The following is a 222,403-nucleotide window of genomic DNA, read 5'->3' on the forward strand; positions in this document are numbered from 1 at the left end:
CAAGGATAATGACCTTATAATCTGCAGGAACCTTTTGGGTAAGGCGGCACAGGTCAATATAAAATTTATCTTTTTTGGCAGGGTCAGCTTGGAGAGTTGGGGCATATATACTAAAGAGGACAACATGTTGCTTGTTGTGTAGTGGAAGGCGTAAGGAGATAATGCGATCAGAATGACCTGTTGGCAGATTTTTGAGTTTAGAGACAATAGAGTTTTTGATCATGAAGCCAACTCCTGAGAGATGCCTTTTGGTTCTGGGTTTACCTGACCAAAAGAGTGTATAACCGGCATCACGTTCTCTAAGGCTGCCTTCCTCATGGAGATGAACTTCACTGAGAGCAGCCATGTCGATGTTGAGACGTGACAGTTTGTGGGCAATTAGGGCAGAACAACGCTCAGGACGACCACTATCCGCAGTATCAAGCATGGTTCTGATGTTCCAGCATGCTAGTGTCAATTTGGGTACACCTTTGAAGGCAGGTGTATGCCTTTGTCTTTTAATCTTTGTTTGACCGCAATTAGAAGATGCCCGTTGGCCACGGTTAACCAACCGGGTGAAGGTGGAGATGAGCTTCGGTTAGGTCACCTTTTCTAGGCCCCTCTCCGTGTGGAACAAGCAGTGCTCTCCTTGAAAAATGCTGCTTGGTCATTCAGGATGCTGCCGAAAGAGACTGTCATCTCTGGGGTCAGTCTCAGACGACCAACGTCCTGAACCGCCTGTATGCAGGGTTGGGTCTGCGGCTTTCAGTGCACCTTATCACCTGCCATTTCGACCCTTGCCTGTTGCTACAGGGCTTTACAATTGTGGATTTATCCTTTGAGTCTGTGCAATGGATTTTTTAGGTGAGACACAGTATGCGTAGAACTGGACTCACCCTTTACTCCTAAGGTTCATCTGCCAGGGCCTAGCAAGCTTGGATGGTGGCAGCGAGGTCCTCAGGGGGGAGTTGTAATTAGAGTATCCTTCTCTTGGATGGATGGCCTTACAGGGCTAAGCGAGCTCCATCTGCCAGGGTTTGGAATTAGAGTTGTCCTTCTCCTAGGATGACTGCCAGGAGGCTAGTGAGCCCATCCTGCCCATGAAGACATTTTATCTGACCCTTCAGTTTTGACCTGTCTGGTATGGGAGGCCCTGCCGAAGGCATGTACCATCGCCAGCATAGCTCGCAACCTCATAGGGGCACACAAGCTACTTCCCTACTAAAATGGTTAGGACAAGCCTTTCATTCCCTACTTTTCCCCAGCCACCCACACTCAAACCCAGGGACATTCCCAGGGACACCCCCCGCCCCGAGCATCCCCCCCAGGATGCCGCACCTCCAAACCAACTGCCCCTGGGCAGTGGTCGCAGGCGAGCCAAAACAAACCGCTCCGGTCCCCCCACCCACCTGGGGCTCAGGAACCTCCCACAGCCCCAGCACAGCCTAAGCCCCCCAACCCCCGGAGGAACCCGTTACCCACCCTGACCTTACCTTCCCCCACCGTGTTACTACAGGTCTTCCTTCGCACTGCCCATCTGCGACCCTCCAAGCAGGACTGCCCCACCCGCCCTCTCACCAGTCCGGGGACCCCCTGGTCCTCCAGACCCCCTCCCTCTCCCCCAAATTGGACTGGCAAACCTCTGTGCGCTCCAAAGATCCTCCTCTCCTCTCCCCTCTCCCGGGGAGCTGCCTGCCTCGTGGGCCCGGGGTCCTCCCGGCCCGGCGGGCTGCCTGCCTCGCGTGGCCCACTTGTAGAAAGTTTTAAAAGTACCAACAGATCATTATAGAAGTAGAGGTGTTCCAAAAATATCTGCTTATTTTTCCACTAAGAAGCAGGATGTTCTAGTAGTGTCACAGTGGGACAGAAGAAATAGCTGGTTGTTAGCTTATAGACTGACAAGTGCAAAGTAACATTTGACAATCAGAAATGGTTTTCTATCACCAGTCCTGAGCTGTTTACACCTAAGAGTTTATAGAACCATAGAATGGTTTGGGTCAGAAGGGACCTGTGGGTTCAAAGGGACCTTTAACAATTATCTAGTCCAACCCCCCCATGTTCTTTAAGAGCTGGCCAGGGAAGCTTCTGGATTCTTTAACAATGATCTGGACTAGGGGATAGAGTGCACCCTCAGTAAATTTTCAGAAGACACCAAGTTGGGTGGGAGTGTTGATCTGCTGGAGGGTAGGAAGGCTCTGCAGAGGGATCTGGACAGGCTGGATTGATTGATGGGCCGAATCCAACAGTATGAGGTTCAACAAGGCAAAGTGCCAGGTCCTGCACTTTGGTCACAACAACCCCCTGCAGCTCTAAAGGCTGGGGACAGAGTGGCTGTAAATCTGCCTGTGGGAAAGGACATGGGGGTGTTGTCAGAACATGAGCCAGTGTGTGCCCAGGGGGCCAAGAAGGATGCATCCTGGCTTGCATCAGAAATAATGTGGCCAGCAGGACTAGGAAAGTGATTGTCCCTCTGTATTGGACACTGGTGAGGCTGCACCTTGAGTACTGCATCCAGTTCTGGGCCGCTCACTTCTAGAAAGACATTGAGGGGCTGGATTGAATCCAAAGAAGGGCAATGGAGCTGGTGAAGAGTCTGGAGTACAAGTCCTAAGAGGAGCAGCTGATGGAACTGGGGTTGTTTAATCTGAAGAAAAGGAGAATCAGGGGGGACTATTGTGGTTTAGGTATGGTACTCCCCAATTCAGTGCCCCAAACCCCATGCACCACTCCCCCTCCCCCCTCCAATTGGAGGCACAAAAGGCAAAGATCATGGGTTGAAATAACAATTTACTGGAAACAGCAATGAGATAAGAAAACAAACAGTAACAGCAACAATATTAATAACAAAAGGGATAAGAAAAGAAATTACAGACAAACATCCCAGATTGTAAACAATCCTGGACAGCTCCCCCCACCTTCTTGACTGGCAGGAACTCCTTCTCCCTGGAAGACAGTCCTGTCCCCCGTCCCCCTCCCCCCAGCAATGACCTGAGGAGTATAGAATAACCTCTGCATCCTAGCCATGCTCCCTCCCATCTACTGCAAAAATTTACCCTGTCCTGGCTGAAACCAGGACAAGGACCTTCTGGTTTTCTACAACTCCCTGAAAAGAAATTGTAGCCAGGTGTGGGTCAGTCTCTTCTCCCAGGTAACAAGTGACAGGACAAGAAGAAATGGCCTCAAGCTGTGCCAGGGGAAGTTTAGATTTGATATAAGGAAAAATTTCTTCACTGAAAGGGTGGTCAGGCATTGAAACAAGCTGCCCAAGGAAGTGGTGGTCACCATCCCTGAAAGTGTTCAAAAGGCATGTGGATGTGGCACTTGGGGATGGGGATATGGTTTAGGGGTGAACATGGTGGTGCTAGGTTAACAGTTGGACTTGATGATCTTGGAGGTCTTTTCCAACCTTAGTGATTCTATGAAAATAATGGAAAACTGATAAGGGACTTGATTAATAGAGAATTCAAGGCTAGATATACAGTTAATGCCAGGCAACAGGGTCATGTGGAAAATAAATCTGTTTATCAAAAGCTTATTTAATTCTTAGAAATTGTTTGGCTGATAAAGGTAACAGTGAGCACATCACAGAATTAAATCAGAGAGTATGATAGAACAAACTCAGCACTCACCATTAGCAGAGCATGCACTACACAGGTTAACTGCCAAGATCCTCCCTGAAACAGGCGTTTGTAGTAAGGTTCTGCAGGATCAGTATCAGGCTCAGAAGTGTTGAATTGTCTCAGCAATCTGGAAATAAGTACAAAGTCACTGCAGATAAAATATTTTGTGACAAAGGTTAGAGGAATGGAAAATAACAATGGGATTAGGGTGGTTGTACAGAGCGATTTCAGATCCTGGTCACATGAAAATGCATCACCTTTTTCATACAGCCAAATTACAACTTGGACCAAGGGCTGCAGGGGAAACCTACAGAAGAGGGTCTGTCTCCAGGCACACTAACTCTAAAGGAAGATCAAGGAGCCCAATATGAATTCTGAGGATGATGCTGAGACATGAGAGACTAATGCAGTCCACGGATGTTGAGAATTTTAATGGCTGGGGCTGTATGAAGGCTAGACACAATGATATCATTACCCTTCCTGCCTTCATTACCATAAATGGCATCTATAGCAGAAGGGCTTGCTTCCACAATGGAAATGGCAACCCTTTCAAGTACAAATGTTGCTGAAGCCTTGCTTCTGCATGCATATTAACACTATCTAATGCATTGGATCTCATTTCTATACAGCATCTTTACGAGTTTCACACCAAATCTAAATGCAGCAGCAATCCCTGGTATGCCTAAGGATAATATCTGTTGAGACAATCCCACTTTGCATCCAAGATTTTCAATTGTTCCACTATAACTGGGAGAATTCCTAATGCCCTGCAAACTCAACTGAAGCCTGAAAGTCAAGCTTGATTTCTTTGTACAAAGCCTCTCTCTTACAGAGTCTGTGTACGACAGGATTTGTTGTCTTTCTGAGGCTACTAGAGTATGTTTTGGAAAAAGGTAGTGCTGTTGATGCAGGTGTCATGGATTAAGGCTTTAAGAACAGTTTGAAGAGAAGAGCAGTATTTTTATTAGACCAAGTGATGTAACCAGGGGCAAAAACAGGCACAAAGACAGTACAAACTTCAGACTAAATACTGAAAAACTTTTCTGAACTTTAGCTCACTTGGACTAGTTGTCCAATGATTCTGAGGGGCAAGAGTTGGTAGTCTGGAAAGTAGAAGAGAGCGTTAGTGAGAGAAGGGAAGATATACTGCAGCCTAAGCCTGTGAAGAATAGATGGCTTTCATTTGTGTCTGTAACACAGAAGTAGAGCAGACTCCTGAACCAGGAACAGGGTGATATTCTTTACACAAGTGGTTTCTTCCCACTCCCACAGTGACTGGCAAGTAGAATGCCAAAGCGCCAGAACAGTGGTTTCCAGCCCATGGTATGGAGACTGCAGGCTATGTAAGAAATCTGCAGTAGGTGAGTGAGAAAAGAAATCCTGAAGGAAGCTTAAAGTCTGGTGGGATTTGCATCTGCACTGGACTGTTCTTTAGTGGTTGGAAAACCAAAAAGGTTGCAAATCTTTGTAACAGCAGATAAAAGTCCTGACATAGGCAGTAGGTAGCGCTGTGTTTAGTGCAGGGTCTCCTCTCCAAGCCTGATATACTGAATATTTGGAGCGAGGCTCTATGCCCCTGAGCCTCCATCAGTTTATTCCTTTAGCTCTCCTCTGGAAGTTTTGGCAGTGAAATATGCCATTTTCTCATTTATATCTACTCCATCTACAGCAGAAAGGAGTCAATGATGCTTTGGTCCTGGTATCCTTGTTTAATTTTCTCATATTCTAAATGTTCCTGGGCTGGATTCTGAATGATATTTGGAGACACATCCCAGCTGGCACCACAGCATCTGACTAACAGCATCCCAAGAGCTCTCAGTCGTTGTTTTGTGCTGCACATCAAATATCCAACTTGATTAGCAAAGGATTGCCAAGTCATGATGAAAGAATGCTAATAATACTGATTAAATCTGCACAGATTATGGAGCTGCAGACACATTTGTCACAAAGCTTGTGAAACTTTGTTTAGAAATATAATTAATTGCAACCCCCCAATAGTAATAAAACAAAATATCAACAGCTGCCTCAAGGAAATCAACACTACAAAACACTGTTTGGTCTGAATTTCAATTTAGCTCTGAAGAATCCTCCATCTTATTGGGAAAAGATGGGATTAGCAAGGTCTTGCGACTTCCAAGCAGTAGGAACTGTCATTGCTCCAGCTCATCTATTTATTGGACTTATAGATGAGGAATCTATGTCCCTTTTCCGGGTTAAGTGAAGGTGGCCTGTCTATCTGTTTCAAAATCAGTAAGTTACAAGTGAGGGCAATTCAGTCTGGCAGCATCCCTCAGTGCCAAACCAGACTTTGCCCAACTACTAGGACTTGTGGGCAGAATACCTTTAGGCTCCAAACTAGAGGAAGCCCCAAACCCACCCCATTGCCAAGGTCTAGTGTGGTACATGTCTCCACCTCTCAACACCTACTGGGTTGCAACCAGAACAGAGCTCACTGGTGGCAGAACACAGAGGCCAATCCAGTCTTGCCCTTGACTAGGGAAGGGTAATGACCAACTAGCCCATTCCCCAACTTTTGGTTAAACCGAGTTTATTTTTACCTTAGATACTATTATTGGTCAGTGAAGCCAATGATAGGGAGGAAGCAACTAGAGCTCACCAAACACTGGGGCAGAGATCAACTTGGTTGCCCCGAAGAGCATCCAGCAGGACCACAAGGAGGTATGATCTCTGCTGCTACACCCAGTTAGCAACCACAGTCCCATCTTAAGAGAGTCATAGTTACTCCCACTAGGGAGTCAGTCTAGGACATGTGCCACTTTAATCTGTCTACTCTGTCTAAGCAGAGAAGGTAGAAGCATGAACAACACTGACTAATTTTCAGATATTGCTTAGGGTAAAATGAGATCTGATGCCCTCTCTTACTTACATGGAGAGTATAGGGTCAAGGGACAGAGGATGAGCAAACAGCAGTAAAGGAAATAAGACCACAGAGAAGGTCCAAAACCATGGGAGGTTATCACTGGAGGCATCAGGGGCCCAACAGTCTATCTGGTGCCCCATCACCTTCACCAACCCTGTCTGGTCAACAGTGTCAAGCAGGGACCAATTTCCACATAGGCTGAGTGAGCCCAGCCTTATAACGCCTTACAAAGAAGGGATGCCTGAAGGGTACAATCACTACGTTTTGGGCAACCAGAGGTGTTGTACAGAATGGGAAAAATGCACAGCAGGAAAAAAAGCCTAAAGAGAAAAGTTCTTTTTTTCCTGGCTTACAACCTGAAACTCTTTTTTTTGGGGAGTCAAACAACCTCCCTTTCTTGCTATCTGTCCCATCACCACTCAGTCTAGGTTGCCAGAAGCTGCACCAAGTGCTCTGACATACTTCTGCTGTGCCACTCCCTTGTTGTTCTCTGTTAGTCCCTAGCATACTCTCCTTACACTTTTCCTCCTGTAGTGCAGCTATCCTTTGTCCTGGGATTCCTCCATGTCAATGAGAGGCCTTCCTGTGTCCAGTCTGGCAAAAGAATGTAACACTTAAAAGAAATTAATATAAGTTATTATTAATATAAATTAATATTGGTTCCAATTTCCTGACCACTCAGGCAGTGGTCTCAGGAACTGTGGAGAGAGAACATGAAAGAGCCTTTTGATTCTTTAGTCATATGGATTGTTTGGGATATCAAATGTTGAGGAATATATTTAATGTAGGTGATATCTCAAGGGTCAGAAACAGTTAACAATTTGCCCAGAGAGTTACAGAGAATGAGAAGGGGGTTGTGAAACAGGGTCCTGCCTTATCAGTGAAACAGGCCTCATAGCTTCAAAGGGAGGGCCCGGAACAAAGGACCACCTGGGCTTTTATACCCTTCACAGGATAGTCTGGAGTCTTCAGGTTGAGTCCCGGGCTCCTTCTGTGTCTCTTGTCACCTGGATGGTGCCACAGGTCACCATGTCCTTTGTAATGCAAGGGAATGGAGACAGTTCATGGCCTCTTGCCTTGGGCTTCCGCTCCACAGAGCTCAATCTACAATTTGCACACTGAGCCAACTGGGTAAAAGGTAATTCCAGCAGTGGGAGACTGTGACCACTGACTCACAGACCACCAACCCAAGAAACCCACCTACCCAAGACACAAAAGGAAAAAGACTGAGCATGGGGACTAATTAGCATGAGAAGTAAGAGAATCATTAACCAATAGAAGGTAGAATACTAATTAATAAGAGAACTAGGTAGCTTGTAGCCAATGAACTGTGATTTGTTTGCTAAAATGTATATATAGTTTTGATAATCTGTGTGCTAGTACCCATCTTTGAGTAAATATGAAATAAACAAATACCTTGGCTCTGTGTGCGAGATTGGCTTTACTGCTCACCGAGTGATGAATCCTGCTTTTAGGGACAACAAAAGGAGCTCTAGAAAACCCAGAATCCACATCATTTCAGCTTGAACATTATCTGGGACTAGCGTATTGTGATAAACTGAGAAAATGATTCGAGCTAATTAAGAGAAAACAGTGTAAGGTCAATATGACCTGGAGAGAAAAGAAAAACAAGTCATAAAACTTAATTGGGCCCCTATAAAGAGATAAAACAAGTTACCTCCATTTTACCTTGTGTAGGATTTATAATGAGAGAATTTTGTTTAGTTAGCTAGATAATAGCACCTTTCTTAAAATTTATAACTTTGTATAGATAACAAGCGAACATCTGCTGAAAGTCTGATTTAACAATATATTATGGATGCTTATAGATAACATTCTTGTTAAGAAATATCTGTGGAATGTCTGACCTAACAATGTGTAATGTTTATACTCACGTACCTAACAATGTGTAATGTTTATACTTATGTATAATGAATATTCATGTAGTAGCTGGAAATAAATGTAGAACAAATGTCTTCTTTGGGGGTGACAGGCGTTGGGAGTTATTGAACCCCTTCCCTGATCACCCAGCGCTGAATTTGCTTTTATCATATAATAAATTCTGATTGGAAATTGCCCGACTAAGTTTCTATTTCTCACAGTATCAAATGTAATGAACATAACCTGGCAACCTGAACAGGCTTCAATCTGTGACATAAATGACTCCTGCCAAAACCCCGTAGGGCAGAAAAGCCACTTTTTAAAAGAAGTAAAACCTAAAAAACCCAGAGCTCCTAGTTTAAACTGCTCCTTTGGCCAGCGAGAGGTACTGAGCCATGATTCTGAACGTTCACCCTGTTCCTAAACCCATGCCGCCAGCGCCCAGGCCCTGTGGTGCTAGGCCTTTATCTGCCCGCGGCCTAACAGAGCGCTAAGGCAGGGCCGCCTGTCCCCGCAAATGCCCTTCCCGGTCGGGCTCCGCCGGCGCATCAGCCCTCCATGAATCGACACCAGGAACGGCTGCGGCCTTCTCCCAGGGCTGCCCGTGGAGCAGCCAGCAACGGCGACAAGGCAACACTAACACCCTCCGAGGGCAGAGAGAACCTCTCACGGAAACACGCCCCACACCACCTCAGCGCAGCTATGAACAAAACCGACCATCCCCTTCCGCTGCGCGAGCGTCTGGGGGAAGGGGCCGGCTTCCCCCATCCTACTCACGTGGTGCCGGGGTAAGCAGAAGGGTCAGTGATGAGTGCGCGCTAACCGTATATGAGGCGAAGCGTGTAGAAGAGGAGCGCATCATGTGACGTCACGTCATGTGACGTCGCGTCGGAGTGGCCTCGCGGCCTTGCAGCCTCGCGCGGGTGGAGGAGGAGGAGGGGGAGAGAAGAGAAGAGAAGAGAAGAGGAGAGGAGAGGAGAGGAGAGGAGAGGAGAGGAGAGGAGAGGAGAGGAGAGGAGAGGAGAGGAGAGCCGAGCCGAGCCGAGCCGAGCCGAGCCGAGCCGAGCCGAGCCGAGCCGAGCCGAGCCGAGCCGAGCCGAGCCGAGCGCCGAGCCGAGCGCCGAGCCAAGCCAGGCCAGGCGCGGGGTGGTCACGTGACGGTGGTGGGCGCTGCCGCTGCTGCTGCTTTGTGAACATATTGGGCAGGTATCGCGTGGGGGGTCGGGGTTGCCGCCCGGAGGGGGGGAGGGGGTGGGGGCTGGAGGCTGGTATTGGTGACGGTGACGGGGGGACCCCCTCCCTCCCCCATCCCTCCTCACCGCCTGCCTTATGCGCGCGACGGCTGCGGTGGTGGCGGTGGATTCGCGCGCCCAGATGAGGCCTGGTGCCATTTTCCAACTCAACGGTCCGGGGGCGGCCGTTGCACCCTCAGCGGTCTGAGGCCCCGGGACAGGCCCTCCGTCTGGGACCGGTTCCCCATCCCGGTGTGAACTTTTGTCCGGTGGCGGGTGTGTGCCGGGGCCGCCCCTCCCCGCCGGGCCTGCTGCGGGGGGAAATGGAGGTGGCGGCGTGAGGGGAGGCGGCTCTGCCCTACTTATCCTGGCGGCCGCCCGAGGAAAACTCTGCCCTGCTCTAGGTCGCCGCCCTTTCTCCCCCCCCCGTATTCCCTCAGGGGCCGCTGAATAGGCCATGGTTGCGGGCAGCTCCTGCCCTGCTCCGGTCCAGGTTCATGTGGGGAGTGGAAGCCCACTGTGATAAACAAAGTCTCGAGTTTCTATAAGTTTCGAATAATAGTTTATTATATGGTAAAAGCAAGCAGCCGGCTGGGTGACAGAAATGAGACCAGTTTCCCAAATCTGCACACACCTACTACAGGGTACATTTAGTATTTATCTTAGCTACTTCATGCATATTAATGATATCATATACATATACATTCTACAGGTTTTTGCTAAGTATTTAATATATGGGTTTTCTTACAGCTAAAGCTAAAAGGGTTATCTCTACAACCAGTCATAATTCATGCATTCTTGGACGAACAGGCACCTAAAGATTTAAAGTTCTACTATATTTTATCCTTAGGATAGTAAGGAGGTTTTAGGCCTCTTGACCTTGTGAGGGTCTGTTTTATTTCTTTATGGGGGTGTAATTAAGTTTTACAATCCGTTTGTTTTATTTTGATGTAATCACCCATTTGTTCCACTAATCACAATTATTTATATATCACAATTCCCTCCCCTTTTTTATTATTAACTTATTGATTCGTGACTTTTTGATTTTTATAACATTAACTTTGTATATTTTGTCTTATTTATTGTATACAGTAATAGAGTCAAAAGTTTAAAAAATGTCTTTAAGTTTCCATTTGTCGGTTTATGTCTTAATTTTATTTTAAATTTTCTGTTGGTGATGTTGTCTACGCAGATCTTGGCGTTTTCTTGACTTTGGTGTAATGTATTTAAGGAAGTTGCTTTTTTAATTTTGATTGCAGTTCATGTAATTAGCATCACTTGATATAGATTTTTCACTGTGGCTCCAGGGATTCACCTGTAAAAGATCTTACATATATAATCTCTAGGTACAACATTATGAATTGGCCTCTCGAGGTTATAAGCTTGTTTCGAGGATTAGCTCTTTAACATTTCTAAGTTGTTTTTATAAATGTACAATATAATTTTTAATAGTACTTTTATCATGTTTCTGGCTACATTAGTTTGACAAGGATACGCCTCAGGTCAACCTGAAAAAGTGTCAGTGAGAACAAGTAAATATCTATACCCTCCTTTTTCTGGGTAGTTCTAAAAATCGATTTGCCATTTCTGTCTTGGATAATTATTTTTTCTATTTGTCTTAGTTGAATTTTGTTATGTGTCTCCTGTCTCACAATGGTATAGAGATTTCGTGTTACTATATTTTGGCTTAGATATCTGTATAGAGCTTCTGCTCCTAATGTGTTCTCTTACGTTCTGTTAAGTGTTCATGAAATAGAAGAGGATATTACTAACTTACCCTGTGGTGTCTTGACCCATTTGTTTTTCTTCTATTTTTCCTCTTAAATTCTGGATTAACTTTCAGTCTTCTTTAGAGTATCTAGGCTCTGTCTTTGACTACTGAATTTGAATTTTACTGTCAGGGATCAAATACTGGATTTTGCTTTCTTCTGCTTTTACTGCCCTTTTTACTTCCGATCATTCATGGCATTTCTTCTTTCAAGGCCAGTAACACCCTTTTTGGTAAGCCTTTCGATACATAATAGCAACTTTTCTGGCAACTGAAGTGTTATAATCTGGTTATTTTCCGAGTTAAGGTATTGACAAGGAGGGCTCTTGCCTTTATTACTTCATTTATCGTGGTTATTGCATATCTAGCTTTACGTCCTCTTTTGTAGACGAAATTTTTCTGTGAACCAGAAGTCTTTAGCATCTTTCAGGGGTTCTTCTTTCAAGTCTGGTCGGCTTGAGTACGTTGCTCTTATTGTCTCTAAGCAGTCACGTGCAACTGTATTTTTGGTGGCTTCTTGAAGAAAAAGCTGGATTGATTATTTTGGTCAATCAGTGTGGCTTGGTACTTCAGAAAGCGCTGAGGTGAAAGCCAATGATTTAAATCAAGGGCTGGAGCCCTCATTAGTTTTGTTTTAGCTTATGAAAAGCTTTGTCAGTTTCTTTACTCCAAGTGAGTGTGTTGGACTCACCTTTATGAGCTCACACAGGGGCTCCACCAGAAGTCCATAGCTGTAGATCTACAAACGACATTATTTGGTCCCTCGGAGCAATGTTTGGAGCTCTTCCTTCTCTGGTGGCCAAGGAGTCCGGCAGACAGCTTCTTTCTTTGCTGTTTTTAGGGTTCGTTGTCCTGCAGCGACCTTGCAATTGAGGTAGGAGACTTGTTGCACAGCTCTTAGTACTCAACCAATCTGAGAAAGTTTAGCATGTGAACAGTTCATTCAGTACATATTATTTTGGATTTTCTTTGTCCTGCAAGGATTTTCTCATTCAAAAGCGAACAGTGATTAACTTTTCAGGGCTCCAGGCCAGGCAGAAGAAAGCCTCCTTTAGATCCAGGACAGTAAACTATTTTAGCTCTGGTGTCAATTTAGTCAGCCGTGTACATGGATCTGCAACTATGAGGTGCAAGCCCCCAGCCATCTCATTTAGTGCTCTAAGATCTTGCACTATTTTATACTTCCCATGAGGTTCCTTTACTGGTAAGATGGGAATATTATATTTTGATTTATATATTTTTTAATAACTCATGTTTAATAAACTTTTCTATATTGTGTTGAATCCTTTCCTGATTCTCTATTTTAGGGGATATTGTTTAATCTTTATTGGCTGTGCCCCTAATTTAACTTTTACTTCAATTGACAATGTTATTTTTGCTCTTCTTGAAGTTTTCGAAGCTCATACTTTGATCCGTTACTACTTCATGTATGCTGCTTGAACTTTGAGTCTCTATTAGGGCAAGATTTAAAATCTCAATCAATTGCTCCTTTTTACTTTGAATTTTATTTTGTTCTGTTCAAATTTAATTTCAGCTCTCAATGGCTCTAGTAAGTCTCTTCCCAGTAAACAAACTGGTGAGTTTGGCATGTATAAGAATCTGTGGATTTCAAATTACTTTCCTAATTTGTATTTTAAAGGTTTCAAGAAATGAGCTTTTTCTGTTTGACCCATGGCTCCCCTTATCAATACAAAACTTACAGCAGTGGGTACTAAAGTTTGATTAATACTTAAAATACAGCTCTTGTATTGATTAGAATTATGCTTCCTGATTTTTGTTCTTTTAGCCTTTTTGTATTGGGGATCTTGGGGCTATTTACAGCCTTTTAGGATTCAGCACAGCCCTTCAGGATTCGGTCTAGCCCCCCCTTTCCCCCACCCCCGGGTACAAAGGAGTTAATAAATTCTCTCCCTGCTCCCTTTCCCCAGGATAGCTGTAGTAATCAGGAAGTATAAAAGGTTGTTAAACTGCCAGGACAGAATATTTACAAATCAGAAGATAACAAAAGACGAATATAATAGTCATGGTATTATCTAGTGTTCTGACAGTATTATTCAAAATTGCACTTCAATTCTGTATATGCATCACTTTTTGGAGATTGGTATTTGTTCATTTTCGCACAAAAATCTTTTTCATCCATACCACCTCCAGTCCGAGTTTTGGTGTCTTTGCTTGGTTACCAGGTCTGTCTGCTGAAATGAACTTTTTATAAAGACTTAATTTCCAATATTATTGCTAACCCATATCAAGAGTAAAGCAGTGGTTCCCCTTCTTATTTCACTATAGCCCTCCCTTTTCTCATGTTAGCTTGTTTAATGGGTGAGGATCTCTAAAAGTGCCAAACTTGAGACACAGGTAAGCAAATTAATCCATTTTATCACTTGCAAACACATATCAGCTCCTCTAAAATCAAATTTTTAACAGTAAAAACCTCACAACGCTTTCTTCTACTACATTGACAAACACAACCACAGACTCACTACAGCAGGGTTTCCAACACAGCATAAATCAATCACTTTCTCTCCTCCTCTCTCCTTATCACTGTTCAAAATCTTCTCCAAATTTAATTGCAAATATGGGTGAAGACATTCAACTGCATACATATACATACTTTTAGGACCTGGTGTTTGTTGTTCTAAAGGACAAAATATATTACAGAAATAACTTTCCTCTTCTCAAGTCACCAAAATTAAAGTTATAGACTCTCTTGTCCTGCTCCTGCAGGACACCTCTTCAGTTTTCCTCCTTCCCCCCCTCCTCCCGCTCGGGGAAGACAGAGAAGCAGCAGCCAAGAGCCGAAGCTGACAGTTCACTCCGCGGTGTCTCCGGGGTGTGTGTCGGGAGGGGACGCCGACTCTGCGATGGCACACAGTGTCCCCAGCTCGTGTGCCAGGGCAAGGTAGATGACTCAGCACGGGCAGGCCGCCGGCAGCCGGGCTGAGGAAGGATCTGGCGTTGGTGAGCGCAGGGGGTCCCGGCAGTGTGAGCCCGCTCCTTACAGAGATCTGTCTGTTTATCACAGGGTTTGGGGCACTGCTCGGACGGTTGCTGGGCTGATCCCAGCGTGTTTTACGTGGGTTGGTAGTGCAAAAGGGAAGGTCTAGTCATTCTCTCCAGTATTTGAAATAAACTGCTAAATTTAAACTTGTTTTTTTGAGAGGTATTGTGAATTTTTTTTTTCTTCTTTGTTTTAATCACTTTGATTGTAGTTTTACTGGCTTTATAATTTTGGGGAACTTTGGTTATATCTTTTCGATTAGATTCAGTCTTTACTATAAATTTATATTTTTCACCTTGAGGTTTCAATTCAGTTTTGTCAAGAGCTGGTTACAGTGTGTTATTCTTGCAAAATAGAGCTCTTGACACTTTTAATCTCATTTATTTTATTCAAATAGTTTCAAGTCCCTCTGTCTTTTCAGACAATTTCTTTTTAGATGACCTTTTCTTTTACAATAAAAACATTTTACTGCCTGGACTCTTGAAACAATTTGTTGGGGTCTGCTTATATATATTTTTTGGGCTTCTCTCAGTAAGTCTTTGAGCTCCCCTTTCTCCCATCCATCTAATTTCTTTAGTTCTCTTTTAATATCACTCCAGGCATAATTTATAAAGTGGACTTTCAACAGTATTAGGCCAGCTGGTGTATCAGGACTAATGCCTAAATATTGCTGTAAATTTTTCTTTAGTCTTTCTAACCAGGTAATAGGGGTTTTATTTTTTTCTTGCTGATCTTTAAATGCCTTTTTGACATTTTTCTCATGGGGAACAGCCTTTCTGGTTCTTTCGGGCAAGGGAGTACAGTACTCAGTCAGGGCTGAGTTACATTCCCAATCGAGTCCTAAGAATTTGTTTAATTGTTCAGCTACTCCCAAGAGGTCTTCCATCAGTTTCCCTACTTCTTTTGTTGTTTTTAAACTTTTGTCTTCTTCACCAGAGCTTTCCTGATCTACTAAAAAGGTTCTGACGTTTCTTAGGGCTGTCTGTTTTTTTCTTTGGGCTTTAGTTCTTTTGGGACTTCCATACCCTTGATTTAACAGGGCTGTGAGGTTTACAGCTGAGGGGAGTTGTGGAGAGGGAGGGGGAGTATTTCTTGGGGCTGTGGGAACTACAACCGAGGGAGTTTGTAAACAATAAGAAGGGTTATAGGGGAGAGGTAAGTTACCTAGTAGTTCCCATTTCACTTCTTTTGATCTCTTTTCTATTGGCCTTTCTTGGGTTAACTTACTAATATTCTCAATATCTTCCCAATTTGATATCATTACCCCCAGAGGACTGGTAGGGGTAATATCCAGCAATGCCTGCTTGGGCAATGCCTGCTTACTCCCTTTTCTCTTGGGGCTACCTTTCTTACTGAATCCTTGCCCCATACTTTTCCGAGGTCCCTTCTAGAATCTCTCCACCGACTCTCTGGGATCCCTTCTAAACTCTCCCCACTGACACAAAGGTCTCTCCTTAAGACTTTCCACCGACCCCAGAGGTCCAATCAGCAATTCTCTCGCTTCGCCCGGTCACTGGCTGTTCCGTTCGCACGGGGACAGAAGCGCAGTTCAAAGGGCTACCGCAGTCCCTTGGCAGCAAAGCTGCGTCTCATCCACTCATCCACCCCGACCTCTTACCCGCCCAACCAGGGAATACTCACAGTCCATTGTTCTTCCCTGGGTCTTCGTGCACGAGAATTATGGGCCCTTTTTGCTGCAGCAATCCGGGAGCAATCCTTGCTTTTACCATATAACCATAGAACGTGTTACTCCAGTCCTGTGGAAAATTAGACCCGAAATAGGCCGCTGAATTCAGCGGGGGCCCCCCTGTTTCGAGTACTAATTAACCCAGCAGGGATCGGAGAACATCACGTCGGGAAAGTCACCAATTGTGATAAACAAAGTCTCGAGTTTCTATAAGTTTCGAATAATAGTTTATTATATGGTAAAAGCAAGCAGCCGGCTGGGTGACAGAAATGAGACCAGTTTCCCAAATCTGCACACACCTACTACAGGGTACATTTAGTATTTATCTTAGCTACTTCATGCATATTAATTATATCATATACATATACATTCTACAGGTTTTTGCTAAGTATTTAATATATGGGTTTTCTTACAGCTAAAGCTAAAAGGGTTATCTCTACAACCAGTCATAATTCATGCATTCTTGGACGAACAGGCACCTAAAGATTTAAAGTTCTACTATATTTTATCCTTAGGATAGTAAGGAGGTTTTAGGCCTCTTGACCTTGTGAGGGTCTGTTTTATTTCTTTATGGGGGTGTAATTAAGTTTTACAATCCGTTTGTTTTATTTTGATGTAATCACCCATTTGTTCCACGAATCACAATTATTTATATATCACACCACCCAGTGGGTGTTGGGAGAGGTGACTTAATTTTCTGCTCTTTTCTATTCTCCAGAGGAGGTCCTGCACCCCCTTCTCGTTTCTCATCTTGTTACAGCTGGGGGGGTTCTCTCTTGAAAGTTTGTGCTGTTTGGGGGTGTGCAGTGGACCTCTCAGAGGAGAAGCGTGTCTGGTTTGACGGAGGTGTGTTTTTGGGTCTCTTTCTAATCTCGAGTCGGGCCAAAGGAAGGCTGGCAGCACGGGAAGGGAACAAGTGGGTGAATAACTACTGATTTGTGCCTTGTATAGGGCGTTACTTTCATGTTTTCTTTCCCCATCTCCTTCCCGGATGCTCCTTCACCAGTGCGGTAGCGCAGCGGTAGCGCAGCCGTGCCACGGTCACAGGTACAGATTTCACTGACAATAGCACATTGGCAGCAACATTAGGTTACTTGAGGACATGTCAGTGAATGAACCGTTACCTCTGTTAACCTTTTCTACCTAGTCCTTCCTCACCCATGACTATATGTGCTTGTTGAGAATTGAAAGTTAGTGCAGGGCTTTACTATTGGACTGGCTTTTGTTGCATTTAAAAACAAAAAAAGAAAACTCTTCTGTTTGCTATTGTTGCTGAAGAAAATTACAGCAGGAAAGTGAGCTGGTAGAAACCCTTCTGCAAGAAACTGGATGTAGAAAGGGACCTGGTGCACCTTTGAGCTTGGTGTAGGGACATGCAGAGCCTTCTTGGTTGCATTCAAAGGAACATGCAGTCTTGTGGAACAGAAACTTCAGGTTTGGTGTGGAGCTATGTAAGGGGAAGCTCATGAGGGCTGGCCTGCTTCGTCTCTAGCTACCAAGCAGTAATCAGTCCTTAGTCATCAGAACTTGAGTAAATACTGAATACTTATAATACAGCAGCAGATCAAGGTGATAGCCTCTGGGATGGTGGTGGCTGGTGCAATGGAGAGGTCGTCCTGGCGTGAGAGCAGCTGTTTTCAAGAAGACAAATTGAGCTGGATCTGAGGGAAGGGAAGGAGAGGGGGAGCAGCACTTGCCATTGAAACAGAGCCCTTCACAACAAATGGTAGCAACTTGGCCTTCTGAGGCTTTGCTTTTTTAATATTTACTAGGTTGGTTATATCACATTCTCTAGTGGAATCTGGGTTTGGATTCCTACCTGGCTGACTCAGTATTTATACCTGGGCCTGATCTCTCTGTGGTGGTTTGACCTTACTTGTTTAAAGAATTTATTTTTAACCTTACACTAGGTAACTTGAAAGCAAGCAAGGCTAAATCACTTTGCAGCATTAATGATGTTTGGGACTCCTGGAGGGTTACACTGAGAAACTGGATTAACTGGTGTAAATTAATTTTGTGGAAAGTGAGCCAGCTTCTGTGTTTATAACCTCAACAATTTAAAGGAGGTAGAGGGGAGTGGGAATCTGTCAAGCTCTGTTCTAGTTGTGGTTTTATCAGTATGTTGATTTTTAAAAAAGTATTTATAGTAATAAACACAAAGGCATGGAAATTCAGAAATTTACAGTTTCCCTTGCATTGTTTTGGCCAGTCCTCAAAAAAGCTCCTGGTGCCATGATTTGCAAAAGGATTTGACAATTTGAGGGGACTTTGGAGTTACAAACTTGCCACTAAAATCTATGGAAGCTAAGGGAAAACTCAACCAAAAAATCTTGCAGAAAATGCAGATTCAATGGAATTTGTGTTACAGAATCATTCAGTATTTGAATCCAAAGTTAAATGGAGAAAACAAATATTCTCTTAACCTTCAGATTTAAATTATTAGGTTGTACCTGGTTTTGGGGGGGGAAGTACCCATCTTAATCTGTTAGGCAGCCCTGTAGTTGAAGGTGTAAAATTTAAATTCAGTAGCCATGATGATATTCCTAAAAGTTTTAATGGTTAGCTGTAGAGAGAGGAAGTTTTTTTCAATTTTACTGTGTGTGGTATAGGCTTCATCTAGAACATTTCAGTTGTATTTCTTATTGCTAAAATACTGTTCCTGGAAGTAGAATGTTTTAGAGACCATATTGAGATTGCTTTTGAGCAAAGAAAATAAATTATTATTTTTTATTGTATTTGTTTTGTTAAGTGTTTTGAGGATGGTGGATATAATAATATAGAATGAAGCATATGGCTTCTGAAAACATTTTTGTTTCCTCTTTCTATTTGGTTTTAAATGTTAACTGAATCATAGTTTTTTTATGATAAACACTTTGTGCCCATTGCCTCTGGTCTTGTCACTGGGTACCACTGAAAAGAGCCTGGCTCTGTCTTTGTGCCTTCCCTTCAGGTATTTATATGCATTGAGACACCCTCCTCAAAGCTTTCTTCTTCTCTAGGTTAAACTACTTGACATAGATCTGTAGTCTTTCAGACAAACTCAGGGCCATATGCTCTTACATGCCTTTGAGAAGGAGGTGGATTAAGGATTGAATTTAGTGTAAGGGTGGTGGTAACAGTAATTCTTGACTCTTGATAGGTGGAGAGGTGGGTGGGTCTGGGATATGTGTTTAAAGTGCTGTGAAAATGCAGTAAGATGAATATTTCAAATCCAAATGATTTCTGTTCTTGCAAATAAGGAATAATTGGCTGTCTTTGCTCTAGCTGAACTGAAGGCTATAATTCAGCAGTTCTGAGAGGAAAGAAACAGGTCAAGCATTTGATTGTCCGATAGTGATAATAAGTCGTATATGTTCTGGTTTGGAAGTGTATGGATTGCAAATGATGGTTTAATGTACATACAGCATTTAGGAGAATTTAGGCTGAGGTGCAGTATGATCTCTAAAGCTAATACCTGTAATATTTTAATAGTGTTGCTAGAATTGAACACCTTAGTTAGCAAAGTGTATATTAAAGGTGCAGTCTCAGAATTCTGAGAGTGAAATGATGCAATTAATATAAATAAGCTGAGATGTGAAGAGTACAAGTCCCATTTCTTTCAAAATGAATAACTTGATCTTGGAGCAGAGTGCTTGGTCTTTTAGACTGATGGTAAAATAGATGACTAATATCTTCTTGGCATGTTTTAGAAAACAGACTTTCTACTTAGGCATTTTAATGTTGCATTGCACAGTATATAAAGTCAGCATACGTCTGTGGAATCAAGGGCTGTTAGTTTAGTGCAGAATACAAAAATATATTTAAAGGAAATGTAATCTTTAACAAAATGAGTGAATAAATTTCTGTGAAAAAATTTCTTAATGGTCTATCAATAGGAAGGAAGTTTTTCTTTAAAACTATTTGCTAATTCAGATTGCTTGAACTTAAAAGGTTCAGAGTGAGAACCTCCTGGAGACAGAAAACACATGGCAACCAAACAGCATATAAGTCCAGCCTAAGGACTTACACTTCTGTTGGAAAGAAAATAAATACTGAATTGTGTGATAAAAATTTGGGCAGTTTGACATCATATGTAACTTCTTTAAAAAAGCAAAATGAAATTTATCTCCCACTTTCTAGTTAGTTTCTTAATCTTTTTTAATGTTAAACACACAAGAACAGCTTGGATGACTTTTTGATAAAATTGTGTGGATGGCACTTTATTTACCTGCTCCTTTCTAGTGTGTAGTATGTTTGAAGTTGTAAAGATTGTTAATCCTTCATCTCTATTGGATAGTTTGGTATCATTTTGGTGTAGATTGCGTAGACCTGGCCTCATGGAAAATTCTAGAGCAACATAACAAGAATAAGTGAATTTACACATGACACCAAGTTGAGAAGTTGTGATCATGAGAAAAATAATGCTCAAAATAAAGTAGGAAAACCTGGGGTGAAATCAAGTTTTCTGACTGAAGCAGGTAGAGTTTTTTTTTATCAAAGGAAACTAATAAAACCTACCTTGTTTAAAGCTAGACAAAATGCTAACAATGGTTATGACCACAGAAGGAGCAATCCAGAGTTGGCAGAGAAATAAAAATGATCTCTTACAGCTTTTAGTTCTTGGTACTGTTTCTATGGTGACAACTTGTGGTATTAGATATGAGTTGAAACTTGATTTTAATGGAATAAACTGTTTGCGCTATGGATTGAACTTTGAATGAATATACAACCATGTCCTAAACGTGAACTAAAACTCTTGTCATGATATTTTGTCCCAAACTGTGCTCAGCCATCCTTCACTTGTGTGACTTCAGGAAGGCTGTGTTCTGGCTGCAGAGGGTAATTATTTCCATCCCTGAAAACCCTGGGTTTTTTCCTTGGCTACAATAAACCTTTCCTTTTGTGAAGAACATATTAATGTTTTTTACAGGCCTCCTAGTTAATGCAGTGTATAATTCAGTCTGAGTATTTGTTCCAGGGGGTGTCCAGGCTGTAGTTCTGCTAGCTGCTGCTTTTTGGAAGTTGTAGACACTGTAGTGCCCTTTCAGTGGATGCTACTAAGGAAACCTTAGGAGGGAAAATAGCAAGGGCTTTACCTTTTCTGTTTTTCTTTGTTGATTGTTCCAAACCCAGAGAAACTGGTATGAAGAGATTTGCAATACTGATGATTCTTTACCACTGAATGTAGTTGTGATGGTCTAAACAGTGAGTATACTGTGTACTGACTTGGCTAATATTTTCTTTTATCTCTTTAGGCTAGAAAATAAGAGGGCAGACTTCTTGGAAATGGAACTGTTCCTTTCTTCCCGTAGCAAGAGGAAGTAGAGTCTGTGCATGGCTGTGCAAGTACTAGGGACCACCTCTGAGCCATTGTGGTCTCTGTATGTTCTCTGACTCAAGGTACTGAGTCAGTTGATGGTTCAGGACAGCATATGGTGTGCTCAGTGATGGGAATACATTCTCTCTTCTACTTTGGTAGCTTTTAGAGAGGGTTTGCATAAGAAAAGCCTTTTCTATGACAGAGGACAAGAAATTAGGTCCTTCTATCAAAGATGACAGGAATATGTATTTAATTTTTCCTTCAGGTCTTAGAATATCAGGCAGGTAAGAAGTTTTCTTAAAATATTCCTCAGCAAAGAAACATACTTTAAAAATGAACTTGTTGTTGCCCCTTCCTCACATGATCCCCATGATGGCTGCCTTTTTCTATATATTATATTTCTATGTCAACCAGTTCAGCCTTCTCTTTTTTTTTTGTCTATTTCATGGCAATAACTGTGATCTGGTCTGTGTTATGGTCTAATAAGATCCTCTAGTTCTGATGGTCCTGAGAGTGGTGCTTAGATAGAAAATAACATGCAGTTAGTCTGTCTCTGTTACCTAAAGTTTCATTACAGTCAATAGTAAGTGCTGGTAACTAGTGCATCTTGCAGGTCCTTGCAAACGTGAAGCTTATAATTAGTTAGGACAGGAAGCAGGATTTTATTCTTTTTGCATGTGGAAGTTGTAGTTGTTTACTTTGGCTGAATGCCAGATATCTACTGAGCCTGTGCCCAGTCCTCCGGACGGAAGGGGAGGGGGGGAAAGGGGGAAAAAGAAGGGAAAACACAATTGCCAAATCAAAGCTGCTAAGAAAAGACAGTTTATGCATTTACACAAAGAGGGAAAATTATATAAACACTATACATACAGAGGAGAACTAAAAATAAAGATACTTCCCCACAATGCTCTTCTTCCCCCAAAGGAACTGCCCGAACTGCTTCGCTCAGTACCCAGAAGAGAGAGCTCGCTTCCTTCCTGTCTGTTTATATATCTGGGCTGACATAACATGGTATAGAATATCTTATTGGCAGAATACACATCAAATGACCTATCCTATTTCCGTTTTTCTTCTCAGGGAGAATAACAGACCCATTACACAAGTTCAGCTGGTTGCTATCTAAAATGGTGATGTTCTTGCAGAAAGACATCAAAAGATGAGAATAGTGACTTTGTAGATATTGATATCTGAAACATAAGCGTGACAAATATCTCTAATTAAAATTTTGGAGACGGCCAAATAAAGTGAAACAAAGAACTTTATTAACAGCACACTGAGTTCACCGAACTCGTGACCAGGTCCGAGCACACCCGAATGGGAGGGACGAGCCCTTTTAAGACCCTCTGATTTACATAACCACTCCCTCGCTCCTCCCATGCCAAGCCTCGCTCTTTTCTTCCTTAAAAGGTGATATAGTCTTCTTGCAGTCTCTTGGTTGTTTTAACCAACCTATCAAGTTGTTTCCCTGCCCCCGACCGCATGGTCCCTTGGCAGTGAGCCCAGGCTGGTCTTACTGCCTTACATGCTTTCTGGCCTGCCTTCACAGCGTAACTGTAAGTAACAGTAAGTAACTGTAAGCAGAACAGTACGCAGCCCACCAGTCCTCGGCCACAAAATGGCTCCCCAACTCCCCAAATAAAATGGCCTCCAGGTATCTCGGCACGAGGCAACCATGGAAACCCCTGCTTGTAATAAAATCGTCTTATTCATTTCCTACAAAAGATTGAGTCTCCTGAATCTTCTAGGACCTTCACTGCCTTTTGATTGTCCAGAACCAGGACAAATCAGGAGTGTTGTCTTCTGACATCAGCAGAGCTGGATGGGTTTTGCTAACCAGGTTTTTAGCAGTCTGAAGATTGCCTTGGTTGTGTGAAAGATAAAGCCCTAGGTGGAAGTTGCCTAGGCTTCTCCAATTTTGGTGCTGTCATAGCTTTATACTTCTTGGTGAATTTTCCACACCAACAGTCTCTGCTAGGGTAAGATAAACATCAGGCTTCATTGTTTTTCTAGCTCGCACCTTAATGACTGTCCTATTGAAAGGCTAAATAACCTTGGCACACTGGCTGAATTGCTTAAGGGAAACCCTATCTCCCCCTGTAGCCGGGTGGGGTGGGGAGCATTGGGCAGTAGACTGGAGGAGAGGAAATTTGCTCACTTCTGCCCTGCTTCTTTGGTGAGGTGAAGGGAGACCTCAGTTTCCACCGTTGCTGATTTCCATCCCCCTCTGGTTCCATTGCCTTTGGTACTTGGTGGTTGCTTTGCTGAGACTCGCAGTAGCTCGAGAGGGGTCCTGGCTTGTCCCTCCACCCCATGCGCCCTGTGATGCCTGCTCTGAGGACTGCCATCACTGCCTGTGCACCTTTTGGAGCTACCGAGGACCAGCGCAAATCTGTGGAGGAGTTTCTAACCCCCTCCACTCTGATAAATGGTGAGAGAGTCCTTGTGGTGCTCATCCTGATGTTCCAGACCATCTGCTGCCACTGAGACCCATCATTGCCACGTGGGGTTTATCTGGAAGTCAGCACTGCTCCCTTGGCTGGCCTCTGTACCTCCCAGAGCCCAACAGCGCCCCCTGCCGGCCGGCAGTGAGTAACTGCAGCCTTTGCTTCTCCCAAGGCACAACAGCGCCCCCTGCTGGTTGAAAGGGAGTCACTGCAGCTCCTGCATTTCGCTGGGGCCCAACAGCGCCCCCTGGTGACCATGAGTGAGTCACTGCAGCCCCTGCCTCCCACTGCGTGCCAGCGCCCCCTGCTGGGTGTGGTTATAACTGTGCCAAAAGGCAAAAAGTACTTCATTGTTTTTGGTGAAAGTTGTGGTTACGGAACAGTTGCTTGTTCTGTTTTGTTATATATATATATATTTAGTAAAGAGCTGTTATTTTCTTTTCCAAACCTGAAGGCCTGAAGTCTCTTCATTTCAAAGTTATTATAACTTAGAGGGAGGAGTTTGGTTTTTTCTTAACCTGCCCTCCTTAGCAAACATTTTTGTCTTGTTAAACTAAGACAGGTGCAATTGTCTTTTTTTTTTTTTTTTTTAAATACCAGTGAAAGTTAAATTTGGGGAAATTTAGATTCTTCCTTCTGAAATTTCTGTATAAATAAGGGCACTTGGTGCTTCTGAAATGTGAATAGTTATAAAGAAATTGAGGGCAATTCTGTTGGATGTTTACTGGGTATAGCTGGCAGATTTTGATTAAAGCAAGGATAGGCATCAGTCTATACTAAAATGTAAAATACATCTGTTAGGCAGAGACACTGGGATAATAGCAAAGATAGATATTGTGAGATTAGAAGATTTTATTTTTTAAGTAATGCTAATCATATTGCTTAACTTTCATGATTGAAACTTGCTCTATTTATGGAAAACATGCACTGTTCAATCCCCCTTCCACATCATGCTTTTGAGAGGGGCTCTGGATGTGTGAGCCTTTGCCTAACTCCAGTTTTTTGATGGTGAGCACTTCCTTTGTCTTCCAAACAAATGCTGTCTTTATTTGTAAGAGCTATTTGTATATTTCTTTCTTCCTTTGTATAACAATAGTTTAAGAATAGTAATCCTTGAAATGAACTTTTTTTTGCTCGTAATGAGAAATTATTAATTTCTGTAGATTGGAGGGTGTTCTATGCTAATTATTGATTGACTTGCCAGAATAATAATTTCAACTAACAATTTAGTGGGTATTAAGAAGAGTGTTTGTTGTTGTGGCGGTCAATAAAAATCCACTAACAGTCAAGTTCAGAGCAAAATACAAGTCTCTCTTTATTTTTCCCATGTGCCTTTTTATATCCCTTGTTAGTAGCAAGCAGCAACTTTTTTTAGGTAAGCAAGCAACAGTGTTTTAGTTGGCTATTATTTATTGCTGATATATTTGGCAAGGCTCAAGGCTATATTGAGGTTCCCACAGGACTGTCTTTTCTTTCATTAGGGCTGCATACATAGTTTTCTTATCTCAAGGATATACTCGCAAGTTTCCCAAGTCAATATCTTCTCCCAGAGAGCTGACAGACCCACTGTTAACCCTGTTGGCTAAAGAAAATTCAGGGAGAAAAAAACTCCGAGGCAAATTAGTTTTGGAGGTGAGATAAGGAAAGTGTTTTAATTTGTGCCTCTGAGGCATAAGGTTACAAGATGCACACAAGTCCCTCTGTACAGATGTTACAATTTATAATATTGTCTGTCCAATCCCAGATGTTTCCACCCTGTGGCTTTTGCCCTGATCCACCCTCGGTTCGCCCCTGGGGAATTGGGGCTAGGGGCTTTTCGAGACCCTCTTTTCATCAATCATCATCTTCTTCAGAGTACAAGGGGCATATATTCACCCAGTTCTTGACTGTACTTTTGCGGTTTAGGCCAAGGTACAAGTGTTCTCTAAACAAAATAGGCCTACTTTGACAAGAGACTAAACATTTTCTAATGGAATTCAGGGGTAGAATTGATATGGGGAGCATGGAATGGGGTGATAGGGTTGGGGAATGTGTGTAGTTACTATGCTAAGGGTAAAGGAATAAATGCTGCTGCTTCTAAATCTACTTCTACTATATAACTACTTATAAAGCTTATAAAAATTAGGAAAATCAAAAAAACTAGATGGACCTTAAGGCATCAACCCTCACAATTCCTCCTCTCTGCATTTGTGCGCGAAAAATTGCCTGTGTCGTTTTCTGGAGGGCCCTTTCCAAACACGACACAAAGCATGGCAATATCACAAGCACAACTACAACTATTACTAGAACTAAGACGCCCGTCTTGAGTAGGGACATTAACCAACCTGAAATACCCCAACTAGACAACCATCTTTCCAAGCCAAAAAATCCAGTTTCCTGTCTGATCTTGTTTGTCTGTTCTTCCAGAGTGGCAATTTGTCTGTAAATGGATGCAAAGTGATCTGAAATATTTAAACAACACATGCCTTCAAATTCCTGACATCCATGTCCGTGTGCCAGCAGTAAAATATCAATTGCAGCACAGTTCTGCAGTGTAGCGTGTCCTATGCTATCTACATCAGTGGCAAGTTTATATAAAGTGTCTGAGGTCAAATTTGCTTGTTTGGTTATCCAGCATGACAAACCATTAATTTGCTTTAACGCTTTTGCTGAGGCAACTTGTGGCAAAAATAAAGAGGCAGGTACAATAGCTCCTTGACTCCATAAAGTTAATGTATCACTACATTTAGAATCAAGGGTCAGTGATTGTTAAGACATGTCTGTAGATATGGGAGTGATTCAATAAAAGCTTTTCCGTGGGGGTAAGCAAACCTAGTCTACCAAAGGTACAGGGTCCCCCTATGGGCATCGCTGGAATACCTGGCCATGTCTGATTGCCACAAACCAAAAAGTATCCTTTTGGGAGCTGGTGAGCAACTGCTAAACCACGTGAGGGCCGAGCACGTCTATACAAACACCAGGCAGATGCATTCTGATAAAAAGGGCATATCTGGAGATAGATTTTGCAAAGGGGTCTCAGTGCCATGAAAGAAATCATAGCCCTTGGTATAATTAAAATAAAAGCAAACAGCAGCGGTTAAGGTATCCATAATGTCTAATTCCTGTGGTGCAATGCCTACCAGTAACTTAGTTAGCCAAGCGGATACATTTGCAATGCAGCTCATTGCAGAAGCATTACAAGCCTTTGTTGCCCAATATTGTGGTTGTGTAACATTAGAAACAAGTTTCATGGCATCAGAGTTATTTATTGGCGCCTCAATAAGGCACGTGTGAAAAGACAGCTCCAGTTGCTTTAAGGAGGCACAGAAGGTGGTTTGGTTCAGTGCTTTCATCAGGGTCACCCAGATGTTGTGGCTGTTCCACGGAGTGAGTTGTTCGAGCTGTTTCACATAGGAGTCATCACTGCTGGTGCCCCCGAGACAAAACAGGGTGCACACACCAAGCAGGAACCCACAGCGGCCCATTGTCTGTAGAAACATAAGCATACCCCTACTCCAGGTTATTAGTTGATGAGGACCGGACCACTGTCTGGACACCAAGTCCCGCACCTCAACGGGAGCAGGAGCAGTCAGAGGTTGAGATGACACTAAAGAAGAAAAATGCAGAAAAAGAGCAGGAAAGTGGGAATCCAGGGGAAAAGTCAAAAAATTCAAAACATAGACAACCTTGTCTAAACGGGCTTGAGCGAAGCACCCTGCATTCCCCTTTTCTGTCTTTGAAGCAGATGCTTCAGAGAGCCATACATGCATTCTACAATAGCTTGCCCGGTGGGAGAGTGAGGGATGCCAGTAACGTGGAACACCCCCCAATCACTGAGAAAAGTGTGAACTTTCTGAGAACTATAGGCTGGGCCATTATCAGTTTTCACTTGGAACACCAAGGGTAGCAAAAGCTTGTTGGAAGTGATGAATCACATCTAGGGCACGTTCACCTGTGTGAGCAGTAGCACAAACAGCATGGGAATAGGTATCAATAGAAATATGCACATACTTGAAATGTCCAAATTCACGAACATGGGTAACATCAGTTTGCCATACCTGCAAAGCCTGTAACCCTCTAGGATTGGTTCCATAAAAGATAGGGACATTCTGACCCTGACAATCTGGACAGGCAGCCACAATAGAACGAGCAAGGGATTGTGGAATACCAAATTGTCGCTTGAGGGCAGTGCTGCCTTGGTGAAAAAAGTGATGTGAAAGGACAGCCTGTTGTCATTTATCTGGAACAGGACCGATCTGTGCAGAGGCTACAAGAGCGCCCACTTGAGCATTACCTTCAGTAAAAAATCCAGGTAGTGAGGTGTGACTACAAATACGAAAAACAAAATAAGGGTCGGTCCGAGACTGAAGAGTACACCACAGTGTTAGCAAAACCTGAAAAAGAAGTCGATCATCACAAGCAGAAAGAACTACTTGATTGAAGCACTGAACCAGTCCTGCTACATAAGCAGAATCTGTAACAAGATTAAAAGCTTGAGGGAAAAACTGAAATGCCAAGGTTGCAGCACAGAGCTCCACGACCTGTGGAGACCCGGATTGTTGAACAAGTTCCTGTTAGCATCCTGTGGGTGTATACCAGACCACAGCAGCTTTCCCTGTCTTACCCGAGCCATCAGTAAACACAGTGAGTCCATCCACTGGTTCTGTAGATGACAACAATTTTTGCCCAACAGGTACTTCACTAAAAAAATTCAGTAAAGGGCGTGAAGGCAAATGATAAGCAATTTGTCCCTGAAAATCTGCCATAGAAGCCTGTAACTCATATTTATGAGCTAGACACCACTCAAAATACCAGGATTGAACAGGTAAAGCAATGTGACCAGGATTTCTGCCACTTAATTCAATGCACCGTTTCCGTGCTTTCATGATGATTTCAGCAAGCAATTCGAACAATCCAGGAGCTGTTTTACGAGACTGTGAGGGTAAAAATAACCATTCAAGGATGTGCAGAGGATTTTCCCAAGCCTCATTCCGTTGAACAAGGATTCCACAGGGGGAGACTTGATCTATGAGGATAAAAAGCTGAATAATTTGAGACAAATCAATACGAGAAACAAAGCGTTCTGTTAACAATGGTTCTACATGGTGGATGGTTTGAATTGCTTCCTGAGTCAAAGACCGTGGTTCCAGTGGATCAGTGGAATTTTTGAGCAGTGCAAAAAGAGGTTGCAGTTGTGAATTTGTTAACCCAAGATAAGGGCGAATCCAATTTAATGAACCTGCTAATTTCTGAACATCAGTTAGGGTAGGAATAGACATTTCTAATTGAACAGGATGAGGTGTCACTGTTCGTGCAGTAACAAGGAAACCCAGATATTTCCAGAGCTCTGTGTTCTGTACTTTTTCTGGGGCAATGACAAGGCCAAATGACTGCAATGACTGTTTTGCTGCATCAGCCACTGCTATCATCCATAAAGTGGTAGCAGTAACAATTTGGGAACTGGCTTCTAACAGGAGATAAGGCCTGTGCAACAAACCACTGGCAAATCATCGGAGAATTTTTCATGCCTTGCGGCAAAACTTTCCACTGGTAATGTTTTGAGGGTTCTGCATGATAAACAGAGGGTACTGTAAAAGCAAATTTTTCCCTATCAGTTTCAGCTAAAGGAATAGTGAAAAACAATCTTTCAAATCAATTACTATGATTGGCCAATCGAGAGGTATCATTGGGTGATGGGAGCCCTGGCTGCAGAGCTCCCATCGTTGCCATGACAGCATTGACCTGCCACAAATCATGTAATAGCCTCCATTTCCCAGATTTTTTTTATGACAAACACAGGAGTGTTCCAGAGGCTGTGCAATGGTTCTATATGACCAGCAGCCAGCTGTTCTTGCACAAGTTCCTGCAGGGCTTGTAACTTCTCATAGGGTAGGGCCCACTGTCCGATCCACACTGGAGTATCTGTTAACCATGTCAATGCCAATGTGGGTTGCTTAATGCCCTGCAACATAGTGGCCCCTGTTAAAAATCTGTGGTAATTTTAACTCCTCATTGAGCCAGACAGTCTCTTCCCCATAAAGTTAGGGGGGCAGGGGTGACATACGGTCTCACGGTTGCAACCTGCCCTTCAGGATTGCAAATTAGGATAAAATGAGCTTCAATGCGACTTTGGGCAGTTCCCCCCAATCCCACAAGACCCAAATCAGGGGATACCAGAAGCCAGGAACTCAGCCAGTGATGCAGAGAAATGATGGTTACATCAGCACCTGTATCGAGCAACCCAGTCACCTTAACAGGACAAGGTGAGACTTTTCCATTGAGCAGTTCACAAACCATCTGTGGACGTTTGTGGGACACAGTCTGTGACCAAAACACTTGCGGAGATCCTGTTGATCCAAATCCTCTGGTGTGTCTCGGTCCTCTGTCCTGGGAACACAGCTCACAAAAGGCATAAGTTGAGCGATACGTGTTCCTTTTGGAATAGTCACAGGAGAATAGGGGGTAGAAACCATGGCACAAATTTATCCCGTATAGTCTGCATCGATTACCCCAACATGTACAATTATCCCAGCAATTGTACTACTTGAGCGCCCAATTAATAAAGCACTCAGTCCAAGACCGATAGGTCCCTTAGCATCTAAGGGAACCTTGACAACATCTGTAGAAGAAATTGTTACTGTGTTGGCGATGGATATATCCATGCCAGCTGCTCTGCTGGTCTTCCCGGTGAGCTGGTCGCAGAGGGGAACACCAGAGGAGCTGCATACGGATTGTACTGAGCCAACGAAGGTATTTGTGTCTGAGCGCGCCTCGCCGCGCTCGCTTTCCCGTTTCCCTGCAGAGACTGGCCACTAGCATAATATTTGAATCAGCATTGTTTCGCAAAGTGCCCAGGCTTACCACAGCGATTGCAATGAATGCCGGGGCATTAGGTAAAACCTTTTGCTTTCCCCCATTACCCTTGACAGGGCAATTAGCTTTAAGATGTCCCTCTGTTGCAATTAAAACAGCGAGGAGTAGGGCGCAGCACTGCTGTAAGAGCAGTCATTTTATGTACTACGCTGCCTACCTTTGAACATGCCGAGACCATATCAGTAACAGACGGGTCTCCTGGAAATGCTTCTATGATTTTCTAACAATCCTCATTTTCATTATCTTTTGCTAATTGTTTCAGGAGTGTTTGACGCAGAGTTTTGTCGTCTACCTGTTTTTCTAACGAGACTGTGATGTGTTCAACAAATTGCAAAAACGGCTCTTTCACTCCCTGTTTCACTGTCATACACTGAGGGCGAGGGGAAGCAAGCTCCATAGTTTTAATCAAAGCTAACATTCCCACATTGTGACATTGTTGCAACACAGCAGCATCCCATTGACATTGTAAATCAGGATTGCTAAAATGACCCTTTCCCATCAAAGCCTCAACTCCTACGGCCAGTCTTGGATCCCCTGCAGGAAGCCTCATATTTTCACAGATTGTGCACTCTGCTGCTTTCTGCCAGTTAGTGTTAAACACTTGGTATTGTACAGGTTCAAATAAAACTTGAACTAGATGGTCAATATCATAAGGAGCTAACAAATCAGCATTAATCACACGAAGCAAACGCATAACATCAGGAGAATTAATACCACATTTTGAGGCACACATCTGTAAATCTTGTACAACTTTCCAAGCAATTACAAAATTACTATCCTGCTTGCCGGAATTAGGGGCAGCTTTCAACACAGGGTAAGCTTCTATTTCTGAATCTATTTCTGATGGCAACACAACTTCATCTACACTCTTTGAGGGAGGTCCTACCCTTTCCAAAAGATCCCAATTCCCCCGTTCTTCAGCCTGTATACGTACTCTCTCCCAAAACCTTCTAGGGTTACGCGGCAACACTGTAACCGTTGCTGGTGGCAAAGTCCACGGATCAGCATCATCTGCTGGGGGGGCTGATGCTGATTGATACAAGCCTTTGATAGGTATATCTTCATTATCATCCTCATCCTCCTCCAGCAAGGGAGCAGAGGAAGCAAGCCTTTGTTTAGCTTCGAATTCCTCTACAAGTTCCATAGGTGTCTTTTAACGGCAAGGGACTACATCAGTAGGTGATTTATACTTGCAAGAAGTCTGCACTAGCTCTTGGGGTGAGGGATAGCAAACTTTCTGAGTTTTCTGAGCTTTCAGAGCCGGACTATTGGTAGTGTTTTTAGTAGATGGATCCGGGCACCTCACTGTTTTCAATTTGTCCGCTAAAGCGCCCAATTCATCATCAGAGCGAGAGGTAGCAGGTGGTGGCGCCACAGTGGCTGAAGCTCCCTCTTCCCCTGCATGTCCCTCCGTGTTTACCACGGGTGCTGTTTCAGATGACTGCGCGTCTTCCAAAACTTCCTCTTTAAGCCAGTCTTTAGAAGTGTTAATTGCCAGATGCCAAGTGGGAGGCAAACCTTCCGTCCCTTTAGCACCCTTCTGAATCTCATCCCACAATTTCTCACCCACCTTTTGCCAGGTGGATAAACTAAATGTGACTGAGGAGTTAGCTTCAAAGCCTTGCTTTCAGCACCATAGTAGCAAGCACCGCAAAGCATAATCGCCAATAGTTACGCCTTTACACTTTAAAAGATGCTTCCAGGAGGATAGCACCAAACTTTCCTCTTTAGAGATCTGATTCCCCATTATCAGAATCCTGATCTTGGTGGCTCACCTTTTACCAGGTGTCAATTACTCTTTGTGTCCGGACTAGGCAGCTTTCCAGCCACTCTCAGCTACGCCAAGCTTCGCCACCACCCGTGACTCGCCCCACGGGTCACACTCTCTCTCAGAGAGCACCTCGGAGGTCCTCAATGAACTCTCTACGAGATCACCTGTCGAGGTCATCAAACTTCTGGAGATCACGTTGATTACGTATCACATCCAGGGGTCACCAATTGTTGTGGCGGTCAATAAAAATCCACTAACAGTGAAGTTCAGAGCAAAATACAAGTCTCTTTATTTTTCCCATGTGCCTTTTTATATCCCTTGTTAGTAGCAAGCAGCAACTTTTTTTAGGTAAGCAAGCAACAGTGTTTTAATTGGCTATTATTTATTGCTGATATATTTGGCAAGGCTCAAGGCTATATTGAGGTTCCCACAGGACTGTCTTTTCTTTCATTAGGGCTGCATACATAGTTTTCTTATCTCAAGGATATACTCGCAAGTTTCCCAAGTTAATATCTTCTCCCAGAGAGCTGACAGACCACTGTTAACCCTCACAAGTGTTCACTTTTTTTATTCAGTACGCTTTGCTAACATAACTGGAAGTGTATATGTTAGTTTATATGTTTGTGTTGGCACTCTGGCCACTCCCAGCAATCCTCTTTTCTTGGTAAAACATGAAAGCATACTGATAGTATGGTTTCTCTCTCCTGTAGTGTTCTGTCAGTGATGGAGGTCTACTCCTGGCCATCAATATTCTTCCTACTTACTGTAGAAAACTAAGATGAGACAGGAATCCTCCTAGGATCCATAAGTTCAGGTTTGGTGGTGTTGGCTTGGGGCAGTACAGACACTGAGTAATCAGCACTGCTCCTGAGGAATATCTGACTCTAGCAAACTTTCTCCCTTTCAAGCAGTAATAAAGGTGGTGAGATACTTGAGACACCAGCACTTGAGGAAAATGCATTGAATTGATGCTTTATAGACATGTTAGTTTTCCTCCACTCTCTTTTTTCATGCTTATGTCATGCTACAATGTAGCAGTAAAATCTAGACTTGTACATGTATAGTAGTCATGCCATCATGAGGCAGCGTCCTGCAGCCTTTTCCCAGCCCTGGCATTGTGAGAAATCCTTGACTGAATAACTTTGTGACTATTCTCGTGGTTTAGGAATGGTATTCTCCACTAAAACAACGCTGCTGCTTGCTCTCCCCCTTCCCCCTGCGGGTGGCTGGAGAGGAGAATTGGAGGCACAAAAGGTAAAGATTGCAGGTTGAGATAAGAACAAATTACTGGAAACAGAAATGAGATAAGAAAAGGAACAGTAACAGCAACAATATTAATAAAAAAGGGTATAAGAAAAGAAATTGTAATAGTATTATATAGCAAAAGGGTACAAAAGAGAGAGTGATTCACAAGCAAAAATGCTCACTGGGGAGTCCATGACAATAAGAAATACATAAAAAATATTAGACTGCTCCCTCTGCCATGTTTTCTTGACCAGAAGGAACCCCTTGTCCCTGAAAGACATTCCCTTCCCCCCACCCCCAGCAATGACCTCATATGGTATCAAATAACCTCTGGGTCCTGGCCATGCCCTCTCCTGGGTACTGCAAAAAATTAACCCTGTCCTGGCTGGAACCAGGACATTATCCACACCACAATCTATACCATCTACATCACGCCCAGACACCTTCCAACTATATACATATATATACACATATATATACACATATACACAAGCACAGGTATAATTTCCATAGTCAATGGCCATCCCTCCAAAATGTCTGAGTTCATTTAGTCCATGACTGTGGGTTCTATCAGATGTCTTCCAGGGCAGGAGGGCTGGTGGGCTGTCAGCTGGTTGCAAGCTGCATCAGGGGCTCACAACTGGTGTATCTGGAGCAGTCCATCCTTATAGTCCATGGTAGTTATGGCACACAGTGGCAGTGTCATTCAGCAACCAGTGTTATACAATTCAACATCGCTGACTGTTCTCACCCAAAAATCAAAACCTCTTGAGGTACACATTGTGTTTCCCCATCCCTCTGCATTACCCACCAAGTGCACCCAGGTCCTTAAACAAAAACAATCCCATGGATGGGTTTGCTCTTGCTTGAGACAGGACTAATCCAAACTGTGTTCCCTAACACATTCCTCATATGCACCACAGGGACTTTATCTCCTTCTATGGTATGTGGAGGTTTTGATTAAGCAGGACCAGCTCGACTGGTAGAGCCTTTAGTGTTAACTAACCTGGTGGCCTTCACTAAACATAGATCTCAATGTTTGAAGGTCCCACCACCCATTGCTTTCAATGTGGTTTTTGTACCATTCCATTTTCCCAGAGGCTGGTGCATGATAGGGAATATGATACACGCACTCAGTCCCATGCTCTCTGGCCCATGTGTCTGTGAGGCTATTTTTGAAATGAGTCCTGTTGTCTGACTTGATTCCTTCTGGGGTGCTGTGTTGCCACAAGACTTGCTTTTCAAGGCCCAAGATGGTGTTCCAGGCAGGGGTGTGAGGCACAGGGTATGTCTCCAGCCATCCAGTGGCTGCTTCTACCATTGTAAGTGTTGCCTAAAATTGGCTCTTAAAAAAAACTTCTAAGACTCAATTTGTGAGTTTTAGAAGCCAGGCATTCTTTTACTACGATTCACTGGAATGATTCAATCCAGCTTGGCTTTCTAATTTTAAAGGATACTGGTTTTTGCCTTACCAGTATAGATTCTGGCTTAAGGGTAATTCTTAGAGGTTCTGCTCTTTTCAGTTTTCCTGGAATTCCATTGGCCCACACGATAGGAACAATCGCATCTTCAACTTCTATTGGGATGTTGCTGCTAACTGGAGTTATTTCCTGCACAAGAAGAGCTGCTGCTTTGACGTATTTAGTTTCAGGAATTACAATTTCAATATCCTCATTTTTAAATTTAATTTCTGCCTCAAGGTTTCCAATAAATCTCTTCCTAGCAAAGGTTTGAGGGAGTTTGGCAAATAGAGAAACTGACGAATTACTCGTTTTTTCTGTTTAACCCGTCTGTTTCAGTTTAATGAGACTGAAGTGTTTTGCTAAGGAGGATGAGTTATGAGGAAGACCAAACTCCTCCCTCTAAGCAATTGTAAATCAGAAATTAAGAGGCTCTAATTGAGGAAGTATGGAAAAAGGAAAAAATAACAGCTCTTTATTAAAGGATATATGTGTATTGGGAGAACAACAAAAGAACACAAAAGCAACTAAAACAATAATCCTGTACCCAAAAACCCCCCTCAAAAAGGAAACAGTTCAGTACTTTCTGCCTTTTGGTGCAATTCTAACCATGACCAGCAGGGGGCGATGTTGGATCTCTGGAGGAGCAGAGCCTGAAGTGCTCAGTGTTGGCCAGCCAATCAAGAGTGATAGTAAAACCTCTGTGATAACATATTTAAGAACAGAAGGTTGTGATGCAGAAAGAATTCCAGCCAGGGAAGAGCGGAGTGAGAACATGGGAACGACAAAGTAGACGCCAAGGTCAGTGCAGAAGGAGGGGCAGGAGGTGCTCCAGGTGCCGGAGCTGTGGCCCCTGCAGCCCGTGGTGCAGACCACGGTGAGGCAGCTGTGCCCCTTGCAGCCCATGGAGGACCATCAGGGTGCAGAGACCCACCTGCAGCCCATGGAAGAGCTCATTCTGGAGCAGGTGGATGCATGGAGGCTGTGACCCCGTGGGAGGCCCAAGATGGAGCAGGGTCCTGGCAGGGACCTGCAGCCCATGGAGAGGGAGGCCCACACTGGAGCAGGTTTTTCCCAGGTAGGACTTGTGGCCCCTGTGGGGGACCCACGTCGGTACAGCTCATTTGTGAAGGACTGCACCCCATGGAGGAGCGACCCATGGGACAGAAGTTTGGGAAGAACTGCTGCCCGAGGGATGGACTCACCCTGGAGAGGTCCATCAAGGACTGTGTCCCGTGGGAAGGACCCCACGGGAGAAGGGGAAGGACTCCTCTCTCTGAGCAGTGGCAGAAACAACAACTGACCGCAACCCCCATTCCCCATCCCCCTGCACTGCTGGGGGGGAGGAGGGAGAACATGGAAGGAAGGAGGGGTGGGGGAAGGTGTTTTTAAGATTAATTTACTTCTCACTCTTCGGCTCTGATCCTGTTAGTAATAAATTTAAGTGCTATCCCCACTTGGAGTCTGTTTTGCTCATGAAGGTAATCAGTTAGTGACATCTCCCAGCTCTTATCTCAACTCATAATCCTTTGTTGGTTTTTTTTCCTCTTCTCTGTTCACTTGCAGAGGGAGAGTGAGAGAGTGGCTTTAGTGGGTACCTGATATCCAGCCAGGGTCAACCCACTGTACTTGCTCAACATGTATGGGTAGGAGACCAGAAGAATGCCTTATTTATAAAATGCAGCTGGATCTTACCTGTGTCCCAGACTGGTCCGGAATTCTGAGGTCCTTCCTGAGAAAATCTTGTTGCTGGCATGAAGATCCAGAGATCCCTTGGATCCACAGGAGAGCGGGAAGAGTGTCCCATCTGGGTTGCCAATTCTTTTGCCTAAAATTGTCTCTTATACTTCTAAGACTCAATTTGTGGGTTTTAGCATGTAGGCATTCTTTATTACAATGTACTGGAATGATTCCAGCATGCCGAGAGTGTATCACTTCACATTTCCTGGTAGCTGATTATGTGGTGGGGCCTCCTCAGCACGTTTCACCTTTTCTTCCTTGTCCTCGTCCTCATATAATAGTCTGAAATTTTCACCTTGGGCCAGTTCATGATGACTTCCAAGATCCCTGGGTGACTGGGGTTTCCTATTTGAGCTCATTGTGTGATCAGCGTGACTGACTTATACCACGTAGCATCAGAGACATGATGTGTGGAAGGGACTTTCCCTTTGAACATCCAGCCCAGCACTGTCAGTTGGGGTGCCAGGAGGAGCTGTGCTTTGGTGCCAACCACTTCTGAAGAAGCTCAAACCCCTTCATAAGCTGCCAGTATCTCTTTGTCAGTTGAAGTGTATTCTTTGTATCCTTGACTCCAGAACCCCAGGAGTCATCCTCGAGTCTCCCAGGGTACTTTTTGCCAGAGGCTCCAGGAAGGACCATTCTCCCTGGCTGCAGTGTAGAGCACATTTTTCACATCTTGTCCTGTCCTGACTGGTACAAGGGCTACTGCATGAGAAATCTCCTTTTTAATTTGTTCCAAAGCTTGTTGTTGTTTAGGACCCCACATAAAATCATTCTTCCATGTCGTATGATAGAGAGGGATGACAATCCGACTGTAATCTGCAATATGCATCCTTCAAAAACCCCCAGTGCCTAGGAAAGCCTGTGTTTCCTTCACACTGGTTGGTGGGGACACAGCTGCTATTTTGTTGACCATGTACATTGGAATCTGATGATGTCCATTTTGCCATTTTATTCCTAAAAACTGAAATTCCCTGGATGGTCCCTTGACCTTACTTTGTTTTATGGCAAAACCGGCCTTCAGGAGGATCTTTGTTATCCCTTTTTCAAAAACGTCCTCTGCTTTGTTGCCTGTATCAGGGTTTAATTAAATGTTGATACTTTGGTCTGTGGTTGGCCCAGCCACTTGTGAAAGTTTGTTCTTTTCCTGCCAAATTATGAGAAAACAAGCACTGACAAATGAGAACTTCATCCTTGAAGCAAGCTTCTTGTTGTCTCAGTTTGATGAGACTGGAATGTTTTGCTAAAGAGGCTGAGTTATGAGATAGACCAAACTCCTCTCTCTCAGCAATTGTAAATCCAATATTAAGGGGCTCTAATTGAGGAAGTGTGGGAAAAAAGAAGAAATAACAACCCTTTATTAAAAGATATATATATGTTGACAAGACCAGTAACAGAACACAAAAACAGCTAGACAATAGTCCTGTACCCAAAAGTCCCCTTCAAACAAAAGAAAAGGTCTGAATACTTCTCTGTCCTTTAGCGTGGTTCTAATCACGGTTGGCAGGGGGCACTGTCGGATCACTTGAGGTGCAGAGCCTGCAGTACTCTGTTTTAGCCTGCAGGGGGCGCTGTTGGATTCTGACTGTCACCACGCGGGGAGGGGGTCTGGGGGGTGGTCTCAGATTGCTGGAGAAGCCAAAAAGAAAATGAGGACCCTTCCCCCAATGGAAGAAGGGGGAAAGGAAAGCAGTCCACCCCCAGGGAACTCACTGTTGTTCTCAGAGGATGGTGTTTCAAGGCTTCTTTTTTCTCCCAGTGAGCACAAAAGTCTCCGATGAAAACACAGCAGGTTCGACCTGGAGACAAAGACAGTTTGCAAGCAAGCCGAGGCCAGTGGTCAGGGCTGACCAAGCCAAGAAAGTCAGAAGGACCGGCCTCTAGGCTTTTTCTCCAAATGCACACGTGCAAACCCCATCTCCATTCCAGAGAGAAAACACAGCAATCTGTCCTCTCCCTTCTGAGGAGGGTCAGCAATTCCCCCAAAACTCCTCCCCCTCACCCCAGTCTTTGATGGGCCATCGGTAGGAATGCAGCTGGCCAGCTAGGTTAATTGCCCCCCTTTCCATTCAAACTCCATCTTTCCTACAGTGGAGGCAGGAGGAGGAAAAATTCCCCCCCCCTTGGATTTCTAACCTATAACACTTGTATAAACTCAAATAAATTGGTGTCTTCTGATTGGTTCATCGCCTTTCAAGGGTGCTTGAAGGAGAAAGTGAAGAAGAGGGTGATGAAGTAAACCCCTAGACTCATTTGGGAAAGACCCCCCCCAGGTGCAGCACGCAGGCGTGGGGGAAATTCCAGAGTACCCATGCATGTGCAGAAGAGATGTTACTTGCATAATGAAGGGAGGGACTGAGGGCCTCTAGCTGGGCGGTGCTGGCTACACCTGCCCAGGTAGATGTCATCAGTTAACTGTATAAAAAGCAGTTAGCTCATGTTGGATGAGAGCAAGCTTCACATCAAAGGACAACGTTGCCTTTCGCGGGGATGTCCGCTATCTTGTGAGCCAACCAACTCTCCGAGAATGCAGCTTCTGCTATGGGGAATTCTAGGCATTCTGGGTTGGTAAGACAACTTCATAAGCAACACCTGGGTGACTGGGGAGTCATACTGAGGGCTTATTTTCCTTCTCTCTCTCTTGGGTTTGTTTGTTTTGTGGGCCACCTCTTAGTAATAAATATCAGTTTTTGTTGATCTTTCAACGATTTTTGGTTTCGGCATCCTTCGAACTCTCCTTATTACAGTTGCCCCATACAATGATGTCATCAAGTGTTCTGGAGCCTCACCCTTTTCCAGTGCAGTCTGGATCAGTCCATGGCAAATAGTGGGGCTGTGTGTCCACACCTGGGGCAGTCAGTTCCAGGTATACTGGACACCCCTCCAGGTGAAAGCAAACTGTGGCCTGCACTCTGCTGCTAAAGGAATGGAGAAGAACGCATTAGCAATGTCGATGGTGGCACCACTTTACTGCCATGGACTCCAGTTTGTACTGAAGTTCCAGCATGTCCGGCACAGCAGCACTCAGTGGTGGTGTGACTTCATTCAGGCCACGATAGTCTACTGTCAGTGTCCACTCTCCATTGGACTTACACACTGGCCATATAGGGCTTTTAAAGGGTGAGCAAGTCTTGCTGATCACTCTCTGGCTCTCCAGTTCATGTATCATCTCATGGATGGGGGTCATGGGGTCCCATTTGGTGCAGTATTGTCGATGGTGCACTGTCGTGGTAGCGATCAGTATTGTTCCTCAACCCTCAGCAATCCCACAGCAGAAGGGTCCTCTGAGAGACCAGGCAAGGTATTCAGCTGTCTAATTTCCTCTGTCTCCATAGCAGCTATCCCAAAAGCCCAACGAAGTCCTTTTGGGTCATTGAAATACCCTCTCTTGAGGTAATCTATGCCAAGGATACACAGGACCTCTGGGCCAGTCACAAGGGGGTGTTTTTGCTATTCACTCCCAGTCAAGCTCACTTCAGCTTCCAGTGCAGTCAGTTGTGGGGATCCCCACCACCCCAGAAATAGAGATGGATTCTGCCCCTATATATCTTGATGGCATCAGGGTACACTGTTGTCCTGGTGTCAACTAAAACCTTATACTCTTGTGATTCTTATGTGCCACTGAATCCACACAGTCCAATAGATCCAATTTTCCCTTTTCTCCACCTGGCTGGAGGCAGGGCCCCTCTAGTACTGGTCATAGTATTTATTGCTCACTTCTTGTAAATATGAACTGGAGGTCCCTTCAAGAGGATTGGAAGTAACATCAGCCCTTCTAGTCTGTCTGATGACTTGACAACTGGAGCGACATTGATCCTTGAATTTCCTGTGATGGTTGTTCTTCCTCTCAACTCACATACCTGTGCTGCAGGGCAGAGGTGGGTTTTCCATCCCACTTCCTCATGTCCCCTCCATGGTCACGCAGGTAAAACCACAGGTTACCTTGTGATGTGTCCCATCTCTCTCAATCAGGGGGGCACTTGCTCCAAATAGCAGAGACACTGGTCCATACTGGTGGGGCATGGGACCCTTCCTCTCTAACTTCCTTGAGTCTTTCGAATTTGTCCTCAGTCTTGGACAGTCTTTCCACAGCTGAGGCGCAGGTTGGTAGGGAGGAAAAAAGATGATCTTCATTTTGCCAGAGTTGGGTAGTCACCTGAAGCACTGTTTGTTCTCCTTCTCTCATTGACATCAATGCCAATGTGTTGGCATGTGACTGTGGTTTGCTCCGTACAAGCTACTGCCACATGGAGTGTGTGCACTGGACCTCATTTGGATCTACAGAGGACTGCTTGTTTTTTGAATCCCTATAGATTACCTGCAGCACAGCTAATTCTCTCAGGTACTGGATACCTTTCTCCATGGCATTCCACCTCCTTGGGCTCACTACTGGGTCATCCTTGAGAGAATACCTTTTCTCATGCTTGACAGGAGTTGCCTCCAGAGGCTTAGGATTTCTGTCCTCTTCCCAATCCCCTTGTCAGTGCCCACATCCCGGGGCAGGGATGCCAGTTGTTTGGTTTTACTACCATCTAGTTTCATGTCATGACCCACGATACCCCAACATCGGAGCAACCAAGTCACCAGGGGCTCACCCAACTGGCGGCTGAAATCTTTTCGCATATCTCGCAGCTCACCCCAGGGACAGGGATTGGGTGATTATCTCTGGCCCTGCCTCTTCCTCCTGTTGTGAGGGCCCTGCTTCCTCTTCATCCCTCACTAAGGGAACTGATTTTGTCTTGCATTTCTTCAACTGTATAGGTACGACTGCTACCAGCATGAGTTGTTCCTCTGGTTCAGCTGCAGTTTGAGTAGCCACAGTGCCTGTTGGTCTGCTTTCCTCCTCCTCCTCCCAAGGGTGCTGTCTAGTGATGAGCAGTGTCTGGTAAATAGTAACCAGGGCCCAGCACATTGAATAACTTTGTGCCTCTCTGGAATTACCACATCATTTTTCCTTTACACATTTTATCACTTTATCAGGGTCCTGTAGTTGTTCAGGGGTGAACTTCTAAACCATTGGAGAAGTCCCCAAAAACTTGCCCATGTCCTCCCACCTTCCATGCCACTCATGACTATCTACCCTCAAGGCAGATCTCTGAATGACCTTCCTAAAATTCTCTTTTGTAACTCTAAACATGGTGTGGACCACACTGAGGAGACCTGGCAGACTTAGTAACAAGAACATGCTTTCCTTAACATCCAAGGGGAATTCAGAATTGCCAAAAGCTGTTGTACCAGGCCTGAAGGAGGAAAAGGGGGTGAAAAGCTGGAGAAAATCATCCTCTCCTTTTCCCCCCACAGACTGGGTACGATTATTAATGAATTCCCAGAGGTAGCACCTGAGGTAAGGGCAGGAGAGCAACACTCAATACACATCCCAAATGATCCTCATTGCCCTTGATTTTATCATGTCATAAACTGAACAACAAAGCAATCCTGAACCCTCTCCCTGCTCTGAAAAAGGGCATTGCCAGGAGCACATAGTGAATATATAAGAATATACACAGGGTTATGTACCACAACCATGTGAACAGACCAAGCAACATTTGACCAGTGGCTCCATATCTAAAACAGCAAATGCTTAGATCAAATTTGTTTCCAACCCATGCTGGTCAGATTTGTTGTTATCTCAATGCTTCATGCCACACGTTGGGTGCCAAATTGACTGTCATGGTGTAGGAATGGTACTCCCCAATTTAGTTCTTCACTAATGCCACAGTACTGCTCGCTCCTCCCTCCCTCTTGTGAGTTACTGGAGAGGAGAATTGGAGGCACAAAAGGTAAACATCATGGGTTGAGAAAAGAACAATTTACTGGAAACAGCAATGAGATAAGAAAATGAATGGTAACAGCAACGATATTAATAACAAAACTGTACAAAAGAGAGAGTTATTCACGTGCAGAAGTGCTCACCATGGTGATCACGACAACAGTACCAGATGGCTCCCTCTGCCATGGTGTTTCAGTCAGAAAGAACCTTTCCCCAGAAAAGACTCTGTTTCCCCCACCCCCGGAAAGGACATGAGTTGGTATAAAATAACCTCCTGGTTCTGGCCATGCCCCCTCCTGGCTACTGCAAAAAATTACCCCGTCCTGGCTGGAACCAGGGCACGTATAAATGTGTTCACAGAGATTTCTGCAGTGTTCGTTTTTGCAGCTCTTTGTCCAGGTAGTCAAGAAAGTAACTTTCTTGAGAGGGCCTTAGGAAAAGAATTGAAACTGCAAATGTTTTGTTGAGATGATGGAAGTGAATACTTAGTAGGATTTTTAAAATCAGGTTATATTGCTATGCGTGGTCTGTCCCTGGAAATTCAGGAATAGAGTTCTTGTGTCTTGTGGGGCTTGTCACCCTGTGAAGTGAATTTGTATTCTTTGTAGCTCTAGTTTTTCTGTCTTTAGTCTAAAAGTCTAGAGTTCTTGCGAAGTTGAACTTGACTGTAGAAGTTGAAGTCAGTAACAATAAGGTTGAGTGCCTGTGGATCAGAATCAGGGGGAAGGCCAACAAGGCTGATATCCTGGTGGGAGTCTGTTACAGACCACCCAATCAGGATGATGAGGGTTATGAATTATTCTACAAGCAACTGGGGGATGTCTCAAAATCGCCAGCCCTTGTTCTCGTGGGTGACTTTAACCTGTCGGATGTCTGCTGGGAACTCCACACAGTGGAGAAGAGGCAGTCTAGGAGATTCCTAGAGTGTATAGAGGATAATTTCCTGCTCCAGCTGGTAAATGAGCCTAGCAGGGATGGAGCCCCGCTAGACATCCTGTTCACAGAGAGGGGCTGGTAGGAGATGTGGTGGTTGGTGGACGTCTGGGCCACAGTGATCATGAAATAATAGAGTTTTCAATACTCAGGGATGCAAGGAGGGCCGTCAATAAAACCTCTACATTGGACTTCCAGAGGGCAGATTTCGGCCTATTCAGAAGACTAGTTCAGAGTGTACCCTAGGAAACAGCCCTTGAAAACAAAGGGGTCCAGGAGGGATGGACGTATTTCAAGAAGCAAGTTTTAAAGGCACAGGAGCAGGCTGTCCCACTGTGCCGAAAGGCGAGCCGACAGGGAAGATGACCGGTCTGGCTTAACAGGGAGATTTTTAAAGAAATTAGGGTAAAGAAGAGAGCTTACTGATCATGGAAGAAAGGGCTGACTACTCAGGAAGAATTTAGGAATATAATTAGGTCATGTAGAAAGAAAATTAGAGGGACGAAGGCACAACTTAAACTAAATCTCACCACCTCTGTGAAGGATAACAAAAAGTCCTTCTACAGATACATCAATAACAAAAGGAGGGGCAAGGAAAACCTCCACTCTTTACTGTACATGGGCGGGAATATACTTATCAAAGATGAGGAAAAGGCTGAGGTATTTAACACCTTCTTTGTCTTGGTTTTCAACAGTAAGACAGGTTGTCCTGAGGACAACTGGCTTCTGGAGCTTATAGAAAGAGACAAGAATATGAACAGCCCCCCTGTAATCCAGAAGGAAACAGTTAGTGACCTACTGAGCTGCTTGGATCCCCACAAGTCTATGGGACCAGATGGGATCTACCCAAGGGTGATGAGGGAGATGGCAGGAGAGCTCGCCAAGCCGCTCTCCATCATCTACCAACAGTCCTGGCTCACTGGGGAGGTCCCAGATGATTGGAAGTTGGCAAATGTCACGCCAATCCACAAAAAGGGCCAGAAGGAGGACCCGGGAAACTACAGGCCCATCAGCCTGACCTCAGTGCCTGGCAAGGTTATGGAGCAGATCATCCTCAGTGCAATCACACATCACCTACAGGATGGACAAGGGATCAGACCCAGCCAGCATGGGTTTAGGAAGGGCAGGTCCTGTCTGACCAACCTGATCTCCTTTTATGATCAGGTGACCCGCCTGGTGGATGAGGGGAAGGCTGTGGATGTGGTCTACCTGGACTTCAGCAAGGCCTTTGACACCGTCTCCCACAGCATTCTCCTGAAAAAGCTGGCAGCCCACGGCTTGGACAGGTGCACTCTGTGCTGGGTCAGTAACTGGCTGGAGGGCCAGGCCCAGAGAGTGGTGGTGAACGGTGCTGCATCCAGTTGGCAGCCAGTCACTAGTGGTGTCCCCCAGGGATCAGTGTTGGGTCCAGTCCTGTTTAACATCTTTATTGATGATTTAGATGAGGGGATTGAGTCCATCATCAGCAAATTTGCAGATGACGCTAAGCTGGGAGGGGAGTGTCGATCTGCTGGAAGGCAGGAGGGCTCTGCAGAGGGACGTGGATAGACTGGAGAGTTGGGCTGATTCCAACGGGATGAGGTTCAACAAGGCCAAGTGCCGGGTCCTGCACTTTGGCCACAACAACCCTATGCAGCTCTACAGGCTGGGGACAGAGTGGCTGGAGAGCAGCCAGGCAGAAAGGGACCTGGGAGTTTGGATTGACAAGAAGCTGAACATGAGCTAGCAGTGTGCCCAGGTGGCCAAGAAGGCCAATGGCATCCTGGTCCGTATCTGGAACAGTGTGGCCAGCAGGTCCAAGGAAGTGATTCTTCCCCTGTACTCAGCACTGGTGAGGCCACACCTGGAGTGCTGTGTCCAGTTCTGGGCCCTTCAGTTCAGGAAGGATATTGAGGGGCTGGAGCAGGTCCAGAAAAGAGCAACAAGGCTGGTGAAGGGACTCGAGCACAAGTCCTATGAGGAGAGGCTGAGGGAGCTGGGGTTATTCAGCCTGGAGAAGAGGAGGCTCAGGGGAGACCTCATCACTCTCTACAACTCCCTGACAGGAGGTTGTAGCCAGGTGGGGTCTCTTTTCCCAGGCAACTATGAGCAAGACAAGAGGGCATGGTCTCAAGTTTTGCCAGGGGAGGTTTGGGTTAGATATTAGAAAGAATTTCTTTACGGAGAGGGTGGTCAGACATTGGAATGGGCTGCCCAGGGAAGTGGTGGAGTAACCATCCCTGGAGATTTTTAAAAAGAGACTGGATGTGGCACTTAGTGCCATGGTCTAGTAACTGCAGCAGTAGTGGATCAAGGGTTGGACTTGATGATCTCTGAGGTCCCTTCCAACCCAGTTGATTCTATGATTCTATGAAAAGATCAAATAAAGCATTATGATAGCTTTAAAAACCTGATTTTTGTGTTGATATGCCTTCAGTTACTCTGGATCTTTGCCTTCCTCTTTTTCTTCTACAATACAAAGAACAAACCCAACTATATATGTTGAATAAGACTTACAGTATGGAGACTTTTGGAGGGAGTCTCTTTAGTAAAGTGTGGTGTTGAGATACTAATACTTAGGTACCACTTTTAGAAACTAGAATAATTGTTGCCATTCCATCACTAGTCTGGTGATGGCTTATTGTACAATACTATATCTGCTTTTGTACCGAAGGTCCTTGGACTAAGTTTTCTGTACAGACAGAAACACTAGAACAAACAAAGCCTTGAACTTCGGGATTATTTTTCTCTTAAATGCCTCTGTTGCTTTCTGTTTTTAAGTCTAGTTATTTGCTTTGTGAGGAAGTGCTTAAATTTTAATTCATTAGCACATGAGAAGCTAAATGTACCTAAAGCGAACAATTTTCTTAACTACTGATCAGGGTTGTGGGGGCGTTTTGGGGTGCTTTTGTTTTTGTTTTTTGTATTATATTTTTTTTGTGATTGCTTTCCCCTTGTCGTGGGCAGAATGGGAGCTTCAGACAAAGTTTATTAGAGAAGCCCTCCCACTGAGTCATAAGGTGCAGAAATTACCCCCTTGCTTTCTAAACTCCCTCTCAGAGAGGAGCCTGGGTGTGGCTGGATGCAATCTTAGCCCCAGACATTGTCAACGGTTTTATTTCTAAAGGATTATTCAGGTGTAATTGAGCCTTTGTACAACTTTGTCCTGATGGCAAACCAGATATATAAAAATGAATGATTTATTATGATAATAATTAGACTAAAAGATCCTAATCAGAATTATTTACTACACAGTATAGGTAGCTATATGATATGAAGGAGTGTTTCAAAGTCTCTTAAAGAATCACTGGCAAAGGTTTAATATAAAAGTGAAAGCAGGACAAAGTTCATTGGCAAGGTTCACTCTACTACTTATGAGATGGTTAAAGCACACAGAAAATAAACAATCGAAAATCTAAAATCAATCAATCTACAATCAGAAGCAACCTAGGCTGGGGGTCAAGGGTAGGAAAGGATAAGGATAAAAAGGAATAAGGAAGACCCTCATTTCAATTCACAAGGTTCAGTGTAGATCCCTTTGCTAAACTGAGCCCCAGACTTGACTGATAGTTTAGACCCTAAGGTTTTAACAGCACTTAATCAATAGCTTAAGTTAAACAATTTAACAAAGGATTCATATAGAATTTACTATAGCACAACAGTAACTCACAGGCCTAACTTATGAATCTAACATACTTAAATATCTAGGACAGCAACATTCCCAGTACATGGTCACACTCACACGCACACAGACCTTAAGAGTCTTTACAAGGTATATACCTGTGAAGAATTCCCCTCGAATCCAGTGAAATATGTCAGATGCCTTTGCATCTTCTCAACAAGTGAAGGGTTGAGCTTTAAGTAGTCAGGGGTATTAGCCCAGGCTCTGTTGTTGGCAGTCCTCTGAGTACATCAAAAGTGAGAGTTCACCGGCTCTGAGAGGCCCCACTCAGAGGGAGATTGCTGGTTGCAGCTGCTGCAGTCCAGGAGAACTCAAAGGGTCTCACTTAGGACCACTGTTTATAGTGATGCCTAACATGGGAGAAAATACCTCTCCAGACAATGTTAGTATAGATAAGATAGAGAGCAGCTCTTTAATGAAGACCTTCTGGTGCACAGAGTATGAAGTGCACACCCATGTCCAAAGGTTCTACAATTTTGTAGTTCTAATCGATCCAATCCGAGAATTATCTGCCCCCAGATCTGCCCGTCCCCGCATGCCTCCCCAAAACTGAGTCAGAGGTCTCCAGATCCCTTTCTTCCTCATCTTCCTCCTCCTCCTTCTGGCACACATTATCTTTGGAGCTTCTCCAAGGTTCCGGGCCTCCAAGGTTGCTTTGGCTACAATGATATCTTGTTGTTCTAGTCTAGAGTGCATATGTTCTTAAACAGGATATGTTTACTAGAGTCCTTTCTTGAAAAGAATTTTAAACAAACTTTAAGAATTTAGAAAATTTGATATGAAGCGTGAGAATAGGGTTTGGTAAGTGTTAACTGATATTCTAAAGTGTGAGAAACTACACAGCTACATTAAAATCTACAAAAAGCTAAAAATCTTAAAAATTCTAAGGCATCAATAAAGTCACAAGAGAGTTGGCTTTAGTCATAATAATTTTTCATCCTGGCTGCAGTTTGGGTCAGTAACTTTCTTTGAAAGTTCAATAACAAAAATGTTATTCCACTTGGGTTGTTATTCAGACAAGAAAAATAAGTTTCCAAGGCTGTTCATTAAAAAACAGGAACTCGTTAGCACTAGTTCCTGGGAACAGACAGTGTTTCTGATAAGCTCAAGAAGAACTTGGCCCAGGTGCTGTTCATCAAGGCCAAGGCTTAAGGAGCATTTCTGTGATCAGTGTGGCCCGAGGGGGGATGCACCACCACACTATAACTAGTATAGTGCACTATTTTTGAAGCAATATTGAAGCAAATATATTAAAACTAGAAAAAACAATCATTAAGTAGAGATTGATGTTACTCGCCCGTAACAACAACCATGGGTAAATCTCTTTCACTCAGCCTTGAGGAGTAACCTTAAGGGTTGTCCCCACCCAAGGGAGGAATCTCCACAAACACTCCAAAAAGGGATATGCCATTAAAAAGTGGGACTGGGCTTTTATCCTTGTTAAAGGTTATAAATCTGAGAGGTGAATTTTTTCTTTCCCTGCTTCACTGTAAGAAAAATTGGGAGTTGGAATGGGAGGGGGGAAGGGGAGGTCATTAGCCTCACAAAAGAAATGGCTGGCCAGACTGCATTCCTGGCTAATGGCCCATTGAATACTGTAGGGGGGGGGAAGGTTTTGGAGATTCAGAGAGCTGGCCGCCCGGACAGAGGACAGGGCGGACCGAGGAGTTCTCTCGCCAGGATGGAGACAAGGACTGTACCCGGGCATTTCTGGAGGAAAAGCCTGGGAGCCAGTTTTTCTGGTTCTTTCCTCCTGGTGAGGCCTGACCACTGGCCCTGCGTCGCCACTGCTTCGTGACTCCCACTGGGACCTACTGGTTGTTTTTCTTCTTTTCATCGGAGAGGTCTGTGCTTACTGGGAGACGAGGGGAGAGCCTTGGAACACCTACATCTGGGAGCACGCCCCCTGCAGGCCAACACAGAGAACAGCAGGCCCTGTACCTCTAGCGATCCAACAGCGCCCCCTAAAGGCCACAATTAGGACTGCGCTAAAGGACAGAGAAGTATTCATTCAGACCTTTTTTTTCCTAGGACTACTGTCTAGTTTTTTTGTGTTCTGTTACTGTTTTTGCCAACATACATATATCTTTTAATAAAGGGTTGTTATTTCTTCTGTTTTTTCCACACTTCCTTGATTAAAGCTCCTTAATTTTGAATTTACAATTGCTGAGAGAGAGGAGTTTGATCTATCTTATAACTCATCCTCTTCAGCAAACATTCCAGTCTCTTCAGACTGAGATAATCCTATAAAGTGATTGACTGTCAGTTATATGTTTCTGGGCCAGCTGTGTCAGCTCAGAAGCTTTTAGATAAGTTATCAGTACTATCATTTGTTGGTTCCATTATCTCAGATACTTTACTAGGTCTGCCACATCTTCACCTCACTATCAGGATGTTTAACTTTGGGGTTGATGAGTCAGACTGGTTTCAGCATTCTTCACCAAAAGCAGCACAACACCCTTTTCTCCATTCACCACTGATAGTTTTGCAAATAGGATATTGTTTAAGTTGTTTTACCCCCACTCCAGGCAGAGCATCCTGCTACATCCCCATCTTATTAGTAATATCCCACTTAATATTTAAAATTGTAGTTACTATGGTAATTCGAAGGCAGTGGCTAACTGCCTTCCTTCTTCCTGTTGCTTTGGTACTTTATAGTAGGTGTGATGCCTCAGCCCAGTTTGGTGAAGGCACACCCATGACAGGGAGGTGCAATCTTGCCCTCGTTGGTGTACTGGTGGTGGTGGAACAGGGACCTTCAGCTGCTCCTTGTGCTGGGCTGCTTGTTGTGTCTGGACACTGCCTGTAGATAGTGGGAGCTAACTAAGCGGAAATAAAATAGCTTTATTTTGGAAGCTCTCTTAATATCAAACTGCCAGTTGTACTATTAAGATAACTGTATTGCATCTGAAATGGTTTATAACATGTCCATATTAGCTTGATGGGGACTATCAAACTGAGGGTGTTTCCATGGTTGTCTGAAGCAAGTGCAAGTTTATATTGCCGCCAGGAAGAGGCTCTCACTTTCACTGGTTTTCTGCTTCAGACCTGTTATCAAATTGTGCTGCTCATGGGTTGCATGGTCAGCAAGATGAGGATATTCTTTAAAAATCAGGTTCAGGTTATTTGGGCTCTGTTTCCACAGCTGTGCCACTTAATCCCCCCAGGAGTGTTTCAGATATTTTTGTGCATGCCTTTTTCCTTAAAGTATCCTTTCATCCTGAAAAACAAACAAGGCTCAAATAGCAAATTGAGACCCGGTGGAGTTAAGATATCTTAAAACACAGTGGACTAATTCCAGACAATCATATGTGAAGCTATTAGCTTATCTTTCAGAGAGGTTAGTGCTCTCTGTCATGTTCTCTATTAAGGGTGTTTGTTTTTATGTTTTTCATTGCTTATTGTGGTAGGCTCAAATCATGATGAGCTGACTGATACTTTAATTGTTGAGTACCTGTTCCTTGGCCGCCTGCCGTAGAGGATGGTCACCAGGTTGCAGGGCCAGGCCGGGTCGGATCAGGCTGGGAGGATACTGGGAGGGGGTCGGGTGGGCCTGAGGGATCTCCGGACCGGTGGGAGGGTGGGTGGGGCAGTCCTGTTTGGGGGAGGGGGCCGAGTGGGACGGTGGGATCCTAGGGCCAATGGGAGGGCGGGCGGGGAAGTCCCATTTGGAGGGCTGCGGGTGTGCGGTGCTAGGAAAGGCCTGTGGTGACATGGGGGGGGTTAAGGTTAGAGTGTGTTTTTCTGGGGTTAGGGGCTTTAGGCTGGACTGGGGCTCTGGGATAGGTGCGGGGACCCCTTATCTGTGTGCCTGTCCCACCTGGGTGTGTGTCAGGATCACTCCCTGTTCCAGCATTGTTGTAGTGAGGGTGGGATGTGCTGGGCTTCTGCCCAGGAATGGTTTGTTTTGGAATTATAGTGTCTTGGAAGGGTGTTTAGGGCAAGGGAATGTCCTTGGGTTTGAGTGTAGGAGACTGGGGGTTAAAAGTTGGGAGAGAAAGGCTCATCCAAATCATTTTAGTGGGGGAGAAGTTTGTGTGCCCTTATGAGGTTGCGAACTATGCTGGCCGTGGTACATGCCTTCGGCAGGGTCTCCCATGCCAGACAGGTCAAAACTGAAGGGTCAGATAAAATGTCTTCATGGGCAGGATGGGCTCACTAGCCTCCTGGCAGTCATCCTAGGAGAAGGACAATTCTAATTCCAAACCCTGACAGATGGAGTTCGCTTAGCCCTGTAAGGCCATCCATCCAAGAGAAGGATACTCTAATTACAACTACCCCCTGAGGACCTCGCTGCCACCATCCAAGCTTGCTAGGCCCTGGCAGATGAATCTTAGGAGTTAAGGGTGGGACCAGTTCTGCACATGCTGTGCCTCACCTAAAAAATCCACTGCGCAGACTCGAAGGATAAATCCACAATTGTAAAGCCCTGTAGCGACAGGCGAGGGTCGAAACGGCAGGTGATAAGGTGCACTGAAAGCCGCAGACCCAACCCTGCATGCAGGGAGTTTAGGACACTGGTCACTTGAGACTGACCCTAGAGATGACAGTCTCTTTCAGCAGCATCCTGAATGACCAAGCAGCCTTTTTCAAAGAGAGCACTGCTTGCTCCACACGGAGAGGGGCCTAGAAAAGGTGGCCTAACCAAAGCTCATCTCCACCCTTCACCCAGCTGGCTAACCGTGGCCAACGGGCGTCTTCTGAAGCGGTCAAATAAAGATAAAGAGACAAAGGCATACACCTGCCTTCAAAGGTCTACCCAAATTGACACTAGCATGCTTCAGACATGACACTAGCATGACATCAGAACCATGCTTGATACTGCGGATAGTGGTCGTCCTGAGCGTTGTTCTGCCCTAATTGCCCACAAACTGTCACATCTCAACATCAACATGGCTGCTCTCAGTGAAGTTCATCTCCATGAGGAAGGCAGCCTTAGAGAACATGGTGCCAGTTATACACTCTTTTGGTCAGGTAAACACAGAACTGAAAGTCATCTTTCAGGTGTTGGTTTCATGATTAAAAACTCTATTGTCTCTAAACTCAAAAATTTGCCAACAGGTCATTCTGATCTCATTATCTCCTTACACCTTCCACTACACAACAAGCAACATGTTGTCCTCTTTAGTACATATGCCCCAACTCTCCAAGCTGACCCTGCCGAAAAAGATAAATTTTATACAGACCTGCGCCGCCTTACCCAAAAGGTTCCTGCAGATGATAAGATCATAATCCTTGGTGATTTCAACGCCAGAGTAGGTAAGAACTTTGAAGCCTGGAAAGGAGTATTAGGCAAGCATGATGTTGGAAACTCTAACGATAATGGACTCCTTCTGCTAGAGTTTTGTGGGGAGCAGCAGCTCACCATCACCAACACTATCTTTCAGCAGAAAGATAGTTTGAAGTCAACCTGGATGCATCCTCGATCCAAGCATTGGCACCTCATTGACTATGTTTCAGTGCGACAGAGAAATGTTCCCGATATTCTGTCGCGACGGAAAGCTCTAGACACCTCAATGTGAGAATCCAGGAACTTCGTTTATTGTAGATTGACAACAGCTTAATATACACTCTATAATAGGTTCGTGAATATTACAGAAATTAGGCTCATTATTGGTGCTCAGTTAGGTGGTGATATCATCTTAACTGTCTTTCATTGTTTACACAGGTGGCTCGTTAAGTGTCTCTGTTTTGGTAATGCCTAGCTCCTGTTTTTCAGCTCAATTTAGAATACCCAAGGACGCTGCTGCTTTCTCACGGCCCTGCTATCTCAGACTTTCTCATGGGCCTAGTCAGACTGCGTCTTATACTTTAGCAGCTCATCCATAGCCTTAGCCATGTTCATATGTCCTCGCATTTCTAACCAATCCTCTACAATATTCGTCATACCCGAGTGATGCCTAGCCCAGAATGTCAAACAGACCATTGACTTGTGCACTGTAAACTTTACTTCCACCTTAAGTTCAAACCTAAAAGGGGTGGTATTCCAAGGAGGAGACTCCAAGTTAGCAATCTTCAAACAGCTAGAGTGAGAGGCAGCTTTCAGGTAAATCTTCAAACTAGACTCAAAGATCCTTCCATAGATCCCTCTCCCAAAGTGCTTTGGCACCATGTTAAAAACAGCATCGAGCAGTCCTCTGAAGAATCCTTAGGGTTCTCCTTCAAGAAGAACAAGGACTGGTTTGATGAAAACAATCAAGAGATCCAGGAATTGTTGGTAAAGAAGAGAACTGCCCACCAAGCACACCTTGCTCAGCCATCTTGTTATGTAAGAAAAACAGCCTTTTGTCTTGCATGCAACAAGCTCCAACAGAAAATTCGTGACATCCAGAACAAGTGGTGGATCAATCTAGCAGAAAAGATTCAATTATGCACAGAGGATTCTATGAGGCTTTGAAAGCAGTGTATGGACCTACACACCATGTTCAAAGCCCTTTACTCTGTGCAGATGGTCAAATGCTTCTCCCAGACAAAATTTCCATTCTGAATCGATGGTCCAAACATTTTCAGACTCTTTTCAGTACCAACTGTGTAGTCCAAGACTCAGCAATTCAGTACATTTCACAACAACCGGTGAAAAATGAATTGGATATTGCCCCTGCTATGGGAGAAACTCTTAAGGCCATACAGCAGGTGAAAACTGGCAAGGCAGTTGGGGTTGATGGAATTCCACCTGAAGTCTGGAAACATGGGGGTCTTGCACTCCATACTAAATTTCATGAGTTTGTGGTGCGCTGTTGGGAACTAGGCAAACTACCATCAGACCTTCATGACGCAGTCATCACTACCTTGTATAAGAAGAAAGGAGCTAAATCAGACTGTTCAAACTACCGAGGTATTACTCTGCTCTCCATTGCTGGTAAAATCCTTGCAAGAATACTTTTGAACAGATTAATACCTGCTATCGCAGAAGGAATTCTACCTGAAAGCCAATGTGGTTTCAGAGCCAATAGGAGCACCTCAGTCAACTGAAAGAGAAGTGTAGGGAACAGAATAAAGGACTATGTAACTTTTGTTGATTTCACCAAAGCTTTTGATGCCGTGAGCAGAAAAGATCTGTGGCAGATTTTGGAACGATTAGGATGTTCCCCCAAGTTCCTCAAAATGATCATCTCACTCCATGAGGATCAGCACGGCCAAGTCAGATATGGCAACGCACTTTCTGAGCCGTTTCTAAGAACCAGTGGTGTGAAACAAGGTTGCGTTCTTGCACCAACTCTATTCACAATCTTCTTCAGCATGATGCTCCAGAGGGCCACGGCAGACCTCGATGAAGAAGATGGTATCTCTACATCCGATATCATACCGATGGAAGCCTATTCAACCTAAGGCGACTGAAGGCCCATACTAAGACTTTAAAACATCTTGTCCAGGAGCTGCTTTATGCTGATGACGTCGCCCTTGTCGCCCACACAGAAGCAACTCTGCAGCGTTTAACATCCTGCTTTGCAGATGCTGCTAAGCTTTTTGGGCTGGAAGTCAGCTTGAAGAAGACAGAAGTTTTCTACCAACCTGCACCTCAGGAAGCCTTCCATCATTCCCACATCATCACTGGCAAATCAGATCTCAAGTCAGTCCAACAGTTTAATTATCTGGGAAGCATCATCTCCTTGGATGGTAAGATTGACAAAGAGATAGGCAACAGGTTAGAGAAGGCATATAGAGCTTTCAGAAAACTCCATAAAAGAGTTTGGTGTAATAAACACCTGAAGAAAAGTACCAAGATTAGTGTTGACAGAGCCATTGTACTGTCTACTCTTTTATATGGGTCTGAATCATGGGTCGTTTACCGCCACCACTTGCATCTCTTAGAACACTTACATCAGCGCTGCCTCCGTACAATCCTAAACATCCACTGGACTGATTACGTGACTAATAAGTCTATTCTTGAATAGGCAGCGGTTATGAGTATTGAGGCCATGTTGCTGAGAACACAGCTGCGTTGGGCAGGACACGTCTCAAGGATGAAGGACTACTGCCTCCCTAAGATCATGCTCTATGGTGAACTTACCACTGGCTGCCAGAAGAGAGGAGCCCGAAAGAGGAGATACAAGGACTCCCTGAAACAATATCTCAGCTTTGACCATACTGATCACCATCATTGGTCTACTCTGGCCTCCAATCGGGAGACATGGAGACACACTGTACATAATGCTGCTGCTTCTTTTGACAACACATGCAGAATCATTCTTGAGGAGATAATGCAATGCAGAAAGAACCGTGTCTTGCCAATACCGCCTAAGGAGACTCCACTGTGCCCTTTGCAACCTGACTTGTCTATCTCGCATTGGCCTTTTTAGGCATCTGCGTGCTTGTAGCAAGTGTCGATAGAATCCTTCTCAAATCTTCGTTCGGGAAACCTAGCCATGATGATGATGACTTGTTCCTTGTGAATGCTAGTGAGCAATTGGGTATTGAACACGTCCATACAATCACAGCAGTGTGCTCAGTTTTCATCTGAGCATTATTGTGCACCAAATTCGGTGCTAGCCAGCTTGCACCAAAGCTGCTGCCCTGAGTTTTGTGCTGAGGCATGTTCATACATTGGGGCTGTGTAGGAGGCGTACCCCAGGGATGCAGGGTGAAGCATTCTCGGTCTCGTAGTCTCCAGAACTACACTGACACACATGGGCAATATGTGTTCTACTGTGATTGGGTCTAGGCAAATCACATGCTCCCTGAAGGGTATATAAGGTGGCATTTTCTTTTAAATAAGAAATTTGGCTGCTTGCCATCTGAGCTGCTGAGTCGTGCTTTATTATATTACATTAATAAGCTACAGGGATGCAGTAAAAGCACTTTGCTGCTTGTTTGCACATCTTCTGCCCAGGTACACCACTTGTAGGTTGTCCTTAGTTCCCTAAATTTGCAGGTTTTACTTCCCAGAGTCATGGGACAGAAAGCAGGCAGTTGACAAGACTGTTTTGACCAGTCGAGAGACCTCTTTCCAATTATCATTACTATTATAAACCATACTTGTCAATTAACCTTGTTTTAGATGTTGTAAAAACACAGGAGAAATAATAAATTTCTTGTTTCAAATTAATGGTAGAGGATGAACGAGAATGAAAGCTGACTGCCACAAATGGGATAGTACTGATGTGCAGGGGTGTGGTTTTTCTTGTTGTTTTCTTTGTTGCCATACAACCAAGGTATGTTTAAAGCAGGGTAATAGATAGTTTTGTAAATTAATTCCTTTAAATTCTAAATTAATTTCTTTAAGCATGAGGGAGAACATAATAATATTGGCTTCAGAGGTTGTATTTAAAGGTAAGGAATGAAACACAGTAATCAAATCCAACGACAAAGTGTCATTGAATTGGACATTCCTTTAATGCAGCATGCTGGGGGTCATGAGGAATAATTCTCTATACGTGCCCATTTTGGTACAGTTTTCCAGGATTTAAATACATTGTAACATCTGAAGCTTCCTTCCAAAGATCCACCCACCCCATTACATCATAAACCCATTCTCTGGTTTCATCTTGATGTTCTTTCATGGAGCAAGACTGCTGTCTAGCGTCCTTTTTCTGGCAGGAATGTGAAGAGGGGGCTCGAAAGGGGACTTCTGACTTCCTCATCGTCGAAGTCTTCCTCGTGTCCTTTGAGTGTGTCATGGCCTGAGAACCCCAAAATCCCTAGTCCAAGTCCCCTCCCACATCTCAACCCAGTGTGAGATGGTTTTTCCAGACACCACACGAGATGCAAAATGGGGGAAAGGGAATATATATTACAATGACTGTACAAAATAAATACTGCAATGCATTATATACAATCTTAACTACCTCTACCATGACATAAAAGTATTTACAATGGATCCAATCTCTTCTCCCCTCCAAATAAAAGTCCAGGAGGGAAGAAGGAAAAGATCCCTTTCTACTGTCAGAGCAGCAGTGTCTTTAAGGCAGCCGGTTCTCTTCTTCTCATGCAGCAGCTGTATCTGGATCTCTGCCAGTACACACAAGGGGGTATCCAAACCCCTCGACCACTTGTCTTCAAGCGAGGGTCTTATCTTCCATGGGCTGTGTTCACCCAGACAACCACGTCATACCACGAAGCACGGGAGTCTTCATGATGATCTGTATCTTCAGGGGATTCAAGTCCCCTTTGCAGAGCTCTGTGCTCTGTCTCAAGCAGTGGGGGGGCCAAGGTCACCCTCTCCGCATTCCTTCTCTGAGCTTTTCAGCTCCTTCCTGCAGTGCTGTAGCACTCCAAGACTAAAAGTCCATCATCCTCTCCTTTCTAGGAGGGGTCTCCAAGGAGTTTTGGGGTCTTTGGTTTCAGTTCTTACCCCAAAAACTCTGTTGAGCTTAGGTCTGCTCTCTCTGCTGCTGGCTCTCTTTCTCTTCAGACAACTCTGTGTCTTCCTTGGCTGCATGCTGTTTGCTGCTCCTCCAGTTCAGTTCTTATCTGTTGGCTTTCAGCCATAGCCTCTGTTCACTGCTGTCTCTGCCGCTGCTCCTGCTGCCCACTCAAGGTGGAGAAAACTCCTTCAACTTTCTAGCTACAGGCACTTAGCCCAGTCTAACACTGTTCCAAGTCCCTGCAGCCCCCAGCTGGGGCCTCTCCTTGAGGCCGGTTTCGCCATCAAGAAGAGCAAAGTCAAGGGACCTGCCCGAGAGATCCAATTCCTAGGGGTGAAATGGCAAGATGGACCATGCCAGATACCAACAGACGTAATCAACAATATTGTAGCAACATCTCCACCCACAAACAAGAAAGACACCCAAGCTTTTCTGGGAGCCATAGGCTTCTGGAGGATGCATATCCCAGAATACAGTCAGATTGTGAGCCCTCTTTACTCTTCCACTCCTACGTGGAGTCTTGTGACCTCAGATCAGACGTGGCGACCCACTGAATTTAAGCATATTAGTCAGCGGAGGAAAAGAAACTAACGAGGATTCCCTCAGTAACGGGGAGTGAAGAGGGAAGAAGGAAAGATCCTTTCACTTTCAGAGCAGCATTGCCTTCAGAGTAGCAGTCTATCTCTCTCTCTTCCATGCAGCAGCTGTAGTTGGATCTCTACCAGTACAACACGAGGGGGTATCCAAGCCCTTCGGTCCATCGTCTTCAAGCGAGGGTCTTCTCTTCTGTGGACTGCGTAGCAGGGACAAGCTTGCATCACCACATCATACCACAAAGTGCAGGGGCATCTTCGTGAGATTTTATCCATTGTAAATACTATTCTGTCATGGTAGAGTGTCATGGTTTGAGATCCCCAAAATCTAATTCCCTAGTCTAAGCCCCCTGTCACATCTCAATCCAATGTGAGATGGGTTTTTTCCAGACAAAACACACCAGACTCCAAATGGGGGAAAGGGAATATATTACAATGACTGTACAAATAAATATTATAATACATTATATACATGATCACAACTATCTCTACCATGACATAAGTATTTACAATGGATCAGATCTCTTCTCCCCTCCAAATAAAAGTCCAGGAGGGAAGAAGAACAGATCCCTTCTAGTCTCTAAGCAGGAGTATCTTCTACAGCAGCAATCTGTCTTCTTCACATGCAGCAGCTGATAACTGGATTTCTGCCAGCACTCACGAGGGGGAAAATCCAAGCCCCTTTCGGCCCTTTGACGCAGGCAAAGGGGTCTTCCGTGGGCTACGTTCACCCCAGACAAAGGTCGTTCCACCACGGTCATACCACGAAACACAGGAGGTCTTCGTGGCAGTCTGGTATCTTCAGGAGACTTAAGCCTCTTGCAGAGTTTCTGTGCCCTGCCTCAGGATGGCTGCGAGCTTCTTTGCAGCTTGCAGCAAGGGAGGGCCCCCAAGGTCACCCTCTCTGCATTCCGTCCTGGCTGAAATCTCAGCACGACTGAGCTTCTTATCTCCTCTCTCTCTCCGGTGCTGCATATCCAAAACTCCTCTCCAATATGTCCCTCCTTTCTCGGAGGTCTCAAAGGAGTTTGGGGGGTCTGGTTCAGTTCTTACCCCCAAAACTCTGTAGCTCTGCTGCTGACTCTCTTTTCTCAGCTCTCCGAGACAACTCGGTGTCTTCCTTACTCAGCTGCATGCTGTTTCTGCTGCTTCTCCGGTTCAGTTCTTATCAGTTGACTTTTAGCCAGAGTCTCTGGACGCTGCATCTCTGCTTCTGTTCTGTCTCCGTTGCCCACGGTGGAGAAAACATCTCCCAGCTTAACTACAGACACTTAGCTCAGTCTAACATTGTTCCAAGTCTCTGCAGTCCCCCCAGTTGGGGGCCGGGGGGGACCAGAGCCCCCAGGGGCTCTGCCCTTTGCTCCTCGTGGCTTCAGAACATGGCTACCACTTCTACAACCAAACTACAACTCATTTCTTCCGGTCTGGTTGCGGTATGTTTATATTTCACAGGAGCGCAGATTGGTTCAAATCTCTAGTGTTACCACCCCTGGGGGTTACCACTTTCTTAGCTTCAGGGGGAAAACCTGGTTCAAACCACTACATAGAGATAGGTGAGATTGTATATAATGTATTGTAGTATTTATTTGTACAGTCATTGTAATATATTCCCTTTCCCCCATTTTGAGTCTCGTGTGGTGCCTGGAAAACCCATCTCACATTGGGTTGAGATGTGGGAGGGGGCTTGGACTAGGGAATTAGATTTTGGGGTTCTCAAACCATGACAGAGTGACCTGGCCCATGTTGGCAGGTTCCCTAGCATGTGTGATTAATTTTGCTGACCTCTAGCCTCCTATCTGATTGTTCTAGCTATAAGACGCTTACATTCATCACTAGTTAATCTAAGTCTCTTCTCTATTTAAACAATTCTTTACTGAATTTGCTTCTTAGCAAAAAACTTTCTATTGATTAAGCTTTCTGGAGTGTGCAGGCCTTCTTGAGTTAATTTCCTCTAGGTGCAACACTCAGCGTTTTTCAATTAGCTCGAGTTTTTTATCTTCATTTACTGACACTAAACTAATCAAAATGGCAAAGTCCAGGAAAACATAAATTCCTTAGTTGATTAGGATACAGCTCCTTACAAATGTCAGAGACCACTAAATTCCTAAGCTAGTTGTGGTAGAGTGTGGTGGGTTGACCTTGGCTGGACACCAGGTGCCCACCCAACCACTCTATCACTCCCCTTCCCAGAGGGACAGGGGAGAGAGAGCAAGGTGGGAAAAAAAACAACTCGTGGGTTGAGATAAGACAGTTTATTTAAAGCAAAAAGCAAAGTGAAGCTTGCACTCACAGAAGTGAAAGATAGCAGGGTTTATTCTCTACTTCCCATGAGCAGCGATGGTCGGCCACTCCCGAGAAGCAGGGCTTGGGTACGTGGGACGGTTTCTCAGCAGGCAGCCATCAGACAATGAGTGCCCCCCTTCCTGCTCCATGCCTCAGCTTTTATATCTGAGCTGACGTCCTATGGTATGGAATATCCCTTTGGTCAGTTTGGGTCAGCTGGCCTACTTGGGTCCCCTCTCAGGATCTTGCCCTCAGCTAAGGAAGGAATGTTACAGTGCTGGTGCTGTGCTCAGCAGTAGCCAAAATACCGGTGTGTTATCAACACCCTTCTAGCTGCCAATGCAAAACACAGCACTGTGGGGGCTACTGTGGGGAAATGAACTGCAGCTCAGCCAGACCCAATACATAGAGGTATAGTTCTCTAATTCAGGATCATAATTTCTCTTATAAATGAGAGGTAAGAAGTAGAGTGGGCATTGACCATGACCTCATGTATATGTGCAGGAAAGCAGTTTAATGATAGACAAGAAAGGAACGGCCTAGTTTATGAATGTGACTTCTGTGTTAGCATTCTGAGTGGGTATGAGAGTGGTTAAATTCCAGGCATCAAAACAAGACAGTAGACATTAAAGAAATTTAAGGAGTGATACAGCTGGAGCTAGAATTTCAGTCGAGTAGCAGATAGAAAAGTCTATATGTTAAATAACTGGGAAAACCTGTGAGATTTTGATGTTGTCTGGAAGTAGAGATCTAGACAGATCCCAGTCAGCTGACAAAAATGTTTTTTATCTACTTTATTTCCTTCTTTACTGTAAAGATTTCAATAAATTCAATAATAGTGTATTAAAGCTGCTTTCTCAGGAGTCTCTGTATAGAGTTTGTGGTAAAGGCTGGAAGAGTTCAAGCTACTACATTTGTATGTTATATGGGTATCAAATCAGTACCCTGCCTTAACTCTTTTTTTTCCTTTCAGATTTTCTATTTTGTACATACATTGTTTTGTATATACTGTATATGATGACTTCGGTGAGCAGTGAACGTACCCGGGGCACTTGGGACAAAATGCAAATTTCAACCACACAGCCAACACAACCACAGAAACAAGTAATACAGGTATGTGCTACCATATAATCTTCTTTGAGTTTAAAGTGAGCATGCAATGATATGCTTTTCTTCTGTAAGTCAGTAAAAACTGAGAAAAGGTGGGGGGGGATATCACAGTCTAATTTGGAAGACTATGTTTGATATCTTGCTTTAATTGCTTAGTTATCCAGCACAGCATTAAGTTGTCCCTGTATTCTTGTCTCTGGAGGAGCTTTGCGTTCTTCAGCAACATTTATTGATAGTGAGGAATTCTATGCCTGTCCCTGTCAGGATTTCTGTCTTGTGACCTTAGTGTCTTTAGAGCTCAGCTTTCATATGCCAGCTTCATGATGCTAGAAGATTTCTGGTCAATTAAGGAATTTGGGTGGGCGGGAAAAGTTTTGTTAGATGCATGTTGTGTTCTATAGCATGATGCAGCATATTCACAAAATCCTAAACTTCTTGTGCAGTGCCTTCACAAAGTGAAATGAAGATGGGTTTTCACTAGCAGACTGTAATTATTTTGAGTATCAGGGAGATTGAAATTAAGCTCTTACTCCATTGTCTTGGTTCTCAGAAGCAAAGTTGTGTCCTTGCCTGTGTTACAGAGTACAAAATGTCTCTGCTCCTGGCAACTCATTATTCTCTTGTTAGGTACTTCTCAAATTTATATTCAATTCACACAGAATCACAGAACATGCTGAGTTGGAAAGGACCCACAAGGATCATCAAAGTCGAACTCCTGGCCCTGCACAGGATCATCCCCAAGAGTCACACAGTGTGCCTGAGAGCATTGTCCAAACGCTCCTTGAGTTCTGGCAGGTTTTGGGCTGTGACCGCTTCCCTGGGGAGCCTGTTCCAGCACCCAACCACCCTCTGGGTGAAGAACCTTTTTCTAATATCTGACCTTAACCTCCCCTGACACAACTTCAGGCCATTCCCTTGGGTCCTGTCACTGGTCACCACAGAGAAGAGATCAGTGCCTGCCCCCCTCTTCCCCTCATGAGGAAGTTGTAGACTGTGATGAGGTCTCCCCTCAAGAATTGCCTCAGTTCTCAATCTAGAGGTACTCCCCTGGGAAATTATCTTATTGTTTTCTAGACTGATCTTTAACATTGAGGGGCTCTTCTGTTTTGTACAATATTATGTGACCTCAAGCCCTTATCTCCTTGTGTTACAGTCCTTTGCATAGTGATGATTCATGCTAATGTCTGGGTTTAGAAAGTGACTTTCAATAGATGAAGTTGAATTTGTTTTTGCTTTATAACGAGTAAGTCTGCAGGAGGTATAACGAGCAGATTGACAGAAGTGATGGGTTCTCCTTTTTTGGTGTTTGCAAGACAGCAGTGGAGTACTCTGTCCAGTTTTGGGTTCCCTGGCAAAAGGCAGACATTGGCAAATGGGAACAAGTCCAGTGAGGAGCTGTGAAGATGACTGAGAGGTTGGAGCACAGGATGAATGAGTGGTGGCTGAGGGAACTGGATTTGTTCATCCCTAAGAAGGCAAGGCCAGGTTGTCTTCTATTCAGATACCTCATGAAAGGGTATAGAAAAGGTTAAACTAGGTGAAGCCAGCCTCAGAGACAACTGCACAAGTTTGAACACTGGAAATTCCAGCTGTTGAAAGGAAAAAAATTGTTTACCATGATCACGGTCATGGATTAGAGAGGTTGTGGGATCTCTGTCAGGCCCCAAGCAGCTTCTCTGATGGGACATGCTCTCAGTGGGAGGTTACACTGAGTATCACTAGGGGACCTTGTCAACTGCTGTGATTTATTGATTTTAAGCATTGTCTTACAGACCTTTTTCTGCGCTTTGTCCACTTATTCTACCTCTAGCATAGTAGATATTGGTTTAGTCATTTCAGTGGAAAAGATGGTTATTTAATATACAGCAGTTATGTTTTAGAGCACCATGTAGTTTTATTGTTAAGATATCGGATGGACCTCCCTCCTTATGCTTTACAGGTTAACAAAAATGTGGGATTTTACTGTTCAATTACCACTGATTCATTTTTTTAATGTAGAATGATATTGCTTTCTCAAATGGAGATTTCATTGTCATAATCACATTGATCATAATTTAAGTTTTTTAAGAAATTACATCACAGTTCTTTTTCATTGTTTCTGGATAATAAACATACCATTTTATTATAAGATCTGGACCTATTACTGTCACTTTGTGTTTTGCACATTTCTGTTTTCTGGTAGTTCGAAGTTGTTAAAAATTTCCTTCACTCTGTTATGCTGCAAAGATTATCTTGTAAGCTTGAGTAAAGTTTTAGCTGTCTTAAAATGCTACCATTTTCTTAGTTGCAATTGAAACTTAATTATACTCTTTTTATAGGATACTAGGAAGTCACTTGTAACAATGGTGCCGTAAAAACAAAGAAGAAACACTCACTGGAAAAACAAACAAACAAATTTTTTGACACTGATTTGGTGTTTGTATAGTAAATACATCTTGTGGGGTTTTGTTGTTTTTTTTTTCTTCTGAATCTTCAGTTCTATCTGTGTGCAATCCACTGGCACAAATGTTAGTGATACTGCACCTGACTGTGTTTCTAAGCTTTCTCCTTACACAGGCAAACTAAAGATATTGTTACTCATTTAAAAGTGTTATAAAGTTTGTATATTTTTCTCTTCTAACATGGACTTGGAAAAAGTTGGTTTATGGAAAAAGGAATCTTAATGGTTTCCTTTTTCTGGTCAAATATCCTGTCATGTCTCTACAGAAATTACATTAAATGTTTTTATTCTGGGTATCTTTTCACTAAAAAGTTGCTGTGGGCATGAGGAGGCTGAAGTCAGAGCAAGAAGATGGATCAAGAGGATTTAATTTCTGAAACCAGCAGACCTTTTATTTTTGCTCTCTGCTGGAGGGTGGCACCAGGGCTGGCACAGGGAACTCCAGAGCAGGCTCTCTGTTTTACCGACTGACATAGGAAACTGTCAGCATGGCACTTTGAAAATGTGAAGTACTTATCTAATTGTCTTGGGACATTGAGGAAAGCAAGTATCATTTCCCTCAAGGAACTGGGACAGCTGCAGTAACTTCTCAGCAAATAAGTAGCTGATGTTGTATGATGGAGTAATTTTTTTAGACTCTTCTCAGGATTTACACTTGGAGACCTCCTCTAGAGCTTGCATTTGTGGTAAACTCCAAAAGCGAAGCAGTTTGAAACTGACGAAGTCTGAATTCATGAGGCACAGAATTTCATGTGTGTATCCTGTGAAGTGAGACTGCCCAGGATGAATCCTTTCTGTCAAGAATTTCAGGGGATGATGTGATACCCTTCTCAATAATGAAGTCTTCCGCAGCACATCAACTCACATTTTGGGTCCTGGCTCTCTTCAGTATCAGCCTTCTCTAGCATGAGCCTCTTCTGTTTGAGCAGAAATCAAATGAGGTCCAGGTTTATGTAGCATATGGTATTTTCATGGGAGTGCAGTTCAAGTAGGCTGCAGATGCCGCACTATGATGAGTGGCCTGTATGATGTGACATTAGTGCTTTAGAATTTTTTTCCTCTGGGGCAGCCATAGCCTATTTGGGTTTATGTCTCTTTACTGCATCCATCCATTTTAGTATTTCAGCTGTTGGAGAAGTTGCCAGCATGGCTTTGTTGTCCAGAAACATCACAGAAGCACCAAATATTTCATCAATAGCAAGATTATTTAGCAGTTTTCAGAGACTGGTATTCAGTTATAAAGAAAATAAGTGCAGCCATTCACAAGCAGAATCTTGAGGCATGACTCAATCTCTTTAAGTGCTCATAAAACTACAGTCAGGTGGTTGTTGGGAGAGTCACAGAAGGTGATGTGAGCAGGCATCATCAGAGATATGGTTAATTTAGAAATGCCATTGCCAGTTTGTTATGATAGAACTCTATCTCTGCAGTGTTAGATACTAAATAGAAGTAATATCAAAGTGCAAGTTTCTGTGGTAAATTCTATTTCATTATGTGGTTGTCTTCTCTATGTGGTGACCTTTAACTGTGGTTCCAACATGTTGGAACATGTTGAAATTACTTCTGTTTTAGCTAACTTTTTAACTATGAAATGGGCATAGAGGAGATATTAATCCCTTCCCTGTAGCACCTCTGTGCTTGTTGTGTATGTTCTTTTTGAGAACCTTGAGAGAAAAAAATAAAGGGACACTCTCTAGTGACCAGTGACAGGACCTGAGGGAATGACCTGAAGTTGTGTCAGGGGAGGTTTAGGTTGGATATTAGAAAAATGTTCTTCCCCCAGAGAGTGGTTGAGCACTGGAACAGGCTCCCCAGGGCAGTGGTCACAGCACCAAGCTTGTCTGAGTTCAAGAAGCATTTGGACAACACTCTCAGGCACATGGTGGGATTGGTGGGGTGTCTTGTGCAGGGCCAGGAGTTGGACTTTGATGATCCTCATGCGTCCCTTCACACTCAGAATACTCTGTGATTCTGTGATAACTAGGAGATACTTCTAAAAAATATAGTTTATTTTTGTGAACTTTATTGGATGTATTTGTTTTTCAGGCAACAGCAGAACAGATTCGCTTTGCTCAGATGATCTATGATAAGAATGATGCAGATTTTGAAGATAAAGTGAAACAAGTATGTTTCTTATGGTACAGAGTTTTTATGCCCTGCAACAAAACTGACTTGTGTTTTGGAGCTAGAGCATCTGTTTCTGATTTAGATGAAACCTTCTTCATAAGGACAGAAGTTTAACTAGAAAAAGGTGCTCTTATTGCACTATAAAGTCTGTTTTCAAGAATCTGTGTGGCAATATAGCTATGACTATATAGGTATATGGTGTATTTTCCTTTGGTGGTTTTTAAGCCAAAACTCATCTGTGCTAATCTCTTCCAGACTATATCTCTTTAGTATGGTCCTGATGCTTAATGATTGTCAGAATAGAGTGTGCATTCAGCTTGTCCACATGTACATGCACATGGGAAAAATGTCACCTTTGTAAACTGAGTTTGCCAATATACTGTCTGTTTTTCAGGAAAAGTAAAAATCATAGAATCATAGCTTAAAGGTAAATTTAAGTATTATTTAAAAAAAAATCTGACCTTCCAGATGTGTGTATGCATTAAAATGATAAATTACACCGTGAAAATGAAATCTCACACCATTTCCTCTACCGTGATGAGTTTTCTGAGTGTAAATGCTCAAACTTCCTTTACCCAGTTATGGCTGAGACCATTAATTCAAGCAGTATTGAGAATCTGTGTCCCGTTCTTCTGTGGATATTGGTGATTTTGTCCTAGTGAACACATCACCACTCACAAAGAACTGAGGAGTACACCCAGAAGGAGAATTATCTTGAATGCATTCATGCAGCAGACAAGAAAATGTCTTTACTTTTTCTTTGTAAAACTTCCTCTGAAGCATTAAGTGCTTTTTGTTGTTATAAACTTGTTTTATTGATGTGCCAGAAGTGAAGTCTTGTACTTCCTGAAGCCAAAGTACCCTCATCAACAGTGCCTGTAGCTGTGCTGGTGGGAAGGATAAGAATTAAGTTCCGCATAGGAAATCTCCAAGCATAATGTTAAAGGGAAAAAAAAAGTGAAAGAGTGCTTTCTTGATTATCATTTAATTTGTGTTTATTTAGTATTTTATTTTGCTCTGACACAGTAGCTATGCACTTTTTTGGAATCTGTGGTGGTACTAACTCTTATTTTCTTATGAAGATAATTTGGATATTTTAATATATCTGACTCTTACTGCCAGCTTATGGAAGTGACGGGGAAAAACCAGGATGAGTGCATAGTGGCACTACATGATTGTAATGGGGACATGAACAGAGCAATTAACATATTGCTGGAAGGAATTTCAGACACGGTAAGATTTTACTTTCTTATTAAACCATTCTTTCTGTTTCTACTTCTTAGAAGTGATTGAGAAAGTCATATTTTGGAAGCTTTCAATTTCCATGTCTCCAAATTCTTTTGAAGGAAATGGAGACCAGGATAACTTTTCTACTTCATGAATACCTTAGAGTAGGCTGAACCTTGAAAACATTGAGGGTGTTTAGCTGGTCTCTTGCAGAATCTTTTGGCTTTCATTTACATGCAACAATTTTAACTGCAGCAGAAATTGCTCTGTCAGACACAGGCCTGTTTTTTGCTGCAATGTTTGTAGAACCTCACAGCCATGAGACCTGAGTCTAAGTGTTTGCCACAAAGGACAATCTTTATAAACCTAAAGGGCAGGCAGATATTTTAAGTTGTGCAACTGCTGTAGGTGTGCATTGCCAGTATTGTAGTTGGAGGAGGTTTCCACATCTGAAAGTTGCATTGACAATGCTACTAATAGCAGAAGAGGATACAAGTATCCATTCACTGTTGCTCATTTGCATGACTTCATTGAAAACCAGAAAGAGGAGACTAAACAATGTGTATATACCAACAAATAATGTCACTTAGAATGTTGCACTGAGCAATTTTCTATCCCAAGAGATACCAGGAAAATATCTTGCTGCAGTTGAAGCTTTTGCTGGAGGGACTTCCTACAGTTTGTCCAAGACAGTATATTAGATTCCATCTCATCTAAATTGGGAAAGAAACCTGGATTTCCTTTCTTAATGTTGAATATTCAGTAGTTCCTGTGATTTGTTAGGATGTGTAGTCTGTCTTATTGTTATTGAGGAAACCTACCCCCATACACCTTAAATCTAGAACATATAGTGTTCTGACTGAGAGGACTTTCTTTCCTATCCCCTTTTCATTTATTGGAGGTGAGGTCATTTAAAACACAGAAATATATGATACTGAGCAAATTGGCAAGTTGGGAATAGAAGAGAGCATCTCATCTTGATTAAATCTATGTTGGTAATGTGATGGTTTTGTGTTCTCTTGTACTTCTTGTATTTGCCATTTTCTAGTTAAAATAGTTTTCTGATTGATAGAGAGTTTTAAATGCTTTCTTCAGCAAATTTTTTCTAAGCGATGACAGGGAAGAAACTTCCTGAACTCATCAATTAGAAGGAACATATCAATATGTTCTGCTCTTTTGACAAGTCCCTCTGAACCCACTGCGCTTTGTAGGCAAAATGCAACTCGAACAAATACAGAGAACTTGAAAGGCTCAAGAAGGAAGGAGTATTTATTAGAAGGGGTCCACGTCAGAGTGTGAATAAATTTATTCTTCTTTATGCAAATTTGTGGGCCTCTAACTTGAAGGCCATTATACTCCAGAACATTTTAACTGTGGCTTTGATGTAAGGTTGGAAGCAGAGGTGGTACTAGTTCTGAATGCAGATTCCCAAATCTCTTTTTCTAGTTTCACTCTGATATTCTAGAAGGTTTTTTTACCTCATTTGGAAGAAAAAGTGTCTATCCAAATTGAGGAATTAAAAGAACAAGGAGTGGTAGCTAGAATGTCTATTTATAATTTCTTTGGTATTCTGCCAGTTTGTTTTTTTTTTTAATGCTGTGATCTTTAAGGCTTTATGCTGTGTGACTGTTAGTCTTTGTGAAGACTTGCAACAGTTGTGTCAGTCTGGCTTTGGATAGACAGAGGCTTGCGGATGAGAGTAGAGTAGGGCGTGTTTCTTTGGCCAAGACTTCTATTCATTTAACTTCCTACAGGCATAAGATCCATTTTATGCCTGACCATGTGTTACTTCCTAAACCTTTCAAGATAGAACAAAAGGGACCTTTCAGATTATTCTTCTTTCCATCTAAGATCAGGTCAGCAAGAAGGCTTCTGTTACATATTTTTGAAGGTCAGACCCACAGTTGTCATTTGGGTTGCCTCAGGCATCCTCAGCTGAAATTGTAATCAGTTAACTCCCTTACAAAAAGAGATGGCTTCAATAGTCTATGATGGATTTCTGTGCCCAAAGGTAGCACCATACTGTATCTCAAAGGACATGCCCAACTTTTTGAGCTTTTCCTCAAAATTATATTTTGGGAAAGCATGGATCCTTCCCAAGTCATGTAAAACCTTACTAAGGAGAGACTGCTTCCTCTTAAGCTTTGTAGACTCATCCAGTTTTGGGTATTTCTTAAAATGGTTGAAGATCTTTTGGCATCATGCCCATCAGTGAAATAGTAGTGCATTCTGAACTATATAACTTGGTTCTTCAGTTGTCAGTGCAGGTATTTTTTTTTCTTCTGTGAAATGTCTAAAACTTTAGAAGTGTTTTAGTGCGTAATACAGTTACATAGTTACTGGGGAAACAGTTTTCTGCCTCACAAATAACGTGGTGTTGCTCAAATATGTAGTTTTCTACTTCTAATCTGTGCTGTCTGCGCTTCACCTTGACCCTGAGATTAGGTCAGTTGGTTAGAGCATGGTGCTAATAATGCCAAGGTTGTGGGTTCAACCCCTGTATGGGCCATTCACTTAAGAGTTGGACTTGATGGTCCTTGTGAGTCCCTTCTAACACAGGATATTCTGTGATTTTCTGAGATAGGACAGAACCTGAAAGTATTGATAGCCAACCTTTTTTATTGGTTGCAGGTGCCTGTCAGAGGTTATGGTTTTATGTAGTGCCACCTCATTTGTGTATGCAAATTTACCACTCAAATATCTTACCTAGACTATAAACTCCTAGAGATGGGGGCATATACATATACATAAACCTATCTGCCATCTTAATGGTTTGCAAATAATACTTTTCTTCTTTCCTTTGCATCTAATGGCTCAATAGACTAACCACGCAATTGTATAATATATGAGTTGCTGTGCCATTATAGCCAGAAATATTTGGGATTCTCACATTCCATAAGAAAATCCAACTTTTAAAACTTGTGTTTTTCATCTCTTTCCAAAAATACAGCTTATGTTTCTATTTGTGTGAATGTAGCTTGCAAGTTTTACATATGTGATGTTATGCAAATATCTGTTTTTTTCCCATGAGCTGGAGGGGTGTGAGGTAGAAGTATGCACTGAGAGCTGTCTCTTCCTTTTTGATTTTTGTATCTACTTCTATCCAAATAGACTTCTTGGGAGACTGTAGGGGGAAAGAAGAAAAGCCTTGGAAAGGAAGGTTTGGAAAACAAAGAGAACAGAGAGAAACAAGGGAACAGAGAAATGAGCCGCAGATGGGGAAGTTCCAACAGACGGGGAAGAGGAGGCAGCCGTGGCCGAGAGTGTACGTACAGGGGTTCATTTTTAAAGATTCAGAAACTTTTCTTGCAGCTGAAACTGGCTGAGTAAGGAGTAAATGCTTAATGGAGTAAAGTCTGTCCAAGCTATAGCTCAGCACTGAAAGGGATCATAACCTGTTTATGCAACAGGTATGCTCAATGTGTCAATGTGACTTGGTTTTGGGATGGTCTGTGTTTATTCAGAGACACTCAATTTAAATTTCTGTCCTTTTTTGATTGATTGATTGATCTTGTACAAATTGCTGTTCTTTTTCTAAGTTTTATAATTGACTCTTTGTAAGACTGCTTGAAAAGCAAATATGTTGCTGCACAGCTGATACACTTTTTTTTCTTTTAATGAAAAAATTATCCAGCTTTGATTACATCTCCTTTTATGAGTGGGAGAACCTGAAGATGTTCTCATCTTTTTATAAGGGGAATGAAAAGGCTGGGATCATTATTATTCTCTAGCATATGTTACTCATAAGCCAACCAAAGGTGAGTTTCTACAACACAGAAAGTTCTTTGTGGATTGAAACATTTAAATTTTTTCTACAGCTTATACAGGTGCAATAATGCTTTGTACAAAAGAAAACTGATGTTTCCAAGGTAGGTAGCATCACATTAGATCGCCATTGGATGCACATTGCTTTTTTCGCTTAAGTTTTATCAGCAGTATCAAAGCTATATACATTGCCTGTAAGGGCCATACACAACACTGATAGATGAGCAGAGAAACCAAAATAAAAAAAATATGTTTAACTTTTCACTTAAAAGCAGGAAAAATATTTACAATATTAGCCAATTCTTCTAATTAATTATTGGAATATCTTCAAGTATTGTGCCAGTGAAGACATTGTGAATCTTTGTAGAATAATGACAAAGATAGGAAAAAATAGTAATAAAACTTACAGCTATGCTTAGAAACATTGAAATCAGATCCATCAAAATAAAAGTGAGGGACAAAATTTTTTCCAGAGCCAGATGCTGCTTGTCTCTTTTTGTAAACTGGTGTACAAGTTTCGAGCTGGCTTCCTGCCAAGTCCCCCGAAACTTGACAACAAGGACCCGCCTCCCAGAGAGGGAAAAGAAGAAAAACCAAGCAGCCAAAGCTATAGCAAAAAATATGTATATATATATATATGTATATTTATATATAAGACAGATACACGAAAGGGGAATACCACACACCAGGGGGGGGAGGGGGGGGGGGGGGGGGGAGGAAAAAAAGGAGAAGGACAAAAAGGGGCAAGGACCGAACAAGTCAAACAGCCAGTCGAAGGCAAACTAGCAAGAATCTCACCACTTCCCTTCGAACAGGCAGGATGGCCAGACACGGTCCTTGGCTCTCCCCTCACGCGTGGCAGATAACGGCAGTCACTGTAGGCCTCGGCTCCAGATAAGCCCAACCGAAACAGGGACCCACCGTTCTCGAACCTCGCCGGAGAGGAAAGAGGGCGAACTCTCTTATCAATGCCTTATTTATACCCTGGGTTACGTAAAGGAATAGCATGGAATACTTCCTTGGTCACCTTCCTAGTTCCTTCCTGGTTACAAGCTGGTTTCCAGGAAGGCCTAGACTGAAACCATCACATTCTCCACCCCTTATTCCATACTATTTCTTTACGTAACACCTGTATATTGTGTTTGTCTCTATCCCGTACATATACACATATATATATATAGTCCATGTTTATTTTTTCTCGAAGGTTGTCGTCTGTCATTGAAGATCAGCACTACCAGCAACTCGATTTGTGTTCTTGGCCCTTTCGTCATAATCACAGTTCCGGTTTAGGGCTGGCTCATTGGTTTGGGCTGTGTCATCATCGGCCATCCTTAGATTCTCGTATCAGCTTTGTTTGGGTCTCTCTTTTTTTTTTTTCCGTCTGGTGTCTGGTCTCCTGTAAAATACAACTCAAGGCACAGAATTAGTTTTTTCCCAGGCTTAGGTTTCCTTGAGGCACACATTGGACCTCTCCATCCTTCCTCATAACCCACCAAGTATATCCAGGCCCTTGAGCAAAGACAATCCCACGAATGGGTTTGTCTTGGCCTGAGGGAGGAGTGATCCAAACGGCCTTACCTAACATACCTTTTAGATGGATCGCTGGAACTTTGTCTCCATCTACAGTGTGGAGGGACTCTGCTTGGGCAGGACCAGCTCGGTTGACAGAGCCTCGGGTGTTGACTAGCCAGGTGGCCTTGGCTAAATTCTTGTCCCAATTTTTGTAAGTTCCCCCACCTAGTGCCTTTAGAGTCGTCTTCAACAGTCCATTACACCTTTCTACTTTTCCTGCAGCAGGTGCATGATATGGAATGTGATATACCCATTCAATACCATGCTCCTGTGCCCAAGTGGCCACTAGACTGTTTTTGAAATGAGTCCCGTTGTCTGACTCAATTCGCTCTGGAGTGCCATGTCTCCACAGGACCTGCTTCTCAAGGCCTAGGATGGTGTTTCGGGCTGTTGCATGCGGTACCGAATATGTTTCTAACCATCCGGTGGTTGCTTCCACCATGGTAAGCACATAGCGTTTACCTTGGTGGGTCTGTGGCAATGTGATGTAATCAATCTGCCAGGCCTCTCCATACTTATACTTCTCCCAACGTCCACCATACCACAGGGGCTTCAGTCTTTTTGCCTGCTTAATAGCGGCACAGGTCTCGCAATCATGGATAACTTCAGAAATGATATCCATGGTTAAATCCACCCCTCGGTCTCGTGCCCATCTGTGAGTGGCATCTCGGCCTTGATGACCGGAAGCATCATGGGCCCATCGAGCCAGAAACAGCTCTCCCTTCTGCTGCCAGTCTAGGTCTACTTGTGACACCCCTATCTGTGCAGCTCGGTCCGCTTCTCTGTTGTTATTATGTTCTTCATTAGCTTGCTTCTTGGACACATGGGCATCTACATGGTGGACTCTCACATTCAGACTCTTCGCTCTGGCAGCGATGTCCTGCCACAAGTCAGCAGCCCAGATGGGTTTTCCTCCACGCCTCCAGTTCATCTTCTTCCATCGGTCTAACCATCCCCATAGAGCATTGGCTATCATCCACGAGTCTGTGTAGAGGTAGAGTCTCGGCCATCCTTCTCGTTCGGCGATGTCCAGGGCCAATTGGACGGCTTTGAGCTCTGCAAATTGACTCGACCCGCCTTGACCCTCAGTAGCTTCTGCCACTCGTCGGGTGGGACTCCAAACGGCTGCTTTCCACTTCCGGTTCCTTCCTACAATACGGCAAGAACCATCAGTGAAAAGGGCATAACACCTTTCTTCATCTGGCAGCTGATCAAATGGCGGAGCTTCTTCAGCTCGGCTCACTGGCTCTTCTTCTTCTTCTGCCAGACTGAAGTTCCCACCTTCAGGCCAATTTGTGATAACCTCCAGAATTCCAGGGCGATTTGAGCTTCCCAATCGTACACGCTGCGTAATCAAGGCTATCCACTTGCTCCATGTGGCATCAGTGGCATGATGCGTAGGGGGTACCTTCCCTTTGAACATCCAGCTCAAGACTGGTAATCGGGGTGCCAGGAAGAGCTGTGCTTCAGTACCAATTACCTCTGTAGCTGCTCGTATACCTTCATACGCCGCTAAGATTTCCTTTTCCACAGGGGTGTAATTAGCCTCAGAACCTCTGTAGCTTCGGCTCCAGAAACCCAGTGGTCGCCCTCGTGTCTCGCCAGGCACCTTTTGCCAGAGGCTCCAGGAGGGACCTTTATCTCCAGCTGCAGAGTAGAGTACATTCTTTACATCTGGTCCCGTTCTAACTGGTCCAAGAGCCACGGCATGTGCAATTTCTTGCTTGATCTGCCTGAAAGCTTGTTGTTGCTCAGGACCCCACTGGAAGTTGTTCTTTTTACGGGTCACAAAGTAAAGAGGGCTCACAATCTGACTGTATTCTGGGATATGCATCCTCCAGAAACCTATTGCTCCCAGAAAAGCTTGGGTTTCTTTCTTGTTTGTGGGGGGAGCCATTGCTACAATCTTGTTGATTATGTCTGTTGGTATCTGGCGTCGTCCATCTTGCCATTTCACCCCTAGGAATTGGATCTCTCGGGCAGGTCCCTTGACTTTACTCTTCTTGATAGCGAAACCGGCCTCGAGGAGAATCTGGATGATCGTCTGTCCTTTTTTGAAAACTTCTTCTGCTGTATCCCCCCATACAATGATGTCATCGATGTACTGGATGTGTTCGGGAGCCTTACCCTTCTCTAGTGTGGCCTGGATCAGTCCATGGCAGATGGTTGGACTGTGTTTCCACCCCTGGGGCAGTCGATTCCAGGTGTATTGAATGCCCCTCCAGGTGAAAGCAAACTGTGGCCTGCACTCTGCCGCTAAGGGAATGGAGAAAAACGCGTTGGCTATGTCGATGGTGGCGTACCACTTTGCTGTCTTGGACTCCAACTCGTATTGGAGCTCCAACATATCTGGCACGGCAGCACTCAACGGTGGCGTAACTTCATTTAAGCCACGATAGTCCACAGTCAGTCTCCACTCTCCATCGGATTTACGCACAGGCCAGATGGGGCTGTTGAAGGGTGAATGGGTTCTGCTGACCACCCCTTGGCTCTCCAACTTCCGGATCATTTTGTGGATAGGGATCACAGCATCTCGGTTTGTCCGATACTGTCGTCTGTGCACAGTTGTTGTGGCTATTGGCACTTCTTGATCTTTAACTTGCAGTAATCCTACAATGGAAGGGTCTTCTGAGAGGCCAGGAAGGGCAGACAATTGCTTGGACTCCTCTTCAATCACCGAGGCTATACCAAAAGCCCACCGGTACCCTTTCGGGTCCTTGAAGTATCCTCTCCTTAAGTAGTCCATACCAAGGATGCTAGGGGCTTCTGGCCCCGTCACAATGGGACGCTTTTCCCATTGGTCTCCCGTCAAGCTCATGTCTGCCTCTACCACTGACAATTCTTGAGACCCTCCGGTCACTCCAGAAATAGTAACAGTCTCGGTACTCTTATACTCCGAAGGCATTACAGTACACTGGGCTCCAGTATCTATCAAGGCCTGGTATCTCTGAGGATCCGATGTGCCAGGCCATCGAACCCACACAGCCCAGTAAACTCGGTTATCTTCTTGGTCCCTCTCCTTCTCCTGGCAGAAGGCAGGGCCCCTCTACTGGTCTTGATCAGAGCATTCGTCGTCAGAGTTTGACTTTGACTTCTTAGACTTTTTACCGTTGTCGAAGCGGACCTCCATCTTCTCGTGTTTCGGCGATCGCAGTTTCTTTTCTAAGAAATCTCCGTCTACTACATAGACAACTTTCTTGTCAGTCTTCTTTCGCTTCAGCTCCCTCACTCTAGCTTCAAGCTTAAAAGTGGGTTCACCATCCCACTTCTTCATGTTTTCTCCTTTACTACGAAGGTATGCCCATAGTTGGTTACGTGGCCAACGCTTAGAGTTCTCTTTCTTTTGACTTGTGAATGACAGGGACCGTGAGCGAGATCGAGACCAGGATCGAGGTCTAGGCCGAGGTCGTCTTTGTCGGTCCCGCCATGATCTTCCCATTGGCCTTTCCTGGTAATCTCTATACCTTCTGTCCTCTCTTTCTCTAAGGTCGTCCTCATATCTGGAATATTCATAATCTCTCTCCATTCTTTCCCTATCATAGGGGTGTCGGTATAGAGGGTCGAAGGGGTCTTCCAGATTTTCCTCTATGCTCCTCATCCAAGCACACATGGTGTCCACACTTGGTTCATCCATCTTTGGATGATATGCGGTTATCAAGCAATACCTATATGGTTTAGGGGCACCTTGAATTACCTTCTTCCACATTGGTTGTGTGCAAGGAACATTCTCGGGAACTTGGATGTCATAATATTCTGGATCAGAGTAGACAATTTCCTGCATGGCCAATTCCCGCAGGTATTGGATGCCTTCTTCCGCAGTCCTCCACCTTCTCGAAGAACTCTTGAGGGACTCCTTAAACGGGTATTTCGCCCTCACAGCATGAAGAATTCGGAGCCAAAGACTGGATGCCGTTTTCTCCCTTCCCATTTCTTGTTCTATCTTAGGGTCTCGGGCAATGGATCCCAGTTGTCGTGCTTCATCACCTTCAATTATGTGACTATCAGCTCCCTTGTCCCAGCATCGCACCAGCCAGGCGAGGATTTGTTCACCAGGCAAGCGCATATAATCTCTCCGTAAATCTCTAAGCTCTCTTGTGGTCAGTGATTGTATAATTTCGCTTTCTCGCATTATTTCTTGTCCATCTCTCCCACGTAGAATCTTTTCTACCTCCCTCTTTACTCTTCCGCTCTTACGTGGAACCGCTCCTGCCTCCTCCCTGTATCTCTCACGTGGAGATGGAGACTGGGCATGCCATGGGGATAAGCTTCTATGTTGTTCATGGCGTGGAGATGGACTTCTACGCCGTTCATACCGTGGGGACGGACTCCTACGTCGTTCACGCCGCGGAGATGAACTTCTACGTCGTTCACGCCGTGGAGATGGACTTCTACGTCGTTCACGCCGTGGAGATGGACTTCTACGTCGTTCACGCCGTGGAGATGGACTTCTACGTCGTTCACGATACCCAGTCAGTGGAGGTAGCGAGTAGTCTCTCGGGTGCCAAGATAAGGGCTTCTTCCAATCATCCACACCTCCAAGAGAAGGTTGGGTCTGGAGGGGTAGAGATAATTCCCCCTCCAATTGAGGGGGATGCTTTGGCTCCTTCTTTGCGTCCTTTGTAACACTGAATTTGTAGTCAGGATATAAATCATCAAGCGACAATATACCACCGGCCATTTGTGCTGTTGCTTTCTTTTCTCTTGGTGCTGTTCTGTATTCCTTTGGGCGTGCCCCTAGTTCTTTTGGACGTGCTCCTTCCCGTGTAGCCGTTTCTTCCTCTCTGGTAGCTGCTTCTTCTCTTCCAATCGCTCCTTCCTCAGTCACAACCACTTCTTCCTCTCTCGCAGTCACGCCTTCATCACTTGCTGTTGCTCCTTCTCCCATTGCTGCCGCTCCTTCGTTCACTACATCCTCTGTTCCTTCTTCTTCTTCTTCTCTTTCTTCTGTGCGTTCTGGTTGCGGAGATGGGTCCGTAAGTTCCTCGATCTCCCTTACCCACGTCTTCTTCTTCTTTATAGGGGCAATGATGATCTTCCGGTTCTTAGCTTGAGTCCCGGTTCTAGTGGACTTAGTAGAAATGTCATTGACTTCAAGTTGTGTTTGGACCCCAACTTCTGTGGACCTAATAGGGACATCACTGGTTTCAAGTGGCGTGGTTTGGGTCTCTGTGTCGACCTTAGCCCTCTGAAGGTGGTCTATGGCAGCTCGATAAGCATTAGCCAGGCCCCAGCACAAAGCGGAGAATTGCATATTCGGATCTTTGTAGGAAAAACACCCTTCTGCCAAACAGTGGGCCATCTCACCAGAATCAAACATTTGTTCTGGTGTGAACTCCCAATTAATGGGGGGTGACACACGTCCTACTAATCTACCGAAATCTCCCCAAGCTCCATGCCACCCGGGGACTGGCCTGTCTGCAGCCCTTTCCAAAGTTCCAGCGAATCCCTTTGAGGTGTGATCTTTCCTACAAGAGGGAGAGCAACGGAACCCCATTCTTCCAAGTTTAAGGAGCACTTCCAGTACCTTTATCAATGACAGTACTGTTGCAATAAGATTTATATAGTAATTAGAGCCGATTTTAACCATGGGGATCTCCTTTACCAAACCTTCGATGTCAAAATTAAAGGATGGAAGCAATTCGTTCCATCCATCCTCAAGGTCTGGACGTCTCCCTATAGAGTAGCCTAACACAGGTGTAAAGACGGCTAGAATTATAAGACAAATTAATGAAATAGCCATTGCTTTTTGTTATTATTTCTTCTTGATCCCAAAACAAACTTTTGTTTTATATAAACAAAGTTTCCTTGGCTGTTTTCCCAGACTCTGGCAGTGTTCCCAGACCTGTTCCCAAAACAATAGATTGGCTTGCAAAACAACACCGAGCTTAGCTGTCTTCCTGGAAAATGTTTATCAAAACAAGCCAAACTTAACCAAAATATCCCACTCCTGACACCAAAAATGTTGTACAAGTTTCGAGCTGGCTTCCTGCCAAGTCCCCCGAAACTTGACAACAAGGACCCGCCTCCCAGAGAGGGAAAAGAAGAAAAACCAAGCAGCCAAAGCTATAGCAAAAAATATGTATATATATATATATGTATATTTATATATAAGACAGATACACGAAAGGGGAATACCACACACCAGGGGGGGGGGAGGGGGGGGGGGGGAGGGGGGGGGGGGGGGGGAGGAAAAAAAGGAGAAGGACAAAAAGGGGCAAGGACCGAACAAGTCAAACAGCCAGTCGAAGGCAAACTAGCAAGAATCTCACCACTTCCCTTCGAACAGGCAGGATGGCCAGACACGGTCCTTGGCTCTCCCCTCACGCGTGGCAGATAACGGCAGTCACTGTAGGCCTCGGCTCCAGATAAGCCCAACCGAAACAGGGACCCACCGTTCTCGAACCTCGCCGGAGAGGAAAGAGGGCGAACTCTCTTATCAATGCCTTATTTATACCCTGGGTTACGTAAAGGAATAGCATGGAATACTTCCTTGGTCACCTTCCTAGTTCCTTCCTGGTTACAAGCTGGTTTCCAGGAAGGCCTAGACTGAAACCATCACAACTGGAATTAAAGATTTTTTCAGGTCATTGCCAAATCTTGATATCTCTTCCCAGTCCAGGCATTAATGGTTTTGTTGCTGCCATTAGGAAAAGTTGTGCAGGGCAAAATTTCAGCAGTGTTTTAAGTGGCCAGTCTTTTTTTTCCCTCAAAGAGCCAGCCATCTTTTGGAGTACTTCCTCGAGAGTTTTCCATTAAATAGTTAAGGTGCAGTGCTTTTCTAATGCCTCTGATTTAAATACAGAGGAGAGTTCTTTTGAGTTTCCCTGGTTGTACGGGGATATGTGGTATTGGCAGACAGAAGAGTTGGTGTTCTTGGTTATTCTTTCACTGTTGCCACTCAGCCTGTTATTGAGAAAGCATAGTATGAGGCAGTTTTATTTCCTACCTCATTAAAGAGGTGAGACCATAATTATTAGTGTAGGCTGCAAAACACTGCCTTTCTCCCCCCCAAAAACCCAACTCAAATGAAGTGTGTCTGCTGAGGGGCATTTCCCTCTTATTAGATATTTTGCTTCCTGTAAAGGTTAAATTCATGCAGGTACCCCCAAAATACCAGGCAGTGGAAGGATTTAGGAGAATTTATTTCCAAAGTCAAGAACACTTAACATCTCGGTACAAAAACTGCACCAGGCCTAAGAAAGACACACCCCCTGTTCTTCTTGGGCTTTTATTGTCCCTGGCCCCCCTTGCCATGGGGTCTTCAGACATGTCTGCAAGAACTCATCTTCTCTTGTACCCAGGGAGTCAGTTTCTCTGGAATGTGGGAGGAGAAAACATCTAAAACTGTCTCTGGGATAGATGCCTCTTTCTAGGCAGGAAAGCGTTCTTAAGAGAAATAAATCCTCATCTCCTTGTAATAACTCTTCCAGAAGGGTCTTCTACACTTGCACTTTGTGCAAGTTTCGAGCTGGCTTCCCGCCAAGTCCCCAAAACTCGACAACAAGGACCTGCTTCCCAGAGAGGGAAGAGAAAAGAAACGACTTAAGCAGCCAAAGCTATAGCAAAAATATATATATATATATTTTTACATATAAGACAGATATATACAATGAGAATACTATACACCACAACTCCAGAAATCCCAAACAGTTCCCCAAAAAGGGAAGAGGGGGAAGGAGAAGGGAGAAGGACAAAGAGGGGCAAAGACCGAGCAAGTCAACCAGCCAACTGAAGGTAAATTAGCAAAATCTCACCACTTCCCTTTGAACAAGCAGGATGGCTAGACACGGCCCAGCGCCCTCCCCTCACGCGTGGCAGATAACAGCAGTCACCGTAGGCCTCAGCTCCAGATAAGCCAGACCGAGACAGGGACCCACCGTTCTCGAACCTCGCCGGAAAGGAAGAGGGCGAGGTCCCTCCTGCTGGCTTTATTTATACCTCGAGTTATGTAAAGGAATAGCATGGAATACTTCCGTGATCACTTTCCTAGTTCCTTCCTGGTTACAAGATGGTCTCCAGGAAGGCCTAGAGTGAAACCATCACACACTTCCTAATTGTCTAGTGCAAGGTAAACATAACTTGCTTGTAGCTAGGCTCCAAAGAAGAAGGGTGACTGAGATGTATTAACCAGCTGACTTTAAAATCTTGCCTTTTCTTTTGAGATTAAGGTTAAGCAGATGGCTATACTGTCTCATGTGTGAGTCTCTTAAGCTGTCCTCTCTCCGCAGTTAGAGCTGAAGAGAATGGAGTGGGCAACAATCAAGGAGACAGGCCTTCAGACCGTGGGAAACGTGGCCATGTGAGAGGTGAGATGGTAGCATTGGTGCAGGACTAGCACCAATGATTTCATATCCTGAAATGGGACTCTCCTATTTACTTCTTTAAACACTTCTTTTTAAGCATTTGTTGGTTATCCTTTGATTTCATAAGCATTTCAGCCACCTTTAATTTAGGTACATTCCTCTCCCTTACCCCTTGTCATGTCTTGGTCTCAGAACAACATAAAAGAATTGACACAGATCACTTTTATGGTAATTTCCTGTGTAGCAGGCTGGTGTGCTCTGGCTATGGAGAGCTGCTTGCCCAGATCAACTCATGCCAGTCTCCTGAGAGTGGGAGCATGCTGGGCTCCACAGGATGTACCTTGGCAGCAGGAGAGTACAAGATTCCATCTGTAGAGCTCTCGGGAAAGAATTTGATGTGTACTTGTGCTGTTTCTTTGGGGTGAATCTGGTTGTCAGGCTTGCCTTCTGTTTTCGGTAGCCAATCAGAGAAAGTACAAGCCACCTTATAGGCTTTTTGGTAACAGAAGGAATCCGGTATAGAGGGTTTGATGAGAAGAACTGTGGAAAAAGAATACTGCAGTCTTAGGTACAACTCTGATCCTATCCTATAGAAGAGGTAGGAAAGGTGTTGATAATGGATTTGTGGCAGTTGAGCCACATTAGAAATCCAAAATCCAATTTCCAGGCTTCCCCCCACCCCTTCCCACAATTTATCCTGACACCGGAGAGAAACTTTCAGGCCAGAGGCTTCTACAGGGGAAGGGGAAAGTATATGCATTTATTTACACAAATAAATATACTGTACAAACTAAAAGCAACTATATATATATATATATATATATTCACATTTCTGTCAGTCCTTTTAGCCCCTCCCCTTAACTTTAGTCCAGGAAGAGCCTTTCAAGGCTGATATGTAACCAGTCTCTCTCTCTTGTGGGAGTGTTCTGGGCCCGAACGTTCCCCCCTCACCAAGCTCTGCCTGTTTGTTGCAGTCTTTCTCCTCACGAAGTCCAAGAAAGTAGCTTTGAGTCCTTGCTCCTCGGTCTGCTGTGTGATCTCTCCCTCTCGATCTCATACCTGGGTTCGTAGGCTGCTGCAGTGTAGTTCAGCTTATCAAGCGTCCTCCGAGTCAGTTTTCGGCTGCCCCCGGTCAGCTTTGGCAGGCAACTCCCGAGCTCTTGGCCCATCTCCAATTTCGCCTGGGACTCTTCTCCCGAGCACCGGGCCTCCTCCTCCGGCCCGTCTCTTGGCTCAGCCCCAATGCTGAGCCTCTCCTCCACTTCACAGCGGAGGGAAAGAAAAGGCCCCCTCCACAGCTTTAACTGCAGAAAGGAGGGGGAAGAGAGGGCTTGGCTGCAAAGCCTGCCTCTCTCCTCTTACCTCAGGTGCTGCGAATTTCTTCCTTCACAGCACACACTCCAAATGCTGCCTCCAACTCCGGCCCAGGCAGAGTCAGTGGGGCCGCAGGGCTCCCCTCTCCCCCCCGAGGGGGGGGAAGGAGTCCAACCACCCCCTGACCTTCTCCACCTACACGCAGCAGACACCAACAGCAAGACACCAAGACTGCCAACAGCTTCCAGTGCTATGTATATATGATTCTGAGCAGAAGCGAACAACATGGATGGTGATTGGCTCTCCAAGGAACACTTCCCTAGCACCCAATCACCTCTGAGCCCCCTCTCTCTCAAGGGGGGGCCAATTTCAACCCATGACAGGATTTGATTTAAAATCAAAGGAATGTGTAGTTGGTTTGGATTTTCATGAGTTGGAGTGGAAAGATGCTTGTTTCTTCTTAGAGCAAGAGGAATGAAAATGAGTAACTTAGGTACAGTGCAGATTGTGTGGGGAAGTGGGTATTAAATGAGTTAAACTGATGAAGTGCATAGCAGAGCTAATGTATTTAAGTAATGTCTGATTGGTGAAAATCTCTGCCTTCAAAGGGCTCTTTTCTTTGGAATATCCAGTAATGAGGCATTCAAAGACAGGCACATCCAACTTCATTGTCTCCAGATCTGCATCTTGAAGGAGTGGAAAGATGCAAAGACGTGTAGCTTCCAAAGGGTTGCAAGAATGACTCAGTTGTGTCTGTGAATCAGCAAATACCAAATGGCATATGCAGAGAGGTAGCCTTGTGGAGAGGGTATGGTACAGTTCATAGCTACAATTTTTTTGTATGTTAGCACTGTTGATGGAAAGTAAATATTTCAGTTATCTGTTTTATAAAATAATCCTTTATACTGAAATTATAAAGGTAGGACTTCTTAAAATTACTGGAAATTAACCTATAGGTTAATTTCAAATGCAGTCTGTTTTTTGCTTCGTAACCTTATGAACAATACGCTGTTGGTCTCTACATGAATATCATATGTCTTAAGCCAAAACACTGACCTATCTGACTGAAGAATCACAGAATCACAGAATCACAGAATACTCTGAGTTGGAAGGGACCCACAAGGATCGAGTCCAACTCTTAAGTGAATGGCCCACATGGGGATCAAAACCACAACCTTGGTGTTATTAGCACCATGCTCTAGTGTACGTAGTATTACTATATCTCTCTACCAAGTATTTTAGACTGTACATTAATGTGAGAAAAGTATCTTAATGAAGTGTTTTCAACTGTCTGTGATAAACTGGTTGACTTCAGTATCACTGTATTACAAGCGTGTGTATTCTGTGGCAGGAAATATCTAATTACATTTTATAATGCAAACCTGTCCTGTTTTTTGACCAGGACAGAGTTAACTTTTTGCAGTAGCTGTGAAGGGGCAAAGCTGAGAGCCGTGTGGGTGTGGCTAGGAGGTTATTCTATACCACCTCATGACACTGGGGGGGGTGTGTGTGCTGAAGTAAGGGACTCTAGCTTCTGGGAAGGAGGGGGCAAAAAAGATGATAGAGGGTCCCTCCTGCCATTTGTCACAGGGGTTGCAAGGTGCCAAGTCGTTCAGTGAGCACTTTTTTTGCATATAAATCACTCTCTTTTTAGACACTTTTGTTATTAATAATGTTACTATTACTGTTGATTTTCTTATCTCATTGCTGTTTCCAGTAAATTGTTTTATCTCAACCAGTAATCTCTGCCTTTTGTGTCTCCCACCAGAGGGAGGAGAGCAAGTGGAGGGGAGGGGGCACTAAATTAGGGACTGCCACTCCTAAACCATGACAAAACCCTTGAAATCTGCAGGGAATTGTATAAAGTTGTGTAATTTACTTCTCAGTATTTCAGGGATGCATGACCTCCTTTCTTTGGATATTAGTAAAAATAATAATAAAAATCTTCCTGTCATTTTATCTGGTAGTCTTTCTTTTCTGTTACACAGAATAGTCAAATGTGGAATAAAGCACTTCAGCTGCAAGTAAATAGATGGCTGGTAATCACTACAGAACCCTTTTTCCAAAATGTTTAATGCAATGTGTGTAGTAATCTAGGGGTCAGCTAATATTTGTGGAACATGCTCTCTCTCTCTATTTTAAGCTACCTGCTCAGGGTTATCTTACTGGTTGCTTTCTAGGGGAATATTTGCTGGGCCATTGTGTTATTGCTTCACTGTAGAACAATATAATTTTAAGAAATTATATGCACTGAAAATAGCAGAAATGGTATTGACACTGTGGTGAAAATATGCTGTTCACTGAGGGGGAAAACCCCTGCTAATGAGTATTTCAGTCTTGGTGCTGTAGACACTATCATGTTTAGGAAACTGGTTGATGGAGTCCCTTGGGAGGCAGTCCTGAAGGGCAAAGGGGCCCAGGAAGGTTGGACATTGTTCAAGAAGGAAATCCTAAAGGTGCAGGAGCAGGCTGTCCCCATGTGCTGAAAGACAAGCCGGCGGGGAAGACCACAGGCCTGGCTGAACAAAGAACTTTGACTGGAACTCAGGAAAAAAAAGAGTGTATTAGCTTTGGAAGAAGGGGTAGGCAACTTGGAGGACTACAGGGATGTTGGGAGGAAATTAGAAGGGCCAAAGCCCAGCTAGAACTTACTGCCATAAAAGACAATAAAAAATGTTTCTATAAATATATCAACAGCAAAAGGAGGGACAAGGAGAATATCCTTAATTGGGTGTGTGGGGAAACATAGTGACAAAGGATGAGGAAAAGGCTGAGGTACTTAAAGCTGCCTTTGCCTCAGTCTTTAATAACAAGACCGGTTGTTCTCAGGGTACCCAGCCCCCTGAGCTGGAAAACAGGGACAAGAAGCAGAATGAAGCCCACATAATCCAAGGGCAAATGGTCAGCAACCTGCTACACCACTTAGACACACAGAAGTCCATGGACCTGGATGGGATCCACCCAAGGGTACTGAGGGAGCTGACAGAAGTGCTCACCAAGTCCCTTTCAGTCATTTATGAGCAGTCCTGGCTAGCCACCTACAAGAAGGGTCAGATGAAGTATCTGGGGAACTTCAGGCCTGTCAGCCTGACCTTGGTGCTGGGGAAGGTCATGGAGCAGATCATCTTGAGTGCCGTCATGTGGCACACACAGGACAACCAGGTGATCAGGCCCAGCCAGCATGGGGCTATGAAAGGCAGGTCCTGCTTGATCAACCTGATCTCCCTATGACAGGGTGACCTGCCTAGTGGATGAGAGAAAGCCTATAGATGTTGTCTACCTGAACTTTAATAAAGCCTTTAACGCTGTCTCCCACAACATTCTCCTGGAGAAACTAGCTGTTCATGGCTTAGATGGGTACACTGTTGGCTGGGTAGAAAACTGGCTGGATGGCCAGGCCCAGAGAGTGGTGGTGAATGGAGTTAAATCCCGCTGGTGGCTGGTCACTAGTGATGTTCCCCAGGGTTAAGTATTGGGGCCAGTTCTGTTTATCAGTAATCTGTTTGAGAGGATCGAGTGCACCCTCAGTAAATTTGCAGTTGACACCAAGTTGGGCTGGAGTGTTGATTGCTGGAGGGAAGGAAGGCTCTGCAGAAGGATATGGACAGGTTGGATCAGTGGGCCGAGGCCAATTGTATGAGGTTCAACAAGGCAAAGTACCAGGTCCTGCACTTGGGTCACAGCAATCCCATGCAGTGCAACAGGCTGGGGGCAGAGTTGCTGGAAAGCTGCCCAGCAGAAAAGGACCTGGGGGTGCTGGTCAACAGCTGTTTGGACATGAGCCAGTATGTGTCCAGGTGGCCAAGAAGGCCAATGGCATCCTCGCTTGCATCAGAAATACTGTGACCAGCAGGACCAGGGAAGTGATGGTCCCCATGTACTCAGCACTGGGGTCAGTTCTGGGCCCCTCACTACAAGAAAGTAGAAGTTTTCAAAAAGCATGTGGATGTGGCACATGGGGATATGGTATAGTGGTGCTGGGTCAATGGCTGGACTTGATCTTAGAGGTCTTTTCCAACCTTAGCGATTCTATGATTCTAAAAATGGTTAGTAGAGTACATGCGGTATATTGTGAAACTGATTCAATGCTTCCAGCTTTATGATAACTAATAAGACAAAATCATTTGAATTGTAATATATCATATAAATATGATGTCAATATAATATATTGAATATAACTTCAGTGTTTGTTTTGGTAATACGGAATACCTAGAATGTGAATTTTCTATACTTAGCCTCCTTATTTCTTACTAAGGTTTAAGCCTCTGTCACCTTGGCATCGGCTGGGTGGACGGCTGGCTCTGCATTTCCATAGCAGAGACCAGGACTGTTTGATTACTGTCTAGTCAGAGATAAGCGCAAATCTAAGGTGTTGCCTGCCCATCCAGTCTGCATTTCCTTTTCCTTTTAGTTGTTCTTAAGCCTTTTTCTTAACCTTAAAGTGTCTTTATCTAATTTAAACCTGTCAATGTGAAAATCTGAATTTCAAAATAAAACAACTGTGTTGTAGTGAAAGGATTTAGGTCTGCAAGCTCAGCAAACTGGATTTTCTACAGAATAGATTATTAAGTTAATTGACTAGTCCCATCTGAGTTGTGATACTACATACCTTTCTCATGCTCCCACGTAGCGTGCATTTGTTTTGTGGGAAGAAATGTTGTGAAGAAGAACAATTCTTTCTATGCATGGATGGTACCAGAGTGAAGATGTGATTGTTTGATAATGAGTGTTTTGAACTCCCAATGGGTTTTAGTGGAAACAGAAAATCTCACTATCTGCTTGGGTATGTGTTGACTTCTCTAGAATTAATTCCAGAAAAGAAAAATATAAATTTAATAAGTGATGGCTAATATGAACCTAGTCAACTAAGGGAGGTATGGTGGAGAGTAGGAGAAAAAAACCTAACAATACACAGTTGATCAGAGTTACAGCGCTAAAGGAAACAAAAACATATTTTAAGTAGTTCGTTGTTTAAAATTACGTTGGATAGGGTAGTAGCTGCAGGAATTTTGATGGGAATCAACTGTAAACATAGTTCCCCAGTCCTGGGTTCCTGGAACAGAAATAAATAAGCAATTCTGCCTTGATATCTTAGGCAGCTGTTTGTAGATCCAAGTGTAAAAGAATGTGAAGAAATGTTATGAGGTTTTATATGAGGCAGGACAGTAATTTTGTTATTTGCCTGATGTTCATCATTTGCTTTTGTGTTCAATATGCTGATTGATTGTAAGAAAGTCTATTCCTTTAGACTCACTGGAAGATTTAATGAGCTACTGCCAAGTCACTTGTTCTTTTTTTGTTGGTATATAGAAATGTTGTTAGAAAAAATGCTGATTGTGAATTACCACAGGAAAAAAATTTTTTAGTAAACATTGACCATTCCAATCTAAACATATATATATATGCATCTTTTTAGAGTAGTGTTAAAGCTATACTTTTTATGGTAAAAGCATAAACTGGCATTACTGCTGGAGGAATTGATCTTGTCTATCTCCTGGTACATTTGAACTTGATCAGAGGATTGATCTAAGTTTAACCAAGCCAAAAAAGTAAAAAGGAGGCAGGCAGCATGGTAGCTGGGGACAACAGGGGTTTTGGTGGCTTATCCTAGGGTAAAGGTGACTGGTTTCCTGGCATTTAGCAAGCAGGAAACTGGTTTGAGGAGCTGATCCAACAGTGAACTAATAATTTTGTTTTCTGATAGTGGTTTTGTGCTCACTCATTTTGTGACAGTATGTGCAAAACTTAGTGCAGGAAAGAGCAGAGCTTGTGATCACTAGTAAGAAAGACTTCTGTTGCAGTAGTTCTGATTTAAATGGGTTTCAGTTACTGTGGGATTGCATGCTCTGAATTGTGGTTTGAAGCCCTGTTTGCTCACTGACATTTTAGTCATTGTTAAAAAGTGTAAAAAGTTTGCAAATACCAGATGGGCATTCACAGTTGCTTCGTGACTAACTTCTCCATGTTAGAAGACTGTGTGCCTTTTATTTGTTGTAAGGCCATGTTTTAATTATGGCCACTGAGAGAAGTAACTTTCTTAGCATGAGAATTTAAGATCATACTAGTGATTTGGATGTGTTAGAGAATATCAGCCCTTCCCACTGGCATCTTGCATTAATGACCATGATGTATGAGATTCTGTGTCAGGGTGGTCTTTCAGTGGTGAATATTCACTGTCTCATATTTTGAATCAGTTCTTCATAAGTGTCTTCTAGTTTTAAATTTAGTTCTAACCCTGCTGGTTTGGTACTGTCCTTTTGTCTTCATTAGAATACTTTTTGTTGCATTTGTTGATTAAACTTAATTTCAGTTTTGACAGAAAGCACAGACATAGCTTTATGAAGTTATAGGAATCCACTTGAAATTCAAGTTCAGGATTAACTTTTTATACCAGATCACTTTGAAAATACCTTGCTGACTAGTAGTCTAAGACTGCATGGAAATTCATGAACAACACAATTTCTTTCTAGGAATTTCTAAAACTGTTAGAGGTTCTTATTGCTGTTTTTAGCAGTAGTTTATTGTGCCCATGCTGGTACATCATCTTACATATGCCTTGCTTGCTAAAACTTCATCTTATGTTTAATATGCTAAGGTTATTCTTTCAGATTTTTGCACTTGGGAGGCTGAGGAGACTTACTTCCTCTTCTAAAATCTATTTCTACTTTCATGCTAGCTATTCCAGCTAATCTCTTTGTACCTAATGTCTGCCTCACTCAAAAATATTTCTGCTTGACTGTTACTGTGATTCTCAGCTCCCAATTAGACTTGTAGTTGAGTTTGTAACAAAACTGTTTATCTCTCTTCTGTGCATCATTAGTAAATGGTATTTAATGCTGTATTGATAGCTGTAGGAAGTAGTGTCCCAAAGTAAACTTGTCTATCTGCTTTTACTCTTAAAAAAAACAAACAAAACCAACATTTACTAGGCAGAAAGATAATCCAGAAGTGCACTGATTTCTAGAGCTACGACCCTGTAATGCCATGAATCGGCTTCCCAGATTGGGGATTTTAGGTGAGCGAAGGAGAGAAGAGCAGTAGAAGAGGTAGGCTGAGCAGGGATGTTCAGAGGCTGAGTTATCAGATGGATACAGCAGGGCTCTGTGACACTGTTTATGACAGAGCAAAGAGCACAGCTCCATGTGTGGGCTCAGTGAAGAGGGATAGTGATTGCCCTGTTGCAGTCGTTACCTCTTTCCTAACCTTTGTCTTCTCTCTAGATTGTGAAAAGAGAGCAAAGAGAGGGAAATGGCCTAGTGTCAGACTTTATTGTTCTGTGTTCTTGTTGTTCTGTGTTGCTAGATGGGAATCCTTCCTCTGCAGGTTTCCATGATTGTCATTCTGTATAAAATATGGGTAAACCCTTTCATCAAAATGTGGATAAAGTTATCCTGCTAATTTGATGCTTCTAAGAAGTCCTTGAAAATGTAGGTAGTAGATATTTGTATTGGGTATTTGTGGCAAGGTTTTGGTAGCGGGGGGGGCTACAGGGGTGGCTTCTCTGAGAAGCTGCCCCATGTCCAACAGAGCCAATGCCAGCTGGCTCCAAGACAGACCTGCTGGTGGCCAAGGCTGAACCAATCAGCAACAGCAGTAATACTTCTGTGAACATATTTAAGAACGGGAAAAAAAATTGCACAGAAGTAATTGCATCCAGAGAAGAGAGGAGTGAGAATATGTGAGAGAAACAACTCTGCAGACACCGAGGTCGGTGGAGAAGGAGGAAAGGAGATGCTCCAGGCGCCAGAGCTGAGATTCCCATGCAGCCCATGGTGCAGCCCATGGTGAGGCAGCTGTGCCCCTGCAGCCCATGGAGGTCCATGAGGGAGCAGAGACCCACCTGCAGCCTGTGGAGGAGCCTCACACTGGAGCAGGGGGATGCCTGAAAGAGGCTGTGACCCTATGGGAAGTCTGCACTGGAGTAGGGTCCTGGCTAGACCTGTGGTCCTGTGGAGAGAGGAGCCCATGCTAGGGCAGGTTTGCTGGCAGGACTTGTGACCCCATGGGGGACCCAGGCTGGAGCAGCCTGTTCCTGAAGGACTGACCCCATGGAAGGGACCCGCACTGGAACAGTTCGTGAAGAAATGTAGCCCGTGGGAAGGACTCGCATTGGAGAAGTTTGTGAAGGAGTGTCCCATAGGAGGGACCCTATGCAGGAACAGGGAAAGGACTCCTCTCTCTGAAGAGGAAGCAGTGACAGAAACATGTGATGAACTGTCCGTAACCTCCATTCCTCGTCTCACTGCACCGTTGGGGGGGAGGGGGTAGAGAATCAGGAATAAAGTTAAGTCTGGAAAGGAGAAGGGAGTTGGGGGGAAGGTGTTTTTAAGATTTGTTTCACTTCTCATTATCCTACTCTGATTTTGATTAGTAATAAATTCAATTAATTTCTCCAAAGGTTTGTTTAGCCTTTGACGGTAATTGGTGAGTGATCTCTCCCTTGACCATTTGTGGAGGGGAGTGATAGAGCAGCTTTGCTGGGCACCTGGCATCCAACCAAGGTCAAACCACCACAATATTTTAGAGGTCCAGAAATGTCTTTTAAAACATGGACAGTGAACTAGGGCAAGGAGAAGAATGAGTGGTGAGGGGAGGAAAAGGAAAGTCATTAAAATAGGAACTTTCTAAACTGGATTTACCATGTCTTGGAGCTGCTGTTTATTTCGTTTAGATGGTCCCCTGAAAATAAGGGGTAATTTTGATCCAAATTTGAAGCCTATCATGGGTAATTCTGATGTTTGGACAACCAGTGTATCAGTGACTTAGGATTATAACTTTTGTACTCTGGTAAACTTGTAGTTGTTCAGTGACTTTTTATAACCACATAATTTTGTCATTAAAATAAACATTGCTTTCTTCTCAGTCAGCAGCTTTTAACCTCCTCCTGTTCTTGTAATACCAAATAATATACATAGTCTTCCTCAAAAAACCCTAACAAACAAAGCCTCAGATATTGAGGTTATAAAAAGGAAAAAATTCCACCAGAACTATGTAGAAATATGCCACATGTAAGAAATAGTTTCTAACAGTTTACATAGATGTGCTTTATGCATGGTTAAGTAAACAAAAATTTTCATGCCTTCTTAGCACTATGCAACATGCCATTCACGATATTAAGAATCTTGTTGTGAGGAAAGATTACATGCAGGCATCCCAGATACCAGGCAGCAGTGGATTTAGGAAAATTTATTTCTGAAAGCTGAGAACACTGACATGATGGTGCAAGCACTGGGCATCCAAAGCACACACACTGTTCTCCTCAGGGCCTTTTATCATTTGCCTGGCCCCCTGCTGCGGGGGCCTTCAAGTATGTCTGCGAGAAACTTATCTTCTCTTGTACCAGGGAGTCAGCCTCTCTGAAAAGCAGGAGAAGAAAACACATAAGACTATCCCTGGGAAGATGTCTCTTTCCCAGGCAGCAAAGCTTCCTTGAGCGACATAAACCCTTGTCTCCTCGAGTAAATCTTCCCAAAAGATTCTTCTATACTTACACTTGTAAACTGAGGTCGGTAATCAAAATTGGAGGCAACAAATATTTGTTGTTGTTAAAATAGAAATTAAGATTCTTGTGGGTGATAACAAGGAAGTTTGAGTAATTTGAATTGAATAATTTTCATGTCAGTAGTTATGCTTAAGGGAGAATCAGAAGGAATGTGTGGTCACAGGTTGGTGAAAGCACAGGAGGGTCCTTCTCTGAGACAGAGAAGGAAGCAAATGGAATATTTAAACTTTCTCCTCAGATAAGAAGTGACAGGGAATTTCTTGAGAGATCAAAGTATGCAGGGAGGCTGGGATTCTAAAGCATCTTAGGCAAGAGTAAAAAATTAGACAAAATTTTTAACAGTGATTTAGCAATAGCAGTTTAGTGGGATGATTCTTTAGGTGAGTCCTTTTCTTGGCATTTGGAGCTACTTCACTAGATACAGAAAAGATAGCAAAGAATTGCAAGTCCTGTTGAAAAGCAAAGCCTTAGATGAACTGTGGCTTACTTGCATGTGTTAGGGAAATTTGGGAAGTAAATGGTATTTAACCATAGTACTTTTATTTCGTCAACCATAATATTTTCTAATGAGACAGACTAGCAATTGGTGTCTCCTCTGCTGCTGCTGTTATATGGTGTTTTTTCTCCTAGGGTTTGGACGTGGCAGAGGGAGAGGAGCGGGGAGGTTTTCAGCCCAAGGCATGGGGTAAGAAACATGCAGAGCACAGATTTTGGCAAGGATCAAACTCACCGGCAATATTAATTGACAACGTTGCCACTGTATGTCTTAATATTGCTGTATGATTAACCAATATAGATATAAAAATTAAAAAATTTCTTAGATTATGAATGGATTATTTTTGTCTTAATACAGTATTTCTAACTAGACACACATATGCAAACCTAATGTAAATTCACTTCATGTTAATATCTCAAACTTGGAGAACCCATTTGTACCTATCAGTAGCATCCATCAGTAGTGCCTTGGAGGCTGAAAACTCTATGTGGTTCATATAGTTTTAAGTCACTTTAAAAAAAGATTTGTTTCAGTGCAATGTAGAACTTTCAAGTTCTATATAAAACCAGAAAGACTAGTGATTCTAAACTTTCTCCTGTTTTTGAGGTTTCATGCTTTAGCTGTTTGGACATACATTGACCGTAAAACAAACTTAAAAGAAGTTACTCAGTAACTCTAAAGTTTGTTCCAAGTTTTGGTGGAATAACTTGCTTCATGAAGTGTTACCTCGACTACTTTTACTTAGTGTTTGCCTTTAATGACATTTCATGTAACATCAGTGATGTCATGATGAACAGAAGACTCATTCTACTTTTCTAATAATTCTTCTTGTTCATACTTGTAGATGATAAACTGAAAGGAGGTTTTTCTTCAATAATTCTTTTTCACCTTTTAGCTGCATCTGTGTGTTTTGGCATTGGTGTTACTGATGTTCTGACTCCTGTCCTGTACAGGTATGGTGCTCTGAAAGGACATGATACTGGTTTCTCATCAGTAAGCCACCTGCTGAGAAACTGTCAGCTGAGAGAAGCTTATCATTGCGCATATAAACTAATGCTTTATAAGACTAAAAGAGTAGGTATGCTGTTAACTGCTTTTTCAGGAATTGTTGCTTTGGTTCAGTTTCTCTACAGTAATTTTTTTTCAGTGTCTTAATTTTTCTCCTTTTATCCCTCTTTTATCTGTGTCTGCTCATAGAGGAAAAATTTCTTTTGAAACCAAAACTATCAAGATTACATGGAAATCAAGAAGTTTAATCAAATGCAACTTCAGATAAAAATGATGACACTTGTGTTCATTGAATGACCCAGTGTTCTCTTCCATTTTTAAACTTTTAAAACTCTAGGACATTTAACCCTGCAGATTATATGAAGTCTTCTGCCACTGATGGTTTTGGGACAAAATCAGATATTTGGGAGACTGGTCAGAATGATGCAGATGATGGAACTGGTAAGATACTTCAAGAAGTGGAGGGATTGAAATGAAGACCTGTAGCAAATTGCAGTTAAAATAACCATTCTGTTCGTGTTCAGTTAACTTCTGAAAATGTGAATGCATTTCAGGTGACACAGATCATTTTTATAGCTTAACTGCTACTAATGTGCAGAGCACGTGCTGTAGCCTGCATGACTCTTATTAGAATGAAGGGATAGCAATTTTCAACTTTTTTGTTTTAGTACCAACAAACCCTTGAGAGACAAAGGCATTTGAAGAGTTGTTGAATGAGCCTCGTATGTGAAGAACTGTGTTAAAGGAGAAACCACTGCCCTAGTATTCTCACACCATTCAAGGAGTCACACACATACCACCTGAGAATTTAACTGCTTAGACCAGAGTCCCTTCACAGTGGGTGGCTCCAGTGAGCTGATGAGTTCCCCTTTTGACTGTGCTCACACACACGCTCTCAGGCATGCTTCCTCCTCCTTCAGACTTGACTCTAGGTTTCCCATAGAAGAGTCTCAGGTGTCTAATTTTATAAAAATAAATAATTTAAGAGTGGTACAGCAGCAGGTCAGCTCGACCTGGGTGCTTCTGGAGAGGGACCCCAAACAAAGAAATCCCTGGGCTTTTATGCCCTCACAATCTATGCAGCCATTCTTCACCCGTTCTTCACGCACCTTGCATGCACCTCTTGATCCAATGGTGATTTTTGGTCTGGAGTCTTCTAACCCCTTACTGGATTCTTTCTCTGTGTCCATGCAGACAGGCCACTAACTGTTCTTATCTTGTCAAGTTGCAGCTTCTGCTGACGACTGTAGCCTCCTTATCTTCTGGTTTGTACTTCTTGTGCACTAGCTCAGTTGACAGAGCATGGGAAACTGAAAAGTTTTTGATTTAGAGTAAGCGCTATGTAGCAACAACTAAAACATCACTGTGTTATCAACATTATTCTCGTACTAAATCGAAAACACGGCACTGTAACAGCTACTAAGAAAATTAACTATTCCATTTGAAAGCATATCTAAGTGAAAGTGAATTTTTTTGCATGTCACATTAACATATATTCTATTTACTTGAAATCCAGTGTCCAATCATACACAACAACTAGAATTAAATGTTAAACAACAGTAGCATTGGGACAATGAACTTTCATTGTGCTGATTAACTCTATCAAAGTTAGATTTTGAACTGTATCCAATTTGCAAAAAAAAAGAGCTTTCATTGGGTTTTCCAAGGGTTTGGTTACCCATTAGATAAAAATCTATGTCAAGTAGCTCCCCTTTAGTCTTGTTGACTTTATACCACAATGGGTCATCCACTGATTTTATACTTAGCCATGCAGTTGTGGTCCTCTAGGTTAACAGCACCAAGAGTAATGGGATGTCTCACTTCATCTCTTTGGTGTATAGATTCTTTCCAATGCAGCTATTTGTTAGCTGGTTGGTTATTCATAACTTGTTTGGCATGAGAATGGTATATCCAGTTTTCCTTTCCTAAAACTTTAACAGCAAAATTAGAACACAATAAGACAGTATATGGCCTCTCCCATTTGGGTTCTAATCTGGATTTTTGTGAAAATACCTGAATTAATATTTCCATCTCCAGGTTGTATATAAGGTACCTGTATTTCAGGTGGTGTGGACTGACATGATTCCTTTTTTTCTTCAAACCCCTTTTCCATATATGTTAGACACTCTGCCTAGTACTTCAGAATTTTTGACAAAATGAAAATGTCACTGACCAACTGGAGTGCATGGAGCTCCGCCTAGGAATGGATGAAGAGATGACCGAGAGTTTATGGGTCAGGATTAAAGGGAGAGGAGGGACAGGTGCTATTATAGTGGGGGTCTGCTACAGACTGCCTGACTAGGAAGATCAAGCAGATGAGGCCCTCTACAGATAAATAGGAGCAGCCTCACATTCACAAACCCTGGTCCTCATGGAGGGAGGACAACTTCAACCACCCCAATATCTGCTGGAGGGGGACACCACAGAAGGGCATAAGCAATCCAGGAATTTACTGGAATGCACTGATGACAACTTCCTTCTCCAAGTGATAGAGGAGCCAATGAGGAGAGGTGATATGCTGGACCTTGTTCTCACCAACAAGGAGGGACTGGTGGGGAATGTGAAGCTCAAGGGCAGCCCAGGCTGCAGTGACCATGAAATGGTGGAGTTCGAGATACTTAGGGCAGTGAGGAGGACGCACAGCAAACTTGCTATCCTGGACTTCAGGAGAGCAGACTTTGGCCTCTTCAGGGATCTGCTTAGTAGTGTCATAGGATAAAGCCCTGGAAGGAAGAGGGGCCTAAGAGAGCTGTTTGATGTTCAAGGATTGTCTCCTCTGAGCTCAGGAGCAATGCATCCCTACAGAGAGGAAGTCAGGCAAAAATGCCAGGAGGCCTGTGTGGATGAACAAGGAGCTCCTGGACAAACTTAAACACAAAAGAGAAGGCTACAGAGGATGGAAGCAGAGACAGGTAGCCTGGGAGGAATACAGAGAGGTTGTCCAAGCAGCCAGGGATCAGGTTAGGAAAGCTAAAGCTCTGATACAACTAAACCTGGCCAGGGATGTCAAGTGCAACAAGAAAAGGTTCTATGGGTAAGTTTGTGATGAAAGGAATACTAGGGAAAATATGGACCCTCTCTAGAAGGAAAGGGGAAACCTGGTTATTCGGGACATGGAGAAGGCTGAGGTACTCAATGACTTTTTTGCTTCAGTCTTAACCAGCAAGTGTTCCAGCCACACTATCCTAGTTGTAGAAGGCAAAGGCAGGGACTGGGAAAATGAGGTTGGAGACCATTTAAGGAATGTGGAGGTGCACAAGATCAAGTGCACTGGAAAAGGGGAAATATAACTCCCATTTTTAAAAAGGGAAATAAGGAAGACCCAGGAACCTACAGGCTGGACAGTCTCACCTCAGTTCCTGGCAAGACCATGGAGCAGATCCTCTGCTTAACTATGCTAAGGCACAAGGAAAATAAGGAGGTGATGGGTGACAGCCAACATGGTTTCACTAAGGGCAAATCATGCCTGACAAATTTGGTTGACGGGGTTTACAGATGTGGTGGATGAGGAAAGAGTGACTGACATCACCCACTTGTACTCGTGCAAAGCATTTGACAGTCCCGCATGACATCCTTGTCTCTGAACTGGAGAGACAAGGATTTGATGGGTGCACCACTCAGTGGATAAGGAATTGGTTGGATGGTCACACTCAAGGAGTTGCAGTCAAGGGCTCAGTGTCCAAGTGGAGACCAGTGACAGGTGGCGTTCCTCAGGGGTCAATATTGGGACTGGTGCTGTTTAACATCTTTGTTGGTGACATGGACAGTGGGATTGAGTGCACCCTCAGCAGGTTTCCTGATGAGACCAAGCTATGTGGTGCAGCTGACACACTGGGGAGAAGGTATGCCATCCAGAGGGACCTTGACAGGTGGGCCTGTGCAAACCTCATAAAGTTCAACAAGGCCAAGTGCAAGGTCCTGCACCTGGGTCAGGACAATCCCAAGCACAGGTATAGGCTGAGTGGAGAATGAATTGAGACAAGCCCTGGGGACAAAGACCTGGGGGTGATGGTTGATGAAAAAATGAATATAAGCTAGCAATGTGCAATTGTAGCCCAGAAAGCCAAGTGTATCCTGGGCTGCATCAAAAGCAGCGTGGCCAGCAGGTCGAGGGAGGTGATTCTGTCCCTCTACTCTGCTCTCGTGAGACCCCACCTGGAGTACTGCATCCAGCTCTGGGGCTGCCAACATAAGAACGTTGTAGACCTGCTGGAGCATGTCCAGAGTAGGGACAACAAGATGACCAGAGGGCTGGAACACCTCTCCTGTGAAGACAGGCTAAGAGAGTTGGGATTGTTCATCCTGGAGAAGAGAAAGCTCCGAAGAGACCTTGTAGCAGCCTTCCAGTACCTAAAGGGGGCCTACAAGAGAGCTGGAGAGGGAGTTTTTACAAGGGCATGTAGAGATAGGACAAAGGGGAATGGCTTTAAACTGAAGGAGAGTAGGTTTAGGTTAGCTATTAGGAAGAAACTCTTCCCTGTGAGGGTGGTAAGGCACTGGCACAGGTTGCCCAGAGAATCTGTGGATGCCCTGTCCCTGGAAGTGTTCAAGGCCAGGCTGGATGGGGCTTTGAGCAACCTGGTCTAGTGGAAGGTGTCCCTGTCCACAGCAGGGGGGTTGGAACGGGATGATCTTTAAGGTCCCTTCCAAACCAAACCATTCTATGATTTTACAACAAGTTGGGCCACTACTGGTGATTCTTTTTGAAGCAGCATAAGTTCTTGGTGTTGATTATCTATCACTGCTCCCACGTGAGTCTTCTTGTGAAACTGTCTAGCCACAGTAATTATGTATTTCTTTGGTAGTATTGGTTTCACTGTAGTTGTCTATATTCATTCATTTTTGTTTGTTTCCCATTCTTTCCACTGTTCTTTTTGATATGATGAACGGTCATTCTCATACGTTTTGTGGTCTGTTAAATTTGGCTGTTTGCTTTCGTCTATTGCTGGAATCACAACCATGCATCATCTCGGAGGTTGTTGGGCTGCAGCTTTCATGGCTGTTTTGACTAAGTCATTCCCTCTGCTAATTTCTGTAGTGCCCTTAGTATGGGCTGGGCAGTATATGACAGCAATTTCTATAGGTAGCTGGATTGATTCTGGCCAGTTATATATTTCTTCTCCATTGGACACTTTCCTGATCATGTGATGAATCCTCATTCTTTCCATAACATTCCTGTTGTGTGACATATCCTGAAGGCATTTTGAGAATCTTTATAAATATTGAGTGGTTTACCTTTTCTCAGATGTGCTACATATTTTAAAGCTACCAGTTCTGCTCCTTGTGCACTCATCGTTACTGGTAGAGGTTCAGCTTCCATTACTCGCCCATGGCTGGTCACAGCATATCCAGTCTGTTGTTGTCCATGCAGGTAGTAAAATGAGCCATCTACAAACAGAATAAGGTCTGGATTCTGCAAAGGCACATCAGTTAAATCTGCTTATGGTTTACTTGATATGTTCATCACCTACTCACACGTAATGTTATTCCCCATCATCAGGCAAATGCATTAGGTATGCTGGATTCAAGGTATTGCATCTTTTCAAAGTTACGTTATCTGCCATTAGAAGAATTAGCTTGCATCTGTGTGCCTGTTGCGGCAATAAGGCTTGGGTTGCATACTGTTTCAACAGTATTTCCACTTTGTGACCTAAACTGTTACAGGGTATCCCAGAATGAGGGGACAGACCCCATGCAATAAGTTCTATGTCCTCATTTCTTGTTGCTTCTGTCAGAGGCTTCATTAATTCTCGTAACTCAGGAGTTTGTCAACAAAATCCCACAGTTCTAAGAAACCCTCACAACTGTTTCTTTGTAATCAGACGTGGAAGATTTATTTATAGCTTCTATTCTTTCTGGGTCTATTACTTGCTACCCTTCCCTTAGGATAAACCCTAAATATTTAACTTCCTCCTGACACAGCTGGAGTTTGGATGGAGATGTGGGATGACCTTTCTCTGCTAAGGCAGTATGTAGATGTATAGTATCTGTTCTACAGGCGTCTTTATCTGTACTTTCTTTTAGCAAATCATTACATATTGTACAAGAGCTGATTTACCCAGTAGTTTTATGTCTTTTAAATAATTTCTCAGTATTTGTGAGAAAATTGTAGGATACCATGGGGAGGCTCGTCCAGGTTAATTGTTCGTTCCATGTAAAGGCAAACTTGTCTGTCCCTATCTGAGGAATACTAAAGGCAGTGGTTAGATCAATCACAGTAAAATATCTTTCCCAATGTGATATTTGTAAAAGTATGATAGAGGAATCAGGCACTACTGGATGAGGAGCCACAGTGTGCTGAATAATTAGATCTTGTGCAAAATGGTATTCCAGGTCCCTATCTTCATCTAATCTATTGGGGTTTTTTACAGGAAGTATAGGACTATTATTTAGCAACACACACTCTTTAAAAATTCCTTGAGCTAAGTACTGGTCTATTTGCTTTTGAATTCTCTTTTCAGCTTCTTTTCAGCAGCAGTATACTGCTTTACAGCTGGGGGCAGGTTTCCTCCATGTTTTTGTTTATGGATTGAGCTGAAACTAGTCAACCTACATCTGTGCTAGTTTTACTCCACAGCTTTGTTGGTACTGATTTCAATATTTCCAGTATTTTTAGCTCACTGTGGGCTTTCAGTGGCCACAGTCATCATTCTCATGATTATTAAACCTATTCCTTCAGGTCACAAGTGTAATTCTATGTCAAGACCCTGTGAGAGATCTCTCCCTAACAGGCATGCTGGAGAGTCCTCTGCTAATACAAATTGCCCCCATACACTCTTGTTTCCTATGGTTACTAATAGGGGTTTACTTGAATTCTGCTCTTTGTCCTGTGACTCCATGTATTAAAATTCTGTCTGTGGTCCTAGACTCTCTTGAGGTAAAATTCACAAGGGATAATGTGGCTCCTGTATCTACCAAGAATTCAGCTTCACACCCTTCAACTTTACCTATAGTATGTCCCTGTTGGTCCAAATGAATTGCCCACATATGAAAATTTTTTAATCTTTACACACACACACCTCCCCCCCCCCCAATCTGCAGGGTCCCTTTTCTATAGTCATTGTGATTGTGAGTCTTCCTGGGACAATTTTCCCTGGTGACAATTTCTACCTTTTGTTATTTCCTGTGGCTGGAGTGGGCATTCCCACTGTGTATGTCCTAAATTCCCACAATAACAATGCTCACTTCCAGCATTCCTTCCTGTTCCTCTTTCCTTTTTTCCTGGTCTTAGTTCAGATCTTGTATCTGGTCTTCTCACTCCCCAGCCTGTCCTTCACTTGTAAATTCCTTGTTAAAGATGCAGCCAGTAAATTTATTTTCTGTTGTTTTGTTTTTCTCCTTTAATCTGCTCAACTTTTTGCCTTTCCTTGTGCCCATCATATACAAACACAACAATACTCAAAATCTTTTGCAAATTCTCTCCCTACCACCCAGGCATGTGTTCATTAAAGTATTTCTGTATATTGGAGGCTACCTGATTCACAAAGACATTAATCATGAGCACATCATAAAAATTCTGCAACATCAGTCCTCTATGTTTTAGCAGAACTTATTTGGAGCCATCTACAGAAATCACTCAGATGTTTATTGGGTCTCTGCCTGTGTTCCTGTACTTTGGTCCAGTTCATCCTTTGTTCCCCACATGCTCTAATAGCTTCTACTAAATTCCAGAGCCCTGTTTGAGAGATGGCTTGATCCCCTGCATTAATATAGTCCCAGTTTGGATCATTTGCTGACCAGGGGTGTCTGTTACCTCTTGCCTGTTGAGCCAATTCAGAATACTTATTATTTATCTCTCTCATCGGGTTGGAATAATTCCCTCAGCAACACCTGGGTATCTCCCTAGCTCAGATTGTGTCCAGTGCATATATTGGAAAATAGTTGAGTGCATTTCTCAGCATCCTTCCTCAGTCTTGGCATTTTACATCCCCCATAGAGCCAAGTCACCAGGATTCCAAGGTGATTTTGTAAATATTTGCAATACAGGTGGGGGTCCAGCTGCAGCTCTCTGTTGCATGGCAACAGGATTAGGCAAGATGTTAGGAAGCATAGGATAGAGTCCGTCAGCCAGCAGAACAGAATTAGAAGACAGACAGGAAGCAATAGGTGGCACAGGCATGATTGGGCAATTATCTAAGGCTTGTCCAGGCCAGTAGGTTTGCCTACTGCAAGCATTACCTTTGGTGATGCCTCTTTCATCCCACACCTAACTTGGGTGTTTTCTCTCCCTCACCTAACCATCTCAAATGTACCAGTAATCCATTTATCCTGGGAACCTATCTTCTAGTCGATGTTGCAGAAAGGTAAGTCTGTGCTGGTCAAAGGTCCCTTTCAGTGGCAGCCGTTCTGCCAGGGTTCCACCTCTAGTTATAAATGGCCGGTCTTCTCGACATAAAATATCTGTGTGCTTCTTTTTGATAGATTTGCTGAACCAAAAATTCTTTTCCAGTTTTGTAGTACCTTGGCCAAGGGCACCCCCTTTTCTATGCCGGGTATATTTCCCATCACTTATTTATCCTTGTGCGCTTTACTCTGATCAGGCCAAGCACCAACCCTGTCTCCTTGTGCAGTTTACACTGATCAGGCCAACCCCCCCCTCTGTTTCCACTAAGTCTACTCATGGAATTTTGACACACACTCACTCTTGGGCTCACTTCCTCCTTTTTCAGGCTCAACTCTAGGTTTCCCACAGCAGACTCTCAAGTGTTGGATTTTATAAAAATAAGTAGTTTAATAGAGTGGTACAGCAGCAGGTCAGCTTGAGCTTAGGTGCCTCTGGAGAGGGACTCAGAACAAAGAAATCCCCTCAAAACACAGCACTGTACCAGCTACTAGGAAAATTACTAAGAAAATGAACTCTATTCCAGCCAAAAGCATATCTAGGTGAAAATAAAGCTTGCAGCCTAAGGCTTCAGCACATCCAGCTACTCATGCTAAGCAAGTAAAGCTAAGCAAATGGCATATTAAATCACACAATATTATGACTCTTGATTCATTCTTATTTAAAATTTATTAAGCTAAACAACTCGTATCTCTCACAAGTCCTACTAAAAGTGATTGGTTCATAGGCATTGAACAGTAGGGTGTGAATATTTAAGTAGAAAAAGAAAAGACACATTTACGAATATGAATCCACTCAGTGACACTGGGATGGATTTGGTAGCCCCACCTGTATAATATAAGAATGTGAGTCTCTAAGATGGAGAATTCCAAGATCTGCCACTTTTGAAGAGAAGAATTAATTAAAGCATGAGTAGGCAACTGAATGAAAGCCAAAAGAGCAGTTGTCCTGTCTGAACATAGAGGCAGCTGTGTGTTTCTGTATGAAGTTTTAAGTGGGAAGTGCCCAGTCCTGGCCAAAGGCAAGAGACAGATGTAGTTTGGAAAGGAACCTTTTAACAGTGATCTCTTGGTGATTCAGAAATGAAGTGTGTGACCTGCTTGTCTGTGATGGGAAAAACAGGATAGCTTTCTGCTTCCCATATTCTGTGACAGGAGATAAAGACAAAGGAAACCCTGCATCATGTATGTTATTGTCTGCACCACCGAGTGATAGAATTTTTTTAACCCAGCAAAGGGTAACTTTTCTGATGTCAGCACTGAAGCCTACTCAGATGATTTTTCATCAACCCCTGTGTCAATTGTGGAAGAAGACTGATACTGGAGGCCAGAGCATGCTCCATTGGGATCTGCTGTGAGCCTTTTTAGATGCAGCTTTCTAAACTTCATACAAGCCAGTTTCCACTTAACCAGAGAAGACAATAACAGGCTCAGAGTTTAGGAGGGCCTATGAGTCTTGTCACTCTGAGTGCCTTCTAGTCCAGTATAGGAGAGTGGCCTTGAGTATATTAATGGCTACTGAAAGGGAGCACTCTGGCCAAATTATGGTATCTTTCCAAGAAATTACTTTTAAAATTACTTGGTACTATGGTGCAAACAGAAACACATCTTTTACTTTCACTCATGTTGATTTTTCAAATAAGTTTATCAGATAATAAGAACACCTAATGACTTGAAAATTCCCCTTAGGAATACTGATACTGTTGTTTGCTATATGGCAGCAGAGAGCAAAGTATGTTGTCACAAGTATTGCAGAAGCAATAAGGTTAGCTAAAGAAAGAAGATAGAGAAGAAAGGCATGAGGACACTGAACCAGAGGTAGAAAATTCACTGATTAGTTATTAATGAATGCAACTGTAAGGCTTATGCATGACTTTGACTTGTGTTTCACTTCCTAAGTGAGCTCAAATGTTTTGTGACCCTCTCTGTTAACTCAGAGTAGCCTTCATGTGCCTCCCTTATGGCAGCCTCTGTTCCTTCTTGTAGACATCTCCTCAGTCTTCAGTAATGGAAGAATTCTGCCTAGGAATAAGAGTATTTTTGGTGTTGGTAAACAGATCTCCATAAGAGTATGAATGTGTGTGCTGGTTTAAAAGTTAACCAGCAGGGGAAATGAACTCAACTCAAAAGAGAGATTATAAGTCAGAATAACAATTTATTAAAATAGTACAATAAGTACAATTATACAGACAAACAATTGGTCTTAACCCACAAAACCCAAATGTATAACCCAGCACCCTGGGGCATGAACAAAGTGGTGTTCCTTGGGCCCCCCCCCCGAGTCCAAAGTAAAGGGAGAGGGGGGATAAACCTGCTGGTGGGAGAGCTGTTGCAGTCTGGTCAAAAGTGGTGATTGCAGTCCAGTTTGAGGGTGGTGGTCTCAGTCTGTTTGAGAGCGGTGAGCTGCAGTCCGGTTGAGAGCAGAGCTGCAGTCTTCCTCTGGATCCCACGAGTGGTAGAAAAGTTCTGAAACTCCAGGTTTATATATTCTCCAGTTCAGGCAGGAATGGTCAATCCTTCCCTCAGAGTGGGGAATTCCATAAAAGGGTATGAGGACAGGAACATCCCCCCACAGGCAGCCCCCCCCCCCGACAACAGTTTCTGGGAAATGGCATGGAGGGCCATAGAATACACAGTTTTGGGCTATACCCATCCAGTGATGAATCGGTCCCAGCTGTTCTAACTAGGACAATGTGCCTACATGAGGGGTGTGCTGCTAAGCAGAAAGATAGTTGGAAATTCAAAGTGTACTAGTTGACATGTGGAACTTTTGTTTGGATGCCAAGTGCATTGTTGCTGTTAGGCTGTGCATGTGTCACTGAGAACCGCACTGAACTTCAGTAACACAACTCAAGGCATGCATGGAAAGTTGAGGAGCATGGGATGTAGAAGGTGTGAGAAAGCATTTGGGAATTTTCCCTGTCCTTGTCGGATTAATGAATGAGTGTCAGTGTGGAGAGTTCCTACAAAATATTTGGGGGTCTTGGATGGTCTCGATCCCCCCTACAGTCCATGCCTACTTCCTAATCTCATTCTTGCGTTTGTGCTGTACTGTGCTGTGCTTATCTTCGGGAACTAGAACAAGTGCTGCCCTACCTTCTCCAGCCACATCTTGTTCTTTCTCACAGTGTGTTATTACCAATAATCCTTGGCTGATCTTCCCAACAATCCTTGATTGGCTCCACAGCCATCCAGCTATCGGTGTTTGAGACATACACATTAGCCCCTTATCTTCTGGGCTTCTACATCTCTACGTATATGACTATAGGGAGTGTGTTTTGTTTTAGTGTTTCTTCTTTAGACAAGCTGTAGAAATGTCATAAATAAGTCCCTGAGCCAAAAAGACTTCTTGAAAAAGAGTAGGCTTTAAAATTGAATCATTTAGTTTTGTCCAAGTGGGAAACACTTTCAACCTTGTGATGGAAAGCATCTTGAGGGTTATTAGAGGATACTGCAGCTGAGGCAGTAGTTTTAAAATAGAAGAGAGTGCTGAGAAGGAAGATGGAAACAGGGGGGGGGAAGGAGTGGCAGACAAGATGTGGGGCTGGAAGCAGGTTGTACAAATTTGAGCAGTTAATCACAAGTATTAGTTTTCAATTTTTTTCCCTCTTAACTTACAGTGCTGTTAGGTTAGTTACAAATCAACAGACTCAGTAATAAATATGTTACCAATGTGGAGTTACTAAAGATGTGAATGAGGGTGATGTGTATGTATGGAAACCAATAAAGGCTGCAGTGGGCTAGCAAAGGATTTCAGATAAGTGTATACAGAGAGGAAGGGCAGGATGGAAATCTGTCTTTATTCCTCATTACTCAGTCCTATTTCTGCTTTAATCTTAAAAAAAAAATAAATTATCTCATACTGGCTACACAGAGAATTAGTATCTTTCATCTGCAGTTACATTAAAAAGGAGGTAACTGGGCAACTACCTGGAGAAACAAAACCAATTTTGCATATCAAAATGTTTTCTAAAGACATCATGCAAATATAAGCTCTGTGGAGTTTTGAATACTTAGTATTTCCTTTTTAAGCCAGTGGGAAATGATCAACATTAACATTTTCAATTAAAAATAAATACACTATTTGTTTCCAAAATGTACTTGCCCCCATACGTGCACTGAAAGCACTCTAGAACCTCTTGTCCTGAATTGTTGCAGATGCCAGAGGAATTGCAGTATCCTGAATGAAAGGTGTTTCTAGGTGCACTGTTGTGTAATCCTATAGAAAAGCTAGCTGGTTCTGTGGAGGTAAAATTTAGTGTTGTTGGCTGAAATACAAAAAAGAAGAGTAAAGGGCAAATCTTCAATGGTTCATAATGTTTAAGTGTGATTGTATTTCAAATAATTCAGCATTGGGTTTTCTAAATCCTAATTTTTATAGAAGTAACGTACAACTGAAAGGCAAAGAGAAGGGACAGGTAGGAGGAAACAAAACAACCAGTCCTCATTAAAAAGGGAATAAACTTGAACAGCATAATTGATATTTTTTTACAGGCATGCTGAATGTTCAGTCTCTTAGCTTTTTTTGTAATGTACAAGTCCATGGGAGATCCTGAACCTCAAATCACAAAAGTTCTTATAAATAAATTATGTTGGAGGTGGGTCACTTCTCAAATTAGGTTACAAAAAATGGTATTATATTCTGGTAATTTAACGATACTTCTACTTTGATAGAGTTTCATAAATTTAACATAGAAACTTAATTTGTTATTATCTTGGCTATGAACAGTCTAAAATAACTCTGAAACTGAAGAACAACATGAAAAAATAAATTATAGTGTAACTGTCAAGGGGAAGAAGGGAATTGTGTAGCTTAAAAGTTACAAGGAAGTTTTTTTTTTTAGGACTGCTGAAAAAGTCAGAAGGAACATTTTAGGAAACTTTCAGGTCATTCTAGAATGTGAATGTAATCCAGAAGGAAAGGATTATTACATAAGTTTAGGATAGACCAAAAAAAAATTATTTGGGGGCTAATATCTGTGGCTGATTATTCAAAAGAGAAAAAATCAAATAGTGTGACACGAAGTGAGGAATTGGAGAGAAATAGCTGAAGCCTTACCAAAAATATGTAGTATACTTTTTATTGGCTTTATAACTTTCTAAAACTAGACTTGTTACTAAGGGAAACAGGAAAGAATTGTGATGCTTTGCATGGCTTGGGGGAAAGGTTGAGAAGAGGATATATGGAGCTGCAATAATGTCAAGGTGGATTTTGGACTAAAAGGAAATTGTGCTTGTGGCAACATCAGACTTAGAAACCCATCAATAGGAGGAAGACGTTAGCAAACTGGATTTAGTGCAGAGAAGACCAGTGAAATAACTGAAACTGGAAGGACTGAGTGGGAAAGGTAGAGTGTTAAACAATAATAATAAACTTAGCAGCTTGAGTAAACTAATAAAAGAGTGATGTTGTGCTCAGTATTTAAAAAGACTAAACCCACAGAACCACGGTCATAAGTAGGAGCAACAGATAAATGTTTAAATTGAATATCAGGAAACTGTCCCAAGTATTATTCTAAGTAGGTTCAGTCTCCCAAAGGTGGTGGGGAAGCAATGGATCCCCTACCTTCTCACCACCAGGCAGGAAGAGGGGACCTTAGCAATGGAAGGGAGTGGAAACAGGCTATTGCTTAGGGTGGCAGGCAAATCCCCTCCTGACCTACCTCACCTCCCCAGGTGCCTCTATACAATAGGTATGAGACCCTAAAATCTGAGGACCAGGGAAACAAGAATGTGGATGAAGGTATTCTGGGATAGAGGGATCACCTAGGGCAGGGCAACCCACCCCCCACATCAGGACTTGCTCAGTTAAGTTAAAAAGAAAGGTAGTAGTCATTGGTGACTCCCTTTTGAGAGGAATGAAGGACCTGCTATGCTGACTGGACCCAACCCATAGGGAGGTGTGCTGCCTCCCTGGGGCCTGGGTAAGAGACATCATCAAGAAACTTCCCAGTCTGGTACAGCCCACTGACTATTACCTGCTACTAGTTTTCCAGGTGGGCAGCTACAAAGTCCCAACAAAAAGGCTGCAGACGATCAGGAGGGACCTCAGGGCCTTTGGACAACTGGATAAGGGATCTGAAGCACAAATAGTGTTCTCTTCTGTCCTGTCGGTTATAGGGAATGATGGGGCAAGAAGCAGGAAAACCATGCAGATGAACACCTGGCTTTGAGACTGGTGTTACCAACAGGACTTTGAGGTTTTTGATCATGGGTCAGTTTATACAACACTGAGCCTGCTGGCAACAGAAGGGGTCCACCTGTCTCAAAGGGGAAAAAGGATCTTAGCTCAGGAGTGAGCAGTGCTCCTTGAGAGACCTTCAAACTAGATTGGAAGGGAAATGGACAGGACAGGGCCAGGCTCAACAGAGATAAGGTGTGGGAAGGGGAGAACTATTAGTGACCACGTTAGTATCAAAAGGAGGCTTAAGAAGGGATACCTCGAGCAAGCACAAGCAGACAAAGATGTAATCATGGGGCATCCCCTTGCACCCCTACTGGGATGTTGACACACTCAAATACTTCTATAAAGTGTCTGTACAGCAATGCACACGGTATGGGGAACAAACAGGGGGAACTAGAGATCTGTGTGCAGTCACAGGGCTTTGATCTCATTGCCATTTCAGAGACATGGTGGAATAGCTCACATGACCGGAATGCTGTCATGAAGGGCTACACACTGTTTAGGAGAGACAGATCAGGAAGGTGCAGTGGTGGAGTTGCCCTCTATGTGAGGCAACACATGGAATGTATTGAGCTCTGTCTTGGGGTGGATGATGAGCAAGTCTGGGTTAGGATGAAAGGGCAGACCAGTAAGGGTGGCACTGCTGTGGGTGTTTGCTACAGGCCACCTGATCAGGAGGAGGAAGTGGATGAGGACTTCTACAGGCAGCTTGAAGCAGCCTCACAGTCACAGGCCCTTGTTCTTGTGGGGGACTTTAACTACCCTAACATCTGCTGGAAAAGCAACACAGCAATGCACAAACAGTCAAGGAGGTTCCTGGAAAGCACTGATGACAACTTCCTGATACAGGTAGTGGAGGATCCCACAAGAAATGATGTGCTGTTCCACTTCATACTGACTAAGGTCTTGTTGGAGATGTGAAGGTTGGGGGCAGCATTGTGGACTTCAGTATCATGTAAGGAAGAAATAGGACAGCAAGTAAGATTGCAACCATGGACTTCAGGAGAGCTAAATTTAGCCTCTTCAGGGATCTTCTTGGAAGAATCCCATGGGAACAGGCCCTACAGGGAAGAGGGGTCCAAGAGAGCTGGTCAGTATTCAAGCATCCCTTCCTCCAGGATCAAGAACGGTGCATCATGATCAGTAAGAAGTTGGGCAAAGGGGGCAAGAGACCTGCATGAATGAACAAGGAACTCCCACCATTACTCAAGCATAAGCAGGAAATACACAGGAGATGGAAGCAAGGTCTGGCCACTTGGAATGAATATAGAGAGGTTGTCAGAGTAAGTAGAAATGAGACGAGGAAGGCCAAGGCCCATCTGGAATTAAATCTGGCCAAGGATGTCAAGGACAGCAAGAAGGGCTTCTTCAAAGACATCAATAACAAAAGGAAAACTAAGGATAATGTGGACCTGTTACTAAATCCAGGGGAGAATCTGATAACAGAGGATGCAGAGAAAGCAGAGTTACTAAATGACGCCTTTGCATCAGTCTGCACCTACAAGACCAGACCTCAGGAATCTCTGACCCAGGAGACCAGGGTAAAGGAATGTTGGAAGGAAGACTTTCCCTTGGTCAAGGAGGATCAGGTTAGAGAATTCCTAGGAAAATTTGGCATCCACAAGTCCATGGGCCCTGACGGGATGCACCCATGAGTGCTGAGAGAGCTGGCGGACACCATAGTGAGGCCACTCACTATCATCTTTGAAGGGTGGTGATGATCAGGAGAGGTGCCTGGGGACTGGAAGAAAGCAAATGTCACCCTGGTCTTCAGAAAGGGCAAGAAGGAGGACCCAGGGAACTACCAGCCAGTCAACCTCACCTCTATTCCTGGAAAGGTGATGGAGCGCCTCGTTCTGGAGGCAATCTCTATCCAGTGGAAGACAAGAAGGTTATCAAGAGCAGTCAACATGAATTCACTAAAGGTAAATCATGCTTTACCAAGCTGATTGCCTTCTACGATGAAACAACTACCAGGACGGATCATGTTTTTGCATCTGTAGGATCATTTCCTGTAGGTTTCTCGTTGCTGCATGCTTTGGACTGCACGCTGTGCTCCAATGTTTGCCAAATAAACTATGCCACAAGTTATGGGAAGAAGCATTTTGCAGCTACAATGGAAGCTTATTGACTCTGATACTGCTGTTATATGAATTATATATGTTTTAAGAGAAAATTGCTCTCTCAGGGAAGGCACTGGGGTATTTTTGCCCTGAGGAGAGAGTTAAGACATTTGAAAGGAGCCTCCAGAGGCATGTCTTAGATCTTGAATTTGAGTATGTTGAAAGTAGGATTATGGACGTTGGAGCAGGTGTTGTGGTCATATTTTGTTCAAGCTCTGTATAAATTTGTGCATTAAACTGGGAGATCCCATGGGAGGGTTGAGTAACCCCTTATTGTAATAGGAGGAAGTTCTAATGTTTACGATTAATCGCTGGTTGCAGACATGTTCATACAAATTATATCTGGTAACTTAGTGGCTAAGAAATATCTGAAGTCAGAAATTAAAGGGGACCCCCCCCTTCCCAAAATTGTAAATCTGCAAAACAGTTTTCTAGAGTTTCCCATGTTTCCAACCACTATCTCCTTGCTTTGTGTTCCACTAATAATGAAAGCAGGATTGCTTATAAAGCAGAATGGTTGAAATACGACATTATGCTTTTAGCTTGTAATTGTTTTCTTTCTTTCCCCTAATTACAATAGGACCATGGAAAAACTCAGTAGAAGAATGGACTGCAGAAGACTGGAATGAAGATGTAAGTGTGCCTTGTTAGACTGATTGATTATTTACCCTTTTCAGAGTTTCTGTGTTGTCTTCAAAAACTAAATGTTTGAAGTAATACTTTGTATGCATGCAGTGATATTTCTTATTGTGTTTCTTGCCATAATTCCTGTTTAAAATATATATATTTAGAAAAGCTTATTTTTAAAATAAAATTGAATCAAGAAATATTATTTTTTTTTGCTGGGTGGACAATACATAGATAATAAAATTTTAAGTTTTATCCCAAGTTAAGTATTTGTGAATTATAATTCTACACTGCTCAATGCTGATGCTTGTTAACTGCATACTTCCCCCTACTATTATGTGAGGATTTTAAGCCATATTATCACAAGACTTTTATGGAATTAAGTGCTGAAGTTTACTATCAACTTTAGACTCCTCGTTTGATGCTTTTTGTTTGAAATCTTCATAATTGTTCCATTTAGTCCACTTCATGTTCATAATCTTAAAAAAGGAGCTAGTAGTACGCTGATGTTGGCACTTGATTGTTTCATTCCTGTTGCTTCATCATGAAGTGTTGTCTAAAGTACTTACAAGAATTTTGGTTCTCATTCTTTAACAGGCAAGAGATGTCTTCATGTCTGCAAAATAATTGACATTTGTGATCATCATGCGTGAAAATTGCATTTGTGATTTTAAGTTTTCAGTTATATTAAAGCGTAAGCAGTTTAGAAAACAGACTAGATAGCAAGAAATGTGGAAAGGAAAACTTAGCTTTTAAGAAGTCTTTTTTTTTTTATATGAACATCCATTATTTCAAGTTTATTTTCAGAAGAGTAAGAGAAGAGATTGTCTCAGAAGTCATTCCTTTTGCCTCCTCCTGTAGGGTGGCATGTCAGTGTTATCCCTAGAAACATGTGAATGTGTCATATAACAGATATGAAAACTCTATTCTTACCTAACAAGAGGGACATGTCTTTCGAGAAAATGAAAAGAAATTCTAAAATTCGTAGGTTTTCAGTATCAGTTACTGTCCTCAAAAGCTGGCAGCTATTTTAAACCTGTCTTCTATTTCTGCAGTATATGCTAGAAATAAACTAAGGGCTAAGGATACTGAAAAATTATGGCCTTGTTCTCACCCTTGTTGGTACAATGCAGCATTTGTAATACAGGAGGGGTGTTGAGCAATGCTGACTAGGTAATTAACTATTAAACCCAAGTAATTTGTACATGAATCTTGAAGGAACAACAAATGAAATCTCTGACCTGTTGTTAATTTTTATTAATTTTGGTGTGCTGGAAAAATCCCTGTAACATAGGAGAAAGTTGTTCATATGCTGATGATCAGAAAGAGTGAATGAAATAGCGAGCTGCAGACAAATTAGCCCAAAACGTCCCTGGGGAAAAAATAAGTAAAATTGATTCATCAGATTAAAAAAAAAAAAAAGGAAGTGCAAGAATGCAATGCAGCTTGTGTCATTCAGTGTAGTTTTATGAAAATAGGTTCACTTCAAATAAACCTGATATTGGTCTTAAAGTAAATTACAAGTTAACTTTGAAGATAGAGTATGTCCTTGTAAGAGATTTAATCTACATCTTTTCTTCTAAATATAATTACATGCTTTCATGAAACACATTAAGTGGATTGAAATCTGCCATGCAAATTTCAGCCAATAATCTTTTGCAGGAGGGCCCTTATTAAACATGGGCATTTCTAGGAGGTCTATAAAGGAATCCAGTCCCAGCCCAGATGCAATCTAGTGTCTTTATCAATGATTTGGAAGTAAAAATAAGATCACTGCTGAATAAAATGTATGGAAAATAAAAAAATCATTGGAATGCAATTAAAAGTAAGCCAGTCATACAGAAATCTGGACCTCTGCTAGACTTGACCTGTTCAAATGAAAAATACTTTTATATAACCAAGTGCCCATTTGTTTAATAGGAATAAAGGCACACCTCCAGAATAAAGGGCTGGTGTCTAGAAAGCAGCAACTGAAAAATTTTCGGCATTGTAGCAGATGATGAAAAAAGAACGGCTCAGCATGATCTCCTAAAGGGCTGATGCTGTGACAAAAAAACCCTATTGTAGTCTTTTTGACCATAGTCACTCTTCCCTGTCTCTTAATCATTCTTGATTTTTATTTTTGTATGTGGACTTCTGAACTTGATTCTGAAATATTACATCCAATTTTTCATTGCTTTTACAAAACAAAAAATGTGGAAAATACCTGGAAATATTTACTGATAGTATTGGTGTTTGAGAGTGAGATTTTTAGTTTACTGAATCTGAAAAGGTTAGCATATAATGGGTTCTTGTTTTAGTCTAGCAGAAAAAGGCATAATATGAACCTGTGGCTGGAAAATGGAGCCATGCATTTAAACGTATAGTAAACAATTCTAGCAGCATGACTAATTATTGAAACAACCAAGGAAGTTGATGTATTTGCTGTCGGCAGGTAAAGACCAAGTGTTTTTCTGAAGAATATTTTTGTTTAAATGTTGTGTTCTCTAATCAGATACAAGTTAGGTGCAGGTGAGTGAAATTTCGTGTTGTTTGACCTGAGAATGATTTGATTTCTGTGACCTAATAGTCCTTTCTGGTATTTATCTTTAGTAGTGAGTATTGAGTGAGTATAGTAGGTTGTCAGCATGCTAATTAATAGAGGAAACTACTTGCAGTGAAAATAGGAGGTTGTATAGACAATGAAGGACCAGACAAATATTGAGCTTCTGTAGATGGCTCTTAAAATTGTGATTATATTCTCCTGGCTAATTAAAATAAAGTTTAACTACAGAAAGTATCAGAAGAGGAGAAATACAATACATACAAACTGCTAGAAAGTGGATGAAGGCAAAAATTTTCTGTACAGTATTGGTAGTCTTAGTTTTTATTTGAAACAATGGCAACACTTTTAAAAAAAATAAAGTATTTTAGTGGGAGTGTTTTTTACCAGGAAGCAGCGTGAGAACTTGTTTTAATTTCTTTACCTTCAGTACTTCATATCAAAACACTAATAAGGTTTTGTTATTTCTGATTTGTTGCTGTTGAGTTTTTATGAGAATGCCAGAGTATATTTTCCTGTGCTCCTCACTTATCAACTGGTCATAGGAGCTGATAGCTAATTGTTAAATATATTGTCTGTTTGGTGATTGAAGAATTATTTTTATCATAGAAACAGGAGCTGAAAAGCACAGGCATTTCACTGCAGATGACAGAAATACCCTTGTGAGGCTGCTGCTTGCAAATGGTTCACAACTGTTCATTCAGTGGGAAAATGCCAGAGCTTCAGTGGAAGATTTGCGAGTGTAGTGTACAGTGAGCATAAATAACTTTGTTAGGAGTTGATATTGCTTCTAAGAAATGCTAAAGACATCTGTGTAATAAAGCTTTTCAGCTGCTGCTGCACGTTTTGACAAATGCTGTAATCCCAGCAGACTTCTGAATTAGATGCTTGATTGGAGCTTGTGGCAGTAAGTTTGCCACAGGGTGCAATGTAAACTTCAATGTAGCCAAGCTGGTAGCTAGAGATGTCTATTTTGCATGCTGGTTCAGTTGAAGAGAACATTTTCTCTCACACATCGAGCATGCTTTTGAATTGTCACAAACATCCTCAGGCTCCTTGATTTGATTAGTTTTCAGGATTCATCAATGTTTTGGCCATGGTTGGTCTTATCCTGGGTTTTGTGAGCATAAGAAACTGTTGACATTACTAAGAATTTGCTATTTAACCAAGAGATTGTAGACCATAGGTTGCTGCTTGTGCCATTAGTTGACCTTGTGCCGTATAATGCATGACACCACAGAAAGTACAGTACACGTTGTTCTAAAATAACACATATGGTGGGGAAAGGGCTGAGCAATAGAGAAATAGCCTTTTTAATTGGAAATATGCTTGAGCTGAATCTTCTTTCTTTGTTTTGGTCAGTACACAGAGTTGCGGGCTGGCAGCATTATGCACAGAACAGAGTTGTGTTCCACAAATATGGGATTAAAATATGTTGTATTCGCAGGAAGGGAAGGAAATGGAGGAAGGAACTATGGTGGCATTTTTTCATGACCCAGTGTAGTGCTAGGAGAGCACATGAAGCATTTGAACTTCACCTCTGAGTAGTAAGTGATTTGCTCCCAGTCAGACCTTCTGCATCCTGCTTAAATCAAGTGTTTCACAGGAGAATACCAATCAGATGATCATGTACAGGGACATACATGCTTTCAGTAGAGCTGCCCGTGGGATGGCAGATGAAATTGGCTTATGTCCATGATGTCCTTTAAACTGGGCTGCTAGCAATTAAAAAGGCATCGTTTCCTGGAAGAGCTAGATTCAAATGTCACATTCTAAAGACATTCTTTGTGCATATCTCTGCCTTGTTAAATCAAACCTGTACTGGTTTAAGACTTATTCTGGTTTGCAAGTATTCTTGTCAAGAGAAAAGCTATTAAAAAACCCCCAAACAGGAAACAACCAACCCCCCTACAATCCAAAATCACCCCCTTTCCCCCCCAAAATGCCAACCAACCAGCTCCCTGTCCCCAACTACCTGTGCAAGTATCTATCTTTATTGTAACAGCATGGTGGGAGCAGTACAGTTTTCTGCTGTGGATGGTCTGACTTTTTATATTAGTAAAAGCAATTACATAGTTCTGCCTTTATTATTGTTTTTAAACTCATGCTTTCAGAACAATCTATTTAAGATGTTATTACCACCCCTAGCAGAACTGCCAAGAAGAAACCACAAATGCTAGTTCACTGTACGTACCTGAGTGCAAACCTGCCTCCACCAGTGATGTGAGCTGAAATGTAAAACACAGGGATACATGAAATTAATGGGAATGGTGCAATGTGTTAGACTTCTGCAACAAGGTTTATCAGAGCTGCTCTATGGAGTCCTGAATTATGTCTGCACACTGATGATATACCAGATGTCACATTAATTACTTTCTAGTGGTATAGTTTTCAGTTAAACTATTTCCCAAACTGATGTAGTTACATTAGTATACTATTCAGTGCTGAGTAGATCAAATTTCCTAACACTTTAATTAAATTGGTACTTAATTCTGTGGAGAAGACTTTGCTGAAGTTTGACTACATGTTTTTGTCTTTTTAAGCAGAGCTGCAGCATAACTGGTTGTAATGATAGTTTGACTTTACTTTTACCTTAAAAGTGCATGATCAAGATGGAATATCTGAAGATGTCGCAGAACTGAAGTGTGAGCATGTGTATGATTAAAATAACTTTCCCCCACACACTTTTTCAGCTTTCTGAAACAAAAGTCTTTACTGCTTCCTCTGTTCCAGCTGAGAATCATGTGACTCCTAGGCAGAGGTAAGCTCTTCTTCCACGGTTTCCCTATACCTTAAAAACTTTCTGCTTGGTGAAGCAATGCTAGCTTGCACATATAAAATGTTGACTAAAACACAGGGCAGCCTTGGTCAGAGATTGGTCAAACTAGTTTCAAAATTGCGAAAGTCTTGCTTTTGTGGGTTCCTGTGTTACCTATTATTGACTACAGAAGTGGAGTCAAACTTACCAAATCCGTGAACACAATACTGACAAGACCCTGTCTTCTGCACAGACTGCTTATAGGCAGGAACAAAAGTAGCCTGGAAGAAAACTTTGGTGCTGTTGAAAAGGAAGCTCTGGCTTTGCTGTCCAGAAAATGAAAACCCTGCCCCTGTAGATGCAGAAAGTGTTCAGAGCATAGTGCTTTGACAAATATGTTGACAGAAAAGCTTGTGTTGCTTACCAGGAAAATCTCGCCATCACAATTTTTTCCCTTAACTGATGATATAGAATTCAGATAGAGAATGAAAAATATGGCAGTTGCTGCCTTTGCTTGCCTTTGTCTTCACCAAATGCCTGGCCAATTATGTGGAATCAATTGCCTGCATTAGCCTCAAAGAGCAGGTTAAGGTAAGACTTCTGTAGTTGGATAACATGAGATCTGAAAACTAGATGGCCTAATGGTCCCAAACATCCTGATACAGCTGTACTGCTGTACTTCAGACTGCAGCAAAATTTTCCTTATAACATGGGTGTGACCTGGAGGAGGCATGATTGCACTTGACTTACAGTCTATATTCCATTCCTTTCCTTCTTAAAGGTGATGTGGCAGGGGGATTGGACTAGATGATCTCCAGCGGTCCCTTCCAACCCTAACTATTCTGTGATTCTGTGATATGCTCATATGTTCATTGTTTTAATGCAAATATTCTTCCAGTGGATGTCCCTCAAATTATGTTAGAAAATATTTTAGTTCATCAACTCGAATCCTGGTGTTTTGTTTTGTGTTTTTTTTGTTTTGGTATTTTGGTTGTTTTTTTACTTGCCATAAGAAAGGCTTGGACATTAAGAAATCTATGCTAATCAAAGTGCTGGAAGCAGCTCTTCAGCCCAAGCCTGTGGTATATTTAGGATAAACTTAAATCAAAATTTTTTAAGTAGATTGTTTTATTGTCTGAATACTTTGCTTTTCTTTGGATAAACCTGTGTTAAACACGTGTAGGCGTTAGTAAGCCTTGTTAAATGTAAGAAAATTCACATTTCTCATCCTGCTCAGGTATGTGTAGTAGAGTAATTTTGGATATGTGCCTACTATAAAAAAACTTAGCTTTTATTTCTGCTGCTCTTGTGACTTCCATACAATCACATATTTACTCAATTGCTGCATGTGACTTCATTCTTTACTGTCCTAATACCCGCCCCATACAAAGGTAGGACTTTTATCCCTTGCTCTTTTTAAAGGAATAGCTTGATATACAGAGAATGTGGATTATTGATATATAATGGGTTTGCAGCTTAAATACAATGTATCTTTTATGACTTGTCTCCAGTTACTTGGTTATATTAATCATATAGGTTATTTATGTGATACATGATGTTATAAATTTGATAATGTTTGAAATGAGAGCAAAGACAATTTATATTCTAGCTGTAATGGTAGGTTTCAGCTAGCAGAATTTTCTGGCAAAAACCTCTCTTCTGCCTCTTTTGTATGGCAGACAAGCAATATTTGAAAAGACTTAATCAGTAATAATTCTGTTGCTGGTACAGCAGCTTTAGTATTGTTTGTGCTTTCTTCAGTTTTAGCACAGTCTAATCATTGTGTTTATTCCAAACTTTTCTTTGTCTTATAGCATTGATTTGGTAACACTGTTTCAAAAGCCTGAAAAGCCTGTGACCTTTACCCAAGAGACAGAAGGCAACTCATTTGAGGCTCCCCAGCAGCAGACCTTTGGCCAAGCCCTAGTCTTCACAAATTCTCAGCACAGCACCCAGATGGCATCAGGAAGTGGCAGCTCCAGTGCTGTAAACTCTTATTCTCCTCAAAGTCTGGTAAAATTATTTTATGCTTTCTAAATATTCTTTATGAGTAAATATTTCAGGTTAAATAACTTTTCCAGTATGAGTCATTTCATGACATGTTTCAGTATTTATAAAATTCAGGTTGCAGATGTTGAAGGAATTCTTAATTCTATTCCTTCCATTCACACACACAAAATAAAGACTACTTTTTCTTTCTAGTTTTGCTAAGTAGTTGTTTCTTGGTTCACATGAAGTACTTGTATTAATTTTTGAGTAGAGAGCAGATGAGTTTACTGCATGCATATTTTGGATGAAATCACTTGTTTATAGTGAAGAGTTCTATGCCAGAAAACTGTGATGTGTTATTTGCAAGCACATATCTGACTGCTTCTTGTGAAAACCTGATTATTTCTGAGTCAATTGTGACGGCTTGAAATTGGGCACTTGAACTGATTTTCAGAGAATAAATGCAACTATTAGTTGCTATTTTGAGATGCATGGTTACAGAAAATCAGTATTGTAATCAGTGATGGAAGTTGTATCAGTGATAACCAGAGAGGATCTGGTCATATGCTCCAACTGTTGATTTTTTTACTGGTCATAAACTAAAACACAAGAAGTGCCACCTCAACATGAGGAAGAACTTCTTTCCATTGAGGGTGGGAGCACTGGAACAGACTGCCCAGGGAGGTCATGTAGTCTCCTTCTCTGGAGATGTTCAAAACCCACCTGGACGTGTTCCTGTGTCACTTGATCCAGGTGACCCTGCCTTGGCAGGGGGGTTGGACTGGATGATCTCCAGAGGTCCCTTCTAACCCTAACAATTCTGTGATTCTGTGATTTATTAGTAATCTAGGACTGAAGAGGTTTTGGTTGCTGATAAATACCAGCTGTAGGCATTGATCCTATGGTTATGTTCAAATTATTTATTAAATACACACCTCCACTCTTTCCCTTTTTTTTTTTTATTTTTTTGTGTCTTTTGGTAGTCTGCAGTTCTTTGTTCTGGCTTTGGTGAACTTGAGTCCTCTAAATTGACAAACTCTGCTGGATCTCAAATCTTGGACCAATTGAAATCTCCAGGTTTGGGTCAGTTTACCTCTCAACAAAACAATAATAGTTCTACCACCACTACCACATCATCCTGGGATCTAAAACCACCCATTACTCAGTCCTCAGTCCTTAGTCAGTTTGGTAAGTGCTTTGACATAGCTTTCTCTCTCTGTTAGTCTATAAGATTTCTTAATGCAAATAACAGTTTAAAATGGCCTTAAATGGAAAGCTTTTTTAAAAAACCATAATCCTAATAATGTAATTGGTTACAGCATTGTAAGTGTTACACTTAGTAGCTGGTAATAGACATTAAGAATATATCACAAACTAAGTTTTGATAGGCTTAAGCCTATCTGTAAATGTCACTGAATCTTTAGACACTGTTGAGCCTTCATGTAGTGACATCTTTGATTTAATATGCTTGAATATTTAAGTGGAACTTTGATGTGACTTTGTGTTGTGGTATAATCCCAGCCAGCAGCCAAGCCCCATGCAGCTGGTCGCTCACTCTCCCACCAGTGGGATCTGGGAGAGAACTGGAAGGGTAAAAGCTGGAAAACTTGTGGGTTGAGATAAAGACAGTTTAATAGGGAAATGTCTTGGGTGGGAGTGGAAGGCTTAGACAAAATTTATTATAAAAGCCCTGCTGTTGAGTCACAAGGTGAAGAAAGGACTCCCTTGCTTTCGAAACCCCTGCTCAGAGAGGAGCCTAGGTGCAGCTGAATCCTATCTTAGCCTCAGATTATGTCAACAGTTTAAATTTAAAGAATTACAGAGGTGTGACTGAACCAGTTTTGTCCCACAGGCTTTATTGATTAACAAAAGGAGAATATTTATATAAAATGAATCATTTATTATTACAAATGATCAGACAAAAGATCTTAATCAGAATTATTTACTACACAACAATATAAATGCTAAAACTACTAGTAGTATAATATAAAATAGGATAATGCACTATACTGAAGCAATTATTAAAGCAATTATAGTAAAGCTAGCAAAAAGAAATTATTAAGTAGAGATTTGATGTAGCTCACCCATACCAACACTCATGGGGAGATCTCTTCCTCTTAACCTGGAGGAGTGTCCTTGGAGGGCGTCCCCACCCAAGGGAGGAATCTCCACACATACACCCCAAGAAGGGTTATGTTAGAAGAACCTGACTGTATTAAAGGGGACTGGACTTTTATAGTATAAAGTGATTAACTGCTAATCACACAAATTAACAGTCCAGCTACCAGCTTATCTGTCAAATCCTGTTTCAACAGCAGGATGTGTATTCAAAGTCTGGTGAACCAGGTTGGTTTTAGTATAATCAACACCAAGACAGCACCCTGGAGCAAGCAGTTGAACTTGCATGATGGTTTGCATGATGGTTTGCATTGTATGCATTCTCTGATTGGATTTTAGGTCTGATTGGGGTAGGCTCTCCTGCCACAGCAAAGCAAAAGCCACAAGCAAAGCAGAACAAGGAATTAATTCACTGCTTCCCATGGACAGGCAGGTGTTCAGCCATTTCCAGGAAAGCGGGGCCCCATCATGTGCAACAGTTACCTAGGAAGACAAACAGTATCACTCCAAATGTCCTCCCCTTCTTCCTTCTTCCTCCCACTTTATATACTGAGCATGATGCCATATGGTCTGGAATATCCCTTTGGTCACTTGGGGTTGGTCACCTGTCCCAGCTGAGTCTCCTCCCAGCCTCCCATGCATCCCCAGTCCCCTCCCCAGCATGGCAGTACAAAAAGCAGAAAAGGCCTTGGCTCTGTGCAAGCCCTGCTCAGCAATAACAAAGACATCTCTATCCTATCAACCCTGTGTTCAGCACAAATCCAAAACACAACCCCATACCAGCCACTGGGAAGAAAATTAACTCTACCCCAGCCAAAACCAGCACACTTTTTTTCTCAACAAATCCTGGAAAATACCCATTTCCAGTGTGCCTATGTTGCTTCTAGGTTGTACCATATTTTGTTTTTTTCCCCAATTTTTTGTCTTCTAATCATTCCATGAATTTTGAATGAGTACTATATAATTTCTTCATAATGTGCATCACATCTCAGTGTTCTTTCCTTAGTGTGAAGTCTATGTGTGCTGAAAATGATGCAGGTTAAATGATGCATTTTTTCTATTCATAATTGTATGGATTTTTCATTTAATTCAGTAAAATTAGTAGAAAGAGTAAAAATGACACAAACGGGTTTTGCAGTGTAGTTCCTAGCACTATTCTCACTGTGAAGAGTGATAGGTCTTGTATCTCTCTTGCGTGTATGCTTCCAGATAGGTAAGCACCCAATTTGGTATCAGTTATAATCTTTGACATGCAGAAATTCTGAAAAAGTTTATGTACATTTTAAGTTTCTTTCTAATGTACTTCAACTGGATAAAAAAACCTTCACACTGCAAATGCTGTGAATCTCTTACAGTTGTTGACCAGTGCTCTAAGACACTTTTGGTGTCTGAAACTATGAAAGGGGAAGTCTTGGGAAAAAGCCTGTCAGCATCCAGTGTCTCTTGACTTTCAGCCATATTGAGATGGTAGATGACTTCCTATTTGTGTTGAAAATCTTATTTGTAGGGGCAGGGGAACCCTAACATAATATCACTAAGTTGCAATTCCAGACCCCTTGGAAGTAGTCACATTTTATCAGCACAATCAGTTGCAGTGAAACTTGCAGTGTTTGACTAAAATACTCTATAACAGTTTTTGAGGCCTAATGTGTGATACTGTTACGTGACTATATGAATAGGTTTGGTTTTATATTTTTTAAGAAAGCCAAGGTAAGCAGCTCTGGTGCAGGTGCATTTTGCAGAGGAGCAGGGGATCTATGAGGGGGGTGTTGGTGATGGTGTCCTGAGCTGGGGAAACCCCAGGAGAATGCTGAGACTGGCAGCTTGCATGAGAGTGGCTGATGAGGCATGGACAAGGCCCTGAGTAATGACGGCTACCCCCTGTGGCACTTCAGCCAGGGCATGGTGTAGCAGGTTGTGCAGGAGGGCATGCAGGAAGGGTGCTAAGGCCCTGCCAGCTCAACCAGGGAGCAATGGTATCCACCTGGCAGACAGCTACAGCCTCTCTAAGCTCTGCACCCACCATGACTGAAACAGCTGTCTAGGCAGAGCTCTGATGGGAGCATGCTGCTACCCAGGTGTCAGGCTGAAGGGTGAGTCCTGCTCTTATGCCAGTATTGGACAGCAGTAGTGAGCACACCTGTGGGAGGTGTGCCCAGGTAGAGAAACTCCTCAGCTTAGTGACAGAGCTCCAGGAGGAGGTGAGTAGGTTGAAGAGTATCAGGGAGTGCAAGAGAGAGACTACTGGAACTAAACCCTACCTTTCCTGGGACAGGCCCAACAGGCAGACAAGGCACATGATAGGGAAGATTCCCTATCTTCTTTCTGCTTGGCTTAATATGGTGACTTAAAGGATAGGGGGTAATGGTGACAAGTTCCTAACCAATGCAGCAGGCACGTCTCATCTGTGACTACCCCACCTCCCCAGGTGCCCTGGCATAATAGGTACAAGGCTCTGCAAGTGGAACTGAACAATGACAAAAGACAATAGTATATCTAGCATGCAGGTGTCGCTGAGGTTAAGTCAGCCTATGCCCTGCATCAAGACTGCTTCCATAAAGAAAAAAAGACCAGTTGTTGTCATAGTAGACTCCCTTCTGAAGGGAACAGAAGGCCTCATATGCAGACTGGACCCACTTCTTAAAGAAGTCAGCTGCCTCCCTGGGGCCCAGGTAAAAGATGTGGTGAGAAAGCTTTCAGGTAAGCAGCAATGAAGTTGCAAGGGCAATCAAGAGAGACTTCAGGCCCTTGAGGTGACTGGTTAAGGGATCAGGAGCACAAGAGTTGTTCTCTGCCCTTCCAGTTGCAGGCAATAATGAGGGAAGAAACAGGAAGAGCCAGCAGATTGATACCTAGCTCTGAACCTGGTGTCACTGGCAGAATTTTGTTTTGTTTTGATCACGGGTCAGTTTACATGACACCAGGCCTACTGGCAACAGAGAGGTTCACCTGTCTCAAAGGGGGAAAAGGATCTTTGCACAGGAGTTAGCAGGGCTCATTGAGAGATCTTAAAACTAGATTCGAAGGGGGAAAGGGATAAAGCCAGGCTCACTAGAGAGAAGCCTATGGGCAGCACACCAATGTTTGAGATACACTGTGCCAGTGAGGTCCTTTGGTCTGCCACCTCAGTGGAGGTAGGGGATGGAGATCCATGTGGTAGCAAAGACACAAGGGTTACTGATGTGTTAGAAATCCCAGAAGTGCCTGAGAATGATCACACACGAATTGGGGCTTCTCCCCCCTAAAAAAGTGGCATGACTGAAGTGGATCTACACCAATGCCCACAGCATGGACAACAAACAGGAGGAGCTAGAAGCCATTGTATAGCAGGAAAACTATGACATGGCTGCCTGTCTCAGTTTGAAGAGACTGGAAAGTTTGCTAAAGAGGGTGAGTTAAGAGAAAACCAAACTCCTCTCTCTCAGCAATTGTGGATTCAAAATTAAGGGGCTTTAATCAAGGAAGTGTGGAAAAAACAGAAGAAATAACAACCCTTTATTAAAAGATATATGTATGTTGGCAAGAACAGTAACAGAACACAAAAAAACCCCTAGGCAATAGTCCTGTACCCAAAAACTCCCCTTCAAACAAAAGGAAAAAATAAACAAACAAAAAAAAGTCTGAATGAATACTTCTCTGTCCTTTAGCGCAGTCCTAATCGTGGCCTGCAGGGGGCGCTGTTGGGTTGCTGGAGGTGTAGAGCCTGCAGTTCTCTGTGTTGACCTGCAGGGGGTGCTGTCAGGCTCTGGCAGTCACCACGCAGGGAGAGGGGTCTGGGGGGTGGTCTCGGATCGCGGGAGAAGCCGAAAAAGAAACAATGGGAGGGCCCTTCCCCCAATGGAAGAAGGGCAGAAGGAAAAGCAGTCCACCCCCACAAGACTCACTGTTGTTCTCAGATGACGGTGCCCCAAAGCTCCTCCTTTTCTCCCAGCGAGCACAAAGACCTCTCTGATGAAAACACACCAAAACTCAGGCCGGAGGCAAAGGCAGCCTACGAGGAAGCCGAGGCCAGCGAAAGAAAACCGACCTCAAGGCTCCCCTCTCCCAAAACTGCCTGCACACAGACTGTCTCCCTTCTCAAGTGAACCCTGCAGTCTGATCTCTGCCCTCTGAGAAGAGCCAGCCACCCCCTCCCAAAACTCTTCCCTTCTCCCCCCAGCCTCTGATGGGCCATTCGGTAGGAATGCAGCTTAGCCAGCTAGATTCTTTTGTAAGGCAGTGGGGCACAGGGGGAAGAAAAATTCTCCTGGATTTCTAACCTATAACACTGCCATCATGGAAACATGGTGGGATGATGATTCACACAACTAGAAAACTGCAATGGCTGGCTATAAACTCTTCAGAAGGGACAGGCAAAGAAGGAGAGACGGAGGGGTAGCCCTGTGTGTTAGGGAATGTCTTGATTGTCTGGAGCTTGATGATGGTGACAACTGAGTGTTCATGGGAAGGAATCTGAGGGAAGGCCAATGAGGCAGATATTGTGGCAGGAGTCTGTTATAGACCACCCAACCAGGATGAAGAGGCAGCGAAAAAATATTCTATAAGCAGCTGGGGGAAGTCTCATGATCGCTGGCCCTTGTTCTCATGGGGGACTTCGACTTGCCAGATGTGTTCTGGAAATACAACATAGCAGAGAGGAAACAGTCTAGGAGGTTTCTGGAGTGTGTGGAAGAGAACTGACACAGCTGGTGAGTGAGCCAACTAGGGAAGGTGTCCCACTGGACCTACTGTTTGTGAACAGAGAAAGACTGGTGGGTGTTGTGGTGGTCAGAGGCTGTCTTGAGCACAGGGACCACGAAATGATAGAGTGACGGGAGATTCTTGGAGAAGTGAGGACAAGGATTAGCAGAACTGCTACTTTGGACTTTCAGAGGGCAGACTTGTCACAATGTCACATGTCACAATGACAATCAAGTATTGATTGAGCATGCATGAGAACCCAGAAAACTACTACTCCCATGATTCCTTGTCACATTCTTCCTTGCTACATCTCCTCTCTCTCTATTTAATTAACAAGTTGTGAAACAATACATTTTTAAACATTCTTATCATAACCAATCTTATTTCAACTATTTATAAAAACCAGGACCTATCATCACAAGGCTTTTATTGAACTGTTTACAACTTTATTGGTTCGTGCAATATTCAAGCAACCTCAAATTATCCAGGGTTTGAAAATGTGTATAACCTTTTATCTGAGGGTGACTTTGTGTAATGGCATCATCTTTATTTGAAAGGGAAATGTGTTGGGTTGTAGATGTTGTGTTTGAGGTGGTGTTCTTTGAGGTAATGTTTAAAATGTCTTGCTATAAAGTATATTGCGTTCACACACACATACATGTGTCCACTCAACTTTTTCATTCATACTCCGGTGGCCACCGTTTCATTCTCTCCTCACACATGCATTCTTAAACCCTTTATTGTGTTTGAATCATGGAGTTTTGGTTTTGTATTGGTTACTGTTTGTGTGTTTCTTTTGGTTCTGTTGTATCATTTATTGCTTCTTTGTGATTGTTCCTGTTTTGAAGAAGTGTTAATGTAGATTTACACATATAGGGACTAGATCCATATCTCTTTCCCCCCCTTTATTTGTGTTTTTAGAGTATGTTTCTTAATGTGTGGTGTGTTCCTTTTACTATTGTTGGTTGTGTTTCTTTAAATCTAATTTCTTTACTCATTTTTTCTGGCGATTGCTTCTGTTGGAGGGGAGGGCCAATATAAGGCCTGATACCTCCAGAAGGAATCTCCCGCAATTTAGCACTCCTTGATACACAGGCATATATCTCCCCTCCATTTATGAAATCTACTGGTCTTGATCATTGCCTAGATACTAGACCTTCAATCACAATTGGTGCTTTGGAAGGTGAAAACAGTTTTATGTTGGTATTCATACCTGCTATGGTTTGCATCATCACAGTTTAAGAAATTTAGAACATATGATGTTCCTATAAGTGTTCCCGATCCCCTTCTTTTTTGCCTTTGAAGCATTTTTTGTGTGTAGTTGTATTATTCTATTTGGAATGTGTGTGTGAATGGATGTGTTTTATGTAAGAGATTCTGTGTGATTAACAAGGAATTATGTGGTGTGTATTGTTCTAGGTAAATGAGGGTTAGTGAAATCTCAAAGGAAGGAGACTTCGAGATGTGAAAGTAACTCTGTAGCATAGCATGAATCAATTATAACATTCTTAGCTTAATTACAAAACAACTTAAATGTGCTAAGTACATGAGTAAGTTGTAGACTTGTATAGAACCTGGTCCAAGGTTTGTACCTTATTGTTCAATTGTCCTTCTTTGTTTGTCCGGATGCAGGTGGTCTCAGTGTCTTGTTCATTTCTTGTAGTTGTTCTTTATCCTTAAAAACAATCTTGGCAAACATGTTAATAACAGTTCAGTCTATTTTAGATGAAAGGTGGGCAGGAATAGATGCGAGGATCAGGTGGATCTGTAGTTTTTGAAGCAATAGGGATGAGTCACTCTATGTTATAGTGTCTTTTGCTTTTTGGCTGAAGGCTTTAAAGATAATCTTTTGTTGTGTAGTTTTCTTTGGAGATTTCATTGTTGGTCCTGTTGAATTTTTCTGGAATGTTTTACAGTCTCCATTTCTAATAACATCAGTTAGAGCAACTATAACCAGGTTTAATTCAGCCTCTTAGGTAGTTGTGATTTTCAAGCAGCTATTTTGCACTCTTGTTAACATTATGTATGTTGTTTTGTGACAGCAAAATGTTTTGAGAATGTTTGAATGTAACAAATATGGGAATGTTTAAGATTCTATACTTATTATTTGAATAACATTATTGTGATAATTGCATGTATGTGGATGCATTTGAGAATTTAATAACTTCTAATAATTTTTATTTTTAAAGCTATTGGGAATTGAATGAAAAATAGGGGAAATTTTTGAAGCTGTAGTGTTCTGGTTTTGTGGAGATAAATGTTCTTGGTTAAAATGACACTAATTTACATAGTGCAAAATAATTACAAAGGCTTTTAGGCAATAAGGAGAATTTTTCTCTCTTTTTATACTATGAAGCAGAAGGTTTCAAATCCTTTTCTTTACCTTGAGTTCAGTAACTGATTGGTAATCAGCATGCAATTTATGCTGAAACAGCCTGTATGTGAATTTATTTAGTTTAAATCTAACTCCCTAGTAAATTGTCCATATTGCTCCAGTTTCTGTAATATGTGTAGCAACTTTGTTTGCTGATTGATAAAAGGTTCATCCTGCACACTCCATCACAGCTAGAAGAACATGAAACTGCCAAACCCAATAAAAGCTTTGTATCAGCCAGCTCTACATTTAAAAAATATGAATTAATGAACATACTGGGCTTTAAGATGGTGAGATGTTAAATTTCATTCCATGTGTAAATGTTTTTAAACTACCCTCTACCCTTTATTTCCATTGTCAAGAAAACAATTTACACCACTTTTAAGAAAACTGATTTGAAGGCAAAAAAATACAAATGTTACAAGTAAAACTTATATCTTCTTGACAATGCAAAATGCAGTGGTATGAGTGAATAGTTAGCAAAGTTTTAGTTTGCCATGTCCTGCCTTCCTTTTCCACATTATGTAAAAAAGGAGATTGAGTGAGGGGTTTGCTTGTTGTCTTCCTCACCCAAAGGTAAGTTACTTATTCGTTTAGCCAGGAGTTAGTAGGAAAGTTTCTATAGGAACAGGAATAGCGGCAGAAAATTACAAAATCTAATTCCACCCAATTGTTAAGCAGTAAACTATTATTATTATGTTTAAGGGGCAACACATTATTTCCTTTTTTGCAAAGGCAATCATGCAAGAAGTGTTTTTTACCCTTTACCTTAACTAAAAAGTAAGTTGTAAAATCTCGGTTTTCAAAAACTTCATTCTTTTCTAACTCTGAGATAGGGGCAAAAAGCATGAAAACCCATCTTTGTTTAGGTTTGAGAGACTGACAGATTAGTGAAAGGGTTTTTGTGCATAGTGAGGCTGTGTTTATATGGTTTTCTAGTAGTGTATGTTGTTGCCGGTCTATTTTGGTGCTGAAAAAAAATCTCCAGGAGCAGTTAATTAGGGGTGAGACAAGAAAGGGTTTATTTGCCAAGGCTAAGATGTTATACGACGTGCGCCGGCCATGCCTGAGAGGTTACATTTTATAATACCATCCATCCAATCCCAGATGTGCCCACCCTGTGGCCTTTCCTCTGGACCGCCCCGGGTCCACCCCCTTGAAATGAGTCTGGGGGCTTTTACTTCATCATCTTCACCATCTTCAGAGCACAAAGGGTACATAGTTACCTAATTCTTGACCGTATTCTGTGGTTTAGGCCCTGATATGCTGTTCTGTCAACTGTCTAGGCCTTGCCTTGACAAAAGACTAAACATTTTCTATTAGATTGGGGGCTATGAGTGATATAGGGAGGATAGAATGGGGTAAGAGGGTTAGGGAATGTATAAACAAGGGTGCTGGAGAAAGGGAAAGGAACAAGGGACAAGGGGGGGGGGAAGGTTGCTGCTTTTAAAACTTACGAGTCTTACAAATATTAGAAAAATAAAAAACCATTAGGGGCTTAAGGCATCAGTGTAAATGCATTACCTCTGTTTTAAGGAAAGGCCATTGTTTTATTGATTTAGGGCTACCTGTTTCTTGGGTCACTTGTGGGTTCAGCTGCAATAAAACTACCTCTGGGAAAAATCTGCTGTCAATTGACTTCCTCTTTGACAGAGGCAGTCTCTATTTTACAGACTGAGTGATTTTAGTGGGTCCAATGGAAACAGAGTTAATGTCTGGGTTATTGCTGGTTATAATGTTTGTTTTTTGCTTTGGGGATGCTAGTTTAAGAAAACTTGTTAAATAGGTTTGGATGTTTTTTAAGGGCCATTGTGAGGTTATATCTGTTCTGCTGTTAAAAATGTTTGATATTCCTGTCTTTGCCTCCCATTCTAATGTTTAATTTGGGTATAGGCCAATTTATGCATGTTTGTGTTTTGAGTGGATTTAGAGGTGTGTATTGCTGTATGTTGCAACTTTGTGGAGCATTTTTGGGCTTGTGTTGTATGAGGGTTTTGTTTGTTTTGCTTTCTCAAGGCTCTTGCAGTGACTGTGTATAAAGAATTCTGTGTTTCTGCAGTTGAAATTGTAACGTTGTTTCTTTGCTACTAGTTTAGGTTTGACTTTCCATGTTGTGTATGGCACATGTGTAGATTGTCTAAAAGCATTTTAAAATAGTGAGAAGTAAATACTTGATTTGGGGCCCCTCTTATTATTATTATTCTTACCCCCTGTAACAGAAAAGAACTTTTTATAATAGCAAATAATCTGTCAATTAGTAAAGTTGTCCTTTTGTGACTTAGAAAATTAAACATGGTAGCTGATAGCTGTATGTCTGTTGTGTTTTGCAATGTTACCTCTAGGTCGTTGGTTCTGTCAGTAGGTGGATTGTGTTGTCCCAGCTGAAATTCTCGCAGTACAAAACCAACAGCTGTCATCGCCAGCAATGCAGTCAGTACACATGCTGTCCACTTCAAAGTCGGTAGCTTTGACTTTGCTGATGGTCTGTGCTTGGGCATGCAGATGTTCTGTGTGCTTTCCCAGTCTGCATCCTTTTCCTCGAGCTGAAGTAGTAGCTGTAGCCACATTTGCTGTTCTTCCTCTTTTGCAGGATCCAAAACTGCTTGTCTTTTTTCTGGTTCTGTCGTCTCGCTGAGTTCCTTTTGCCACAGCTCGGCTAAGCTTTCTAGGGCGTCAATTTCTCTTCTTCCTCCTCCATCAGGCCGTCTTTGGTGTAGAAGCTGTTCTGAGGCTGGCAAGGGCTGTGGGTTGGTTTCTTGGTAGGAGAGCCACGGTGATACTTTAACTGTTGTGCATTTGTTGTGAGTTGTTTGAACTGGTGGTGATGGAAAAGGCACTTTCACTTCCGCCTCAAGGCCGGAGTAAGCTTGCTGTGTCCATGTTGCTGCGTGGTTGTTCTCCAACGGCCTCATGGCCCCTGCGCAGCCAAAGGGTGTTAGTGGACCGCCCTGACCCCCGCAACAGCAGTCCTTCCGTTGCTCTCCCGTCGCAGCCCCAGCTGCTGCTGGTGCCCTAGCCCCGAGCCCCAGCCGCCCGGCCGCGTCCCCGCACTCTCTCTGCGGTGGTCTCACGGCCGCCGCATAGCTAAAGGGAGCTAGCAAATTCTCTTGACCCCAGTAATGGCAGCTCGCCTGTTGCCCCCCGGGTGCAGCCCCCACAGCACCGGCGCTGGTGGTCTGTACCCCCGCCAGCGTTCCGCTCTGCCGCGGCGCAGCCACCGCCTCAGCCCCCTCGGCCACCGTTCCGCCTGGCCCGGCGTATGGTGCGGGGGGCGCAGCCGTAAGCTGCAAGGCGGCGGCTGCAGCTGCGGCCGCCGGCATGAAGCTGGCAGCTCCCCACGCCGCCGCCAGCCCCGGCCCCAGGCTGTCCCGGCACCGCTGCAAAACCGGCGGCTCCCGGTGCCTGCGGTGCAGGGGCCGCTACAACCGGGGCAGGCGGCGCGGCCGCGGGTGGTCTCTCAACGAAACTACCCGCCGGCCACGCTGCCGCTTGGGCGGCGGGCACCCCAGGCAAAGCCCCAGTCGCCGACCCCGCGCCGTTCCCCCCCCAGCCCGGGGGGGGCGGCGCGGCCGTGAGCGGCTCTGCCACGGATCCGGCCGCCGGCCGCCGGCCACGGGGCCGCCACTCCGGCAGCCCCGTGCCGAGAGGCACAGGATCCCATGACAGCCCCGGTCGGCAACGGAACCCCCGCTGTAGGGACCATGCACGGCGCGGCGGGAGGCCACACGGCCGCGCACGTGGGGGGTGCACCGCCCGTGGCGAGCGCCGTGCTCGACCCCGGACACGCGCCAATGGCGGCGGCTGGGGGGAGGGGGTAGAAAGGAGCACATGGTTCCAGGGTGAACCCAGCGCCATGTGCTTCCAGACTACACGCTGCCGCTGCACTGTCCCCGCCCAGGGCTCCCCCTCCCCCCTATCTCTCTCCGCTAACGTGCGCCGTCCCTGCTCTATTGTTTTCGGGCCACGCGGTCGGTGGGGGAGCTGGGGCTAGAGCGGGGTTGGGGGGGCAAAAAGGTCCGCTGTCCTGGCTATTTTTGCTTCTTTGTAATGTAAGTTCAAGGCAGTCATAACCTCTCTCCATGCTGCTAAGTTTTTGATAGCTTCTATATCCCATTCACTTGTTTTTTTAATTAACTTGCTTCCTATTTTCCTCCAAGATAACACTTGGTGAATGCCAGTTAAAGGTAAAGGTGGTTCATTTATGGAAATCCAATACAATAAGTCCCAAAGTCTTTCTTTCTATATTTCTGTTGTGTTCTTTTAAAAAATGGGTTATAGCTTCAGCTGTCTTTTTAATTTCTGAGGAAAACGTCCTCTTATGGGAATTCCTCTCTCCCATTTTGTCAGTTTTTGGTTACCTCTGTGTGCTGAAGCTCTGTTGTCCTTTCTTCCGGTCCTTTTTTCTTCCTTTTTTGTCCCTTTTGCAGAGGTAATTGTTGCCGTGGTGATTCAAAGAAACCTTTGAACAATCTGAAAAGCACTTTTATTATGGCCGAGGAATGCAAAGGGGCAGGTGTTCTCCCCAGTGCACTCTGCTGAGCCAAGAAATACCATAGCTTTTTATACAGTTCAAAAGTAGCAAGTTTAAAATTATCTATGCACACACTCTTTTTGCAGTCTGCCTTATCTAAATAGACACTTAGTTTTTACCTCCTATTCTTACCATTATAGAGTAGTTACATAAAGTTTTATCATTTCAAACAGTTTGGGTTCCCCACCCCTCTCTAGGTGCTAAAAAGCCATCCTTATTCTCTAAGCTATTGTTATCTTAATTGCCCACAGTTTGGGCAGAAACTTTTAAGCATTTTGCAAAGTCACACTTACATAGCTAAATTAACATAGCTAAATTTTATTTCATTTTAATTCCCCCCTTTTCTTTTAACTAATGCAAATTCTTTTGCATCACTTTTTGTACAGTCCAGAGCACATGTACTTGTTGTGCTATAGTCTTTATTTTCCACCACATCCATAGATTGTAAGGAGGAGAGCTGCCAGCATCAAAACCAAGATCGGGTGAATCAGGAAGTTAAATAGCTGAGCTGCCGTGGGTGAATGTCTATTGGTTAATCCCAGAAATATGCTCCACCAATGATGTTCTCCAGTCTTTGCCATTTCTGTAACGATGTTTTTTATCTCAGCTGTATCGTGTTTCACTTGCCACAGCATGCGACGTGAAGTAGCATTTACCTTTTCCATCATTTGTTCAATATCAGGATGATAGAGCATTTTCCGGAGGGTATTAATGTCCATGCCTATTTGTAGTTTAGGCACTTCATGATATAACATATATTTTTCCGAGATCAATTGCATGGTGGTCACAGGAGCAGTGTACCTAAAGTCACATCCTATTATTTTAGTAAAATTGCAAACACAGAAGTTAGTACCATTAGTTAATTCTTTGCAATTATCAGTTGTTATACTGGTGCAAGGTGTCCTGATGCAGGCACATCCCTTACCCACATAATACACTTGGGACTGTGCCTGTGTATTTGGGAACATTTCAAATGTACACACACTGTCTTCTGTATCTAAACATAAATCCTCTTTCTCTATTACAGCATTTTCACACACATATCCTAGTTGTTCTCTAGGTATACAGGCCTTCGTGTTGACAGTTTGCCACCTCCTCATGTCCTTGTCATAGCTTGCCCAGACATTATGCCCTATAGGTCTAACTACAATGTCCCGATGTATTGCTCCTAATGCTAAGACAGGAAATATGGTCTGTTCTTTTGCCTCACGGATGGTAAGAACATATGCCTCTATCTGCTCCTGCTCTGTGTTATATGTGAAGTTTACTAACTGCCACTATGCTTGATGTTCTTTTTCAAATTTGCTTGTGGTGTCTTGTCTGGATATGATCTCTCTTATCTCTTGAGGTAAAATTCCAGAGGTTCCTTCTCTTATAATTCCTGCCGATACAGATTGTATCCATTGCTGAGTTTGGATACACTGTATTGCTACTGAAACATCTTTTTGTAATTTTCCAAAGACATTAGTCACAACCGGAAAATCTTTAGATGTGTGTTCAGTTAACAAGATCATTAAATCTGTAGTAAGAGATTCTGTTTCAACTATAGTCATTAATGATGATCTTAGTGGTCCCTCCAGTTTTCCCAAATCAGAGGTTACAGTACTGAGCTTATTAATTAACATTTCTTGATCTATTGAATTTAATACTCCTAGCCCTGATCCAAACCATCCCATTAGATCTCTCTGGGCTCTTTCATGATGGGATCTAGTTTTTAACCAAGCACTCCACCCTTTAAGACTTTGGAGAATGAAGGGTTGGCAATCCTCTTTTATAGAGGATATATTTGTTTGTATTTTTACTCGGACCTTTTTCAGAGAATATGTAGGGTCCAAGAGTAACTTCTGCTCATTAGATTGCCTAATTACATAAGGTCCTACAAGGGAAAGATTATGATTTCTTTTTGTATATTCTGAGGGTGTGATGAAGGAGCAGGAGTCTGTGATGTTGCTGTTGTTGTGGTGTCTATTATAAATTTCTTTGATAGTGCTTTGTCTCCTTTCAGAGTAGCCCAAAGACATATTACAGAAACTGGTGTATCTATGGTAAAGTTGTGCCAGCATTGGTCGGGCATACAGACGGACTTACCAATCAGGTTTCCTTTTATAGGTTCTCTTACAGTGATTTGTGTTTGGGATATTTGTTTCTCATTGTCAGGTATGTTAATTCCTCTACATCCTATCTGTGTTTTCCCACTTATTCCAGTTAAGGTACTAAGCCCATTTCTTTTTTCCCAATCAAAACATGGTCTATTCTTGTGCATGACCACAGTGGCCAGGTTTAAATTGGAAATGTTTTTTCTGGACATACCAGTATATCCAATATAAGCCCTAGACCATGGCCAGTCTAAGGTAATGACTTGAGCCAGAGTTAGTATACTTATCAAAGTTCCAGCGGCTAGTGTCGAGTAAACCTGAGGGTGGTTGGTCCTACAGGTTCTGATGTCCATGTTTCTCGAGGTGCCTTCTTCACTCGTGAATAATGGATCCAGGTGGGCTCTTCTTTAATTTTGATTGCTGTGTAGGTTGTCAGAAGCACCTGGTATGGTCCTTTCCACTTCTCCTCTAATGGTTTGCCTGAAAAAGTTTTAACATACACCCATTCCCCAGGGGAAATGTTATGTAAGGGCTGGTCTATTCCTCTTGAGCGAGTACTCATTACTTGTTTGTTAATTTTTGACAATTGTTTACTTAATGAGATCAAGTATTCTCGTACATATCCTTCTCCTACCTGTATGAGATCTTCTCCTTGATAATAATTCTCATAGGGTCTCCCATATAACATTTCAAAAGGGATCAGCCCTTCTTTAGTCTTAGGTTTGACCCTTATTTGCAATAAGGCCAGAGGTAAAGCTTGGTACCAATGTAGGTTTACTTCTTGACAGATTTTTGCCAATTGCTGTTTTATCAAATGATTCATTTTCTCCACCTGACCACTTGCCTGTGGTAGATATGGAGTGTGTAATTGCCAATTGATTTGCAGAATGCTGCTAATTCTTTGTATTATGCTAGCTACAAAATGTGGTCCTCTGTCCGAGGAGATGATGTCAGGTACTCCAAACCTGGGGATAATGTCATTAAGTAGTACCTTGACAACTTCTCGAGCCTTATTGCTTTGGGTCGGGAAAGCCTCTGGCCAATTTGAGAAAGTATCTGTCAAAACCAACAGGTATCTGTAACCTCCTTTCCTAGGCAACTCAGAGAAATCTATCTGCCAGTGTTGCCCTGGGAGATTACATTTGTCAATTGTTCCTATCTCGATTTTATTGGTTGTGTGAGGATTATTTTGAAGGCAAGTCTTGCATTGTTTAGTAACCTGGATTATTGTAGTGTATAAATTTCGTCCTATAATTTGTTTCCTTAGGTATTTGTGTAGTGCATCTGTCCCCCAATGAGTTTTGTTATGTTCTGCCTGTACAACTTTCCATAGTACCCTTTCAGGTACCACTATTTTTCCTGTTTCTAAGTAGTACGTTACCTTTGCATTGAGCTTGCTGATCTTTTATTAATTTTAAGTCCTCCTTTGAATATGATACATTAGGGCTTACCTCTATGATTTTGCCATCAGGAACTAGGGAGGCAAGTTCTACCTGGCCATTTTCTGCTGCCTTTTTCGCCTCTTGATCTGCCAATCTATTGCCTTTTTCTTGGTCTGTATTCCCTTTTTGATGTCTTCTACAATGCATAATAGCAAGTTTTTTCGGTAACTGGACAGCTTCAAGTAATTTTAAGATTTCTTCTGTGTACTTTATCTGTTTTCCTTGTGATGTGAGTAACCCTCTTTCTTTCCACACTGCTCCATGAGCATGAACTACCCCGAAGGCATACTTTGAGTCCGTCCAAATATTAATGTCTTTTCCTTCTCCTAGTTGCAATGCTCTGGTAAGGGCTATTATTTCTGCTTTTTGTGCAGAGGTGCCAGCAAAGAGTGCTTGTGCTTCAATGATGTGATCTGTGGTTGTTATCGCATAACCAGCTTTGCGGATTCCATCTTTCATATATCTGCTTCTGTCGGTGAACCACATTTCTGCCTGGGGCAGTGGTGTATCTTTCAAGTCCGGTCGGCTGGAATATGTTGCTTCAATTGTTTCAATGCAATCATGATACACCGGTTCCTCTGTGGTTGTTGAACTTGATAAGAATGTTGCTGGATTTATGATGTTAGTGGTGATGATTTCAACATCATCTTGTTCTACTAGAGTGGCTTGGTATTTGAGAAACCTGGAGGGCGAGAGCCAGTGACTGCCTTTCTGTTCAAGCACTGCTGAAACCACGTGTGACACTAGAACAGTCATTTTCTGTCCCATTGTGAACTTTCAGGCTTCTTGTATGTTCAGTACTACTGCAACTACGGCCCTCAGACATCCTGGCCATCTTTTGCTCACTTCATCTAATAGTTTAGAGAAGTATGCCACTGCTCGGCGATATTGTCTGACCTGCTGGGCCAGGACTCCCAGTGCAATTCCCTGCCTTTCATGCGAAAAGAGCAAAAAAGGTTTCGTTACATCTGGGAGGCCCAGTGCAGGTGCCTGCATCAGTTCCTTCTTAAGCCGATGGAAGGCTTTCTTAGCTTCTCCAGTCCATGCTAATTGTTGATCCCCATCCTGTAGAATCTGGTATAGAGGTTTGACTATTAGTCCATATTTGTAGATCCAAAGCCTACACCAGCCAGTCATTCCCAAAAATGTGCGGAGCTCTTTCGGAGTCTGGGGCAAAGGTATTTTACAGATGGCTTCTTTTCTTTCTGGTCCAAGTCGACGTTGTCCTCCTGAGATTTCATATCCTAGATAAGTAACTTCTTTCTTGACAATCTGGGCTTTATTTTTAGATACTTTATATCCTTTCATCCCCAGAAAGTTTAATAAGGTCACAGTCCAGCTTTCACATTCCTCCCATGTCTTGGTTGCAATTAATAAATCATCTACATACTGCAAGAGGACTCTACTGTCTGAAGGTGCAGTCCATTCTTCAAGATCTTTGGCAAGCTGGTCTCCAAAAATGGTTGGACTGTTTTTATATCCTTGTGGAAGAACAGTCCATGTGAGCTGTGATCGTCTTCCTGTATCTGGGTTTTCCCATTCAAAGGCAAAACATTTTTGAATTTTAGGGTCCATAGGCAAGCAGAAAAAGGCATCTTTTAAATCTAAAACAGAAAACCAGACATATTCATTTTTTAGTTTAGTTAAAAGTGTATATGGGTTAGCTACCACTGGGTGGAGCTCTTCAACAATTTTATTAATAGCCCTGAGGTCTTGAACTAGCCGATAGCTCTTGCCATCTGGTTTACAGACTGGCAAAATAGGTGTGTTAAATTCTGATTTACATTCAAATAGTAAAACAAATTTGATAAAATTGTCAATTATTTCTTTAATTCCTTTTCTATCTTCTAGTTTGAGAGGATATTGTTTAATTCTTACCGGCCGTGTCCCAGGTTTTAATCTTACTGTTACAGGTTGAGCGTGTCTGGCCCTTCCTGGGGTCCCATCAGCCCAAACCCCAGGGTAGATTTGGTCATAGATTGCTGGTGGTACTTCTCCCGATATCTGTGGCTGGATTAGAGCAAGACTTAAAATTTCGATTAATTCATTTTCTTTTACTTTAGTTTGCATATCTCCATTGTTGAACCTAATTTCTGCATTCAATTTTTCTAATAGATCCCTTCCCAAAAGTGATTTAGGTGCATGAAGCATATAAAGGAATTTATGTATACCTAAAGTCTTACCTAATTTAAAACTTAGTGGTTTCATAAAAGATACTTTTTCAACTTGACCAGTGACTCTTATCACATTCAAAGATACATCATCCATAATGCCTAATTCCTGATTTAACACAGAGAATGTTGCTCCAGTATCTACTAAAAATTCTATTTTATGTTTATTTTTCCCCAGTTCCATTGTAACCAAGGGATCCCTGAGGGCAAACCCCTCGGTCCCTGTTAATCCTGGTCCAATTCTGCCATTAAAATAGGTTTTTGCTTCCTTTGAGGGCATTCTCTTTTCCAATGTCCATCTTCTTTACAAATTACACATTGGTTTGGGCTCAACTTCTGATGGTCACTACTTCCAGGGTGCCGTCCAGGTCTCCTAGAGCGATGGTCTCTTTTATCCAGGGCGGCGATGGTTGCCTTTGTGATAGTTTTACCTAATTTCTGTCTTTCTACCCCTTCCCGGTTCCTGTATACCCGCCACGCTTCTTCAATTAGTTTTTCAATATTTCTCTGATCTTCAGCTTTTAATTTTTGTAGTTTGCGCCTAATGTCATCTGAAGATTGACCCAAAAACAGTGAAATTAGCTACTGTTGGCCCTGGTCCCCTGATGGGTCTAAGGTGGTGTAAGTTCACATTGCTTCCTTTAATCGATCTATAAATTCAGTGGGGGTTTCTCCAATGTTTTGTTTTACTGCATAAAGAGAACCCCAGTTTACAGCTTTGGGAACTGCATTTTCTATTCCGTGAGCCACCCATCCCTGCTATCTCTGGAGAATTTGATAATGGTCAGGGTTGTTATAGTCCCAATGTGGTTTATCTCGTGGGAAATAGAAATTCAAATCATCTCCAGCTGCTAACTTGGTTTGTGCATATGTCCTTGCTGCTTTTAAAACTAACTCTTTTTCAGTTTCTGTCAAAGCATCCAACATCAGATCGATATCTTCCCAGTCAGGATCCAGAGCCTTAACATATGCTTTAAATTTCTTTCCTACCCCAACTGGGTCATCTCTATATTTATGAGCAATATTCTTCCAATTTTCTAAATCTCCCATAGAGAAATTAAGTTTTATAGGCCCTTGCGGTCCTGCAGCTTCTCTTTTAAAGGGGCTTGTATAGTCGGCCTGACCTCTGTGTGTGGGGAGACAGATTTTGCTCTCGTTTTACTGTGTGTCCACCTGCTCAGGGGAGATAAGGATGGGGAGTAGGAGATTTCCCTTCTTCCCCTTTCTCCGTCTCTTTCCCTCCCCTGCTGTCTTGAAGATGCGGACAATTCACTGTTTGGTCCTGAGGGGGGGGGGCAGAAGCCCCTCCTTCGGCTATTTCATTTGCCCTTTCTCCAAAGGGACTTACATAATCCTCAATTCCACTTTCTAATTCCCTGTTGGTATATTTCAAACATCTCTGTCCTATTGAGCAGGCTGAACAACACCTTTTGAGCTCTCCTATACCTTGTTTTAAATTCTCTTTCTCTAATGTTAGAACAAACGGGTATCGTGGGGCTAAATTAATGCCACACTCCCTCTGCCATTCTGGGTGTTCCCTCAATGAAAAGAACATATCGGCATAAACCACCTCATTCCATCTTCCATGCCTTAGCAAAAACAACATTAACTGTAGTAAAATATTATAGTCTAATGATCCGTGCTTTGGCCACTTTGCTCCTTCCTCTAGTTTATAGAGGGGCCACCATTCTGAACAATATTTGATTAGAGTTTTCTTGTTAGTAATCCCACCCTGGGATTCCCCAATTTCTTTCCAGTGTGCTAAAACACATCCTAATGGGCTTTTATCAACCTCTTGTTTTCCTTGCTGGTTTCCCATTTTTAGCTTTTGCTTTGGCCTGTTTCTAGTCATGCCCTTTGCACAGATGCAAACTCGTGGTTATCTGCAAATTTTAGTTATACACTTTCAACACACACCATACACACACCACACCAGCTTTGAGGCAGGAAAGTTCTGAGTCAGCCCTGTTAACTTGTTCAAGTATCTCCTGTCGGGTAGCAATCCTCAGTCTGACAATAAGAAACTCCTTTCTTAGGTGTTCGCAAAATAGCCACACTCCACACTTATTGATACAAGGTAACAATCTCACAATCTAAGTATTAATGAGAAAAGAACCACCTTTTATTCCTTTTCGCCTTATTTTACCTGCAGATTTTGTTACCGTATCTAAACTTAACCATTTCAATGTTAAGATCTCCTAATGCCACTCTCGCCCCTAACACGCCAAAATTGCCAACATTTAACACAGATTACAAGCATGAGGTGAACAATTTTACAAATTGAGCAAAGATATGGGTTTGCACTTTCAGAGGTTGTCAGCCCTGGAGTTTGTGGCATCTGCAAGCGGCCAGCAAATTTCCTGGCTCAATTCCTGCAAACAATGAGTGTTAAGGTTCTGCCTAAAACCATAAAACCACAAAACCACTTTCTCCCGTAAACACACGAAGGTAGTCCTTTTACCATGGTTAGGAGAAAACCAGTAACATATATGAAAACAAATATAATTTCCCAATATTTGCTTACTTAACATATAACAGTAATTTTATGACATAAGAGACAATACTCACAGACAAAAGCAAACAATACAATTCAGCAAACACATGGAACACAGACAGATGGTTTAAAACAAACCCAGATATATTACCGAACTTATAATAATCGCAATTCCAAAACCAAGTCCCAAATCTAGCCACAATGGTAAACCCAAAAACATTTGTACCTCTTTCCAAATCCTCTTAGACTGAGGAATTTGGTATACCTTCAGTGAGATTTTAACTCACAATCAAAAACCTATGCCACCCTCTAATGGGACTGTTAACCCATAGTCAGAAGGATGCAACCCTCTGCCCAAAATTCCTTTTAGCCCGAGGAATTTGGTATAGCTTTGGTGAGACTTTAACTCACAATCAAAGCCTATGCATCCTCCTGGTAGGACTCGAACCTACTATTAAAAGGGTGTTGCTCTTGTTAGCTGCTAGCAAGCTTCATGGCTGGGCTTCGCGAACCAAGATTTGGGAAGACTCTATCCACATTTGTTACAGGCACGTTGGTGACTTATGAGGCCAATACGAGATAGACATATCTGATTGCAAAAGGCACAGTAGAAAGACTCTTTAGATGATATATTCTGCAGAACGCGGTTCTTTCTGCGTTGCCTTTTCTCCTTGAGAGTGATCCTGCGTGTGTTCTCAAAGGAGACAGTTGCGTTATAGATGGTGTGTCTCCAGGCCTCCCAATTTGAGGCCAGAGTAGACCAGTTATGGTGATCAATATGGCCAAGGCTGAGGTGTTGTTTCAGGGAGTCCTTGTATCTTTTCTTGTGGCAGCCAGTGGCAAGTTCACCGTAAAGCAAGATCTTAGGGAGGTGGTGGTCCTTCATCCTTGAGATGTGCCCTGCCCATTGCAGCTGTGTTCTCATCAACATGGCTTCTATACTTGTAACTGCTGCTTGCTCTAGAACAGATGTATTGGTCACATAATCTGACCAGTGGATGTTTAAGATTGTTCGGAGGCAGCGTTGATGGAAGCATTCTAGGAGACGCAGGTGGTGGCGGTAGATGACCCATGATTTGGAACCATACAAGAGAGTAGACAGCACTATGGCTCTGTAAACACTGATCTTGGTACTTTTCTTCAAGTGTTTATTACACCATACTCTTTTGTGGAGTTTTCCAAAAGCACTATATGCCTTTGCTAACCTGTTGTCTATCTCTCCGTCGATCTTACCATCCAAGGAGATGAGGCTACCTAGGTAGTTAAACTGTTGGACTGATTTGAGTTCTGATTGGCCAATGGTGATGTGGGGATGATGGGGGACTTCCTGAGGTGCAGGTTGATGGAGGACCTCTGTCTTCTTCAAGCTGATTTCCAGCCCAAAGAGCTCAGCAGCATCTGCAAAGCAGGATGTTAAACGCTGCAGAGCTGCTTCTGTGTGGGCGACAAGGGCGGCATCATCAGCATAAAGCAGCTCCCGGACAAGATGGTTTAAGGTCTTAGTGTGGGCCTTCAGACGCCTTAGATTGAATAGGCTTCCATCAGTATGATATCGAATGTAGATACCATCCTGATCATTGAGATCTGCCATGGCCGTTTGGAGCATCATGCTAAAGAAGACTGTGAATAGGGTAGGAGCGAGAACGCAGCCTTGTTTTACACCATTCTTAATTGAAAAGGGCTCAGAAAGTGCATTGCCATATCTGACTTGACCGTGTTGATCCTCGTAGAGTGAGATGATCATTTTAAGGAACTTGGGGGGACATCCTACACATTCCAAAATCTGCCACAGACCTTTTCTGCTCACAGTATCAAAAGCCTTGGTGAGGTCGACAAAGGTTACATAGAGACCTTTGTTCTGTTCCCTACACTTCTCTTGCAGTTGTCTGAGAACGAATACCATGTCTGTGGTACTCCTGTTGGCTCTGTAACCAGACTGACTTTCAGGAAGGATTCCTTCTGCTATAGCGGGTATTAGTCTGTTCAAGAGTATTCTAGCCAGGATTTTGCCAGCAATGGAGAGTAGAGTAATACCACGGTAGTTTGAGCAGTCAGATTTAATTCCTTTCTTCTTATACAAAGTGATGATGACTGCATCACAAAGGTCAGATGGTAGTTCGCCGAGTTCCCAACAGCGCACCACAAACTCATGAAATTTCGTGTGGAGTGCAAGGCCCCCATGTTTCCAGATTTCAGGTGGAATTCCATCAATCCCAGCTACCTTGACGATTTTCACCTGCTGTATGGCCTTGAGGGTTTCTCCTAAAGTGGGAGCAGTATCCAATTCATACTTTACTGGTTGTTGTGTGATGGACTGAATTGCTGAGTCTTGGTCTACGCGGTTGGTACTGAAAAGAGTCTGAAAGTGTTCAGACCATCGATTCAGAATGGAGGTTTCATCTGTCAGAAGCGTTTGACCATCCGCGCTGAGTAGAGGGCTTTGTACCTGGTATGTAGACCCGTATGCTGTTTTCAAGGCCTCATAGAAACCTTTATGATCACCTGTATCTGCGCATAATTGAGTTTTTTCAGCTAGATCGGTCCACCACTTGTTCTGGATGTCATGGAGTTTCTGTTGGAGCTTGCTGCATGCGAGACGAAAGGCTGTTTTTCTTGCATGACAGGATGGCAGTGCAAGGTGTGCTTGGTGGGCGGTTCTCTTCTTCCTCAACAAGTCCTGGATTTCTTGATTGTTTTCATCAAACCAGTCCTTGTTCTTCTTGAGGGAGAACTCTAAGGATTCTTCAGAGGATTGCAGGATGCTGTTCTTAATATTGCGCCAAATTGTTTCAGGAGAGGAATCTGCAGAATCTGTGGAATGGTTTTCAAGCCTAGTTTGAAGGTTTGCCTGGAAACTGTCTCTAACTGTGGTTGATTGGAGATTTTTAACTTGGAGTCTCCTCCTTGGGATACTGCCCCTTTTAGGTTTGACTTTGAGATTAAAGTTGAGTTTACAGCGCACAAGCCGATGGTCTGTTTGGCATTCTGCACTGGGCATCACGTGGGTATGGAGGACATCGCGGACATCTCTCCGTCACACCAGGACATAATCGATGAGGTGCCAATGCTTAGATCTGGGGTGCATCCAGGTTGTCTTCAGACTATCTTTCTGCTGAAAGATAGTGTTAGTGATGGTGAGCTGTTGCTCTGCACAGAATTCTAGCAGGAGTCGACCATTATCGTTGCAGTTTCCAACACCATGCTTGCCTAATATTCCTTTCCAGGCATCAAAATTCTTTCCTACTCTGGCGTTGAAATCACCAAGGATAATGATCTTATCATCTGCAGGCACCTTTTGGGTAAGGCGGCGCAGGTCAGTGTAAAATTTGTCTTTTTCAGCAGGGTCATCTTGGAGAGTTGGGGCGTATATACTAAAGAGGACGACGTGTTGGTTGTTGTGGAGTGGAAGGCGTAGGGAGATAATGCGGTCAGAGTGACCTGTCAGCAGATTTTCGAATTTGGGAAGAATAGAGTTTTTGATCATGAAGCCGACACCTGAGAGATGTTTTTCGGTTCTGGGTTTACCTGACCAAAAGAGTGTGTAACCGGCACCATGTTCTCTGAGGCTGCCTTCTTCATGAAGGCGAACTTCACTGTCGATGTTGAGACAAGCCAGTTCATGGGCAATTAGGGCGGAACATCGCTCAGGACGTCCGCTATCTGCAGAATCGAGCATGGTTCTGATGTTCCAACACGCTAGAGTTAATTTAGGTACACCTTTGGAGACAGGTGCGTGCCTTTGTCTTTTGATCTTTGTGCGACCGCATTGGAAGAAGATGCCCGTTGGCCTGCGGTTAACCAACCGGGTGAAGGTGGAGATGAGCTTTGTTTAGGCCACCTTTTCTAGGCCCCTCTCCGAGTGGAGCAAGCAGTGCTGTCCTTGATAAGGCTGCTTTGTCGTTCAGGGTGCTGCCCCAAGAGACTGTCATCTCCGGTCAGTCTCAAATGACCAATATCCTGAACCACCTGTATGCAGGGTTGAGTCTGCGGCTGCCAGTGCCCCTTTCACCTGCCGTTTTGACCCGCGCTCGTCGCTACAGGGCTTTTTGCATGTGGGTAAAGCCTTCAAGCCTGCGCAATGGATTTTTCGGTGAGATGCAGCATGCGCGGAACTGAACCCACCCTTTAATCCTGAGGTTCATCTGCCAGGGCCGAGTGAGCTTGGACGGTGGCAACGAGATCCTCAGGTTGTAGGTTTGATTAGAGTGACCTTCTCTTAGATGGATGGCCTTACAGGGCTAAGCGAGCTCCATCTGCCTGGGTTTGAGATTAGAGTTGTCCTTCTCCTAGGATGACTGCCAGAAGGCTAATGAGCTCATCCTGCCCACAGATTTATTGTATCCAACCCTACAGTTTTGACCTGTCTGGCATGGGAGACCCTACCGAAGGCATGTACCATTGCCAGCATAGCTCGCAACCACATAGGGGTACACAGGCTGCGCTCCTATTATTAAAACGATTAGGGCAAGTCTTACACTACCTAGTTTTCTGCCATCTGTCTATATTCAATCCCAGGGAAACACCCAAGATCAGCCCTTTGTCCTGACCACCCTTTCAGGATGTAACAAATATATCCAGGACATACCAAACCTGGGCAGTAACCACAGGTGAGCCATAAACAAACAAACGAACAATACTGTTCTGGCCACCGTACCCACCTAGGGCTCGAGGACCTCTCCAGGCCCCAGCCTGGCCAAGATCTCCAAGCCCCAGAGGAAACTATTATCCACCCTGATCTTGTCCTCCCCCCACCGTGTTACCTCATATCTTCCCACGCACTACTTACCTGACCACCCTCCAGTCCGAGGACCCCCACAACCTGCCTGGTACCCTTCACCTTCCCCCCCCCTCCCCAAACCAGACCGGCAAACCTCTGTGTGCTCCGAGGCTTCCACTCTCCTCTCTCTCCTTTCTCACGAGGGCACAAAGCCACGCCCGTGAAGCTCCCTCTCTCCTTTCCTCGCTGGGGGGGAGGGGACCAGGGGACCGGGGGCGGCCCTGGGCCGCGCGGGACTGGGGGGAGCGGCCCTGCGCGGGCGACCGGGAGCGCTAGCAAGCTTAGAGCCCTAAAAAAAAAAACAAAAAAAACCAGCGTACGATTTATGGTTTCCTTCCCAACACCCTAGGGAAAAATAAAAGAGTGCTTTAAAATTTGTATACCTGTGCACAGGGTCTTCATCTACTCCCGTGGTGATCCAGCGGAGCCCAGGGAGCCTCACTGGAGTAACGTCCCGGGGTGCGCAGAGGGTCCCTGGTTCCGGAGGGTCCTCACCGGCGAGCAGAGATCAGTCCCATCTGGGGTGCCAAATTGATTCAAAGAAACCTTTGAACAATCTGAAAAGCACTTTTATTACGGCCGGGGAATGCAAAGGAGCAGGTGTTCTCCCCAGTGCACTCCGCTGAGCCAAGAAATACCATAGCTTTTTATACAGTTCGAAAGTAGCAAGTTTAAAATTATCTATGCACACACTCTTTTTGCAGTCTGCCTTATCTAAATAGACACTTAGTTTTTACCTCCTATTCTTACCATTATAGAGTAGTTACATAAAGTTTTATCATTTCAAACAGTTTCGGGTTCCCCACCCCTCTCTACGTTCTAAAAAGCCTTCCTTATTCTCTAAGCTATTGTTATCTTAATTGCCCACAGTTTGGGCAGAAACTTTTAAGCAGTTTTACATTTTGCAAAGTCACACTTACATAGCTAAATAGCTAAATTTTATTTCATTTTCTATTTCAGTGGGAGTTAGGTGCTGAAAAAATCTCTGGAGCAGTTAATCAAGGGTGAGATAAGAAAGGGTTTTTTATGCCAAGGCTAAGATGTTACAAGACGCGCGCCGGCCATGCCTGAGATGTTACATTTTATAATACCATCCATCCAATCCCAGATGTGTCCACCCTGTGGCCTTTACTCTGGTCCGCCCCAGGTCCACCCCCTGAAAATGGGTCTGGGGTGTGTTTTGGGACCCTCTATTCATCCCATCTTCATCTTCATCAGAGCACAAAGGGTACATGGTCACCCAGTTTTTGACCGTGTTCTGTGGTTTAGGCCCTGATATGCTGTTCTACCAACAATCTAGGCCTTGCCTTGTGTCAAGGTTTGAGATAGTCCCCAAATCCAATTCCCTAGTTCCATCCCCCCCTCCCACATCTCAACCTAATGTGAGATGGGCTTTTCCAGACAAAACACACCAGACTCAAAGTGGGGGAAAGGGAATATATTACAATGACTATACAAATAAATACCATATCACATTATACACATGATCACACACTATCCCTACCATGACATATAGTATTTACAGTGGATCAGGTCTCCTCTCCCCTCCAAATAAAAGTCCAGGAGGGAAAGAAGGACAGATCCCTTCCAGTCCTTAAGCAGCAGCAGCATCTTCTGAGGCAGCAGGTTCTGTCTGTCTTCTCCACATGCAGCAGCTGATTGCTGGCTTTCTGCCAGCACTCACGAGGGAGGTATCAAACTCCCCCGGCCCCATCGCCTCAACCGAGGGGTCTTCCGTGGACTTCGTAACCCCAGACAAGGTCGTATCACCACGTCATATCACGAAGACACAGGGGGGTCTTCGTGACGGTCTGGTATCTCCAGGAGACTCAGCTCCTTCTTGCAGGGCTTCTGTGCCACTGCCTCTCAGGCTGCCATCATGGCAGCAGTGCAAGGGGGGAACCAAGGTCAACTCCCCCTGCATTCCATCTGGCTGTCCCGGTCCAGCTCCGGGACGCTCTGAGCTTCTTAGCTCCTCTCTCTCTCGTGCTGCATACTCCAAGGCTCCTCTAAAATAGGAGTCCATGTCCCTCTTCTCCAAGAGGGTCTCCAAGGGAGTTTTGGGGAATCTGGTATCAGTCTTACCCCAAACTCTGTCTCTCAGCTGCTGGCTCTCTTTCTTCTGGCTCTGTCTTCCAGGAGTCTTCTCTGCAGTGCTGCATGTTGTTTCTGCTGCTTCTTCAGTTCAGGTCTTATCTCCTGGCTCTCTGCCACCTTCTCCGGCCAGTGTCGGCTGCTGTACTGCGCCCATGGAGACAAACATCTCCCAGCATAACTACAGGCACCTAGCCCAGCTCCACGCCGTTCCAGGTCCCTGCAGCCCCCCAGCCAGGGGCTGGGAGGGGGCCAGAGGCCCCAAGGGGCTCAGAGCCCCTACCTCGTGGCTCACAACATGGCCACCTCTCCTACAACCACCCAACTACAACTCTTCTCTTCCGGTCTGGTTGTGATATGTTTACATTTCTGCAGGAGCGCCCATTGGGCAAAATTTCAAAACTTCCAAGGGTTTCCACCCCTTGGGGTCTACCACTTTTCAGCCTCTGGGGAAAACAAGGTCCAAACCACGACACCTTGACAAAAGACTAAACATTTCTACTGGATTCGGGGGTAAGAGGGTTAAGGAATGTGTAAACAAGGGTGCTAGAGGGAAAGGGAAAGGGATAAGGGACAAAGGAGGGAGGGTTGCTGCTTTTAAAATCTACTTATAAAACTTATAAGGCTTACCAATACTAGAAAAATAAAAAAACATTAGGGGCTTAAGGCATCATAATCCAGCGCGCTGTATTCTTCCTTTTTTCCTTTTTAATCCTGGTGAGATGGACACCTCTGGGCAGGTTCCCCAGAGCTTGCTGCTCCTGGTTCCTGGTAACCTGCTGTTGTCCCGATGCGGGCAGCCATATAAGGTGTTGTTTAAGGCACGAACCTCACTCAGACACGAATGCCAGAGCAGAATTTAAGTTTATTTCAAAACACTTAGGTTTAAATACAGCGCTTAAACATGTCACATGATCTTTCAACCAATGACAATCAAGTATTGATTGAGCATGCGTGAGAACCCAGAAAACTACTACTCCCATGATTCCTTGTCACATTCTTCCTGCCACACCAAGCCCCTTTCAATCATTTATGAGCAGTCTTGGATAACCAGGGAGGTCCCTGAAGACTGGAGTTTAGCAAATGTGATGCCCATCCACAATAAGGGTTGGAAGGAGGATTTGGGGAACTTCAGGCCTGTCAACCTGACCTTGGTGCTGGGGAAGGTCACTGAGCAGATCATCTTGAGTGCCATCATGCGCCAGGTACAGGGATGAGGGAAAGGCTGTGGATGTGTCTATCTGGACTTTAATAAAGCCTTTGACACTGTCTCTCACAATATTCTCCTGGGGAAACTGACTGCTCATAGGTTGGGCAGGTGCACTGTTGGCTGGGTCCATAACTTTGCAGACAATGCCAGGTTGGGTGGGAGTGTTGATCTGCTAGAGGGTAGGAGGGATCTGGACAGGCTGAATCAATGGTTCAAGGCCAATTCTATGAGGTTCAACAGTGCCAAGTGCTGGGTCCTGCACTTGGGTCACAACAACCCCATGCAGTGCTACAGGCCAGGGACAGAGTGGCTGGAAAGCTGCCTGTCAGAAAAGGACATGGATTGACAGCCAGCTGAACATGAGCCAGCGTGTGCCCAGTGGCCAAGAAGGCCAATGGCATCCTGGCTTGTATCAGCAATAGTGTGGCCAGCATAACCGAGGAAGTTATTGTCCCTCTGTACTTGGCACTGGTGAGGCCACACCTTGAATCCTGTGTCCAGTTTTGGGCCCCTCACTGCAAGAAAGAAATTGAGGGGCTGGAGCAAGTCCAAAGAAGGAAATGGAGCTGGGGAAGGGGCTGGAGCACAAGTCTTATGAGTAGTGGCTGAGGGAGCTGGGGTTGTTTAACCTGGAGAAGAGGAGGCTCAGGGGGGACCTTATTGCTCTCTACAACTACCTGAAAGGAGGTTGTAGCCAGGTGGGGGGTGGTGTCTTCTTCCAGGTAACAAGTGACAAGATGAGAGGAAATGGACTGAAGTTGCACTAGGGGAGATTTAGACTGGATAGTAGGAAAACTTTTTTCACAGAAAGGGTTGTCAAGCATTGGAATAGTCACCATTCCTGGAGGGATTTAAAAGCCACGTAGATGTGGTGCTTAGGGACATGGTTTAGTTGTGGACCTGGCAATGCTGGGTTAACGGTAGGACTTGATCTTAGACATCTTTTCCAACCTAAACATTTCTATGATTCTTAATAATACTTGCCCACAGTTGTTTATTTAAAGTAGAGAATATTGACATGAAGCTGAACATGAGCCAGCAGTATGCCCAGATGGCCAAGAAGGCCAATGGCATCCTGGCCTGGCTCAGGAACAGTGTGGCCTGGAGGACCAAGGAAGTGATTCTTCCCCTGGACTCAGTGCTGGTGAGGCCACACCTCAAAGTGCTGTGTCCAGCTCTGGGCCTCTCAGTTCAGGAAGGATATTGAGGTGCTGGAGCAGGTCCGGAGAAGAGCAACGAGGCTGGTGAAGGGACTCGAGCACAAGTCCTATGAGGAGTGGCTGAGGGAACTGGGGTTGTTTAGCCTGGAGAAGAGGAGGCTCAGGGGAGACCTCATCACTCTCTATAACTCCCTGAAAGGAAGTTGTAGCCAAGTGGGCATCGGTCTCTTCTCCCAGGCAAACAGCAGTAGGTCAAGAGCTTGGTCTTAAGTCGTGCCAGGGGAGGTTTAGGTTGAATATTAGGAAAAAATTTTTTACAGAGAGAGTAATCAGACATTGGAATGGGCTGCCCAGGGAAGTGGTGGATTCTCCATCCCTGGAGGTTTTTAAGATGAGACTGGATGTGGCATTACTGCCATGGTCTAGTAACCATGACGGTGTTGGATCAAGGGTTGGACTTGATGTTCTCGGAGGTCTTTTCCAACCTGATCAATTCTGTGATTCTGTGATCAGGTGTTGGCCTTATTATTACAATGGTAATATTAAATATGAAACTCGTGTGATGTCTGAAAGACTTGCACATTCTATAAAATCTTAGCTGTCCAGTGTGTCAAGTCACCCACATTCTTTCAAAAAGGGTAGAAGCATGAATAACAGAGTTCATTCATGGCTAGGCTTCGCGAACGAAGATTTGGGAAGGGCTCTACCCACATTTGTTGCAAGCGCTTTGGTGGCTGAAAAGGCCAATACGAGACAGGCATGTCCGGTTGCAAAAGAATAACAGAGTTCAATGCTTTAATTTTGATATTTCTTTTTCCCAATACTGACCAGACTTGAAATCCCAGCATGAACCCTCCCCAGTTCTGAGCCATCTGGCCCAGCGACAGCAACAACAAACACAGGCAGTCCCTGTTTCTCCTCCTGGGCTGGAATCCTTCTCCTCCCAGGTAAAACTCCACGAACCATCACCAGTAGACACTTCTACAGCTGTTAGCAAAATGTTACAGCTCTCCACTATATCTATGGATAACCAGGCAGTTACTGCCCACCAAAACCAGCAGAAGCAGATAAAACCACCAAAACGGAGGATAATTCCATCATCCAAGGTGGGTAATTGAGTTTGTCCTTAGTAAACATATAAACATACAAAAGCTTGTATCAGCAATAGTGTGGCCAGCATAACCGAGGAAGTTATTGTCCCTCTGTACTTGGCACTGGTGAGGCCACACCTTGAATCCTGTGTCCAGTTTTGGGCCCCTCACTGCAAGAAAGAAATTGAGGGGCTGGAGCAAGTCCAAAGAAGGAAATGGAGCTGGGGAAGGGGCTGGAGCACAAGTCTTATGAGTAGTGGCTGAGGGAGCTGGGGTTGTTTAACCTGGAGAAGAGGAGGCTCAGGGGGGACCTTATTGCTCTCTACAACTACCTGAAAGGAGGTTGTAGCCAGGTGGGGGGTGGTGTCTTCTTCCAGGTAACAAGTGACAAGATGAGAGGAAATGGACTGAAGTTGCACTAGGGGAGATTTAGACTGGATAGTAGGAAAACTTTTTTCACAGAAAGGGTTGTCAAGCATTGGAATAGTCACCATTCCTGGAGGGATTTAAAAGCCACGTAGATGTGGTGCTTAGGGACATGGTTTAGTTGTGGACCTGGCAATGCTGGATTAATGGTAGGACTTTATGATCTCAAGGGTCTTTTCCAACCTAAATGATTCTATATATAAGTTTCTAGGGAGAAGGAGAGCAAAGATCATGTTCTGTTTCTTGTTTATAAAGCAGAAAATTCAAAGCTGAATAGTTTTTAGGTTCAAAATACAGTGTTGTCTTTTCCAAGCACATATCTGATTGCTCTGCATGGAAAATGACTGTTGCTGTGTGACTTTTGGATTGACTTAGTAGCCACAAGATAATTATTGACTGAGGGGGATGGACACAGATGACACTTTGATATTGTAGAACAGTATGGCTTTTTGTTTCAGCTCCAGATCAGGGCACAGCATCGATAAATTTATTCCAGGTTACAAGAATGTAGTTAATTTATGTAAAGTGGGGGGTTGTCACAGATCTAATTAGCAGCAAAGTCTGAGGCAGTAACTGAAGAAACCTGTAGTTAAGGGATGAGAGGATGTCAGCTACTGATATCTTTAATACAGATAGCACATGCAAAGGAATTATGCTGGGTTTTTTCCTCCTTTAAGATTCCTGCCTCTGCAGTGGAAATGCCTGGATCATCAGATGTGACAGGATTAAATGTTCAGTTTGGAGCTTTGGAGTTTGGATCAGAGCCTGCACTCCCAGAATTAGGATCAACTTCAAGCAGTGAGAATACCAGCCAGGCAACCAACAATAGCTTGTACACAAAATCTCTAAAGTATGTGTGAGTTCCCCTCCTGCATCCTTGCATGTCTTCTTTAAGGGGTCAAAACTGCCAAAAACATCAAGGCACAATTACCACGTAATGGGAGGGGGAAATATGATGACATGTAAGGTGAACGAACATGAGCCAGCAGTGTGCCCAGGTGGCCAAGAGGGCCAATGGCATCCTGGCCTGTATCAGCAATTGTGTGGCAGCAGGACCAGAGAAGTGATTCTTCCCCTGTACTCAGCACTGGTGAGGCCACACCTCAGGTGCTGTGTCCAGTTCTGGGCCCCTCAATTCAGGAAAGACATTAAGATGCTGGAGCGAATCCCTGGTGAAGGGTCTGAAACGCATGTCCTATGAGTAGTGGCTGAGGGTACTGGGGTTGTTTAGCCTGGAGAAGAGGAGGCTCAGGGGGGACCTCATCACTCTACAACTATCTGAAAGGAGGTTGTAGCCAGGTGGGGGTCAGCCTCTTCTCCCATGCAACTAGTGACAGGACAAGAGGACATAGCCTCAAGCTGCACCAGGGGAGGTTTAGGTTGGACATTAGGAAGAATTTCTTCACAGAAAGGGTGATTAGATATTGGAATGGACTGCCCAGGGAGGTGGTGGAGTCTCCTTCCCTGGGGCTGTTTAAGGAAAGACTGGATGTGGCACTTAGCGCTCTGGTCTAGTTGACCATGGTGGTGTTAGGTCACAGTTTGGACTCAATGATCTCAGAGGTCTTTTCCAACCTAATCGATTCTGATTCTGTGAAGTGTTTTCTGTGGATGGCATCTTAAAGGAGAAATTTATTTTCCAATGACAATCAAAATCTCCCTGGATGGGTTGATGTGAAGGTGGAGATGACATGAATGTAAATAATTTTATAATTAGCTACCCTTTGTAGAATTGCTTTCTCGTGTTTAATTGTCCTGATTTTCAAATTTTTTTAAGGGTTTGTTCCTCACAGCATGATTTTTTTTCTGCTTTTGGTCGAGGAGAGATGACCTTTGTACCATATATGTGTATTAGTAGATTGGCACCAGATTACAAATCTGATGCTTCTTTGGGATGAGAAAAGAAGCCAGTCTTTCAGTATGTAGAACCTCTTACTGAAATGCTAAAATGGTCAATGATAAATGCCAGCGTACCAGTAACCCATTTTTTCTTCCTTATTCATTCAAAAATTGGCTTCAATAAGAAGTTTTCTGAAACTAATTCAGAAATATTATTAAAAATGAATTTTCACATTAATTTCTAGTTCTATAAACTAAAAAAAAAAAAAAGCTGTTTAGAAAGTAAAGCAATCCTGCATTTTAAAGTACTTTTCTTCTTTGCATAATTCTGTTAGACAGCTACTTTAATGACAGAATTCTATTGTAAAAAGAGACTGGGTGTTTCTCATCATATACTAGACTTTATGGATCTACTTGTTTAAAAAATTGAGTTTATGTTCATAAATATATCCTTTGAGAAGGTGGAAATAACATGACCAAAAAGTGCTTGTGTTGTAAACTCTTGTTTTGATTGGGCTGACAGGAGGAAGATGAATGGTGCTTAGTGCAGCTGATGGTTTTGAATCAGTGATTACTGGGGACCAAAGGAAAATTATATATTTTTTCTCATTATTAGATTTTCTAGTATAAATAATGTAGATTTGACTGCATGTTTAAAGTAGTTCTAGATAACTATATAGGAGCTGATATTTTCACAAAGGTGTTTGAGATGTCATTTACCATTTTGATAAATAATTTTTACTTTTTCCAGTGATCCTTTGAATACCTCTTTGCCAATATCCAATACAGTACAGGACTCCACCTACACAACCTCTGCCATCAGCTCTTCCAGTCTGACCTGCTCCTCCCAGAGCACCAGCCCAGTAACAACTTCCTCCTATGGCCAGACTTCTGTGCATAGTAGGATAGCGTACCAAAGCTCCATGGCTCCGTCTGAACCAACCCCTGTTGCAGATACAGTGAGTGAATTTCAGAAATAAGACTTTGAAAAAGAGGAAATATTCTTATCCATATTAAACTTGTATTACCCAGATATAGTAATATTTTAACCAAGCCAAGTGGTATTTTTTGATTCTCAAGTCCACTCTGTTGTTTTTTCTTTTCCTATTGTGTAGCCATTTTTTGTATTTGGTATATAAGAGCCTCTGCTTTTATGGGTTTTGATGTCTTAAATTGCTGTTTGATGTTTATTCTTAATAACACAACATTCTAGTTGTTTCCTTCCCTGAAGCTTAGTTTTTAAAAAAGGAACTATCTCTGTATGTAAATATTAGTCATGGTATTTTACCATAACTTGGCAATTTTTATCCAAAGGCATATTATTTATTAAATTAATATGGCACCTAGCAAATGGATCCCAAACTGGTTTTGACCCTTCCAGCATTACTCTTTTGTTGGATTTAAATGGCAGCGGGAATTAGTTTCATCTTTTATTTTAAAAAGCATAGGGAGAGTATTCAAAAGCACCTACTCTATTTGTATATGGAATGTAGGTTTGTTTAAGAGAATTTAATTTATCAAATATTTAAGGAACTTGTGAGAGTTTGTAAGTTTATTTACTCCTGGCCTTTGTTATGTAATGGCTGTCACACTTGTCTTCTGCACTAGCTCATATGTAATGGTGAGGATCAAGCATAGACTATCTACTTCTGTACTCCAGCGTTATCCAAACAATAATTGGTGTCTCTCAAGTCTTATCTTTCAATTGAAAAAATTAGCGTCTCTGTGTAACTTGGATAGTTAAAATTGTGAGTTGCATTAAATCAAAAGCACAACCCTTTCCTATATGTTAATGCAATTCTTTCTTTCATATTGGTGTGAATCTGAAGTTTGTGTTATATACAGTACATGGGATGGTGTCCTGCTGATGGGTGTATTATGGGCAGTGTATGGTATTCTGTATGTTCAGGACACCTTGCACTTGAGACAACTTTATTATGTGGTTTTATTAAAGGCTGTAAAAAAAGTTAATTTTCTGTCTTTTTGGTCTTTCAATTTAGAATTGAATATAGAATTTTGCATGAAGCATGTTCTGTGTGTCATTCGGTCTGAAAATTTAATGTACCTGTAGGATAATTTATTCATCCATTTCTCCTTTGTTTACAGAATGGGCACAGCAGTGTTAGAACACAGGCAACTCTTGACAGTAAGTTTACAAAGCTTGGTTGTGCACAGGGCTTTCTGACCTTTCCTTAATACTTGCTGTGCACACAACTGTAGCAGTCACATCTGGTTTAAGGTTTTATATTGTTCTCACTGGCTATTTTTTTTGTTCTCACTGGCTATTTTTTGACTGACTCTTTTGAGTTTATTTTGTAATTGCATAGGATATACTATTTGCTGCTTGACTAAAACTGAAGTATGAAAGCAGCTCTATTAAATCTACAAACCTAAGCAGTCTTAGAATTAAAGAAGCTACTTTGCTGTTGATTTTTCTTTTGAATTTATCTACCATAACCTAATATAAAATTTAAAAAATTATAGAATTAAAAATTAATATCAAATTTCTTAGTAATTCTTCCAATTCTCAGCTGGTAAGCTCTGAGTAGCATTTAGCTGTAATGACACAAAGTCACATAGTCTGAATGTAGCTCACTGGGTATAGTGCTACTTGTGCCCTGTTAGAAGCTCTGTCAGGTACCTTGCTGCCTTGCAGTGGAGTAACAATAACACAGTACTGGCTCTGATACAGGCATTACTTTGTTGCCTAAAATCAACTCTTAAAGAAATCTCTAAGACTCAATTAGTGAGTTTTAGAAGCCAGGCATTCTTTTATTACGACGCGCTGGGTGCCCTGGGAATCATTTCCCAAAGTGCACACAGAGGTGTCTCCACTACAGTTTATACATTATGTGATTATTCATTTTTTGTTCCCCATATTTTTGTTACATATTCATGACATTTACCAACTCTTATTAGCATATATACATATCCTGTGGCGGTTTGGAGCTGGCTCCCCACCAAGTTCCCAACACCACAGCAAAAGCTTCCCCCCCAAAAACCAAGGGAAAGGGAAAAAACCAAAAAAACTAAGAGAACCGAGATAACAGAACTAATGCTATATATATATATTTACATATATTACATTTATATACAATTACAAAAACTGTATACACATAAGAAAGAAACTCCCAACACCCGAAAACAGAAAAAACAGATATACCCAATAATAAAGAACTAACAAATGAAATCTTAATACTTTCCTTGAGAAAACAGAAACGTCTCAATCCACGGTCACTGCATCTCCTTCTCGAACTCGGAAAGAAGGCAGCAGCCTATCGACAAACCACAGGCCCCACACCTCCACGGCTGGAGGAGCTGCAGGGAGGGCTGCTTTTCTCCAAGTACGCCAGAAGAAAGGGCTCGACCTTCTCTCCCCTCCTATTTACGTCTGCTTACGTAAAGAAATAGAATGAAATACTGGGATATGGTACTTCCTTAGTTTCGACCTGGTTGCCAGGAAGAGGCCTAGACCAAACCATTACAATCTCTGAGGGACTTCATTGGGGATCTCATGTCTGGAGCCCCCAAAGTTCGAAGTGACTTCCTTATGAACTTCTTTAAGACAATACACCTGGTTATAGAGTAACTTGGTGTTGCTTGGCTGCTGCCTCAGTTCCCTTCTTCATTGTTTCCTTACTTTGCTTGGTTAGTCCCTTTAAATCACTTGGCTCAGCTATATGGAGTTTCTATGGTACATTCCGCTGCAAAAACTATTGGTTCTTGTTACATCTCAAAACTTAGATATCAACTGTTATCTTCATCTTGACCACTTTCTAATGTGGTATTTTACTTGTACCACCCCTACAGCTCTCTTCCTGGAGTTAAAATAATTAAATTATAGTATTCAATATTCTGAACTTTATGTTCTGCTCTGTGGAAGTTTTCAAGGACTGCAGTGTGAATTAACATCTTTTGGAATTCCAACACTTCAATTTTAAGTCTATCTTCCTGTTAAGCATCTCTTCAGATAGGTCATTAGTAGGGTAGCCTTTTTTTTTATACTTCTGAGTAGAAAGAAGTTGAGCATTCCGACCTATAAACAATGTTTTGTTAGTGCTAACTTCAATTTAAATGAGCAGGAAAAGTGTATATGCCCGAAGAGTTACCACTTGAAAGATTGTTATACATAAAAAAAGTGGAAAACTTTCTTAATCTTGTGTACAGAATTAATAAACAATTTATGAAATTCACTACAGGACTTGTCTTTTTGCTATGGAATGCAAAGATCTGAGAATTCCTAATATTTTTGTAATTATTCTCTAACGTTTTTATTAGTCCCCTTTTCTGTGCCAGTTCCTCTTTGAGAATACTTTTGTTTTTTTCTGTTTCTCCAGCACATAAACTGGAATCAGTCTTCTTCCATGTAACTATTTCATGCATGCAAACTATTTTGTAATTCTCTCTTCTTAACATTGTCTTAACAATGTCTTCTTTGACATTTTCACTTCTGTATGTGGTGATAATTTTCTTAGTTCATGGAATCATAGAATGGTTTGGTTTGGAAGGGACCTTAAAGATCATCCCGTTCCAACCCCCCTGCTGTGGACAGGGACACCTTCCACTAGACCAGGTTGCTCAAAGCCCCATCCAGCCTGGCCTTGAACACTTCCAGGGACAGGGCATCCACAGATTCTCTGGGCAACCTGTGCCAGTGCCTTACCACCCTCACAGGGAAGAGTTTCTTCCTAATAGCTAACCTAAACCTACTCTCCTTCAGTTTAAAGCCATTCCCCTTTGTCCTATCTCTACATGCCCTTGTAAAAACTCCCTCTCCAGCTCTCTTGTAGGCCCCCTTCAGGTACTGGAAGGCTGCTACAAGGTCTCTCCGGAGCTTTCTCTTCTCCAGGTGCAGAAGTTTGCTGTTTGAATTTTCAAACAGCTGTTTGTTGCTGTTTGAATTTTTATTAATAGCCTGATTCTTGATACTGTTACTGGTTCTTAATGGTCAGGGTTTTTTAAACCAAGGGGACAAGACTGTTGTGTTCCTGGATCCAGACTGGGATGTCAAGTATGCTGGAATTTGTCTTTGAATGTCTATTTTTAACTTGTTGCAGCTACTTCATCAGTTCCTGTGCTTAAGACAGAACCTTCTCCCTCACTACCTTCTGCTGGTTCTCTGCCCAGCATGGTGTCCACCACTGCTCCGCTTCTGCCTTCAGCATCGCAGCATGCAGCAACGTTGTGCGGCTTGCCTCAGTCCAGTGATCTGGCTAGCAGCTCACTCTCCCAGTTAAGCAGGTACAGTAGGAGTTATGATAAACTGAAAGGGGTTCAATTGTGGGGAAAGGACAGATGTAAGGGTGATTGTGTATGGGGCTGTCAGGCACAAGGGTCTCCTTTTCTGACATTAACTAGAATTAGGAGAGAGATTCAGAAGAGACCAGGATATTTCTGGTTGCAAGGTATGAGCTCTGGGCTACTGCCCTCAAGTTTTCATGGTATATAAAAAAACTTTGTGTTTCAAGGAGCTCTTGCTTCAGTGATGTCACCTAAATTCAATTTGTTTTTCCTACTTTGCCTGCATTGCCTGCTCTTTGTTTAGTGTCGTATGTTTGAAATAATTCCCTAACAATTTACTTCCTGACTAATTTTGAAATATTGTATTTTCATTTATATTTGTATTTCTTAAAATTAGAAAATAGAAATAATTTCACAGGGAAAGTGTGTGTCTTTTTCTAAGACATTTCCTTAAGACACTTTGGAATATCAGATTGGTGTTCCTGGAAGTGCATTTAGCACAGCTTAGCTCATTCGCACTGTGATTTTTCAGTGCCTGTTACTTGAGCTTTATCCTTGGGCAGGAGACATCCTGAGGCTGTACTGGTTATGTTTTAATACTCACCTTTGTACCGTATTTGTTAATATAAGAAACTTATTTTATGGGCTATCACAGTGTTTTTTGTGTTTCACAGCTAGGACATGGTCTCTTAATACACTAGTGTTTTCTGTTGAATAAAATGGTAAATGTGTCAAATAACAAGAATTAATCCATTTACATTGAAAACATCTTCTTCTGACATTTGTTGAAAAGCTGTGTACATTGGTAGAAATTTTAGTTGGAGAATTGATACTGTTGGACAGATAGAAATAGTTTTCTCTGTACTTCATTTTTTTCATTAAATGGTAGTAGGATATTATTTAAAGGAAATATATCTGTAGAGGTGTGTGTATATATACACATATATATATGTGCATATATATACACACTCCTACAGACAATTTTTTCTTTAATATTCTACTATGTGTGTATGTGTATACACATACCTACGATTTTTATTCTTTAATATTCTGCTACCTACTCCGTGTTTGTATATATATGTATGTATATATACATAGATATATATTAAAAATGTTTTAGGAAAAAATAATTTTATTAACTCTTCGCAAATTCTTTCTAGCTCCCTTTCCAATCATCAGAGTAGCCTCTCCCCTGCCTCAGTGTTGTCTTCAAGCACATCACATGTGGTAAGTCCTATTTGCATTTCCACAGATGTTTGGCATATAGTCAGTTTATCTGATGCTAAGAACTGAAACAAGAGCTTTATCTCAGGGAAGGAGGACTGCCAGCTCTCTAGTGTTAAAAAAGTCTTTACCACTTGTGATTTGTACTAGATCAGGAATAGCTATTAGAGACTTGCCAGTCACACAGCTGTAGAGGAAATTTTTGTGCCAGCAAGGGGGGATAGAATAAAGAAAAACTTTCTTATAACAAATATGTTTAAAAAAACAAATAAAACTTTAGAAGTGGCTGTCTGAAACTGCTCTAAAATGTGGACTGTTAGCACTCTCCACTGGAGAGGTTAGCTGGCAAAATGCAGGTGATGGAATGATGCATGTCATGAAAAATGCCTCAGGACAGATGATTTTAGAGTTTACCATGTGACGTTGTCATCTGTGTATTTAAGGCATTAGAGATAACAAGACAAATGGTAGTGAACACAGTGCTGTAGATAAGGTTGCACAAATGAAAGTCAGAGAGATGCTGCCTTGTTCTGTCTGTACAATCCCAGTTAGGGTGTGCAGATAGGTTACTGCTTTTCTTTATTCTTGAATTTTGGTAGTGCTCCATCTCTGCTGTATATATAACTTAAAAAATCACCCTTATCCAAATGTCCTTCTTTTCTGTTGTCAGAGTTCTTTTTGGCTTCTGTGTGTTGATGACACTCTTTTGCAGGTGTGATCACCTTACAGCTAAGGCACTGTATTGTGGTGGATTCAAACCAGGAACTCCTTTATCCTCATGGGTTCCTGTAATACATTTGGTCTGCGTTTTGGTTTACCACATTGACTCTATTGTGGGGCACGGCAGTTTTAATCTTTTAAATTCCACAAATGCATTGAGGAAATCACAATAGCAGTGTCCTGTATTTTGAAAACAAATACTGTCTTTTGGAAGAACATAGGAGTTTATTTAACATAACAAATACTAGCTTAAAGGAGTATACAAGCAAAAAGGGCAAGAAATAATGAAATGGAGTGACATTTGAGTTACTGTGGTATAATTTTGTGATAATACAGCGGTTTGAATTTAACTCTTATGTAATAATTTTCTTTGAATACTTAAAAATCACAATCATGCAACTTATTTGCTTGCCTTGTACATAGATAATGCATTATTTTTTACATGTGCTGCTGTTACTTAAAAGATTGTTGGTTTTGATTTTTAGTTTTGTTCCCTCCCCCCAGCATCTTTCACTGTGCCTCATTTGGTCTGTGATCCTCATTCTTTTTGTCTCCTTTCTAGCACACTAGTGTTGAGAACACAACTTTGCTCCAGCCTTCAACAACCTTTTCAACTGCTTCAACCTCAGCCACTAGCACCACCTCCTCAGTTGTCAGCATGGCAAGCAGTATGAACACTACAGTCAGCCTTGGCCTGAGTGTTACCAGTGTGTCTGCTACCACACGGGCAGCTCCCTTAGTGTCTTCAGGTTTGCAATATTAACAGATGATGTGGATAGACAGAGGACTTCAGTCAGCAGGGCTGTCAGTTGAGCATCTTGCCAGCCATAGCTACACTAAGAAATCCACACTCTTGACTAGCATTTTCAGCATGCTTTATTTGCTGAGTTATAAAATAAAGTTGCCTGGGTTTGTGTATTTGAAATATTTGTTTGGATGCTATGTGGTATTTGTGTAGCATATTCCATCCCCAAAGAGCTTTAAAAATAGAAACCAGAGCAGTTCTGACTTTGGAAGTTTTGGACTAGGAGATTCACCCTTTTTGTACTCCAGCTCTTGGCTGTGAGTTCACATTAACTTTAATTTCAGTTTTCTCTGTGACTTGAATTCATTTGGCAGTATCAAACTATACTGCAGTGTCCTTATTATGATATGCCACATCCCTACTGCCACATCTTGAGAAAGGAAAAAGGTGTGATGTCTGTGTCATTCCACAGAAAATAGCACTTCAGAAAAAGGAACCACAGAGAAGATTGGGAGGCTTTCTACACTGAAGTAAAAGCAATGCTAAATTCTTTTTCTTTAATCAGCTTGAACTGCTAAAAGGAAATCCTATGGAGGGAAGCGAATGATTTAAACATTAGGATGACACTTACAGAAGAATTTGTCATTTCCATAGCTTGTAAATAAAGTGTCTGATGACTGGTCAAAGTGCTTTTTTTTTACTCTTCTACTTCCTAGAACTCCTTCACGTAGGCAACTGAAACCATTTCAATCTGCTCTTTGCTATTCTCAGCTGCAGTAAGTCACCCACAAAAAGTATGCTGGCAACATTTAGTGCTTTCCAGTCTATTGCAATGTGTTGACAGAGCAGAAAATGAAAGGAGATAATTTGCTCTTAGACTGAGAACAGTGCCTGAATTTTGCCTTCAGGAGATGACCAAGGGAAGGAGAAGTTCCTGTAATTCTTGTAATTCTCTTGGACAGAGTAAATAACAAAATCAGATTGTTTTCTGATGGGACTGTTTTCAGTCTTAAGTAGCCTGTGCTTTCCCTTCCTTGAGGCATGGGTAAACTCTCCAGGCTATTTTGAGTGTTTTCATCAACCAGCACAAAATTCTTCTGCGTAGTTCTGCTCTTTACAAGATAAGACAATGCAGCTGCCAGGACTCATGAGCTATCTTGTCTCAATGCTGAAGCCTTTTCTTTCTAAAGACTTAATAAAGTGTCTTTATTTTGATTCTACAGGCAAAGCTCCCCCAAATCTGCCTCAAGGTGTACCACCTTTGTTGCATAACCAGTATATTGTGGGACCTGGAGGACTTCTGCCTGCCTACCCAGTAAGCAATTTAATTGTTCGTCATTGATTGTTTAAGCCTTGGTGCAAGTGGGCCCTCCAGACCTCCTGCTGTCTATGCCAAGGCATTTCTGTTGGCACATGTTGTACCTGGAATTCTTGTTCCAAATGCTGAAGAATGTGAAATGTATTCAGTGAGGGTTTACTGTTGATAGTAAACTGTATAACTGTTGGTACAGACCTGATCTGGCTCCTGTTGAAGCTAAACATGCATGTTGCTATGGTTTTCAGTGTTATCAGGTTTTAGGCTCTTTGAATAAAATTAAACTCATTTAGGTTTGTGTTACTGGAATAGATAGTATTACATAGTGTTATGGTTTAGCTAAATGAAGAAGATTTTCTTGTTTAATGTTTTCATATCATCACATGGTTTTGGAGAGTGCAAGGGGACACCTCCCCTCTCTTCCCCTGTGAACGGGTGGGGGCAGGGAGGGATGAAGGGTCCCGACAGGAAATATGGCAAGAACTTAATAGGATAAACTTGCTAGCAGGACCGGAACATGCTCTCTCTGGTTCCAGAGGGCAGAAGCGCAGTTGAGCTCCTCTCTGTCTCTCGTTGTGGTTCTGGTCTCTGGTCAGTTTTCCCACCTCGCTGCTACTGTTGCTGCTCAGCTGGGCTGCACCTTCGAGCCGTGCTGCCTGTGCTGCAGCAGCTGTCCCTGCAGCCTCCCCTCTGCTTGAAGTTGGGGCAATCATCCCTGCCACCCGGAACTGTCCCTGCTGCCTCCCCGCTGCTCGAAGCCACTGCAACGGTCCCTGCTGCTGTTGCTACCGTTACTGCCGTTACTGCCCTGGAGTAGTGCCGCTTGCGGCTGCCGCCTCTGCCTCCACTGACTGCTACCGCCACTGCTGCTGCCCCTACTGCCTTGGAGTAGCACTGCTGGCACCACTCTGCACACCAGTACTCCCCCCTCCCAGGTCTGAACATGACCTCCGTCGGGACTGCATTGCCATCTCGGCGGCATACACTGAAAGAGTGGTTGTAGGTGACATTCTTTTCTGTTATTGTTTGTTTTTTTCTTTTGTTCTGTTTTGTTCTCCATTTTTAGTAAAACTGTTATTAATTTTCATACTTCACTTGAATGCTTTGTAATTTCAAAATAAATTGTAATTTTGGAGGGGGGGGGTGTTTTTATTCCATCAGAGGTCCCGCCTCCTGGGACATATCGTCAGTAAACCAAGACAATAATTAGGCACCCAACGTGAGGCAATGAGTGAAAAAGTAGAAAAAGAATAACAGTTTTGAATAATCCATTTATATATTGGATATAGAACCCCTCAGGCATCATGTTGTTTGATTTATTCCTGTTTATTTGGCATCTATTCCTGCATATGTATTTCCCATTCATAGGTGTTTATCTCAAAATGGATTCTAAAAGCAAGGTAGCTGTGGCTATTTTTAAGTTTGTAACTTGGATTTGTGGGGTTGTAGATTCAATGCCTATAAGTCTCCTTTGGAATGTGTTTTCAGGGTTGTTTTCCTACCCTAACCTAAGCTGTTATCATTGGGGGTTTCATGATAATGGCACCCAATCTGGAGGAGGAACGCAGGGGAGCGTTTTCTCCCAATTCTTCACCCATTTCTCCTTCAGGTCCGCCACAACAGTTTTTGAAGAGTTTAAATTCTCTCTAGATGTTAGAGATACCTTGCTCTTTGTGGTATGTTTGGCAGTTGGCATTTTGATGCTCTTTCTTATGTATGAAGGTAGGACCAAGATCTATCAGGAATGTGTCCAGAAGCCCACCCCAGGAGTGGATAGTTTTGAGTGGCATGGGTTGTGGGAAAACATGGGTAAGTTCTTGGAGAATGTTTCTACTCCAATGACCTGGAAGTTCACCCTTGAACAACTGCAGGACCCTGTCAAGGTGATGAGATCAGTAAGGGAAAAATGCCACGGTAGATCTATGGAGGGGTAGCTTGCAGTTGCATGTGGAGCCCTGGTCACTGCCTACCGAAAGCTGCTCAGTATGGTGCAGCACCTCCAGGAGGAAAAGAAAGGGAACAAAACACCTGACACCATGGCAACTCAAAGTGTAACAAAACCAGAGGGACAACCCAGGCCAATAGAAGTTGCCCCTATCCAAAAGAGAAAATATAAGACCAAATCAGTTCACCAGGTAGACGATGATGGGGAGGCAAGACCCTCACAAATAACAGACCCAGAGTCAGAAATAATCACCAAATCCCTTTCATTTGATAATCTCCACAACCTGAGGAAAGACATCACTTGATGACCAGATGAACCCATTCTATCTTGTTTGATTTGAGTCTGGGATCCTATGGGTGAAGTTGCACTGCTTGATGGTACCGAAGCAAGGTATTTAGGATCCCTGTCTCAGGATGTGGGTATTAACCAGGGGGTTGTAAGGGAGTCAGAACCCCTTCATCTCTGGGCACAGCTTTCAAGAAGCGTAAGAGAGAGGTTTGTTTACAGAGATGACCTGCAGGGGCATCATCTTTGCACCTGGGAGACCATGGAAGATGGGATCCAATGCCTGAGAGAAATGGCACTGTTAGAGATACTTCTCGCAAGGGACAGGCAATCCAATAGTGACCCTGTGTCATGGTTTGAGATAGCCCCAAAATCCAATTCCCTAGCTCCATCCCCCCTCCCACATCTCAACCTAATGTGAGATGGGCTTTTCCAGACAAAACACACCAGACTCAAAGTGGGGGAAAGGGAATATATTACAATGACTGTACAAATAAATACCATATCACATTATACACACGATCACAGCTATCTCTACCATGACATATAGTATTTACAATGGACCAGATCTCTTCTCCCCTCCAAATAAAAGTCCAGGAGGGAAAGAAGGACAGATCCCTTCTAGTCTTTAAGCAGCAGCATCTTCTGAGGCAGCAGTCTGTCTGTCTTCTCCACATGCAGCAGCTGATAGCTGGCTTTCTGCCAGCACTCACGAGGGAGATATCTAAGTCTCTCTCTCGGCCCCATCGCCTCCAACCGAGGGGTCTTCCGTGGACTTCGTAACCCCAGACAAGGTCGTTTCACCACGTCATATCACGAAGACACAGGGGGGTCTTCGTGACGGTCTGGTATCTCTTGCAGGGCCTCTGTGCCCTGTCTCTCAGGCTGCCACCGTGGCAGCAGTGCGAGGGGGGGAGCCAAGGTCAACTCCCCCCACATTCCATCTGGCCGTCCCGGTCCAGCTCCGGGATGTCTCTGAGCTTCTCAGCTCCTCTCTCTCTAGTGCTGCATGTCCAAAACTGCTCTCCAAAATAAGAGTCCATGTCCCTCTTCTCCAAGAGGGGTCTCAAGGGAGTTTTGGGGGATCTGGTACAGTCTTACCCCAAACTCTGTCTCTCTGCTGCTGGCTCTCTTTCTCCCGGCTCTCCTTCCAGGAGTCAGTCTTCTCTGCGGTGCTGCATGTTGCTTCTGTTGCTCCTTCAGTTCAGGTTCTTATCTGTCTGGCTATCTGCCACCGTTTCTCTGGTCAGTGCCGGCTGCTGCTCTGTGCCCATGGAGAAAAACATCTCCCGGCATACTACAGACACTTAGTCCAGTCTAAGACTGTTCCAAGTCTCTGCAATCCCCCCAGCCGGGGCTGGGAGGGGGCCAGAGGCCCCAAGGGGCTCAAAGCCCCTACCTCGTGGCTCACAACATGGCCACCACTCCTCAACAACCAAAAACTACAACTCATCTCTTCCGGTCTGGTTGTGGGATGTTGACATTTTCGCAGGAGCGCCCATTGGACAGAATTTCAAAACTTCTAGAGGTTTCCACCCCTTGGGGTCTACCACTTCTCTTAGCCTCTGGAGGAAAACAAGGTTCAAACCACGACACCCTGATGAGGTCAAGTGCACATCACAGATGTGGTGGAACCTCGGACGTGCAGGGCCACCCATATATGCTAATTTCCTGGTGACAATGCACTGGAAGGAAAACCAAGAAACAGTGGGCACTATCTTGAGTAAACTCAGGACATATAATGAGATTGTCCATGCCCTGTTATGGCCCCTTATCTCTTCTGTAGAATAATTAGTTGCAGGCCTCTGAGGACTAACTGAGGAAGTAAAAAATGACCACAAAAAACTCAGAGGGGAGTTTAAAGAGAGCATTGTCCATGTCTCTTGCCAGTGCAAACTGAGGCCCCTGCTATCTGAAACAGGTGTCCCCTGGCTAGGGAGAGGGGGTACACCACATGGAGCAACCTGTGGTTATTCCTACGCAAACATGGGGAAGACATTGGTAAATGGGGTGGAAAACCCAACTTTGCTTTATCAGCATGGGCACGGGAGTTAAAAGGAAAAATGGCCAGAAGCAATTCCACGAGGATGGATGTAGCCCCAGTCTCCCGTGGGCAAGCCCCTAGACAGAACCAGAGTGATGATAACATGTCTGATCCCTTAGAAGACACCTCCCATATGTACTCAGAGGGAGAAAGCCATGATTACCAAGACCAGCATTAGAGGGGCGCTGCCTTTAGCCAGGTAGAGGCACAGGATAACCATGTCTATTGGACTGTGTGGATCTGATGGCCTTGGCACATGAGACCCACAAGAATACAGAGCTTTGGTTGACACTGGTGCACAATTCACTCTAATGCCATCAGGGCATGTGGGCGTAGAGTCTATTTCAATTGCTGGAGTGACAGGGGATTCTCAAGAGCTGACAGTGGTGGAAGCTGAAGAGAGTTTGATGGGGAAGGAGTAGCAGATGCAGCCCACTGTGACTAGTCCAGACATCCTATGGATCCTGGGTATCGATTGCCTAAAGAATGGGCATTTCAAAGATCCAAAAGGACATCGGTGGGCTTTTGGGATAGCTGCTGTAGAGACAGAAGGGATTAAACAGTTGAATACGTTGCCTGGCCTCTCAGAGAATCCTTCTGCTGTGGGACCGCTAAAGGTTGAAGAATAGAAGGTGCCAATCGCCACTGCAACAGCGCATTGTGGGCAATATCACACAAACCGAGACTCCATGATCCCCATCCATAAGATGATCTGCAAGCTGGAGAGCCAAGGAGTGGTCAGCAAGAATTGCTCACCCTTCAACAACCCACATTTGGCTCATGCATAAGCCCAACGGAGAATGGAGACTGACAGTGGGCTATCATGGCTTGAGTGAAATTACCCCATCATTGAGTGCCGCTGTGGCAGACATGCTGGAGCTTCAGTATGAACTGGAGTCTAAGGCAGCAAAGTGGTGCCACCATTGACATTGCTAATGCATTTTTCTCCATTCCTTTGGCAGGAGAGGGCTGGCCACAGTTTGCTTTCACCTGGAGGGGCATGCAGTACACCTGGAACTGACTGCCCCAGGGGTGGAAACACAGTGCCACCATCTGCCACGGACTGATCCAGGCTACACTAGAGAAAGGTGAGGCTCCAGAACATCTGCAGTACATCGATGACATCATTGTATGGGGGAACATGGCAGAAGAAGTCTTTAAGAAAGGAGAGATCATCCAGATTCTCCTGAAAGCTGGGTTTGCCACCAAATGGAGTAAGGTCAAGGGACCTGCCAGAGAAATCCAATTCCTGGGAGTGAAGTGGCAGGACAGACACCATCAGATCCCAACAGAAGTCATCAACAAGATAACAGCAATGTCTCCAGTGGCCAGCAAGAAGGAAATGCAAGCTTTCCAAGGCACCATAGGTTTCTGGAGAATGCACATCCCAGAATACAGCCAGACTGTAAGTCCTCTCTACTTTGTAACACGCAAGAAGAATGATTACCAGTGGGGCCCCAAACAGCAACAAGCCTTTGAACAGATGAAATAGATTGCTGATGCTGTAGCCCTTGTTACAGTCAGGACAGGACTGGAGGTAAAGAACGTGCTCTGCTCTGGAGCTGGGGAAAATGGTCCTTCCTGGAGCCTCTGGCAGAAGGTGCCTGGGGAGACCACTTGGATTCTGGAGCCAAAGCTATAGAGGACCTGAGGCCAACTACACTCCAATGGAGAAAGAGATTCTAGCAGTCTATGAAGGAGTTCAAACCACCTCGGTAGTGATCAGCACGGAAGCACAGCTTCTCCTGGCACCCCGACTACAAGTGCTGGGGTGGATGTTCAAGGGAAAAGCTCCTTCCACGCTACATGAAGTGGATTGCCTTGATCATGCAGCTCACCAGAATCAGGAACCCTAATCGCCCTGGGATCTTGGAGATAATTACAAATTGGTCTGAAGGTGAGAATTTTGGTCTGGCAGATGAAGTAGAACAGGTGGCATGTGCTGAGGAAGCTCCACCATACAACCGCCAGAGGACGAAAAGCTCTACACTCTTTCACTGATGGTTGCTGTCACATTGTAGGCATGAACCGGAAATGAAAAGCAGCTGTATGGAGGCCCACATGACAAGTATCAAAAGCTGTGGAAGGAAAAGGTGGATCAAGTCACAGAGCTCAGAGCCGTCCAGCTGGCTTTGGATATTGCTGCACAAGAGAAGTGACCAAGACTTTACCTCTACACTGGCTCGTGGATGGTGACCAATGCTCTGTGGGGGTGGCTGGAGAGATGGAAGAAGGACAATTGGCAATGTAAAGGGAAACCCATCTGGGCTTCTGAAATGTGACCTAGGTAGAGAAGCTGATTGTGGGAGTCTGCCACATAGATGCACATGTGCCCAAAAGCCAAGCAAATGAAGAACAGGCAGACCAAGCTGCCCGAGTCAAAGTGTCACAGTTAGACCTTGATTGGCAGGACAAGGGAGAGTTGTTCCTAGCTCGATGGGCCCATGATGCCTGAGGTCATCAGGTGGGCATGAGACCAAAGGGTGGATTTAACCATGGACACTCTCTCCCAGGTTATCCACAATTGTGAAACATGCACTGCAATCAAGCAGGCTAAGAAAGTAAAGCCCCTGTGGTATGGTGGGTGATGGACCAAGTATAGATATGGAGAGGCCTGGTAGATTGATTGCATCACACCGTCGCAAACTCGCCAAGGTAAGCTCTATGTGCTCACCATGGTGGAAGCAACCACCAGATGGCTGGAAACGTACTCTGTGCCTCAAGCCACTGCCCGGAACACCATCCTGGACCTCGAAGAGCAAGTCCTGTGGTGACACGCCATCCCAGAGCGAATTGAGTCAGACAATGGGACTCATTTCAAGAATAACCTAGTTACCACCTGGGCTAAAGAGCAGGGTATTGAGTGGGTATATCATATTCCCTATCATGCACCAGCCACTGGGAAGGTTGAATGGTGTAATTTACTGTTGAAAACTACTTTGAAGGCATTGGGCAGGGAGACTTTCAAGCACTGGCATCAGCATTTAGCAAAGGCTACTTGGTTAATCAGTACTAGAGGCTCTGTCAACCGAGTCAGCCCTGCCCAATCAGAGTCTCTTCACACTGTAGAGGGAGATAAAGTCCCCATAGTGCACCTGAGAGATATGTTAGGGAAAATGGTTTGGTTTTGTCCCACCCCAAGCAAAAGTAAACCCATTTGTAGGATTATTTTTGCTCAAGGGATGGGTTGCACATGGTGGATGATGCAGAAAGATGGAGAAATACGATGTATACTTCCTCGGGGGGACCTAATTTTTATAAAGCTGTCCACTGTGCCTGTATGTATATACTTGTAAATGTGTATATAAGTGGAATAATGTGTGTATGTGTATAGTTGGAAAGTTCAAATTTGATATAGCATGATGGTATGAAAAAAATTGCATTGGATAATGTTATGGTTTAGCTAAATGAAGATTTTCTTATTTAATGTTTTTCATATCATCACATCATTTTGGAGAGCGCAGGGGACATCTCCCCTCTCTTTCCCTGCGCAGGGTGGAGGCAGGGAGGGATGAAGGGTCCTGACGGGAAATACGGCGAGAACTTAATAGGATAAACTTGCTAGCAGGACCGGAACAAGGGCAGGAGTGAGCACAGTTGGGCTGCTCTCGCCCTCATTGTGGTTCTGGTCTCTGTCTGTTTTTCCCACCTTGGTGCTGCTGTTGCTGCTCAGCTGGGTTGCGCCTTTGAGCCACGCTGCAACCATCCCTGCCACTGCTGCCACTGTTTCTGCCTTAGAGTAGCGTCGCTTGCAGCTGTCACCACTGCCCACTGCTGCTGCTCGCCCCGCACTGCCGGTGCCGCTCTGCACACCAGTACTTCCCCCCACACCAGTACTTCCCCCCCCTCACCTCCACACATGACCTCTGTTGGGACTGCGTTGCCGTCTTGGCAACATACACTGAAAGAGTGGTTTTAGGTGACATTCTTTTCTGTTATTGTTTGGTTTTTTTGTTTTGTTCTTTCTTGTTCTCCTTTTTTAGTAAAACTGTTATTAATTTTCATACTTCACTTGAATGCCTCTTAATTTCAAAAAAAATTCATAATTCAAGGGAGAGGGTTTATTCCATCGGAGGTCCTGCCTCCTGGAACATATTGTTAGTAAACCAAGACACATAGTGATGTAATAGTAATAGATAGCACATAGTAATGGTTGAAATGTGCCATGTGTCCTGTCTGTCATACTTTGGAAGATTGCACATAGCTTTTTGGTGTCTGACCAGGATCAACATATTTTTGGTTATCTGTTTTTTGAATCAGAAACTTTATTCTAATAATTTTTCTATATCACACCAAATGCAAGGGTTGCTTTGTGGTCTAGTCATCAAATCTATGCTATTCTCATCAGTAATGATTACAGCAAAGAAGACCATTTCTCTTACTCCCAAATCTGAATGCCCTGTAGATTTTTCACAACTTGATGAATGATGCATCTGCAAAAACCGTATTGAACATGGAACAGTAATACACTCCTCAGAGGACTGCTGTCACGAGGAAACAACATCAGATTAAAAAGCCATTTTAAGCTTAGCTCTACTTGCCTTAAAATGTTACAGTAGAACATGATAGCACAATGCAACATATAGCTGTACACCTTTAAAATAGACTGGGCCTAGGTCAAACTCTGTTTAAACAGAGCTCCAAATTGATCAGCATCAGAGACAAGTGTTATAATGACATTTTATTTTTATCTGTCTTTAAGCAGATTTATGGTTATGATGATCTCCAGATGCTTCAGCCCAGGCTGCCAATGGTAAGTAAATGGCTTGGTTTGTTTCATTTTAGGAAAGTTATTTTCAGTGTTGATCATTTGTGCAATGCAATTTAGTTCATTTAATGGTGATTAAGAGCTTATCTTTATATTCTATATTCTGTTTTTTTAATTATCCACAAACAGTTTTCTAGGTGGTGTAAATTGATACAGCGAAATTGTTGCATTATGCATTTGTCTATTTGCAAATAGAAGCAAATGTGCTCTGTACTTCTGAGTGGAGAAATTTTTAATTGTTGTTCTAGTTAGAGTATGACATCTTGTCAAATCTAGTTGAAGTCTGAGTGTCAATGTTTTTTTACCAAGAGGTAGGGTTGAACAGCAAGTATACAAATTGGCAGCCAGTAGGTGCTTCTGACAGGTTTTGGAGGCACTCATAGGTGCAGGTCTCTGTGTGTGCATCACAGCAACAAATGCAGGTGAGCTGCAGGAGGGAGAGTATATGAAGTTTTCCTTTTTACCTGGATCCAGAACGTAAATGGCATGTGAGTGAAGCTGAGAATTAGATTCACAAAAAGTCTCAGCCTAGATTGTGGAAAAGGAAAATATTTTTTTTTCAGAAAAGTAGAATAAGGGTCTTGAAGGGAACATTTGGTAGTATGTTACTGAGAAAAGTCACAGGATTAAGTGATGCAGTGAATTTATAAAGGCAGAAATGGAGCAATGAGCAGTGATCTGAAAAGAAATATCACTGAATGAATGCCATAGATAAAGGTCCAAGTCAGAACCAGGTCTTTAATGTGGAATCTGGGGATAGCCAGAGTCAGACAGTCAAAGGTGAGTACAGGGATATCCCAGACAAAACCCTGTCTCAAACTCAGGCAACTTTATTTTATAATTCAGCAAATAAAGCATGCTGAAAATGTTAGTCAGGAGTGTGGATTTCTTAGTGCAGTTATGGCTGGTCTTAGGCGGCATGGCTGAGGGAACTGGTGTTTTTAAGCCTGGAGAAAATGAAGCTTAGGAGACTTGAAAGGAGGTTGTAGAGAGGTGGATGTTGGTCTCTTCTCCCATGTAACAAGGAATAGGACAAGAGGAAATGGCCTCAAGTTGCTCCAGAAGAGGTTTAGATTGAATATCAGGAAAAACTTCTTCACAGAAAGGATTGTCAAGCATTGGAGTAGGCTAGCCAGGGAAGTGGTTGTCTTTTCTGCAGCTGAACTTTCCCTTCCTGCCCGAGTCTCTTTTCTGTCTGTAATGTCCTGGTGTTGGTTGTGGTCTGTTTTCCTTTCCCTTGTGTGCCTTTGTTTTCATATTAGCTGATCTTTTCACATTTGGAAGGATTCTGAAATTATGTTGTTTGGAAGAGTCTGGGGAGCCCCCTCCTGGAGCAAGGGTCTGGGGGGGTGACGGCAGCGGCGGCTTCCAAGGAGGTGGCTCTGGGTGTAGGCACTTGATTGTTGGATGTGTTCCTGGATACAGCTGCCCCGCTCCTGTGTTTGAAGCTCCTGAGAATGAGTAAGAAAGGCTTTTCCTTCAGACATATATATTGCTCCTCCACTTATTGGGTTGAATCCCCGACTGTGGTCCCATGTGTGTGTGCCTGTAGCAGGAGTCTTGTGCTTTCTCTACCTCCTTGCCTGAGGTGACTGGAGAGCAAAGAAGAAAATGCCCCCTGTGAGGCTGTTTGTAAGCAAAGGGTCTTGCGTTTGGGATGGCCTTGAGCCCCTGTGCCCCTAGAGGAGGGGTGTCCAAGAGTCTTTTGGAGGTGGAGCTGAACCAGCTAATCTAGTTATAAAGCTCTACTAGGAGGAGAAGGAGGTGGCAGTTTCACTTGCTGAAGTTTTAAGGTCCCCTACAACAGTAGGGATCACGTTCTGCTTCTATGAGAGCCATTATCACATGTTTTATCAAAGCTTTTGGAGCAAGGGAGATGTGTGTGGTGGTGGTGATGGTCTGGGAGCCATGGTCTCGTCAGGCAATGTTGTGTTGGGGGGTGCTGCCTTGGGGTGCTGGCATACCTAGGTGCTATCCCTGCAGGAGGCCATGGCTGGACCTTGTCTGTGTTGCCCTAGAATAGCTCATGGCTGTAAGGTGTTTTCAAGCAACACAATGAGACATTTGTCATGAAAAGTGCCTGAAGTGGCAAGAGTGAATTCAGCTTAGTCAAAGTGATCTCTGCTGTGGCTCTCCTTTATGTAATCATAGAATGGGTTGGGTTGAAAGGGACCTTTAAAGGTCATCTAGTCCGATCCCCCAGCGATGAGCAGGGACATCTTCAACTAGATCAGGTTGCTCAGAGCCCCATCTAACTTGGCCTCGAATGTTTCCAGGGATGGGATATCCACCACCTCTCTGGGCAACCTGTGCCAGTGTTTTACCATCCTCATAGTAAAAAAAGTCTTCCTTATATCTAGTTTGAATCTACCCTCTTTTAGTTTAAAACCTTTACCCCTTGTCCTATTGCAACAGGACGTATTAAAAAGTCTGTCCCCATCTGTCTTATAAGTCCCCTTTAAGTGTTGAAAGGCCACAATAAAGTCTCCCCTGGAACCTTCTCTTCTCCAGGATGAACAACCCCAACTCTCTCCAACAGGTCCATGTCTTCCTTTTACTGAGGACTCCAGAGCTAATGATTAGTTGGTCTAAACCAAGACGGAAGGTGGAAAATGTTGAGGAGATACAGGCTAAAGAGATGATTCTGATGATGATGGCTAAACCCTGGCAGAGGTTTTCCAAAGAGGTTTAGGGAACTTCATTCTTGGGGACATGCCAAAACGAAGAGTGGACAGGGCTGTGGAGCATGGGGTCTGCAGAGTTCTGTTTGGAGCAGGTGTTGAGTAGAGGTCACTTTCTCCCACCCCAAAGGCTTGTTCCTGTGCTTCTGAGACAAGAGGCACTGACATGCTTTTTTGTAACAGGTCTTTATTTTCTGTTGAATAAATAGTTAAAAACTCTTGTCAAATTAAATAGAATAGATGAGTAGTCAGTGGAGGCTCAGGGTCCATAGATGTTCTTGTGGTGGCATCTGCCACCAGTCATGGGAGGTAGGAGGACAGGGGTGGGGATGGGGCAGTGGTCCAGAAGTGGTGGTGGTGGCATGGGTGGGGCTCTATGTGTTGGTCGGGGTAGTTGGGCTAATCACGCATGATGCAGGTGTTGTGAAGATGTTGGAAGCAGGCATGAGCTTCTAGGCAGATGTGGTCCCAAGCACAGGGTTTGTGGTGGTGGGTGCAGAGGAAGTCCTGGATGCACCCAAAATATTTGTTGATGCTGAGCAGCAGGTTGCAGGGCCCTTGGCCTTTGAAGAGTATGCCATTGGCTGGCACATACTGCCCAAGCTGCTGGATGTGGTGCAGGAAGCTGATGCTGTGTCTCAGCGTCCCAGTGGTGGTGGGCAAGGGTGTTTGAGCTGCTGAGGTGATGAAGAGCTGCTGGAGGATACAGAGTGTGGTGGCAGCAGCTGCTGCAGGTGTGGAGGAGGGTTTTGAGGAAGAGGAAGGGTGCCTGCTGATGGCATGCTGGGAGCCATGACCTGGAAGAGCTGGAGGCTGTCCCAGGGGAAGGTGGTGTCACAGGGACGAATGAGAGTGGTGGTGAGACCCAGCAGGAGCACCAGGGTGCCATGCCACAGGCAGGGCTATGGGGTTGTGAGCACAGCCATGATGGGGCTGTGGGTGCTGGGTGGATGAGCCTGGTCAGGCTTGGTGGTAGTGTGGGTGGGCACTGTGTTGGTGTGCTGCCAGGTGAGCATCTTAATGTGTTGTCATAGCTTTCCTTTCCTCACTTTCTGATTGCAACAAGTTTTCCACTGTGGTTTTCAGCTTTGACTGGGGGCTGTGGTGGCCTTGAGGAAGTGCATTGGCAGGGTAGCTGTGCTTGGGGAGGGCAGTGGCATGTTGGGGGGAGGTTGGCTGTAGTTGGGATAGCAACATGGGGCAGTTTTGCTGTTGATGTTTTTTTGTGGTTTCTCCTTTCCCTCCTGGGAGAACTCTGATGACTGTTGTGTTCCGCTGAATTTCCCTTCCTGATCAAGTCTCTTTTCCTTATGTAATATGCCAATATTGGTTGTGAATTTTTTTAGTTTTGGTGTATTTGTCATCTTCGCTTTTGTGTCAATACATCATTTCTTTTTACATTTTGGATGATTTGTAAAATGATGTATTTCTTGGGAATCTCAGGAACTCTCCAAGTCAAGACGTCATTTGAGGAGGTAGCTCTGGGTCTAAGCACTTGAGCATTGAATGTTTATTGATGAAGCTTCTAAAATCTCATTGCTTCCCTTTTCTCTGAATCTTCGCGATGGGAGATAAGAAGTCTTTTCTAAGCTTTTGTTTATTGAATGAAGGGGATGCAGCCAGAAATATTTTTGTATAGGGTGATTTTTACTCTTTTTGCCAGTTGAGGAATTTTTCATGACTGCTGTCTCATTGTGCTGCATGGAGGAAAAGGTCCTTAACAAACAATTCCATTTTTCCAATTTCCAGTGTTTGCATGGTGAAATGCTTCTGTCTTATGTTATGTCCTCATACTACTGGAACTTCTCAGTTTCTCTTTTTATCACTGTGAGTGCACCATTTCTTTCCATTTTTTAAAATTATTTCTCAATGGTCTATTTTGCTTTGGAAGTCCCAAGTGCAACCTGGTGCTGAGGGTAGGTGGTGAGGGTGTCCTTGTCCAGTGATGCTTTTGAATACACCTCCGGGAATGGACATTCTACAACCTCCCTGATCCCACTTCTAGTGTTGTATCACCTTAATGCTAAAGATAATAATGTGTTTATTCTTTCGTTTGAATTCCCTGTATTCCAGCTTGTGTCGTTACCTCTCCTCCTCTCTGTTTTTACGTCTGAGGAGGATTTACTTTCTTCAGCCGCCTCAAAGAAGACAGAGCCAATGAGGTTGCCCCTGACTGGCATCACAGGATAATTCTGGTTAGAAGAATATCAGGAGGACCGTAGTACAACCTGGGAGTTGTACCTTGAGGGGTCCTGCTGTGTACCTGAATATATTTGGTCTCACTTGTTTTCTTGCTCTCCAGTTGCATGGGAAGTGCCCATTTGTGTTTGCACGGAGCAGTGTCCTTGCAGTGATGTGGTGATGGAGGTGATTTGAGCATGAAGAACAACCTCTTTGTCCTGTTTGGGAGGAGGTCAAAGCTGCTGAACTTTTCTGTTGCCTTGCTCAGGCTTACCTGTGTGTCATGGTTTAACCCCAAGTGGCAACTAAGTACCACACAGCCACTTGCTCACTTCCACCCCACCCTGGTAGGTTTGGGAGGAGGATAGGGGAAAAAAACCAAATCCAAAACTTGTGGATTGAGATAAGAACAGTTTAATAAATGAAACGAAATAAATATAATTATAATAATAGTAATAAAATAGAGGGGGAGAGAGAGAGAGAAAACCCAAGAGAAACAAGCAATGCACAATACAATTGCTTACCACCCACTGACTGATATTTGGCCTGTCCCTGAACTGCAATCAGCCTCCCTTCTGGGTAACTCCTCCAGTTTATATACTGGGCATGATGTTCTATGGTATGGAATATCCCTTCGGCCAGTTCAGAACAGCTGTCCTGTCCATGCTCCCTTACAGCTTTTTGTGCACCTGCTCACTGACAGAGCATGAGACACTGAAAAAGTCTTTGACTTAGGGTAAGCACTACTGAGCAACAGCCAAACCATCAGTGTGTTATCAGCATTATTCTCATACTGAACCCAAAACACAGCACTGTAACAGCTGCTGAGAAAAAATGAACTCTGTCCCAGCAGAAACCAGGACAGTATCCACCCCTTATTCCATACCATGTACACCTGCCAGGTCCCACACTTCCCAATACTCCATCACCTTTCCTGTCTTTTGATATATACATAGATATAATTCCTTTAGTCTATGGACCATCCCTATAAAAGTCCACTGAGCTCATTTAGTCCATGACTTTAGGCTCCATCTGTCCTAACAGTCTTTCAGGCAGGAAAGGTGGTGTGTGGTGTTGGACTGTTGCATGTTGAAGCCAGTTCTGATTACATCACTGCTGCACTCGTTCAGTTTTATGAAAGTTCATTCTTCATTAATGCAGGGATTGGAGGGGAATCAGGTTCATATTTCCAGAATGGATGTTGCAACGATGGATGTCACAAAGTGCCCAGCATGATGATGCATATAGCTGCCACAGAAGTGATACTACACAGTGTTATATAGTTTTTAACACCATACAGTTAAATTCATTGGCTATTCTCACCTAAAATCCAATCCCTTTGAGGCACATACAGACTTCCCCATCCTCCCGCATCACCCACCAAGTGCACCCAGGTCCCTGAGCAAAAGCAATCCCATAGATGGATTTGCATATGGCTGAGGTAGGAATAACCCAGACTGATTCCCCCAGCATATTTTTAATGTGCACTACAGGAACTTTATCCTCTTCAACAGTATGTAAAAGTTTTGATTGGGCAGGGCCAGCCCAATTGGCAGATCCTCTAGTGATGACTAACCAGGTGGCCTTTGCTAAATGTATATCCCAATGTTTGAAGGTCCCACCACCCATTGCTCTCAGTGTAGTCTTTAACAGTCCATTGTATTGTTCAAACTTTCCAGAGGCTGGTGCATGATGGGAAATGTGATATAACCACTCAATGGTTCTTTGGCCCAAGTGTCTATGAGATTGTTTTGGAAATGAGTCCCATTGTCTGACTCAAATTCTTTCTGGAGTACCGTGTCACCATAAGATTTACTTTTCAAGGCCCAAGATGGTGTTCCAAGTGGTGGCATGGGGCATAGGGTATGTTTCCAGCCATATGGAGGTTGTTTCCACCATTGCAAGCACATGGCACTTGCCTTGTTGGGTTTGTGGGCATGTGGTATAGTCAATCTGCCAGGCCTCCCCATATTTGTATTTCAGCCATTGTGTTCCATACCACAGGGGCTTTACCTGTTTGGCCTGCTTGATTGCAGCGCATGTTTCACATTCCTGGATAAGCTGGGAGATAGTGTCCACGGTGAAGTCCACCCCCTCGATCACAAGCCCATCTATATGTTGCATCTCTTCCTTGATGGTCCGAGGTGTCGTGGGCCCATGGAGTCAGAAATAATTCACCCTTATGTTGCCAATCCACATCCACCTGAGCCACTTCAGTCTTAGCAGCCTGATCCACCTGCTGGTTGTTCTGATGTTCTTCAGTGGCCTGACTCTTGTGTACATGAGCATCTACATGACATATCCTCACAACCAGGTTCTCCACCCAGGCAGCAATATCTTGCCACAATGCAGCAACCCAGATGGGTTTACCCCTGTGCTGCCAGTTATTCTGCTTCCATTGCTGTAACCACAGGGCATTTGCCACCATCCATGAATCAGTATAAAGTACCGACCATTTTTCTTGTGCACCCATGTCCAAAGCCAGCTGGATGGCTTTCACCTCTGCAAATTGACTCCCCCTCCCCTTCAGCAGTTTTTGTGACTTGTTGTACAACATTCCATACATCCTTCCATCTCCAATGCTTTCCTACAAGACGGCAGGACCCATCAGTAAACAAGACATATTGCTTCTCACTTTCTGGTAATTTATTATGTAGTGGGGCCTCTTCAGCACGTGTCACCTCCTCCTTTGGTGACATTCTGAAACCTTTGCCTTCTGGCCAGTCCATGATGACTTCCAAGATTCCTGGATGACTGGGGTTCCCTATTGGAGCTTGTTGTGTGATCATTGTGACTCACTCACTCCATGTAGCATCAGTTGCATGATGTGTAGGGGAGAACTCCCCCTTTGAACATCCAGCCCAGCAGGAGGAGTTGTGCTTCAGTACCAATCACTTCCAAAATGGATTGAATCCCTTTGTAAGCTGCCAGTATCTCCTTTTCAGATCCTCTGTATCCCTGACTCCAAAACCCCAGGGGTCAACCTTGAGTCTCTTCTGGTGCTCTCTGCCAGAGACTCCAGGAAGGACTGTTCTCCCTGGCTGCAGTGTAGAGCACATTTTTTACATCTTGCCCTGTCCAGACTGGCCCGAGGGCTGCTGCATGAATAGTCTCCTGCTTGATTTGTTCAAAGACTTGTCATTGCTGGGGGGAACTTCTGCCAGGTCACTTGATATAGAGGGCTGACAATCAGACTGTCATTTAGAATGTGCATTCTCCAAAATCCCACAACACCTAAGAAAGCTTGTGTGTGTTTCTTGTAAGTTGGTGGAGACATTGCTGTTATTTTGTTGGTATCTGATAATGCCTGTCTTGCCATTTTATTCCTAAAAACTGGATCTTCTGTGCAGATCCCTTGATCTTACTTTGTTTTATGGTAAAACCATCCTTCAGAAGGATTTGGACTATTTTCTTCCCTTTCTCAAAAACTTATTCTGCTGTGTTGCCCCTCACAATGTGTGGTGGTTTGACAGTCCCCAAAAATCCAATTTCCAATTTCCAAGCCTTCCCCCAATTTACCTCAACACCGAAGAGAAGTCTTCAGGCAGGCACAACTCAATATAGGGGAAGGGAATATATACAATTTATTACTATACAAAATAAATACTCTACAAACTAAAAAGCAAATGTATACACAATATTAACACAATCCTACCACCCCTCGGACCCCTCCCACAATCAGTTCAGGAGAAACCCTCAAGCTGATAGTTAAGCAGTCTCTCTCTCATTGTGGTATCAGGGAAAAGGGTTCCTCTGACCACCCCCCACCAGTCTCAGCTCCTTGCTGAGGTCTCATCTTCATCACGAGGTCCAAGGAGATAGCTCTGAGTCCTTCCTCCCTGGTTTCATGAAGGTTTCCTCCCAGCAGTAAGATGCTGTTTTAAGTCCTTACCCAGAACACGCCTGCTGCTATTTGGCTCTCTCACTCTCAGTTTCGGTAGTCCATGTCCAAAACTGACGTAGGCACCTCCGGACCTCTCTCTGGCCCACCTCTAATTTCTGCCTGGAGTTCTTCCAACTTTTGCAATGAGTCGCAACTGTTTCTCCTGGCAACTGAGCTTTCAGCCTGTCTCCTTGGCTCAGCTTCAATATTAAGCCTTAAAATTCACCCCCACCAGTCTCTATGCAGTGGGAGGAAGCCCCCTAGCTTAGCTACAGGCAGCTAAAGGACAGCTCTAGGCCCAGGGCCCCCACGAACCCGGGAGGGGGGGCAGTTGAAACCAAGACACAATGATACCATCAATGTATTGCAGATGTTCCAGAGCTTCACCCTGTTCCAGTGCAGTCTGGATCAGTCCATGGCAGATAGTAGGGCTGTGTTTCCACCCCTGGGGCAGTCAATACCAGGTGTACTGGACGCCCTTCCAAGTGAAAGCAAACTGTGGCCTGCACTCTTCTGCCAAAGGAATTGAGAAAAGCACATTAGTGTTATCAGTTGTAGAACCACTTGGTTTCCTTTGACTCCAGTTCCTATTGAAGTTCTGTCATGTCCAGCACAGCAGCACTCAGAGGTGATGTAACTTCATTCAGGCCATGATAGTCTACTGTTAGTCTCCATTCTCTGTTAGACTTTTGCACTGCCCATATGGGGCTGTTAAAGGGTGAGCAGGCCCTGCCGATCACTCCTTGGCTCTCCAGTTGATGAATCAGCTTATGGATGGAAATCATGGAGTCTCGATTGGTGTGATATTGTGGCTGGTGCACTCTTGTGGTAGTGATTGTCACTTGTTCTTCAACCTTCAGCAACCCCAAAACAGAAGGGTCCTCTGAGAGACCAGGCAAGGTAGACAGCTGCTAACTTTCCTCTGTCTCCAGGGCAGCTATACTGAAAGCCCACCAGTACCCTTTTGAGTCCTTGAAATGCCCTCTGCTGAGATAGTTTATTCCAAGGATGCACAGAGCCTCTGGTCCAGTCACAGTGGGGTGCTTTTGCCACTCATTCCAAGTCAGGCTGATTTCAACCTCCAATACATTCATCTGTTGGGATCCCCCATCATTCCAGAAATAGAAATAGCTTCTGCACCTTTATAGAATCATAGAATATCCCAAGTTGGAAGAGACCCACAAGGATCATCAAAGTCCAGCTCCTGGCCCCTGCACAGGACAGCCCCAAGAATCCCACCACGTACCTGAGAGTGTTGTCCAAACGTTTCTTGAACTCTGGTGGGCTTGGGGCTGTTCCAGTGCCCGACCACCCTCTGGAGGAAGAACCTTTTCCTAATATCCAACCTAAACCTCCCCTGACACAACTTCAGGCCATTCCCTCAGGTCCTGTCACTGGTCACCAGAGAGAAGAGATCAGTGTCTGCCCCTCCACTTCCCCTCATGAGGAAGTTGTAGTCAGCTGTGAGGTCTCCCATCTCTTCTCCAGGCTGAACAAACCAAGTGACCTCAGCTGCTCATTGTGTAGCTTCCCCTCAAGGCTCTTCACCATCTTCGTTGCCCTCCTTTGGATACTCTCTAATAGCTTAATATCTTTCTTATATTGTGGTTCCCAAAACTGCACACAGGACTCGAGGTGAGGCCGCGCAAAGCAGAGCGGGACAATTCCCTCCTTTGACCAGCTGGCGATACTGTGCCTGATGCTCCCTAGGACATGGTTGGCCCTTTTGGCTGCCAGGGCACACTGCTGACTCACATTTAACTTCCCATAGCTTGATGACATTAGGGTACACTGTGCAATGGTATCTACCTAGAGCCTTATACTCCTGTCAGTCCGATGTTCCAGGCCATCAAATTGATGCCTATGGATTTTTGGATGTCTATGCAGTCTAGTAAACCCAGTTGTCCCTCTCTTTCACCTGGTTGGAGGCAGGGCCTCTCTAATATTGATCACAGGATTCTCCACTTAGTTCTTGTAGAAATGGATTAGAACTTCATTCCATAGAATCAGTTGTGAAATCAACCCTTTCATTCTGCCTGGGAATCTGTCCCCTGGAGCAACAACTTTCCTGGATGAACCCCCATTTGTGATTGTTTTCCCCTGCAATTCCTGCACCCGTGCCTCTAGGGTCGAGGTAGCTTTTCCATCCCACTTCCTCATACCCTCTCCATAGTCCCACAAGTAAAACCACAGAGTATCCCATGGTGTGTACCTTCTATATACTCTCTCAAGGATGAAAGGACATCTGCTGTCAGTTGCTGAAATACAGCCCCGTACAGGGACAAGCAACACAGCAAAGCACAAGCAGTCCAGGAGGTTACTGGAAAACATTGATGACTTCTTGACACAGATGGTGGAAGAACCAACAAGCTGCTTAACCTTGTACAAGGAAGGCCTTGCTGGAGATGTGAAGGTTGGGAGCAGCCTTGGCTGCAGTGACCATGAGATTGGGGAGTTCAGTATCATGTAAGGAAGAAATAGGACAGCAAGTAAGATTGCAACCATGGACTTCAGGAGAGCTAAATTTAGCCTCTTCAGGGATCTTCTTGGAAGAATCCCATGGGAACAGGCCCTGCAGGGAAGAGGGGTCCAAGAGAGCTGGTCAGTATTCAAGCATCCCTTCCTCCAGGATCAAGAACGGTGCATCATGATCAGTAAGAAGTTGGGCAAAGGGGGCAAGAGACCTGCATGAATGAACAAGGAACTCCCACCATTACTCAAGCATAAGCAGGAAATACACAGGAGATGGAAGCAGGGTCTGGCTACTTGGAATGAATAGAGAGAGGTTGTCAGAGTAAGTAGAAATGAGACGAGGAAGGCCAAGGCCCATCTGGAATTAAATCTGGCCAAGGATGTCAAGGACAGCAAGAAGGGCTTCTTCAAAGACATCAATAACAAAAGGAAAACTAAGGATAATGTGGACCTGTTACTAAATCCAGGGGAGAATCTGATAACAGAGGATGCAGAGAAAGCAGAGTTACTAAATGACGCCTTTGCATCAGTCTGCACCTACAAGACCAGACCTCAGGAATCTCTGACCCAGGAGACCAGGGTAAAGGAATGTTGGAAGGAAGACTTTCCCTTGGTCAAGGAGGATCGGGTTAGAGAATTCCTAGGAAAATTTGGCATCCACAAGTCCATGGGCCCTGACGGGATGCACCCATGAGTGCTGAGAGAGCTGGCGGACACCATAGTGAGGCCACTCACTATCATCTTTGAAGGGTGGTGATGATCAGGAGAGGTGCCTGGGGACTGGAAGAAAGCAAATGTCACCCTGGTCTTCAGAAAGGGCAAGAAGGAGGACCCAGGGAACTACCAGCCAGTCAACCTCACCTCTATTCCTGGAAAGGTGATGGAGCGCCTCGTTCTGGAGGCAGTCTCTATCCAATGGAAGACAAGAAGGTTATCAAGAGCAGTCAACATGAATTCACTAAAGGTAAATCATACTTGACCAAGCTGATTGCCTTCTACAATGAAACAACTACCTGGGTGGCTGAGGGGAGATAGGTGGACAGTGGCTACCTGGACTTCATCAAGGCTTTCGACACTGTCTCTCAAAACATCCTCATAGGCAAACTCAGGAAGTGTGGACTGGATGAGTGGATAGTGAGGTGCATTGAGATCTGTCTGAACAGCAGATCCCAGAGGATCGTGATCAGCGGTACAGAGTCTAGTTGGAGGCCAGTTACTAGTGGTGTCCGGTAAGCTTTAATAGTGGTCCCAGTATTGTTTAAATTATTCATCAATTACTTGACTGAAGGGGCAGATGCTTCCTCATCAAGTTCGCTGACGACACAGGTCTGGGAGGAGCTGCTGATACCCCAGAGGGCTGTGCAGCCCTTCAGAAGGACCTCGACAGGTTGGAGAGATGGGTAGAGAGGAACTGTCTAAAATTCAACAAAGGCAAGTGTAGGGGCCCGCACCTGGGCAAGAATAGCCCCAGGCACCAGTACAGGCTGGGGACCGACCTGCTGGAAAGCCACTCTGTGGAGAAGGACCTGGGGATCCTGGTGGACAACAAGCTGTCCATGAGCCAGCAGTGTGCTGTGGTGGCCAAGAAGGCCAATGGGATCCTGGGCTGCATTAGGAAGAGCATTGCCAGCAGGGTGATCTTGCCCCTCTATTCAGTCCTGGTGATGCTGCATCTGGAGTGCTGCATCCAGTTCTGGGCTCCTCTGTACATGAGAGACATGGAGCTCCTGGAGTGAATGCAGCAGAGGCTACGAAGATGATTAAGGGACTGGAACACCTCTCTTATGAGGAAAGGCTGAGGGAGTTGGGCCTGTTCAGCCTCAAGTAGAGATGACTGAGAGGGGACCTCATCAGTGTCTATCAGTATCTGAAAGGAGGTGTCAAGAAGATGGAGCCAGGCTCTTCTTGGTGGTGCCCAGCAATAGGACAAGAGGCAATGGGCAGAAACTGATGCACAGAAAGTTCCACCTGAATATGAGGAAGAACTTTACTGTGCGGGTCACTGCGCACTGGAACAGATTGCCCAGAGAGGGCATGGAGTCTTCCTCACTGGAAATATTCAAGAACCATCTGGATGCAATCTTATGCAATGCACTCTAGGAGAATCCTGCTTGAATGGGGAGGTTGAACCAGATGACCCCACCAGTGGTCCCTTCCAACCTTACCAATTCTGCGATAACCCTCTGAATTGCTGGAACTCCCAGGTCAGTTTATCGATGTATTGGGTCTGGCTGAGCTGGAGTTCATTTCCCCACAGCAGCCCTCACAGAGCTATGCTTTGCATTGGCAACTAGAAGGGTGTTGATAACACACCAGTGTTTTGGCTACTGCTGAACACATCAGCACTGTAGCATTCCTTCCTCAGTTGAGGGCAAGATCCTGGGAAGGGACATAGCCAGGCCAGTTGACCCAAACTGACCAAAGGGACATTCCATACCATAGGAAGTCAGCTCATGTAAAAGTTGAGGCATGGAGCAGGAGGGGGGCATTCATTGTCTAATGGCTGCCTGCTGAGGAACCGTCATGCGTACCCAAGCCCTGCTTCTCAGGAGTGGCTGACCATTGCTGCTCATGGGAAGTAGAGAATAAACCCTGCTATCTTTTGCTTCTGCACATGCAAGCTTTGCTTTACTTTTTGCTTTAAATAAACTGCCTCATCCCAACCCACGAGTTGTTTTTTCCACCTTACTCTCTCCTCTGTCCAGCTGGGAAGGGGAGTGATAGAGCGGTTGGGTGGGCACCTGGCATCCAGCCAAGGTCAACCCATCACAATTGGACAGTTTCTCTACAGCTGAGATGAGGGAGGAAGAAATACTGTCTTCATATTCCCAGAAATGGTGAACTGCTTCGTCCATTTTTAGTGGTGTATTGTCTTTCCAGATTAACGTTGCCAATGGGTTGGCATGCACAGTTGGTGCGCTCTGTACACATTTCTTCCACATGGGTTTTAGTCACAGGACTTTGGATCTGTGGGGGATTATGCATTGTCCAGGTCATAGTAAATCATTTTTTGCTTGGCTAATTCCCTCAGGTATTGGATATCTTTCTCCATTGCAGTCTCACATTCACAAGCCCTGGTCCTCATGGAGGGAGGACAACTTCAACCACCCCAATATCTGCTGGAGGGGGACACCACAGAAGGGCATAAGCAATCCAGGAATTTACTGGAATGCACTGATGACAACTTCCTTCTCCAAGTGATAGAGGAGCCAATGAGGAGAGGTGATATGCTGGACCTTGTTCTCACCAACAAGGAGGGACTGGTGGGGAATGTGAAGCTCAAGGGCAGCCCAGGCTGCAGTGACCATGAAATGGTGGAGTTCGAGATACTTAGGGCAGTGAGGAGGACGCACAGCAAACTCGCTATCCTGGACTTCGGGAGAGCAGACTTTGGCCTCTTCAGGGATCTGCTTGGTAGTGTCATAGGATAAAGCCCTGGAAGGAAGAGGGGCCTAAGAGAGCTGTTTGATGTTCAAGGATTGTCTCCTCTGAGCTCAGGAGCAATGCATCCCTACAGAGAGGAAGTCAGGTAAAAATGCCAGGAGGCCTGTGTGGATGAACAAGGAGCTCCTGGACAAACTTAAACACAAAAGAGAATGCTACAGAGGATGGAAGCAGACAGGTATCCTGGGAGGAATACAGAGAGGTTGTCCAAGCAGCCAGGGATCAGGTTAGGAAAGCTAAAGCACTGGCAAAAGTAAATCTGGCCAAGGACATCAAGGGTAACAAAAAAAGGCTTCTATAGTTACATTGGTGATAAAAGAAAGACTTGGCTGGATGGTCACATTCAAAGAGTTGCTGTCAAGGGCTCAATGTCCAAGTAGAGACCAGTGATGGGTGGTGTTCCTCGGGAGTCAGTATCGGGACCAGTGCTGTTTAACATCTTTGTCAGCTTTAAGCTGAAAGAGGGTAGGTTTAGATTGGATTGCAGGAAGAAATTCTTCACTGTGAAGTTGGTGAGGTACTGGCACAGGTTGCCCAGAGAAGTTCTTGATCCCCCATCCCTGGAAGTGTTCAAGGACAGGTTGGATAGGGCTCTGAGCAACCTGGTCTAGTGAAAGGTGTCCCTGCCCATGGCAGAGGGGGTTGGAACTAGATGATCTTTAAGGTCCCTTCCAACTCAAACCATTCTATGATTCTATATACCGGGCATAACATTTTATGGTATGGAATATCCTTTTAACCAGTTCAGATCAGCTGTCCTGGCCATGCTACCTGACAGATTTTTGTGCACCTGCTCACTGACAGAGCATGAGACAAGTCCTTGACTTGGGGTAAGTGCTACTTAGCAACAACCAAAACATCAGTGTGTTATCAACAATTTTCTCACACTGAATTAAAAGCAGCACTGTACCAGCTACTAAGAAAAAGTCCAGCACCAGCAGGAGATACCTTTGGACTTGGAGGACTGTGGTGGGTCCCTGAGAGTGGCCTGCTGTCCAGAACCTTCAACCAAGGCAGGAAGCATCAGTAGGATGGGCTGCAGGAGGGAGGCTCATCCCTGCCTGTCTGCGGAGACCCTGTCTTTGCCTGTATGATGACCTCCTTCTCCCTTTCTGCTCTGTACAGCACAGCAATTTTCTCTGGTGCATGGGCTGTGTCGCAGCCTGGCCCCAGCTTCACCATGATCCTGCCTGTTTCCTTGTTGGCACAGGCTCCTGACTGGAAAAGGTGCGAGTGGTGCTGAGCAATCCCAGCCCTGGCTGCTGTTGCCTCCACTCAATCTGTGGCTACTGATGTTGGCTGGAAATGGGCATTTGACACAGGTGTGTTTGGTGGGGGGCAGGAGCAGGTTGACTCTTCATCTGACATATGAATGTGTCCACGCTTTTGAAGCAGATGCAAGCTTTGAGGTGAACTTGGTCCCAGGGGCAGGCACTGTTGTTGTGGGTGCGGATGAAGTCCTGGATGAGCTGGAAGTATTTGTCGATGCTGAGAACAGCAGGTTGTGAGGCCTTCAAAGAGCATGCCATTGGCTGGCACGCATTGATCCAGGTGGTGGATGTAATGCTGGAGGTTTTTGAGGAGGTCCTGCCATGCCTGGTGATGATGAAAAACCCGGTCTGAAAAACTGCTCAGAGACTTTTGTATCTTTAAGCAGCAAGGTATTTGTTTATTCAACGTTGGGAACAAGCCAGCTCGTGCTGGACAAACTTGTTCGACTTGAAAGTGCAAAACTAAGCCATTTTATACACTTTAGATACATGGTTACATCATTTATTATACATATTAATAAGTAGGCTAGTCTCTGGGCAGAGTCTTTCCAGACATGCACAGTCTTCTACTCTGGGGGTCTTCTCCTCAAGCCTTCATCCTTCTGGTGGTCGCCACGCACATCTTCCTCAATTTGACCATTTCAATTAGATGACCTGAATTCTTCAAGCTTGCAAAATCCTGGCTCTGGGCCTTCTAGATCTTATTCAAACGTCTAGTTTACCTAATTTATTACTGTGTGTGTACTACTCCTGTTCTTTCTATAATAAGACCTTTGGTCCAGTGAGCAGAACAGAATGTGATATTAACCAGCGCTCCTAAAATGTTCTTCTGGCAAAACAGGTATTGGGGTTTTTTAGTAGGCCAAGATATCTCAGTTAACTCTTTTAGGCCTGGCTCTCGTTTCAGTTCCCCTCTTTTCTTATGACTTGCGAATTCTTTCATCAAATTTCAAAGGCAAAGAGTTTTGGTAGATTTTCGTAATTGCTCATATTATCTGCACACTTTTGATTATGGTACTTAATTTATACTACAGCCATAAATTGAGTAATGATAACAATGCAATGGCACTCACCAATACTAAGATTGGATGCACTAGGAAATGGAATAGTTGAGAGGCCGTGGGGGAGTATCCCAGAAAAATATCCCAACAATGATGTTCTCTTGCTTGCTGTATCTTTTCTATATCTGGGTGTTCAAGCATCTTCTGGAAGAGACTGATATCCATCCCTATTTGTAATTTAGGTACATCATGATACAACAAATCGGCATAAAGCAGCTCCCGGACAAGATGGTTTAAGGTCTTGGTGTGGGCCTTCAGGCGCCTTAGATTGAATAGACTTCCATCAGTACGGTATCGAATGTAGATACCGTCCTGATCATCGAGGTCTGCTGTGGTCCTTTGGAGCATCATGCTAAAGAAGACTGTGAATAGGGTAGGAGCGAGAACGCAGCCTTGTTTCACACCATTCTTAATTAAAAAGGGCTCAGAAAGTGTGTTGCCATATCTGACTTGGCCGTGCTGATCCTCATGGAGAGAGATGATCATTTTAAGGAACTTGGGGGGACAACCTAAACGTTCCAAAAACTGCCACAGACCTTTTCTGCTCACAGTGTCAAAAGCCTTGGTGAGGTCGACAAAGGTTACATAGAGACCTTTGTTCTGTTCCCTACACTTCTCTTGCAGTTGTCTGAGGACAAATACCATGTCTGTGGTGCTCCTGTTGGCTCTGAAACCACACTGACTTTCAGGAAGGATACCTTCTGCTATAGTGGGTATTAGTCTGTTCAAGAGTATTCTTGCTAGGATTTTGCCAGCAATGGAGAGCAGAGTAATACCATGATAATTTGAGCAGTCAGATTTAATTCCTTTCTTCTTATACAAGGTGATGATGACTGCATCACGAAGGTCAGATGGTAGTTCACCGAGTTCCCAACAGCACACAGAAAACACCCTGCAGCGTTTAACATCCTGCTTTGCAGATGCTGCTGAGCTCTTTGGACTGGAAGTCAGCTTAAAGAAGACAGAGGTCCTCCATCAACCTGCACCTCAGGAAGTCCCCCATCATCCCCACATCACCATTGGCCAATCGGAGCTCAAATCAGTCCAACAGCTTAATTACCTTGGTAGCCTCATCTCCTCAGATGGTAAGATCGACGGAGAGATAGACAACAGATTAGCAAAGGCATATAGTGCTTTTGGAAAACTCCACAAAAGAGTATGGTGTAATAAACACCTGAAGAAAAGCACCAAGATCAGTGTTTACAAAGCCATAGTGTTGTCGACTCTCTTATATGGCTCCGAATCATGGGTCATCTACCGCCACCACCTGCGTCTCTTAGAACGCTTCCATCAACGCTGCCTCCGCACAATCCTAAACATCCACTGGTCAGATTATGTGACCAACACATCTGTTCTAGAGCAAGCAGCTATCACAAGTATTTAGGCCATGTTGATGAGAACACAACTGCGATGGGCAGGGCACGTCTCAAGGATGAAGGACCACCGCCTCCCTAAGATCTTGCTTTACCGTGAACTTGCCACTGGCTGAGAGGAGCCCCAAAGAGAAGATACAAGGACTCCCTGAAACAACACCTCAGCCTTGGCCATATTGATCACCATAACTGGTCCACCCTGGCCTCAAATCGGGAGGCCTGGAGACACACCATATATAACGCAGCTGTCTCCTTTGAGAACACACTCAGGATCACCCTCGAGGAAAAAAGGCAATGCAGAAAGAACCGTGTATTGCAGAATACACCATCTAAGGAGTCTTTCTGCTGTGCCTTTTGCAATCGGATATGTCTGTCACGTATTGGTCTCATAAGCCACCAGCGTGCCTGTAGCAAATGTGGATAGAGCCTTCCCAAATCTTCGTTCGCGAAGCCTAGCCATGATGATGATACAACAAATAATCATTTTCAATTAATTGCCCAGTAGTTATTGGAATTGTATAGTTAAAATCACAGCTTATTATTTTAGTAAAGTTATAAAGACAAAAATTATTCCATTTGTAATCTCTTGAAAGATCTTTTCCTATAGAATTGTCATGCCCAATATAGGGTTGAGACCATGGCCACTCTAATGATCCAGCCCAGGTTATAGTCACCATATTTAATAAGATCCCAGTAGTCAGAGTCGGGTGAACTTGAGAGTGATTGGTCCTATGGGTTCTGAGGTTCATGGTTTCTCAGGGGCTCTCTTGACTCGGTAGTAGTGAATCCAAGTGGGTTGTTCTTTTATCTGGACTGCTGTGAATGTGGTCAGCAACACTTGGAAAGGTCCATCCCACTTTTCTTGCAGAGGGTCTCCTGAAAAATTCTTAACATATACCCAATCACCAGAAGTGAATGGATGTGCTTTACAATCAGGTTGTTTAATCTGATTTTTCAACACCACAGTAGAATTCTTATTTAGTTGTTTCCCCACAGTTATAACACAATCATAAATATATTGATTGCCTATCTGATCCAAAGCTTCACTGTTAATATTGTTCATTCCATAAGGTCTCCCACACAGAATTTCAAATGGACTTAGCTTTTCTTTAGACCATGGTTTGCCCCTGATTCAAATTAAAGCAATAGGTAAAGCTTGGTACCAATACAAATTTGTTTCTACACAGATTTTAGCTATTTGCTGTTTATTGAAATGGTTCATCTTTTGCACTTGCCCACTTGCTTGGGGTCTGTAGGGTGTATGCAGTTGCCAATTGATTTTTAGTGCTTTACTTATTGCTTGTACAGTTCGTGCACAAAAGTGTGAACCTCTATCTGAAGAGATGCTCTTAGGCACTCCAAAACATGGTATAATCTCGTTCAACCACTTCTCTTGATTCATTTGTTCTACATGGGAAAGCTTCAGGCCATTCAGAAAATGTGTCAGTCAAAACTAAGAGATAACAGAACCTCCCCCTTTTCTTGGGAGCTCAGAGAAATCAATTTGCCAAATTTCACCTAGGAAACATCCTCTGTTTATTGCCCCTTGGTGTATTTTTGTTCCAGTATTTGGGTTATTTTTCAGACAAAGTTCACATTAGGATGTGACTTGCTCTATTGTGGTAAATAAATTTGGTCCTGCCACTCTGGTCCTTAAATGCTGATAGAGTGAGCCCAAGCCCCAATGAGTCTTATCATGTTCTGCTTTTACAAATTGCTGCACTAATTTTTCTGGTAATATTAACTGACCTATTTTTTGTTGACCCCACCCATCGTCTAACAGCTTACCTCCATTTTCGTGTATCCATTTATCTACTACTTGTACTTCTTTGCTCTTTTCAGCAGCTTGCCTGGTTTCACTGTCAGCTTTTCTGTTACCTACCTCTGGGACAGTGTTACCTTTCAGGTGTCCTCGGCAGTGTATAATTGCTACCTGAGAGGGGAGTTGTACAGCTTCTAGTAATCGTAGAGTTTCTGCAGTATATTTCACAACTTCTCCTTGAGCAGTTAAAAGTCCTCTTTCTTTCCAAATTGCTCCATGAGCATGAACTATGCCAAAGGCATATTTGGAGTCAGTCCAAATGTTAATTTGTTTTCCTTCTTCCAATTCTAAAGCTTGAATGAGAGCTATCAGTTCTGCTTTCTGGGCTGAGGATTTTATTTGATTACCTCAGTAGTGGTGGTCACAGCATACCCAGCCATCTTCACACCTTGTCTTATGAAACTGCTGCCATCAGTAAACCAGTCTTCTGTGTCCAGGAGTGGTTCTTCTTTTGAGGTCCGGGCGAATGGAATACACTGCTTCAATGGTTTCCAGGTAGTCATGCATGACAGGTTCAGTTGAGATTCTTCCTTCTAGGAATGAAGCTGGGTTGACAATATTAGTCACCTTAATGATTATATCATCTGATTCAGCCAGGATTGCCTGATATTTCAGAAGTCAGGAGGGTGACAGCCAATTATTTCCTTTCTGTTCCAGCACTGCTGACACTGTATGGGACACCAACACAGTCATTTTCTGTCCCATTGTAAATTTCCTGGCTTCTTCTATATTTATGATCACTGCTGCTACTGCCCTTAGGCAGGTGGGCCATCCTTTGCTTACCTCATCCTATTGTTTGGAGAAGTAGGCTACTGCTTTTTTATATGGCCCTAGCTGTTGGGCCAGGACCCCTAGAGCCATTCTTTGTCGTTCAAGTGAGAACAACCAGAAGGGCTTCATCATGTCAGGCAATCCCAGCGCCAGAGCCCTCATGAGCTCTCGCTTCAGTCGGTTGAAGGCTCCACTTGCTTCGGGGGTCCAGACTAGGTTGCCCCTAGTTATTTTCAGCAGGTCATATAAAGGTTTTGCAATTAGTCCATACTGATATATCCATAAATGACACCAACCTGTCATTTCTAGAAAGGCTCAAAGATCTCTCATCGTTTGTGGTTTGGATGTCTGGCAGATGGTTTCCTTTCTCGTTGTCCCCAGAGATCGTTGCCCCCCAGATACTTCATATCCCAGATTCACCACTTCTTTCTGTACCATCTGTGCTTTCTGTTGAGAGACTCAATACCCATTCAGGCCCAAAAAGTTTAAGAGGTTTACTGTCCATTGGACACATTCTTCTTGTTTTTCATTAGCAATCAATAGATCATCCACATATTGTAAAAGTACACCCTCTCCGGGTGGTGACTGCCATTGTTCCAATTCTTTAGCTAATTGATTTCCAAAAATCATGGGAATATTTTTGAACCCTTAAGGTAACGTTGTCCAAATGAGCTCAGTTTTCCTTCCTGTGGTGGGATTTCCCACTCGAAGGCAAATATCCTTTGACTTTCCTGTGTTAAGGGAAGGCAGAAAAAGGCATCTTTTAAGTCTAATACTGTGAACCAAATTAGATTTTCTTTTAATTTTGTTAAGAGGGTATATGGGTTTGCAACAGCTGCATGTATGTTTTAGCTATTTTATTTACTGCTCTTAAATCCTGAACCAACCTATATGTTCCATTTGGCTTCTTGACTGGTAAAACTGGGGTGTTGAAATCTGATTCACACTCTACCAAAAGCCCTAATTTCAAGAAGTTATCTATTATTGGTTCAATTCCTTTTCTATCTTCTAGCCTCAGTGCATATTGCTTCCTAATTACTGGGTTTGCTCCTGGCTGTAATTCTATTTGAATGGGAGCTGCCCATTTTGACTTTCCTGGTGTGTCAGTAGCCCAAACTCCTGGGCATATCTGTTCTAAAATTTGATTGATATTTGAATTATCCTGGTTTGGCTCCACATAGCTCATTGCTAAACTCAGAGCTGCTATTAATTGTTCTTCCTTTACCTTAAATTCAGTTTTACCTTGTTTGAATTCTGTTGCAGCTCCCAGATTTTCTAGTAGGTCTCTGCCCAATAGGGGTTTGGGTGAATTTGGTAAATACAAAAACTGATGCATTTCCATTTGTTTTCCAATTTTGAACTTTAGGGGTTTCAAAAAGAAGGCTTTTTCTGATTGGCCAGTTGCACTCATGACTTGAACAAACTTATCACTTTTAGGTATCAATTCTTGATTCGAAATAGAAAATATAGCCCCAGTATCAATTAGAAAATCCAATTCATTTTTTTTCTTCCACTAGCTTAATTTTTTACCAACAGGTCCCCTAGGGGCAGGCCCGCCGGCCCCCCCCTCACTCGGTACTCTGTAAGCAACAACAGCCCCTCCTGTGCCTGTTAATTCAGGGCATTCTTGCTTTCAAGTGTCCCTCTTTTCTACAATATGCACACTGGTTCTGTCCCAGCCTTGTCTGTCAGGGAGGCAAACCTGACATCTGTTACACAAGGCTTGTACATATAACCAACAGTTGCAAAATGGACAGATCTTAATTCTAGGTCTTATCCAATGTGGTGTGCTTATAGTTAACTGTTCAACACTACCTCCCATGTAGCAATTCTTAGCATGATAATACCTTTAACTATGTGCTCCTGAATGTTTCAATGTGAGCAAGGTATATCAGGGACACGATAACTTTTCCGAAAACAAACAAGACAACACAAAATGACAATAAACACACACAAAACTATTAACACAATAGCGGCGCCCCAATCACGAGTTCATAGGGTGGTTATAAACTTAAGGGAACCAATACCATAAACAAAAGAACAACCAAAAGGAAACTTAGATACCTTGTTTCCCTCAAAATAAACAATATTTTGCCAAATACAAACAAAACTGGAACATACCAGCTCTAAGGGGCTATCACCCCAGGAAAAGCATCCTTTTCCATTACTCCCAGTGAGACAGTGTCCCGTCTTCGTCTTATGGGAACTCCAAAACCAAACAAAACCCTAAACCAAGTAAGATACAAATACCTTTTATTAATAGGCAGCAAGTCCTTGTCCACCCTTGCAGTAAGCCGATGAAGAGGGGAACCCCTCCAAGTAAAACTCACCCGGGGCGCGCCCAGGGAGTCCTGAGCTCTGATGGATTCTGCAGCCAGATGGAGAGGGTGCTGCTGCAGTCGCCAAATTGATGCCGAAAAACCCAGTCCGAAAAACTGCTCAGAGATTTTTGAATCTTTAAGCAGCAAGGTATTTGTTTATTCAACGTTGGGAACAAGCCAGCTCGTGCTGGACAAACTTGTTCGACTTGAAAGTGCAAAACTAAGCCATTTTATACACTTTAGATACATGGTTACATCATTTATTATACATAAGTAGGCTAGTCTCTGGGCGGAGTCTTTCCAGACATGCACAGTCTTCTACTCTGGGGGTCTTCTCCTCAAGCCTTCATCCTTCTGGTGGTCACCACGCACATCTTCCTCAATTTGACCACTTCAATTAGGTGGCCTGAATTCTTCAAGCTTGCAAAATCCTGGCTCTGGGCCTTCTAGATCTTATTCAAACGTCTAGTTTACCTAATTTATTACTGTGTGTGTACTACTCCTTTCTGTAATAAGGTCTTTGGTGCAGTGAGTAGAACAGAACATGATATTAACCAGTGCTCCTAAAATGTTCTTCTAGCAAAACAGGTATTGGGGTTTCTTAGCAGGCCAAGATATCTCAGTTAACTCTTTTAGGCCTGGCTCCCGTTTCACTGGGCATCCCAGTGTTGGGGAGTGCTGAGGCTGCTGAGGATGGCAAAGAAGTGCTGTAGGATGTGGAGGGCAGTGGCGACAACTTGCTGTAGGAGGTTGATGTGGAGGAGGATGTCGAAGGCAAATGGTGTATGCTGGTGGTGGCAGGGCTGTGGTGGGCTGGGGGCCATGGCCTGGAGGAGCTGGAAGCTGTCTTTGGGGAAGGTGCCATCGCAGGGACACAGGTGGTGGCAAGCGAGGGCAGTGGCAAAAGCCAGCAGGAGGAGCAGGAGCACCGGAGCACCATGCTGCAGGTAGGGCTGTGAGTCCTGTATGGGTGGTGCTGGGCAGGAGCCTGGTCAGGTTTGGTGGTGGGTGAGGGTGAAGAGTGTGCTTGGGGTACTGCTCGGTAGCCAGATTTATATGGTTTGGTGGCTTTCCTTTCATCATCATCATCTATACAGCATTTCCATTTTCAGTTTCGCTTTCTTTCTCCTGAGGGCTGCTGTCGGGGTATGGGGGGAAGTCTTGCTCCTGTGTGTTAAGAGTATGGATTTGACTTTTGCCTAACAGAGCCCCTCCACAGACTTTCACTGAGACAACTTCGCAAAGTTGAATATAGATAATTTATTGAGGTGACAGATATAACAGATTCAGAATTGCTGTTGATAAATGCACTTGCTGTGTTAACACTAAATATCCTAAGGCTAACCAATGATTAATTAAGCTGACAATTCACAGTTCACTAAGCTTAACTTCACATTTAATTAAGCTTACTTTCACCTGGGTGTCATCTGTAAATGCAATTTCTTACCTAAAGAGGCATCCCTGCTAATGGAGAAAGGAGAATGAGTCAGACCTGTCAATCTGCCCAGCAATCAGTGAAGTGTCTCCTCTTAACAAAGTGTTTCTTCTTTCCACTGTTTGCAAAGTACCAGATTTATAATCTTGAGGTGATGAGACTAAGTCATATTTTATAAGGTTCTAACAAGGCTTGTTATGTGTAGATAAGGGGGTGTGAGGCTAATGTCTGGTAGAGAGACATGGGTGCTCTTTGTGAGGCTTCTGTGGTTGTTTTTCTAGCTTCATTCAGACAACATTGAGCTATGAGGCCTCCACCCGGACGTCATTCAGTTGTTAGGAATGCCTTTGCGCAAACCAGGTGCAAGATAAGCAAGTGGCTCAGCTCATGTTCTTGCTCAACTAGTCTCATCAATTCTCCACATTTTACACAGCAAGCCTGGCAGTTTTCCACACTGTGCTCTTATGGTTCAGTGAGTGATGAAAGTGTGGCAGCAGAGGCTTTTAGGGTAGCTGTACTGGGGATGTGTTTCAGGGTTTCCTTTTTGTCTCTTTTGTGAGTGGTCTTGCTTGGTTTTATTTTCAAGTTAGTCAACCAACATCTATTTTTCTTATTTTATGCTCTGTTATTATTTGTATATATTAGTTAATGCATGTTTTATTTATTATTGACAAACATTTTTAGTTTGTTGGTTTTTTTCTTTTTTTTTTCGTCCCACCTTTCCCTATAGCAGCTGCAGCCTTGCTGGTGGAAGGGTTTTTCCTCTCTGCAAATATCTTAAAGAATGTTTTTGGGGTCATCTGTCATTTCCCCCTCCCCCCAGTTTTTCCTCAGTGTGTTGATATTTATAAATACATGCATAAATGTTGTGAAGGTTTTTTCATCGATTATTCATGCAGTGGTTGTGGTTTTAGATATTGGGGTATTTTTATCGTGCTTTGAATTTGTTGTAGAAATTAGGCAATATTAGGTGTATGGGATGCAGGAACTCCTGGGAATATTCGTCTTTGACATACTGGTCTGTTCACATCTGGAAAGTGAAAGTGGACAGAGTCCCAAATGCAAGTTGTCACTGCTTCCTGGGAAGCTTCCAGTAGTGAGAGGTACTGGTGGCTGCTGATACAGTGAGTTGGGGGAGGGGTATGTGCATATCTTTTTAAATTTAATGCAATTTCTGTGGGGGAAAAATTGCACGCAGGTACCCCAGATACCAGGCTATTTAGAAAATTTTATTTCTGAAAGCCAAAACCAGTAACAGTACAGTGCTAAGCACTGGGCATGAAAAAATGCCCACTCTTGTTCTCTCAGGGCCTTTTTTATAGCACACTTGGCCCCCCCTGCAGGGCCTTCAAGCATGTCTGTGAGAGCTTGTCTTGTAACAGGGAGTCAACCTCCATGGCAGGCAGGAGTAAGAGAAAACACATAAAATTATTCATGGGAAAATGTTTTTTTCCCAGGCAGCAAAGCTTCCTTGAGCGAGCATTAACTCTTTCCTCCTCGAGTAATTCTTCTGAAGATTTTTCTACACTTACAATTTCTTGATGTCTATGTTGATGCTGTAAATTCTCACTGTGTTGTGTTTTGGGGTTTTTGTTTGTTTTGGTTGGATTTGTTTGTTTGTTTTATTTTTGGTGTGTATTACTTTGGGATATGCTATCTTTTCTATTAGTCTGTTTCAGGTTGACTGTGTAGTAGAGATCTTATAAATGCCTTAGCTGGTGTGCATGGTACCTAGCAAGCTGTTTGGTATAGCTTACATCTATTACATCAGATCACTTATCATTTTTCAGTCCTTTTCTGTCTTCCATTTTGAGTGTCTTCCTGATAGTTTTGACTTTAGGCACCTTCTCCTGCATCCCTTCTGTAGGTCAGGAAATAGCTGTGTTGTTTGAAGAGCAGAGTATCTCTTCTGATGTTTTCTTATGGGTGGGCATGAAGTGTAAAGATAACTGGTTTGCACTAGTGTTTTCTAATGATTTTTGTTTTGAATGTGTATATGCAGAGGTGTGTGGGATAGGGATATTCAGTGCTGATGTGGTTTTCCTGTCATTGTTAAACCCAGCCAGGCATCAAGCCCCATGCAGCTGCTCCCCCACTCCCCCACCAGTGGGATTGGGGAGAGAATCAGAAGAGTAAAAGTGAGAAAACTTGTGGGTTGGGATAAAGACTTTAATAGGGAAAGCAAAAGCCGCATGCACAAGCAAAACAAAACAAGGAATTCATTCACTGCTTCCCACAGGCAGGCAGGTGTTCAGGGCTTTGTGCAAGCCCTGCTCAGCAATAACAAAAACATTTCTATAATTATCAACCCCGTGTTCAGCACAATTCCAAAACATAGCCCCATACCAGCCACTGGGAAGAAAATTAACTCTACCCCAGCCAATACCAGAACATCCCCCACCTGAGGGGCAGTGGAAATAACTGCAATCCTTAGACCCTGTTCTCATGCAGATTTGGTTATATTTTGTCAGGTTTATATGAGGGAAAATGCTACTGTGTCAGTTCTAGTTCATGTCCATTGAATCCTGTTCAGATCTCTTCTCCAAATCTGCTTTTTGTGTTATGATGTTCCTCAGGAGATGGGAGTGCTGCTTTTGTGTAACCTGCAAAGACTTTTATTAGGAATTTGGTTGTGTTTTGTTAAGTGATTCACGTTGGAGTTGCTGAGGTGGAATTACCTGGGAAGGAAAGGATGATGAAATATGTCACTGTTTCAAGTTACAGAAAGTACCTGCAATACTAAATCTTTGCCGGATGGTTTCATGTTCAGGGATGGAGGACTGGGTTTAGGAGACAGGGGAGGGATTCACAGAAATGCAGCAAGGTGGAAGGTGCTGGGGAATTTGCAGAGAGGGGTACGAAGGAGGAAGATGCTTTTCCAGTGTTGAAGATTGTGTGGAAATGGATATCTTAATAGTTAAAGTATTAATTCTTGATGGATTGGAGGTGGTAAGGAGAAAACCATGAGAATTAGGAGGAAAATCACTTAGTAGAGTACCAGCCCCACATGTGGAGTTTACCCAAAGAGGGGAAGGCAAACTTTTCTCTTGTCCCAAACTGAAGACAAAATGCTTCTTTGGTTTTGCTGGCATGTCCTGTCATCTTGAAGTGTGAGCTTTCTAGGGTGAGGACTGTCTTACCTTCCTATAGAAGAATGATCTAAGGCAGTGGTCTCCACCTTTTTTGATTGCACCACCTCATCAGTAAAAAATTTGTGAGCACTCCCAATATATTTTTATTTATAAATTATATAGGTATACTATTGCACTAATATGTATGTTATAAACCATACATGAAAATAAAAAAAAAGGGTGAGAACAAATTTTTATTTTCATACTCTATTTTTAATTTTTTAAACCTTATTTATTAATGGTACCAAGCCCAATTTCTTCATGCACCCCAATGGATTTTCTTGCACACTCCACTTTGGAAACTACTGATTTGAGTTCTCTTGTAACATAGTTTAATTAAATTTTCCAGTCATCAGGTGGTAACTCTTTTTCACCAGTTTTTTTAGTATTTGTGCTGATTTCCTAGCTGATGTTTTTTACTTTTAGAAAACAGGGCATGGTAAAACCTTTAGACTACATCCAGTCTGTGATTATGGTCCTGGCCTGACCCTAGGTCTTTGGCCCCTGATGGTCTGTTGCTTTTCCAGGCACAGTCTCACTGGAATATGACAGCTCAGAGCTAAAGGTTGGGAGGGGTAAGCATTTAGTTGTTGCCTTTAATTTACCATAAAGAGATTAAGTATTTGTATATGATATTAAAAATGTCTGTAAAATAGGTTTATTTTGAAGTTGAGGATTCAGGTAAATCTTCAGCTATGCTGTAAGCGATGTCAGCTGCTGCCCAAACTTCCTTTAGTTCTTCCTTTTAAAATTTTCTTATGCATGTAATACAGGGTTCATAAGAGTTGTCCAGCTCTGTTTTGGTTTCAGCTATTGATAAATGATGTTGTCTTTTTCTAAGGATTACTATGGAATTACATTCCCTGCTCCTGCAACCTTGACAGGCAGAGATGGAAGCCTTGTTAACAACCCCTACTCAGGTGAGTGCTATTTAAACACAAGGATAGTGAGTGAGATGTGCTGGTCATCCTGCTGTTGTTGAAAGAGCAGTCATTTTTCCCTTCTGTAGGCAATTAAACCCATCAGTCCAAACTAGCCAAACAAAAGCGAGCATCTCTCTTTCAACTCTGACACTGATTAGTATTTTTTATTGATTTTATTTTTCTTCATGATTTTGGTCAGTAATTCATATGTGAATTGGAGGTTCTTGGGAGTAAGTTGGATAACCTTTGAGAGTAAGTGCAAAGTTGTTACAAATTTAAATGGTAGTGTCATCTAGTGTTCTTCCCAAGCACATACAGGTGCTTGAAAACTATTCCATAGCTCGATCATTCTTCTTGAAATTTGACTGGCTTGCTTTCCTTTGTTACTGCTATTTTAGTACTTCTGTGTTCTCAGGAGGAACTGCATCTATCAGGCTCCCCCTCACCCTCCTCAAATCTAATGGACTTCATTCCCAAAAGCACGTGGTCTAAGAAGCCCTTGTTCATTTCTGCTCTTACTCTTCGGTTATCGTTGTGCAAAGATTATGTTAATGCCATCCAGGATTATCAGCCAGTGGTTTTCTTTCACTGCAATCTGATTACAGCTTAAAACTGTAGCTATAGGTGTTATAATTCCTATAACGATGATATTAAGTGTTGTCATACTTTTGGGTAACGAACATAAAGGAATACTAGTTGGGAATGCGATAGATATGAGTGATATATGTCACCTCCCTAAAAACATGTGAGCATGCTGCTCTGTCATGGCTAGGCTTCGCGAACTAAGATTTGGGAAGGCACTACCCACACTTGTTGCAAGTGCGTTGGTGGCTAAAAAGGCCAATACGAGATAGACATGTCCGGTTGCAAAAGGCACAGCAGAAAGACTCCCCAGGTGGTACACTCTACAAGGCACGATTCTTTCTGCGCTGTCTTTTCTCCGCAAGAGTGATCCTGCATGCTTTCTCAAAAGCATCAGCAGCGTTATAGATAGTGTGTCTCCAGACTTCCCAATTGGAGGCCAGAGTAGACCAGTTATGTTGATCAATATGGCCAAGGCTGAGGTGTTGTTTCAGGGAGTCCTTGTATCTTCTCTTTGGGGCTCCTCTCTTGCTGCAGCCAGTGGCAAGTTCACCATAAAGCAAGATCTTAGGGAGGCGGTGGTCCTTCATCCTTGAGATGTGCCCTGCCCAACACAGCTGTGTTCTCAGCAACATGGCCTCAATACTTGTGATTGCTGCTTGTTCCAGAACAGATGTATTGGTTACATAATCTGACCAGTGGATGTTTAGGATTGTGCAGAGACAGCGTTGATGGAAACATTCTAGGAGTCACAGGTGGTGGCGGTAGATGACCCATGATTCAGATCCATATAAGAGAGTAGACAGTACAATGGCTCTGTAAACACTGATCTTTGTACTTTTCTTCAGGTGTTTATTTCCCCAAACTCTTTTATGGAGTTTTCTGAAAGCACTATATGCCTTTGCTAACCTGTTGTCTATCTCTCCGTCAATCTTACCATCTGAGGAGATGAGGCTACGTAGGTAATTAAACTGCTGGACTGATTTGAGCTCTGATTGGCCAATGGTGATATGGGGATGATGGAAGACTTCCTGAGGTGCCGGCTGATAGAGAACTTCTCTCTTCTTTAAGCTGACTTCCAGCCCAAAGAGCTCAGCAGCGTCTGCAAAGCAGGATGTTAAACGCTGCAGAGCTGCTTCTGTGTGGGCAACAAGGGCGGCGTCATCAGCATAAAGCAGCTCCCGGAAAGGATGATTTAAGGTCTTAGTGTGGGCCTTCAGTCGTCTTAGGCTGAACAGACTTCCATCAGTACAGTATCGAATGTAGATACTGTCCTGATCATCGCGGTCTGCCATGGCCCTTTGGAGCATCATGCTGAAAAAGACTGTGAATAGGGTTGGTGCAAGAACGCAGCCTTGTTTCACACCATTAGTTATTAGAAAGGGCTCAGAAACTGCCTTGCTATATCTGACTGGGCCATGCTGATCCTCATGGAGTGATATGATCATTTTAAGGAACTTGGGGGGACAACCTAAACGTTCCAAAATCTGCCATAGACCTTTTCTGCTCACCATATCGAAAGCCTTGGTGAGGTCGACAAAGGTTACATAGAGACCTTTGTTCTGTTCCCTACACTTCTCTTGCAGTTGTCTGAGAACAAATATCATGTCTGTGGTACTCCTGTTGGCTCTGAAACCACATTGGCTTTCAGGTAGAATTCCTTCTGCTATAGCGAGTATTAGTCTGTTCAAGAGTATTCTTGCCAGGATTTTGCCAGCAATGGAGAGCAGAGTAATACCACAGTAATTTGAACAGTCTGATTTAATACCTTTCTTCTTATACAAAGTGATGATGACTGCATCTCGAAGGTCTGATGGTAGTTCGCCTAGTTCCCAACAGTGCACCACAAACTCATGAAATTTAGCATGGAGTGTTTGGCCCCCATGTTTCCAGACTTCGGGCGGAATTCCATCAACCCCAGCTGCCTTGCCGATTTTCACCTGCTGTATGGCCTTAAGGGTTTCTCCTAAAGTGGAGGCAGTATCCAATTCATACTTTACGGGTTGTTGTGTGATGTACTGAATTGCTGAATCTTGGACTACACGGTTGGTACTGAAAAGAGTCTGAAAGTGTTCAGACCATCGATTCAGAATGGAGGTTTTATCTGTTAGAAGCGTTTGACCATCTGCACTGAGTAGAGGGCTTTGGACTTGGTATGTAGGCCCGTATGCTGTTTTCAGGGCCTCATAGAATCCTCTGTGATCACCCATGTCTGCACATAACTGAGTTTTTTCAGCTAGGCTGATCCACCACTTGTTCTGGATGTCACAGAGTTTCTGTTGGAGCTTGCTGCATGCAAGATGAAAGGCTGTTTTTCTTGCGTGACAGGATGGCAGAGCAAGGTGTGCTTGGTGAGCGGTTCTCTTCTTCCTCAACACTTGGTGAGCAGTTCTCTTCTTTCTCAACAATGCTGCTCTCTAGGCTGCCAGAAAATGCAAGTGTTCAGGAGTTTTTCTGCTGCATAATCATTTCTCTCAGGAGGTTGCTTTTGGGGTAATAACCAAATTTCCTTTCCTACTTCTTAAAAAAGGTGGCCCACGATGCAAGTCTTGCTTTCTTGGCCTTCAGCTATTGTCTCCAGAACTTTGGTGGTGTGAGGAACCAGACATATTAACTAGTCATGCCTGACAAATAGACATTGACAAAAATATACCTATCACTTCCTGTAAATCCTAACTTGCTTTCAGCCCATGAGGCTTTGCTAGTCAGTTTAACCTCCAGGAGAGTCACACTTTAACCCAACAACTATTTGCTCTTTGACTATTTGCCATACTTTTGCTTTTAGCATGTTTTATTGCAATGATCTGATATAATGAATCTGCTCAGACTGTGTGAGATAGGTGAGTATTGGTATCTCCATTTTATCAATGGATTAGCTATGGCATGGAGTTCTGTGCCATGAACAGGCAATGTCCCTGTGGCCATCAGGAACAGAGACTGGGAGAAGACTTCCCATGAACAACTGCAGGCTTTCAAGTGTAGGATGTGTCTTCTGTAGTTGTCTACTTGTATTCAGAGGTTTTGAATCCTTTGAATTCTCCACTTTTGGAGTAGCTTTGATAGCTTTTCTGATCAGTTCATTCTTTTGCAGGTGACATAACAAAATTTGGCCGTGGGGATTCTGCCTCCCCTGCTCCTACTACCACGCTCGCCCAGCCGCAGCAGAACCAGCCGCAGACTCACCATACAACTCAGCAGCCATTCCTCAACCCGACCCTGCCCCCAGGGTACAGCTACACTGGGTTACCTTATTATGCTGGTGTGCCCGGTGTACCCAGTGCATTCCAATATGGGCCAACCATGTTCGTAAGTGTGACAGCCTAAACTGTAACCCTCCCTGCGTGCCTCTCTGGTTTTGATCTCTCCAGCCCAAACCTACATCTTAGAATCACAGGATGGTTTGGGTCGGAAGGGACCTTAAAGATCATCTAGTTCCAACACCCCTGTCATGAACAGGGGCACCTTTTACTAGACCAGGTTGCTCAAAGCCCCATCCAGCCTGGCCTTGAACATTTCCAGGGATGGGGCAGCCACAGCCTCTCTGGGCAACCTGTGCCAGTGTCTCACCACCCTAATCGTAAAAAACATCTTTCTTGTGTCCAATCTAAATCTACCCTCTTTCAGTTTAAAGCCATTTCCCCTTGTCCTGTCACTACAGACCCTGGTAGAAAATGTTTCTGTGTCTTTCTTATAAACTCCCTTTAAGTATTGAAAGGCCACAATAAGGTATTCCTGGAGCCTTCTCTTCTCCAGGCTGAACAACCCCAACTTTCTCAGCCTTTCTTCATGGGAGAGGTCTTCCATCTCTCTGATCATTTTCATGGCCCTCCTCTGAACTCACTCTAACAAGTCTGTCTTTCTTGTGCTGGGGGCCCCAGAACTGGATATGGTACTCCAGGTGGGGTCTCATGACAGCAGAGTAGAGTCATATTTCCCAGTCTGCAAGGGATCTCCAGGCTATACCAGTGTGCCGAAAGGCCAGCCGGAGGGGAAGACGGCCAGCTTGGTTAAATAGGGAGGTTCTGAAAGAAATCAGGGATAAAAAGAAAGTTTACAGACTGTGGAAAAAAGGGCTGGCTACTTATGAAGAATTTACAAAGAGAGCTAGGTCATGCAGGAAAAAAATTAGGGAAAGAAAAGTGGAATTTGAAGTTAATTTGGCTAATTCAGTTAGGGATAACAAAAAGTCCTTTTATAAATACATTAATAGCAAAAGGAGGGGCAAGGAAAACCTCAGTTCTCTGTTGGACTTTGAGGGAAATATAGTTAACAAAGATGAGGAGAAGGCTGAGGTACTTAACACCTACTTTGCCTCAGTTTTTAGCAGTAAGACAGGTGGCCCTCAGGACAACTGGCCTCTAGAGCAGATAGACAGAGACAGAGAGCTGAATAGCCCTCCTGTATTCCAGGAGGATGTAGTTAGCGACTTACTGAGCCAGCTGGATCCTAACAAGTCTATGGGACCAGACGGGATCCATCCCAGGGTGATGAGGGAGCTGGCAGAAGAGCTTGCCAAGCCACTCTCCATCATCTTCCAACAGTCCTGGCTCTCTGGGAAGGTCCCAGATGATTGGAGGTTGGCGAATGTCACCCCAATCCACAAAAAAGGCTGCAAGCAGGACCCTGGCAACTACAGGCCTGTCAGCCTGACCTTGGTGCCTGGCAGGGTTATGGAGCAGATCATCCTGAGTGCAATCACACAGCACCTTCAGGATGGACAAGGGATTAGACCCAGCCAGCATGGGTTTAGGAGGGGCAGGTCCTGTCTGACCAACCTGATCTCTTTTTACGATCAGGTGACCCACCTGGTGGATGAGGGGAAGGCTGTGGATGTGGTCTATCTAGACTTCAGCAAGGCCTTTGACACTGTCTCCCATAATATACTCCTGGAAAAGCTGGTAGCCCATGGCTTGGACAAGTGTATCCTCTCCTGGATTAGGAGCTGGCTGGAGGGTCGGGCCCAGAGAGTGCTGGTGAATGGAGCTGCATCCAGCTGGCGGCCGGTCACTAGTGGTGTTCCCCAGGGGTCTGTGTTGGGTCCAGTCCTGTTTAACATCTTTATTGATGATTTAGATGAGGGGATTGAGTCCATCATCAGCAAATTTGCTGATGACACCAAATTGGGAGGGAGTGTCGACCTGCTAGAAGGTAGGAGGGCTCTGCAGAGGGATCTGGATAGACTTGAGAGATGGGCTGATTCCAATGGGATGAAGTTCAATAAAGCCAAGTGCCGGGTCCTGCACTTTGGCCACAACAACCCCATGCAGCGCTACAGGCTGGGCACAGAGTGGCTGGAAAGCAGCCAGGCAGAAAGGGACCTGGGGGTACTAATTGACAGGAAGCTCAACATGAGCCAACAGTGTGCCCAGGTGGCCAAGAAGGCCAATGGGATCTTGTCCTGTATCAAAAATAGCGTGGCCAGCAGGACCAGGGAAGTGATCCTTCCCCTGTACTCTGCGTTGGTGAGGCCACACCTTGAGTATTGTGTTCAGTTCTGGGCCCCTCAGTTCAGAAAGGATATTGAGGTGCTGGAGCGGGTCCAGAGAAGAGCAACAAGGCTGGTGAAGGGACTGGAGCATAAGTCCTATGGGGAGAGGCTGAGGGAGCTGTTTAGCCCGGAGAAGAGGAGGCTCAGAGGTGACCTCATCACCGTCTATAACTACCTGAAGGGAAGTTCTAGCCAGGTGGGGGTTGGTCTCTTCTCTCAGGCACTCAGCAATAGGACAAGGGGGCATGGGCTTAAGCTCCGCCAGGGGAAATTTAAGTTGGATATCAGGAGAAAATTCTTTACAGAGAGAGTAATCAGGCATTGGAATGGGCTACCCAGAGAGGTGGTGGATTCACCATCCCTGGAGATTTTTAAACGCAGATTGGACGTGGCACTGAGTGCCATGATCTAGTAAATGGACTGGATTTGGACCAAGGGTTGGACTCGATGATCTCGGAGGTCTTTTCCAACCCAATCAATTCTATGATTCTATGATTCTATGAAAAACATGCAAGCATGAGAAAATACCTGCAGTCTCTTCCCCAAGAAAATAGGAAATTTAGAAGTCCAGAACTCATGCATTCCTGTGCAGATCACTATAAATAGCAGACAGCTGCAGCTCATGGACTTGGTGTTCCTGAAAGCCTGTAGCACCCTCTGGATAGTCAAAGGGAGACCCAAAGCTGAATCAAGAGCCAAGAATGCCTAGGAAATCCTTTTGAGGATGGAGGAGATTCCACTAAGTCAGAGAGCATGGAGTCTCAGGAAAGAAAATGTTATTTAGAAAGAGGTGATGCTCCAAGCAGAAAGATAAATGAGTCTATTTAAGGGCCCTGTAGGACTGTGTCTTATGTAACAGCCTCAGACAGCAGTTGATGTTTCATTTGATTCTGTGGGTGAGAATTTGCTGTTTACAGTCAGCATATGAAAGAGGTTTAATAAGGCGAAGTGCTGGGTCCTGCACTTGGGTCACAACAACCCCCTGCAGTGCTACAGGCTGAGGGCAAAGTGGCTGGAAAGCTCCCTGGTGGAAAAGGACCTGGGGGTGCTGGTCACCAGCTGGCTGAACATGAGCCAGCATGTGCCCAGGTGGTCAAGAAGGCCAATGGCATCCTGGCCTGTATCAGGAACAGTGTGGCCAACAGGTCCAGGGAAGTGATTCTTCCCCTGTACTCAGAGCTGGTGAGGCTACACCTCGAGTGCTGTGTCCAGTTCTGGGCCCCTCACTGCAAGAAAGAAATTGAGGTGCTGGAGCAGGTCCAGAGAAGAACAACGAAGCTGGTGAAGGGTCTAGAAAGTAAGTCCTATGAGGAGCGGCTGAAGGAGCTGGGATTGTTTAGCCTGGAGAAAAGGAGGCTCAGGGGAGACCTTATTCTCTCTACAACTACCTTAAAGGAGGTTGTAGCCATGTGGGGGTTGGCCTCTTCTCCCAGGCAACTAGTGACAGGACAAGAGGACATAGCCTCAAGCTGCACCAGGGGGGGTTCAAGTTGGACATCAGGAAGAATTTCTTCACAGAAACGGTTGTTAAGCATTGGAATGGGCTGCCCAGGGAGATAGTGGATTCACCATCCCCATAAGTGTTCAAGAAATGACTGGATGTGGCACTTAGTGCTATGCTTTAAATGGCATGGTGGTGTTTGGTTGAAGGTTGGACTTGATGATCTTGGAGGTCTTTTCCAACCTTAATGATTCTATGATTCTAAAGAAATATGCAGCCTAATCTGAGAGAGGGTTGTGCTGCAATCAGAGGGGCAGCTCTGGCAGAAAACTTGGGGCTTGCATAAAGCAATTTACTTCTGGAAGTGTGAGTGCCATGTCCCTTGTCAGCCCAGTGCTCTGAACTCCAGATTGAATTTTCCACGTGAAGGGAAGGTGACTTCTCCACTAGATGGCGGAGGGAGCTTGTGTTTTGTGTGCTGTTCCCTGATAAAGTCTGTTTCCTTCCTTTGTCCAGGTACCTCCAGCATCCGCTAAACAGCATGGAGTCAACCTTAACACCACCTCGACTCCTTTTCAGCAAGCAAGTGGCTATGGGCAGCATGGCTACGGAGCAGGTATGCTTACCACTGTGCTTTTCACATGCATGTCTGCAGAGCTGCTTGCTCACTGTAACACCTTGTCTTGTACACACTGGCAGGCTATGATGACTTAACACAGGGAGCAGCAGCTGGAGATTACAGCAAAGGAGGCTACAATGTGTCATCTCAAGCACAAAACAAATCTGCTGGCACTGGACCTGGGAAAGGTAACATGAGGTTGCTCTTGACTGGGATTTAGTAGGGCCAACTCCCAGTGCTGTACAGTCAACACAGCAGCCAACTCTAAACAGGGTCATGATCCAAGCTGTTTCTCCATCTCCCATATACAAAATGCTTTATAATGGCCCAAGCATTCCTTCTAAACCTCATGGCTGAACTTTGCACAAGGATTTGTGTCCACAATTATACATTGGAGAAATGATGAGCTGTTACCTCTGCCAAAGTTTTTTTGCTGAAGAATATAGTGATCCTGCAGCTGTGCTGTGTTTTTGAAGCCTAAGCAGTTGAATGCTGTTGCTGAAATAGTTCTCTGCAAAATGAAGACTAGATTGAGTTTCTTGGTAGGCGCTTGAGGCAGCCATGTGTTAGGGTTGAACAGGGCACTTCATACATCTCTGGGCTGTTTAGCTTCTGTCTGTACACCCTGTAATGATGCCTAAAAGCCAGAAAATAACTCTCTAAAACTCTTTTGAGTATTAGAAAGCAAAAAGCACTCATTTATTTACAGCATGCTGGGTGCATAGGAATCAATTCCAAAGTATGCCCCCGAATTACAGAGGTTCTAGTTTTTATACTATATCTAGACATTACATCATCTGTTACACCCACTTCCCAAACCAGCCCTCCCACAGTACCACCTTTGCCTCCCGAATTTGAGTCAGTGGTCCTAAAATGTCCACCCCTTCATCTTTGTCTTCCTCGTCATCTCTGTCCTCCTTGGAATGGCTTCAAGGCCTCTGGGTAGCTTTGACTACTTATATCAAGTGGTGTGACTCTGTCATGTCTCTTTCTTAGTACATTTCTACAGATAAGTAGCTCTTCACCTTGCTAAAATCTTTTGTCTTTGAAATTCTTGACAAGGAATGTTAAAAAGCATTTGCAGAAATCTTGTAAGAAGGTACTTAGCGAGCTAAAAGTACTAATGAGCTATACTAAAATCTTATATAGATTTTAAGGCATCAGTAACTCATTGCCTTGTTTCATGCCTGGAAATGTTTCCTTTGTGACTGTAAAGGCTGAAGAATTTACACAGCTCATATGAAAGCTTTATTCTGCACATGCTGGTTAGACCTGAGAAGTGTGTACTTAACTGCTTAATGCTAACTAGTTCATCCTTGGACTTAAGCAAATACCAAGCATTTGCTGTGCATTTGAAACACTGTCTTCAGCCAAGAGGTAATCTCGCTCTCCTCTGTGGAGAAGCAATCCAAAAAGGAGCAATGTCCTAGGAAGGGAACAACCATAGAGCAGTGCGCACTCTCTGAGCCCAGTCCTCTGATTTACTGGCAAAAGGAACAGCTGATTTTATTCTGATCCAAGTGAAATTATTAGAGCCAGTCTTTATAAGACTGAATAAGTGGCTGGTTTGAGAATCACCTTGCTGGTGAGTGTTTCTGAGCCTGTTATGGCACCAGACTGTCCAGGTGGAAGCCAGCCTGAATCAGTGATATTAATTTTCTTGGGGCAGAGGAGCATCGCGGACCTCACCCTTCTGCAGGATGTAAAAGGACAAGGGCTCAAATGTTTAGCAGATGCTGAGTCTCATTGCTTAGTGCACTACTGGAAAGCTCTTGAATGCTACAGTAGAGCCAAATGCACCCCTAATCTTAGGGGAAAGCTGCCTTTTTGTGAGCTTAAATGAGTGTTTGGTGCAGCCAGATGCTGCCTGGTGAAGTGCATTTGAATCCAAGTGGTAACCACTGGGTTGTGAATGTGGGTGATTTATCCCAGTGGACTGGTTTCCTGCTTTGCAGTGGGAGTGAGGAACCGAGCCATTTCTTCTGTTCCCATATGGAGTACTCTGACAGCATGGAGAACCCCATTGGGTGGGCCAGCAGCAGGGTGTGGGGTGCAGTGGTTGCAGACAAAGGTGCATCCACTGAAGCTGCCAGAGGTGCTGGGAGAAAAGCATGGGGCTCATGCTAGGTGGTGGTTGACTTTCCCATTGTTGGTGGATGCTTTTTGTTTTCCAGGTGTTTCTGTGACCTCAAGTAACACGGGTGTGCCTGATATCAACGGCTCAGTCTATAACAAGACTCAGGTGAGTAATGCTGGACCCTCCTCCCCTGTGGTCTGCGGCCAGGCTGATGGCTCCCCTTGTGGAGGAGGCTAGGGCCATTCCCAGACCAGTTGGTCTCAGGGTCAACAGGCTGTGGCATTTCTTATGCTGTCTCTGTTTGCTGTTGGAGAGGAGTCTCGCCCTCTGTCCCACTGCTTCTGCCATGTCAGCTCCTGATGGCAGCTGCTGACATAGGTGCAGCACTATGCTGCCCAAGCTTCCCCACACGTGCTATGTCCTGGGTGCAAATGTAGTGTGATGACACTAATGCTTTTGGTAAAAGTATCCCCCAAAGCAAGTGAGTCAAGAGGCTGGGTTGAGCTTTGGTCAGGGGGAGGAAAAGTAGTTCTTGTGTTTTTGTTGGGCTGCCCTGGGTAGGTCAAGTAATTCCAGCCTGAGCCCCCATAATGTGTGAAGGACTAATTTCAGGCAGCTGCTGCCATCCCATGTCCCACTGAATAAAAAGAGGTCAGGGAAAAAAAGGGCATAGTAGCTGTGGAAATAAAATGTTGAAAGCATTAGTGCAGAAGAATGGGTGAGAAAAGGAGCTGAAACTCATCTGATGAAGTGCTTTCAGGTGTAACTTGGCATGCTCATGGGGTTGGTGAAAGTTTCAGGTGATGTGTCTGGGGGGCACTCTTGTTCTTGTTTGGTCACCATTGGGCTGCTCACACCAGTCTCTGATGCTGTCCTCCTCACCTCCTGTGCAGACATTTGACAAGCAGGGATTCCATGCTGGCACACCACCTCCTTTTAGCCTACCCTCTGGTCTTGGATCAACTGGGCCCCTGAACCCTGGTGCTGCCCCGGGTTATGCTCCAGCCCCGTTTCTCCATATCCTCCCTGCACATCAGCAGCCTCATTCCCAGATGCTGCATCACCACCTTCAGCAAGATGGGCAGGTAAGTCAGCCCCTTCCACATCTACAGTATGCCTGAGGGCAGATTCCCAGCAGGATCTTGGGGGTTTTTGCTTTGCTCATTGGGAAAGGGCCTTGACAGCAATTGTAGACTAACAGACTTGATGCTGTTGATCAACTTGGGGAGGGAATCTCATTAAGTTCAGCAAGGGGAAATGGCAAGTCCTGCCCCTGGGGAGAAACAACCCCATGCACCAGTATATGCTAGGGGCCAAAGCAGTTTGGCAGAATAGGCCCTGGGCATCCTAGTGGACACCAAGTTGACCATGAGCCAATAATGTGTCCTTGCTGCAAAGGTGGCCAATGGGATCCTGGACTGCATTAGGAGGAGTGCTGCTAGCAGGTTAAGGGAGGTGATCCTTCCCTTCTGCTCATCATTGGTGAGTCCCGTGTCCAGTTCTGGGCTCCCCAGTACAAGACAAACATGGATGTATGGGAGAGTCCAACAAAGGGGCACAAGGATGATGAAAGGACTGGATCATCTCTCTTATCAGTAAAGGCTGAGAGAGCTGGGACTGTTCATCCTGGAGTGGAGAAGGCTCAGGGGGGTTTTCATGAATATATATATATACCTGAAGGGATGGAGCTAGGCTCTTGTCAGTGGTTCCCAGTGACAGGACCAGAGGCAATGGGCACAGGCTGAAACACAGGAGGTTCCCTCTGAACATCAGGAAACACTTTTTTACTGGGATGGTGACAAAGCACTGGCACAGGCTGCCCAGGGAGGTTGTGGAGTCTCCATCCTTGGAGCTGTCTGGTCCTGAGCTGGTGACCCTGCTTGAGCAGAAGGATTGGACAAGATACCTCAAGAGGTCCCTGCCAACCTCAGCCAGGCTGTGTGATTCTGTGAAAAGACCATCCTAATGTGGGGTGTGGAGAGATAGGCTGTGAGGTCTGAAGCCGAGGCAGGCATTGATGTCCCCTGGCTGTGGCAGGAGAGCAAGATGTGAGCACTTGTACTGTAATTCTGGGGGAAAAATCAAGCATCCCGTTGCAGGTTGCATGTTGGCTCCAATTTCTGATTTGGTTTTACCAGCTGATGTATTTCCTTTCCTCACTATAAATGTTCCCAGAAAAAACAATGCTCTGCTTTAGAATCCAGAAATAGGAAATGACTTCTCTTTCTGAATGTGTGGCATCCTTGGCTGGTGCACCGCCTCCGTTCATCTTGGGAGAGCTCCTTTGTTGTCCTGTCCTGCTCCTCTCCTTCCTTGTCCTTGAACCTGTCTTGGGTGGGAGGTGGTGGGATGGTGTGTCCCCACACTTCTGCTTAATTTCTCTATGACTGTCCTGGATTGCAGGATGCAGAGATGTTGCAGAGCAGAAACAGATCCATTGCTGCGTTGGGTGGGAGCTCTCCTGCTGATGTATGGACAGGCTTGCTTTCCTGGGAGTGCTGGTGCTCATCTCTCCTTTCTTTCCAATTTCTAGGGTGGATCTGGCCAACGCAATCAACCCAGCACCATGCAGCAAAAATCTCAGGCTACCAAAACCACCTATGGCACTTCTCCATACTGGACAAACTAAATCTGAAACCAGGGAAGGGGGGAGAGAATGAAAGGAGAGGAGAGAGAAAAAAAAAAAAAAAAGAGAGAGAAAGAAAAAAGCCAAACCCCATTCCTAGAATTAATAGAAGTAACTGCTCAGCCAAATGTCTGTGCGGGGAGAAGTGCAGCCAGCCAGCCAGCCAGCCATCCTCTATGTGACTCGCCTGCTTCCTCTTTGAGTTGCTGTTGTATGTAATATATTTATGTATGTATTTGTAAATGTAATAGAGCCTAAATGTGGTTTTCTGCGTCTTGCAGCCTGTTTTATTTTCTTTGTAGGAAAACTTATTATTAATTTCCCATCTGCACCAGGGCATCCTTCCATTTTTTTAAGCTTTATAACTCTGTTGAAAGACAAACTGTGCCATGTTTTTGGAGCTGGAGCCCATTTATTTAATGCAGTTCTAAATTCAGGCAAATAAGGAGACCTGCCTTTCCCCCTCCAAAAAAAAAAAAAGAATCAAGATGTGTCCTGTTGGTTTGATTTCTGTCCTCAGCCCCCAATATAGCTGTTACTTTAAAGAGATAAAAAAGGGGCGGGGGGAAGGAAAAAGAAAAGTTTTGTGAGTCTTCCCCTTTCTTTCATCTCCTCCCTCCTCCCTCCTGCTGTGGAAGATGAACTCTCATGGGCAGTTTGTACACTGTGGCCCTGAGCTGCAGCCTCACCTTTTTATTTTTCAATTTTTTAATAATAAAAACCTTTTGTTTTGTGCTTTTTGTTTGTTTGGAATTTTTTGTTGGGGGGGGTTGTGTGTTTTGGTGTTGGGTTTTTTTTTTCTTTCTCTAGCAAAAGACTTTGGATGGCTCAGTGGGTCCTGCAACTTCCTTTCCATCATTAGAGGCAAAAACCATGTAGCAGTTTCTTAAATAAAAGTATAAGCTCTGTCTTCTACCTCTTTTTGCCTTGAGCCACCCTCCCCAGGAAAGACACAGCTACTTGATGAAAACTTTACTTGTCCCTCCCCATTTTTTTCTAAAACAAGACCCTGGAGGCAACTCCTGGTCCTTCTTGTTCTGCACCAGTGCATTGAACGTTTTAAGAGTTCCATTTCTTTTTAGCCCTTCCTCCACCTAATAAATATCTGAGCATATCACTGGTGTTTGTCTGCATTTTCAAAGGCCTCGAGCAGTTTAGCTTTTACAGCCTGTCCTTTTATACCTCCTCCTGCTGGGAGGGTAAGAGCAGGAGATGGGTCTGCAGGGGATGCTGCATACCATGACAAAGGTGAGCGCACCTTGGTACTGAGAGCTCATAGGCAGCTGCAGTGGGGATGGGATCCTGGGCAGCACTCCTGCTGCAAGCATCGTGTCTCTGCATTTGCTGTCCTCTGGCATTGTGCTCTGTCTTTGGCCCTGTGGAGCAGCCTGGAATGGTAAGGAGGGAGCACAGCAGCACTGCCCTCCCTTGCTTTGCCCATGAATTCTATGGCATCCACCAGGAGGAAGGTCAGTGGTGAGGGCATCTGAGGGATAGCTCCTGCCCCAGGCTCATCCTCCTGAGCATCCAGGCCTTGTGCAGCAGAGGAGGTGGGTAAATATGAAGCCATGTGTGTCCATTCAAGAGGTGAGGGGCTTTTTTTGCACTTCCCAAATCTGTTTCTTACAAGGGAAACAAAAATTGTTTCTACCATGAGGACCACTTTTCTTAGTCACACTTTCATCACCTCTCAGGTTCTGTGGGATCTAGTTGGCTGGGAAGAAGTCACCGAGACCTCCTTCTACCTCTGGAACAGCACAACAGGAACTGCACTGTCATTTGATAATGGTCAAACTTCAGCAGCTGCTGAAAGCCCTTGGCAGCTGCTGTCCCACTGCCACTGGTTTTGGGGCCTGAAATGTTTCTGTAGGCTGGGGACTTACTGTCTCCCCTCCCTCCCCTGGCAAGCCTAAACAGGATGTTTTCCCCTTTCCTTATCCTGTCAGCTCCAGCAGGGCTCTTCTGCAGAAATTTCCTCTCTAAGCCTCTGTTTCACAGTCTGATGGTAGAGCCAAGGTTGTTCTGCTGCACTTGGACATCAAGGAAATGGAGAAAAAAACCCACTCCCCCCAAAAAACCCCAACCAGTGCACAAGGGGCAGCCAGGTTTGCCCAGTGCAGGGCAGCTTGGAGCATTTGTCCTGGCTTTGGTACAACACCTTCTGCTAGATTAGGAAGCTCGGGGCAGGCTGGTGCTATAGAAGCCAGGCAGGAGCTACAAGCAGGCCTGATTCCAGTCAGAAGGCCCAGACAGCACCATCCTGTTCAGTTTCATTCCCCAATGTGGGGACTCCTCTAGGCAAGCAGCTCTGCAATGCCATCACCATTCCTACAGCATGGCTGTGAAGCAGAAACATTCGGGCCCCAACTGTCAGGGGTGACAGCAGGTCTGTCAGCAGCCTGGCACTTATCGAAGAAGCAATAGACATAAACCAGATTACAGTATACCCCTGAAAGGAGGAGAACACACAGCATGCAGCAGAATGTGGGCAACCTTCAGAAAGGAAGAAGATGGAAGACTGTAGCAGGGGTCCTTGTGTAACAAGGAATGAAAGACGCTCCTCGTGCAGTGGTGTGGTCAAAGAGAGCTTTTATTCAAACTTCCCACTCTTAAATCCCTGTGTACCATGTGACTTCTTCAGCCAATAGAGTTATATGTGACTGCGCATGTCCCCTCGGGCCCCTCGGCCTGGCACATCCCCTGTGCATCCAGACATGCCTCCCACACATCCCCTCTCTCAAATATTTAAAAGAAGTCACAAAAAACAGTGCAAAAAACAGTGCAAACAACCAGAACATTGTAAACTACCAAGCTTCGCAGCGACCCAGCGCATTGCTTCGCTTAGCTTCTTAACTCTAACATAAACCTTTTAAAACCTTATTTTCCTATAGGGTAGTGCAACTTGGATAACTATTTTATTAACTTGGGGCCTTTAGCCCAACTGTGTGTAAACTATAACCTTTATTAATCTGAGGGTTTTTTAATAACTGGGGATTTCAAACTTTATTCAAAAAACAGGGTAAGCATATCAAAACTCAATTCTTTCAAAGTGACCTTGTGGTGTAGGTAAGGTGGTTTTGTGAGGTGTTCTGTGTTTTTATGTTTTCTAGTCACACAATTCTCTTATTCATTCACTCAACTCACACACGACGGCCGTCATCATTCACGCACAAACATACACACACCAATATTTGCAGTTTGCTTGTCACCACATTGGTCATTAACATAAACTGAAACATAACATAACTGTTTTTAAACTCCTGAGTTATCTGGTTCCTGCAGCTGTGATTGTGTATCCAAATAGGGCTTTACACACCTGGAGGGAATCCACTTCAGTTCTTTTCCTGTTGCCACACAAGCGTAACCTCTCCCCCAAGTCATAAGATCTAAAGGTCCTGTCCACTGTCCCGAAATCAAATCTTTTACCATGACTAGCGGCCTGGGAGAGGCAAACGCCTGAGATTTGTGCTGCTTCTCATATCTGCTTCTTTCAGCACTGTCACAATTTAAAAAATTGATAACATATGTGGCTTTCCACAAACGTTCTTGCGGACTACATAGCTTCTCCCCCCTTCTTTGTTTTATTAGCATCTCTTTCAGTGTGCGGTGTGCTCTTTCTACAATTGCTTGTCCCGTAGGTGAGTGTGGAATTCCTGTAATATGTGAAATTCCCCATTCTGATAGGAAGTTCCTTACCTTTTCAGAGACGTATGCTGGTCCATTATCACTTTTAATTTGTTTTGGAGTGCCAAGGGTAGCAAAACAGCTTAGCCAGTGTCTTATTACATCCTTGGCTTTCTCACCTGTGTGTGCTGTAGCAGTGATGTACTGTGAATGTGTGTCTACAGTTACATGTACATATTTCAAGGGGCCAAATTCTGGGATGTGTGTAATATCTGATTGCCATATTTCATTGGATACTAACCCTCTGGGGTTAACACCTTCCTGAGATGGCATAGGGGTGATTTTTTGACAGTCTGGACAAGACAATATGATATCTCGGGCCTGATTGATAGTAATTTTGAATTGTCTCTTTAGAGAGCGTGCATTCTGGTGAAAAAATGAATGGGACAATTTTGCTTGCTCAAGGGTCCTAGGTACTGTGTTGAACATTGCTGCTTTGTCAGCTTCCCGGTTCCCTTCAGCTATTGGCCCTGGCATGTCAGTGTGAGACCTGATGTGCATTATATAGAAATCAAACTTTCTGTGATTGACAAGGAACCAAATAGAACGCATTTCAAACAACAAATGAGGGTTAGAAACATCCCGAAGAAATGAACATTCTAGACGTGAAACTAACCCTGCAGCATAACAAGAATCAGTGACAATATTAACAGGTTGTTCAGAAAACTTTTCCAAGGCAATACGAATAGCAGCCAGTTCCAGAACCTGCACAGAGCATTGGTTTATGATCTGTACTTTTTGTTCCCATTGTCCTGTATCAGGATTCACCCAAGTCACTGCAGCTTTCTGTGATCGTCCAGATGCATCTGTAAAAACTGTGAGGCCTTTTATTGGCTCACTTCTGCATCTAGTCGTGGTTCTTAAAGGCAAATTACTGATTTCTGCCCAAAGTTTGTGCTTAGGGAGATTAACTGAAATGTTACCATCAAAACCTGCTAAGGCAGCTTGGAACTCGGCGTCCTCAGCCAGCATCCAAGCTAAATTGTCCTTCGTGGCTGGAATGTAGATGACCGCTGGATCCCTTCCATCCAGTTCCTGTAGTCGAGCTCTGCCTTTAATAACAAGCTTAGCAAACATTTCATTAATTGTCCATACAGTTTTATGTGGAGTGTGGGGCAGAAATAGCCATTCTAGAACCAGCAGTGGGTCCTTTTCAGTCTGGTCCCACTGAAACAAGACTGCAAATGGCTGGTACCTGCTGGGAACTAAGGCTAGGCAGATTTGCAGTTCAGGATCTCTCCTTCTGCTCTGCCTAGATTCTATTGCCTTGGCACAAATGTCTAACGCCTGTTTTGCCTCTGCTGTCAGAGACCTGTTAGACGTCAGATCAGAGTCCCCCTTTAGTAACACAAAGAGAGGGTGTAGCTCCTCTGTGGTTAAGCCTAGAATAGGCCTTAACCAATTAATAGCTCCCAGGAGTTTTTGCAACTCATTTAAGGTTAAAGTGTCTTTTACCTCGAGTTGCAGTGGCTGTGGGGAAATCTGTTGCTGCGTGATTCTCCATCCAAGATAGGTCCAGGGCTGCGATCGCTGGATTTTCTCTGCTGCAACCTGCAAGTCTGCTTCTTGGACAGCATCAGTCAAGGCAGTAACAACAATTTGCAGTTCATTTTCTGTGGCCATGCTTATTAGAATATCATCTATGTACTGGTAAATTATTGCAGAGGGAAAACGCTTTCTAATGGGTTGAATAGCTTTTGCAACTACTGTTTGGCATATGGTTGGACTGTTCTTCATCCCTTGAGGGAGAACAACCCAGTGATACCTTTGCATAGGCTGTGAGTTGTTTAATGCTGGAATGGAAAATGCAAACCTTGGGGCATCCTCGGGGTGCAGGAATATGGTAAAAAAGCAATCCTTTAAATCAATTATTGTCAGAGGCCAGTTCGCTGGGAGCATAGCAGGTGAGGGTAATCCTGGTTGCAATGCTCCCATAGACTTAATGACTGCATTTACTGCTCTGAGATCCTGAATCATCCTCCATTTGCCAGATTTCTTGGGAATGCAAAATACAGGAGTGTTCCAGGGACTATTTGTTGGCACAATGTGTCCTGCTTCTAATTGTTCCTCTACAAGCATTTTTAAATGTTCAAGCCTTTCTTTTTTCATGGGCCACTGGTCTACCCAGACCGGCTGGTCACTTTTCCAGACCAGCTTAATCGGTGCTTGGGACGGCTGACCAATGGCCCCTATTGAAAAACCTGGCTGCTTGCAGGAGGTATTTGCATGACTGTGCCAAACTGTGAAAGTATATCACGTCCCCACAGAGAGCAAGGGATTGGAGCTATGAATGGAGCTACCTTTGCTAATTGTCCCTCCGGCCCCAAGAAAGTGAGTATTTGAGCACTCTGTCTGGGTCTTTGTGTACCTCCCACCCCTTGAATGGTTGCAGCTGGGCAAACAGTGGGCCAGTCAAGTGGCCACTCCGAGTCCTTTATGATGGAGATATCAGCTCCCGAATCCACAAGGCCTGTAAATCGGTGTCCATTAACTTGGCACGTCATGAGTGGCTGTGTGGCTGTGATGGCTGTTGCCCAGTAAACTTGTGGTTGTCCCGTGCTGCCAAAGGCCCCTGAACCCCGCTCCCTCCCCCCCTCCCCTGCAGGCGACGCACTGTAGAAGGGGATTAACTGAGCAAGCTTCTGTCCTTTCGGAATGAAGCAGGGGGGTGAAGGGGTCCAAGCCATTATTAGAATCTCACTATGAGAATCTGAATCTATTACACCTGGCAGCACAAACAAACCCATTCTGGTGGTGGAGGACCTTCCAATCAGCAGTGCATGTACCCCTGGATTAAGGGGACCCCAACACCCAGTCGGGATTAGCACCACGTCAGTGGAAGTTATGAAGATTGTGTCCCTGTTGGATAAGTCCAGCCCAGCGCTGGCTGAGCTGGGGGGGCGCAAATCGCCAGCCTGTTCCCTTGTGTCGCATGTGATTGCTGTACCGGGGCGTGCGACAGCGCCCCTCGCCTCCCGTTTTTTGGCATCCTCCTTGCTTTGGGTTGCTTTCGAGGTACCAATGCTAGAGGTTTCTGAGGGCAGTCCCTTTGGAAATGGTCGGGGGCCCCACAAATGAAGCAACCTTCTCTGGGTCTGGCCCCCTGCTGTGTCCTTAACTGAGTACTCAGTGCTACTGCTAGCAAATCTGATTGATGTGTTAAAGAACCTACCTCCTGGCAGGCACGAACTAATTCTGAGATACTGCAAGTTTCCCTCTTAGGAAGGGTTTGCAGAACTCTTTTGCAATCCACATTAGCATTTTCGAAAGCCAGTCTTCTGCTAAGGATTTCTCTGGCTTCCTCATTTTCAATCTGCCTATCCAGAGCAGATTGCAGCCGATCTAAGAATTTTGTATAAGGTTCTGTTGGGCCCTGTACTATTTTTGTAAATGACAAGTTTGCGTCTCTGTCTGATGAGGGTAATTTCCGTATTGCCCGCATGGCATGTTTTGCAATGACTTCGTATACCTCTCTATTGTAGCCGGTTTGAGCATCTATGGAACGATAGTTACCATCCCCTGTGAGTTGGTGTGCTGATACCCCTGCTTGTGGGTCATTAGCATAGGCAGAACAGATTTCTCTAAAATCGTTCAGCCATACATTGTACTGTGTGTTAGAAAGGCTTATTTGTAACAGGGTTCTCCAGTCATGAGGCATGAAGATATATGTGGAACTTAGTGATTCTAAAAATGCAAGCGTGTTAGGGGATGATACACCCGTTTCTCTTATTAACTGTCTCAGTTCTTTGGTTAATTCATGTGGTAATGGTTGGAATCTGCGGCTTTGACGTGGGCCGATAATTACTGGACATGCTTGTATAACTTGTAAGTCCCCAGTCCGCAATGCCTCTTCTCTACATAAAGCCCATCTATCAATTGTACCTTCTCGGTATGTCGCTTCATCCCTTACCGGCGGAGTTATCCCGAAATCCCCCTCCTCCTCCCCCCATTCCTCCCATTCCCCCCCCCTTGCAGCTCCGGCGAAAGCGGCTGCCTGTGGGTGGGTGGTGGTGGTGGTTGGGGAAGACGGCGCAGGGGCGGGGAAGGATGGGTCAGCGTCCGTATCGCGTGGCGGGCGAGATGGTGGTGCCCGCCCCTGGGCGCGTACTCGGCGTTCATGCGCGGGATGGGTTGGCAAGTAAGCTGGGCTAGCCCCCCCACCCCCGTCACGGGACCCCCTGCTGCTGTCCCACGGACTGGAACCTCGCATCTGAGGTCCCGCTCCCTCTCGCCTGTCCGTGTCCCTCGGGCTCCCTGTTCCCTTCCCCGGAGTTGAATTGTGAATGGCTCCACCCCCTCCCCCCGCCGCGGTTTGTGTGTTTGAATTGCGGCGCGTAAAAGTGGGGCTGCTGGTTGCAGCGTGAGTGGGGGTGTATGAGTTTGTCATTCTTTGGTGGGATCTGCTTAATGCAGTCATTATAGCTTGCCAGGCTGGATAAGCATTGTTTGCTTGGGGATCCCCTCCCTGAGCCTTGAGTTTGATAAGATTGCCTATTTTGTCCCATATGTGAATGTTGAGGGCTTCAACTAGAGGCAGTTCTGGTACGGCTGCTTTAATGAGCCGCACCAACTCTGATAGTTCAGCCCTTGTAACCTGAACATAGTAAGGATTCAGCAGAGCAGCCAGTGCTTCTGTGTCCCGTGATAGTTCGGTAGGGAAAAAGTTTCCCATGTTACCTTTGAGACTCGGCGCTGCTGGGGTGCGCTGCTGAAGAGGGTCTGTCGGTTTGTGGATTTGTGTTGGCTCACTGTCGGCTGGGCTGTGGCGTCCCGTCGGCGGCGGCTGATGTCCCGGTGCAGGCGGCAAGCGGCAAGCGGCGGCGGCAGGCACGGGCAGCTGTAGCGACGGACGCGGGGGCTGGCTGTAGAGGCGGTGACTTGGGGTTGTGGCGATCGGCGTGCGCGGGCTGCAAAGCGGTGAACGAAGCGGCGGCGCTGGCGGCGGCCTCTCAGTCACGTGGCGACGGCTCGGCGTGGTCCCGGCTCCGTCTCCGGTGAGCGCGGCGTTCGCAGCGGTGGCAGCGGCGGCTCCGGGGGCTCCCGCGGTTCGCTGGGCGGCGCGGGGGTCGGAGTGCACTGTATTGGAAGGCGCGGCTCGGCGCCTCCGTAAAGCCCGCGCGGTCTGAACACGGCGCAAGGGCTTTTTGCTGGCAGTGCTTTTTAAGCACGCCGCAGGGTCAGTCAGCAGCAATGAGCAGGCGGGGAGCCGCGGCCAGTTTCTGCAGGACAGAAAACTGGAACGGGGGCTCCGCGGGGGTCAGCGGTGGCTGGGGTTGCTAGGACGCGGCAGCGGCAAGCCGCTTTTTGCACGTGGTCCACACAGTCGGTAGCGAAGGGTCACTTTATCAAAATGACCGACACTTAGGGAACAAACAGGCCTTTCCCTGACGATCTTAAGGTGCTCCGCGGCTCGTTCTCCGAGCTGCAGGCACACTTGCGTCCAGGGATCAGTCTTAGACGTGCGGAGTGCGTTCCAGACAGACTCACCGCCTTTGATGTTGCGTTGACCTTCTCCGCTCTCTCGGTGGCTGTTTTGACCTCTCGGTTTCTTCTTCAACTTCTTTCTTCTCTTCTTCTGTCCACTATCTTACTATTTTCGAGCTCGCTAAACTAAACTGTCCGTCTCTTAGACGCCACTAAGAGCACGGGGTTTATTGATGTCAAGGTTTTTTGCGGTAAAGGCTCCCGTCTCCGAAAAATCGAGACGATCCCGGAGTCACCGGCTAATCTCCTGATCCAGGATAGATATCTCACTTAATATAAGCTAAAATGTCCCTGTCGGATCGCCATTTGTAGCAGGGGTCCTTGTGTAACAAGGAATGAAAGACGCTCCTCGTGCGGTGGTGTGGTCAAAGAGAGCTTTTATTCAAACTTCCCACTCTTAAATCCCTGTGTACCATGTGACTTCTTCAGCCAATAGAGTTATATGTGACTGCGCATGTCCCCTTGGGCCCCTCGGCCTGGCACATCCCCTGTGCATCCAGACATGCCTCCCACAGAAGACAGAAACGGACTTCCTGTACTCTGCTCTAGCTGGGTCATTATGGCTCGACAAAAACTGTGTCAGCATGAGTTTGCTATTTTGCAGCCAATCCTGATGTATTTATACATGAAGACACCAATAGTAGATTGACATGTGTATGGCCTGATGTATGTTTATATGAAGGCACCAATAGTAAGTTGACGTGTGTGTTGTGTGAAAAGTATAAATGTCTGCAACCTGTTGCAATAAAAATCTTCCAGCCTTCTTGCTATCCTGTCCCTGCTTTGGAAGAAAATTCTATGTTGCTTTGGCCATCTCAACAGCGACACCCAACCACATTTGACTCAGCAGTTGCTGTGCTGCCAACAATGTCAATTGTAGCAAATGCAATGCCTGTACATGTGTCCTGCTAATTTTAGCACTGCAAAACCAAAACCTTCTGCACTCTTGAGCCATCGGGGAACAGCATGGGCCAGGCAGGACGAGCACTCCAAAGGAGTGGTTGGCAGTGATTAC

General features: G+C 43.9%; 2 protein-coding genes, 1 non-coding gene and 1 pseudogene across 4 annotated transcripts; 2 read left to right on the forward strand and 2 right to left on the reverse strand.

Moving 5' to 3' along the window:
• Nucleotides 1–9,480: 9,480 nt before the first annotated feature.
• On the forward strand, nucleotides 9,481–213,256 carry LOC135404386 (ubiquitin-associated protein 2-like). Of its 2 annotated transcripts, XM_064639113.1 has the most exons (28): nucleotides 9,481–9,567; nucleotides 61,375–61,514; nucleotides 65,998–66,075; nucleotides 67,201–67,311; nucleotides 70,417–70,570; nucleotides 80,871–80,948; nucleotides 92,392–92,446; nucleotides 93,603–93,706; nucleotides 110,493–110,545; nucleotides 115,775–115,842; nucleotides 117,654–117,852; nucleotides 118,812–119,016; nucleotides 149,807–150,081; nucleotides 151,170–151,342; nucleotides 153,083–153,290; nucleotides 154,438–154,477; nucleotides 157,389–157,572; nucleotides 158,733–158,799; nucleotides 160,079–160,265; nucleotides 161,485–161,576; nucleotides 170,556–170,603; nucleotides 199,306–199,384; nucleotides 203,061–203,275; nucleotides 207,415–207,514; nucleotides 207,598–207,705; nucleotides 209,692–209,759; nucleotides 210,488–210,679; nucleotides 212,128–213,256. In XM_064639113.1, exons 2-28 carry the CDS (start codon nucleotides 61,416–61,418, stop codon nucleotides 212,221–212,223), a joined length of 3,336 nt encoding a protein of 1,111 aa, XP_064495183.1. In that variant the 5' UTR covers nucleotides 9,481–9,567; nucleotides 61,375–61,415; the 3' UTR covers nucleotides 212,224–213,256. The 2 variants fall into 2 exon arrangements, with proteins under 2 accessions (XP_064495183.1, XP_064495182.1); XM_064639112.1 differs by lacking the exons at nucleotides 9,481–9,567; nucleotides 61,375–61,514; nucleotides 65,998–66,075; ... (2 more) ...; nucleotides 80,871–80,948; nucleotides 92,392–92,446 and having other exon boundaries at nucleotides 93,222–93,706; nucleotides 170,553–170,603.
• Nucleotides 150,777–150,859, forward strand: LOC135406512 (small nucleolar RNA SNORD121A). The gene has a single exon (XR_010426310.1). It is a non-coding gene; the product is annotated as a small nucleolar RNA SNORD121A (small nucleolar RNA).
• Nucleotides 173,699–177,604, reverse strand: LOC135404758 (interferon-like). Its single transcript, XM_064639496.1, has 3 exons — nucleotides 177,494–177,604; nucleotides 174,069–174,201; nucleotides 173,699–174,027 (listed from the first exon to the last, which is right to left on the reverse strand). The coding sequence occupies exons 1-3, from the start codon at nucleotides 177,602–177,604 to the stop codon at nucleotides 173,699–173,701; spliced, it is 573 nt and encodes a 190-aa protein (XP_064495566.1).
• LOC135404759 (interferon-like) lies at nucleotides 186,566–196,133 on the reverse strand (annotated as a pseudogene).
• Nucleotides 213,257–222,403: the final 9,147 nt, after the last annotated feature.

This window comes from Pseudopipra pipra, chromosome W (genome assembly GCF_036250125.1).
Source record: "Pseudopipra pipra isolate bDixPip1 chromosome W, bDixPip1.hap1, whole genome shotgun sequence".
Taxonomy (NCBI): Eukaryota; Metazoa; Chordata; class Aves; order Passeriformes; family Pipridae; genus Pseudopipra; species Pseudopipra pipra.

Bases quoted from the DNA above. Each gene is read 5' to 3' on its own strand.
- LOC135404386 (XM_064639113.1), top strand. From the start codon at position 61,416: ATGATGACTTCGGTGAGCAGTGAACGTACCCGGGGCACTTGGGACAAA. The intron at 110,546-115,774 runs GTAAGTGTGCCT...ACACTTTTTCAG, and splicing joins CAGAAGACTGGAATGAAGAT to CTTTCTGAAACAAAAGTCTT. The intron at 209,760-210,487 runs GTGAGTAATGCT...CCTCCTGTGCAG, and splicing joins CAGTCTATAACAAGACTCAG to ACATTTGACAAGCAGGGATT.
- LOC135404758 (XM_064639496.1), bottom strand. From the start codon at position 177,604: ATGCAACATATAGATGGGCTTGTGATCGAGGGGGTGGACTTCACCGTG. The intron at 174,202-177,493 runs GTAAAGCCCCTG...ACAACCCCATAG, and splicing joins CAATCAAGCAGGCCAAACAG to CCCTGCCTGTGGCATGGCAC. The intron at 174,028-174,068 runs GCACCCTTCCTC...CCACACCTGCAG, and splicing joins TCCCAGCATGCCATCAGCAG to CAGCTGCTGCCACCACACTC.